The sequence below is a fragment of the Mercenaria mercenaria genome, chromosome 3, assembly GCF_021730395.1.
Source record: "Mercenaria mercenaria strain notata chromosome 3, MADL_Memer_1, whole genome shotgun sequence".
Classification (NCBI taxonomy): domain Eukaryota; kingdom Metazoa; phylum Mollusca; class Bivalvia; order Venerida; family Veneridae; genus Mercenaria; species Mercenaria mercenaria.
This window is the reverse complement of record NC_069363.1, coordinates 20,747,343-21,012,473: the sequence shown is the minus strand read 5'-3', so window position 1 is coordinate 21,012,473 and position 265,131 is coordinate 20,747,343. Positions and strand designations below refer to the sequence as shown.

The following is a 265,131-nucleotide window of genomic DNA, read 5'->3' as shown; positions in this document are numbered from 1 at the left end:
AAATGTATACTTTCCCCGCTAGGTAGGCAAGAAAAGGCAGTTTACAATCATAAACTTATTTCAGACGCAAAACCCTTTAACGTCATCTCCAGCAATTAGACAAAATGCTAGTAGGAAGAACTTCGGCATATGGTGTTTAACCCGAGCAAGTGTCAGGTCTCACATATTACTAGAAACTGTAAAAAAGTAAAATACTCTGCATGGAAGGACTTTAAAACCAGTTCGAAATACAAAATATCTACAGGTGAATATTTCTTAAGACTTATGTTGGAGCACACACATCAATAAAGTCAACACAAAAGACAACAAAAAATGAGGTTCATCCACAGAAACAACTAAAATGAACATGTTCGATCCCTCGCTTGCAACACCATTGTTCGTCTCTAGATTTAGTACACACCAGCCACTGGGTCTTCATACTTTGCAGACATTTTAGCAGATTGCAGTCTGCAATTTTCCCCCTAAACTGCAGCTTCTTTTGCAGACTACAGCTTGTAAGCAGAATAGATAGTAGGCCTATAGGGCAAAAAAATGAACTCCCTAACTGTAGACTATTTCTGCAGACTCTGATTGCAGACTGGTGTTATTATTATACAAGATACCACTGTTTTTTTTTCTATATTAGCACGATTATCTTACTAGTATTTACCACATAGTGTGTACATGTAAAGGCGTTTCGAGAAACAGTTTCATAAGCAGCAATATTGCATGATTGTCATAATCTAGGTTTTCTAGATTAAAAAAAAAATACAATTTAAGCACAAATAACAACAATGAACATAACTATATTTGTATTCAGATTATTATTTATTTTCATTTATTTTTGAATATCATGAAAATAGTATGGAGATATCTATACATCAAATTATAGACATAACCTAGCAAAAAAAAAAAAAAAAAAAAAAAAAAAAAAAAAGAGAATGGTTACTGATTTTGGAAATGTCTAAACTGTATCAGTATTGCTCTGTAGTCTTTTTTATTCCTGGCAGATAAGTCAAAACATTCGTAAAAATAATTGAGGGTAATAAAATATATAGTGTATAAATAATGTGTATAATATTTCTATTATGTATTAGCCGTTTCTGGGCCATGTACATGCGACAATTTAACAGAATCTGAAAAAGATATACAGTGTAAATATTCAAAATGTGTAAGCATGATAGCAATACTTGAAAATATATCATCAAATACACACTTCATGCCAAATAGATGTTGTATATGTGATAAAGGGAGAGACTGCCATACCATTATTACAAATAGAAACATCTACATTTATAATTATTCGTGTTTAATTCCCATTTTGTTTTAATGTAGGGATAACGCATGTTTTTTTTTTTTCGTGTTATAACGTCTGTAGAATCCCGAGCCCGTAGGGCGAGGGTACCAACGTATCCCTTGGGACTCTGTAGACGTTATGACGGGAAAATAACATGTGCTAACGTTATTCTAGCATAAAACGCGTATAAAACTAATAAATGAATCCATTATCCCTCAACGTCTTTAAATTTCCATGAAATGCGCGGGAATATCCGAGTTGTTTTTTCACGTTGACGTCATTTCCATTTGAATTATCTGTTTTGGGGCCGTTATACGTCTACGCTCTACCAAGGAAGCACATATATAAAAATGTGTTATAACAGCACCTCTCAGTTAACACACGTTTTCTCTCTTGTTTATAACACCCCCGAAAAATGACAAGAACAGCAGTTTTATGCTAGAATGCTTAAAACTGTCTGTATATAGCGGACTCGACAATATCTATGGGCTGGACAATTGAAGGGGTTCGTGCAAGAAGGTACCTATCTCCATTTTTTAGTCAAAATGGAGATAGGGCATCTGTGGCACCTGATTAACTTCCCCCGGCAGAGTATTCTTATATTTAAGAGTAGAAAAATGGTATTTCACGTACGCAACACTGGTTCTAACTCCAAAATGAATTGACATCATAGATTTCAGGGCTTTGATGGCTGTTTCGTATAATAAAAAGAACGCAAATCTAATGTAAAAAGCCTATATCATTAATTCTAAAAGTCATCAGGTGTGTGAAATTAATATATTTCATTGATATATTTAGGCAAAAATGATGCGCAAATCATTATTTAAATGCAACAAAGGTCCTAACTCCATGGACTTAGAACCCTTGTTGCATAACTCCATGGACTTAGAACCCTTGTTGCATAAATATAATCGACAAAAACAAGATTTTTTGATATGAAAATGATATAAATAGTGCAAAGTACACGAAACTTGGTAATACGACTATCCAAATAGTATACAATCTATAGCTGCAATTATTTTGGGAAATACCACATTTCACCGAAATTTTACAAAAACGCGTTTCTCCAACATTTTTTCTAAATGGAGATAGGTGCCTTTTCGCACGGACCCCTTCAATTTATGTTTTATGTCTATTTCTATATTGAAACTGCCTCAAAAAATGTGTGTGCATCAAACCAAAAATGATAAATTTCATTGATTACAAAGCAGTATGCATATAAGTTAATCATAAATATATATCCCCCACATTATATCCAAACAGAAGGAGTTTTCTTATACCCCTACAAGTTAGTTGGGAGGTTGTAGTCACCTTGAAGGAAATTTAAATGTAATTTGTTCCAATGAGAGATGGTTGTGAGAGGAAGTGTTGATCACTAAAATCATAACTAAGAAAACAATAATTTAATGTAATTCCCTTGTTTTACTTATTTTTATGTAGAGCTCTATTTTTCAACATCCAAGACAATAGGTTAAATGTTTTATTTGATACAATGATAGAATGAGCATAACTGGCCTAGTGGTTAAGGTCACTGACTGAAAATGACTTGCCACTAACCACTGTGGATGTAGAATTCTTTTATGTGAGGAGGCCGTAAAAATAGCCTGCGGAAAGTGTACGTGCACACTAAATACGGAAATAATGCAAAAATCAAACTCAAATACATTGTTGGATTCGGCAGCAATTTCCAGCGATATTACCCCGCTATATATTCAAACGTTTATTAAACACAAGGCGACATAAGTGTTCATTTTGGAACATTTGCATATATTTAAAATGATTTCAAATCTTCTTCTGCTCATATACGGAGAGTATGGAATCATAAACGCGTTGAATTACAAACATTGTCATTGTCATTGTTTTTATGTATCATATTATGATCCTGTTTATGATTTTTACGCCAAACTCTTTGTTTAATTTTGACGTTGTCGTCATCGACGTCGTTTGACGTTGACGTCACTTCCTTTGTTATGTTTATTTTGAACCCTGAAGAAGGCTGATGTAGCCGAAACGTTGGTTAAAAATAAAGTGACTTGTTTTTAAAAAGTTTTTGTAGTTTTGACTACTTTTAACACTTATAAACATTGTCATTGGCATTGTCAACAAACGGTCTTTTTATATACTGGATTAACTGACGATGGAGCTATCCTTTTTCAAAAAAATGTTAAGAATGCGTCCAATGCTGTGTTCCTTGACTATTGTTACTATACGGCCTAACGATAAACCCTGGTCAAACTGAAATTCGCAGCGCGACCGTAAGAAACGGACCCATTTAAGATCTGGTAAGAAATCGGACTGGGTAAATTTGATAAGAAATAGAGTTAAACTTAAATAATATAATTAAAGTTCTTCAAATTCATGGCTGACAATAATGGAACTTGGTAAAAAGTTTTTAAAGAAAACTGAAGTAATGTTTTGTTTATATTTTGCCATTATTACACGATAATGATGACTATACTGGCTCCATTGCAAACACAGCAAACCGTCTTAATATCTATTTCGTCTCTATTTCAACGCTCATTAACACACACACGGAACTTCCAGAATCAAGTCTTAAATCAGATAACATTCTTAACAACACTATTAACAGATCAAGATGTAACGGACATTTCACTGAATTTAGCTATTAATAAGGCTAGCAGTCCAGATGAAGTAAGCCACCAAATACTAAGACAGACGTCAAAGTTTCCCATTAAAAGCTTATTAAATCGATCACTCTCTGAAAAAAAATGTATCCTTCCCCATGGAAATTAACAGATGTCATGCCAAACTTTAAAAACTCTTTACCATTTAACTATAGACCTATTTCTTTAAAGATCGTTCGACAACAAAAAATATTAGTTAATAATAATAAACTAAATTAAACTAAATTAAACGCTTTACTCCAGGTAAGCTGTCTCGATTATAAATATCTATAGTTTGAGGTCACAATTCAGTACTTCCGCTATAGCGTTATTGGTTACAAGGACGGAAAAATGTTTTTATTGCCGCGACGGTCCGGAGTTCGATTCGCGAACCGGTCATCTTTTTTTCTTGATTTGGAATTTTTAAAATATTTCAGAAACAAAAAACTCATATTCTAATGTTGATAATATGACCAAACTTCAATTTGAAAGAAAGATTATTTTTAGCCAAATCTGGAGGTCAGTGCCTTTAACAAGTTGCTAGACAAATTAATGGAAATAACATGCTCAAGAACATATATAATCATTTCCATTCTAAAAGTCTAATATACAAACATCTGTCTGGCTTCCCACCAGGTCATTCCACAGTCTACCAACGTACTGATACCTACAATCAAATATGTAAATCTACTGATGAAAAAAAACAACATACAACATAAATGGTATTTTGTGTTGGATAGAGTTTCTCAGCTGGATAAATAACTTCTTAAAAGGCCGCTCTCAAAGATTATTCGTTAGATACTCATTTTCTGATATATAATATGTGAATGTTTGAGTTTTTATTGATTGGTTTATTTATTTCAACATATAATGTATCAATATAACATGGCAAATTATCATATATATATATACAATAAACAAATCTGTATGAATATAAATTGAAATGTGCCAGTCACAAAACATTATATGCCAATTAAGGATAACACAAAAAAGAGTAAAGCTAGCTCAATACTCTTATTTCCATTGTAGTCCTTAATATATAGTATTGTATGACATAGGAAGAAAACAAAAAATGGAATTACTGAAATATTGAACTTCAATAAGCACACTTTAGAAGACATTTTTAAGAATAAATTGATATGTAACTTCAATAAATTACTATCACAGATATAAGTTAAAGCAAGAAATAATCTCAACATTACTTTGAAAGATAAATTAATATATATTTATATGAAAGACAATATAAATTACAATATCATAGCTTAATGGATTAAATATTATAAATTGTGAAAACAAAACCTATGGTAAAAATGAGTAAGAATATACTAAATTGAAATTCAGGTGCAACTAGAGTAAAATTCAAATTAACAAAAACAATTTGTCAGTTTAATTAAAGTAACTGAAAACTTATGTTGAAAAAATCAATCTGGGCAAAATTAACATTTTGAAAAATATAATATTAAGTATTTTAAGATAGAGTATGAAATATTTTTGAAGGGAATCTACAAAATGCTGCTTAACTATACATTTAAAATCAGACATGGATGTGAAATCCCTGTCTGACTGAGGTAAGTCATTCCATAGACAACAGCCATTAAATGCAAAGGACTTTTGGCCGAAACCTTTAACCTTTGGAAATCTTCTAGTATCATTCAAATCCAGATCCTTTATCTTTTTACTGAATAATGTGGACAGAATTGACAGGGGTGAAATGCTCACACATATATGATGGGGCCTTTCGACATTTAATTTTAAAAACATGGGAAAGTATTAATTGGTTGACCCTGTCTTCAACCGGTAGCCATTTAAGATCAACAAAATGTTCTTTCTTGATAAGTGACCTAGGATGTAAACAAAATAAAAATTTCACAAATTTGTTCTGGGCGATCTTAAACTTATTCTTCAATTCCTTAGTCAAACCGTAAAACCAGGCTGATGAAGCATAATCAAAATGGCACTGAAGTGATGAAACCAACATTTTTTTAGGATGAGCAGTGAAAAATGCACTCTTGCGGTATAGAAATTTTAACCTATCATTGGACTTCTCTTAATTACTGACCTAGCCATGGATTCAAATGGCAACGTGTGATCAACAGTAGCATCCAGATATTTGACAGATGATTTAGAATTTGGGGTTCCTCAAGGGTCGATGCTTGGTCCCTGATTATTAATAGTTTACGTTAATGATATTGCTGAGTCTGAAATACTAAGTTAGACAAACATTGTTTCCATCCTGAACTTATTAATGCGCTGGAGTGCCTTTATCAGAGTAAAGTAAAACCTAATGTTCAACTGGTACTTCTGTTTAGTATGTATACAAATGGTTTGACCTATAAACTGGAGGAACTGATATTGTCTATAATTAGACCATGGTATCTATAGAAACCGTTTTAGAAAATGTATAGAAAACGTAATGCTATAATCAAATACCCATCAAAGACTTGTTTCTAATTTTAATTATACTTGATAGGCAAGACAGTGTGAATAAAATAATTCCTTACTAAGATAAGTTCTGACATTTAAAACGCAGCTCAGTGTAAATATATTAGTTTGCTACTTACTAAACATTTAGATTATTCAGTCACTGCTAGAATGGAGCATGCACAACATTTTATGATGACACACTGTTCTACATCATCTGTCTATAGCAGGGGATGTTTAGACAAAAGCTCCATATTTCGAGTAAAGCTAGATAATAGTTAAACTTAAAAACTAAAATTGATCCCTAAGGTCACATGTAAATATTTTGCTATTTTACTTTCAGAAATATTTCAGAAGTATTACTTTTGTATTTTAGTTTTACAAATGGTTTATATCGTTACAAAACGATAACAACCGACCATACGGTCGTATATAATTAGTTTATGATTTTCAGCGCTTATAATAACCACATTGTCGCCACATTGAAAATCGAAATATATACCATAATTTGACTTCGAAATTGGTAAAAAAAAAAGCTAGAAAAGGGTAATATGATAAGCTTAAGGTAACAGTTAGAACACGTTTTTACACAGTCAACACAAAGTGGTTTGTTTGTTTATAATCACGGCGGGTACAGACAACTACATAGATGAATGCTTTCTTCCAAACCTCGTACATTCTAGTAATACAGATCGCCGTAACAACCATAAATACAAAACCAAGACTGACGATTTAAACGGAGTAAACAGCTTTACAATGCATATTTTTGACTAATGAGCATCCTATCAGAATTGCTCCCATATATCCATCTTAGAAAGATGTTAAGAATGCTCCAACTCTTGAGTGGTCATCTCATGACTGTCACAAACCATTACACGTTTCCATGCATGATATGCCCAAAGAAATGAAGTCGGATCAAACGGAGCTCCTATTTCTTTTCATCCCAAGTACTTACAAGCTGAAGCATGTAAGGCCTAAGACGACTCCTATGGGAGAAAATGGTACCTCAAAAATTCAAATTACAACTTTTCAGGATTTTTCTAGTGTAAAATGATAGCTTAAAGCAACAATTTACTGAATATGTATATGTTTTTCTTCATTTCTGTATAAAACAGAAAAATGAGCATCTAAAATATCTGAAGCAAAATAAACAACTCCTGCATTGACAGTTTTCCATTATTTTGAGATTTCAGCATTAAAAGTATCCGCAGGTAAATTACTATTCTAACACGATCCGGTTCATTTTCCTATTAAACAAAGAAGACAGAAAACAGTGAATTATTATACAACAAATCACTGTTCTTACGTCACAATTATTACGTCATGGCGTCAAGCGGCGCGCTGGAAAAGAAACCGATTGAAAACGGGCAAATATTTAATGAATGTCGTCAAGGATGTACTTATAAGTCATTGGTAACGTGTTAGAATAATATATCTCATTTAGTGATTTGCTCTTGAATAAATCATTGTTTGGCTGAGCCCTCGTGATATAATTCCTTCGCATCTGAACTCCAAACAATGATTTATTCAACGACAAATCACTGGATGAGATATATTATTTCTTAAGTAATTCAATAGTACACAGTGTAAGTATAGTCTACTTTCAATCCCTTGGAAAAAAAGGTTATACATGTACTGAAATAATTGAACGTCAGAAATGTAAGCCCTGGAAGCAGGGGATGTCAAGTACCAGATATTCATAGTCATCTCAGATTAGTATCTCTTTAGCATGTCAAATATATGCATAGGCATCCAAAAAGAACAGCAAACAAATTATCAACCAGAAACCCATCGTTTGCACTAAAATGTAAACCTATGCCAGGAAAAAGCGACCGTGACATGTCCACACTGTCACACTCACATGCCTGGAGAGAGTTAAGTCAACGAGAAGGAAAATTCGTGTTCAGGACAAAGTTGACAAGCTAACGTTAAAAGACACATGTCAATTTGTAAACAAATTGGCAATTAAACAATTTCAGGATGTAAACTCTACATTGTGAGATTCTTATTAAAACCAACAAGTTCCACAGCTTAACAACATGAAAGCAAAGCTGCCATAGTTGCCACAAATGACTTTTTACTCAGTCTGCTATCACTTTGCTTCCAAGGGATCTTCTTATAGAATAATTACCAACACAACAGCAGGTTTTAAGTGACCTGTGGCGGACTTAGTGTTATCATATTTTCTGTTCCGTTTGGAACATGGAGACCATACAATTTTACTACAATCGAATTCCGTTAAATCATGTATGTCTGGTTATTTTCTATGCTTCCTATTTAGGCGTAAAAAAATGTTTGTTTCCGGTATCCCGTCCCACCCTAATTTTTTGGCCCGACCCTAAATGTTTTATGGCTTTGGAGAGTAGTTTTTCAGCTTTTTAACAAAAAGTTGCAAAATTGCACTTTTTATGCTTTAAAGCATGGCCATTGATGTTAGAAATCAACATACTGATGCTCTAAAGGCATAACCCCCTTATATGTATTAATAATTTCCGGAAAGTCGCACTTAATAAAAAACAATAAAAAAATCCGACCTATCTACCCTAATTTATTTGAGCATGTTACCGGAAACAAAGAATTTTTTAGGCCTTATTTGTTTATTCCAGAGACTCTGATAATGACACGTACATGATACAAACTTGTTAGCAAAGAAGAGAGTGAATAATTTACAACGTATCGATGGATTCCGGTAGGACAAGGAACTCCCTATCCAGCAGCATCCGGCAAAGTAGCATCAGGGTATACGCGAACATCTAAACTGTATGCTGTTATATGAATAGATGTTAAACTGAACTTTGTGTGCAATTTCAACGATTTTGAATAATAAATTTACATTAGAGCATCTTCATGGTGGCCATCTTGAAAATGCTGTAAATAGACTTTCTGGTCCTTTTCTTTTCATGTTGCGCACATATACCTTTGTTTGTTGATATGCCAGACGTCCGTTTGAACATTTTGACATGTCAGACATCAGTTTGAATATGTTGACGTCAGACATCAGTTTGAATATGTTGACATGTCAGACATCGGTTTCAATATGTTTACATGTCAGACATCGGTTTCAATATGTTTACATGTCAGACATCAGTTTGAATATGCTGACATATCAGACATCAGTTTGAATATGTTGACATGTCAAACATCAATTTGAATAAGATCACATGTCAGACATCGGTTTCAATATGTTGACATGTCAGACATCGGTTTGAATATGTTGACATGGCAGACATCAGTTTGAATAAGATAACATGTCAGACATCGGTTTCATTATGTTGACATGGCAGACATCAGTTTGAATATGTTGACATCTAAGACATCGGTTTGAATATGTTGACGGTTTGAATATGTTGACATGTCAGACAGACATCGGTTTGAATATGTTTGCATGTCAGACATCAGTTTGAAAATGCTGACATATCAGACATCAGTTTGAATATGTTGACATGTCAAACATTAATTTGAATAAGATCACATGTCAGACATCGGTTTCAATATGTTGACATGTCAGACATCGGTTTCAATATGTTGACATGTCAGACATCGGTTTCAATATGTTGACATGTCAGACGTCAGTTTGAATAAGATAACATGTCAGACATCGGTTTCATTATGTTGACATGTCAGACATCGGTTTCAATATGTTGACATGTCAGACATCGGTTTCAATATGTTGACATGTCAGACGTCAGTTTGAATAAGATCACATGTCAGACATCGGTTTGAATATGTTGACATGTCAGACATCAGTATGAATATGTTTACATCAGACGTCAGACATCGGTTTGAATATGTTGACATGTCAGGCATCGATTTGAATATGTTGACATGTCAGACATCGGTTTCAATATGTTGACATGTCAGACATCGGTTTCAATATGTTCGCATGTCAGGAATAATTTAAATATATTAGCATGACAAACGGCAGTCTGAATACGTTGGTATGTCAGACTGTAATTTGGTTTCATATTTGTTTAAATGATGGTTCTTCCAGATGAGGAAGCCATCTAGACTCACGGAAGGTCAGTGGTTCTACCCCATACGCCCATGCCTGAAATAATGCCCGATAAAGCACCCATAGTCTTCATAATGATATAATGCTTAAACCACACACACAACCAAACGTAGAAGATACCGTCATTGCAGTGTAAATAACAACATACACATGACATTTGCGACACTATTATTTGCGATATTATTGAAATATTTGTATTTTGACATTGTTTACGAAACACGTCATTATCTGTTGATATATCATTTTGATTACTTATAAGTCATCATTTTATATTGGAAAGAGATAATTATAATCTCATATTAACTACGTTATAGCAGTACCACCATCTTGTAATTTATAATAATCTAGTTTCCTAAGTTTAGACAATTTCAGTGAAATGTTTGGGCATTTGATCTTTCCACAAAACATAATGCTATAATCAAATCAGATTATTTTAGAAGTCAACAAACAAAATAAAACACATTTACAAAATTGCAGTTATGAGGAATATTAATAATTGACCATATACTGCAGAATCTTTTTTAAGCTTTAGCCTGCTGGCGGCATGTGATTCTGTCTTTGCGACCACTGCAGACCAAGATCAGCCTGCACGTCATGGTCTACACTGTTCGCCATCCAGTCATTAAATTTTCAATGAACACCCATTCGAATAATAAATGGTACTGCCCAAATTGGTAGGCCAGTCCATTTTAGAAATTTAGCAGGGTAAAAGTTAAGCACTTGACTGAAATTGTAATATCAACAGTAATTTTTAGCACCAACAATTCTTACGAAAATTACCGATTATTTTGTTTTCATTTCAATGAACACCTTTACGCTCTACCTTCTGTACTCTACGTCTTACATGTGAAAGGGCGACTACTTTTTATCCCTCTTTTTATGACCGACAAGCCTCGAGATATTTGATAGATTGTGTGTTTTTCTTGTTTTAATTTCGTGATATGCCAAAATACCATAGGGTTGATACTATTTCGTCACGTCAGTTGTTTACAGTGACTCGATCAAAACATTTTGTTTTTAACCAAATGACTGGTTCTCAATATTTCTTTGCAAAAACTGTTAAACTAACACCTTTTTTGCCACCGAACGTTTTTTTTTAAGTTACGTCATACGGTAACTTTTCTTGGCTTACAGTATCTTCTACTGTTACACCAAGACAGACTTAGTGTGTGAATGCCGTTAGGAGTATAGCAGCATTAACTAAACTTGGTACTGCAAATGACGAGAAAATGCAAGAAGTTTAGAATCCCTTGAGTGCAATGCAATCGTGTTGAATCTATCCTGAAAATATTTGGAATAAAATTATTACTTGGCTAGCCTGAGACTCATCGCATGTTAGGTATTCATCTGTTTGACAGTGTCTGGTTGGTTTGTTGGACGACTCCTTGACAGGCAGTTTTCAGTACCAACTGGGACTGACCTAGACTAGCTCCTAGACTACACGATATATCTTTTTACATTTTTATGATTGAATGTAGTGAACTGAGCCAGTCTATATCCTATGTCCAATATCATATGATAATTTTAACATCATTTCTCTGTGAAAATCTCTAAAATAGACTGGCTTTTGTCTCTATGCAATGGAATTAGACAAAAAGGGGGAAAATGTAGAAATATATTATTATCAGTCTAGTGGCTAGTATAAGACTTGGGTTTGAGGAAATACGATAAATTATACAAAATTTACTAAAAATGGCACGGTTAAAAGTTGTTTAAAATTTGCAACACAATGCAATGCACGTTAACTTTAGGAATATACGTAGCAAATACCATCGGAACTAAAAATACAAAAAAAAAAAAAAGAACTTAAAACGACTTATTTTCATGTACGTTTAAACTTTGTGTCATCTTTCAAGTTTGTTCAAACCTGTCTTCTTAAAGTGGCTGCCAGAGCTAAAACATGCACAAAAACTAACGACCTCTTCTCCTGAATCAGGTAACGAATCTTCATTTAATTTGATTTGTAGCATTCTTGTAAAAACCATTATCAAGTTTGAATGATTCCCTTGGTCCTTTTTCGGGGTCGCTATAGCTAGATATATGTAATTTAAACGAGTTTCTTACTTGATGGATCTGTACTAATTTTGATCGATCTGTTGTACACTTTTATGATAATTAAAAGTTTGTTTTCCTTTTTTTTTTAGCTCTGTCGGTCCCTAAAAGGGGCCATAGTGGAGCTATGTGAAGTCACTTGAGAGAAGACTTATGAACGTTTTATGCAAAGAGGTTATGACCCAACTGTTTTGAGACACACCGCCTGTTTGGTATTCAGCCCTTTTATAGTTGGGCGCTACGCTTTCCTCTCTGATTGTGTCTGACGGAACAGGTGGAGGACTCTATGATTAGTAGTTCTTAAATCCCGCCAGGACTGAGCTATTATGATTTCCGTCTTCTGGCCCGTTTCGTCGGGCCCTTAAGGGTGTTTCTCTTGTTGCTCTGTCTTCTGCAAAGGCATTGAGTACATACGTTTTAGGTTCTTAAGGATTGCATTTTTATATACATATATACAACATTTTTGTGTTTTAAATTTTATGCCTTCTGTTGCCTTTACGTATGTTAGGGTTTCACCTGGCGGGGATAACTTTTATTTACACTGTCTTGTGACTTTGGAACATGGTGGGGGTAAGAGTGTGGTTAGGTGCACCATAAACCGATTAAAACTCCCCAATGGTGGTTTTGCCACTGACCGTTCCAAGGCGGTGTCCCATTGTGTTCCTGTATTTGTTTGTTTTGTCCTTGTGTGTTTATTGTGTGTGTGCGTGTGTGTGTGTGTGTGTGTGTGTGTGTGTGTGTGTGTGTGTGTGTGTGTGTGTGTGTAGCGTGCGAGTGTTGTTCGTGTGTCTTTGGGAAGGCTGCGTTTTTGGAACGTGGCTTTCCCTGTTGGATATTCTTTCTTGTCCTTTTTTACAAGGATGCTACCGAATTTTACTTTTCTTTATGAGGTTTATATAATCATTTTAACCTGTCTTCGTAGATGAAACATTATTCAGATCCTTATTTCAAATATTTTGTTGCGTTGGATTTGAATTAGTCATATTGCTTATATGTGTGTTTTCTTGTATGTGGCTTTTCTCGCATACTAGGACTCTGTAGTGTCAGGATTCTGACGAACCTCTAATGGATGAGAATGGTATGTGTCATATATATCGTATTTCATGCTAAACAGAGAATACTGTTGTTCGCTTTCATGATACATTTGTCTTGATATATTTATATACAATCAAGGTCATGGTCAAGTGAGGGTTTTAATACAATGATGACTCTATTTGCTGTTTTTTCCTTTTCTGTTTTTGCCTACATATTCATACGTACACTGTTTTGTTTTGTTTTTCAAGTGGCTGTGTTCTTTTAATATGAATGTTTGTCCTTTTTTGTTATGTTTGTCAATATTAACCTCTTGTAAAACTTCATGTAAGTATTCCCTGGTTTCTAACAACGGTGGCCTTGCTGTAATAAGAATATGTGACCCATGCAACTAAATATCCCCAGCGCTGAAAATTTCACTTCCAGTTACAGAGTTTGAAGTTTAATCACCTTATTTACACTAAAAATAGATGCCTTAATTTAGGCATAAATCAAGAATAAGTATAGTGCCAAGTGTATTATAAACCTTTCCAAGAATGGAGCCATGTAAACATTGTGATGTCATGAACGTTACACAATGACGTCATTGAGTAATATTGTCTGTGCGATGAAAGTGGAGACAGGCATAATTATGGAAATTACAAGTTGATATTACAGAATCTTATTAGAAAAAAAAGTCGTGCAACAGACTGCCAACAGTAAAACTGGAGTCTGTATTAAAATTCAGTCTTGAGGGAAACTGATGTAAAAACTAGTCCAACTCGTGACTTAATTCATTTCAGTCTGATATTGACAGACCTTCTCGGGAGGTAACTAGGGTCACGGATTGGGGTTAGTCAATGACCTGAAATAAAAAAAAATCAGACAAGTGATGTTAGACACTTTGCATAGTAGATCTAGCTGCATGATAAAATATTTCATCTTCATTTTTAGAGTAAGGGCATATTAGAATCAAAATAATGTATAGTAAAATCGTGTTTTTCTTAAATTAATAGAATCTAAACTCAAAATCGATTATACGTCGCCAAAATAATTCAATCGGGCTAAGCCCTCGTGAAATTATTCCGCAGACGTAGATCTATTACCTCTTTTTTTCGTGTATTAATAACGTTAAAAAAAGTTTAAAAAATGGTTACATCTAACATAAGCATGTCTCTTTTACAGTTAAATAGTTTATTATAGCTACTATAGATAATACGTGCTTCTGAATTCTTTGAATAATTATAGGCCTAAATATGAATCATTTCAATTTTTTAAGACACCACATAATTATATAAATTATATTCTTTACTTAAGGAAGTATATTTTAGATATATAGATCTATATATATTACTTTGAATTGACATGGCGTTAGAAAATGTTGTAAGTAATAATATTTTCAAAGTTTTTGTCGATTTCTTTAAAGACGTTAAATATATTATACCAGATCGACATAGGCCTGCAGGCATTCAAGACGCCAAATTCTTCTTCTGCCAATACAGACACAGAGCGATCTGACTAAAGGGACTGAGCAAGAGAAGGTCCCCTGAACAGAGAGAGAGAAAAAAACTTTTTAGGTACAGATATGCCCGGATAACATAGCCTAGTTCTTTGCGAATAGATGTGTAGCACTTATACATGTGAAGCTGTCTTTCCTTTAAGACGACCAAGAGTATTTTATAAATTTGCAAATAACATCCAATTTATTATATGGTGTGTCATAATCCTTGTCCAGAATAAGTCTTTCAGCTCTTTTTTGAAACTCATGAGTTTGTCTTCCAAAGAAGTGGTATAGTTACCGTAAACTGATACATCAACAGTCAAGATATAGTGAAATATATGCATTGTAAAGCATGTTACACATACGAATAGAAAGAAATGTTTTATACGAAGCAGTAACAATGAACATTTCAATTAAATTCGAGCAACGATTCAACAAAGTATTCTGCACTTGAATTTGCATCACTAGTTCTTGTAAACAATAGCAAAATGTGTTTTGAGAGGGAATTATTAAACGTGCAAACCAGAAAAGAGATAATATTTTCTTTAATCTTTGTTTTCCTATCCCATTTTATCTATATGTAATTTTATGTCAATTTTTTTCAATGAAACATTTCATTGTTAATATTTTTGTTGGTGTGGGAGGCCGACAAAATCACGTCACCACGACCCAATTGTCGTTTCAAGTTGGAAAAACGTATGACGGCAAATAAACACTGCATTGCGGTCATCAGTTTTGCAAAAATATCTTGAAAGTCAATTATGAGGTCATAAACAAACAAAATGTTTTATATTTTAAGCGCCGCATGTCAGTAAACAAATGACGAGTTTGAACAGCTGTAAAGGCACGGTGTTTAGCATATCACGAAATGAGCCGTGCCATGGGAAAACCAACATAGTGGGTGTGCGACCAGCATGGATCCAGACCAGCCTGCGCATCCGCGCAGTCTGGTCAGGCTCCATGCTGTTCGCTTTTAAAGCCTATTGGAATTGGAGAAACTGTTAGCGAACAGCATGGATCCTGACCAGACTGCGCGGATGCGCAGGCTGGTCTGGATCCATGCTGGTCGCACACCCACTATGTTGGTTTTCCCATGGCACGGCTCAAATTATGACAATACAAAAAAGTGCACTATCTATCAAACATGTTGTGGGTCAAATTTGGGATTAAATAGAAAAAAAGGAGATAGACAGGAAAAAAGGATAGCTAAAGGACTTTTTACACATCAATTATGTCATTCCACGTGCACATATTTTTTTTATAGAAATACATAATAAATGTTTGAAACACTCGGCCAATGATTAACCGCTGGTGTGTGGACGTATATGTATTTTTTGAAATACATGCTGACATGAGGCTGATCTAAATCACGATGCGATTTTTTTAGCGTGATGCCTTCTACAAACTTCAACACTCAGATAAATTGGTAACTGGATAAAATCCGTTGGGTTCCTACATATTAGCAATTAAAAATTAAGATATGTTTAGGTCAAGACTTCAAAACACAATTGGTTCTCCATTCTTAATTTTTCACGTTTCAAAGTACAGGGACTTCAATTAATTAAAATGGGAGATTCCGTGGCTGAGTGGTAGGGTCGGTGACTTCGAATTACGTACCCCTCACTGCTTTATGTTCGAAAAATCGCTTGGCGTGTAGAATTATGTAAGGAAGTCATCCAGTTGGCTGGCGGAAGGTCATTAGTTCTACTCAGGTGTCCGTCTGTATTTGACATAATGCATAGAGGGTTACCCCGAGTTTCCCCCTTGGAAAGGTGCCATGTGACATGTGTGTCAGTTTGACGTTAAACCCAACAAAAACAAATAACAACAAAAATGAATCTGATAAATATCGTTATTAAAATTCGTGAAACGATTCATCAAAATTACGTATAATAAATCAGCTTGAGCTTTCATAATACGGTTTTTAATTGGTCTCCACCGTAGAAATGGGCTGTGTCCTTCCGTATGCCTATCTGTCCTTCTTTAAGTCCGCCCGTCCTTCCAACATACCTCGTGTCCTGTCCATAACTCTGACATTCACGAAGGGATTTTGAAATGTTCCCACATGTTCAAAACAAATAAGACAACGTGTCGCAAGCAAGACCTAGACCGCTAACTCCAAGGTCAGGGTCACAATTGGAGGTCAAATTTTTGTGTCTGCTTAACTCTACAATTCATTAAGGGCATTGGAAATCTTTTGGCACAAGTTATTCCCATAATGAGACGACGTGTCGCGCGCAAGATTCAGACTCCTAGCACAAAAGTCAATGCCATACAGATAATAGGCCATTGTTTTGTCTGGTCGAAACTTTACTTTACATGGATAAAAATAACTTGGCACAAACAGGCACCATAAAAATTGATGGTCACACACTTGGAGATAGAATCTTTGAAGACAATGTGTTTTGTGCAATACCCAGACCCTTCTCTCAAAGGTCAAGGTCACAGGTACCCAAGTTAACCTTCCTTTTTTGTTTGTACATGTAGTTACTTCCCTGTATGTGAGTGCAATACATGCGTTTTTTTTAAATAAATTTTCCTATCAATCTAAAAATGGAACTATGTTTAAAGTAAGATTGTCGGTATTTATAGATGTAAAAAGGCTATAAACAATTGTAGATTTTCAGAATGCAAACTCAGACATACGTTTTAACTTCATTTTGAGTTTAATACAGCAATATAATACAAGGCAGCTGTATGCTGGTTAAAAAAGTAAATGTTTTCTCCCAAAGTCTTGCAGTTTACTTGTTTACTAATTACCTACCTTTAATATGATAAGAATATTTCTTTACATTTTTTTCTTTTTTCTTACCAATTTAAAAATAAATTCGCATTAAATCTTTAAAATACAGATATCGACATTTGAAAGCTATCGTTAATTATCATTTTCCCAACATTCTTAAGCTACATCTATCTTCATGAGTTATATCATATCGTGTATATAATTATGATTGATACATGTTTTTAGTATGTTGCCCCCTTACTTTGAAGCAGCTGTTGTACTGGCTGGCACTATGTTTTGTAAAATAAATGTCACTAGGCTGGGGACGTTGTTAACTTCGTTACAATCTATTGCCACAATAAAAACAATAAGAAGATCTTGGGAAACATAGAATGCAACCAAGCAAAATAATAGCAGACTTGTTTTGCTAGACTCTTTTCATGAAGGGCCATGAAATGTGCAACTATTTTAACGAGAATTAATTAGAAATACTTTATATAGAAATTCTGAATGCGCTCCATAGTCCGAAAGGGTCAGAACATATATAATAATGATAATTTAACATAAAACACAATAAGTCCAAATAAGAAGATACTTTAAAAGTTTATGAACATAACTTTAAAATTATTAAAACAAACAAACAAACTCTCATTTATTGACAAATGCTGGCATTTCTGCCAAGTCTTGTAACATTTTCCAAATTCACAACAAAAATATACTTTCTAATTGTTTCCATTTAAATTACTACAATCTTGGTTATAAACGCAAACTGTCTTTCTCGGAAACAAAGGTTTAGCTATCAGCTGTGCGGACTTGTTTCTTCAGTATGGGAGAAACTATTTATATATATTATAAAGAACAACTCCAACGATTACATACCATTTCTTTTCTAATATATTTCGACGTCAAGCCTTCTTGAGAAAAAAGTAATACATAATTGTGTAACGTTAACTGAGTAAGTAGACGTGTTTCAAAATGTTTCAAACTAGAGGAGATTCCAGGTATCAATGAATTTTCAAATAATTCAGTAGAATAATTTGCAAGCACTTCTACCGCTCTAATAATTGTGAAACTGGTCTTTTAAATACCGTTAAACCTGGATACAATTGCCAATTTTATTTGGGTTTCACCGTGGTCTTAACAACTCGACACACTTTCAGTGTTCATTTAAATCTTATTTTGTAATAACTTATGGACACACTTGCCATGCTCATTCGGATCTCACATTGCTTTAAAAACTAGACACACTTGTCATAATTACTAGTATATAATTCTCCTCTTGGACCCCTGGACATACATACTTGTCATGCTCATTTGAATCTCGTCCATACACTTGCCGTAATTTGAGTCTCATCTGGACACACTCGCTTTGTTTATTTGAATGTCGAACCGGACAAATCCGGCATGTTCATTGGATCACACCTTAGTCTCTTAGTCTTTGATACACTTGCCCTGTTGTCATTTATGTTGATGAGCTATTCAGGCTGGAACGTAGCAAATCTGAACAAAACAGAAGAAAAGCAGTTATGGTGATATCTGCTCATAAAAACCTGTATGAAAACACGCATTGACTCTTAACTTGGAACCAACTCCTTATATGTATTACTTTTGCTTTAGTTCTAATTTCATGTTTTAAAATGTCCAACCAAATACATGGATATCGCTTTCTTATACAATGGACTAGTGTGATTTTTTCCTATGACAGCAAAGCCATCCAAGACGATTCTCGTGCTGTTACTGAAACTAACGATTCGCGCATTGGGTATAGAGTGTTCATGTAAAATTTGATAATAGTCAATTCCTTGTTAGTTTCTCTTGTTCCTTATATTAAAAATAGGTTATTTACTGGAAATATATCACGCAATAGTTGAAAAAACTAAACTTGAACTTTGTTGTTGTGCTTCTTTAAAACGTCCATACGTTATTTATGTTTATGGGCCTTAATTGCCCTGTTTACTAAAAGAAAATGTGCCATAAAGAAAATATTTAGTTTGCTTTAATAATTGTATAACTTGTAAAGTATGGTATGCAGAAAAAATAATTTTATACTAGTAGTGCATGCAGATATGATTATTTGGCTTTCGGGTAACTGTTCTGGCGCTATCACGGCAGAGTCAGTTTACCTCGAGCCGGCCGGATATTCCCACCTGCATCTACAGCCATAGAAAGATTATCATATGTGTCAAAGTCAAATGAAGATACAGCATACAGGAAGAGTCGAGCAATCATGTGGCCTTCCCTGGTTACGCCTTAGTAAGACAGACTTAAGTAGTAAGACGCCATGTATTCAGAATTTATTGTAAAATATCATGTAAATAATTGTAATTGTTCAAATGAAAATTTGATACTACTTAAGAAAAGTTCTCAAGAAAATGTTTTGAATAAGTAAATTGAACTGCTAACGTATTTAAACAGAATGAGTCATCAGATCTGACCTTATATGAATGTATCTGACAATGATCTTAATAAATGTTGTCAACACTTGACATATCATTTTAAATAAAATTGTTCATAATTGCAAATAGAAAATTTGTTTGACAACATTTTTATGTGCTTTAGACAGGTTAATTTGATCATTATTTTTTAAAGATTAACAAGTCAGCATAAAGTCATTTGAAGTTTCCTTTCCCATATCATTCTCTTAATGGTCAATTTCTAGATGCAGATTTGTTATTAACTAAGCAGTAACTAAATAAACACAGTTCGAAGATACTGTTTGATATTGCAAGAGGCGATCTAAATAGTTCATTAGTATATTCAAGTCTGTAGATATTTTAAATAAATTATATACTGTTACATGACTATTTATATATATTTATATAAATTCCTGATTCATATTTTGTGCTATTAGTCGACCTAATATTCAGCACAGAACCATATGGGAAAATTAGACCCATCGATTTTTCACACGCGTGAAAATATTTTATATAGCGCAAAGAAGGAGCCCTTTACTTTATTTAAATTCATGGAAAAAGTATTATAGGTATTTTAGCTTTGCAAACGATGTGATAATATTCAATGCATTGTCTTTCTTATGAATATTTTATTTTAAAAATGAATTTTAAAGAAAATGGTCTTTTTTGCGTATACTTTATGTCTGTCTATCTACAATTAGAAATATAGTAAAATATGGATAATTTGCTGAAATTTCTTCTGTTTAACAAAGGATAAATAGATTCTTATGAGTGCTTAAAGACCTTTGCAAACAACTTAGTAATCTATATTCATTTAGCTATTGTTTCATACTAATTTCAGTTTTCTAGGTGAAGAAGAAAATGGTCTTTTTTAAGCATTTTGCAGATGAGTATAGGTTTTTTTTCCTTATCGGAAAGACTCGAACATTCCCGTATGTTTCCGTCAATTCTTACGGAATTAAAGCTCCTTAACGGTAAAGACTGATATCTTCTCACACGCTAAACAGTACACATGTACGGATTTATAAATTAGTGGACGCTCCATAATATGATTTGTTTAAAGCCAATTGTCAATTTTAAACAGCTTGAGGATCGAAGTTCAAAATTTAAAACAGAAACGTTGAAATTTAAGGCGGCATATTTTGGACAAGTTAGAAGTAGAAAATAAAAATTCAAATTTTGAAAGGATGATGTTGAATTTCGCTTACATTGAATTTCGCAGACGCGGAAATCGAAATTAAAATAAAAAGAATTCGTCGAATTTCGAGGCAGAATTGAAATTAGATCCAGCAGGATGACCGAAATTCAAATATTTTGAGAGGAGCGGTCGTCCAGTGAATAATGCGTCGGCCGCTCAACCCAGGGGTCGTGGTCGAGCATCCGTGAAAGGGGTCACGACCATGACTTCTCATATGACACCAGTACTGAGTTTTCCAGGCTGCTGGCTGTTTAAAAGCAACCTAAGTCCAAAACGAGGTCAAGTTCAAGGCAAAGGTCAAACTGAGGTCAGGTGATGTCTGAAGATGAGGAATGGTCACAGGTTACATCGGCATTAGTATCAAGTCATTCTAGTAAGGGGTATTGATGCTGGACGAAACTGTCCCATTTGGTTAACCTCGTACGGATGGACGAACGGACGGACGAACGAACAATCACTATATGCCTCCCGCATCAGTAGATGCCGGGGGCATAAAAACTTGAATTTCAATATATCCGATCTTGCACGATTTTTAATCTTTGAATCTTGAGCAGATCGCAGTTTCAGTATTATATTGAAATTCAGCTTTTCAAAATTTGAAGTAGTACGATTTTCGAGATGGCTCGACACTAATTGCTTGCTCGATATTTGACTTTTTCATTTCAGTATCAATCTTGGAACAGGCTGTTCATTCAATACGAGATTGAAATTTTTGAAATATTATAAATTTCGATCATTGAACTGGCCCGAAATTAAAAGCTATTTGACAATTTGACGTTTTTCGATCTTCAGGTGTAGCTTAGGATCAAAATTCGATAAGTTATGAAGTTGAATTTCGATCTTCGAGCTGGTATAAGATTCTAAGCTAGTTGGACACCGCTCACGACATAATAATAAATGTGCAGTTATTTGATTACATAAAAAAACTACTTAAAATCTTAATTTCATAATCATGAACCGAGTTTCCATCTGATTGTAAGAAAGTAGAAATTACTTTTGGAAAGTCATTGTTTGGTTTTATAATAATGTGTTTGTTGGGAATACCGTTACAAATGGTATTCTGATTAAACCACCAACAGCCTTTTAGGTTTCTATTTTCTAATCTATCTTTGCAATCACTGTAAATTAGACTTAACAATATCCCTAAATCCATATGATCAAAAGTATTAATGTAACGGTACATTGGCGAAGAAGGGTTAGACATCGGCCTGAAATACGGAGTAGGCCGAAAACTAGCGAACAGTCCCGACAGCCGATTTACCTGGCCAAACGTATTATCGGCTTTTGTGGTGATTTTCACGATGGGTCTAATTTTCCCATATGGTTGCTGCGTTTAAGTCAAAACGTGCGGACCAAATAAATATTTCTGATGTAATGTAATAAAAAACGTAGGACCTTGGAAAACTGTTTTGACTATTCAATAAATGTATACTATATAAGCTTTAAATTAAATCTTGATTAACTGAAAGAATATATGTCCCAGCTTACCAAATTAACTTTCCGAACTTGGGGTAAAGGGTCGACTTCTCAAGTGTTTCCAGATCATTATGCCCAGGAAGATAATCAAAGCGATACCTATAGCAGCGCCACCTGCAGGTAAGAACCTCATCACCTGTATGTCTTTAATAAGTAGAAACAAGTTTTAGGCTTATTGAAATAGATTTAGAATAGGCTTTGCGTTCATCATAAATGAATGTTCAGTGAACCTTAGTAGCAAATCAGCTGTATTTGTGTTGAAATGTGACAAGACATGATTTGGGAAATGTCACCAATGAAATAAAATTGATTTACAGACACGCACTTGATTTCCTGGTGTATTTATTATTGCAAGCATGTTACAAAGGCGCAGTTTGCATAAAATACATACAATATTAATTGTATACTGCCCTCTTTCGCACCTGAGAATTAATAGTTTGTATTTATTAGTAGGCAAAGTGTTACATCACCGTGTGTATCAGGATGATTAAATTAAATGCTGCATTCATTTTGTTTTATAGGAGTTTTATTATTTACCTACAGTATGGTGTAATTATAACTCCTCGCCCTGGGTTAATGTCTTAGTCCAAAAGCTATGTGTACGTGATGTGGATAATGTACACTATTGAAGCTGTGAAGCAGAGTTTCTCTGTAAGCTCAAAAGATCCCCTTGTTCTCCAATTCGCATCAGAAGGTAAAATTAATGGTCATGTCGCGTTGAGGCCTTTCCAAAGAAAGCACGAACTTCAATTTAAAGGAACTAACCACAAAGAAAATGTAAATTTTAAGATATCGGGAAATTATTGCCATATTTCTTAAGAATGATTCAACATTTATTTGAAAAGCGTTTGTCACGTTTTAGAGGTAAACTTCTTTAGCTTTACATAAATGGCCGATTTGTACAAATATTGGTCGACACAGTAAGAAATATTTTATTGCATAGACAACTCAGGTTCTATTCCTGACTCAAACACGTTTTTTTATCGATTTTGAATTCTTGAAAATAGTTAAGAAACAAACACTCATGTTCTAATTGTTCATAATATGACCAAACTTAAATTTTAAAGAAAGATCATTTTAGTTAAAATCTGAAGTCAGTCCTCTTAAAATGCCAAAGCATGTGTTCCTTATGGATAAAGAGCCATACAAATAAGATTTAAATGTCTAGAAACAAACCATGATTTTGCAAGCTGTGTAAACTCAGACAAACTGTATGTTCCACATTCTTCAAAATATGTTTTGCTTTTTGGTAAAAAATCGTTGAGAAGTTATCATGACATCATCCTCGTTTCAAATTAATGACGGCTAACGTACGATTTTAATTCAGTTAAAATGGAAGCATTTTCATTCATATACTTTGCTTTAATTGTTACAATCATGATTGTCTAGGGAGTGGCCACAATATCATTCGTATGTGGATCTATTTAAACGCAACAACTGAATTAACACGTTAATGGGAGACAGGTTAAGTGCCAGAATTATGATATGCTTAATTGTTTAATTCATATAATGATGACGTATACCTTGCACTGGAATATAAAATGTAGTCCCTGATTAAATTCAGGACCTGAATTGGAATATGGACAATTAATAGTTTTAATTGGATTTTAAAAATTGTCTTTGACCCTAGAACTCGTGAAGAAGTAATTAAAATCATCGATATTTTTCGTATTTATTTTCAAAAATATAATAACAATAATATGATTATGATTAAAATTATAACGTTGAAAATGGGTAGACACATTTACAATGGAAATAAATAATTTAATGATTTACCCGGTAATTATACATATAACATTTCCTTCATATAATTAAAACAAAAATATTACACAGAAAAACAAAATATACACAGAATGAAAAGAGGTAAAGTACTAGTGCAGTTTTTGGCGCCAAAGCGCACTCACATAAATGACTTTACAAACATAACGGTGGAATCCCTTTTGACCTGGCGATTCCGCGCCTGAAAAGTATGGTGTGTCCGTTTCGTCAAAACTGAATTAAAGAAATAAGCCGTTTTCTTCAATCGTTCGGAAAAAAAGACAAAATTTTAATACTGTCAGATACAACAGAGGACTCGAATGATTGGAAACAGTGCATCAAAGGTCATTTGAAAGCATGCATTAGAGTTTAATTAAATATGAAAGATTTGCGGAAAGGTAGATTGGTCTATGTTTTGTATACTATGAGCTAATTTTTCGGGCTATTCAAACGTCTATAAAATAGTCCTTGCTCTAAAACATGGATAGTGAGAGCTAGAACGCGAAATTCTGTTTTTAAAGTAAGATGTGAAAAGAATAAAATAGATATATTATAGGAAGTCAGCAACCAGACTAAAAGTAGCTGAGGGAGTTGAAATGTTGATACTTATAGTATGAATTACATTACATTTTAAACGTCATAAAATATAAACATGCGATTTAAATTAAAAGCGTGCAGCCAACCTATTGTATAAAGCTATCCCGTATAATGGTACATGACTGGAATTGTACCAGTGAGTATTAGTCCGTTATACATTTATATATGTGCACAGAGAGTATCTGCATAAAATGCATCATGCTGACAAAACACAAAAAACAGTCATTTTGATAGGGTAAACTTTCAAAAATAAGTTGAAATACATCGAAACAGAAAGTTTGCTTTTTGTATGATCCCTCTTTTGTTGTATTAATTACTAAAATGGTCGCTTATATGTATTTTTTAATTAAATAAGTATTTGCATGCATAAAATTGATCAAAGATATAGAAAAACTTCCAGTATGTATATACTATTTGGCATAAACTGTATTATAAAGCTTACTGGTAGAGGATAAATGAGGATTTACTAGTTTAATTTCCGACTCTGAACGCTCACAATTGTCCCCTGAATATCCCCTCCGGCACCGACAATACGGTTTGCCATCAGCAAAAATGTCACATCGTCCATTATTTCCACAGTCTAAACAACATTTATGTTCACATAGTAAACCACTAGCACCCTTATCACAAGAGCAGTCAAAAGCTATATATGTTCCCTTATGTTCACTTGAACAAGTTCCATATTTACATACAAGTCCAGGTGTGCACATTCTTTCCGATAATGGGCTAATTTTATAGCTGTCGGAACACACGCCACTTTCCAGTTCCTCTATAACTTCTTCACTCGTAGATTTGATTTCACTGATTGCGCTAGCCGTGTCAATTTCTGGTAATTCTGTGGTAGTTGTTCTCTTTCTAGCGTGTGTCTTTGCTTTTACCTCCATAGCGAATTTTGATGTTGCTACCGGTGAAATATAAAAAGTGTTTATAGTTTGTTTACTAACCGCTCCTAACTCCAAAATTCGTTGGAAATATCCTTTCAGTTTTGGAAAGAAAGCCATGAGAAGATCTATTACATATCTGTCAGGATTCATCAATCTCCGATGTCGTGTTGTAACCACATTATGTCTAGTTTTATATGGTTCGTTTCGTGTTATTTTTCGCGGTCTAAATAAATGGTTATTTCTCACTAATCTGTCGCATACATCTCCTCTCCAACCATAGTAACAAACGCACGTGCCAAGTTTCTCGTTGCAAATCCCGTGTACGCACATCTTTGTTGCGGAACATTTGTTATACGATATATTTATGACACTTGCTTTGTCTTGTATTGCATTGTGCGCAATATGCTGAGCTCTAGTGTAAATATACACATTAAGAAAATGTGAAATTATCACAAAATATATTACGTAAAGTATTGGCATCTTTGGTAAATTTTAAAGTGTCACTACTATAAAACCTGGCGAACGCGAGAGCTTATAATATAAAATTGCTTATGATAACGTATCATCATTTTATTTATGTATCGTGTCTATGATGTCATAGAAATAAAATGGATTAGTCTCAATGACATTGGCTGGTAGGAGGGAAATGGTAATCAGTAAAAATCACTCAGGTTTAACAAAACATTCAGTTCATGCAATGTTCTGCTCACGTCGCCGACACCGTAAAGTGCCGATTCGTCATACGGTCATAAAACATTGCAAACGCTAAAAGCAATCCATCATCCTGACTAGATACAATATAAAACTATATAGTGAAGATACACATCAACGTGCACTGCATGTTAATGACGTATAAAACAATTTCTTCTATAACCAGAGGTACGTTCCTGATAAAATAATAATAATAATAATAATAATAATAAAATTATATAATCATCACTTTTCGTTTCAACTGAATAAATTATATAGTTTTCACTTTTCGTTTCAAATGAAATATGAATGCTTTTTTGTAAATAAATATGAATGGTACACGGATTGCAAATAGCCACTACAAACACTGCAAAAACTTGATACGAAATGTCAAGGAAGAATTGTATGATGTAGTATTGAATGGCATGACGTACATTAATGTATTTATATCGACATAATTTATAAATCAAAAGGCTTGCGGTTTCATAAAAAATACCATCTAATGTATCGTTTATTTTTGCAGTAAAATTGTGACCGAGGGACACGTTTTAATAATATACACATGTAATTATATTTGGCAAAACAGTTAAGAATATATCTATAGACCGGTACAATTGAAAAATATGAATAAATCGAATACTTTTAGGCTTTCTTGCTTTCTCATAAATTGTTTAAGAAGTGCGTGTATGTAAATACATGTTATTGATAAGGGATGAAAGCATTACTGTATAACTCGAGTTAAAGCACTTGCCGCAGTATTGTTCGATATGTGGGCGGAAATAACTCGAATAAAATGGGGGTTTTTTTAAATATATTTTACATATACCAGTTTTCAGAAGCTTAAAGAATGACTGTTAAATAGAAGAATTATTGCTCCAGAAGAAATTATTAAAAACAAAATTATGTATTTATTTCATATACTTAGTAAAATCTACGAAGTAAAATTTGTGTTACTTGAATATGACAACTATGCTGTGTACCAGCACATTTTGTATTTAATAGTGGCCTTTGACTGCGTACTTTTCAGTCTGGTTATGTTTGTTGTAATACAACTCACTTTACTAGTATTAGGCTGTGATCCTTATTTATTGCACATTATCACTTTCTTCTTTCAAGTGTACCATGCAAAACATTCGAGGCATTTGTTTGGTAAATCACATCTATAAACGTTCCCATTCCAGGGCATTTTCCAATCAACAATACTGTATCTTATGATGTCTGGCATTTTTGTGATTTGACCAAATATTCATATGCCGACAAAGCGCATTAAATTTCTCTTTCAATTATCAGGTTGATCCTTCAGATAATGATGATCATTTTTTATTAATAAGTTTTTTTAACAAGAACAAGGTTTGTCGATTTTTATATACCTGGAAGACTAGGTTTAAAGGAATGCAATTTTGATTCGTTTCATATCAGAACGTATGACAAAAAATGTCTTTGTGTCCGTTGGATATGTAGTGAGCTGTCAAAATTCCCTGGTTATTAATAGATTTATTGTAATTCCAGTGTGGCAACTGTCCTTTATAAATTGTTGTTTAAAACCTACGAGAAGGTGACATATAACTTCTCAATATGTAATAAACATGTCATCAAACGCTGCATTTGCCAAATTTGGATTTCCACCTAAATAGAGACGCCGTATAACATATGTTTGGGGAGAAAAAGGCTTGAACCAAACGAAAACCACAAAACTGTCAGCCAGGTGACCTAAATTTCAGGTGGCGGCGGTCTCGTCATGCTGCAGCGGAATTTTGAAGATCCACCGCACGAAGATATCATCTAGCAGTCAGCGAAATAATTATCATATTACTCATAGTTTACCACTGTGTCCTAGAATGGGCTCATTTACTTCACAATATACTATTGTGTTTAAATTGTTTAGAGCTAGCCATTATATAATTTGAAACAGCCCAACACAGGAAATAATACTGCCGAGTTCATCATTATTGTATAGATATAGCGGTATAGTGTATGATAGTGTTTGGCGTTTATCATAGATGGAATCACAACGTGTACTGTTAGTGATCGTCTTTGTCTGAGTTTGTGACGTGGTACGTTACACAATTACCAAAAACATGTAATAAAATAAATAAAAAGATTCTTTGAAACAATTTAGGAATAATTGACGTAATTGAGATCAAATGAACGGAGGCTTTTGAAACTAGAGCTATCACTAAAGGTGATGAATGTACCCCCCTCATGCACTGACACAGTGCATTGCAATTTGACACACACAAGATTGCATAATTATGTGAACTGTATGTATACAGACTGTATGTATACAGTATAGTAGCAAAAAACAAAGTCCCATAACTATGCAGAATATTTATCACAAAGAACGTAACATGCACCATGTACAACTAGGGTTGGTACTGATAACTTGTATGAAGTTTCATTAAATTATGTGCAAGGGTTCGGAAGATTAGGCGCGCACAAGATTGCATATGCAGATTGTATGTACATAGTATGTTAACAAGAAACAAAGTCCCATAACTCTGCAATTTTTGTTGTTGAAAGAACCTAACATGCCCCATGCACAACTACTGTTGTTACTGATCACTTGTGTGAAGTTTCATTAAATTGTATCAAGGGGATAAGAAGAGATGGTGCGCACAAGATTGTGTCTATGTACATGTATATAGTAGTAACAAAAAACAAAGTCCCGTAACTCTGCAATTTTTTTTTGCTGAAAGAACCTAACATGCCCCATGCACAATTACTGTTGTTACTGATCATTTGTGTGAAGTTTCATTAAATTGTGTCAAGGGGATGAGGAGAGATGGAGCGCACAAGATTGTGTCTATGTATATAGTATAGTAACAAAAAAAAAAGTCCCGTAACTCTGCAATTTTCTTTTCTGAAAGAACCTAACATGCCCCATGCACAACTACTGTCGTTACTGATCACTTGTTTGAAGTTTCATTAAATTGTGTCAGGGGGATGAGGAGAGATGGAGCGCACAAGATTGTGTCTATGTATATGGTATAGTAACAAAAAACAAAGTCCCGTAACTCTGCAATTTTTTTTTCTGAAAGAACCTAACATGCCCCATGCACAACTATTGTTGTTACTGATTACTTGTGTGAAGTTTCATTAAATTGTGTCAAGGGGATGAGGAGACATGGAGCGCACAAGATTGTGTCTACGGACAGACGGACAGACAGACAGACAGACAGACGGACGGACGGACGGACGGACGGACGGACAGACAGACAGACAACCTGAAACCAGTATAACCCCCCTTACAACTTTGTTGTCGGGGGTACAATAATAAGAATTAAAACATACGTAGAGATTTGATTTGTTCTATAAGATCTACATGTGCCCATACATGCGTTTAGTATTGGAGAAATATTGCATCGAATGATAGGTAAAACAATAAGAACTACATTTAAATTTCTGAGATAGCATCATCATAATCGGATCGGATGCAGTACGAAATTTAGCGTTATTCTTCGCATAATGATCAGGAAGACGTCTTGCGTTACCATACACACACAATACTTCTTGTTTACTGAGAAAGTGATGTGAACCATTTATAAAAAAATTAATTTATTGAAAAAATGTTATAAAACAGAATTATTATGAGCTGCTAATAATTTCAGTCTGTAGTGGATGTCTATTTATTGCATTCACATATTTTATTTGCAATGTTCGCGTTCAAAAATAAAAAAATAAAAAATAACAAAAAACTTGAGAAATATACTTAGTTATTGTTTTCTTTCAAAAAGAAAAAAAATATTCAACCTACTGTATAACTAAAATGTGTATGAGACGTAGAGGTAAGCTTTTTAACGCCGTATATAATCAATAAATAACATGAGCTACAAAGGTCTTATGCGGCAAACTGCTTATTCAGTAACAGATACTTAAGCTTTCCTTACCTCCAGTTACAGCTGCTAAGCAAGGAAGCTACCGGTACCATGACATCCCGCACTCAAAGCGGACACTCTACCATTGAACTTTTGAGACTGAGACACTGGTAAAATCCACCTACGTAACTTGAACATGGTTTCCACCAGGTTTTCTTCCACGTCTTGTGTATAAAGTACTAAACACAACAGCTATGATAATTCAACATATATTTTGTTATTTCCATGATATGAATTGTTAGCTATTCTATTAAATGATCGAAATTGGACATTGTCACTATGCCGTTCTGTAAGTGCTTAAAATGTTTTCATAAAATAATCATACAAATAACATTTCTGAACGTAACATTATAGTTTCTTGTCTGGATAGTTTGAATAACGAAATAGTGATGTGAATGATCTTAGCTTGTTTATTTCATTCGTAGAAATAGTTTCGATGTAACAAATGTCCACGTTATTTTTGTCCACCCTTACAGACTACTTAGCTATAGGACAGGCTTATACTAACAGGACCAAAGGTGTCCTTTAATAGAATCATGACCTTTTGCCCAAATTATATTTCTTTATAACAGCAATTTAGAAGTTGCAACAACAACCAGCGAGATCACCAGTGGGGGAAAGACAAACTCTATTTGATTTGATATATTTAAGCATTAATCATCATTCTTTATGTATTTGCTTAACAAAACTAATACCATGTATATTCACAGTTAGAATTTCAACATAACATACTTGCTTTTTTTCTTTTTTCACTTAATGCATAATATTCAAATTTTGTTCAACAATACTAAAAAATCACATTATGTGATAAATTAAAAGAAAACTTTTAAAGTATGTATAGAGAATTTTGAAAACTTGTACTCAAGGACCTCCGTCTAGGACCTCCCCTGTCTTATTTCTTTCGGAAGTAGGGCAACTATGAATTTGCATGTACATATAATTTAGCCGCGCCATGAGAAAACCAACATAGTGGCTTTGCGACCAGCGTGGATCCAGACCAGCCTGCGCATCCGCGCAGTCTGGTCAGGATCCATGCTGTTCGCTTTCAAAGTCTATTGCAATTCGAGAAACTGTAAGCGAAAAACATGGATCCAGACCAGACTGGTCGCAAAGACACTATGTTGGTTTTCTCATGGCGCGGCTCAATTTATATGTATCACAAGAGCCGAGGAATGAAATGAAACATTATTTGTTTTAGTTGAAATGAATGTTTTATGTGTTTTTTCCGTAAAGTTTGTGTTTAACTACATTTCTTACCCTCTCATCTTAACACTCACTATACATTTGAATAGACAGAAGGAACACGATTTTCGTTTCCGTACGTCCGAATGCGTTAATGAACTTAGAAAAACAAAATGTACAGTATTTTTTCTTGGGACATGTACTTGCAATTGGCAAGAGCTGTTCTTTGATCATGATTTTGTTTCGCAATTATCATTTAGTCAATATTTGTGACGTATGCTATCAGTTACTCATCTGGTTATTTTAAAATCTATAACGAAATGTCAGTCATTATGTTGTAATAACAATACCTGATGTCCCATACTCTTTTTTAAAATCACGAAGGACTTAGTCATGTATGCTCTTTTCTCTCTTAACTGGTCATTCAGTACATGTCAAGTATAGATAGTTTTGCTTTGCAGTAAAATGGACAAACAATAAACAGAAATACAAAATTCACAGAATTACCATCAATGAACCTTAAAAATAAAGAAGTAAATATTAACTCATTATAAGCATTGAGAATGTCAAACGCAACTACATTAAAAGAATAAGACCGCCCATATATTTATATTTATTTTCTCATATTTGCTTTGTCACGTTTTTTCGATGTGTGGGGTCAATGTCTATGGGAAAGAGGCTGAATTACTTAAACAGAGTCTGTTTCAGAAACTCAATTTCTTATGGCAACTTGAATTGTTTTTCTTTCTTTACAATAAGACCGATGAGCACGACCTAACCAAAGATTTAGTGGGAAAGATTAGATTATCTTTTGTTTATGGAAGCGCACAATTATCCTCTGGTGTTTTGCCACTGACAGTTCCAAGGCAGTGCCTCACTGTGTTCCTTTGTTTAAGCTGTACTCTTTGAACTTAGTTAATCCTATTGGGTCATTGTCATTGTTTTCTCAATATTTTGGTCATAATTTTATGATTATTCAGTTTCTAGTTACTGCAGCTTAGTGGGAGTTTTGCATAGAATATAAACCTTCCAAATAAGAAAAAAAAAACAATAAAATATCTATGAAAGGTCAATAGTTTTTCTTATTGAAATATACACGTTCGTACTCTCTGCTAAGGTACAATGGAACCGGAAACGTGAATTATTTTTCTTATTACATACCTAAAACTATTTTCCATTGAGATTCAATGGACCGCGATCGTGCAATATTTTCCTTATCACATGTTTGCCGTCGCGGGAGTGTAATAAGCCATTAAATAAAAATGATAATACACTAGTGTAATCAAGCTTTGACGTCGACGTCATTTATAGTATAGGCGACGTCGGTCAAACCGTCTTGTTTGCATAGTAAAAGAAAGTTGTTTTTTTGATTTTCGACAAGAAAGGCTAACATGTGATAAAAAGAATATTACATTTGTGACTTTCCACATTGAAATTATTAAACTCGTTGAATAAAATTGATAAAATGCTGAGCCTCGCATTTTGTTATTTTATTCAACTCGTTTGATAAATTCAATATTAAAAGACACTCATGTAATATCCTCTATATATTGACGTGGAACGCTTTCATATCGGACGTGGAATGTTTTCTTAACGTTGTAATGGAAAGAATCGCGTGACGTCCATGGCGTCCACGCGCACGTTGCGACAACAAGTTGGCGTCATTTTCTCGTCAGTTTGATTTGTTTATTACATTTTCGGAGAAATTCTTTTTGTATTTTACCTGTCTTTCGTTACAGAACGGTAATTTAGACATCAATTAATTATTTAGTAATGGGTATGTAATAAAAAGGTTATCAACCTTGTATGTGGATATATGCATGCGTTCTTTCGCGGATAATATTGCCGCTGCAGAACTCGTGCATATATCCACATACAAAGTTAATAACCTATAATTATTATATACCTAAAATATTTTCCACTGAGTTTCAATGGACCGCGATCGTGCAATATTTTTCCATATTGACGCGTAACACTTTCATATCGGACGTGGAATGTTTTCTTAACGTTGTAATGGAAAGAATCGCGTGACGTCCATGGCGTCCACGCGCACGTTGCGACAAGTTGACGTCATTTTCGCGGAAAATATTAATGCTCGTCAGTTTGATTTGTTTATTACATTTTCGGAGAAATTCTTTTCGTATTTTTCCTGTCTTTCGTTACAGAACGATAATTTAGACATAAATTAATTATTTGATAGTGGGTTTGTAATAAAAAGGTTATCAACTTTGTATGTGGAAATACACATACAAAGTAAATAACCTATAAATATTTACGTCTGAATTTCATATCGGGTATATAACGTCATTGAATTGATGTTTGTTATTTTTGTCTTCGTTGTCAATTTTATTCAGGCCATTGAACAAAGTCATGATAATTTTATCTATAATGTAGGGATAACGCATGTTTTTTCGTTATATAATATTTGCAAAATCCTGAGCAGATGTAATAAACGCTACTGTAGCATAAAACGCGAAAAAAAAAAACCTGATAAATGAATACAATGTCACTCACATCTACATCTGCATCTAAGGAAATACTCCCAACAATCAATTTCTGATCATATCAGGGAGGTATTTCACCACGAATTGCGCGGGAATGTCTGAGTTTGTTTGTTTTACGTTGACGTCATTTCGTTCTGAAGCATCCGTTTTGGAGCCGAATGACGTTTACGCCTTGCCACGGAACGCTCATATATAAAAAGGTGTTATAATAGCACGCGAGCGCGAGAAACTCTCCGTTAACACACGTTTTCTCTCCTGTTAAAACTCCTCGATGAGTGGAAAAAAACAGCAGTTTTATGCTAGAATATATATCATTAATAATAATATATGGAGATACGTATGTAATAAATCGATCGAGAAATACGCACTCGTTCTTTAGCGGATTAATATGGTGCTCCAATAGTCGCGCACTATTTCCGCTACAGAACTCATAGCATATTTCTTGATACAACGTACGCTTATAATCTATATCAAGTATGAATAGATTTACTTCGTTTCATTTCACTTTGACCATTGACAATTCTATTACAAACTGATAAGTAATAAAGAATCAATTATACATACAAATAAAGCGGAAATATCATCCACAACAAAACATAGTACCATAAACTAAGAGGAGGTTAGAACTTCAAGGGTTTGTTTCCGTAATTTAGAAGCTTCATTTACATATTTAGTATTTTTATTCACTCTTTTCTTATTAGTAAAGGATATAATATTAATGAATTTCTAATGTTTGAATACTTGTTACAACAAGGTCGAAAATGATAATTGGACTCAACAAACTGACTTGAGCACATTTTACAGACACGATGTTGTCTATAAATACCAGTATAACACCCAACTTCAATCCTCAGGCTATGCAATGCAGTTCTAAAACTGGTGTTTTGATTTCTCTGTGAAATTGCTTTCTAATATATCCAAATATTTCTCCAAACAGAATCCTACTTTAAATTTTCTATAATATTCCAATTTTGATACATTTTGAATCGACGCTTTCCATGTTTGTATATACATGTACTGATTGCGTAATCGTTGTTTAAAATATCACATTAGTTACAATTAGAATCAAAATTCAGCAATACATCACTAAAACCTTTCTTTAAAGTCGTATACTCCCCAAATATCAGATGTGAGTTTTCCCCTTCCAATTACATGATAAAAACCAAGGACAAAAATCAAACAAAGAATGCCACGTTCAAAAAATGCAGTCCCCCACCCCCTCCAAAAACAAACGAAAATCACAGCATGCAGACGTGCACAGTACCAACACATACACACTTGCATACGAAGCAAACTGGCACGAGGACATAACGAACAAATAAAAGAACACAGTGGGGCACAACAGCTGAATTACAATATTTTACCCAAAAAGCTTCACGGATTACACTATCAAACGTCTTTTCGTTGTCTATAAAGGCGCAAAAATGTTTTAGATTTTTAAAACAAAGCATTTTGAATAACTGTATATATTAAAAATATACAGTCACTACTGCTTCGATTATCTCTAAATCCAAATTGAACATCGTTAAACACAGTCATTGGCCTCACACCGCTTATTTATTCTTTTTCTCAGAGTTAGTGAAAATATGTTTGCCTTTATGTTGAACATCGTTAAACACATTGGCCTCACACCATTTATTTATTCTTTTTCTCAGAGTTAGTGAAAATATGTTTGCCTTTATGTTGAACATCGTTAAACACATTGGCCTCACACCATTTATTTATTCTTTTTCTCAGAGTTAGTGAAAATATGTTTGCCTTTATGTTGAACATCGTTAAACACATTGGCCTCACACCATTTATTTATTCTTTTTCTCAGAGTTAGTGAAAATATGTTTGCCATTATGTTGACAAGAGTTATTCCCATGTAATTATTCGGCTTTATTTCATTGATTCATTCCCTTTTCGAAAGATAGGTATAATAACACATTTACATCCTGATTTAAAATATCTCCCCGAGTCATATATTTTGTTAAAATAGAAACTATATAAGAAGTTATAAAATTATAAGAGTCGAAGAAAAAATCAACAACATTTTTATCATAATCAAAAGTCCTATATCTATTTAAACTACGAATGACTTTGGATACTAACTTAACTGTATGCATCTATGCCTAAGTTTTCTGCACGGCCAATATTCTCGTTATCTGACATAAAATCGTCTTGCGAGGGGTTCGATAACGTTTTAAAATGTTCGGCAAACTCATTCAGGCTAATATTTAAAGAATCTATCATGCTTTTATTATTGTACTTTTTAATATATTTCCAAAATTTGCACGGGTTTCTCTTATTTGAATCAGACACAATGTAGTTTGCCTTTCTCACTGTGATAAGATTCTCTTTTTGCCTTTCTTTTAATATTGTTATATACGTTTCTGCTAGAAAGGAACTTCAGTCTGTTTGCTTCAGATGGATTGGTTTTTAATGCTCTATTATCATTACAATAATACGTTTTAGCATATTTACAACTGTTATCGAATCATGGGGACTTCTTCCGTATCCTTTTATGGGGACGCACAGTAAATATTTTAAGCTCCCCAGCGGTGTTTTTGCCAACAACCGTCCCAAGGCGGTGCCCCACTGTATTCTTTTATTTGTTCGTTATGTCCTCGTGCCAGTTTGCTTCGTATACGAGTGTGTATGTGTTGGTACTGTGCACTTCTGCATGCTGTGATTTTCGTTGTTGTTTTTTTTGGAGGGGGTGGGTGACTGCATTTTTTTAACGTGGCAATCTTTGTTTGATTTTTGTCCTTGTTTTTTATCATGTAATTGGAAGGAAAAAATCAAAAATAAGATTTTTTAGATTGCTGATGTATTTAGACGGTGCTTTTGCGACATCTTGAATTTCACTCAAGCTAAAGAACAAAATCATATAATTTATTTCATAATGTGTATGTAATTATAAGATTTGCACCGGGAAATATGCACTCGTTCTTTTGCAGATTTAAGTCGCGCAATATTTCCGCTGCAGAATTCGTGATTTTTTTCTCATTGCATGTCTGATAACCTTTAATTCTTTTTATATATTTAACATTTGTCAGATGACGTAAATTTCACTATGTACAATGTGAAAAGATCCATAACGCTTCTAATTTCAATAACAAATAAAGCTCATATCAAAATTTTAGGTTTTGTTTGTTTTGGGTTTAACGCCGTTTTTCATCAGTATTTCAGTTAAATGTAACGGCGGACAGTTAACCTAACCAGTGTTCCTGGATTCTGTACCAGCACAAACCTGTTCTCCGCAAGTAACTGCCAACTTCCCCACATGAATCAGAGGTGGAAGACTAACGATTTCAAACACAATGTGGTTTATCAAATAGTCACGGAGAACATATGCCCCGCCCGAGGATCGAACCCACGACCCCGCGATTCGTAGACCAACGCTCTAACCTACTGAGCTAAGTAGATGTTATGCACACTTATGTGGTTAGAACATCTCTTGTTTCAATACAATACATGAAATAGGTAGTCATGGACAACATAATCAATGATATTGTCTACTACGTGAATCAGTATGCCAACCTTTGGCAAATGCATGAGAAAATAACTACTGGAAATAGTGTTTAATATGAAGCAAACATATTTTATGTTCACTGCAAATAATGTGACAGACACGTTATGAAAAACAAAGACATTACGAGTCTTTAAAATTGTCATATGTCCAGCAGTAAATCATTTATAATTCTTATATTCAGTTTCTTACCACTCAGTTTTGGAAATTTATGTTTTTCAAAAAGGCATTTAACATTTAGATTTCAAGGCATCTATATGTCATTAAAAATTAACGCTGGCTATGGGGATATGATATATTTCGAACGCGGAAATATCAGCAGGTACAATTTATTTATTATGTAGACTGCTGTCGAATTGGACATATATTTTTTTTTAAATGTAAAAACTGTAACAGAAATTAGTAATACTGGTTGTATGGTAATATGATGTCTGTCTGTTTGTAGACTTGTTTATAATGCTTAAGGTACGACAAAATATTTCTGGCATATTGGCTGGTGTTCCTTACAAATTTGAACTCATCGGGAAAATGGGGTGCAAAGACGATTATCATAAATATATGCTTAAGTGTTACAATAATGTATGGAAAATGTGTTACAGAACAGTAACGAAAGCGAAAAAAAAAGAACAGCTTGCTGTCTCACTGATACTGGAGATCCAGACATCTAAAACAAGCGACATTATACGCATTGCTAGCCTTAAATAACTGTGACATTAGATATCGTGAAGTATGCTGCGTATCTGCTCTTTGTCTTACGTCTTATTGAAAAGAACGCAAAACAATTCAAGTTTAACACAAAATCTCTCCTTAGCAATATAAAAACAAGACTGCGATATGTGTCGTGCAGTTAGTTTCCATGGGAAATAGCAATTACTTGTCAGAAAACAGCATTCTAATACTTGACAAAAATCAACATGAATGTTACCTAGTAAAACAGAGAGAGACCTATGTCCACGCAGTGTATCTGTTGTTTTTGTGGTTTCAACAGTATTTCAATTACTTGTGAAAAATCCTCTGCTGTAATTATAAGCATTTCCACGCGAGATTCTTTTAATTAATAATATTTCGATTATATTAAATAAAAGTATGTGGCTGAGTAGAATACAAAGTGGAAAAATACAGCAACAAAATTGATACTTCTTAATAAGAAATTCGTCTAGAAATTCGTCATCCCATTTCTAATATATAATTTTACACTTTGGTGTGTTTGCAACTAACCGCTCCAAGGCGGTGTTCTGCTGGGCACCTTTATATGCTTGTCCTGTTCCTCTTTGTGTGTCTTACCTTGCTAATGTATTTCTGTGCACAGTTAAGTAACGTGTACATTCACTTATACACTGTATAAGGGTTTAGTTTTGAGCGGGCTGCATTCTTGGTATGTGGCTTTTCTAATCGCAAACAGATTTGTACCAGTTGTTACGTATATTCGGAATTCATCTGACAGACACTGATCTTATTTACACTGCTCTATAACTTCGGAATGTGTTAGAGATTAATACTGATGGTTTTGAGCACTATTAGCCTGCTAAAACTTCTGTCACTGATTGTTCCAAACACTGATTGTTCCAAAGCGGTGCCCCACTGTGTTTCTAGTACTTGGTATGTATGTGTTTGGTTCTTTTTGGGGTTTTTTTGTGGAAATGTTGACGGCCAACATCATTTATACACACACCGATGCAGAGCTTTGTTTTTTGAGAGTCCGTTCCCTTCATACTAATACTGCACCGATGGTACAATGGCATTTTATTGGTACTGTCGGTCATTAGTACACGAGTATTTCAGGGTATCTGCCTAATTTCACAAACAAAAATAATGCTGAACTTAAAGAAAAAATGGCCTGGATTTCTAACTTACGGTCAATACTTGTAGATAATGTAAAGACATTCTTTACTGCTAACTGTTATAGACCTTGAGCTGACAACTGACCCTGCTACCCCTAGGGGAAAGTTTGCAAGTTTCCGTTGGGGAATTAACGAGTTACGGAGATTTAAAATACGTTACCATGCAAATTTTCATTTAATTCACCATTTATGTTAATGTAATATTATAAACATGCCAATTGTTCAATTAATCATAACAAACAAGACATTTTCATATGTTTATGTATTTAAATTGAAATGATCATATGTTCATAACATTTTAGGTGAACAAATGTTATGTATTATCCGTAACTTACGTTACTCTGTTTGAAATTACTAGAACATTAAAAAAATATCAACGTATATGATGTTTTTAGTTATAAAATAATGATAATGGCCAATACACAGTTCAATAATTAATATAGTTATAACACAACTACCCTCAGAGATAACTGATTCAATATGTCACATATAATACGTTACCTTTTCGAAATATGACTACATTTATTTAAGAAAAAAAAAGATTTAAAATGTTTGTATTACACATATGGTTAAGGTTTTTATACATTGAACTATAAATAAACATTAACAGACATGAAAAATATTATCAAATAATGTTTATAGATTTTATAATTCTTTAGACAATATTATTTAAATATATAAAGAATTTATAGTTCTTAGCATGTACCAGTATGACTGCATATCATAATTATCATAAGTACAAATAAATAACATGAACACCGCCATGCGGAGCAATACAATCCCTAAGGTATGACCACTATGTGTGACCTTGACCTTGAAGTGAAAATGGTATCTACTATACCAGGGTCGACATTCCTATAAGGGGTGGAAGAGGTTTCTAACGCTAACAGGCAGATGACCATAGATTTCGGTTGTTGATGATAGATACAACTGCATTCAATAGAGTCTGGTCGAGAAAAGATACTCCTCGTCAACGATTGGTCCTCCTAGCCATGTGATGTTGATCCACCTCGCTAATTTGCTGTTCATCCTGTGACCTCTGACAGTGACCTTGGTAACCTTTAACGGCATTCCCACTACCCCCCCCCCCCCCCCCCCCGTTCTATTAAGTGGGTCGCAAAGGCGACAAGTGTGTGTGAAGGAGGCCTGGGGGCCACAGATGGATTCCTTGCAGAATCAGACATAACAGGGATACCCCCCTGGATTATTAACATGGAGGTTTCACCAATAATGATTATACATCTAACGCGAAGCAGACCACCAGGACTTGCTTCTTAAAACAGACGAGATTCCCCAATGGACTGAATTGATATATAGAAGCAGTTATTCCGCACATATCTTTTAATAACATGAATTAAGGTCATGGGATACCCTGACCTAAGTTCATAAACTTCTGGGATTCCTAGAAAAACATACCAAATTGTTTAGGCCCTGGGATACCCAGAGCAAGGACCAAAATACTGACACAAATGCATGTAAGGGGATACACATACTGCATTAGTTCATACACTCCTGGGTTGCCCGTGCTGGGATACCCAGGAATGGCACTATCATACTCATACTAATGTATACCATGGGATACCTATTCTGACCTAAATTTCTAAAACACAGCAAAACATACATTCTGAGAAACCTGGATTTTCTGGAAAGTTTGGCGGACAGATGGACGTAGTTTCTGAATCTTTCACCAAGGATAAACCTGGGATGCCCAGGAGGCTGGGAAGACTCCAAAACAGATGGACGTAGTTTTTGCCCCTATTGTCGACCAGGGCTTTGCCTCTGCTGACCCGCATCTGAAAGATGACACTGAGTCCCTTTCCCCAGGATCTCTATTGCTTAAACCAGACTGGTCCCGCGACAGGTCCCTTAATACCAATTTCCATCTGGAAGGGACTACTAGTACAAAGGATGTTGTGGTTACATAAAGGCTGCACAGCCATATCTACTGTCAGTCTCACACTGGAGATAAATCATTCTTGCCACCACTTAACCAAATCGACATTTGCACTTCCTGAGTGAGCGTTAGCAAGCCACAACCTGACCCACAATGTGCCCCGACTTGTCTATCTATCAGAACAGGAGACCTGAACACATCCCATAGACCCTGCACAGAAACCCTCCAAGTCGATATTTCCATAATTGTGTAAAGCCATAGTGTCGAAGCAAGGCCAATACTGTAATTGTTGTCATAATCCTACCCTTTCCCCCGAATCGTGCACAGAGATGTTAATGTAAACTGCCAATCTCTGAATGCAGGTATTAGTGAAATAGAGGTAATGGACACAGATCCCTAAACAAGGACACTACAGTTTGCGACGCAGGACAAGTATCGCTCAACATATATTTGTTCCATAGTAGCTGCCATGAAGAAGGACTTGACGTACATGCACTTAGGTAAAATGCGGGAAGATGGAACCCTTGTAGAGAAGGTGGTACCGAAAACAATGACACGGTTTCTAGTAGTGGCAACCACCAGGCCTGTATGCTCTCATGACTTAGACAAAACAATGATAAATAAACTGTTGGTTCCCAACATGATTAAAAGGTACCACCCCAGTGTGACTGAAGGGCAAAACTCTAGCGAGCTCTTGATGGTGACTGGAGTTGCTAGCATGAGGTCCACAAACGTTTGTAAGGAAGAGGCCTCCGAACTTCACACAAGTGGCTTGACTTTTAGTAACAATATTCCCCAATACTGTTAATTTGTCTCCGACCTTAGGTTCCCTAGAAACCAGTTTAGGTTCAAATGACTGGCTATCAAATTGGGCTTCAGTCTGGCATTATTTTGTCAAGGAGTTACGATCTTCACCCATAGATGTTAAAGTCCAATATTTACCAAAAGAGTTACCTTTGTAAGAACTTGCCTTCAGACTGTGCAAATCTAATGTAACATTTTGCACTTTACTTTTACATAATAAAGTTGCATCAATTTCACTTATATGATATCTTATTTTGAGGCAATTGTTTTCTTAAACTATCATCAATGTATATAGACAGTATTAAAGAAAATGGTATATCTACTTAAGGATACAGTCGAGATTGACAATATGTTGGATGAAGTCTATGATGAATGAATCTAATGCACATTCAAAATAATCACAGATACAAAATCTACAGTTTGTGTGCATAAACATGAACGAGATTTCTAAATAATGTAATATATATGTTTCAAATTTAGCATCATTATAGTGCAGTTGTTACAACCACATTTGTAATAAAAACCAGAGTTGTAATAATTATAACAATTCTCGTTTTTATTACAAAAGTGGTTGCAAAGGTTCAACCACATTTGTAATAACCAGATTTGTAATAAAAATCGCAAACTTTTTTTTCGGGAGATGTGTTTTCCCACGTGATATTCAAGCTTATGCATGCGTAATTAAGCACGTGCAGGTCGAATTGAACTGTCCTGGGTCATTTAAAATTCCAAATGTTTAACCTGAAATCCTTGTTCATGGACATATTATACTTTAGAAAATTATTACATTTCTCGTTTTTATTACAAAAGTGGTTGCAAAGGTTCAACCACATTTGTAATAACCAGATTTGTAATAAAAATCGCAAACACTTATTTCGGGAGATGTGTTTTCCCACGTGATATTCAAGCTTAGGCATGCGTTATTAAGCACGTGCAGGTCGAATTGAACTGTCCTGGGTCATTTAAGACTCCAAATGGTTTACCCGATATCCTTGTTCATGGACATATTTTACTTTAGAAAATTATTACATTTCTCGTTTTTATTACAAAAGTGGTTGCGAAGGTTCAACCCAATTTGTAATAACCAGAATAGTAATTAAATACGCAAACCTTTTGTTTTCGGTAGATGTGTTTTCCCACGTGATATTCAAGCTTAGGCATGCGTTATTAGGCACGTGCATGTCGAATTAAACTGTCCTGGGTCATTTAAGACTCCAATTGTTTTACCCGAAATCCTTGTTCATGGATATTTTTTACTTTAAAAAGTTATTACATTTCTCGTTTTTATAACAAAAGTGGTTGCAAAGGTTCAACCACATTTGTAATAACCAGATTTGTAATAAAAATCGCAAACACTTTTTTTTGGGAGATGTGTTTTCCCACGTGATATTAAAGCTTATGCATGCGTTATTAAGCACGTGCAGGTCGAATTGAACTGTCCTGTGTCATTTAAGGCGGGCTCAATGAGGTTAGGATAATTAGAAAATAAGGTGTATTTTCTTAGAATCTCATAGACATTAGTTCGCAGCACAAGATCGGGCCCTCCTAGACTTAAGGTTGACAAGTTGTACATAATTTGTACCATGACATAGCAACTTCCTGTCTGTCAACCAACTTGAAACAGCTCTGGATGACGAAAGATAGCTACAAATGTATGTCGCCACCGGGTTCGAACCAGTGACCTGAACTTGTAGATAAACATTTCAGCTAGTCGAGGTAACAGTAGAAGTAGCTGAAGTTGGCATTCTGACATTTTCGTGAATTTCCGGAAAGTCTATATTTAGGCTGACCTGTGCATTTAAGCATCTGAATTAGGGTCAGAAAATTTCATATTCAGGTAGAATAAGCCTTCTTTGAAATAACAGCGAATTGTGTTTACCAATTAACCCGTCACGTGGCTCAATTTTTGTTATCATTTCTGCATCCACTGTCACTACCACTTTAATAAGATTACAACTTCAGCTACTTCTACTGTTACCTCGACTAGCTGAAATGTTTATCTATAAGTTCAGGTCACTGGTTCGAACCCGGTGGCGACATACATTTGTAGCTATCTTTCGTCATCCAGAGCTGTTTCAAGATGGTTGACAGACAGGAAGTTGCTATGTCATGGTACAATTTATGTACAAAGTGTCAACCTTAAGTCTAGGAGGGCCCGATCTTGTGCTGCGAACTAATGTCTATGAGATTCTAAGAAAATACACCTTATTTTCTAATTATCCTCACCTCAATGAGCCCGCCTATGAGTTAACAGGCCTTCTTTTATTATGATCTCGCCGTGAAACGGCGAAGTTTGTGTGTTCGTGTAGTTATATATACATGTATAAGTTTTTGTCCTTGGTATAACTTGCCCATGCATAGTCAGAAATTTCAAATTATTTGGAACAAATAACCAGCATGGATAGAAGGTGTGTTGCGATCATGATCCTTGTTGCTATCTCCAAGATCAAGGTCACAGCTTTGAACTTAGATTTGCTTTGTTATTTTGTGTAATATATAATGTTTGTGCCCGAATCATAACTCGCTTTAGTCAGATTTCCAAATACTTTGGTACAAATAACCACCATTTATTGTCAATCTGTAGTGGTCATATTACACCTTTTACTGCAAACGTCTCGAATTTTGGCAATCTGTATAATGGTTTTGATGAATATTATATTTGTTTGTTGGATTCAGAGAGCCTGCTTTCAACAGTATTTAGGTAATACAGTTTAGGGCAATTAATCTTACCATTGATCCTAGAACGGACCAGCCCAAGATGATGAGGATTATTATTATTACTATTATTATTATGATAATATTTATAATGATGATAAGAATGTCAATGATATTAAAATCAGTACAACCGTATCTTTATGTTAGTAACCGACGAGAAATGTAATACTTTTATAAAGTACAATATGTCCATGAACAAGGATTTCAGGTAAAACATTTGGAGTCTTAAATGACACAGGACAGTTCAATTCGACCTGCACGTGCTTAATAACGCATGCCTAAGCTTGAATATCACGTGGGAAAACACATCTCCCGAAAAAAAGTGTTTGCGATTTTTATTACAAATCTGGTTATTACAAGCTTGAATATCACGTTGGAAAACACATCTCCCGAAAAAAAAAGTTTGCGTTTTTTATTACAATTCTGGTTATTACAAATGTTGTTGAACCTTTGCAGCCACTTTTGTAATAAAAACGAGAAATTTAATAACTTTTTAAAGTAAAATATGTCCATGAACAAGGATTTCGGGTAAAGCAATTGGAGACTTAAATGACCCAGGACAGTTTAGTTCAACCTGCACGTGCCTAATAACGCATGCCTAAGCTTGAATATCACGTGGGAAAACACATCTCCCGAAAAAAAAGTTTGCGTTTTTATTACAATCCTGGTTATTACAAATGTGGTTGAACCTTTGCAACCACTTTTGTAATAAAAACGAGAATTGTTATAATTATTACAACTCTGGTTTTTATTACAAATGTGGTTGTAACAGTGCACTGTTTCCGGCAATGTCTGTATATATTGTAAGTATGTCACTACAATGTGATAAAATAGCTGGCATATATAATAATAAGTGTTTAAAAAATGTTGGTGTGCGTAGTGTTCTCATGTAGCTGTAATCATGGGCCATGTAAATTAAGTCCTAGTTTCATATTTTGATAGTTAACTATATGTGTTTAAAATTGAATGCAAAATATTTAAACCAAAAAAAAAAAAAAGTTGTAAATTTGCTATTTTTCAAAGATAAAGTATGTGTTCACATTACTGAATACATGCAAATGTATAGTTTACATGTTAGGTAACGTAAATTGTAACGTAGATTGTTTTTTTTTTAAATACATGGGATTAAAGTTAAAATGCAAAGCTTTGTTAAAACATATTTTGGTTGAATTGCAAATATGTTATTTCTAAGTATTAAAGTACATTTAAGGTAACAGAACACAAGAGATATAATTTTTGTGTTCGGTAATGTAAATTGTAACTTAGTTTCATCTATTAATACATGTGTTTTACGTTTAACCTACAGTTCAAAATGTAAAACTATACTGTTAAGAACAGAATTGTATTGTAATTTTGTTCCTTTTCAAATGATAAAGTATGTTTTAAAAAACTGAAGACATAAACTATAATTTGTATGTTTGGTAACGTAAAATGTAACGTAGAATTCCATGTAACATATCTCAAAGAACTCCATTTGATGATAGAAAATGTACAATATGTAAGTCTTTAGAAGACGAGTATCATTTTATCATAGAATGCTCACTTTATTCAGATTTAAGGAAACAATACATTAAGATTATGTTAAATTTACTGAGTTGATGAATTCTACAAATGAATATGAAGTAAGAAAACTATCAACATACTTTTTTAAGGCGTTTGAAAGAAGAAAGGTGTTCTCTAATATTTAATTTCGATAATATCGGAGAAGATTAATTGTATGAATTGCCAGGTTTTAATGTTATAAAATTAACGAATAACATGAGACGTCTAATCACAAATACGTTGATTTATATGTAAATTTGTCTCTCCCACAAATGGTAGATTTGTGTTGTATTTTATATATTGTATAATGTGTTGTATTTTATATATTGTATAATGTGACTCGCTGTATTACCTATGTTCTCTATATTGATGCTTTGTTCATGGGCCATAAATGGCTTATTACAAATAAAGAATATCATATCTTAAAAGTTAGAGGCTTGTTGCTAAATGAATAAATAGTTGTATTATATGTAACTAAAGAATGTTAATATAAAATTGATATGAACATTTTTAAGAAAAACATGTTTGTATTATGTATGATTAAAAAATAGCACGTTTTGGAAGAATGACGTTACATGTTAAGAATCGATAAAAGTCAGCTTACTCTTAACTTATACTGACAATCTATAGATCATTGATTTTGTTGAACTTTGAACTTTTTAATGGTAACTTCATTTTTTGATTACCTGGTCATCTAAATTTGCAGTAAAATCTTTATGCCAAAAAAGTTATGTTTTTCAGGGTAACGTATCTTTTTTCGATATTTTTCTTCTTTAACATCACATTTTAGACATTAAAATGTAATCAAATTGCAGCATCTAGTATACACCTTGAAAAAAAAAACATATGCAAACTTGAAACGATTTACTAACATGATGGTAACATTTGTCTTTAAAATTTGAGGAAAAAATTATATGTTTTGAGGGTAACGTGTTTTAAAGCGAGGTTACGGAAAAAAGCCCCGCTTGCCAGTTGCAAACTTTATGCCAAAATGTTTACCACACATATGGGTTTCAAAAAAATATAATCCACAAAATTCCCCCTGAGGCGGGAGCAAAACCCCTTCTGGCTCATGGTCTATTAAAGGAAAGTTTTGCAATTGATGTATTGGACATTTTGCTTTTATTTAATACCTCGTCGGTCAATAGCTATACCTAGTTAATGTTGTCTGTATATTAACACCGACTTTAAATAAAATTTGTATCTTGTATCTTGTACCTCGTGGCGATGAATAATCTAAATTAGAAATGAAAATACAGTCGTTTTTTCTCTGCGTTTGTAATCGTATGAGCATCTTGAAATGGCAGATCCGTGTCACAAATGACTTTTTAATAATTTTAAGACGCCTTATTTGTAAAGTGAGTCATTTGGTATGAGGGGAAAATACAACAGCATAGTTGTATTAATTCCATATCTTAATAAATGGGGAATATAAACATCATAAGTGTACCTTAAATAAACTTAGATGACAGTTGATGACGTCAATCCCAAATGTCATGTGTTAACAGAGGTGATAATAAAACGGACCAAATTAAAAGTACACCAGTTTAATAGGACTCGCGAACAAATTGACATGTTTCAATCATGACAAATGTGTGGTATTGAAATAATTAACTCACTTATTACACCCACGCTGACATATTTGTTTTAAACAAATTTTAACAGAATACGAAAAACTTCAAAGCATCTATTAGATTGAGAAACTGAACAACCATTTCGAAGATACAATAGCTGGACACAAGCACCCACAGGAGTCTGCAACATGACGAAGCACTTACCCAGCGCGAGAACAAATTATTTAACGTATCTGACGAATGTAACGACTTCCGGTATTTAAATCCAATTTCATGTCAAAGGTTATTGATCCACGAATAACTGTCACTATGACTAAGGTTGCTCACTTTAACCTTTTTAACTTAATAAATTTATGTATAATTAATAACCTGCTTTAGCTATAAATCCCTCAGTTATGACTGTTTAAGTCTTACAGCGTCAGACCCCGGTCATTTATACGTCGCATTTACAATAACACCGGAAGACTAGCGGGGGGGGGGGGGGGGGGGGGGATAAAAACCAAATACAAGAGTCAACTCAGTATGCAAAAATATCAATTTATTTATTTACATTTTCAACAATAAGGAAACAGAAAGTGATAAACCTATAAATTATGCTTTGCATATTTACAACAAAAATCTAACAAAAGCAAAAAGATGATATATGGTTGATGAATGGTTGCGCGTTGCGCGACTGTTCTATCCGTTTTGACAGAGTACATTATCAGCTGTGCGCGCCTGACTAGAGTATAACAAATGGAGCAAGCGTGTTCCAGCAATTCTACATAACAGTGGTATTCGTGGTGCACTACGTACGTATGTCTTTGAATCGGTCGCCAAACTGGTATTCGTGTTGCACTACGTACGTGTGTCTTTGAATCGCTCGCCAAACTGGTATTCCTGGTGCACTACGTACGTGTGTGTTTGAATCGCTCGCCAAACTGGTATTCGTGTTGCACTACGTACGTGTGTGTGTTTGAATCGCTCACTAAACTGGTATTCGTGTTGCACTACGTACGTGTGTCTTTGAATCGCTCGCTAAACTGGTATTCGTGTTGCACTACGTACGTGTGTCTTTGAATCGCTCGCTAAACTGGTATTCCTGGTGCACTACGTACGTGTGTCTTTGAATCGCTCACTAAACTGGTATCCGTGTTGCACTACGAACGTGTGTCTTTGAATCGCTCACTTAACTGGTACGTAATCACATCCATACAATGTTATATATTCACAATACAATATATTGAACTACTAGAGAGAAGTTTTGTTAAAGTTTGATCATTATTTCTATTATATCTATCATAGGATAATTTCAACATAGGATGAGCGTTTTATCCACATGCCCAACTGACCAGATAGCAGCGGTTTATTATTCTTTGTACAATATTTTCTATTATGATATCAAACAACACTCAAACACCTTTCTTTATACGTCTGCCAACATACAGGCCTCGGTGCAATGATTTTACGGGAAGCGCTTGGTTTCTATGACATGCTGTAGATCCTTTAAACTACGTCCTCGGAGCAACATTTCCATATACAGCACTAGGCGAGGAGACGGTCATTGATTCAATATATCTACAAATACACTGATACACAAACAGATACTGGTCCTGAAAAAATCAAGAAAACTCTAATAAAGATCAATTTATGTGTGTTAATGGAGACAACACCGTATATTAGTAGATGAAATGTGTTTTGATAGCTTCCAAAAGTAAACTTGCAAAGAAATGGAATAATTCGTTTCAAATCTAAGTGACAACGGTAAACAATGAAAAAGTATTTCAGTAAACTATTAAAAACTTCAAATATAGGCTGATGTAAGGATGCTACGGACCCAACACCAGAAGTGAGTTCATGAGAATTTTCGTCTATTTTAACCAATCTACGGACTGCTATAGCAAATGATTTATGGAATCCTTTAGACGGAAGCAGAAATATAGAGTGCGAAAGTTCTACCGACTGTGCCTAATCATACCCATCAAGTGGTTTACAGAAAGTTCTTTAGACAGTTTTGAGCAGTCTGGCTGTTTCACGTCGGTAGAAAATGCGGCATTTATTTGGCGAGAAAAATAATTACTACACTTCGTGAGACATTTACCTATAGACACCATGGCATATTTTATGTAAAATGGAAGTAGATATGAATATTAAATTGACACTTACGACAAGTTGACATTTCAGATTTAATGTGTAATTATGCCTCTTAACCTTCGCATTCTTATAACTTTCTTTCTAATCTTTTAGTAAAATTGTCCAAACGTATATTATCTTGGTTTACAAAATGGAAAACATTATGTTAAATGTATTGAAGCATTTTTAAAAATCTGAATTCCACACACACGTCTTAGGCTGCATATTTTAAATACAGACAAATAAATCCGTTTAATTTTTGTCCATCCAATGTGAACACATTTTATCTTTAGAAACACAAACTTGACCCCCCACCTTAAACGAAAGCAATATTACCACGTCAAACGCAATGTAAATTTGTCATCATGATTTAATAAGTATGGTATTACTGACCTTGTTTCTTATGAACTGTGGTCGGCGTAACTGTATTTGTCTAACAGTGTTAAATATGTCAACTTCATTGTCCTGGTTTACTTGATCTATAACGTTGTTAGCACTTATAAATATACCACAGCACGTCACGCCGTCCCTGCAATATATAAATATATTATATTTATATTGAGCTTAATTGTAGGTAAATACATTTTCAGAACTTATTAAGAAAGATGGTATTTTCCAGCTCAGTAGGTCCAGTACTAAGCCTTACAAATATATCAATAGAAACCACCCTTTTTTCAAATAACGATAGCTGCAGAGTTTTGCTCACTGGACAACTTAAAGATAGAAGAAAACAAACCTGGACACTCTGGTGGATCCCCACCCCCACCCCCTCCCCCGTAATTTAATGAGATATACAGTTGTAGCAATGGATTCAGAGTCCCGTTTTCATTTTCACAACAAATTAAATTTATACTAAAACGCTTCATAAACCATTTTTATTATTTTAACTTTGTCAAACCATGCGATAGACATGTCTCATATATGGAACACAAGTCTTACCACAGAGACGACACACAGCCGTAACATATTGATAATTATATTGTGATGTATGGCACTACTAAATCACATTATTTACGATTTTATACATAAAATAAACAATAAAACAATACAGATGTGAAATGTGACATTTGGACATTAAAGTATCCTGCGTGAAAGGTTATGACAGAGTTTCAAAGAAATATAAGCCGTGCCATGGGAAAACCAACATAGTGGATTTGCGACCAGCATGGATCCAGACCAGCCTGCACATCCGCGCAGTCTGGTCAGGATCCATGCTGTTTGCTTTTAAAGCCTATTGCAATTAGAGAATCGTTAGCGAACAGCATGGATCCTGACCAGACTGCGCGTTAGCGCAGTCAGGTCTGGATCCATGCTGATCGCAAAGCCACTATGTTGGTTTTCTTATGGCGCGGCTCAATTATGTGAAAAATATGAAGATAGTTACTTGAGAAAGATCAAATACTTACATAAAACTCCTAATATGAATATAGGTCATCAAACAGTTTCGTGAAAATGTCAATTTTCACGATATATATTTAGACAACATATATCAATGATCAGTTACAAACTGATACTCTAGCTATCCCAGAAAAATCAACTTGGAAATGTCAATGTATATACAATTATCCAAACAATGATTAATAAAATTAATAAGATACATGTTGTTATATTTTCTGGTCCGTTCGGATCATGTAGTAATTTCAATGTTACTATTAAGCGGATGCTGATTGGCATGAGTGGTGTTGTACATTTCATAATATCTCATTCACAGACTCGTTAAAACCGAGTTTGCTAAAATATTGATTGACTGTGTCCTATATTTCCCAATGTAAATGCATTTCAAACAAGAACAGAGTGAATTCGATGTTGAAAAACGTGTATATATCGAGGTATTAGAGGGAAACTGTTCTAAATGATATTGTATCTATACAACCTTAGAGTGAATCTGTTCTAATTGATTCTGTAATTGTACGCATTTAAAGTGAAAATGCTCTTATTGCTTCTTAATTTGTATGCATTTAGAGGGGATCTGTTCTTATTGCTCCTACATTTGTACGCTCTTAGAGGGGATCTGCTCTTATTGTTTCTTTATCTATAGGAACTTAGAGGGAAACTTTTCTATTATCTATATGCACTTAGCGGAATCTATATGCGCTTATAGTGAAACTGTTCTTATTGCTTCTGTTTCTGTACGCACTTAGACGGAATATGTTCTAACTGCTGCTATATCTATACGCATTTAGACTTAGAGGGGAAACTTTTTCAAATTGCATCTTTATCCACACGCTCTTAGAGAAATACTGCTTTATACTGCTTCTGTATCTTTACGCTCTTAAAGGGAAACTGTTCTTATTGCTTCTGTTTCTGTACGCACTTAGACGGAATCTGTTCTAACTGCTGCTTTATCTTTACGCACTCAGAGAGGAAACTAATATTGCATTTTTATCTATACGCTCGTAGAGAAATACTGATCTAAACTGCTGCTGTATCTGTACACACTTAAGGGAATTGTTCTTATTGCTTCTTTATCTATATGGATTTAGAATAGTTTTACTCTCACCCCTTACATATACATTTTTGTATTTAACTATCTAATGTTGAAATTGCTGCATATATGATATAGCTTATTATAAGGCAACAAATAACAACAAACAATGCTTTTAGAAATTGAATATAAAAATAAAAAAACACCACACACTGAAACGCTTTATCCATTAATTGCTTCACTTTGAAAGCAAACACTGTTTACCACTAGCAATAATACACGTACTCAAACAGAGAAATGAATGTTTGAAATGAATGAACAATACTTACAAACAAAGGACGGTGATTGGTGACTCCGGGAAGGATTTCCGGTAGAGGTTTGCCCTGCCAATTACTACCAACAATGATTCTACAGACCCAGGCAGATTCTTTCCGGGACTCCAGTCGTTATATGTTATCATATATACAAGCTTGGAATCTTTGATTCCCTGTAAAACAATTTTATGCAACCTTATTGGCTTAATCTATATGAAGACATTTATCAAACATGAATATCTTTTTTGACTAATAGGTGAAAACTTGTACAGATACAAACAAACTTTTTAATTTAAAGCATAGACAAAGATCTAAACTGGTTAGTCAACGAATCTGACCAAAACCTTTACTGCAAAAGGTAGTCAGGTACAGACAGTGCCAGATACCAGAAATACGCTCTATCGGCTTTGTAGGCAGACGATCCTCAAGGAATACACACCTTTCTCATGATCCTAAACGTTCTTTCCGTCGCTTCCGCACATGGTGTTTCCAAAGCCAGCGTTTCTACTATAAGAGGTCCGAATGTGATAGAGTCACCAAGAGAAGGCCACCACGCGCATGCATCCTGTGAGGAATATTAAAGAAATTTAAATGAATGCAGGAACTGTTGAAAACAGTAAAGTGGATGCAATCATTAAATATCAAGTTAATATATATATATATGTATGTGTTGAGACTTAATTTAAAATTATTAAAGCTTTTAATGGAACCTCGAGGTACCTTAATGACATACTTTTCAGAAATGGTGAAACTCATTTATCCAAAAGTGTTACAGTTTAACAAGGCTAATACATCAGATTTAGAAGCGTCATTTTTGGACTTTATCAACTGTGAACAGTAATCTAGAAACGAAAATATATGATAAAAGAGACGATTTCAATTTTTAAATTATCAACTTCCCCCACCTTGATGGAGATGTCCCTCAAGCGACATCATACGGTGTCTATATTTTGCAACTTATTCGTTTTTGCAAGAGCTTGCTCAAGTTAGAGGATTTTAATGATAGAAATCTTCATATCACCAAAACATTATTACAACAGGGTTACCGATATCATAAAGTACGGAAGCCTTTCACTAAATTTTACTACAGATCATCGATATAACACAAACCTTAAACACTTATAAAACTTGGCTTTACACACCCGGTATACTATGGAGATGTAGTTTATAAAATTCAAAAAATTAAACATAATACTTATTGTAATAAAATATTTGTAAAATGTGTTAAAAAAATTTATCAAAGGAGGATACAATGCGAAAATCGCTTGACCCCTCTACAGTTAATCGCTACGCTTTCCTATTTGATAGTGCGATGACTAATAAAGTGTAAAAACAAAGATGAATATCCAAGTTCCAAAACGCAGCCACCCTAAACGTAAACCTGACCAACACACGCGCGCGTGCACGCACGCACACAAACACACACACATACACGCACACACACACACACAAAGTAAACGTACAAGGACAAAACAAACAAATAAAGGAACACAGTGGGGCACCGCCTTGGAACGGTCAATGGCAAAACCACCACTGGGGAGCTTAAACCAGTTTATGGTGCACCTAACCTCACTCTTACCCCCACCATGTTCCAAAGTCACAGGACAGTTCAAATAAAAGTTATCACCGCCAGGTGCGCAATGGCAACAGAAGGCATGTAATGTAAATCACAAAAAAATGCTCTTGTATATAAATGCAATCCAGCTCCTTGATGCTATTCTCCTTAATCCTACAAAAAAACGGAGGGAGGGTTGTAGCTTGCTTAGTCGTGCCTTTAAAAGTTAGGCTCTTGTTGCTCTGACTTCAGACAAGGTGTTGAGTACATTGGTGTAATTATACCTTAGACTGACCCTGTTTTTATGTTTTACTTTATATGTTCCGGAGTTTTGTTGGCATGCCCTAAACGCGTTTAACCCCCCAGTTTCCTTTTTATAGGTTACTGACCGTTCCAAGGCGGTGCACCTATTTTCAACTTGTTTTCTTTGTGTTGTGTATATTGTCTTGTTTGTTGTTAGCGTTTCATTCCTTTTTCTCCTCTCTACCCCCATTACCCCCATCGCCCCATCCCATCCCTTCTCCTTGCATTTGCTGCCTCTCTCCTTTAACTGTGAGTAAGTTATCGTGCCCATCATAATTTTGACCGCCGGCCGTCCCTAGGTGTTTTTCCCTGCTTATGTGTGTGTGTATGTTTATTAGTGCATGTTTGTCATGGGCGCTGCCCCACAGTGTTGTTTTTTCTTACTTGTCTGTTTGTTTATCTGTGTATGTTAGTTGTGCATGTGTGTGTGTGTGTTTGTCTTTTGTACGTGCGTGTCTGCGCTGCTGTGGTTTACGTTGTAGGAATACTGCGTTTAAGGAACGTGGCTTTCCCTGTTGAATATTCATCCTTGCTCCACCTTCCCCCGACACCCGATCCCTTTACCTACCCCTTACCACCCAAAACCCATTTTTTTGCATTTTGCATATATTTATAATGTACTTGTTGGATTTTTGTTGTGGGCCAACTTTGCGATTCTTGGCTCTATCGCTGTGTTTGGGGTGCTCTGTACTCTACCCTTACCTTTTATCCTTTATGTGTGTTTATTTCATAAGGCTATTAACGCATCATGGCATAACAAGCATAAACATATGTATGACGAACAGTGAAAACATATATATATATATATATATATATATATATATATATATATATATATATTATTACTCCAAGTAAAGTTGGATAACATATAATAAACAGTGCTCAGTTATATCCTTTACTAGTACTTTGCTTCATACCTGGATAAATTAATTCTAAAAACATGTAAATCAGTATCAAGTAAACGGATTCGACAGTTATTCATTTAAGCTCAGAGGCACAAAATGTTGTTTTTTTTTAATTATCTGGAAAATTCTATGTAGAAAAATTGGATTATTAGTCTAATTGGAAAGTGAAGTAAAATATATTTTATACCTAAAGACATTGTCATTCCGGTACAAAGACAGTTATACAAACTATTCTTAAATTGTAGCTAGAATTTCAATGCGCAAATTGCAACAACACTGAAAAAATACAGTAGGGCATGTGTACATTTTTAATCGCTGTCCCTCGTTAAGCAATACTTTTGGAAGTTATGTCCAAAACCGCTTAAAGCATGTGGATTAGGTCTTTGATCCCAAGCTCGACACTGACCTTTGAGGTAAGGACCTGGGTCTTGTGCGCGACAAACATAGAGGGAAATATCTCTGCCAAATAAAAGAAAAAGATTGTAACCGTGTCAAAGTAACTTACGTACGAACTGACGAATTTACCTAACAGCCGTTTTGACAATTACGTCAAGTTCATCGGGAGCGGGTTCGACAAAAATATTAAATTTAGAACTGTAGAAATCAGAGGTGAAGTGAATACAAAACACGCATGATATATTAGTAACATTTTTTCTCCAACCGGGAGACCATTTTCAATTTTAATTTTATAGCTTAACACGAATTAATTATCACGCAGATGTTTCAATGAAGTGCACTAAGGTATCAAATTGGATGATTTTTTTACTTTTGTACTGAAATGTCAGCGGGCAACGAACTAGGTAAAACCTGCTAACATATCCGTCATATCAGCTTAACTTGATAAATGCCGGAAATATTGACATTACAGTTTTTGCACTTTGCTTTTTGTTTACGGCATAATTACCATATTAATGTTAATTATAAAAAAATATTGGTAACAAAAATAACGAGGGTTCTTATAAAGAGTGAGACATTACAATAAATTACAAGAACAGTGTTTCCGTCTAGATCTGTCTTCATTTTGTTCGCATATGTTATAAAAAAGTATCACGAAATAAAATACACTGTAATAATTGTATAATTTTCTATTTTTCACTGTTTTACGACAAAATTCATCCGCCCACTGTTTTACAAAAATAGAAGCTACTCAGTAACACTATATGCCCGTTGACATTATGGTATCTAGATTCCCCAGCATAAAAAGTGGAATTTATGGACACCATGTTGCCTTTTCTCCATTGAAAGAATTTATCTTTTTTCGTCAAACTGAGCTAGGGCTTTTCTGCGTCGCTTATTCGAACAACACAGTTCGAATGAAACAGCCCCGTCATAGAAAAATGATTCTATTTTGGTGAGGGAGGACATGTTTATAGTGTCAAACGAACCATAGTGTCCGTCAGTCAATTTATGTCATAATGTTTCGTACTTAGTACTATTTATTTGTCTTCTATAAATGTTATTTCGTAAATAGTATCAGAAATTTAGAACTCTCGCCCCTGGAATGAAGTTGATGCCAGGGAGTGTTAAGGTTTTTCTGTTTCTGTCCAAAGTTTACAGACACCGATAATGTCAAACCAGACCGCATAAAGCACTAATATTATACTGACTTACAATGATTTAAAGTTTATCATCATAATCATTTCATTCAACAAGATTATCTCTACGTGTGTAATGGGGACAGCACAGACGTCGATTCAGCCATGAATTAAATCATATAAAATGATAAGTTATTCTTCTGATGTGTAAAGTCATACCACAAAATATGTCTGAAATTGCTTTAATAACCTTTAAGGTTGTGAACAGAATGAAGGTTAGTTTGCAATAAATACTACGCTCATAAATGATTTTTTGCAGACCACAAACATTACGAAGCAAAACCCATGAATTAATTAATTTGATTTAATATTCGTAGCACAATTATTCAATTCAAAACGTTTTCAGTACCAAATGCCAATTTAATAATGAACACTCGCCATGCCTCTTCAATAATATATATATAAATGAATCTTAGTGGAAAGACGCCCGTTAAGTTATTGAACCAGATGTGTCTACATGTACAAATTATCTGTAGAATTTTTTCTTTGGATGCGCCAATTCAATTATAAACTGAACAAGAAGAATATTCAAACCTCTTGGTCCTCGTCGAGGGCATTGAGAGAGAGAATAACATTAGAAGCATGGTCGTAGATCAATCTCCAGAAATCAACAATCGTATTCTTCAATGGTAGTTGAGATACAATATATCCATTCTTGTTGTTTCTCGACTGCAAACATGATAAACAATAATCAATGACGTTAAACAATTCCTTAATCACAAATCTTTTTCAGTATTTCAGACCTCATGTCAACTTTTCGACGCAGATTAAAATCATTTCAAAATATTTTGTAAAACATCAGAAGCAAGACTGTATATTTGAAAGAAACTGTACATACTGGTACCATCACAGCGTTGATATAGTCGGTGGTATCGGGCACGTACGTAGACAAATAAGGTCTGAAACGATCAGCTACAAGAGAAACACAAATTAAAACTAACTAATTTATTTTATGACATATTTTGAAAATTAAATCCTTCATAATATAACTGAAAATGAAGACATTGGATACAGGTTAAGAGGGTGGCATGGCGCCTTTAATGGGTTGTAGATGGGATAGACTGAGATAGAAATACAGTAATTCAAAATAACATATACATAAAAAGGTCACAATCTGTATTAATCTACATGTATATCCATTGACTTCGTAATATCTCAAAGATGCAAAATGCTGCATAAAGACAGCTATCGAACATTAAAAGATATCCCTTAGACTTATTTACCTGCCAATATGTTCAAATTTCTATTTTTCTCAACATTTTCTTTTCTCAATGCAGCTAAAAAGTTCTCATTACCAAGTTTTGGTTTGAGATCTTCAAATTTCTGGAAAAGACAAAAAGTAGTATGTACACATTTTGTTTGAATTTTCTCTTAAGATAAAGGATTCTAAAATTGTTGATTATTAAAGTAATGTTTGGTTTAGAGAAGTAGATGCTTGACTTCTTTGAAAACATATTTATGTTATTTAACATATACACAAGTTGTGGAAATAAGTGTAATGCAAAACATTTCCTGTGAAATAACTTAACGCCTTGTAATGGCGGATATGTGGTTGTGAATTGTCTGTTTAGAGAAAATTCATTTATGAATTATGAAGTACCTACATTGGGTATCATAGCAATACCTGGAATTCATCTGCGATCCTGTTTTTCTGTCCTATGTTATACAGCTCTATGTGTCTGAGGCATTCCGAGTGAAATGCCGCCCTAGAGAGAGTTGTGTCCCCGTACCCTAGTGCCTCTTGGAGTGCATAGTGAACTAGCCTATACTGGTCCTAAATGCATAAAATGTGCGTTTTAATGCAATCTCACTTTGATATTTAGGATAATGTCAAACAGGAATATTCAAAACATAAATATGTCACGACATCATTCAGTGTCTTTGCAGAGAATAGTGTTTGTTTATTCCAGAAAGGTTAACAGCGCCGTAAAACTGGGACATACTTTTTGATTATGGATCGTTAACTTTGCAAGAAATATAAAGCATAACATCTAACAATGTATATTTTTTAGAAAAATATCTGTAGTTTGCATCTTTATGGTAAGATGATATTTCAGTATTTGACCTATAAAACCCCTTACGGAAGCAATTTCCTTATCTAACAATGCAACCCTTGAAAAGTTATATATTATTTATGTATCTACAGTTGAATCATCACTAATTCTTAGGGCGTTATCGTCAGTCAGGATATCCATTTTGTAATATGTTTGACAATTAGTTTGGTACACCTAACATTTATTAAACCTTACATGAATTTGTTCCAATTTTTATGCAACAATCAAATCTTCGCGTGCAAATATGACAATAGCTCAGTGTAAGTAAGTAATTAAAAGTACATGAGAAACTCATTAGTATTTCAGACCAGTTGTGGTTTAATGTATTCTTAAAGGAGTTTGTTTTGACCCAATTATCAAAACAGAACACAGTTTATTCAAAAAGTTTTAAATGTTGATATGAAACTATCTAAAAAAATATTCATTTAAGCAATTTCCTTCAATAAGTTTTCAATAAAATAGATAGATTTCAATATTATTAAGCAGCACTTTGTGTGGTTTAATACATTAAGCAATTATGTTATTATATGAGCCGCGCCATGAGAAAACCAACAAAATGGTTTTGCGACCAGCATGGATCCAGACCAACCTGCGCATCCGCGCAGTCTGATCAGGATCCATGCAGTTCGCTAACGGTTTCTCTTATTTCAATATACTTTGAAAGCGAACAGCATGGATCCTGACCGGACTGCGTGGATGCGCAGGCTGATCTGGATCCATGCTGGTCGCAAACGCACTATGTTGGTTTTCTCACGGCGCGGCTCATATATATATATATATATATATATACACACCAAAGTTTGTATCATGTTCATTCTTTGCTGTCTCATTTTATGAACGAACGCAGGAATATCTATGTTGCCTCCACGTTTCCCATAATGGTACATAGCGTCCAGTGCTATAAATGTACCTGTTCTTCCAACACCAGCACTGCAAAACATTGACAAATTTTATAAAGTTTGTTTTTCCTAAATACCTAAAAGAAGCAAGAAATTGCAGTTAAGACAGCTTTTGGTTAAAAGATTCATATTTGTAAATATTATTACGAATGTGAAAATAGCTAATTTGACCAAACACTAAAATTCTTCAACAATTCACCTATTGTAAGACTATGTACAAGTACAAATGCTAACGTATTAGTTGCAAATGCAAATACTGTGCGAGTCAAAAACTAACTACTAAAGAAACATCATAAGCGCAAACCTGCAATGTACGACCATAGGCCCTGGTAATGATATTGGCGTGCGTAGAACACATTTATAGAATGATACCACCTCAAACGTGTCCGGAACACCGTGATCTGGCCAGGCTGTGAAATGGAACTGTTTTATCATCCGAATATCTTCTGGGCTCTATCAATAGAATAAAAGGAGTTCCGATTCTGGTACAAAACAACACAAGTCGTAATGGTAACCCAGATCGGTACCGGAGTTAACATTATTATTAAAGCAGTTCACATCAAATATAAAATACGCCAGATGATTTACTGCTGTGGAAATTGCAAAAATTAGTTATATAACAAAAATTAGAAAAATGTCAAATATATAAGATTTTATGGTCTACAACTATTTTTGAATGATACTTTGATACATTTTCATGGTTTTCACGTGACGAGATACTTACCTCCTCGCTTGTGAGCGTCAGCACCCTGAGTGTGTAGAACGGATGCTCCTGGCTTGAATTTAAGCTTATCTGGAGATCACCGAACGTTAGCGGAACTCTGTCATTTGGCCAGTATCGCTCACATTTATTCTGTTTAAAAAGATATGTAATTCTAGGGATTTATAAGCATAGAGAACACAAACATGGATTAAAGTTTCAACGGAAAATTCCGTGAAACTTTTCTACATCTGGACTTGGTAATACAAACACTCACGCCGAAGTTTTACATACTCTTCATAACCTTAGGACGGCCAGCACATATTTATGCAATCTCGCCAGGCATATGTATGTTTTTGACAACACAGTAAATTACGTCACTCGACCTTCAGCTATTTCCGGAAGTAAATAAAATGAAAGCAGAAATGTTAAACTTGAAAACAAAAGCTGCATTTTGATTCGTAGATAGTCAGGGGTCACGCGCAGGGGTCACTCCGTCTAAATGTATGCGCGTGGACTTTTTTTTTTTTTTTTTTGCTATTGGGGAGCCAATTTTCAGCACTTTATTACGAATTGAAATTACCTGGGCTTTAGTACAGCATGTCAGCTTTTAATCTATGAAAAAATATTTGAGCTCTTGATAAACACAAATCCCACAGGGGTCCGTAACGGACCAAGGGTACATTGATAATTTTGGAACGTCCTCAAATCGCTCCAAATGTCATTTTTGATGTTGTCTGAGAGTGTCAGTATATGCCTCAGATGTAAGATATAACCGTATTTGAGAGCTGCAGACCTAGACATTTCAGAAATATTTTCAAAATAAGTTTCGTGTAATAAATGTTATTTCTACGGAAGCGTGAAAGGGCCATCAGACGCTAATACGTTTTAGTAGATATATCTACGTTAAGGCTGTGGAAAGGATATCTCAGTTACAAGGTTAATCGCCCCCTCTTAGATGTTATGACATGTATCAGATTTTAGTAATCGGTTGTACATAGTTAGACTTTAATACAGCAACAGGTTATATTTCAATAAGTAAAGATGAGCAGTAGCTGTTCAAAAGCACTGACTTTTCCAGAAAACATGACCTGGTACTCAAAACTGTAATAGCGATTAGTTATACTATTATTGTAAAGCAATACTGTATCAAACATTTTGACAACCAAACTTCTACAAGAACCACCATTCAATAAATACATGTAAATTTCATTGTCTTTGTTACTCGTTAGATAGCTAGTTAAAGAGAAGATGAGTGTGCAATTTTTGAGAGGTACTTCATAAGCAAAAGATATGAAACTGGACCATGACACTATAATTGTCAATTTGTAACAAGTTATCGAGCAAAGCATTATATACAAATATCAGAAAAAAAGCGAAAACAATATAAATTGAAGTACGGATGCAAAGTATCAAAAATACGTTTGTAACTGACAATCTCAACCCTCTCAGCGATTTAGAAGCAAGAGTCAAACAGCGAAGAAAAGTCCTTTCTGGCAACAAAAGGACTGGAAATACAACGCACTTGGAAGCAAATTTTTAAAAGTTCGCAAGAATGAAAAACATAGTTACGGATAGCACTCATCACTGATGTTACTTTTGCTAGCAACCTACACAATCGCAGGTAAGATTAAGAAAAATGTGAAACATATCATTAAATCACAGTACGATGAGTATCCACAAATCAACAAGAATCAATCATGTCTGCTTGGCGAAAACCCGAGGTGAACAGAACAAACTATTGGAGACAAGGAAAATGCGTGTCTAGTCTAAGTGGATCTAACAAGTAATTACAGATACGAAAGTACAAGGGCATGTGATAAATTCTGTACGGTGATGAAGTACGATAAAATGATATACACTGTAAATAACAAATAAAATCTGACCTCTACTTTTCGAAAATAATGGAACATTTGTATACTGGACAAAAATTTGAAGTTACAAATAACGACCTGATTCATAATTGGGTTAAAACAAGTCAAGAAAATATATTCAATTTCTAATGGTATGACCCTTCTTAATGTATCTTTTACATTCATCTATATAGCATTGTTAAACCATCTCCACCATCATGAAGGATTCAATGCAGAAATTATTTAGCACAAATGGGCGAACGGATGGTCAAATGCAGTATGTCCCATTCCATTTAAGGAACATAAACCACTGAAAATGCCACGAAGCTGTACATGCATTTGAGCATTGTGTTATGCACCTGTCATATTTTGCCCGCCCAGGGGCGGGGGCCGACCCGGGGAATTTGACATTTAAAATTTGTTGTCTAATTCCCACCCTAGGGACAACTTTTTTTGTCTAAATCCCACCCTAGAGCCTGGTTGTACATCAAAATGTTTTGTACAAATTCCGCCTGTCGGGATGGTCTCTGACTAATGTCCCCGTGTATGCCCGCCGCTACCCCGGCGGGCAAAATATTGACAGTGCATTAGTGGTTTTGATACCTTTGACTCCTCCACTAGGTTGGTAAGCATGACAATTTTGCCAGATTTATTCTGCCAAACCATTTGCCAGAAATCTTTCAGTGTTATCTTGTTTGGTCCTGAAATTTCATTTAAATTTGACTTTAGAATTTGGGGCATACAAATAGACTAAGTAACTATAGTAACTATAATCTAAAACAATTTATAACAATAAGTAATGACTGTTACAATTAAGTACAAATATGATAATTATGATTAAGTACCTACGGACTGCTTATTCATTTACATCAATTACATTTGTCTGTTTTATCTAACAATATTCATCATGACAATTTACAACAAACAACCCTTGAGGACACAGATGGAATAGATAAAAATATTCTCATTATATCAAATGTATTTATCAAATTAAATGGATAATGTGCGAAGATAAGCTGGGAGATATCAGCAATTTGTTAATAATGTAGCATCATTTACCTTGAGTTGCCACGTAACAGTTAGGATAATCGACGCTCTGAAAACAACAAAGGCACATAACGTATAATGCCACAGTCATACATGAAAAAAAGCACGTACACAGCTTTATTTGAAATTTGGAACAATTTGAAAAGATGGAAGTCAATGGCCATAGGCCGTAAACCTAATGCTTAACATCTTGATCTGGGATGTACTCGGCCAGAGTCCAGGAGAGCCGGATATATACCTAAACGATCGACTGTAATAACGACTTTCTGTTATATACCTCCATTTGTTTTTATTTTAACAAAAAAATGACTATTAACTTCTCTGGCCGATTATGTCTCTCAGTTCGTGTAATTATTTCTGAAACACAAATTCGTTCTTTTAACTGAATAGTTATAGGTATACAACATAATCTTTTTCCACTTTCAACATGAAAGTCAAGTCGATGTCCACAGAGGCGTTGGAGAGTACATCGTCGAAGTCGAGGTCGAACGTACCAACACTATTATAAAGCCAATAACTATAGGCAAAATTTGGCTACTGTTGTCCAGAGGCATGCTTCCCCGGGAAAACTGACACGCGATTTCATTCATTATCTGCCTATTTTAGTAGAAATTTCTCACAATTAAGATGATCAAAGTTTATGGCAATCAATATTTAAAAATGCTCTCAAATGCGTATTAGGTGGGGGCGAGGGTTGAGGTATTACCCCTAGAAAATTTTGCAATGAAGACTTTAATACCTACAGTTTAACGAGTTCTCGGTGCGATTTTAGCCCCATTTATATTTAAACTTTATATTTGAATAGAAAAAGGATAGATGCGGAAGGAAGGTGGCGGATTGTGGAATTTCCCTCTAAAACGTTTTCAAACTTTGAAATCTGACGACCTCTTGAGCCGATTTTAGCCTCCTTTTTTACAGCCTATCTTTTTCAAAGACACTAAAACCATTCTTCGGTAAAATTCGAAAATCATTTCATAAATGTGTAAAAGAAATGATTAACCCTGATACATTATTACCATATATATATATTAAAATATAATGCAATTCTAGACGTTTGGTATACTTGATCATTTTATCATGGGGCATTTCTTGATATAAGGCAAGCTTGCATTTATTATAAAGTATTGTCTAATAAAAGAAGGAGATGATGAAAAGTTCTTACGTCTATGAAGTTAGCATTGATATAATCCGAGTCTGGTTCTGTAGGATCCTCATCTAGAACAACTCTGCTGTGATCATCTACAAAAATATAGTCTGTCAAAATCTAAAACATGCTCAAAGCAAGTTGACGTATTTTGAAAAAAAATGATTCATAATACATTCACCAAAAGAAATTAAGGAAACGCTTGGAAAATTCAAACACTCGATTCAAAACTACAGAAAATAATAAATTCAAATATTGAAGTAATATGAATAAACTATTGAAACTCTGAACTATATTACTAATGTTGATATTATAAAGGATAAGTTTGATGAACAAATATGTTACTTTCATTTAGGTCTGTTACATATTCAGGGCTGAATTTAAAATAATTGTTTAGAATACGTGTGTTGAACTGGCTATAGCCATATTATCTTACTCTCGTTTTAAAGTATAGTTATTATTGATATAATTATCATCATATTTTGATTACTATTATTATTATTGTGGTTGTTTTGATTATTATAATTAAAACTAGTTTTAATTAAAAAAACGAAACCAATTCATGTAAATAAGAAAATATGACTGCAACAAATTCAATGTACTGTTACCATGTTCAAGAATGTCGTATCTAAAACAAATACTTCTCAACCATCGACTTACATGGGAACATTTGGGCAAATCTGTTCTTGAACTTGTTTCTCGGTCTTTTTCCAGCCTCATGTGGGTACTTTAAACCATGCGGGTATTGCTGTAGAATCAAATTTATTCGTATCACAATATCCAAACAATATAATATCTCTTGCAAGGAATGTTTTTTAACACCTTACCTTCTTCTACATTGCAACGTCTATTAGAATATAAAAGAGCTTAGTCATAAACTTTTGAAGTCCTATTTCAAGAATGGTACTTTATAAAGATATACATGAGTGCAAATCCCTCCTATATTGATCATATTTTGGAAACACTGTCTGATAACAAATTGCACATAATTTGTCAGCAGTGACAAAAAACTGCCCATTTAATGTCTCCTAAAGTATTTACTAATTTTACTGTCTTAACTACAAGATTTTGCTGTCAAATAATTTCGAACGGAACACTAGTTAACCGCTATATAATATACAGTTTTAATAACTAGTTCTTTGTTTGAGGTAAGAGAGTAACAAAGAAGCAACAACAAAATAAATAAAACTTGTAAATATATAGGAAAAGTGGTTTATTAAAGACTGTTTTTATTCTAAAATATACCGTAAATTGTTCTTTAAATCGTGTTTTATCTGCTTCCATTTCTCTCAGGTACTTGCTGAATTCATTGACTGGTACCCCAGATTTCTGTGCGCCTAAATCTGTCTTAGTGTTATAATAGGTGGGCTCCATCTCTATACTTCCGTTTTGTGCAATCTGCAAAAGAGGACACATAATAAACAGGCTGATTCTTGTACCAAAATTAGAAGATTACAAACAAAACTATCAACATAATGATTAGTAAAAAAGAACAATTCCTCCGTCTTTATCCCTGGCGGTATAACCGTCAAATACTTTCAGAACGTACCTTTCTTTGGAATGTAGACAGTTTCGGTGATGGTACGGCCAGGGGTAGTGGTGTAGGGTTCTTCTTCTTCAGGTTCACGTACAATACCTCCTGGTCATCCACTGTTACTGAAAATGTTCTCAACACATTAATATGTTCACATATTTCTGCCACGAATACTTAAAAAAGTTATCTTGATAAAGCGAAGTTTTCTGAAAAGATTATCCCAATAGTCGAAAATTTCCTGGAAATATTTTTGCGATAATTTACATTAGTATCTAGATATTTATTTGCGTAAGTGCCCATAGTTGCCATTTATAAGCAAGATAGCTATCTTGATACTTTCAGCAATTACCTTGATATTTCGAACTTTTCTGAAAATTTTATATCAATGGTGTAAAGTTTCGTAGAAATTAAAGCCATATCTTGAAAACAACAATTTATTGCGATAATGTTTTCAGGAAAATGAAAAAAAAATCTGTAAGGTTAAGAATATTATCGTGATAGCTACCAAGTATCTCCTGCCAGTTTCAAGCACTAATGCGAAATTTTGCGCTGAAATATTTTCAGGAAACAAATAAAATATCTAGAAAATATTATGTTTTGCTTAAATGTTTTTACAAAAATGCACACATTTCTTGGAAAGTTTACAATATTATCGTGATAGCTACACAGCTATCTCGTGGCAGAAATATGCCACCATCATTAGTTCTCTATGATATTTCTCATGAAACTATTTAAATAATGAAAATGATAAAAATAAGGGGAGGCAAGTGATGTTCAGATATGTACATCGTACAACCAACGATATTTCACCATAGTTCAATGTCAAGAATTTGTAATATTAAAACTTTAATCCAATTATGCGTCATTGGATACAGTTTGTATGTAAGGGATATTCCCCACACCCCACAATAAATATCTTAGACGGTTTTTGTTGTCTTAACTTTTTAAATATAAACGTACCATGTGACTGTGTGCAGTTAGTTTTGATGGTGGCGTGACTGGAAGCCCTACTCGGTGTGGGAGAGTGTGCTGCAGATGCCGTGTGGATAGAATGTCCATCATCAGTAACAATGGCTACGTTTGTGTGAGTGTTTCGGCGACTTTGTAGTTTTGATGTCGGCAGGCGGTTTCTCTTCCTTCTAACAGGGTTCAGAAGGCAAATATTTATGTAAATGCAAGGTCTGAGCCGCACCACGAGAAAATCAACATAGTGCATTTGCGACCAGCATCATCCAGACCAGCCTGCGCATCCGCGCAGTCTGATCAGGATCCATGCTGTTCGATAACGGTTTCTCTAATTGCAATAGGCTTTGGAAGCGAAAAGCATGGATCTTGACCAGACAGCGCAAATGCACTATGTTGGTTTTCTCATGGTGCGGCTCATTTATTGGCAAAGCTTGAGACATTTGGCGACATAAGAGGGATGTTCAAAAATAACATAGACTTTGTCTCTAGCTTTACTATACTTTAATGAAGCAAAGCAAATGATACACCATCATAATTCGCAATCTATTTACTAATTTCACGGCAAATTTGACGTGATTATGATCATACAGTAAGAAGTTATGCATCCTCGAAAACAGTCATTGACACGAACCCGGCGCACGATGACGTTAACGACGTCGTGTCTCCATCGAGACGCTTTCATTTAAGTTGGCATTAATTGGTATTTGTAAATTTCTTTCATCAATTTTGATTAACAATACCTAAGTCATAACAAGTTGTTTGGTTAGAATACTGGACACAGTATGAACTCTTATGCCAAACATCTCAGACAGGGTGCACACTGCGTGTAGTTGGTCTTTATCCAAGGTGTCATAGATTGACGCAAATGTCAAATCATGGATATTTTGTTTTCTACCTCAACCTTCGCTGTCTTCTAGTAATTCTGGGACATTTGTGAACCATTTGTACCACTTGAAAACAAAGACACAGATGACCGAATATTTTTGTGGTGTCTCCTTCATAAGTTTATAAATTTCAGTTGGTGTTTACCAACATCTCTACATAACTTAACAACTGTCTGATTATATACGCGAGCAGATGACAACATTTCATTCGTTGTAAACAACAATATTCACTTAGTTTAGACGTTGCTTCCTTCCGCCTCCCACGTTTGAATGACACCAAACTTTCGGTGCATTTAGCCTTGACGTGTTGCTGTACTTTGGCATATTTTTAGATAAAAAGTGGACTATAAGTGCGAGTATTAACGATCAAATTGAAATGATGACAGCTTAAAAAGCGCGTAACTATGGTAATTAAAACGCTCTATGCGCTTCGCCTATTAGCAAAAATGTTACAAAAAATGTATGACCAAAGTACATTACAGTCATATATTTCACATAACACTGTACACAATAGGCGGATTTTCAAAGCAAAAGTCTACGTTATTTTTGAACAGCCCTCGTATACTTGTATATCATATCACATCCAGTAGAAAAATAGAGTCAAGTTGACATTTCTATTGTGCGTCTATATTAACAATAAAGTCATTGACCGGATAACTCACAGTATTCATACAGCATGATTTAAATGTTTAATTACAAAGGTTATTGAATTATTCAGGCTTTTTGCTGGAATACTAAGTACAGATTACGTTCTCTTGACGTAAGACACGAATTTTCTGTCATGAATTCAGAACACTCAAGTACAATTCATTTCATCAATGTAAATTACGTAACTCTTAATATGCAATTCTTTTTTTCTTAGTAAAGGTGGGAATTATTAAACATAAATTAAGAGTATAATTGATGGACTCTATTTTAAATACCTTCTGATGACGACAAACAACATAATTCCGATGAAGACAACAACGACGCCAGCCAGGACCCCGCCAATCAGAATAGATAGATCAGGATTGTTTCCTCCTACACTGCTAGTACCTGTTGTGTCATCCTCGCCTGGGATTGACAATGCTGAAAACGGTTAAATGTTAAATGTAATCTATAGACTGCGGATCTGTAATATCATGGCACACGGTTACTGTTTTGAACAAATGCATGCATACTACCATGAAATTCAGACTACAGTAACCCGAAAGACGTAATTGAATTTAAGGTAGTAGAGTGAATATTGTTCAATGATGTCGCGACAAGAACTAAAATGCATTCCTATGGTAATTTGCGAGCGCAGCAAAGTGAAATGAAATTCAGCATAAGGGATTTAAAGATAAAATATGCAGAACGCATTTGTCAAACGCCAGCTTTTCAAAACATAGCAACATAAAAATGTTATCCAGAACTTATTCCCCCACCCACCCTATTTACAGATATTGGTCATGTAACTCATAGCTACCTTGTCAAACCTAAAACTGCTAAAAAGGTGGCCGGTTTAAAAATGATCAGGTTTTGGTTAAGGGATCGTCTTCATCTTTTTAGGGTTTTACAGAGGTGACGAAGATCACTTCTTTAAACTACTTATGATAAACAAGCATATATCTCTTTTTAATATGTTTCCATGGTTACGGTTTCCATACTTCTACATGCAGATATATGTAAATCATTGCATGTATAGACATAAAACAACACCCAGCAACGTGCTGATACACATTTTTATAATTGCTATGTTGCTCTTCTAGCACATTACGGGCAGTTTAGAACAACAGACCACAGAATTCGGACTGTCTAAAGAAAATGAATATTTTCGACAGTTTCCCTAAAAACTAATTAAACATTCAAGAAATGTAGAAACTATTATTATCTGTATTCAAATGGTCATGAACTAATATTTACACGAGACAGAAGTGTATCAGAAGATCATCGAATGCACCTCGGTCACTCTCATTCCACTGTTTTACAATCTGTAAATACCGCGATCCTACATAATACACAAGAATGTGTCTGTTGTGAATATTGAATATTTGGTGAGGAAAAAGTTTGACATGTTGAAATATATATATATAACTAACAGTTTCTACATTGTATCATAAATTCCTGAGCAATTTTAGATGTAAAATAGATAATGCTACACACCAAGAACACAAAGCTCCCCGTAATACTCTGGTTGGCATCCTTGCGGACAAATGCCATCTACTGGATCACATGACGTGTTGTTTTTACAGAAACCGCAAGAACTGCTGCACTCCTGTCCGTAAGATCCTGCCGGACACGCTGTGAAGAAAGACAAAATATCAGGACGCTTATGCATTTTCTTTAGAAAGCTGTAGATTAAGTTAATATTTAAAATGTGTACTACTATCAGTGTGTTTAGATGACAGAATTAAAGAATTATTTTTCGTTTATAACGTGTTCTTGATAAGTGCCATGCGTTTTTATTCTTTGATTAATTGTATTCCCTTATACTGACAATATGTCTGAGTAAGCTTTTCTTTTCCAAAATTCAACCCCAAAAAAGACGCCACTCACACGAAAATAGCTCACAGCTGATCACGGTATGACATAAATATTCTAAAAACTAAACACAGATAATCATAAGGTGGCTCAAGCAATGATATGAAGCTATCAATCAATGTTATACCAAGTAACTTTATCTTATAATTACCCTCGTTGCATGATTTTCCTTTCCAGCCCGTCCCACAACCATTACTACATTCTCCAGTCACATGGTCACAAGACTCGCCATTTTTACACGAGCCGCAAACTGCAACGCAGCCAGACCCAAAATGACCTGGCGAACACCCTGAAATAAAGGGGAATGCAGTTTATGAGATCAATTTGAATTTAAGATGGTAACCAAATAACCCCAACCTTCAAACAATACGCCGGTCGAAGAAAAAAAATGAAATGCATTAAAAAAAAACTTGATTGTAAAATTTTTGGACTTAAGAATCTGCCAAGCACTTATTGACACTGACTTACTATTATTGTAGTTCTAAGCAGACTGTAAAATGTAAACAAATATGAATTTATAGATAAGATTTTATATTCAGTTATTGTAATTGACAGAGAAAAGTTGAATGCAATTATGTCCATTATCTAATGGATCAGAACTTAATGACAACAGTTCAACAGATCATTAATTATTGAAATATCTCTTGTTGCTGTTTATACTAATAACATAGTGACACGGTATGGATATTAGAACTATTCCCTGATCTGTGTCATTAACATATTTATCTGTGACCCTGTAATGTGATTAAACCGATTATATGACCATATTTAATTAAAGTACAAAAAGATAGAAGCAGTGGTATTTGTTGCATTTTTCCGAGTCACTGTTTTAACAGCTAAGAATTTTAACTTACTATTTTTACATTTATCCCCGTTCCAACCGTTTTCGCAACCATTGGTGCAAATGCCTGTCACGTGGCTGCATGGTTCTCCGCCAACACAGAATCCACATTCTCCCGTGCACTGGCGGCCGTAGAAGCCACTAGGGCAAACTGAAATAATATTCTTCCATGAATAATGCGTTTTAAACGTCTTCAATATAAATTTTAATATAGAGGTTACAAACACGTATGGGTTACCTTTAACATGGGCGTAGGGACGCTTTGAGCATTGGGGCGGCTGTGGGTTTGGGAGGGGGTGTCCGGGGTGGCCCCGGGAAAATTTTGCATATAGCTGGAGTAAATGGTGCAATCTGGTGACTTCTTGGACTGCTCAGTATCTGTTGAACATACTCGGTTTTTTTTTTTCGAGTTTTCACCCCTATTTATAGTTTACTATGTTTAAACACTGTAATGGCGGTACGATGTTAGATATGGACAATGTCTTGCCAGGGTAAAACCAGTAATGTCTAAGTAGGGGATCGAGCACAAGACCCTGACTTAAAGGGGTAATCCAATCCTTATAGCATTTTAGTCATTAAATGGCATTATAAAGGTAAAACGCAGTTCACTGTTTTCTTTGAACCATTGAGGGTTGAATAAACGGAGTTCAGGGTTCTTTTTACCAAATGATCGATTTGGAAATGCAAAATTGCGAGGCTGATTGGCCTTTTATATTTTTATGTAGAAGCTGTAATACTTGTTAATTTAACCAGATCTGTAAAATCTATGAGGATTTTTCTACATTTTATGCGTTGAGTTTAATCATTATGATTGGTGCCTTTGATTTTCTTTCATATATTTTATGTAAAGACATCTAAAGATCCCGATTTGCGTTTGTGTTTTACTCAAGATACTTTCCTTTGTCGGCAGAATTTGAGACACAACATTAATTGCGATTTTGGCAGTAAGCAGTTAAAAACGATTAACTTTCATTAATTAAATTAATGTATTGCCTATAATCCGAGTCTGCGGGGCGTGAAAATACAGCGACCTTGGTCGTTGCGGATTATCGATTGTGTACAATACCCCGTCACCAAGGTGATCTAGCAACGTGTCAGCGATATGACAAGATTCTGTGTACATATCTGTCGCCGATGCACTTCATGATAAATGGTAGAGATGGTACCTACCCAAATAAATCAAAGGGGGACAACTATGAATTGATCAATAGACTGAAGCCAACATTAAACATTGATCAAAAGTGAAAGAAAAATCAGATAGGTCCTTTTTCAAACAATTTATCAGGTAGACAAAATATGACCTACATTTGTTTAAATCCGTTTGTATTCATACACAATATGCACGCTTTTCTCATGACTTACATTGACAGTTATTTTGTAAATTGTAGTGAGGCCCTGATAGAAAGTTAAGTAATGCATGAAGATTATATAGAATAATGCATACATTCCTTTGAAGAAAATTAACGACATTAAGAAACGTTATTAAGTTTTGATCTTTTAGCCAAAGTTCTTTATTTATTGTTCTCAATGGTGATACATTGGTTTACACAACATTTATATATCAAAATGTAAAATGTATATATCTAACAATGAGAAATAATAAAAAAAGTTAAATTGGTATCACAAAAATTCATTGTCGTCAAATATAATAATTCCAATGTTTTAAGGTAGTGGTTGTAATTACTATATGTTAAGGTAGCTGACAGGTAATTACTCTATGTAATGTATTTTAAGCAATTCTCAATTTAAACATTCTCTGGAGGGAACTAGCACGATCATTTGCTTTCCTTGAATCAAAGCACTGAGAGGACTGATGTGGGCAGCGGTTGACAGCTTTTGGTAATGGGCATGAACAGTTAGCTTAAGTTTGGTGATTCTAGTTAAACTACTTTTGATTAATAAGCATTTTCAACCTTTCTTTTACCAAAATCAAGGGGTAAAGCTTTTACTGTGCCAAAGGGGATAAAATAATATATGAGCAAAGCTCGTGTGCTTATTAATAAATTTGTGAGGTTTGGTTAATTTTGCTCAAAACCTTTTTTGAATAATAAGCGTTTTTTAAACAAATCAATGGGAAACACCCTGCTTTTACCGGAACAAGGGGAATAACAGTAAATGTGAGCAAAGGTCATGGACTAATTGATAATTATGTGTTATTTAGAGATTCTAGTTATAACAAGAGCTTGTAGAACACTTGCATGACTTAACTGACAAGGAACAGAAATTATTTGGTCACTGCGTACTGGACAATTAACGTATTGATCTTAAATCAATAATCATGGGTCATTTACCTGTCTTAAATGACCTCCGTATCAAATGTAATCTTAGACCAAAGCATAATTTAGTTTTCTGGCAAAAAAGTTCTATTGTCAATGTGATATTGACCTTTGACCTACTGAACTCAAAACCAATAGGGGTCATTTGCTGGTCATGACAAATCTTCCGATCTCATGATCCTAGGCCCAAGCGTTCTCCAGTTATCATCCGGAAACTGATTTGTCTACAGACCGACCAACATCCATCATCAAACATTAATATTGACAATATACCCTTCCTCCTTCGAATGAGGACAATTAAATTTCCAATTAGAAGATGCCCATGTCTCCCTAGTCCCCCAATGCATTGTCGTACTAGGCAAGAAGTCAATAGAGAATAGGAGCGAAAGACAAAGAGACACTAATGTTTGGCTGCAATAGAGATCATCTACTTGGCACGTCCAATCGCCATATGAAGTTACAAAATTCTTGGTCAAACGGTTCTCAAGTAAACCGTGTTTCATGTTCAGGCCCCTGTGACCTTGATCTTTGATCGAGTGAGTCCAAAATCTACAGGAGTCATCTACTCTGCATGTCCAATCATCCTACAAGTTTCAACATTCTGGGTGTTCTGTGTCAAATGATTCTAAAGTTATTGGTTGGAAACTGTTTTCATATCATCAAGTGACCTTAACTTTTGATCAAGTGATTCAAAAATCAATAGGGGTCATTTGCTCTACATGTCCAATCATCCTATGAAGTTTCAACATTCTGGGTCAAGTGGTCCTGAAGTTATTGATCAGAAACGGGTTTTCCATGTCCAGGCCCCTGTGACATTGACAGGTGATTTTTTTTCCAAATGAGATCTCATCTTGGTAAAAGCAGGCTATGAATATATTATACATAAATTACATAGATAAAAGACACTTCAGAATAGTTCTTAAACTAAAAACAACCATAAAAGAATATTTACAATGAAATTACATGTTTTATTCAATTTTAAAACAACCAAAACAACTACTACTATCTCCAATATCAGCACACATCTTCGGGTTGCATTTAGTCAATTTTCAGCTGTAGATTAATATACTATGCCTCATAATCATGCCAATAATGCATGTTTTAGTGTTGTTATATTTTCTGGTCCTTTGGGATCATGGAGTTCATTCAACATATGTGTAATAAAGTTCTGCTTAAGCTGGCGCTAGGGGCACATTTCATTACCTCTCATGAAACAGACTCAATCAACCCGAGTCTAGCTGCTATTATTCTTCTTGGCTGCATTCTATGCATCCAGAGGATCTTTTTACGATTTTTATTGTTCAAATTCAAATATTAAAAACTGGAATTTTTCCAACTTTGTTTGAATGATCTCAAATTATTTCATTGCAGTTTTCAAAATCCCGCTATTGTATAATTATCCGAGAAGAAATCGTACGACAGAACGTGAATATTTGGGGACGAAAACACCGCAAATCTACCGGCGATTAAAAAGGCGAATTTGTTAAAAATAATGCTTCTTTCGAATTAATTATACTCTTTAATGATATGTCAATCACAAACACCAGCTGGAATGTAATATTAAAGCAAATTGAAGTGCATACGATCGTATTTTCGGGAAGGAAGTGTCTAGAGGTACGTACGGATCCGTACCTCTAGAATCTGATTCTAGCGGTACGGATCCGTACCTCTAGACAAGCCTGTTAGGGGTTTTCTTGGGGTACGGACCTCCGTTTTTCTAAAGATTAAGGTTCATTTACATTTCAAATTTTGTTGAAAATGAAAAAACAAATAACACTTCATCAAAATTCACCTTAAACTTGGATCTAAATGGTTTACAGATTAACAACAATCATCCGATTTGTGACATTTTCTTTCGGAACGTAAATAACCGAGGAACACCAAATAAATCACGAGGATTCGAACTGGCAGAAAAAAAGATATAAAGATTAAACAAAATAATGTTACATATGTTGGGATAAAACTTTTTTAAATTTCTAATTAACCCTTAGTGTATTTATGTTTTGCACACATTTGGTAGCCGTTACGAGATACAAGGGACGTTTTCACAAACAGTTTCTTTTACTTAATGTCGCTTAGGCGTAAAAAAATGTTGTTTTTTTTCGGTATCCCGACCTACCCTAAATATCTGGCCCGACCCTAAATGTTTTTATGGCCTTGAATATTTTTTCAACTTTTTAACATAAAGTTGCAAAACCGCACTTTTTATGCTTTAAACATGGCCAGTGATGTTAGAAAACAACTTACTGATGCTCTAAAGGCATTACCCCTTTATTTGCATTCATTTTTGACACAAAAATAATTTCCGAAAAGACTCCCTTAATAAAAGAAATAATCAAAAAAACAACAACATTTCCGACCTACCTACCCTAATTTTTTGAGCATGTTAACGAAAACAAAGAACTTGTTTTAGGCCTTAATCGATTATTAAACAATCAGTTCCGTGCCGATTATCATTGTACCTTGTTAAATAACAAAATAAATAGGTGCATATCATTATGCCTAATTTATTTATTTATTTATTTGCTAAATTTCAAATAGAATTCATTTAACAGATAGATTCATTCATTAATCTAGCTGTTATCAACAGTTTATTTTACGATAAACTAATTGGCACGGATCAGTGAGTGTGTTGATTTGGAATTCCACGGTTATTTAGGTTTTGAAAGAGAAGGTAAACAATCGGGTGAACGCTGGTATCTGTAAAGTTTTAAGTGAAGACTGTTTAAGTCTAACTTGTTATTTCATTTTTAACAAAATTTAAGATATAAATAACCCTAAATCTCTAGAAAAATGAGGTCCGTACCCCTAGAAAACCCCTAACAGGCTTGTCTAGAGGTACGGATCCGTACCTCTAGACACTTCCTTTCGGGAAACAGGTACGAATTTTTCGCCCTCTCCGTTACGGCTGCAATTATTTTCCTAAGTCGTGCAAATAAAAATTATCTACGTAAATATTATGAAGTGATCGTATCTTTCTCTATGAAAAATAAATGGGCTAACACCTCTTCTGTTGATTTCATGCAATATATCTTTCCATAAACCCATTTCTATGCTACAAAGTTCGGTGTGATTTTATCCGAAAATAGAATGCACACCGTGCTTGTTAAATGTTTTCTGATCATGTGACCAAAACAAGCTCTTTGGTGTTGTTATGATAATAAAATTTCGATTAACTTTTCTAGCAGGAACTAAGTTTTAATTTTAAACGTTCACAAAAGACGCAACTTGGTTTTAATACCGATTATAGATATACGCGGATGGTGCTGAAGTAGCCTACTTTACTATATTTTCGTAGGTTATTTATAGTTTATTTTGGTCACGTGATGAAGAATTGTTTTGGTCATGTGATCAAAGTAAGCATGCTCATTTTCATACGCGTTGTTTTTGTTATAAAATATAGATTACTGCAAATTTGTACTTAAGCAGTGCATTTTTTGATAAAGTTGAATCTCAGAAGCTTTCTGAAAGTTAAACAGACTTCAGTTAGGTAAAATTTATGGAGGACATGGAACTACTTGTTCTTCGGTTTCGGATAAGCATTTTGACTGTAAATTTGTGGTATGGTAAATCTGTGGTCACGCTTCGCTGCCCACAAAAATGAATAAATGCTGATAAAGCATATGGAGATTACTCTATTTGATGATTTTCGTTAGAAGTCGTAGTTAAACAAACTAAAAGGTGTTTTATTTATTGTTGAAAACAAAGAAATCGGATAATTTCAGATATTAACATTAAATTAAAACATATACTGTTTACACAACTTGAAAAAAGGTTTTTGTTGGGGCCTCTAATTTACAAATATATCAACAATTATCACCTGAATTGAGTGCATTCATGAGTGGAAAATATTGATGTTAAAATGGTGTAGGGGTTTGTTTACAATATAAAATCTTTAATAATTTCTTTAAGGTACATTTTTGGTATGGTTTTGGTAAGCTTATAATAAAGAGCATGCCATTCTGTTTCACTCAGAATTTTTTCAAGCGTTTTAGACTCTTGGCTAGTCTTGGAATTTGACTTTATTAAAAGACAAAAGGAAGTTCAGTATAGGCTCTTTCAAAATGTTGAAAGTAGAATAAACTTACCTTATACTCTATTGAATTTATTTAGCTGTGGGAGCTTTTGATATAGACTATAATTGGGGAAGTCCTAAAATCTTTGATAAACGGTCAAAACAAGAGTTGTCCATTTTGCTTCAGATATTTTGAGAAAGTCATTTTTTAGATATCAAATATTTCTATTTTTGACATAGAGAAGAGGAAAACCATAAATATATTTAGGAAATTGGTGCCTTTAGCTATCATTTCACTCTGAAAAAAACCTATAAAGATGAATTTGATTTTTTTAGGTACCATCTCTATAAATGGAAGGCCGCTGTAATTATTTTCAGTTATATTTTCTAGCCTTTTCAAAAATTTACGAGTTCGGCATTTCGCCGCTCCTCGAAATATTGGGGCGGCGGGCGCTGCCCCTGCCGTCACAGCTCCTACGCCCTTGTCACACGCACATGCTGTTTAGTGACTGATATTTCGTTCAGAAGAAACGTTTTCTAAAAGTTTGCTTGATAGGTGTGGAAGAGATGACATGTGAGTGTCATCAAGGTCGCGTATAATGCTTTATGAAAAACAAATTGCTAAAATCTTCAATCTTTTCCACTATAAATTAAAAAATGTATATATGCCTCTATACATTTTGGAATGGTCTTTTAAACCTCTAAACATATCAAACACATCTGATCATAGAGGTTATGACAACAAAACAATGCAAGAATAAAATATCTCATCCACCATCACCTATTCAACAATGCTTATAGAGCTAGAGTTAACCTCCTTTATCAGATCGATTTTTTACATTTTATGAAGTATTCTCTGGTTTCAAGGGAACAATGTCACAGAATATTGCCGCCTGTCTTCAAACTGATATGAGCCGTGCCATGAGAAAACCAACATAGTGGGTGTGCGACCAGCATGGATCCAGACCAGCCTGCGCATCCGCGCAGTCTGGTCAGGCTCCATGCTGTTCGCTAACAGTTTCTCTAATTGCAATAGGCTTTGAAAGCGAACAGCATGGATCCTGACCAGACTGTGCGGATGCGCAGGCTGGTCTGGATCCATGCTGGTCGCACACCCACTATGTTGGTTTTCTCATGGCACGGCTCATATGTACAATGAAATATGGTCATAAGGACCTAAGCCTTACATAAAAAGTAATAAATTTGAAACAAATCGTTATCCAAAATGCTGTAGCACCCTTTCCCCGAGAAGAGAAAATGTATATGAATAGGGTTACCAGTATCTGTTCAAATATTGTTGATTGGGAAGTCATTCCCTTTAGTAACCTATATGATTCTGTAGTTATTGACTCTATAATAAAATTTTATCTGTTTTGAGATATAAAATTTCAGTGTTTTAATGGCTTAAAGAGATTTTCCGATTTATTTATTACCCAGCGGTGCGACATATCAAAATGTCGGGAACTGCTTCAGCTATATTTAAAAACAACTAAAACGAATTAACGAATAAAATGAGGGATATTGAATACTAGCGGTTTTTATGACGATTTATTTGTCCCAAAGTTGTAGAAATATGTGTAATGTCACGTCCAAATTTATGTGATAAGATAAAACTGCTCTCCTGGGCATATTTATTCTGGGTAGTGACGTACACACATTAATAATTCATATTCAAGCTTTGTTTTTCAAATGAAAAACGAGAGTATCGCTGTTACGAATCTAAAGTGTTACAATCGCTAATAGCAAAAGGGATAATCACTGCTTTTTTGTAGGCTTAATGTTTGTTTTTATTCCCCCTACTGGTTGATCGTCCTTTTCCGTAATATATTTATTTTTAGACATAGGACAATACCATTCATGTCGTGTATCATTCTAAAGAACTCAAGGGTGATGGTACGACTTTTTTCTATTCTTCAAACTATCGTGATTAGTCGTCACATAAGGACTTAGATATTTCAGCCACTCTGGACACCAAAACGTTATAAAATTTTCAGTTTGGTCGTACTTTTTGTGACTTTTTTACATAACTTTCAGCGGTGTATTCCAAAAGTGTCCGGTTGTAGGACGCTAGCCAGTACAAATATTGGGATGAAAAACCGACAAAACTTTTTTTCAAAAGTTTTCATTGGCCATAAAAAAGATATTTCTCTAAATATATAGTTTTCATTTCAAAAGTTTCCATGGGCCAGAATAAGAAAAAGGAAAATAACTAAGAACACATAAGATATTTTAAGAACTCAGGAGTGTTTACCCGGCATAAAAACACCTTTTCTTTACAAATACAATGTATTGGGGAAAAAATCGACAAAACAAAAGTTTTCATTGGCCATAAAAACGACATTTCTCTAAATATATAGTTTTCATTTCAAAATTTTCCATGGGCCAGAATAACAAACAGGAAAATAACTAAGAACACCTAAGATATTTTAAGAACTCAAAAATTTCCTACTACCTAAGGATAATATATAAGTTTTCATATCTTGAAAAATAAAACCGAAAGTTACGAACATGGTAAAGCAAACATTTCTTTGAAATATAGAGACTTGACTTCCGCTTGACAGCAGATTCGCGTTAAATTTTTTTGCATTTTATTTCTGTTTCGCAATAGGAATTCGCTACTTTTTTCTCTGCGTTTCTGAGTGTGTGTATGGGGGATGGGGGTGGGTGGGAGGAGGTGCGTGTGTGGGGTGGGGGGATGGGGGAGGTGGATAGGGAAAGAGAAAGGGGGCATGGGCGAGTTGGTAGTTAGTTTTCTGCAGAGGCAGAGCGTTGGATTCCTGGTCCCGGATGACACGGTTTCGAATTCGGGTGAGGGCGAAATTTGAATGCGTTCTCAACAATCCGCTGTACGAATGCACAAGTATTGGAGCAGTCTGCGAGGATAATCATTGTACGTTTTCTTTGCAATTATGAGAGAAAAGGACGATCCTAGTGAAAATGCTTGTAATTAAACTGATCGACATTTTGTATCAGAAATTCAAACTGGCTCAACTTTGTAGGCCTTATATCAAAAATAATGTTGTCATAGAATTTTTATTTCTTTTTGATAGTATTTTTTTTTTGTCTATGTTTGGTTTTCTATGTTATGTGTTACCCTAAAAAGAGATGTATATATTTTTGGCATTGATGTTTCCAATTATGTTGAGCATGTTTTAAAAACAATTTCTGAAATATGTATTCACGGAAACATCTGGTAAATGCCGTCAGGAATTTTAGCCTACACTATGACAACTATTATCCTGTTCATAACGAAGTATAATAAATGTTGTGCGGTATAGTCCCTAATGACAAGCATAAAGTGATTAAAAACTATAATAGTAATGACAAATGAACACAGCAGATGTATTAGCTACTCCGTTTCTCTCCATTAATTTCGTTTTATTTCAAGCACAGCGTCTGTCATACAAACTTGGAATGTAAATTCGTGAACTGTTATCTTGAAACAATGGAAGCAAATTCATCTGAAAATAGTAGCTTGAGTTTGATACTGAATACTACCGGGTCAGGAAATATAGTAAACTCTGCCTCAACACAGCCACGCCCTATCGGCTACTATGGCGAAATTCGTGAGTTGCTGTGGAAGATAGTGCCGCCAATTTTGATACTATGTGGCACCACTGGCAACACGTTGACAATCATTGTTACCATGCGTATGAAGAAGTTATCTTCCACTGCAGTATACTTGTTGATACTGGCTGTTTCGGACACGACAATTCTCTTATGCGGACCATTGAGGAACTGGATCAGTTTCGCATGGGGCAAAGATATTCGCAGACTAAGCGACGCGGCATGCAAAGTTCAACTTTACCTCACGTATGCTAGCCTCCACTTCTCGTCATGGCTTCTCGTTGCGGTGACAATGGAGCGTACTATCAGTGTGGTATTTCCACATAAAGTTAAAGTAAATTGTACACGAAGAAATGCATGTTTAATAATCCTGGCATTGTTTGTGTTCACGTTTGGTGTTGATGCCGTGGTTCCTGCTACTCAAAGTCTTAAGGGATATGGCGGGAAAAGTTGTGCCCCTACCACAGAAGCATACTTGAACTTCCGGGACGATGTTTGGCAGTGGATAGACTTCTGTATGGCGTTCGCATTTCCATTTATATTTCTAGTTATAGGAAACACCGTAATGATTGTCAAACTCTATAAATCTCGACTGAAACGGAAACAGATGTCAGGAAATAGCAGACAAAAAGACGCTAACATTGGCCGTAAAGAGTCTGCTGTATATGTGTTAATGGTGGCACTTTGTATTATTTTCTTACTGACTATGACTCCGGTGACTGTTTACCAAATCTACGCTCCGTACCGAAGAATAGAAATCTTGGCACTGTATAAAATCGACAAAGACGCAGGCTGGACTGACTACCAATTCTTTATACTTCAGCACACCATAGTTAATCTAGTCGCGTATACAAACGCGGCCTTCAACTTTGTTCTGTACGTATTCACTGGTACAAAGTTTCGCACCGAGTTGATCCGGTTGTTTCGCAGCAGTCGCGCGCAGAGAGTGTTTGATGCGTCCGGAAACAGGCTAATTAAAAAGACTAGCGAGGAAATGAAAACAAAGACTACAGGAATATCATCAACTTCGCAAAGCAAGGAGAGCAGATATTGATTTAAAAGTGAAACTTGAAGACGGTGTACCAGTAATCACTTGTCCTAATTAGTGATTGACTCTACGCGCAGCCACGCACAGAGTAGCTTTTTATTATTTGTAATTTATCAATATCACAAAATCATTTTAAATATTCTTGTTTAAATAAACATATATATTTTAACCCAAATTGTGAAATAGCTTTAATTTCAGGGTTTTCTTTGTATATTTGTATAAACAGTTGTCGACAGACTTTTTATTCAACTAGAAAATGTATTATATTGTTATATTTTTTAATAGAATTGATCTTGGAATTGCTAACTTAGAAAATAAGCGTTATATTTGAAGTTCTTGTACTTCTTACGGTTCAAATATGGTATTTGAATACCTCCTTTCAGGTATCTGCAACGGTTTTTGCCGATTGCTGAAATAAGCCGCGCCATGGGAAAACCAACATAGTGCGTTAGCGACCAGCATGGATTCAGACCAGACTGCGCGCATGCTGTTCGCTTTCAAAGCCTGTTGCAATTAAAGAAACCGTTAGCGAACAGCATGGATCCTGACCAGATTGCGCGGATGCGCAGGCTGGTCTTGATCCATGCTGGTCGCAAACGCACTATGTTGGTTTTCTCATGGCGCGGCTCAAATATAGTTTAGTGGCCTTTCTGTAAGATGATACTCTTTTACCGCTCCCTTTCTGTTGAGGGATCACGAAACTTGCTTGCATTAGACAATCAGATACTTAGCGAAATAATGTACATATTTTCTATAATGCCTCAGACATTAAGTCAATCATTTTTTAGTGGTATGGGACTATAAACGAAAAACTTTCATAACCCTTGGTGTAACTCTATTATCCTAAAATATGGTTGATGTCATTTTTTTTTAAAAAAAGGACACAAACACAAAACACAAAAAGCAAACCAGACAATAGCCTGGCTCCCTGGCTGCATGGTTATTTTTTATATAAATACTGAAAACATTTTATTAGAAATTTTAAGCCTCTAAAATAGCACAATTTTATCTGATGGCTGAACCATACATGTTTGGAGCCAGGGGCAATAAAAAATGTCAATGTAGAAACAACCTTCTGGAGTTACTTCCCTCTTAATGAAGAAAACTGTTATATGTAAATAAGAACAAACATAGGGACGGGAGCCAGTCTAACCAGACAATGGCAGTGCTCAAGATCTAGAATATAAACTATGTAAAAGTTATATCACGTTTCAATCGATTCGATCAATAATGAGGCTTTATTATAGTAAATTACCACCACAGGACACAATCAATTAATTCCGTATTCAAAAAGATTTTTTTATTATTATTATATATTTCTATTGTATGTTCCTTTAAATGTATGTCTAATCGTACAATTTTTGTGTCATTTATATACTTGGTGAGATTAAGCCGCTTTCTCTGTTCGGTTCTAATGTCGTTTACATTCTAGCGTAGTATAATCAATTTACGAGTCTTGAAAATATTTGTTGAACGTGTTCAGTTTGTTTTCGTTATTTATGTATGTTCTTTTTCCAATAAAAGTGCTTATTTATCTGCTAATTTACATTGCTTCAATTAAAACCACACACTGGCCTAAATATGCCTAAAAACTTGGAGGCTATCTATTTTGGCTGAAAACAACTAGGCCGAAAATGCTAAAACCAAATTTCTACGCTGCTGATCTGAGCTTAAAAGATATACAAAATGAGTTTTGCTACTTGTAAGATCTTCCGTGTACATGTTTTGTGCCATTCAACATACCTCCCATAAAGTGTATTCAACTGCATGCTAAAACTGGTTGCCCGAAAACGCAGTGTGAACCTCATGCAGAGCTGACTATATGAATATGATTAGGTTTGACCATTCAACGGCTTCAGGGTATACAGTAGTAAATTTTGCTATATGTTCTATATAAAGTTAACGATCTGAGAGCTGTAACTCACGGCCAGGTCCGTTTTAAGAAATAATTACTAGCATTATGTTCTTAACGACCTATTAACCACAAAACACCAAGAAAAGTAGGGGTCATGTATCTTCTAAGAGAGATTTTTTGTCTGGCAGGTCAACGCTATAGAATATCTTCCAAACTGACAGCTAAAATGTAAATATGAACACATGTGTAATAAGGTGTGTTTACATTTCTATAAATGCCAAGCATCTCCTTGAAAATGCTACCAAAATGTCGAGTATAAATCCACAAAGAAATAAAAACGGGAACTGGCTTTCAAAAAACATGAAAATGGCACTTTTACTGGGGAAAAAATGAAGATTTTTTCTTTCCACCATTATCCTATTTAGCACTATTGTACTTTCAAATGCCGCAAACTTTTTGATTACCTCCCTCAAGGAAAAGTTCATATAGGAATACATTACTAGAAAGTATCTTCTGTTTCTTTTTAACAACGTGGAATATATGAAATTATGAAGACAAATGGTCTGTGAAGTGTACAAATAAATGTTTTAAAAAACTAACTTCAGAGAGAGGTAACACAAATTGCATGAGGTTCATAATTCGACAGCCTTTCAGTACTTTTAGTTCTTTGATCAAATCATAAGACGGTGTACTGGAGGCATAAACTGGACTTCGTAAGTAGTCTGCATTCGCGAATTGAAAAATGAAAATGTGTACAAAATCCGCTTTCAACAATATAATATATGCAAAGAAAAAGGATAGAAGGACGAGGCGTCAAGTGAGGTAATTTGAGTCACTGTGAACACACTTCAGGTGTCGAGTTCATTTCCAAAGAAACAAAGTACGTTATATTTGCAAATTCATACAAAACGACAGTCCCGAGTTACAAGGTGTGTATTAACTGAAGCGATATTAATATATATATATATATATATATATATATATATATACACTAAAATATACATCTATAATAAAAGTCAACAAAGCGTTTATAAATCGCTGTAAAATTTACACTTCACTACACTGAATACCCATAAAAATCTTAGTGGGTGAAAGTTATATAATAATGATCATATAAGGAAGGTGAAAATATATTGCCATATACCCGTGCAACTTACGTATCATTTTTAGTAATGAATTCCTATATGAACATTTCCTTGAGGGTAGGTAATCAAAAAGTTTGCGGCATTTGAAGGCAAAAAAGTGCTAAATTGGATAATGGTGGAAAGAAAAAATCCTCATTTTTTTCCAGTAAAAGGGGCATTTTCATGTTTTATATAAGCAGAACCATAATACATGTGCAATACATAAAACATTTACAACTTAACTTATACATGTATAACGTTTCGAAGTAGCCAGCAGACACAACAGTCATTTGTTACACAAACTCAGACAAACCCCGAGGGTTACAGACTGATCAAAAAACACGCATTGTGATACTGGTAACATTGGTTACAGACGCCCGACAATAAGATGAAACACAAAAACATCATTTTATCCCTTTATGTTATATTCCAACAACAGAGATCATTTTACTTTTTTTTAAGTTTTAAATATAGATTTAAAGGTAAGGTCACTATTACTGGTATGACCTTATATTATTTTGATACTGACGGGTATTGTTAGCAAATAATACCAAATGATCGAGTTTTCACCATACTTACAGGTATATCTGGTGTTCGATACCCAACATGTGGTATGTGCTTTGACTTCAAACCATTCATGTGGTGCCAAACGGGAGAATAGAAAGTCGGTAAATAGCTATGCTGATACTAATATCACAGTGGGCGCCGATCCCAAGTGAGACAGGATCACACTTTACTAAAGTGTTTACAATCTAATAATCTTGACGAATAATTAATTTATATAATTGCAACTATACCATTAACATTTGGTGATTAGAGATAAAGATAAACTGAACGGTGGGCGAGTAATGTGGAGACTGGTTAGTGTGGTATCAGTGATAAATTGATAACGAGTATTAAAATGACACCACAGTTCTCTAGAATACTTTAGTCTATTTTTTTTTGGTCGAAATTTAGGTTATATGGCGACTTTTCCCAAATTTAACAGTGTAGGAAGACCCCAGGTGCTCACCAGGTATTGTTTCAAACTTCCAACCTCATATGAAGAATTCTGCAGCCAAAACGAGGCTGGACAAGTGATTCTAAGTCAGCGCCGTTAACGACCTCTTAAAATGCTTTACTGGCCTCTGGCATGAAACACTTAAGTCTTTACAAAGATGGTCCGCAGAAAAAAATGTTTGCATAGTGATATATATAACCGGTTGAGGAATAAAGCAAATATACAAGTTCAAAAGGATTTGGCTATTTCCTTAAAACCCATTTTTTAAATATTATTTCCACCCGTACCGTGCTCTTTTTCATGAATTAATATAATTCATGAAAAAGACCATGGTGTAAAGTTGTTGAAAACCTTTAAACATGTAAGGCTTATATATTTTAAACTAGAGTGAAACCTTACATGTTTGAAGGTTTTCAGCAATATATAAGCCTTACATATTTAAAGGTTTTCAACAACCTTACACATTCTGAATTTTCAACAATCTTAATGTTGTAAATAATTAATTTTCATCACCGTTAATCATGTAAATGTTTATGTACTCTTGTATGAAATGCCATGTATGAATATTAAATGTATCCAGAGGTTAATGCGATGAATATCATGGCAATATAATTTGCAAATACAAGGTCGTGACTGGCTCCGGTAATCCCATAAACACTATCTACACTTTTCTGCTTCATTAGAACACAAACTGTAGATGTGTCCGCATGTATAGAGATAAAGTGAACATTTGTAGATATAATATTATTTGTAAAAAATAGATATTTAAAAGTTAAAATATATTACAAAAATAGTATTCAAACAAAAAAAAAATGGATAATTTCACTTCTGCAATAAACACGACGGCCTCTATTTTGAATGAAACGACGTCACGTGGACCAACACCATTACCAGCGACACCTCCGCCATTAGGTTACTATGGTGAAACAAGAGAAATGCTTTGGAAGGTGATCTCACCAATTATCATGGTCTGGGGTACAGTTGGAAACATTTTGATATTCATTGTGCTTCTGCGACAAAAGAATAAAATATCGTCGACAGCCTTGTATCTGATGGCTCTAGCTGTTTCGGACACGATCGTCCTGTACACTGGACCATTACGCCAATGGATGAAACAGACCTGGAATTATGATATCAGGTGGCAAACAGACGCCGGCTGTAAATTTCAAGTTTACCTTACGTATGCTAGTTTGCATTGTTCCTCGTGGCTGCTAGTCGCGGTAACCCTAGAACGCGCAGTGAGCGTTGTTTTCCCTCACAAGGTAAGAATTGTGAGTACGAAGAGAACAGCAATGATTGCAATTTTCGCAATATTTATGTTTACCTACGGCTTGAATATTTTCCATCTTGTTATAATGGGACTTAAGGGTTACCGGACACTCCAACCGTGTGCGCCTAAAACGAAAGAGTATCTGGAATTTCGGGACGACATTTATGTATGGATCGACTTTTGCGTGGCATTTGCTGCACCGTTCATTCTCTTGCTCATTGGAAACATTTCTATAATTGTTTACTTGCAAAAATCAAGAGCTAAACAAAAAACAATGGCCGCCGCACGTGGACAAACTGGCGCGTCTTCTGCACGTGATACAAGATCTGTGTCAGTACTTATGGTTGCTCTCTGTGTGATTTTCTGCCTTACCGTGACCCCGGCAAGTTTATTCAATGCCATATTGCCTTACAAAGCCGAAGAAATAAATGAACTTTTTAAAACTGATCCTTACAAAGCATGGGATGACTACCAGTTTCTTTCGTTTCAGCACGCGATTGTTAATCTTGTAAGCTACACCAATGCGTCATTTAATTTCATTCTGTACGTCTTCAGCGGAAGCAAATTCCGCAAGGAACTCAAGGCAATGGTTGGCTGCCAGGAGGCAGGTACCTCTGGAGTTTTCGGCTCTAAATCAAAATCTCCAAGTAATGGTAAGACAACAACAACATCAGTTAGCGCCACCAAAGAATCGCAATATCAGTATGTCGCTAAGTCACAACCTACAGACACCACATCGGTTAGCGCCATTAAACAATCGCAATATCAATCTACTGACACTAAATCCAAAAATGACAACGTTGTTCACACGGAAAACAGCGCTATAAACCACTTTGATTCTGTTGTTGAAAATGATGGACAAGCTATAGATTAAGACTTGTGCGAATGGGATAAATTTTGGCGTTTGATAACGAAGAAAAACTAAATTATTTACGAATAAACAAATAATGACAAAAATATTTCAACTTTACAGTGGGCCACAATGTGTAACTGCAATGTCTTCGTCTGATCAAGCCATCAGCGGAAATGAGTTTAATTCAGCCTCGGAAAAATATTCTTCAGTAGTGTTATTTCATTTTCGAAACTGGAAACATTCAACTATTGACATGCAAAAAAGGCCTTAAATGTCGTAATTTATTGATATTTCTGTATTGTTCTACTCAATTTTCCCCGATCACAGTCTGTCACATTTTTAAATTATACAACGGACATCACATTTTTAAATTATACAACGGACATATTCTGACAATTTCAAAAATTGCCTTTTGATTGCAGTCGATTTATATTTTGCAATGGAAGTCTGTCCAAACAAAAGTTGATTCATATTGAAGTCATTTATTTAAATTTAGAAACCACGACGCGTCAAACCAAGATAATCTTTTTAAAGATTGTAACGGCTTGAAACATACTTTGTACGCATTATTTACTCCATGAAGTACATTTTCTTTTTTGTTAAATGAACTTTCATCCAGAGCAAATTTACATATTTGCATTACAGGTTTATTTTCATATGAATGTGGGTTCGTCACAGATCTATGACAGGTTGTTCTGTGCGGGCTTTTAGTTTGGCTTCATTGGGTTTATTATAAATATACGTATTAACTCCTTAAAAGGTAAATTTATCAAATAATCATGGCATTCGCGTTATATATGCTCTGATTTAAAACGATTCAGAATTCCGACCAGCAGGATTGGAACCAAGCATCTGAGCGGTGAACCATGCTAAATCAAAACGAAAACCACAAAAAGGCCTTGTTTTTGTTCATTCTTACATGCTCACACAATCATGATGAAAAAAAAATTATACTGAACTTCATTCATCCCACTGGCATCAAGTGGCTGCATGACGTCATAATGTTCTTTCACCGGTTCACGCGTCAACCTTTGTTTGTCGCAGAATTTACAACACATGACTTCCTTTTTTGTTTATCCGACAAAAATGTGAGCCAAGGTTGAAAGCAATATCTTTCATAAAAAAATTACATTAAGACTTTCTATAACATAAAGCCACCATTTTCATGATACAATTTAAATATACATGTATTTATGTTTTTAAGGCAAAGTGAAGTGTTGTTGTTTGTTTCTCACTATATGTTTTATATAGTTTCGCATTTTGCATTAGCATTATATGTCAGTTTGAAAATTGCGTCTGCTGTGTATATCCTTTCCGCAGCCTTAACGTACTAAAACGTATTAGCGTCTGATGGTCCTTTCACGCTTCCGTAGAAACAACATTTATTACAAAAAAGAAAACGCATTCAAATGTGGTAGTAATCAATTAAAAACGTGTTGAAAAGTGCAGAATTTTGACGTGCTCCGGGTATGCCGATGCGCGTTGCTATGGACACTGATATTTCAGCGAATAATATAAAATGCATTTATATTTCAACTTCACGCTTACTAGAAAATGTTAATCAAAGTTTATTTTAAGTTTCATAGTAATGCGACAAATAATAAGGACGTTATACGGACAGTATACGAACTTCCCGATCACCCCTCGTATATGATGTTTAACAGAACCTTTCACATTTATAAAATTTTGAAAATGTTTTACATATGTTTCAAGCCCATAAAACAAAGCTTATGTTCGTGAATATTGCAATGAAAAAGTATTTCCGTTGAGACTGTCTAGCTTTGATAGAAGCATACCAGCGTCTATTAGGGTCTGAAAGTGCAATATGGAAAACCAAGAGCAACAAACGGATAAAAAGAATTCTTGACAATGTGATTAAATTTCTATCCAAATCATACAGCATGTCTAACTCAACTTGAGGGTTTTATTCCCTCTGTTTAAGAGGGTATATAACAAGTAAAACTACAAACAAAATATTTCTTAAATTGGTACAGTCTGTTGCAGTGATCTCTGCAATATGTAGATAGATTCTATTTTGGGTATAACTTCTTTTGAACCTTCAAAAAACAGAGTTGAAAATTCACGAATATTTTTGTAAATAGATTTTTATATACAATACAAAATAGCACTGCAAAGAATGGTTAGTTTTGTCTTGTTTGATAGATCTAGTTCTCAGCAAGTTACACACAAAAGCAAAACTATCTGTCTATTAGTATTTTATTTATTTATAAAAAAATTACATGATGATATTTCTGTGTCAAAATTTGTGTAAATATTCTGTTACTGCTTAACTTAAAAATAAACACAGATTCTTGCTGTATTTATTGTATTTTATGCTTTGGTGGACAACTGCTATATTTTTTTCTCCATTTTTCAAGTTTGCCGGTTTCCCTTTACTGTTAGTATCGCAATGTTTTCACCGCAACCTACCATCTTAATTGTGGAAACCTGACAAATACATGTAGTTTGAGTATTCAGGATAATTATATGAAAATCTATCTATTAAAGAAAAACTACCATATGTTTTTAAGTGGTGTCTATTCAACATTTTAAACACCGTTACTTCTTTTTATAAACATTATTTTGAAATTCTTAAACACGTTAACTTTTTCCCAAAATTTTCGAAACTTACTAGTAAGAATAGTATTTTACAGTTTCTCCAGAGTGGTGTGTTGAAAAGTTCGAATAGATGGTAACATTTACCTACACTAAACGAATCTACTTAAGACGCCCCCCCCCACCCCCACCCTCGAGAGTTTGGTTATAGATTTATGATATTTCTTACACGTTTAGAATAATGTATTATTAACAACATATCACAACTGCAGTAAACTCAACTGAACTTGTGTTGTTATTTTATTCATTTAACGACGTAAACCAAATGTTTGAAAATTCACAAAACTACACATATGACACATATGACACATGCAACATGCAACATGACAGATATTGCACAATGTGTACGAAGGCGTTAGTCATTTCTTTATCTATCATCAAAAACGTATTTTCGAAACTTAATTTGCAAAACATCTAAACAAAAAGTAATATTGCGTTTCAAAAAAGAATACTTACTAAAGTGTTTTTCTTCTGTATTTATATAAGATTCAATCGCTGTAACTTATACAATTTCAGACTGATGTCATTACATTTTGCATTTATCTTAATTTGATCTTATTATAACACCATACACTCAATAACTTGAAAAGCACCTCATTCGTATATCGCTTTTTTTCTTGCAACTTGCATGCAAATAATTTTATTTTCATTATTAATCATTAAATATGATTAATGGTGACACTAGAAGCGTGACCGTTGTCACCTGAGCCCGTGGATCTCAAGTTGTATTTCCCAAGATACTAAATTCTAACGAGCCGTTACAAAAATTAGATGTTATTATATCTTGAAGTAAATTACAAATTCAAGAACAACGATTTTTGGTATAAAATTTTTCCTATTTTTATTTACCTAAATGTCTATATCAAAATCGGTATCGACATTTATTTATTATTTGTCAAAAAGTTGGCGTTTCTCAAATTATTTTATTGCAAAGCTATAATGCGACAAGATCAAAACACCATTCATTAATTCGGTATGGGGAAGTCTGCGATTTCAGATTCCACGCTTGACAACAACACATCAATGTTTCATTTTACTTTCAAGCAAGATAAACGGCAAAATCGAGGAGTATAAAGATGAGTTTTATCCATTTTACGTCGGTGACGGTGACGAAATAAATTTTTGTTGGTCTTCTTTTTTGACCATTTTTGAAAACGGTGCCATCTTGAAAAAAAAAAACAAAAAAAAAACAACTACAAAAGACATGTCTATCATTGGTACGCCTTTTAATTGCGTGGGAATATGTAAATTTCTAAAATAGGTTATATACAAAAATACCATATTAATACCATTATTTATTATGCATATTACATATATATATATTCAATACGAAAATCTTGCAATATTTTTTTCAAATGTTTTAAGAAGAGGCGTTTTTAAAAAACTCGAGCTTATTTACGTACTAGATACAGGTAGTAGACCTAGTGTAGTGCTGTCCAATGGATATACAGGAAGATACCCGCGAAAATCTTTATAAAATATTTATTTCTTAATCAAGCTCATTTTATCACCTTGGTTTCCATACGTGTTTAATTAAATACGTTCGCTATACTGTATGCCTTTATATCTAAAATATTCCCATTCATAATTGATTTCGTCAGTTTAATTTATTCAGGTACCGAGATCTTTTGAATTAGAACTATAGCAGATAGTGGGATTGGTTTCTAATGTTCTATCATAAAATCCAATGGTTCAAACAGTCAGCAGTGACGAATGTCGTAATATTTCTATGTTACTTTTGTTTCAATATTTCAAACGTCATTGATAATCGCGATAACAAAATGATTAAGGTTTAGGAGTATATCACCAAAACACAGAAATATTTTATAAACGAATAACATCGTTACCAATATTTTACTTAACCATTACATGTTCTGCCGTACTGTCCCGTAATGAAAATATTCTGAAAAAGTTGTCCCCCTTTGAAAATTAATGCCATTTGTAAAGAAATAAAAATAAACAATTGCTGAAAACTGTGTTCCACTTAATTATATAAAATTTCAACACTCGCATGCTATTGCAAATGAATCAAAACTAACATGTGTAACAGTTCTTTGAAAATGGTGAGTTTTTGAAGGCGTTTGACTGCCCGGAAGTGGGTCCCATTTAGGAAGTCTTTTTTTCGGAATTCAATGTTTATTTTAGTATACTGACACTTGTTTTGTTATTTTTGTAATGATAGCGTGTATATTACTTATATTACTCTACAAAACAAGAGTCAGTATACTGATATAAGCATTGAATTCCGAAAAAAGAACTGTTTAAACAGGCCCCACTTCCAGACAGTCAAGCGCTTTTAAAAACTCACCATTTTCAAGGAACTGTTACACATGTTTGTTTTGATGCATTTGTAATAGCGTGCGAGTGTTGAAATTTCACATAACTAGGTGGAACACAGTTTTCAGCGATTGTTTATTTTTTATTTCACAGAACATGTAATGGTCAGGTAAAATATTGGTAACGATGTTGTTCGTTTATAAAATATTTCTGTGTTTTGGTGATACACCCCTAAACCTTAATCGGTTAATGAGTATGCTAATGTGAAATAAAACGTAGATCACAAATGAGACAACAACACACCTTACGTTACTGGTACCACACTAATAAACATTAAAATAATTTTAAGAAATAAGGTAAACATCCATTAATGAAACAAACAAGTATCATGGGTGGGTGAGTAATGAGAACATAGAAATCAGTCAGACTGGTATCAATACTGAAATCTATCAAAATGACAACATCATGCACTAGATGACAATTAATGGTAGATGATTTTAAAAAGATTAAGGAAATCGCAATATGCATAAAATGATTTAAGGCAATAAAATAAGTGAACGACGCAAAATGGTTTAATAAAAATATAATTTAAGTTAAATTAGTTTGGAAGCAAAAGAGACAAAATGCGCTAAATATTTTAACCCTTACACTGCTAAATTTGTATAATGAACTTGTCCATCTTTCAATTTGGATAGTACCATTAACTTTTAAAAGGGATACTTACAAAATAAATGCTGAATGAATGGCGAACAGTGCAGACCATGATCAGACTGCACGGATGTTCAGGCTGATCTTGGTCTGCACTGGTCGCAAAGGCAAAGTCACTTGCCGCAAGCAGGCTAAAGGTTAATAAATCAGAAATCAGAAAGTTTGAAGGCACTTAATAGTAAATGATATTCAAAACGATAGAAGGCACTAACGGTGTAATAAAAAACAAGAGGACCCAGAAAGCCTTGTATCGCTCACATCACCTAGTTCTTACCCCAGATAACCTAGCACCTAATTCAATCTAGACTTCACAGAGACATACACTTTTGCCATTTTTATGTAAATCGGGTACATGATTAACCAGGTTGTGTTAAATAATTTGACACAGTGGAATAGTTTTTGACCTCAGGTACTCCACTTTTGATCATAACCTAGATTTCATACGAACATTCTGACAAAAATTTAGGAGGATCAAGTTGAAAAATGGCCTTTATAATGTTACAGAGTAATAATTTGACCTTAAGAGCTTGTTTTCATCCAAGTGACCCAGTTACAAATTTATCTTAGATTTTAAACAGACAAATATTCTGACAAAAGTCTCATGAAAATCAGGTAGAAAATGTGGCCTTTGAGTGTTTTTTTTTTATATCTTTCTATGATACTTAAAAATAAAGTGACTTGTTTTAAAATTTTTTGTAGTTTTGACTCCTTTTAATACTTAAATTATGATATTTAGTGAAAGAGTTGTTGACCTGCACAATCTAGTTTTGAACGATTCCATATAGTTGTTTGAAGATCAAGTAGAAAATGTGGCATCTATAGTGTGTTTATAAGTTGTTCCTATGATATGACCTAGTGCCCAAGTTTAAGACCTCAAGTAACCCAGATTGTACCCGAAGACAAACATTCCAAGTTCTATGAAGACCAAGTGGTAAATGTATCGTTCAGAGTGTGAACAATGTTTTCCTACGATTTGACCTAGTGGCTTAGTTGAAGACCTTGGGTAACCAATTTTGAAACAGACCTAGACTTCATAGATACATTCTGATAAAGATTTATGACAAGCAAATAACATTTGTGGTCTCCATAGTGTTAACAAAGTCTTTTCATGATTTGACCTAGTGATTCTGACCTCATATAGCTAAATTTTGAACTTAGCATAGAATCCATAGAGACAAACATCCTGACAATGTTTTAAGAAGATCAAACAGAAAAAGTGGCATCTAGAGTCTTCAGACGCTTTAGTCTATGATCTAAACTAGTGACCTAGTTTTATATCTTAAGTAACTCAGTTTTTAAATTATCGTAGATTTCATAGAAACAAACATTCTGACTAAATTTCATAAAAATGAGGTAGAAAATGTGGCCTCTAGAGTGTAAACATGGTATTCCTAATAATAGTGACATATTAAGTAGTGTTTGATCCCAGATGACATAGTAACGAAATCGTGTAATATTCTGACCCATATTTATTCAGATTTGGCTAAAATTGTGATCTCTACAGTGTTAACATCTCAATTCTTGACGACTCACGACGCACGACGAGGGACTACGGACACAGGGTATATAATCACAATAGCTCAAAATGAACACTCTGCGCTCAGACAGGTGAGCTAAAAATTGCAGGAAATTAGTCACTTATTAAACTCTAAAAGAAAGAAAGCATTAAACTAGTTAAGAAAACCAAAAATATGGAAGGCACTAATGATTTGAAAAATATAAAAAAGTTAAATGGGATTAAATGGCTAAGAACTATAACATGTAACTAAAATCGATTACCACTGCACGTACACATTTGAGCCGCGCCATGAGAAAACCAACATAGTGCGTTTGCGACCAGCATGGATCCAGACTAGCCTGCGCATCCGCACAGTCTGGTCAGGATCCATGCTGTTAACGGTTCCTCTAATTGCAATAGGCTTTGAAAACGAACAGCATGGATCCTGACCAGGCTGGTCTGGATCCATGCTGGTCGCAAACGCACTATGTTGGTTTTTTCAAGGAGCGGTTCATTTGCGGTGTGTCTTCTGCATGTGATACAATACGTCTGTCATAACTTACGGTTGATATGCGAGATTTTCTTCCTTACAAATACTTTAGCAAGCTTATTCAATAGCATCATTCTTTACACGGTTGAACAATACTAGTTTCTCGCGTTAGCTACATCAATGACTGGTTTCATTTCATTTTGCATGTCTTAAGCGGTGGCGAATTCAGCAATGAATAAGTACAAGGCAGCAGGAGTGTCCGTGTTTTTCGGCTCGTAGACAAAACATAAGCGTGACATGCCAGTCACGGTGTCATGCCAGTCACGGTATCAGAACACAGATATGCAAGAATAGGTAAAAATTTACAGATGGAACATAAGATTATTAACCATTTTGATTCTGTTGTTTGAAACCATGGGCAAACCATAGATTAAATCTGTGAGAACCATAAAATAAAAATAATAACAATATAATAATGAAATAATGAAACAGTAAAAGCATGAGTTTTAAACGATTAACATAATAAAGGGCAGATAAAAGAATTAGGAAGACAAGATTTCAAATTTGCTATGGATGAAAATACACCAGAATATGTAATTGTAGATGCGGTGACCTCGGATATCAAGTCATGAGCGTAAATGAACTTGTGTGTATTTATTTTATTTCAAAAGTGATAATTTTGTTCATATTATGAATTATTACAAGGTGCCTTGGATGATATTTCTGTATGGTTCCAAAGGCTGTCACACACACAATCGTTATATCGGATCTTATACCCCGTGTAATTATCTAAAGGACAAAAGGTTTAATCTAAGATATAATAGTTATTTTTCTATTCCATTATGCTTATTTTTTTCCGGAACTCTTAAGAAACTTTCAAAAATGCGTTCCACAAAAGCTCACAATGCACAATCAACAAGTCCTGTTTTTTGTTTTCTTGTTTTCTCATGATTTTTATCAGAAAAGATTCTGACTGATTAAAAGCTGATTCATTTTGAAGTCATTCATTTAAATTTAGAAATAACGCGTCTAACCATGATATTCTTTTTAAAGATTGAAATAACTTAAAACATACTTTCCACGCATTATTACTTCAGTGAAGTACATTTTCCTTTTTGTTTGGGAAAAATACGTCAAGCGCGTTTTACATATCCATAATAAAGGCATTCGTGTGTAGGTTACTAACCGAGTAGTAGGTGTTCATGAATTGAAAATACCCGCGCTCGTGCGAATCGTGACACCGAGAGCGCGTAGCGCTCGAGGTGTTACCGTACGAGCGCGGGTATTTTCAATTCATGAACACCGACCTAAGAGGTAGGTAACTGACTTACACAACGTCATTTTAATTTGTTAGTTTTTATTAATTATTTTGTCAATAAGTCTTTCCTTCTCCCAGTTAAAAAAAAAAAGAAATGATTGTGGGAATTACTTTATCTTCAGCAGGTAAATTGAAATATGTAAAATGATATTAAAAAGTTTATGAAAGTTCTGCTAATTCGCCTATGTAAATGCATTTTTGTTAGCCGATTATTTGTTGCGAGTTTTTCTTTGTTTCATTTTACAGAAAACATACAACGCACCAGTATATTCTCTGTAACATCAATATTTCACTTTCTGAAGTTCACATTCTCATGAATTGATATTAACCAATTATGTGAACTGATATTTATCAATTATGTATCCGAAAATGGTATCGTCTGTTTATCTGTTTAACTGAATGAAAAGTCCGCAATTTGTTTCATTGTTTTTTTTTTTTTGTTTGTTTTTCTTGGTTCTTTTTTATCTTACACAACTTCACGCTTCGGTTGCATGTTTATAAACATTTTTTTCATGATAAACTTAGTTTCCATTATTTTACGAAATATTTGTATCCTAAAATAACCAATATAGATAACAAATGACACAGTGGCATAGTCATAGTGGTAGCTGTCTGACTGCCACGCACTATCCCACGAGTTCAAAATCACCTCAGACCATTTTTTTTTAATTCACTGTAATGTTATCGATGTTACTTTTACTCTTACAATACAGGGGCGTCGGGAGGTGTTTGATATTGGGGCCGCGAAGGGGGGTGGGGTAGGTACGGGAGGGGGCAACCCCCTCCCGTAAGGCGGGTAAGGGGGACCTCCCCCTGAATTTTTTTTAAAACAGGATCATAAATGGCGAGTTCTGGTGCATTTTAAGGGTACTGAATCGCATCTCAAGTCTCCAGTATTTTCTTACTATTTACATGACTATCAGCAAAATAAAGTTTAATAAACTCTTATCAGAATTAATAATGTATAACGCAATACAAAGAATGCATGTATGTTTTTTTTTGTATTTAATGTATTAATAATCATTCATGTTACATTCATTTCTTATTTTTGTTTGAAATATCATTTTTTGAGTAAAAACAATTTATGTAATTAATTCCTTACATCTTAGCGGTGTGATAAATCTTAACACTTACCTCTTTCATTAAATAAAAACATGATAATTATTTTTCTGAATTTTATAAGTTAATACCTTAGATCTTTGCGGCTGGGTATAGCTTAAACGTTCCATTGACTAAAGACATGCCAATTAAAAACATGCTGATTTGTTCACGCGTAATTAAGTCCAATCACGGAAACCTGTGTATGACTCCAATTAACACCCCCGATCGTGTCACCGTCACCACGGTAACACACTAATCTGGACACCGTGTATTGTTTAACGCGAAGCAAAATTTAATTCAAGTTTCAAGTTTCAAGTTTATTGGCAAAATCGACAAATAATTGCCTTTGGCCATTTACAATATAGCAAACAATATGGCAAAGACGTGGCATAAACAAATGACATATAAACAAATATTATACAAACAAATATAAGTCACATACACAATGCATAATCAGCCTGACTATGGCATAAGTTTCTACGAAACAGTTAAGTTATCGAGGGTATTTTTTCTAATAAACAATGCTTCTTTGATAAATTTTGCAACATTAATCACCAATTTTCTGTTTTCAGTTGACAAGAACCTATTAAATTTTTGCAGTGAAGGCCATGACATATGACCTAAATATTTAGTACGAATTTCTGTGTACCTACTACAACACATCAAGAAGTGGTATTCGCTTTCAACAACCTGTTGATTACAAAGTTTACATAATCGATTTTCTCTAGGAATATCACGATATCTACCAAATTCTATTTCTAATGGGTGAGAAGAAACTCTTAATGTTGTAAAATGTTTACGTAATACATCGTTAGTAATTATATCAATATATTTCTCATAACAAAATGAACGCTTGAAATTTCTATAATATTCTAGTTTAGACATATTATTCAAAGACTCATTCCATTGTTGGATAAACTGATCTCGGATTCTTCTTTGTAACATTGGCCAATAGTTAACATTACAATTGAAGTTATCATATATATCACTAAAACCAAGATGGTCAAGAATACTTTTCAACTTATTTGACCAACAGCTATTATGAACATTGTTATATTGATCTAAATACATAGTATACATAAGTGAGTCAGGGCGTTTCATGATCTTCAACCAAAACTTTAGTGATCTCTCTTTGGCAATAACTGCTAATGGGTATCTACCCAGTTCGCCATATACGGCATTATTTGGAGTTTGAGCCCTGACTCCTAACACATATTTACAAAATCTGATATCAAGTTTTTCAATTTCCTTGAAATTGTATACACCCCAGACTTCAGAGCCATATAATAATATTGGTACAACCATAGTATCAAATAGTTTTAACTTTGTTTTAACATCCGTTTTTACTCTGTCAAACAAATATAATAAATTGTGATATGCCCTTAAGGCTTGGTCAGATAACGCTTTCACAGCTTCTAACAATTTACCAGTGTGTGTGAATTTAACACCCAAATAAATAAAATAGTCCACTATTTCGATTTTTTCATTATTGATATAAAAATCCAGTTCATGTGTTTGTTTGCGTTTTTCAAATACACAAATTTTTGTCTTTTTTACGTTAATATTAAGACCCCACTTCCTAGAATATAGATAAATATTATCAATTTGTGCTTGTAAACTATTTGGGTTTGTAGTGAACATAACAATGTCATCTGCAAACAGAATTAAATACATAGATAGCAGATCTAGGTCATTGTTAGTCAGTGTATTAAAGTCAATAGATTCGTTGATATCATTTATAAATAAAATGAACAATAAGGGAGATAATGGTTCGCCCTGTTTCAATCCAAGCGTAACATCGAAAAAATCAGACAAGGGCATTGACGCTGATAATCTTACACAAGATTTAACAGTGTTATAAATAGATTTTATCATGGTAATCATTTTACAGCTGATACCAGTATTAATAAGTTTTACCCATAGGGCATCTCTGTTTACCGTATCGAAAGCCTTCTCGTAATCAATAAAAATACACCATAGTTTTGAATTTTTTGACAAGACCTTTTGAATAATAGTGTGCAACAGGAAAATTGCATCAGCTGTTGAACGATTATCACGAAACCCAAATTGTGAATCATTGAATAAATTACCATCTTCACACCATTTGTTAATTCTATTTCTCAAAAGCAGAGAAAATATTTTACCTATAATATTTACTAAGGTGATACCTCTATAATTCGACGGATCACAAGGATCGCCCTTCTTAAAAATTGGCACAATAACACCTATTGACCATGCCTCCGGATAAACTCCTGTGTCAAAAATATAATTAAAAATGGTACAAAGATAAGGAGAAATAAATTGCTTAGCATCTATGAAAAAATCAGCTACATTATTTTCGTAGTCACTACTTTTATGGCGATTCAAGGAAGATATGGTTTTTTCCAATTCTAATACAGAAAATGGCTTATCTAATTGATCAATATTCACCTCACTATCACGTGATTGTGTATTGAAAAGACCGCTGTTCATTCGATCCTCAGGCACAGTGGATAAATTTGCAAAATGTTGCGTAAAATCATTTAAACTGACATCATTATTTGAAAAATTCCCTTTACGCTTAAATTTGTTTAAATATTTCCAGAATTTCCTGGGAGACTTTTGACTTAATTCTGACAGTTTTATTCTTTCATTACAAAAATACTTGCTTTTAGCTAATCTCTTAACTTTAACAAAAATGGACCTGCTCGTCAAAAAATTAAGCTTATTTTGCTCAGTTTTATTGTTCATAAATATTCGTTTTGCCTTTAAAAAATCTGCTTTTGCTTTCCGGCATCTGTCGTCAAACCATTCTGTTTTCTTTCTTTTTGTACCCTTGCTATGGTGATTACAAGATCGACCGAAACATTTAAAAGTGATATCATGCACCATATCAGAGAATGTGTTAATACATTGATTTATATCAGTTTCACCAGATACCAGCTTATTTGTTATGTCATCAAACAAATGCTTGCTGCTGTCAAGTGTATTTAAAAAGACTTCTGTGTTTGAAGAATCCCATACAATTTTTTCATATGAATTGACTCCTTCAGGCACCGAGGCCTGTACCTTACATTTTAATATACTATACAAAATATTGGGTCCGCGGACCTGCGACTCCAACTTATGAATTTACAAAAAAATCGTTTTTGAGCAAATTATTGAGGCCGCGGTCGCGGCCCCTGCGGCCCCACTTCCGACGCCCCTGCAATATCTGCGTAACATATTTCCCGAAATCTGATTGTTTTCTCTTGTAGAACTAGTATTCATTTTCGGGAAACGCTGGTGAGAAATACTTTGACTTTTTATCTAAGATACTTTTAAATATGTTTTATTCAACATTTTCCATAACGTTTATAGACTATAAGGTTTGATCAGATCAGTATATATACGAAATATTTATTTTGCTATCTAACTTCAGACACCGAGAATTAATTTACGGAAAATATACGGAATATTCTTGAGTGTCAGGTCAATACTTACGGATAATAACATGGCATTTAAAAAAAACATTACAGTTTGAACTCATCTAACATTCTTTTCACGTGCTCATGTATGGTATGAAACCTGTGCACGAGCTCAGGTATGGTATGATACCTGTGCACGTGCGCAGGTATGGTATGTAGGTATTCATTTTGGTTATTAACCCGCAGAGAACAATACAACAGTTGTGTAAAATATTATATAGGTTAATTTGTAGGTGTAAGATTATGTAGATGGTGGCTCGAACTTTAGTACTCAAGATGTGTAACGGTTTTAAAAAGTAAAGTTTACAGTTTATATAGATTGAATGGAAACAATGCAAGCGTTATTGCATTCTGTTAATGAATTGTTTATCCGTGCAGCATTTCATTTCAATGACTGCAAGTTGGTTCTATTATCAATGAGTTGTATTATCATATTTATGCAGGACTCTGTATTCTTTACGGATTATGAACTGTTTGTTGAATCCTTAGTGGCTTTAATGCATACACCTGAGAGAAACATTTTTTCCGAGCAATCAGTTTATGAGATGTAGAATGGGTGTAAATCTTGCAAATTTACTTATCTTCAGAATAACGTTTATCTCCCTTACTACTTTGTATAGCATAATCGTTGATTTCAATAAAAAACTGAAATACTTAGCAACCGACTACATAATCTTTTTAATTTTTAACCATTCTTTTAATGATGATATTCTGACCTATTTTGACCTATTTTTCTCGGCTCTGTTCATTTATTTTGAGAAGAAAAGAGACATAATAATACAAAATTCCAATAGCTCCAGAAGTAAAACATAGGGTCAGAACACAGGCTATAAAATATCTTTCACAAGTGAACATCAAATGCAATAATTCACGAAGAACGTAGCCACGTGCGTAAAAAGAATTTGTCTGTTTCTCTTGAATAGTACACCTGGTTGACAAAATCTTCGTAGCGTTAACAGTACAACAACATGACAATAAAATGTTCTGGTACTCGTTGATACAAGGTTATAGTCTTACATACTCACAGATATAAGAGCCGCACCATGAGACAACCAACATAGTGCATTTGCGACCAGCATGGATCCAGACCAGCCTGTGCATCCGCACAGACGGTTTCTCTAATTGCAATAGGCTTTGAAAGCGAACAGCATGGATCCTTACCAGACTGCGCGGATGCGCAGGCTGGTCTGGATCCATGCTGGTCGCAAATGCACTATGTTGGTTTTCTCATGGTGCGACTCAATTATTAATATGACTGTAGGACAAAACAGGACAACTATCTCGGACTTTGATGTGTTCACATAAAAGATGGTTAAAAATTTACCTTGCTGACATGTTTCACCATTCCAACCGTTTTGACAACCTGCTGGACAGTTCCCCGTCACGTGATCACATGTCACATTGTCTTTGCATTTTCCACATGTCTGCATACATTCTTGACCATACATTCCGGCTGAACATTCTGGTGTCAAACATAAAGGATTATAATATGAATATTGAAACCTGCTATGAAAGCGTTACTAGGTAACGTTCGATCTGTTACTGGTTCAGCTGATGTTTTAGACTGGCATCAGTCGTTAGAGTCATTAAATGTAAAACACCTGGCCATAAATTCAATCCTCTCTGATACCACTTTCTAAAAAAATTACAATATCTCTTGCCTCTGTCTCTAACTGTTGAGATGAGCCTACAGAGAAAATGTTTTTTTTCTGAGAAAATATCAGTGTCAGTATGAAGAAATTAATATTATTGCAGATTATTTGATCTCAACAGACTTTGTAAGTGTACTGATGTTTATGCTACCAGGTCAGATTTTAAACATATATTTTGTTGGCTATCAATAATTATCACGTGACTCATAAAAAGAGTCGGTCTATAGTTTGTACTACATGTCTGGGTTATATTCAACAAAGTTATCTGTGTCTGATAAATGAGTTAAGAAACCATTTCTGGATTTAACTTGACGGATCGGATGGGGGTGTTGATGGGGGTGGAGGAGTAGTGCACAGTAACTAATCACTTTGAAGTTCAGCTGTAATACCAAGGTAATAGTTTTCATGAAATGGAACTGTTAATACGACAGAAGTAGCCAGACTTGTTTTTAGAACTCAGGAGGTAGTACTTGTTTTCGCTGAATTTCATACCCTAGTTTATTTGGCTAATTCGACAAAAAGTGAATATAAAACTAATACCATGTAATAAAACGCTTATTGAGGGGGTTACCGGTCAATATTCAAAATGATTCCTCTTCGGTTCGAATTATTCACTACCAACAGAGAACAGTATGGTATCTTTTAAATAAAAATTATGGACTGACCTTTGTTACATCGTTCTCCTAAAAAACCGACTGCGCATCCTGATGGACAGTTTCCAGTCACGTGATGACAAGCTGCTCCTTCACGACAGTTTGCACACTGGGACTCACAGCTCGGTCCATAGGTTCCCGGGCTACAAACTAATTTAGGAGTCACCTTTTAATATTGTTGTGTGAGAAACCACAATTTTTCGTCAAAAAGGCACAAATTAACTATAATTTGGAAAGGAACTATATTTTTTTCAGGTAGGTACGCAAAAGGTTAAAAGAAAAAATAACATGTAATTTTGTACTGATAGTTGTTGTCGAGTCTGTTTAGTATATTAGCACTGTACTACAGCTGGACGTTTTTACTTTGTTCCAGCTGACGGTTTTATATTCAGAAGCCGAAAACCGGTTTCAACCAATAGTGAAAAAAGTCAAAATGATAATAAAGATAATTTGTTTTACAAACCTTCTATGCACTTCGAACCAACCCATCCAGGTTTACAGCCGAGAGAACAAACCCCTGTCTTTGGGTCACAGGTCCCAATACAGTTACCACAGGTGCTCTGGCAATCCTGACCGTACCGTCCCGCCTCGCAAGCTACAAACGAATCGAAATAACTTTAAAAATAGTTCAAAGTTCTATAAAACATATAGATTAGTTTCAAGAGATCTTTGCTGCGGATGTTTTTATATCTGTATTTTATGTAATAACATGGACAATTTTAAGCTTATACAACAGTATTCTGTATAGTTTCCTCTGGAGAAGACTGGTTTATATTTCTTGAACAAACCCCTTATAGACATGTATAATATGACAAGAAGACCATGATGGTCCTACATAACCATACAGAGAAAACGAGTCCGGCTCCTTTCGTCTGTGTTTTTAACAAATCAACATGATTGGAAGAAATTCAGCACAGAGTCACTCAAGGATCAGTGTTGTAAAGTTAATTTGAAATCGGACTGGCGATTTCTAAGGAGATTTTCAAGAAAAAAATTGGTAGAGAGTAACCAAAGTAACAGCTGAGTGGAACTATTTTAAAATCGGTTCAGCGATTTGAGAGGTTAAGATTTTCAAAACCCCATCCCCTGACGGCCAATCAATATAGTTTGGAGGAATTTGATGCAGGATTACCAAAGAAATAACGCTAAGAAATTATTTTGAAATCGAGTCAGCTTTAGGAGATTTTTAGGGTTTTTTTACAGTTGCCACGGCAACCAAATTTTGCACGGATGGCCGATATTTAGAGGAAATTGAAATAGGACTTATCAAGGAACATTTCTGTGAAATGTGGTTAAAACTGACTAAAATTTGACTTAGAACACGTTCTTTTACAGGAATTGTGGACGGACGTCTGGACGGACAGACAACGGGCATTCAACGACTCTGAAAGCTCACCATAAGCACTTCATGCTCAGGTGAGCTAAAACGGGTATAAACAGAATATAAGTACGCGTTGAAAAAAGTAGCAATAATCTTCCACAACGCAAAGCTAAATACGTATCCTATCCTTAAATACAACTCCACACTATATATCTGGCTGTGTCTAGAATGACTGGATAGTACTTGAAAATAAAAACGTCGACGAGTATGATGAAATGAAGGCACACTTTTGAAAAGCAACAGTATAGTTAAATTATATATAATAAATGCTTTATTGTCAGTTTTGATAGGACTGAAATAATTAATAACAAAACAGAAAGAAATGACTTTGTTCAGAACTATTTTATGATTTACCTTGGTGACATTTATCCCCTATCCATCCAGGTCGACATTTATTGCACGTGCCAGTCACGCGGTCACAAGATGAAAACGGGTCCGAGCAGTGGCCACAAGTCGTATTGCAATTGATTCCATACTGACCATTTTGGCATTCTGAAATGTTAAAATTAACACTTGTGGTCAAGTAATTGTAACGGCATTTGAATCTTACTTTGTAAAAACGCAACGCTGACAGGCACGTGATATAAATCTATTTATATAATGAAATGCAAAAACGTAGAACTCTTCATACGTATAAATGGCAATAAAAGCTATATATTTATTAATTAATTAAAATAAGCTATGCTTACCCGTCTCTTGCAATTCTATTAAGAATGTCCTATGTATTTTAATAAGATTTTATTATGTTTTATTGCAACATACATATGATGAGACGTAAATAAACTATTTGAATTTTGAATTGAATTTGAATTGAATTAAATACTCGTGTTGCAGCTCCGGCCCTCCCAGCCGGCCTGACAGTCACCCGTGCAGACACCAGTGTCTGCATCACAACCTATTTCATCTTGACAATGGCATCTGTTCTCGCACAATTTCCCGTATGTTCCATTTGTACAAGCTGTAGAATAAGAATCACAGAAATAACAAAAAGTTATAAATCAGTAAAAACATAGCTCTATATAATTTCCTTATAAGACACCATAAAAATAACGATACATGATTTCATTATATAAGACACCACAAAAACATTTAACAGTTGTCATTGAGCAAAAGATATAAATCCCTTTCTTATGTTATATGAACATATGGTATTATGAATGTTTCGGAGTAATAGATTCTCGTATTCTAATATAAACATTTCCATCTAACGTAATCATTCAACTTTCTTTGAACACTATGGCCGATGACAGACTAACTGACTTAAAGATTTCTGCTTACCGTAGACTTGAACTTCACACAGTTCTAGATTTGCCCAGCACGAGTACAGAGTTTGAGTTGGACAGTTTCGGATCGGCGTCTGTGTTGGTCGGTCAACATACATAATAACAAAGCGGCCCTTCCGCTGGGTACATGCTAAACTTCCATCGCGCAATATGAGGTGTGGCGGGGGAAACACAAAATCACTCATCTGGTCTATGTAACACAGGCCTTCGTTCTTTGCCTCCTCAACACTATTAGAAATATAAACTCGTAACCCTGCACGTCGAGCCTGTGACATAGCATCTGAAATATTTGAACGATGTTGAAAGAAGCAAGTTACAGTGTTAATACATCGTGGTTTGTTTTTCTGCGTATTCATGTGGCAAATAAGGCCAAATATATAGACGTAATTTATTTGATGCTTGAACATTTTCAGTGCACATGTACATGATCCAAGTGAAAACAGCTTTACCATTGTAACTAGTTCAGCATCATAATTTCTTATTAATACAGCATTCTGTTTAATAGATTCCACTTTCATATAAAGACTGCTTTATTTCTTTACATTAATTACTGAAATATATGACAATGCTGTGGTACCACCCTCTGACATCACAGCATAAAAACATGATCTTGCTACTATTAATACACGTACCTCACAACATCCCTTGTATGAAATCGTATTTTGTTATACGTACGTACATGCAATTCTTTTTCTTTAATGAAAATCAAATTGTCCATGTATTGACATTGATATAAGGAACCAGCGAACAGTTTTCTTTCACTGAATGGTAAAAAGATGTCTTTTGCTTTTAAAAGACTGTTAAAATCCTTAAGATTAAGTATTTATTCCTGTCCCTATAACCATGTTCAAAGCTTACCGTCCGTGCGGAAAAAGACTTCTATTGTTTTGATGTTGTACGTCCCACCAAGATCTACATTCCACCATGTTTTGAAAACATCTTCATTGTTATGGGCCCAGGCACAGGAACCGTACGTTCCGTCCTGGTCCGGGTTCCCGTCCACTGCACGAGAAGAGTTCCAACCCATGTAGGTACCATGCTGATATGTCTTCTTGCGCAGGGCAACATTTTCTATGATTAAGGAATTTATAAGATGACATTGGGACAGAGAAAAATTTCATACAAGGGAGATAACCGATCTATATACCAAGTGATTCAGCGTATATATTCTTTCAAGGAAGAAACTACATTTCTCCTCTAGTATAATCATTATGGTTGAGTTTCAACGCAAACCTTTGCTAGTTTGCACAAACTACTAAAATTGCAGCTTCTACTCAAAATTCATCAGGCAGGAGTTGTTTTATTTATTTACCCTTCCTTCGACCTCATCTATATATACACACACCACTTAATTACAATCAAAATGAATCGGCCATTGATCTTACGGTACTTTGATACTAAATATAAATGAGGTTGTTATATAATGTAAGAATCTTTCACTGGTTGAAGGTACGGATGGAAATATCTGACCCGAAGGTAAAACAGTTACCCAAGAGCAAGATATTTCCGTCTGCACCTTCAGCAAGTGATAGTCTTTTTCTTGCATGCATTATTCCTCTATTAAAGGAAGAAATAAAGTAAAACGAATGCTTTTCTTTTATTAGTAGCGTATAAATTTGCGTATTCATTGATAAATTACAGCACGTGAGTCATCTTACACCCCGGGGGTGTAAGATGATTTTTACTAGCACCGGAAAAAGCATGGGAAAATCCTGTCTGGCATGCAAGAAAATATCTTATGTTGCAATTATGTGCTATGAGATCTCGCCTCTCGCGCTCTATCCGTATCTAGTTTTGTTAAAATAAAACACAAATAAATACTTATCAAACGGAAAAATCAGACAAATACAAAATGCGATATAATGAAAATATGCAAATGTGATATAATGACTTGAATATACCAGCTTGACAGTAAGGTGCCCCGGACCAACCAGCCGCACAGCCGTCAGGGCACTTTCCAGTATGAGGATCACACTCGGTACCAACAAGGCAGTGACAATTATACTCGCACTGCTCTCCGTACTTCCCCTGTGGACATACTGCAGGACTTGAATCAATGCTTACCGGAACAGGATCAATAAATCCATCAGATGTAGGAAACGGTTGGGCTGGAAAATTTACCAAAACTGAGTACAAACTAAAGATCCGTTTGCTTGATATTGCATTATTTTCAGTAAAGTATGTGAAAACCTTAAACATCCTGGATTTTTTCCTAACTGAGGTGATATAATATGTAAAATTAAATTGTTGAACAATGACAATGCGACACATGATTAAATTACATAACAGTTACATATAAAATTCGTGTAACACGAAATTCTTAATAGGCTACATGCATTTTCCACATGTTTGAGGCAAATTTATATACATTTATTTATTTTATTTTGTTGGTTTTAAGGTTTAGGAGTATATCACCAAAACACAGAAATATTTTATAAACGAATAACATCGTTACCAATATTTTACTTAACCATTACATTGTCTGCCGTACTGTCCCGTACTGAAAATATTCTGAAAAAGTTGTCCCCCTTTGAAAATGAATACCATTTGTAAAGAAATAAAAATAAACAATTGCTGAAAACTGTGTTCCACTTAATTATGTAAAATTTCAACACTCGCATGCGATTGCAAATGAATCAAAACTAACATGTGTAACAGTTCTTTGAAAATGGTGAGTTTTTGAAGGCGTTTGACTGCCCGGAAGTGGGTTCCATTTAGGAAGTCTTTTTTTCGGAGTTCAATGTTTATTTTAGTATACTGACACTTGTTTTGTTGTTTTTGTAATGATAGCGTGTATATTACTTATATTACTCTACAAAACAAGTGTCAGTATACTGATATAAGCATGGAATTCCGAAAAAAGAACTGTTTAAACAGGCCCCATTTCCAGACAGTCAAGCGCTTTTAAAAACTCACCATTTTCAAGGAACTGTTATACTGTTGTTTTGATGCATTTGTAATAGCGTGCGAGTGTTGAAATTTCACATAACTAGGTGGAACACAGTTTTCAGCGATTGTTTATTTTTATTTCTTTACAAATGGCATTCATTTTCAAAGGGGGACAACTTTTTCAGAATATTTTCAGTACTGGCAGTACGGCAGAACATGTAATGGTCTGGTAAAATATTGGTACCGGTGTTGTTCGTTCATAAAATATTTCTGTGTTTTGGTGATATACTCATAAACCTTAACGTCGCACCGACACAATTTTAGGTCATATGGCGACTTTCCAGCTCTGATGGTGGATAAAGACCCCAAGTGCCCCTCCGTGCATTATTTCACCACGAGCGGGCACCTGGATAGAACCACCGAAGTAAGCCAGCTGAATGGCTTCCTCACATGAAGAATTCAACGCCCCGAGTGAGGCCCTCACTCGAACCCACACCGGTGAGGGGCAAGTGATTTGAAGTCAGCGACGTTAACCACTCGGCCACGGAGGCCCCTTGAGGCAAATTTATATACAAAAATCAATATAAAACACCGTTTAAGTCTATTTAGAGTGAACAAAATTTGTGTATGTAAAATTAATGTATTTAATGCTATTGCTGCTGCTGTTAAACTTAGATCTAGCGTTGTTATATTGTCTTATAAAATAGAGATATATTTGCCAATAGAGTCACGTGTTAAATTAACGTACTTATTTTCAAAATGGATACGTGGACCATGTGTACATAAATATATCAAAATAATGTTTTCTGGTGAAGAAATGCCGTTGATGATAACATATCATTATCACCCATATTCAAAAAAGTTTACGTGTGTTTCTCTTTATTATAGCATGTTTCACTGGTCCTAGCTGATTCCGAATCGACAAAAAAGGCTTCGATTTGAACAATTTTCTGGTTCCGTGCATATGTGAAACGGCCTGTTTTATTTAAATATCTTTCCCGACAAGAGAATTCGAAGAAACTATAGCAAATTAATCGAATCTTCGGCCTGGTGACCAAGCTTTGATATATGAAGATATATCAATGAGGATTTATGATGGTTTAGTTTATTATCCTTATAAATCGTTTATATCAAAACACATCTTTTAAGATACTCTAGAAAATGTAAACCAGTGGGACAATTGTGAGACTTTATCGTATACTACTGGTGTCAATAGCAGCATGTAGTTAAGGTTGTTGGGTTCAAATCACTTGCCCTTGAACACCGCTGTGGCTTCGCGCCTACTCATTAAGTGATCGATTCTTCCCAAGTCCCCGCCCTTGATTTGAAACTATGTGCGGGCAGATTCAATGATTTCTTCTCCACTGCTGGAAAGCCCAGCTAAAACCTATACTGGTATAGACCTCTTTCTAGTGCAGTCGTTAAATACTATTACGTTAATATGTAATACTCTAGTAACTTGCGTAGCGAGCGACGTTATAGTAACGTTACAGTATGCAAATCAAAGTTAACCATCCATCAAGAAGGTTGATAAATGACCCGGTCATTCGGCATACCTTTATTTATCCTAAATTCCTACCTGTTTACACGTGTATGAAACATATATTTGTACAAATGTATTTGTTGTATAACAACTGTGTTGATAATTAAACATTAACGGGAAATACGTTAAATTAACGCATTCGCTGCGCCAAGGTATCCGGTAAAGAAATAATTTTCTGGCGGTCAGCAAGTGCTGGTGGTGTCGGGGATGTTGCAAATTTCATTTAACTGATGAAAAGACCCAGTCTAACTCAGTCTACTTTTTGTTTAGTCGCGTTTTATTCTTCCTGAGAATCTTCTAACATATTTAATTACATCATCAAACTGAATTTAGAACAATGGAGGGGACAGAATTCGATCTGTAACACAACACGTGGAAGGCCTACATTTTCCCCACTTTGAAATAACATCGTGATCTTTCATATATTCCCAAAAAAGGGCAAATTTGCTGTTTCCAGTTGTGGATGAATTCAGATTGCTCCTGAACCTCGATTTGCCGCCACCTTCAAAGCTTTAAGTATTCAAATCAGTAACAAGTTAGAATGTAAATGCTTTTTTTTTTCAAATAATGCTTCTTTGATTGTAGTAAAAAAGATTTCATATATTCATGACGCAGTCGATGTCAGGAAAGTGTTCATGCCTTACCTTGGACAAAATATGGTAGGAGAAGAATAAAGCCATAAACAAGCATCAGTACAGTTAATCCTTTGCTCATTATCTTCAAACACGTTTATAAAACACAACAATTAATCCATTGAAATAGCATTGACAATAAAAAAACAACAACAAAGTATCAATAAAAAAACAACACAACAGTCACGAAAAGTATGTATCAAATGAAGTAGTGTATAAAAATGCGAACAGGTGAGGTATCATAACTTCTCCTTGTTGACTTCCTTATCTTAAGGCAATCGATGAGACATTCGCTGACGTTTGTATATGTGTGTAATTGGTTACATGTAAACAAAGTTCATCAACCAATGACCACTCATTAATTCAAATCTTGCACTTCATTTTACAAAAAATTACATAAATTTTTCAGATGACTATTGAGAAATGTACTTTAAATTGATATATAACAATAGTGATAAATACGAAAGTTTATTACAGTAGAATCATTAGTCAACTTTACATGTCTAAATTTCAAAACCATGTTTTCATCAACTAAAGCGTAATTCCCGTGGGTTTTGGAACAAAGAGATATAAAATCTGTGTCTGTAACATGTAGAAAAAATATGTATCAAGGTGAAAACAACTCATAAAGTGGCAACATAAAACGTACAACCGCGGCAAAAATGACCAGTGCCCGAGGGGACAGGTAAATGTATATTAAACATGACAGTGTTGATACTTATACGTTAAGTACTGCCACTAACGCTAATTGTACTTAAGATTTAATTTTCATAAGTTAAGGCCTGTCAAAAAGATATGCATTTAATACAATAAAGCGAGTACGATTTTTAATTCATATCTTTTTGAAAATCGGACACAGCCTTAGGCGATTCAGCATTTGTAAAGTATATGGTTTTTAACGTTAAAAATGGGAGAAAATTATGAAAGAGTCAATAAAACTGGATGATAGATAATAATAAATTATTTCCGCTAACTACGCATCTTGGCCATTTAGTATGATTTTTGTTCGTCTTCGACGTTAATCATGAAAATGAATAACACATTCAAAAGCATGCGGAGAAAAAGTATTTCATGTCTGTTCCAGTCGCTAGAAATAATGAATACGTTTATTCGTGTGTTTTTTTTTGTTTATCTGTACTTGTTGCGTTAAACGCCACACCAACGTCACAAGGACACGGTTATAGGTCCAGCTTTCGATGGTGGAGGAAGACCCCAGGTGCCCCCTCCGGGTATTAATTCAGACACGGGCGTGTCTTCTGGGTAGAACCACCAACTTCCTGTAAGCCAGCTGGATGGTTCCCTAATATGAATACTTCTACAACCCAAGCGAGGTTCGAACTCACATCGGTGAGGGTCAATGATATATTCGAAGTCAGTTCGATTTAAGGACACAAGCGAAACTCAGGTCTTAAAGTGACCAATCTTTAGCTTCCAGTGTGTAAATATTTGTTTTAAAGGGAAGCGGAGGTCAATTGGTGGAGGTGTCAGCTGCTCAACTAAGAGGTAATGGGTTCGAGCCTTACAGAGTCATGACGACCATGCCTTCTCATATGACATCAAAATTGTTTTTTTCCAGGAACTTGATTCTCAATTTATTCAAATAAGCTTCAAACTTGCATCACAATCGAGCAAAAACAAATTAGTTCGCTTGTCCTTTCTTCCACATGTCCGATGGATACTCCGATAGCTTTTATTGAAACCTTTTTTATACATGAAGGGCAACATGAATATGGTCTTTCTATTCCGCTTTTGTTTATTCTAAAAAAGTAGAAAGCCCGACTCTCCTTTTTTTAAATAAACAGTAGCATTATATACGCGCTTGAACGAAGATGACAAATGGCATGTCGTCTGCCTGTACAGAGCGTAAGCTGTTATCATACGCGACCACCTCTTTAATACAGCAAATAGTCAGAAATAGCTGTACAGAACATGATAAAGAACCTGCCCGTATACTGACTATTACCGGTATCTTAATGGAATAGGCAAGGAATCTTTGTCAGTTATATGAAACAATTTATAAGACACACTGTGGCATTGTGATAAGTAATATATTGCATTTTACTTTTTCTAAGTAGGTTAGTGTACGTACTCTCTCCGTAACAATAGCACTTCCTGATATCCTCGGTTTTATATCCCAATATAGAAACAATTTAACAGTGCTTCAGGTCCCAAGTTTTTCCGTAATGAAGAAAGATTACTGTTTGTCTTGTCAAATTAGAAATCGTTGCAAAAATCTTAATGCAGATTTTTGTAGATATAATTTGCGGGTTAACAGCTTGTAACTGTGGAAATAGTCTGGAAAAGCAGAGAATTACTTTTTATATTTAGTCCCCTACTGGGAACTATAGTATTGCGCTTTTTGGTCTGTCAGTCATTCCACCCATCCGTCCGCACTTTGCAGTCCGGTCCATAACGCTGCCATTCATCAAGGGATTTAAATATGACTTGGAAGAAACGTTCCCCACAATGAGACAACGCATCATACAATAAACATACACCCCTAGCACGAAGGTCAAGGTCATATTTGGAGTAAAAAATTGGCATAGTATTAACAGGAGTTGTTTGAAGTTCTTTCTGTTTTCAGATCTCGCAGGCCATAGATGCAACCCAGCGAAAGCATTTGGACAAGCTTGAGAAAGGTCCATCCAAGGATATTACAGTTAAATCATACAACATCAAAGTCATTTCATAATAATTTAAACCATTTCTCAAACAAAAAGCCACCAGATAAGAAATGATATATGACCATGAAAAGATTTTCAGTTTTAGTCTTATTGTAGCCAGATTTCATTTTCACCGATCACTTGTCCACCCGGAGTCTTCGTGTCTGTTATTATTTTTTGGTACAGTTTGATCCGCATTGTTTTTACTATCTAGGGTTTGGTCACGGAATAAAAGAAGCTCAAAGACATTTACCACTGTCGCCAGTTTCCGGGGTACTTATGTCTGTAGATGCGTGATGAATGTGGCTGTCTTGTCGCTCTAATGGATGGTGTGGCGGTTTTGCTGCCCTGCAGCTAGCCATGATTTTGAGTTCCTGTTGGAATTTGCTGCCGTAAGACGTACAAAATGAAATGATACATTGGCCTCGAGTGAACACTCGCCTCTTCGACCTTCCGTCCCAGAGGCGAAGGTCTTCACTACTTTGGATGATTTACCTATCTTCTAGAATAGGTCAACTAAAAATTTTATTTTTCTAAATCGGTGTTTCCCCAAAGTTCTTTCTTTTACTATCTAAAGTTTTATCCAGATTTTTTTGTGATTTCAGTTTTAGCTCTCCTGAGCCAAAGGCTCATGGTGAGCTTTTGTGACCGCTCGACGTCGTGCGTCTGTCAACAATTTCTAAAAAAATCTTCTTCAAAACCACTGGGTAGATTTACACCAAACTTCACAGGAATAATTCTTGGGTAACATCCTTTCAATTGAATCCCACACAAAACTCTGGTTGACAAGGCAACCGAAAGGAAAAACTTAAAAAAAATCTTGTCCAAAATCGCAAAGCGTAGAGCCTCGATATTTAAAATGTGACATCAACTAATGTTCTTCTATGAAGAGTGTTCACATTATGCCCCTGGGATGAAAAGAGGCCCCGCCCCGGGGGCCCTTAGTTTACATGGTCTTATAAAGGAAAAAAAACTTTAAAAATCTTTTGTCTGAAACTTTAAGGCCTAGGCGTTTGATATTTGGTATGTTGCATTGCCTAGTGGTACTCTATCAAGATTATTCAAATTATGCCCCTGAGGTGAAAAGAGGCCTCACCCTTAGGGTCCCAAGTTTTACTTAGTTTTATATAGGAACAAGAGGGTCATGATAAACCTGGATCGCTCACCTGAGTAATATGAGCTACATGTTTTCAAATGTCAAACAGATGCTAAAATATTAAGAAAGTAGGTCAGTAGGTCATATTTATGGTCACTGAAAGTCAGTTTAAGATCAGTATGCAAAACTGTACATGTCATCCAAATTTCAAGGTTGTATCTTGCTCACCTGACCTACTGACCAAAAGATCATCAAGATTAATATTCTGACCAAGTTTCATTAAGATATGGTCATAAATGTGGGCTCCAAAGTGTTAACTAGCTTTTCCTTTGATTTGATTGGAGACCTAGTTTTTGACCCCACATGACCCATATTCGAACTTGACCTAAAGATCATCAAGATTTACATTCTGACCAAGTTTCATGAAGATACAATCATAAATGTGGCCTCTACAGTGTTAACAAGCTTTTCCTATGATTTGACCTGGTGACCTAGTTTTTGACCCTGGATGACCCAATATCGCACTCATCCAAGATTTTATTGAGGGTAACATTAAGATTGGGGCAAAATTGTGACCTCTAGAGTGTTAACAACCTATCCTTTGATTTGACCTGGTGACCTCGTTTTTGATCCCAAATGGCCCAATATCAAACTCGTCCAAGATTTTGTTGAGGGTAACATTCTGACCAAGTTTCATTAAGATTAGGCCAAAATTGTGACCTCTAGAGTGTTAACAAGCTCTTCCTTTGATTTGACCTGGTATCCTAGTTTTTGAACCCAGATGACCCAATATCGAACTCGTCCAAGATTTTATAGAGGGTAACATTCTGACCAAGTTTCATTAAGAATAGGACAAAATTGTGACCTCTAGAGTGTTAACAGTCAAATTGTTGACAACGGACGATTGACAACGGACACAGGGCGATCACAAAAGCTCACCTTGAGTACTTCGTGCTCAGGTGAGCTAAAAACAAGAAAGTAGGTAAGTAGGTCATATTCATGGTCACTGAAAGTCAGTTTTATGATTGATGTGCTAAACTGTACATGTCATCCAAATTTCAAGTCTGTATCTTAAAAAACAAGGAAGTAGGTCAGAAGGTCACATTCATGGTCACTGAAAGTCAGTTTTAAGATCGGTTTGCTAAACTGTGCATGTCATCAAAATTTCAAGGCTGTATCTTAAAAACAAGATTCAAACTGGACCTTGAGAATATCAAGATTACCATTTTGACCAAGTTTCATAAAGATACAGTCATAAATGTGGCCTCTACAGTGTTAACAAGCTTTACCTTTGATTTGACTCGGTGACTTAGTTTTTGACCTGACATGACCCAGGTTCGAACTTGACCTAAAGATTATCAAGATTAACATTCTGTCAAAGTTTCATAAAGATACAGTCATAAATGTGGCCTCTAGAGTGTTAACAAGCTTTTCCTTTGATTTGACCTAGTGACCTAGCTTTTCATCCCACCTGACCAGATTCAAACTTGACCTATACAGCCTCAAGACTAACATTCTGACCAAGTTTCATTAAGATATGGTCATAAATGTGACCTCTACAATGTAAACTAGCTTTTCCTTTGATCTGACCTGGTGACCTAGTGTTTGATCCCACATGACCCAGATTCAAACCTTGACCTTGAGATAATCAAGATTTACATTCTGACCAAGTTTCATGAAGATACAGTCATAAATGTGGCCTCTACAGTGTTAACAAGCTTTTCCTTTGATCTGACCTGGTGACCTAGTTTTTGACCCCAGATGACCCATGCATATTCATGCAAAGTTTCATTGCTTATTTATTGAGGGTTACATTCTGACCAAGTTTCATTAAGATTGGCCCCAAATTCTGACCTCTAGAGTGTTAACAAGCTTTTTGTTTGATTTGACCTGGTGACCTAGTTTTTGATCCCAGATGACCCAAGATCGAACTCGTCCAAGATTTTATTGAGGGTTACATTCTGACCAAGTTACATTAAGATTGGGCCAAAAATGTAACCTCTAGAGTGTTAACAAGCTTTTCCTTTGATTTGACCTGGTGACCTAGTTTTTAATCCCAGATGACCCAATATCGAACTCGTCCAAGATTTTCTCGAGGGTGACATTCTGACCAAGTTTCATTAAGATTGGGCCAAAATTGTGACCTCTAGAGTGTTAACAAGCATTTCCTTCGATTTGACCTGGTGACCTAGTTTTTGACTCGGGATGACCCAAAATCGTACTCATCCCAGATTTAATTGAGGGTAACATTCTGACCAAGTTTCATTAAGATTGGCTCAAATTTGTGACCTCTAGAGTGTTAACAGTCAAAGATTAACATTCTGACCAAGTTTAATATAGATATGGTCAAAAATGTGGCCTCTAGTGTTAACAAGCTTTTCCTTTGACTTGACCTGGTGACCTAGTGTTTGACCCCAGATGACCCAATATCGAACTTGTCCAAAATTTTATTGAGAATAACAATATGACCATGTGTCATTAAGATTGGGCAGAAATTGTGACCTCTAGAGTGTTAACAGTCAAATTGTTGACGACGGACGACGACGACAACAACGGACACAGGGCAATCACAAAAGCTCATCTTGAGCACTTTGTGCTCAGGTGAGCTAAAAAACTTTAAAAACTTCTTGCCTGAAACTGCAAGGCCTAGGCATTTGATATTTGGTATGTTGCATTGCCTAGTGGTCCTCTACCAAAATTGTTCAAATTATGGGGTGAAAAAGAGGCCCTGCCCTGGGGGTCCCAAGTTAAACATAGACGTATATAAGAAAAAACTTTAAAATCTTCTTGTTTGAAAGTTCAAGGCCTAGACCTTTGATATTTGATATATTTGGTATGTGGCATTGCCTAGTGATTCTCTAACAAAAGTTTTCAAATTATGCCACTGGGGTGAAAGGATGCCCCGTCCCGGGGGTCACTTGTAAATGAATTATATGGGAAAAAATACTTAAAAAATTATCTGATCATATTTCCAAGACTGTTTAATTATAATTAACTGATGACCCCAAGTAATTCTTGTGCATGGCACGTCATCCCATTATGATGAACATTTATGCAAAGTTATTTCAAAATCTCTTTATGGATGGCAGAGTTACAGCCCAGACGAGAATTTATATGGATGCATGCACAGACACACACACGGACAGACAGTGTGATTTTAATATGCCCACCTTCAGGGGCATAATAACAAGAGCTCTCACAGGAGACAGCGCGCTCGACTATTTCGATGCTAGTTAGTGAAACTGGGCACATCTGATGAAGCTGGAGCTGTAACTGGAGTGTTTAATGACTCCAACGTTATTGTGATATTGGATAATAGCTTGAGTCTGTGTCAAAAGTAATAAATAATAACAGAGATGAGGATCAAGTGTATCAAAACAGTAAATATTAAGTATAATTTTTAGCAAAAAGGGGGCATAGTTTATGAAATATCGATGCAACAGTGATGAACCTTGTGTCATGTTGAATCAAATTCATTTTGTAATAACTTGAGATATAGTGAAACTGCATCAAAATTAACTTTTAATTCTAAGTAAAATGGGCATAATACATGAATAATGGTGCAAGAGTTATGGCCCTTGTGTCATATGATGTGAGTGATGATGTTGAACAACTATTTTAAGTTTGAATCAAATCCATTCAGTAATAACTGAGTTAAAGTGAAAGTGCATCAAAACTTTAACCTGGGGGGGATAATTCATGAAATATTGGTGCCAGAGTTATGACCCTTGTGCCATATGACGTGGGCGATGATGTTGAACAACTACTTTAAGTTTGAATCAAATCCATTTAGTAATAACTGAGATAGAGTGAAAGTGCACCAAAACTTTAACCTGAAATTCTAAGTAAAAAGGGGGGATAATTCATGAAATATTGGAGCCAGAGTTGTGACCCTTGTGCCATATGATGTGGGTGATGATGCTGAACAACTACGTTAAGTTTGAATCAAATTTGTTTGGTAATAACTGAGATAGAGTGAAATTGCACCAAAACTTTGACCTGAAATTATAAGTAAAAAGGGGGGATAATTCATGAAATATTGGTGCCAGAGTTATGGACCTTGTGCCAAATGGTGTTGGTGATGATGAGGAACAACTATTTTAAGTTTGAAGTAAATTCATCAAGTAATAACAAAGATAAAGAGAAAGTGCATCAAAACTTTAACCAAAGTGCGGACACGGAAGGACGCTTACGCCGGGTCGAGTAGGATAGCTCTCCATACTTCGTATAGTCGAGCTAAAAAGGCCATAACTTAGTCAAAGTCCTTGTCCTAGTTATGTAGTCGAGATTATGATGGTAAACAAGTGGTTAAAGTTTCAAAGCCGTATGTCAAACAGTTTAGACAAAACATGGACTAGTACCAAAATTTTTTTAACCGATACCCTTGTCCAAAAAGGACCAAAATTCAGCCAAATATCTTTGCTATGGTTACCCTTGACCACTGATGGAGATCCTGACAATGAACAAGTGTTCAAAGTTTCATGGCCATATGTCAAATAGTTTTTACAATGCGGTCTTGTAAAAAAACTGAAACAATTTTCAAGTCCAAAATTCAGCCTGACAGAGTTATGTACTGACTTGCCTACAGATAGAGGCTGTTATAATAAACAAGTGTTCAAAGTTTTAAAGCCACATGTCATATAGTTTTGACAAAACATGGACTTGTACGAAAACTGAACCAATTTCCAAGTCCAAAAAAGGCCATAGTTCAGCCAAAATACTTGACAGGGTTATGAACTCTTGTCTTACAAATAGACTGTTACAGTAAACAAGTGATAAAAGTTTCAAAGCCATAAGTCAAACAGTTTACACAAAATATGAACTGGTACAAAAAACTTAAACCAAGATTTGTAAGTTAAAAGGGGCCATAATTCAGTCAAAATCCTTGACACAGTTATGTACTTTTGCCTAAAATAGGACATGGTGATGGTACACAAGTGCTGAAAATTTCAAAGCTATATGACATGGTTTTGTCAAAAAAGCTTTACCCAGGTGTGATGCAGTGGTAAGTAGGATAGCTCACTTTATTCTATGAATAGTCAAGCTAAAAATATATTCATGATATTGATGTGAATTTCTTTTGCAAAAAAAATATGAAATGTTATTTGAAGTTATTAATGTTTTTACAATCAAGACGTCAAAATATTGACTGAGCCAGAAGCATGTTGCTATGGTTATTAAATAACTTTTAGTTTTGTATTGTGTGATATTACTCTAATTTCATTATAACTGTTGCAAGCAGACATGATACTGATTATAACGGTACCAGTAATATTAAATTGCACATAAAGGGGACAAACTTGTAGCACCAATCTACATATTTATTAAACAATTCTCTTACATGAAAAATCTCACATGAAGTTCTTTGAGGAGTTTCTTCTGCAGATGAAAACAGGGATATATGGATACATTTATCACAGATGAAAGTAGACTGAAATGCACCTATAACACACAGCTGATGCATGTTTTCCTTGACAATTTGATAAAAGACATTGTGTCTGGAGTCGTTTTTCCCTCCGCTTCTGATTCATGTGGCCGAGTTGGCAGTTACTTGTAGAGAACAGGTTAGTACTGGTACAGAATCTAGGAGCACAGGTTAGATTAACAGACCACCATTACATATCTGAAATGCTGTTCAAAAACGGCAAAACTTGAGGGCCATGATGGCCCTATATCGCTCACCTGAGTTTAATTGCTTGCTAGAACAAATTTCTTTGCTAAAGCTTCAAAAACAAAAAAAATACAAGTAACCCCTGGGGCGGGGCCAATTTTACCCCGGGGGTCATGATTTGAACTAAGTTTGTAGAAGTCTACTAGGCAATGTTACATATCAAATATCTAAGATCTAGGCCTTCTGGTTTATTTTTAGAAAATTTATGAAGATTTCCCTATGTACAATCAAGTAACCCCTGGGGCTGGGTCAATTTGACCCTTGGGTGTCAAGATTTGAACAAATTTTTTAGAGGTCCACTAGACAATGTTACATGTGAAATATCTAAGCTCTAGTCCTGGTTTATTTTTAGAAAATTTTGAAGATTTTTCTATGTACAATCAAGTAACCCCATGGGATGGGGTCAATTTGACCCAGGAGGTCATGATTTGAACAAATTTTGTAGAAGTCTACTAGGCAATGCCACATGTTAAATATCTAAGATCTAGGCCTTCTGGTTTATTTTTTGAAAATTTTTGAAGATTTTCCTACATAAAACCAAGTGACCCCTGGGGTGGGGTCAATTTTAACCCCGGGGGTCATGATTTGAAAATATTTTGTAGAGGTCCACTAGGCAATGCTACATATGAAATATCTAAGCTCTAGGCCTTCTGGTTTATTTTTAGAAAATTTTGAAGATTTTTCTATGTACAATCAAGTAACCCCATGGGGCGGGGTCATGATTTGAACAAATTTTGTAGAAATCTACTAGGCAATGCTACATGTCAAATATCTAAGATCTAGGCCTTCTGGTTTATTTTTAGAAATTTTGAAGATTTTCTATGTAAATCAAGTGACCTTGGGGTGGGGTCTTTATGTATTTGAACAATTTTGTAGAGTCACTAGGCATGCTACATCTCAAATATCTAAGTCTAGGCCTTCTGTTTATTTTAGAAATTTTTGAGATTTTCCTATGTAAAATCAAGTGACACCTGGGGCGGGGTCAATTTTGAACAAATTTTGTAGAGGTCCACTAGGCAATGCTACATCTCAAATATCTAAACTCTAGGCCTTCTGGTTTATTTTTAGAAAATTTTTGAAGATTTTCCTATGTAAAATCAAGTGACATCTGGGGCGGGGTCATGATTTGAACAAATTTTGTAGAGGTCCACTAGGCAATGCTACATGTCAAATATCTAAGCTCTAGGCCTTCTGGTTTATTTTAAGAAAATTTTGAAGATTTTTCTATGTACAATCAAGTAACCCCATGGGGCGGGGTCAATTTGACCCCGGGGGTCATGATTTGAACAAATTTTGTAGAGGTCCACTAGGCAATGCTACATCTCAAATATCTAAGCTCTAGGCTTTCTGATTTATTTTTAGAAAATTTTTGAAGATTTTCCTATGTAAAATCAAGTGACCCCTGGGACGAGGTCAATTTTGACCCCGGGGTCATGATTTGAACAATTTTAGTTGAGCTCCACTAGGCAATGCTACATGTCAAATATCTAAGCTCTAGGGCTTCTGGCTTTTGAGAAGAAGATCTTTTAAGATTTTCCTATGTAAAATCAAGTGACCCCTGGGTCATGATTTGAACAAACTTGATAGAGGTCCACAATGCTTCACACCAAATATCTAAGCTCTAGGTCTTCTGGTATTTGAGAAGAAGATTTTTAAAGTTTTTCCTTTTGGTTGCCATGGCAACCAGAGTTCTGCATGGAATTCAATTCTTTGAACAATTTTGAAAGGGGGCCAACCAAGGATCATTCCTGTGAAGTTTGGTGTAATTCTGCCCAGTGGTTTTCAAGAAGATTTTTTTAGAAATTGTTGACGGACGACGCATGACGCACTACGCACGACGGACATCAAGCGGTCACAATAGCTCACCTTGCCACTTGTGACAGGTGAGCTAAAAAACCAAACAAACAAAAGACAATCTCTTATCATGTTTATGCAAGTCAGGTGGTTGCTTTAGTGTTATTAACTTTTCTCCACCTTGTGCTCACGCTTAAACATACAACTCTACTGCATAAATTAAAATATTCTGGTAATAATAGATTGTTTGGTTCTAATATCTGAATTTTAAAATTGAGAAAACTTTATCAGAAAGCCTCTAAACTCATGCCAGCATTTTTCTACTGATTGACATTCTTTTAAATAAAATATCAAAATTTGTTGGAAAAGCCTTAAGACTTTCTCTTAAATAACAGAATTATTTTCCTCAGGATTTCTAGAATTTACAATTCCATAAATTTGTGAATGTTACAGAATTCAGAATTTCCTTACTCTTTCTGTTAAGACATTTTGTATGTTGTGGTAGAGGTATCTGTGGGGCTGTTCATTATCAAGTATAATAGGTACAGAAATATGTAACAAAATGTATTGCACATAACCTGGTATAATAATTAGAAGTTGCAATTCCATAAATTTGTTTATGTTAGAAACAGAATTTCCTTACATTCTCTGTTATTTATGTTCTCATAAAGATCTCTGTGGGGATATTCATTATCAAGTATATGTAACAGTGTGTGCAGAAATATGTAATAAAATGCATTGCACATAACCAGACATATCTTCACACATACCAGTTTTATAACTTTGTTAAACAAATTTTCCAGACTTTTCCAATACACTGGTGAACCATGTAAGATGGAAATTAATGAAAGTTTCTTGAAAAAAAAATGATAATGTCAGAACAAAACATAATCTTCTTTTGCTTTTATTTGAATGTATAATAACAGAGTTAATAAATGCAAGTTTTGTATATCATGCATGGACTTTGATGCAAGACATATCATCTGATAGTCAAGCATATCTATGGCACTGAATTACATGCTCCCTATGTCACTGAATGATAGGCCCAAGTCGCTCATCTGAGGAGGACTTTGACCTTGCTAAGTTTGGTGACCATCCATAAAGCAGTCCCTTGAAAGAAATGTAAAGTTTTTTTTTCTACTTTCTGCTGCCCCTAGAATCTTGAGAGAATTCCAACCAATAAAGTTTGGTCCATCAAGTTCATGAGAAGATGTATAAAGATATTTTTCATATTTCAGCTAAGGCAGTCCCTACCTTCGGTCAGACAGGAACATTTGAATAAAACTGAAAAAGGTCCATCAAAGGTTCTACAAACAAAGTTTTGCAAAGATATTTTAAGTGGTTCATGTGAAGAAGTGGCAGTCCCTAATAACCAGAACCATCTGAACAAAAATAAAGAAAATTTCATGCAAAGCTGCTATAGAACATGTTTGATTAAGATTACTTTCATTAGAAGTTGTTTGAAGATTTTTCTATTTTTAGCTCTGTTGGCCCCTTAAAGGGGTTAAGCAGGCCCATTTGAACAAACTTGAGAAAGGTCCATGCACTGGTGAAATAGGCCAGGTTTGATGAAGGTCCATGAAGCATTTAAAGAGAAGTTGTTTTGAGACTTTTATATTCTCAGCTCTTGTGGTCCCTAAAATGGGTCAAGTTGTACCACATGAAAAATATTGACAAGACCATACAATATTGCTACAGTTCTAGTTTGGTGAAATTCCATCAAGTGGTTCAAGGAAAAAGCTGTTTAAAGGTTCTTCTATTTATAGCTCTGGCTGCCCCTAAAACGGGCCATGGAAAACTATTGATCGTATTTGACAGTGGACCATGCAAGGATGCTACACAGCATGTTTGGTGTAATGGGCCTAGCTATACTGTTTCAACAAAGTCAGGGAGGACCATATAAAGATGCTACATATAAACAAGAGGGTCACTGACCCTAAAGCGCTCACCTGTGTATAAGGCTTTAAGTGTGTTTGTATAATGTAATGGTACAAGTATTGATAGGTTTCTTCTATGTTAGCCGTCACACACATTCTTTAACCTAGGGCAATAGTAAGACAGTACAACTCTGATATCATAAGCCAAAAATCAAGGCTCTAGCTATTATTGATTCAGAGAAGAAGATTCTCAAAGTTTCTTATATTAAAGCCTATAGTAAGTACATGTCACATACAGAGGCTTGGCCATTTTTGACCTTTGGGCAATAATCTGGTCAATTATGGTAGAGAGTTAAACCCTTATATCACATGCCAAATATCAAAGCTCTAGAGAAAAAGATTTTTAAAGTGTGGTAGCTAAAAACCTATTTTTAACCAAAAAGACCCATATGTTCAATGAACTGGAACCATTTGAACAACTTTGAAAGAGGGGTACCCAGAGATTGTTTGTGTAAAGTTTCATCAAAGTCCATCCAGTGGTTTTGGAGGAGATGTTGTTTAAAGAAATTGTTGATGAAAAGTGACCACGCCCTCAGGTGGCCATGTTTTTTAACGAATCGGAATAATTTGAACAATCTTGGTAGAGGGTCACATAAAGACCATTTGTGTAAAATTATTTTAAAATTGGGCCAGCAGTTTCACACAAGAAGATTTTTTTAATTTCCACTACATATATAACATATATATAGGGAAAAGTGACCATGCCCCCTGGCGGCCATGTTATTTGACGAATCAGTATAATTTGAACAATCTTGGTAGAGAGTGATAGGAGGACCATTGTGTACAATTATTTAAAAATCAGACCATTGGTTTAGGAGATGTTGTTTGAAGATTTTTCTATTTTTAGCTCTGGCGGCCCCTATGTGCAACCAAGCGGAACCTTTCGAATAACTTTTGAAGAGGACCACTAAAGGAACATCCGGGCCAAGTTTCATCAAAATCCATTCAGTGGTTTTGGAGGAAGGATGTCGTTAAAACACAATTGTTGACGACGGACGTCTTGACAGACGACAGACACAGCATGATCACAATACCTCACCATAAGCACTTTGTGCTCAGGTGAGCTAAAAATTATACACATGAAAAGCTGTAAAAGTATTTATAAGTTTAAATAATTTTCTTCTTTTCAAAAACAGCTAAATCAACATACCAATAATTGTTTTCAGAATATGGAATGTAACTTAAATATATGTAATAAAATCAGCAACAAGTAACTTTCAGTTAAACCTTTAACATCACTTAAACCTATAGCCTGCTGTCGGCCAGTGGTTCTGCCTTTGCTACCAGTGCAGACTAAGATCAGCCTGCACGTCCATGCAGGCTGGTCATGGTCTGCACTGTTCGCTATTCAGTCAGTAAATTTTCTGTGAACACCCCTTTGATAAACAAGTGGTACTGCCTGAATTAAATGATGGACTAATCCATTTTTAGAAAATGAGCAGGCTAAAGATTAAGGATATCAAAAAATAATGCAACAATACAATTTATGAGTCTATGAAACACAAATACACTCCTTCCTCCACCACAAGCACATTTCAATTTAAAATGTTCATTTACATTGCAAATGTACACAATCTTTCCTTTTAGGAAATAAAATTCATCAAAGAAGTATCCATCTCACTGGAAACAATGGTACATCTATATTTTACTTCTTTAAAATCAAAACTGAAAAATTCAAAAGATGACCGTTATTATGTAACTACCTGGGCCATTAAAAGGTTGTTTCTGACTTGAAAAAGAATTGTAGAATGATATATTACTTATATACAATCACAAAGGATTGAGAGAATTTAAACAAAATAAATATCATTAATATGGTATAATCTGCTAAAAAGCAACTTATCATCTAAAATGTTGCTAACTAAAATCATTTCTTATTAATCTATATAATACATGTTATATGTATGTAATAGCTGAAAGTCCTTTAGAAGTAAGTGGAAATTTGCAGTAATCCATGTCCCAAGTAAAAAACAATAGCTCAAATCTAAGGTGATATATTTTCTATTTGCTTCTTCTTAAGTGAAAACAAGGTTTTCTGTGTGAGTACAGTCTCCATGTCTACAAAGGTTCTGCAATACAGCAGCAGTGCTGATGTATTATAAACAATACTGCTACATTTATAACCATATCTTTGATGAATGCTTCGATTTTTCCAAAATAAATCCAAGTTACATTATGTGGGTATTGTACATCTGATTCTTAACAAAACTAAAGCTAATTACAAAACAGATTATTATATTAACTAGAAGATGCTTTTGCAGAAAAGCGCATGTCTCCCCCAATGCATTGGCAAGAAGTCAATAGGGGATAGGAGCGAAAGTCAAAGAGACACTGATAGTTGGCTGCAATAGGGATCATCTACTTGGCATGTCCAATCATCCAACTAAGTTTCAACATTCTGGGCCTAGTGGTTCTCAAGTTATGAATTGGAAATGGTTTTCCATGTTCAGGCCTCTGTGACCTTGACCTTTGATCAAGTGACCCCAAAATCAGTAGGGGTCATCTACTCTGCATGTCCAATCATCCTATTAAGTTTCAACATTCTGGGTCAAGTGGTTCTAAAGTTATTGATTGGAAAGAGTTTTTTATGTTCAGGTCCCTGTGACCTTGACTTTAGCTCGACCCCCAGAACAATAAGGGCCATCTACACTTTAAATCCTATCACCCTATGAAGTTTGAAGGTTCTAGGTAAAATGGTTCTCAAGTTATTGACCGGAAATGGATTTCCATGTTCTGTCCACTGTGACCTTGACCTTTAATAGAATGACCCCAAAATCAATAGGGGTCATCTACTCTGCATTTCCAATAATCCTATGAAGTTTCAACATTATGGGTCAAGTGGTTTTCAAGTTACTGACCGGAAATGGTTTTCCATGTTCAGGCCCCTGTGATCTTGACTTTTAATAGTGACCCAAATATCAATAGGGGTAATTTACTCTGCATGTCCAATCATCCTATGAAGTTTCAACATTCTGGGTCAAGTGGTTCTCAAGTTATTGATCGGAAATGGTTTTCCATGTTCAGGCCCCTGTGACCTTGACCTTTAATAGAGTGACCCCAAAATCATTAGGGGTCATCTACTCTGCATGACCAATCATCCTATGAAGTTTCAACATTCTGGGTCAAGTGGTTCTCAAGTTACTGATTGGAAATGGTTTTCCATGTTCAGGCCCGTGACCGTGACCTTTGATGGGAGTGACCCAAAAACAATAGGGGTTGTCTACTCCATAAGCCCTGCCACCCTGTTAATTAAGTTTCAACAACATTCTAGGTCAAACTGATTGGAAATGAAGTGTGACGGACGGACAGGGCAAAAACAATATGTCTCCCCCAGTGTTTGTGTGTGTGGAGTGGAGGGGGTGGGGGGGGGGGAGGGGGTCATAATTTTAATTAAGTAAAATCAACACTGAGGCTTGACTACCTCTGCATGATATAAACATAGTTTTACTGCCTGTAACAAAATATGCAATTATTACAGTATATTTTACATACAGCATTCTGAAGACCAGTAAGTGTCCATTTCAAAATTGAATAAATAAAATATAATTTCAAAACACTATAATACATATGCCAAAAATGTTAGGCTATGTGACATATATCATCAACTGCCAAAAACTCTGTCTAAAAAAGGGTAAACATAGAGAATGTTTCCTTGTAATATTTATTTTAACAATCAGGCCCCGTGTTCATAAAACATTTTTCGGACTCAGCTGAGTTTGAGTTGGAAATTTTAATATCAATTTTATTAAAACTTTAGGGTTAAATTCCAGCTGAGACTGATCATCAATACTGAATAGCCACTTGCAAAGAGTTATTATCTTAAAATTTTGTTTTAAACATGCTATTTAGATATAAATGACAAATAAAGTTTCATTATCAAACTCAGCTGAGACTGAAAATGTTTTGCGAACACGGGACCTGAACCTACAGGATCTGTATTCACCAATGTTTAAACTCGAGACTTTAGAATGGCAAATATTCATATCATCATAACTTTTGTTTACAGCAACTCAATACTGACAAAATTTTGGTAAGAAGCTGCATGTAGCAAAAGAATGCATATTCCTGTAAAGTTTCATTACATCCTGTATTAATTTAAGACAGATAAAAAAAGAAAATTTAACATTTTAAAGTCAAAGTTTCATACTCAAAATGCTGACAAATACTGGCCCAGGACTATGAAATGCTTATAATAAATAATAAGTTTATAGGCAGCTCTACAAAATTAGCACTATTTCAAAATGAGTGACTGCTCAAAACTACAAAATGTAGATATAAAATAAGACAAGGACTAAAATGCAATTACAATGTACTTTGATGTGGTTAGATATTGCACTAGAACTTTGTAAACAAGATAACCATTATCTCCCTTCACAAAGTAACAAATATACTAATGGAATTAAGAACATTACAAAATAAATAAAACAATAGCGCCCCTTAGCATAATATGCCTGAAGCAATGTGCCCTTCAACCTTAGACTCACCGGTCTCAAAATCAGTATGGGGTCATTAAATGCTCATTTGCAATGTGTCTGCCAAGATATACCTCAAGTCTTTTCCGATATATTGTACATAAAAAAAGATTTTGTAATAACAGTCAGTGTGACATACTGTCGACTGGCAATGTCCATGCAAAATTTGAGGGTCGCAGATGAAATCTCGCTAAATATTGAGAGGAAACAGTTTTTAAATTTATTTAATGATCAGTGTGACATGGACCTATGACTTCAAGATCAATATGTGTCAAATGCTGTCTTTGGGCAATGTGCCTGTCAAAAAAAGAGGACAGTAGGTAAAGGTTTTCTCTGGATTTACAGAGCAAAAAACGTATTTTCAGGTAACAGTAACTGTAACTTTGATCTTAGACCCACCAATTTCAACTACCAATGATGAATGTACCTATGAAGTGTTAGGATTCTCAAGATATTGAGCAGAAAGGGGCTTTGTACTCCCAGTATGATGCACAGACCACAAACAATGTGCACATCAAGTTTGAGGATCGTAGGTCAAGCATTCTTAAGTTACTGAGCAGAAACAAAATTGCTAACAGACAAACAGATGTAAAGACAATGTCTGATACATAGCAATTATGCGCAGAAAATATACATAATATGAAGTTGTTTTCTTTTTTAATTGTAGCATCGTAAAGTCATCCTTACTTCTAGTTATCTTGAGACCAAAATTGAAGAAATCTGGAAAATAAATGCTAAAGCTAAATTGAGCATTTTTCCAGCCATAGATTTTCTATGATTTTTCTGCGGAAACTCCAAACTTCCAAAACTGCAGTATTCTGTATGTCTTAGGCACAATGACAGGTGTTCAGTTAAACTGTATTTCAATGTCTAGATTCAAACTGCACTACATTATTTGTGTAACTGCAATATCTTATCAGCACACAGGAATCTAATCAATGTACTGGTCCAAATTATCGATCATAATTGAAACTATAGCAAAGATATATTTGAGTGGGAATCTTCATTATTTGTACACATTCTAATTCATCAAGCTCATGCCTGTCTCTTTTCATTTAAATGTAAATTGGCCTTCTATTGCAATATCTGATGTTGCTTACCAAACTGACACAGCTGTCTTCTAAAAGCAGTCAAGAAAAATTAACAAGCATACATAATGACCCTGACCAAACATGAAAGTAATAAGGATCTGTCTGTACTCAAAGTTAGATAAACAAACATTTAACTGATATACAGAGAGAACATTTCCAATATTGGTCATCAGTAAAATAACTTTCTTCATTTGTATCTTATAAGTATCAACCTTGCAAAGAATAATGGAGCCTCATTCTAAAATTATATTTTCTCTATAAAAAGTCTTCTGCTGTCACACTGTTTTCTCAACAATCAGAACAAGTTCATCAATTTGACAAGACAGCTTCCTAAAAAAAAAACAAAAAAAAAACAATTGTGAAAGTGAATTTATATAACTTTAATAATAATTCCTGTCACTTAACACACCCTTCAAACAAACAAAAGCAGAATAAATATCACTATGTGGTGGGTGACATAACTAGAAATATCGAATGTAAAGAGTTCTTTTTATCTGTAAATCATGTAAGACCCTAATATATTCTATTTCATCCCAATGCTATGAAAATTCATGACAAACAGAACTGAACATTTCAATAGATTATTTACCCTCAATCTGGAAGACGATCACAGTTTTATTTGGTCCCAACTTTATACATCTGACCTCTTTCTGATGTAATTCCAAGATACAAGAAACAGTCCAGGTCAGACTACAAACAGGTGCTTTATATTCCATAACAACAGCTGTACGTTATACAGCACACTCAACTATTCAACAACTTCTAGGTTTAACAAGGTCCACACCTAGGCAAGACTTACGTAATTGAATTATCTTATTACAAATTAAAATTTAATACAGCAATAGTAACAATCTTCATGCAAACTTCAATAAAAAATCTGTCATAAAAGGTCCATAAAATGAATCAATTTCAACCAAGAGTTATCTAACTTGGGTATGTAAGTACATTTTATGAGCATGTCTTCTGTGAAGCTTCAATCCCAACTGAGATACAGCTTGACAGTTGCATGAAAAAGTTTTACCGTAACTTGAAAAAGGGCCATAATCAGTAACATATTCAATCAAGAGTTATTTAACTTGGTTATTTCAGATGGTTTCATGATGAGGAAGCCTTGTGTAAAGTTTAAATCCATCACATGCAATAGTTACCGAGATAAGAACTTACATGCAAAACTGCCTGGGTAAGCAGAATAGCTCTCACAATTCTTTGAATAGTCAAGTTAGAATGTGGTTATGTATATTTGAACCATGCCATGAGAAAACCAACATAGTGCGTTTGCGACCAGCATGGATCCAGACCAGCCTGGTCAGGATCCATGCTGTTCGCTTTCAAAGCCTATTGCAATTAGAGAAACCGTCAGCGAACAGCATGGATCCTGACTAGGCTGAGCAGACTGATCTGGATCCATGCTGGTCGCAAAACCACTATGTTGGTTTTCTCATAGCATGGCTCATTTTATAATTTCCAAAATAAAGGATATGAATCTCCCCACATCTGAAAATGAGATATGTCAAGTTTCATCTATTTCATATAGTATCATCTTAAATCTAGAAAGGAAGACAAATTTATAAATCTGGTGTGTTACTGGTACTTGACTGTGATGCTGACACTAACAAATTCTGTTTTGGCAAAGTTCTGCATCTTGCAGATCAAATCATTTAAACTGCTACATAAATAAAATTTTGTAAAAATAGGATCTTTGCTAATATTTATGGTTATATGATGTCTACCATTTAGCTGACTGGTGTAGACATGAGATCCTTACCTGTAAAATGTCTAATGTTTTAAAGAAGAATAGTCAACATTTTACAGGTAACTTATAACTATCTGATTACAGGTACTTTGTACCTATCTGAGTAAATGCATTATATTGAATGGAGAAAATACGAGCACTGGATTCTGCTAAGGAATATCAATTTTCCTTAAGCATTCATGTAACCAGTGGTGGTACTGAACTTTATACAGATTTTTCATTACGCAGTCAAGGTCAGTCACAAATAAACTGACAAATCTGTTAGCATTAGTTAAACTGCCAAATATGACTGCAACAAACAGGAATGACAAGCATTAACTGACATATGTGTCATCATTTGGACAAACGACAAATCTGTCAATATCTAGCAAACTAGCAAATGTGCCAGCATAAGATAAAACATGAAAATTGTCAGCTCTAAGTAAAACATAGGAAGTGTCAGCATTCCCATTTGCTGAGAACACCACTGTTAAAGATTAGACACTGGGTGGGGTATGGCACACACTGGTCTTTCTGTGATGCCATTGGATCAGAGTCTGGTCCACTTAAAAGGTCCTGCAAATAGAGAATTAAACTTGTTATAGGAGTAAATTCTAATAGCTGTAACAGATTAAACTGCAATTAATGTAGTATCATAGAAATAAAAACAACAGAAGTATATAAAATACAGAACAACTCCAATGTTAAAACACTGTTCAAAATCCTGTCATAGAAGGACATACATGTAGGCAAATAATAGGCTTCTAATACTAGGAGATTTAAACACTTCCAAAATTTTTCAAATGCATAAAATATGTTGTTCCTTGACATATTACTTAAATATCAAATGTTTTATACTTTACATTGACAATTTTGATAGAGTATAAAAATGAATATCAACCTGATATTGTGATATGAAGTTCAACAATCTCAGGGACATCTTCCTACTGGAATGTAACAATTTCTCCAAGCTGAAATAAAGTAATGCTATGTCAGGATGCAATTCAAATCTGTACTTAATTAAATAAATTAAGTGTAAAATGTATCTAAGTGTCAGCGTCTATGATCAAAATATGGCATGATTTTTTAATGGTAAGTTTTAACCCTATGCAGATCAAAAGAAGTATTTTATCTGAAATGAATACAAGTACAGTCATACAAAACAGAACTGATGTGAAAACAATACTCATTTTTGAGAAAATTTTACAAATTAAAAGCAAATATAATTTGCTTAAGAAATAATATATCTCATTTAGTGATTTGTCGCTGAATAAATCATTGTTTGGAGTTCAGATGCGGAGGAATTATATCACGAGTGCGCAGCCCGGGTGATATAATAATACGCATCTGAACGACAATGATTTTATTCAAGAGCAAATCACTAAATGAGAGACTTTATTTCGATTCTAACACGTTACCAAGGACTTTAAAGTACATCCTTGACGACATACATTAAATATTTGCCCATTTTCAATTGGTTTCTTTTCAGTCGGGCCGCTATGCCGTTTGACGCTATGACGTAATAATTGTGATGTCAGAACAGATGAACTGTTGTATAATAATTCACTTTTTCAGCCTTCTTTGTTTAATAGGATAGAGAGGTCACAGGTTCCTATTTTTAGACCTACGACTGTTTTTGACTGCACGTGACCCAGTTTCGAACTTGACCTAGTATCTAGGTGACATTCGACCAATTTCTGAAGATCATTGAGAATATGGCTCTAGAGAGGTACAAGTTTCTATTTAGATCTATGACTAGATTGACCCATGACCCTTTCGATTGACCTGATATCATCAAGGTGAACATTTGACAATATTCATGAAGATTCATGAAAAATTGCCTTAGAGGTCACAGCTTTTTATTTTAGATCTACTGACCTAGTTTTAACCACGTGACCAGTTTCGAACTTGACTAATCATCAGTGAACATTTTGACCATTTCTGAGATCATGAGAAATAGGCCTCTAGAGAGGTCACAAGGTTTTTATTTAGACTAATGACTAGTTTGACCCTACGACCAGTTTCGAACTTGACCAGTATCATCAAGGAACATTTGCATATCTGAAGATCTCATGAAATATGGCTTAGGAGGTCACAGTTTCTATTTAGATTACTACTAGTTTAACCCCAGGACCGTTCGACTTGATTGATATCATCAAGATGAATTCTGACCAATTTTCATGAAGATCCATTGGAAATATGGCCTCTAGAGGTCACAAGTTTTCTATTTAGCCTATGACCTAGTTTTGACCCGTGACCAGTTTCGAACTTGACTGATTCTCAAGTGAACATTCTGACAATTTTCATGAAGATTATGAAAAATATTGGCCTCTGAGAGGTCACAGGTTTTTCTTTTTAGACTTGACTGATTTTAGGACGTGACCATTTCGAACTGACCTAGATATCACAAGATGACATTCTGCCAATTTCATAAGTCCATGAAATGCTTGATGTCAAACAAAAGTTTACGGACGCACGACGCACACGACGACGACGACAGAACGTGCGATCCAAAGCTCACTTGTCACTTGTGAAGTGAGCAAAATGATGGATTGTGTAATTATAAATAACATTTCTCTGATACATGATCTTTAAACATAACTTACAACAATTGAAGGAAGTACATTATTCTCTCTATCTAAAACATGCAGTAGTAAATGAGAAAATAAAAAAACTTTGACAAACATTCAAACATTACTCAAGTACAAAGTTGTATTTATCATACCTATTTGAATTGAATAATCCTTGCGAGACCACTTTATCACATATCTGTTTGTTAATGTTTGGTTCAAACAGAGGAATTCCAAAATAACAGTCTAGTAAACACCACTCATCCTCCACCAAACTTTCAGTCTCCTCTTTGAGATCTAAACTATGTGGTTTCTCAGTTGGACTATCAGAGTTATCCCCCTTCTGTGTACTCTCCTGTTCCAAGAGATCAATTTCTGATGCCAGCATTGCAGCAGACGATTTATCCTTCAGGCCATTTAATGGTTCATCTAAAATATTGTTCCCACTATCAGAGGAATGTATACTGCCGGACAAGCTTCCAAATGGATTAGAATTGTTTATATTTATATTAAAGTCTTCATCGTCTTCATCATGTTTGAATATAGTTCTTGATTCTCGACCAGTATTTAATAATGTAATATATCCACATAAATGCTCCAAGTCAATTTCTTGTTTTAATGATTGTATTGCACAGTGATTGTGAAAATGACTCTTTGCAAAGGAACCTGAAAGAAAAAATGTTCCAATATAGACCTTTCAAAGACAGCGGAGGATATGCAAAACTCTAATGAAGAAGAGTGGCACGTTATGTATCCATGCAAGGACCAAGGAATTTCTGAAATGTTTAATATTTCTTACATAAGTGATATGGTTTCAACCATGGCACCTGCTTTTAAAAAACCTAATACTTCTGTAAAATGCAAACTTTAGAATTAAACTTAAGAAATTTCTGTATGAATAAACCCTGCAAACAGCAGGATCTTCGTTGTTCAATGATTTCTCAAAATTGCTCATATAATATCCAGCATACCTGTACTTGTATCCAGTGGAAAGGGGACATGTACAGTTCTTCCCTCGGACTGCCACCCATGTGCCTGTGAGAAAAAAACAGTTTCTAACTACAAACTTGTGAAGGTTAGGTTATATTTAAACTGGTAGTACAAATACATACTGTAGCTAGATACATGTGGATTAAAGATTTACTACTTTCAATCTGACAAAAAATACTGTTTACTTATTTCATGTTTCAAAAAAATGATGTAAAGTTATAATTTTTGTTTTTCAAATATGAAATTTGGCCAGAATATAACTGCCCATAACTTAATAACCTAATAAATACCTGCACAAAGACAGCAGAATGTGAGAGGGCATCATTCAAGGTCAACAAAATATTGCTGGTTGCTATGACACCAGGGTCGTGACCCCAAGTTGTTACCAAGAGGCGATCATACTCCTGAGGAAAAAATGTATGAGTTACACAAAGTAAGAATGCAATCTTTCAACATCAATGCTCTACTACTGTTCAAATAATAATAAAGAAAATAAACAATAAAATTTCAGTAAAAGTTTGGACTTAACATTGCACAAGTGTTGTAAAAAAGTATATATGTGCTAAATTTTTCAAAATCCCTCAAAAAATGATTGGAGTACATATATTGCTGTTTATTTTATGTTATTATTTTTATTTATATTGCATTAGAACCTACACAAGGAAGACAGCAGTGCTGGCTTTTTAACACTTAATACGCAGAACATGACAGATTCCTGGCAATATCTATGCTAGCCATATAATGGCTCTCAGGCATTATTCTAGGAATTGTGGATAAAAGTACGGAGGTTATGCTGTTACTTCTGGTTAACCAAACATGCAGGACAACCTTAACAAGGTTTGTATGCTTTGACGTCTTGGTGATCAAAACTTCAACCCAAGATTACCCAGTTTCAACCTTGATCTAGATTTTATTAAAACAACATTCTAATCAGCTTTCCTATGTATCAGTTAGAAACTATGGGTTTGCAGTATTAAGAAGGCATTTCTGACAAGGTTTAATGTACCAATGTAAATCCCCTCTACAGTGTTAATTAAGCTTTTCTGTGAACAAGAGCTGTCGGAGGACAGCAATGCTCGACTATTCAAAAGCCTTGTCAATTGAATAAATATAAAGATCAAAAAAAGGGCATAGTTTTGCAAAATTGCAAAACAGGGTTATGAAACCTGTACAATGCATATCAGCTCATGACAGTAGACAAGTGTGTGAAGTTTCAATCCATTCCCAACTGTGAGTACTGAGATACCAGCTTACATATAAAAACTTGACCAAAAACTGCTAAGTCCAAATAATAATAATTTTGTAATAATGCAAAATACAGTTATGGAACCTATGCACTGCATATCAGATAATGAAATAAAACAAGTGTGTGAAGTTTCAATCCATTCCCATTAGGATACTGAAATAGTAGCTTACATACAAAACCTTAACCCAAAATTTCGAAGTCGAAAAAGGGGCATAATTTTGTAAACCGCAAAACAGAATTATGGAACCTGTGCAATGTAAGTCAATTTATCACTGTGAATAAGTGTATGAAGTTTCAATCCATTCCCACTAGTGGTTACTGAGATACCAGCTTACATACAAATAATTTAACCAAATCGGGATGCCAATGCATGGGTGAGTCCAATAACTCTACCTATCTTCAAATAGTCGAGCTAAAAATGACACTTTTGACCAATTCAAAGACCCTTAACTCTATAGATTATTACAGTTATCTTGCTAACTCTCAAACTTGAATGAGATCTTGTGGCCACATACATTCGAAATTTCATGATGGCTGCTCAAGAAATGAAATCTATACTGTGTTCATAGTATAACTGTTGACTGGTGTAAATACAACAAACAAGGATGATCACAACACTCATGCTAAAGCACACTATACACAAGCTTTAGAGCGTACCAGAAATATTTTTGGTATTCTGCGTAACTTCTTTCCTTTCACAAGTAACAATGATGGTGGACCATGTCCTGTTAGACTGTACATATACAACTTGAACCACACAGAATTCACCTGCAAAAGTATACTGAAATTTAGCACAATTATAATACATACACTCTTCATCAACAAGCAGATCATTGAATTCCTACACCAAAATGCAATGTGTGTTCATAAATATTTGGGGACAGCAAGTCCTGAGATGATTCTGTTTATTTATTTATTGTCCTGATTTTCATTGTTCAGCATTAACTCTAAGATTCCAGTGTATTTAATGAAACCTTGATGCTGAAATAGTATTCAAATCTTCAGTATATTAAGCACTGTATCTTTAATATAATATATAATATATAAAGAAGAATGTGAATAAACCTCTGGTATAGCAGGTCCTATATGTTGTGGTGTACAGCTAGACACTGGCTGAATCTCATAACTCAGTGGTGCCATTGAGACTAGCAAACTGAAATATATACAGCATTTACAATTACCTTCATTATATAATAGAGATATCATAACAGTAGCTTGCAGGGATATTTGCTGATATATAATAGAGATATCCTAACAGTATCCTGCAGGGATATTTACTGATATTTATTTTATGTTTTTCGGTGGTTTATCGAAATATAACGGTGAATTAAATCCTGATAAACTCACTGGCCACTCAGTGAAAATTATCAAATCTGATACCCGGATTAACGTCAAAAAGTTTACCGAGCGTACTGAAAGCCGGAAACAATATGACGATGACGTCGTTAAAATGACGTCATCTTTGCGATGCTTCCTGATAAAATTTCCCGCAAATTTCGACATTTTATTGAAATAAACACAGCAAAAGTAGAGTTTTAGACATAAAATAAACAGAAAAATTGTTGGTATCGATGTAATATCACGGTAATTTCACTCGTGAACACCAAAAGTTGTTATTTTCACTCGTGGCTGCGCCACTCGTGAAAATATCACTTTTGGTGCCCACTCGGTGAAATTATATCGTGATATTACACCGAAACCAACAATTATCCTCTATATAATAGAGATATCATAACAGTGGCTTGCAGGGATATTTGCTGATATATAATAGAGATATCCTAACAGTATCCTGCAGGGATATTTACTGATATATAATAGAGATATCCTAACAGTATCCTGCAGGGCTATTTACTGATATATAATAGAGATATCATAACAGTAGCTTGCAGGGCTATTTACTGATATATAATAGAGATATCATAACAGTAGCTTGCAGGGCTATTTACTGATATATAATAGAGATATCATAACAGTAGCTTGCAGGGATATTTACTGATATATGATAAAGAATAATTCATCTACCAAAAAATTCTTATCAAGTGCCAATACAAGTACAAGTGCTGGCCTACTCTCATTCTTACAAACATTTGCCCCTTTTTCTCAACAGTCAAGAACCATTTTTTGCTTTTTATTTTATTCAGAATATCTTAATTATTCTGACACTTTCATGAACCCCTCTCCCTCAGCTATATTCAAACCTTTCATAACTCCAAAGACAATGGCATCTTCTATCAATACACATGTTTTAACAGAGCTCTGTGTAAGAGTCAAATGACCTGTTCATTTTGTTTATGAACTATGTTAAGTCTATTTACCTGTACTTTTCATTCAGGACCTGTATAAAGTGAATTCACCAATAACTTTGTTCAGGATCTACATAAAGTCAATTTTCCTGTACTTTTTGTTCAGGACCTATGCAGTCATTTTAGCTGTAACTTTGGTTAAAGATCAATGAAGTCAGTTTACAAGTAATTTTGCTCTCAGGACTTATGCAAAGTCAATTAACCTTTTATTTTCATTCATAACCTATATACAGTTAATTCACCTGTAATTTTGTTCAGTGCCTACAAAAAATCAACTTCCCTATACTTTTTGTTCAGTGCCTGTAGAGTCATTATTGTACTTTTCGTTGAGGACCTTTGTAATCAATTGTCATTACCTTCAGTTCAGGACCAATGGAAATTCTATTGGCCAGTTATTTTGTTCAAAGCCAGTGAAAAATCAACTAGAGCTGCTTTTGAGAAAAGCGCATGTCTCCCACAACTGCCTAACCTTTAGTGATTCAAAGTGGTGTGGGTGGTTTGGATAAATGGTTCTGATCAGTAATGTATTGGAGGTCTGGATGGTTTGGATGAGTGATTTCTATCAATAATGTCTAGTTTGTCTGGATGGTTCAGACAATTGGTTCCTATCATTAATGTCTAGTTTGTCTGGATGGTTCAGACGATTGGTTCCCATCAGTAATTCAAGGGCCATAATTCATAAATGCCTGGGTGGATTTGGCTAGTTATCGAACTTGGCTGAGGTCTTATGGTCAAACACATTTTGTTCAAGTTTGGTGAAGATCGGATGAGAAATGTTCGACTGTGTGGTGGGAGACATAATTATACCAGTAATATTCATTCAAGACCTATCTATACTTTTTGTTCAGGACAAGTGAAAAGTCAATTTACTAGTTATTTTTACTCAAGATAAAAAAAATATCATTTACCTAAAAGTCAATCTACATGTTATCTTTTTTTTGGGATAAATGAAAATTCAGTTTACCTGTAATTTTTGTTCAGCACCCTAGATCTTGTGGAAGCATCAAGACTTAGTAAACTTTCACATCGTATAAGGTCAACTGCTGACCCAGTTTCATTCTCCGCACACAAGCTTTTGTTATAACGGAGAAATCTGACAGTATCTCTCAGTAATAATGCATGAACAAAATAACGCCTTGCCTCTCCCTCAGCTTCAAAACCAACCTACAATCATAACAAGTTGATATTTTCAGTGTAAGCTGTCAAGTACAGATAAAATCCTGTAATCACCTAATGCTCTTCATAAATAGAAGTTTGTCAGTATTTTCAGTTTCTTGCTAATTTTATCAATCATGAATGAACAGTTCTAACTGTTTCCCTCTCTGTTGAATGCTTCAGGTGCAACACAGATGCACAACAATTTTAACAAGTGCTTAATTGGCCATAATTACAGAGTAGTCTAAAGAACTGTTTGGTTTATGAAGGTTGTTACACCAGGTAGTTTCTTTTAGAATTATTATAAGTTTTTGGTCTTTTTCAGAAATTAACAAGAGCTCATAGAACACGTAATGCCCCCCTTAATGCATTCAGTAACTGCACAAGGAACATAAATTATTTGGTCACTGTGCACTGGACATCTGACGTACTGACCTTAAATCAATAATTATGGGTCATTTACCAGTCATAAGTGACCTCTGTATCAAATGTGATCTTAAACCAAAGCATTCTCTAGATATCTGGCAAAAAAAATTCTACTCTTCTGCGTCAATATGACCTTGACCTTTGACCTACTGACCTCAAAACCAATAGGGGTCATTTGCTGGTCATGATCAACCTCCCTATTAAGTTTCATGATCCTTGGCGCAAGTGTTTTCGAGTTATTGTCTGGAAATGGTTTGACTGTTCTGGGTCACTGTGACCTTGACCTTTGACCTTCTGACCTCAAAATCAATAGGGGTCATCTGCTGGTCATGACCAACATCCATATCAACTTTTATGATCCTAGACCCATGTGTTCTTGAATTATCATCTTGAAACTGTTTAACTGTTCTGGGTAACCTTTGGCCTACTGACCTCAAAATCAATAGGGGTCATCTGCTGGTCATGACCAACCTCCCTATCAACTTTCATAATCTTAGGCCCAAGCATTCTTGAGTTAACATCCGGAAAATGTTTAATTGTTCCAGGTCACTGTCACCTTGACCTTTGGCCTACTGACCTCAAAATCAATAGGGGTCATCTGCTGGTCATGACCAACCTCCCTATCAACTTTCATGATCCTAGACTCAAGCGTTCTTGAGTCATCATCCAGAAACCGATTGGTCTACATACCGACCGACATACCGACCAACCCAAAGACAGACATCTGCAAAACAATATACCCCTCCTTCTTCGAAGGGGGGGCATAATAAAGTAATAAACAAGTTATTAAGTGGGTGTTCTTAAAAGTCAAACAATTGTATTGGGGTAATAGAGACACTATTCAGAACTGTAACCCTTAGCATTTCAGCCTCAAATCAATGTACCGCCTGAACTTAATCAATGAATTGCCTGAACTCGCTCAGTCAAAGTATTTCAAGAACTCAATCAATGTAATACCTTCACTCACTCAATGTATTGCCTGAACTAAATGTATCATGCCTGAACTCCATCAATGTACTGCATGAACTCAATCAATGTCATGCCTGAACTCAATGAACGGTCTGAACTCAATTAATGTAATGCCCGAACTCAATCAATGTACTGTCTTCACCTGATCAATGTACTGTCTTAACTCACTCATTCAATGTACTTTAAGAACTTAATCAGTGTACTGCCTGAACTCGATCAATGAATTGCCTGAACTCAATGTCATGCCTGAACTAACTCAATGTACTACCCAAAATTAATCAATGTAATGCCTGAACTCAATCAATGTAATGCTTAAACTCAATCAATGTAATGCTTAAACTCAATCAATGTACTGTCTGATCTCAATGTACTGTACTGCCTGAACTCAATGTACTGCATGAACTCAATCAATTTACTGCCTGAACTCAACCAATGTACTGCATGAGCTGAATCAATGAAATGCCTAAACTCAATCAATGTGCTGCAAGAACTCGATCGATGTACTGCCTGAACATAATCATTATCATGCTTGAACTCACCCAATCAATTTACTGCATTAACCCAATCAATGTCCTGCCTGAATGCAAAGAACTGAACTCAATCAATGTAATGCCTGGAGTCAATCAATGTAAAGCCCAAACTCAACCAATGTATTGCTTGTGCTCAAAGTAATACATGAACTCAATCAAAGTACTTCCTGAACTCAATAAATCAAATTCTTTTTAATTTGGTGTTACAAAAACTAATACATTATAGAGTGGACGCAACTTGACCCCGATGGTTGACCTTTGCATTATAATGCATAATGAGGCACAACCTATTATTGAAAAGGAGTGTACGTAAAACACGAGCTTCATGAGAAAAAGGAAATATAAATTTATGTAAATATAAATTAAAGTGTTTGAAAGTTTTAACTGATCAAATGTAAATATATATATTTTGATACTGCACTGTATACAGACTAATTCCATATAGATATAAACGGCTACCCTAAGGACCCTTGATTTCTATAATGAAATAATCGAAATGAATAATCAGCCTAAGGTCAACCATCGCGGTCAAGTTGCGACTACTATATTAAAGTAGTTTTCTTGTAACTCTGACCTACATATGGAGGCTTACAATACTGTAACCTATACTCTCATCCTACTAGCATACCTTCTCCAGTTCCGAGAGGAAACTGTCTAGAGACTCATCACTCAGTTTGCCCACTTCAAACATTGTCACAGCATGACTTTTCAGGCCCTGTAATATACACACGTAAGTTAAGGCTACTTATTCACAAACAGAGTGAACAAATCCCTGTTTTCACAGTGTGGAAAGTTTCAGTGTCATATACTCATAGTTCAAAATTTGGGAAATATAAACTGAAAACTGTTTAATACATGTATATAAATATGAAGAGCTCCGCCCCCTCATACATTGTGTCTAAATTTTAAATTATTTGCTTAAAACAGGATGAAAATTGTAGTCGAACTTTGTTCTTTATAGCATATTTCTCGATTCAAATTATTTCACTTAATGAGAATTTCATAACGTTATGCAGCAAAAAATAAAATAATATGGAACTTTATGTTGTGTGCGTCTTTCTAACGTCACAACACGTCTGACGTCATGTCTGTTTACGTGCGTCTGTTTCCCGCGCAGAGATAAAAATTGCTGGAAAATGCACATCTCAACGTAACTGAGCATAAAATAAAAAGAAAACTTGTTTGTTTTTCGTGAATATTGAATATATCTCACCTCGAAGTGAGAAAATGTTCACATTTTCACTCGCACTACGCGCTCGTGAAAATATTTGAAATTTTCTCACTTCTCAGTGAGATATATTCCATATTCATTCAAAACAAACAAATATCCTCTATTTATATAGACAGTTTCATGAAATATAGTTTTATCTCACTGCCGCTTGTTAGAAACCTATAATCTTATATATACTAAATCCATGGCTTGTTTATTTTCTATAGCCATACTAAATCCATGTCTTGTTTATATTCTACAGCCATACTAAATCCATGGTTTGTTTATATTCTACTGCCAAAGTAACTCCATGTCTTGTTAATATTCTACTGCCATACTAAATTCATGTCTTGTTTATATTCTACAGCCATACTAAATCCATGGTTTGTTTATATTCTACAGCCATACTAAATCCATGGTTTGTTTATATTCTACAGCTGTACTAAATCCATGTCTTGTTTATATACTACAGCCATACTAAATCCATGGTTTGTTTATATTCTATAGTCATACTAAATCCATGGTTTGTTTATCTTCTACAGCCATACTAAATCCATGGTTTGTTTATATTCTACAGCCATACTAAATCCATGGTTTGTTTATATTCTACAGATACACTAAATACATTGTTTTTATACTCGACAGCCATACTAAATCCATGGCTTGTTTATAACCATAAACATACTAAATCCATGGTTTGTTAATAGTCTGCAGTCATACTAAATATGTAGTTTGCTTATATTCTACAGATATATTAAATCCATGGTTTAAATTATACAGACATACTGACTACATGGCTATGTTTTATATTCTACAGGCATACTAAATCCATTGTTTATTATCTAGACAAACTATGGATGGTTTGTTTATACTCTAAATATCCTACAGACAAACTAAATCCACAGTTATTTATATTCTACAAAGTGTTACACAACACATTCAACCAACAAACATATAACAGCTTTTGAAACAATTTACTCAACCTTATAAACACAAAAAATATCTTATGAAAAAATGATAGTCTTTTTACTTACAGGTGACAAATTTCCCATCATGAGGAAGGCAGTAAGGGTAGAATCAAACAGAAATGCTATTCTCTTTGTAGCACCAGTAGGAACTGTATCTACAATACACAATAAGTAGTGTGATAAACTGTATACTAAAGTGATTCTATACCTTTAGTAACTGCCCAAGTCTAATACAGTCTAAAATGTGAAAGATGCCTGTATATATGAAAACTACATTAAGTAACTGCCTGGTGAGTCCATCAAACAAATGCATTAACATTACATGATCATAATATCATTTAAATAGTCACAGTTCTATTTCAGACCAGTGTGGTAGACAATAGTATAACCTGGGGCTTATTTCAGAATTAATCACTTTGCCTGCTGGACTTGAATCTTACTTGGTGCACCAGATTCATACCTAATTCTTGATTGGTGCACCTGATTTTTGCTCGGAGCATTCCATTCTTTCTATAACAGAAAGTTTGTCATTCACTACAACCCAAACACCTTGGGTTTGAAAGAACTTACCCATTGATGTTTCCAGGTTGACCAGATCTGAGACTACTGTAGGTTTAGTTACAGGTGAGGGGTTGGGTGGAGCTTCATTCACATCAGCAATTGCATCCCCCCAGTCTATAATCAGCTGGTCCTGTGTTACTCTGCAATGTTAACAGTTTCTGGTATACTTATATATTTTTTTTAAAGTTTAAAGTTGGTCAACCTTAAATTTTCTCAAAGGTATGTTTTAACAAGAAATATTTTAAAGAGCTTTCAAGTTTAATTTTAGGTAAAACTTATTGTTAATCTGTAAAGTTAAAATTCCCAAAAATGCTGAAACGGGAATGAAAATGGTACTCCTTTTTTCAACTTTCGGCTCTGATCTGCTGTAAAAACACAATGAATTTCACTGATGGTGTTTTACACAGCATGCATTGACAGCTGATATGTTTTACACATTGCACACAACCTTTTGACAGGTTAACAGATCTTAATCAAGTGGAAGTGTTATTTCTAGAGCTCAAAAAGGGCAGGGTGCTGCCAAAAAGGGGCAGGGTGCTGTCCGAAAGGGGCAGGGTGCCTTTTTAGACGTGAAAGTTATCATAGCAGTAGTTGCATTTCTAGATGTCTATAGTTAATATGTATTCCATTTATCTTTATTGCACACTTAAAAGAAATGTCACAGAATAAAGTGGTAAATCTTCCCAAAACCAGTAACAAAGTTTACAAAGGCTTTTTACTTACTTTATAGTTTAGGTTAAACCATTCAAGCCTTTCTCTTAAAAAAATGTCACCAAGAATGTCAACATATTCATATGACTATGAAATAGTGGAGGGCCTTAATATAAGCTTAATCTTGAAACCAAGATCATGTTGTAAACAACATAGTTAAAGGCCTGTTTCAGGTCACATTGTAAACTAATAATTACCAAAAGTCATATTGTATTGATCAGGTCTTTCATCAATATTTCATTAACAGAAAAGTGCTATTACAGTCAGGTTAAAGTTTACTAAAACGCATATCCAAAATATACTATCCGGATACTGGTACACTTTTGGAATGTTGTCTGAAAGTAGTTTTTACTCAGTTTACAAGACCCACTAGGGTTAACCAGAAATAGTTCCTCAAATTTTGATGTTTCTCATCATAAAAAATACACTGACTGTCAGCTTTTTTGAAGGAAATATGGAAAAATTGCATACGACATCGGGAGTAACAAGACTCGTGAACGGACATTCTAAACTTACTTTTACTTTCGACATTCATTAAAATTTGTGCATTTTCTAGTTTAAATGGCCGTTTAAATTACAGTAGAATCAAACTGCATTGATATATACTTGTTATTATACTAAACAACGGTCTAATTTAAATTTTGAACAAAGAAATCTAGGGCACTTTTCACGTGCTCGGTAATCAGCTGGCCGCTTACGAACGCTTTTTTGACATTTCACAGGATCCATACTCTTTATCAATTAGTTTTAACACTTCATTGATTCTTATTACCTGTGTGCACTCGCCGTGACGTAATTTGCTGATTAAAAAAATCCTTGAGGCATGTCAACAGGGAAATTGGAGGGATTTAGCAGAAGATCAATGGCAAGAGGTCACATTTTAAGGGCAGCGTGGCGGCAGTAAAAAGGGGCAGGGCGGGGCACCCCGCTGCGTCGCTCTAGAAATAACACTAAGTGGTGATATTTTATCTAAAAGTTTTGATATACAATTTCTCTAGACTCCACAAGATGGTGGTGAAAAAAATAACCATGCATTTATGAATATAAAATTTCTGTCAAAACAGTTGAATAAAACTGTGAGTAAAGTTGTTATTTTGTGAGGTGAAATTTCTTGCGATCACAAAATTTTGTAAGTGCAAAGAAGGTTAAATTCTACCCCTGCAAAATGACAATTTTCTTTCCAGCAATTTAAAATGAGATCAATCTGAGAATATTAGTTAATACAACGCTGGAATGGTAATTCAAAAGCAATTTAATTAAGACATACTGTTATGTATGTCATTCCCCCTTTATACCCCAGTCACACATATGGCGCAGATAGCTACGTCTAGCCACGGATAGAAACATAGTATGGATTGGTACGGATTGATACGGATTACTACTTTGAATACGGCTCAGGTACAGATCCATACGGATTACTATCTGCACCGTATGTGTGACTGGGGTATTAGGCTTTACTTTATTGATAAGTCTTTGTTTATTGACCTAGTTTTGAGACATCATATAAATAAGTTCTTCATTTTCTATGGTGTTCCAGAATGTTCTACCACAATACTAATAAACTGGGTGTAACAATTATTTTTAAAGTCTGGATTGTTCTTGGTTTTTCCAGAATGTTCTTTTTATTCCTAGTGTTACATGAAAGTTCTGGAACCTTCCATGATGCATTAAATAGGGAGCAGTCTGATGACAGGGCAGAATCTACAGTTACAGATGTTATTAAAAACTTTCCTGTATTTCTTAATAACAAAATATTACCAGATGCACATAATACATTTTAAGGCTTTAAAAATTTATCTTTAAAAACAGGATTAATATTCTCTGGACATACTTAAATACAGTTTTTGACTTGTGAATAATTTGGAATTATAACTCTGGGATTTAAATTTGACCAGGATTTGGACTATTTTTGCACATTAGATTGGATTTTACAGATATTTGACATTTTTAAGGTATTTGTTACTTTTATGAATAAAATTTTGTTATTGTTAATAGTTGCTGTTTTTTTTTTATTTTTGTTACTTTTACTTACTGTAACAAGCAATTGCTACACTTAGACGTAACAATACACTGAATAAAAACAATCTAACTGTCAGAAACAATTGGCTAGTCCGCTTTATCATTAAATTTAGTATCAGATACAAATCTTATCTTCAAACCAACATACTGATATTCTTCTGAATTTCAGGTCATTTTTATTTTTCTTACTTTTTACTCTGAGGTTTCATTTCTTTCCAAGACGGATGCAGCTCCTCCTCACTAACATCTGCACCTTTTTTCTTTGCAAAACCAAGTCGGCAATACATTGACACTGCCATCTAACAATGAAATTTTCCACACTGAGAATATATATGTGTGTATGTACCTAACTTCAAAGTAATCATGTTCTTACAATGATATAAAGCTTACAAGTCACCTATTATCAAGTGAACATGTCAGACCTGAACCTGTAAATAAAAATTTAATGCCTCACTCCTGTAGATAACCCACAGAAGTCTTGATACAGAATTAATCTTGGACAACCATAGCAAGTGGATGTAAAAACATATACATTAGACTTGTCTCTAATGAAAATATTAATCTGAATATATAAAACCTTAATGAAAAAAAGATTCTAAAAATATCTCTTAATCAGTTCTTACCTTCACTAGTTGTAAATCTATCTGCAACACATTAGATAGCTGAAATAGAGGAATGATAGTTGAGTCACAGAAAAAATGTCACAATTATAAACTAGCACAGGAACAAAATCTTAATGAAACAGTAATGTAGTCAGACCAGAACTAAAAGAAGAATATTCTGATGGTGTACTAAGGTCTATATGATGAAACTAATAAATAATAGCTTGCCTGTCGTAACTCTGTAAAATATTAAACTAACATTGTGTAACAATTTTAACTAGAGATGCTTTTGAGAAAAGCGCATGTCTCCCACAACTGCCAAATGAAAAATGACTAGTTTCTCTGGATGGTCTAGACAAATGGATCCAATCAGTAATTCAAGGGCCATAATTCGAAAGTGCCTAAGCAGATTTGGCTAGTTATCGAACTTGGCCGAGGTCTTATGGTCGAACACATTTTGTTCAAGTTTGGTGAAGATCCGATGAGAAATGTTTGACTGAGAGTGCGGACAAGCTTTGTGACAGTGCTGCCCAATGAAAAATGACCAGTTTCTCTGGATGGTCTAGACGAATGGATCCATTTTTGGTAATTCAAGGGCCATAATTCCGGAGTGCCTAGGCCGATTTGGCTAGTTATTGAACTTGGCTGAGCACTTATTGGCAGACACATTTTGTTGAAGTTTGGTGAAGATCGGATGAGAAATGTTTGACTAGTGCGGACAAGCTTTGGGACAGACAGACAGACAGACACACAGACAGACTGGAGTAAATCAATATGTCTCCCACACCACTATATGATGTAATTATTACAATCCAGACTGCCTTAGCCTAACCTGTTTTCAGTAACTATACATAGAAGCCTGTCAATCTTAATCAGGATTTCCTACCAACAACATAAGGATGTGTGGTTGATTCACTTTTACACTACCCATAGCCTAATGTGACATTTTGTCCTGATTCTTGAGGAAAGTCACATAAGGCAGACTGTATTACTAACCTCAGCTACAGTTGTATGTTCATCAATGGATACAAATATTTTATACAGTAACGTCTCAAAGTAATCTCCTAGCACACGATTCATCACAAAATTCTCTAAGGGTGGTACTGAAAAAAAATAATTATCAATTCATATGTGTCATATCAAAATAGCAATAAGTCAAGAAGAGATAGATTTTGATTAATATACAAATTGCTCATCTAATGTGTCCCCTAGACACTGGAAACCCTGAAAATAAAGTCTTTAATTTAAAAAAAGTTAAAAACTAACAAAGGGCTATAACTCTTGCAATGGTAGCTGTTGGAATTTTCTTTCTTTTCTTTTTCTTCTTTGGTTTTCAACATTTGGTTGATTTTGAAACTGAACCAATTCCACCAAATAATGAAAGTGGAGTTTAAAGTTCAGACGCTGAAGGTTGTTAAGGTAGCGCTGAACTGGAACCATGTGTTCTTGGTCTTGGTCACGTGATAAATATTAACGTCGTAAAGTAGTACAACGGGTAGACAAAGTTCTTTACAAGAACTTAAAATCCCTGCCACATTTTTCATTTACAAATCATAAATGTTTCACATTTATTGCATATGCTGAATAAATGGTATCGATCTGTTTACTCTCAGACCCTTGAATTTCATAAAAGTACTGAACTACTTTTATAGCATATGTTTGGAGAATGGAAGTAACGGCATTTGTAACTACAATTTCACCAACGTCGGTATACTTAGTTTGGCGACTTTGGGAAAGCTACGCTTCCCAAAAATGTAAAACTTGTAGGTAAAAATGTTTAATAACACCATTTTTATCTTCTCTCTTACAACACAAAATAACTTAATCTAAACTCACATATGATAAAATCATCATCTTGAATGGGAACATCCAAGTACACAAGTCCTCGTCTGTACAAACCTAAACATTGAAATAATATTTAGAACCAAAAAAATCTTCTTATCATGAACACACAGCAATGTCAATTTTTAATAATAATTGAAATTTTGTTTAACCATTTGAAGATGTAAACAAACAGAAAGACAGCAAGTCAAGCTGAGCTGTCGCTGGCTGACAGGGTTTATGATAAGCAAGAACCCCAAGTTATTGCTGACTGGAGAAATGATGTCTTTTTTTTTTATATACTACCAAAATTGCTTACTGAGTTTTTTTTTTAATTGTCTATAACATTTATGCACATTTATTCAAAATATTTTGCATTCACTGATTCTGTGCAACATGATACTGACAGTGATCCTTACGTCCTAGTGAAATTCCTTCAAACAGCTTATACATGTGTTCTTTTAGGGCATAATATGAGCCGCGCCATGAGAAAACCAACATAGTGATTTGCGACCAGCATGGATCCTGACGAGCCTGCGCATCTGCCCAGTCGAGTCAGGATCCATGCTGTTTGCTTATGGTTTCTCTAATTGCAATAGGCTTTGAAAGCGAACAGCATGGATCCTGACCAGACTGGGCGGACGTGGCACAATTGTAGAATGAGGCTCCATTATTTTTTGCAAGGTTGATACTTATAAGATACAAATGAATAAAGTTATGGTACTGATGACCAATATTGGAAATGTTCTCTCTGCATAGTAAATCAATTAAATATTTGTTTTTCTAACTTTGGGTACAAACAGATCCTTATTATTTTCGTGTTTCGTGTATGCTTGTTAATTCTTCTTGACTGCTTTTAGAAGACAGCTGTGTCAGTTTGGCAAGCAACTTCAGATATGGTCAGGATCCATGCTGTTCGCTGATGGTTTCTCTAATTGCAATAGACTTTGAAAGGAAACAGCATGGATCCTGACCAGACTGCGTGTATATGCAGGCTGGTCTGGATCCATGCTGGTCGGAAATGCACTATGCTGGTTTTCTCATGGCGTGGCTCATTTAAGGATTTGAAACTTTGAAAGATAAAACAGACATGAATCATGTTTCATATCAAGGACTGATGCACAAACACAAATAAGTCCCTCAAGAACAGTAGAACTACATACCATGTAATAATTTATAGTTGAGTTCTCCAGCTGTCTGTGAGCCCAAATCAATAATTCTATCTATCAAATTCTTCTCTGCTATAGAGCACACCTGCAAAATACAATTAATTTTATAATTCTAAAATCTTTAATATTGGCCTCATTTCAGTCACTTGTCATATACAGAAGAGCAAATTTTATTCATTAAACACAAAGTTTCTAAAGTCCTTTACAAATAATTGTTTACCACATGCAAGTTGTTTTTTATTACATATCCCTCACTTGTATCTCCAAATAATATCATTATTTAACAAGTGCAGAAATATTTCCTGTGATCATGAAAACCACATTTTTCTTTACATCCTGATGACAGGGACATAACAGGACCTTTGATATATGGAATGTAGAAAAGAACGTGTCTTTTTAAAAGATTAGCTTGAAAGTCAGTAAATGAATATCAGTTAGTTTAGAGTGATAATTTCATAATGGATCAGCGAGTTAATTACATCCATATTTACAGAGAAAATGTCAAACATAAATTACATTGTACCATATTTGCTATTAGGCAGAACACACTAAATCCAGCTGTATTTTATCTAAATAAAATCCATTTACTTAACAACGTTATTTCAAAGTTTTCTAGAACATCAGACTTTCAAAGATTTATTTTCCCATACAGAACTATGTCACCATTATATCACTGCTAAAGAATGAGAAACTGGAGTTAACTTTTATATAACAGTCAGGGGTGTAACTGTTCTAAGTTATGTTACTTATTTCAGTTACTTTTTCAAGCATTTTATAACCTGTGTTAGTTATAAAATATAGTTAACTCAGGTAAGTTATTCAAAACAAGAGGGTCATGATGACCCTGAATCGCTCACCTGAGTACTATGAGCCACATGTTTAAAATGGCAAACTGCTAAAATATTAGAAAGTAGGTCAGTAGATCACATTCATGGTCACTGAAAGTCAGTTTTAAGATCGGTGTGCAAAGCTGTACATGTCATCCAAATTTCAAGGATGTATTTTAAAAAACATGAAAGTTGGTCAGCAGGTCAAGGTCACAGTCAAGTGACCCCTAATTGCTTGCGATCATCAGGTAATTATAATTAAATAGTCAAGGAAATATGATCTGATAATTTTTGAAGTTTTAATATTCCTATATACTTCATATAACAAGTGACCCCAGGGTGGGGCCTCTTTTCACCCCAGGGCCATAATTTGAACACTCTTGTTAGAGATCCACTAGGCAATGCTACATACCAAACATCAAAGACCTAGGCCTTGAACATTCAGACAAGAAGATTTTATTTTTTTCCTATATAAGTTTATGTTAATTTTGGGATCCCAAGGGCAGGGCCTCTTTTCACCCCAGGGGCATAATTTGAACAATTTTGGTCGAAGACTACAAGGCATTGCAACATTCCAAATATCAAAAGCCTAGGCCTTGCAGTTTCAGGCAAGAAAATTTTAAAAGTTTTTTCCTATATAAGTCTATGTAAAACTAAAGACCCCCCCCACCCCCCCGGGGCAGGGCCTCTTTTCACCCCAGGGTTATAATTTGAATAATTTTGGCAGAGGACCACAAAGCAATGCCACAAACCAAATATCAAAGGCTTAGGTCATGTGGTTTCAGAAAAGAAGATTTTTAAAGGTTTTTCCTATATAAGTCTATGTAAAACTTGTGACCCCCATGGTGGGGCCTCTTTTCACCCCAGGGTCACGATTTGAACAATCTTCATAGATGACTATTAGATGATGTCACATGCCAAATATCAAGGCTCTAATCCTTGTGGTTTTGGACAAGAAGATTTTTAAAGTTTTTCCTTTCAGTTGCCATGGCAACCAGAGTTCTGCATGGAATTCAATTTTTTTAACAATTTTGAAAGGGGGCCACCCAAGGATCATTCCTGTGAAGTTTGGTGTAATTCTGTCCAGTGGGTTTTCAAGAAGTATTTTTTTTAGAAAATGTTGACGGACGCACGACAGACGAAGGACACTGAGCGGTCACAAAAGCTCACCATAAGCTTTTGGCTCAGGTGAGCTAAAAAGTCTTTTTGCTGTTCTCACAAAGTGACCTTTAAAGTGAAATTAGTAGCAAACTGTAGTAAATCAAATTCTCTTTTAGTCTGAGCATGACCTGATAAGCATAATGGGATATTAAGAGTTTTATAGCTTTAAAACGTTTGCGTAAAACTTTATCAGCCTTGCGTAAATTTTTTTACTGCATAGCTGGAAAGATAAAAGGTCAAGGATTCAGGAAATAATTGCATTAGTCTCATTCATAATGAGGAATTGGCACAGGAGGGCTTTGTAATATTTTATGATAACTGAAACAAGTTATGAAAGTTTAAGCAATAACTCAGATGGGTTATAAACTGCAATAACTTGAAACAGTTACACCCCTGACTGTATAAGGAAGCGACACTTCATCAAATACAACCCTCTGAATTTACTCCTTTTCGCTTCTTTCAAAGTCTTTTTCAAGACATAAATTCTTAAGCCACCATTTTTATCTAGCATGTGATAGGAGCATGCAGATTTCGATAGGTTGCTACAAATACAAACTGAAATGCAGGCGTGTAAATCAAAACATGATGCCACTGAGAAAGCTATTTACATTTTGACAACTTTTAGACCTGCATAAGCTTACATTTGATTTGCATCCATTCTGCATTTGGTTGGCTTGTGTTTTCTTTTCTCCCTACTTACTTAAATTCCAATCAGTTTTAGAATGTCTTTTTGGGCAATTTATTTCCAAGTTTATGTAGTCAATAAATGTGTTAACTTTCAGTTGAATGGCTCAAGCAGTTTTAAAGTTATATTAAACTATATAGCTGAACTGTCCCCTGTGTACCAAAACTAGAATTATCGCATGAGTGATGAATTACCTGTATCTGCATACTTTGGTATCATCTATGATATATCCTATATTTGCCATACACCAGGAATCATTTTTACATACCCTGACATCATCTGTGATATATTCTATTTTGACCACCTGTAAGTAATCTAGATCTACATACCCTGATATCATCTTCTGTGATATATCCTATATTAGCCACCCACCAGGGATCTATGGTGACCGCTTCAACTGGCTTTGTTGGCAGCAAATCTCTTGGTGGTTTCCTTCGGAAGAATTTCTGGAAGAGTTATTGATACTAACTGTTGCATAATAATCATGACCGAATTCCTTTTCTTACAGCAAAATAACCATATAATTATACATATAATTTTCTCCCTTAATATATATGGTATTTCATAGTGATGGGCGACAATCGAATAATCGTCGTCGTTCATGAGCGCGATCGCCGACTTCACTTTTCTCTGACCGATTAATTATTTGGCACCCTAAACGGATAATTTAGTTGTTTCTGACCTCTTTCTTTCTGGTATTTATGGTTCTTTGGGGCAATTACGTCAAGGGAAAGTACTCTACCTAAAAATGACATCCTCCAAAGTCTTGAAAGAAATTGAGGTCATCTGTGATCACCCAAATTTTGGACGATATATGGCTTTTACAACATTAAGCCGGGAAACCCATCAACCTAAACTCTTGACATTAGTGCATAGCATGCCGTAAGACTTACGCAAGCATATTAGCAAAGGAATTTTCATTTTTTGATTTTGTAGGATTGAAATCATTCCAGTCGTAAACTAAGAATTAATAAATCATTAATACGTTTTTTGCTCCGAACAATTTTAATTTGATAACACAATATCACTGGATAAGTCCCTTGTGAAATTAAGACAAGTACCTGATTTGAAGTTTACTGTCTTCACAGATATTTTACTTTTATGCTGTTAACTTGCTCATGTTTATGAAGGGATACAATAGAAATAGGATATTTGACGTCTGTGTGGTTCATTTCCTAAGTAATGACATAAAACATACACTGTGAGATGACCTTATAGATATGCAACTAGAGTAACCGATTATCCGATTATATCCGATTAATCGAATCGGTTGGCTTGTCCGATTATGCCGATTAATCGATTGGCAAATCTAATCGATTTGCCCATCACTAGTATTTCACATACTTATCGCATTTTAATAAGTATAAACATATCAAAGTCCTCACTAGTAACTGCTATCTTCATTACTGGTAACTGACAACTTCCTAACATGTAAAGACAATCTTTCACAGGTTAGTGCTAACTTCCGCATAGGTAACTGTTAACCTGCTAATGTCCTGATAGGTAACTGCCAACTTCAGTATAAGTAACTGCAAAAACTTCCTCACAGGTAACTGTTAACTTCCTCACAGGTAACTGCTAATTTCCTAAAAGGTAACTGTTAACTTCCTCACAGGTAACTGTTAACATCCTCACAGGTAACTGCTAACATCCTCACGGGTAACTGCTAACTTCCTCACAGGTAACTGCTAACTTCCTTACAGTAACTGCTAACTTCCTAACAGGTAACTGTTAATGTCCTCACAGGTAACTGCTAATGTCCTCATAGGTAACTGCTAACATCCTCACAGGTAACTGTTAACTACCTAAAAGGTCCTCACAGGTAACTGTTAACTTCCTAACAGGTAACTGCTAACTTCCTAACAGGTACCTGCTAACATCCTCACAGGTAACTGCTAACTTCCTTACAGGTAACTGTTAATGTCCTCACAGGTAACTGCTAATGTCCTCATAGGTAACTGCTAACATCCTCACAGGTAACTGCTAACTTCCTCACAGGTAACTGCTAACTTCCTTACAGGTAACTGTTAATGTCCTCACAGGTAACTGCTAATGTCCTCACAGGTCACTGCTAACTTCCTCACAGGTAACTGCTAACTTTCTTACAGGTAACTGTAATGTCCTCACAGGTAACTGCTAATGTCCTCACAGGTAACTGCTAACATCCTCACAGGTAACTGCTAATTTCCTCACAGGTAACTGCTAACTTCCTCTCAGGTAACTGCTAACTTCCTTACAGTTAACTGTTAATGTCCTCACAGGTAACTGCTAATGTCCTCATAGGTAACTACTAACATCCTCACAGGTAACTGCTAACTTCCTCATAGGTAACTGCTGACTTCCTCAAAGGTAACTGAAAACTCTCTAACAAATGACAATTTCCTCACAGATGACTGACAACGTCCTCACAGGTAACTGACAACATTCACATGAGTAACAATGATAATGGATGAACTACATTACACTGTAACTGAGAATTAGTGTCATCAATGAACTGATACTTGAAATCTACTTTTTAACAGAAGACCATAAAACAAGAACAAGAAGGCCTTGAAAGCTCTAGATCACTATCCAGAGTTTTACAGCTCATAACACTTTTTGTATGGCAGAGGGACATCTAAATAAGGTTTAATATATACGTATATGGAAAAAAAAACATGCTCCTTAGTGACCAAGTTTTTTGTGAATCTCAATAATTAGTTTGTTTGTTTGTTTGTTTTGGGTTAAAGCCGTTTTTCAACAGTATTTCAGTAATGTAACGGCGGGCAGTTAACCTAACCAGTATTCCTGGATTCTGTACCAACACAAACCTGTTCTCCGCAAGTAACTGCCACCTTCCCCACATGAATCAGAGGTGGAGGACTAATGATTTCAGACACAATGTCGTTTATCAAATAGTCACGGAGAACATACGCCCAGCCCGAGGATCGAACTCACAACCCCGCGATCCGTAGACCGATACTCTACCTACTGAGCTAAGAGGGCGGGTTATTAAGATGGAGTCACCAAAAATCATTTCCATAAAAATATTTCTAAATTATACATATATATTGGTTAAAGACTATTTTATCACTAGCAGTCATGTCTTAGATAAAGAAGAACAATTTGGTCAACTTTTGTACGTCAGCCAAGAAACATTTGAGTGGAAGTTATTCGAAATCAAACCAGTAGATTCTGTCAACTCGATTTTCATGTTTTTAAATGAATCTAAATAATTTGAACAGCATTTGAAAAGTGTCAACCAAGGCATATTTGTATGAAATTACTACAATTAGGACATGTAGCTGAAGAGGAGGTGCAGTTTAAATTTAGCTTTGTGCAGCCAAGTGGAACCATTTGAATAGTCAGAAGAAGACCATCCAAATATTATCCACAAAGAGTTTCATCAACTTAGGAACAATATGGTTTCTGAGGAGATGCTGTTTGAGGAAAATGATTGACAGATGCTGGACAACAAACCGAAATATGTTAAGTGATCTAAATACCTCACCCTGACCACTTCTATTATAATGCTCCAGTGGCAATGACATCTTTTGAAGCGAAATAATAATCCTACCTTTGATGATCTACACTGATTCATCAGATCAATGTACTGGTTCCTTCCAATTCCTAATAGTCTAAGACCTGAAAAATAGTAAATACTAGAATGTCCTGTTTATCCTGCAGTCATAAATATACTAAGCACAACACCTCAATGATACATATAATCATGATTTAGACCAGATTTACAGACCCTAGAGTCCTCTCAAAGATTTTCTATTGTTGTTACGGAAATATAAAAATCACTATTTTTTGCTTAGGGTTTAACGCCATTTTTCAACAATATTTCAGTTATGCAACGTAAGGCAGTTAACCTGACCAGTGTTTCTGGATTCTGCACTAGTACAAACCTGACATGAATTAGAGGTGGAGACGAATGCCTTTTATCAAATTGTCATGGAGAACATACGCCTCGCTGAAGGATCAAACTCACAACCCAGCAATACCTAGATCTACGCTCTCCATACTGAGCTAAGCGGGTGGCTATATCTACTTTGAGTTTACAGTTACAAATTGCAAATGACATAATAAAGGAGACCAGGACTTTCGTTTTATTGAGGTAATGCAGCAGTATACACATAACTTGGTATAACTGGTAAAGTTTCCGTCATATTTTGTTTTTCTACTCCAAAATATTTATATAACAGCAGTTTTTAAATTTCAAAATATACTGGAAAAAAAGATTATTGAATAAAACAGCTATAAGTCAGGATGGGCCTTAAATTGTCTACCAGTCATTTTCTGGTATAGCTATATCATAACTGTTTATAAGAATGATTTTCATCACGCTCATGTCACAGGTCACTTCATTTTTGGTGTATCTTTAAGGTGCTTGTAACACAAGAAGCCAGTTATTTTAATTTTGAATCAAATCCATTTAGTAATAACAGAGATAGAGTGAAACTGCACCAAAACATTAACCTGAAATTCTAAGTAGAAACGAGAATAATTCATGAAATATTGGTGCAAGAGTTATGGCCCTTGTGTCATATGATGTGAGTGATGATATGGAACAATATATTAGGTTTGAATCGAATCCTCTCTGTAATAATAGAACAGAAATGTAGCAAATTTAACCTTAAATTCTAAGTAGAAGGGAGGCATAATTTATGAAAAATTGCTGCTAGAGTTATGGACCTTGTGTCATATGATGTGGGTGATGAGGTGGAACAACAATTTGAAGTTTGAATCAAATCCATTTAGTTCTGGTAATAACTGAGATACAATGAAAGTGCATCAAAACTTTAACCTGAAAATCTAAGTAAAAGGGAGATAATTCATGAAAAAATTGACGTGAGAGTTACGGCCCTTATGCCATATGATGTGGGTGATGATGAGAAATAACTATTAAGTTTGAAACAAATCCATCAAGTAATTACTCAGATAAAGAGAAAGTGCATCAAAACTTCAACCAAGGTACGGACGCAGTCGACTAGGACAGCTATTTATACTTCCTATAGCCAAGCATAAAATGACATCACAGCATGTACTTACAATCAGCAGCAGTGAAGTTTGGTAAAGAGTCGTAGCTTCGTTCCTGTGACATAATGTCTGACATCATGTTGATGTAATATATAAATGGTGTCACTCTCAGTCCTTTCACAACAACATCAGATAGATGATAGGGATATAACATTAAATGGTCCTGACTGTACTGTAAAAGGTCCTCGTAGTAACGCCGCTCATCTTTTCGAACAGTTTTTACTGTAAATAGACCAAAATATAACAAATGTACAAATATGTTTATTCAAAAACAGTTAACCTGTAAGTATTCGTCAGTTAATACAAACATTTTTAATACAATACAGGCTAAATATAACAAACCAGTAACAAAATAACTATATTCAAGATCTTTCAAAACTCAAGATTGTTATGCATAAACATATAATATGGCCAATATGTTTAAAATTTCAATGTGAGAGAAAATATATGAAATGATGGCAGTCACACCACTTAAAGCAATCAAATATTCAAAACAATCTTTGTCCATAAACATGTATTCCATATGTCAAATGGCAGCATGTCAATACATGCAATCAGCTGTTGAGATGGAATTGAAGCTATGATTAATAAAAGAAGGGCTGATGGTAGACAGTTCTGCTCTGCTTAATGAATTCCTGTTGCCAAAAAGTAAAATTTATCAAAACAAATGAGAAGGGGGCTATAACACATTTTTTCTGACAATGACATTTTCCTGAACTATCACCATGGCTTCAAAAACATTGAAAGATAATTTGGTTCCGCAGTGACAAAGGCAGACTTGATGCCGTCCAAATGTCTCACAACCTTCAGCAGCAATAATGAAAAACTTACCCAGATTTGTTTTATATCGTAGCTGATTGTTTACACTAAATTGCACTACCGCTTTTTCATACTCCTTCTGGGAATTGCCTAAAACCTGAAAAGTTACAAAATCATTTCACTAAAATAATAGCAGTTTGACATGCTTTACATACTGTGCAATAATATATGAGCCGCACCATGAGAAAACCAACATAGTGCGTTTGCGACCAGCATGGATCCAGACCAGCCTGCGCATCCACACAGTCTGGTCAGGATCCATGCTGTTCGCTTTAAAAGCCTATTGCAATTAGAGAAAACGTTAAGCGAACAGCATGGATCCAGACCAGAATGTGCGGATGCGCAGGCTGGTCTGGATCCATGCTGGTTGCGAACGCACTGTGTTGGTTTTCTCATGGCTTGACTCATTTAGAATTTCACTTCTGAATAAATTATCATAAGTAAACAAAGTTTTGAAACCTGACTACATCAGAGGCATTAAAATATGTTTAAAGGAAGAAACAATTCTAAGTTAAAAAGGGGCATAAATCTATCAAAATTCAAATCAGAGTTATGGGGATTGTTTCTCCTGGTGTAGACTGTGATAGTAAATAACTATTTCAAGTTTCAAGTCAAAAGATTTAATAGTAACAGAGATATTTCACTTTATCAAAAACTTTAACCAATGGCGACGCCGATGCCAGGATGGGTGCAAAAGCTCTACATTTTCTTCGAAAAGTCAAGCTAAAAAGTAGTACTTTAAAAATTTCGTAAGGATATAACGCTCCTAAGACAAGAGCTGTCCGTCAGAAAACGAGCTCGACTTTTCTCAGTGGTTGACTCTGAATTAGAGCTTTGACAGTAAAAACTTTATAAAACTTTAACCAAACAATTCTAAGTTAAAAAGGAGCATAACTCTGTCAAAATTCAATCAGAGTTATGTGGATTCTTTCTCCTGGTGTAGACTTTGATGGTAAATAACTATCTTAAGCTTCAAGTCTAAAGCTTTGATAGTAACAGAGATATTTAACTTTTATCAAAAACTTTAACCAAAAATTCTAAGTCAAAAAGGGGCATAACTCCATAAAAATTCAAATGGAGTTATGCAATTATTTCTCCTGGTGTAGACTTTGATATTTAATATCTATTTTAAGTTTCAAATCAATAGCTTTGATAGTGACAGAGATATTGGCTTTATCAAAAACTTTAACCAACAGCAATGCCAACACTGATGCTGATGCTGGGGTGAGTGCAATAGCTCTACTTCAACATATGTGTAATAAAGTACCTCTCATGAACAGACTTGATCAAACCGAGTCTATTATCATTCCTGGTTGTGTTCTATGCTTCCAAAGGATCTTTATTAACATAATATCAGGGGTTTCATTAATTTCTGAAGTAAATGGTTGAAGAGTCACGAGTTGGGTCTAGGTGCACTCCAATTAAGAACTTTCTTTGACATGTAGCCAAGGCTTCAGATGACTACAGCAAATTTACAGACACTGGATTTTGGAAATGCACACATTGCTCTTCTCCCCTTTCACATATATTGCATCCATGCTCTTAAGAATCTGCAATCACTGACCAGAGTTTTACACTATAAATTAAACTGTTGACTATACAAATGAGGATAAACATCAAAATGAAGCTAAAAAATTACTCTTAAAAAGCCCTAGATTTTTAGCAGTTCAGTAAATTAAACAGGTTTTTTTGAGAATTTCGATGAACTGAGTAAAATTCTGATCAGTAATTTTTAAAAATGGATTGACATTTGAATTTAAACAAACATTGTACATGTAAATGGATGTTTGTCATTCTCCCATACCAGACGTCTACCATAGCAGAATTGGTCCCATTCTTCCTTCCAAAAAGAACGTAATTTGACAATAATGACATTAAAAAGAATTACAATAGTCATTGTCTATGATCCCAGGATTACGTAAATTCTTATTTCTATAAACGTTAAAACTGGAACATAAAATATGAATGTACATTCATTTAGGTCTTCAGTTCCAAACAATTTAACATTCATCCGAAAAGAGAAACAATTTCTTTAATTAGGCTATAGGCCTAATGAGATTCAATTAGGTTAAAAAAATCAGAGGCCAAGCTTTTAAATTTGAGGCATTTATTATTAGCAATTGGTTTAGAACTATGATAAAAATGTATGTAAAATGTTTCAATATGAATAACAGAAATTTTCTCTTCATCTTGGTGCAGATCTTGGTACTCTCTTTTGTTTAGAAAATTTATCAAGTGTTCACATGTCGAGATTTAATTTAAAAAGGTGGGCCGGTGGTCCAGTGGTAACACGCTTGACTGTCAATCCAGAGGTCCGGGGTTCAAATCCCGGTCCAGGCACTGGAAATTTCTGAGATGCTCTTGAGTGTCTCCCACCTAACTAGAGGCCTGTACTGGTTCTTCCCAGGAAAGACGGCTTTGCGTGTATCAGTGCTATACACCGGGCACGTTAAAGAATCAGACTGTCTATTTACAAAGAGCTAGGCTAAGTTAGCCGGACACATCTGCATCTACTTAACGTTCTCTCTGTCTGTTCTGGGGGGCTTTATCTCACTCTGTCCCTCTGGTCAGATCGCTCTGTGTCTGTACTAGTAGGGGATGAATTTCGCACCCTGTGTGGCTGCGTTTGCTATATGTAAAGTGCCTTTGAACATGTTTATCATGAAAAGGGCGCTATATAAATCTGGTATAATAATAATGACTTTCAGAAATTATGGATTATTATTAACCCTTGTCATGCTGGACACAGTTGGTCCTGCCTCTGCGACCAGTGTAGATCATTATCAGCCTGCACATCCATGCAGTCTGATCATGATCTGCACAGTTTGCCATTCAGTCAGTATCTTTTTGGTTAGCACCCCTTTAACAATTAATGGTACTGTTCAAATTGCAAGATGGTCAAATTTCTAATAGAAATTTAGCAAGGTAAGGGTTACTGGGGCTAATGATAAACCCGGATAGAAAATGAGGTTTTTTACCTTTAAAAAAGAAATAAAAAAGAAATAGAAATTAGAAATAAAAATTTCTGCTAATTAGTTATCAATGATTGGTATGAAAATAAAGCTTAACATTGCTGGAAAATTGACATAATTCAAATTCATATCTAGTAAGCAATCTCATACGAAGTGAGGCCCTGAAAAGGGTATGTAAAATGGGGATTGTACGAACGTTGACTGATGATAAATTCGACCACTTTGTCATTACAAAATTTTCTCCGAAGTATTATGTTGAAACTTTCCCAAAAATGCTGCATCAGTCATTCCGGATCAAGTAATGAAAAGTGTCAGGCCTTCATGTGTTGACACTGAGCATGTGCAGAAACATCCTCTTCCCCTGGATAAATATTTTTTAAACAGATAAATGTAAGTCATTTATTTATACAGAATATTTTCCACGTTATTTTGTTTCTGTTTACACAAGTTGTTGTTTACACAAGTTGGTGTTGTAAGTGGTTGCTATTTGACAGTGTGTTCAATTATATAAATAACCAATTGTAATAGCGAGTGTAGCTCGCGAGCAATTGTGCGAAGCGCAACTGCGAGCACTTAGCTCGCCTTACGGCATTGTGTAGGCAAATATAACAAGTGTGCCAAATGAGGCAAAGTGATGTAGCTGAAAACCCTTCTTCGATGCCAGAGGTCCTCTATTTTTTTCTACTTCCGTCAAAGTATCTAATTGTATTGAACATAAACTTCCTGAAACGGAACCATAATTAGAGATATTTGCAGCCATTGCAATAACACCACTTCTTTATGTTACAAATTAAGTAGAGTTGCCTGTATAAAAGTTATCTGGCTATTTTTTTATTTGGACTTGAAAATACCACGTGTATGGCATGACCAGCAGTGACCAGGCTTGCAGGAAGATACAGGAAGTCTGGTGAAAATATAAGGCAGTCTGTCCCACCTGTTTGACATTAGCAGGCAGTTTCGACCATACATGGTTTTGCCTGATGTGGTTTTCTACGTCTGCATTCATTCTGATTTAAATCTGAGTCAAATTAAAAGCTGTCAAGGAAATTATTCTAAAATCTCGTCAAAGTTGCGGTCCTCCCCTGTGTTTTTCTGCCATGTTGGATATTTCAGACCGAGGCTGTCAAACTTCGTATAGTAAAACTGTCTGCTATTGGCTTATGATCAATCACTTTGAAAAATTTAACCAATGAACAATCTGTTGACTTTACGCTGATGGTAGCAAGTTGTTGACAAATGGCTGCCGTGTTAAATTTTCAAAGAAACAAATAAAACAGTGAATTGTCCATTAAAAGCGGGTATTCACGTCTTGTTTAGACATTTCATAGGCTTATTTTGCAGTATAGTATTTAAATTGTAACATTAGTGCTTTGAATTAATTTTAATATACTTAGAAATATCATTATAAATCTGATTTCGCGACGTATTTTAATTATTGGTACTGAGACAAAATATAATTTCAGTTTAATATTTATCATGACGTCAGGAATTCTAACCGACATACAATAAGACAACAGTTACTACATTTTCAAGTACTTGTCATTTTACACATGAGTGATTGATGTATCAGCACCATGTCCACATGCCACAACAGTGATTCTGCTAATCCAGTCCAATACTTATGTAGTAAAATACCACAGACTCTACCGGGAATCGAACCCCAGACCTCGTGATCAGAAGGCGGACACTCGAACCACGTCGCTAAAGGGTTAACCCAACAGCACAGCTGTTGGAAGTGGCCATTTATACCTACAACCACTACACTTATATCCATTTAGCAAGCAGTATCTGGTTCTCAGTTGATGAGTTACACACTGACATTGTACTTCGATGTTGATGTTTGAGGGAACATTGAGTTTGAGCCCACCTCCAGGCATGTGCTGATGGCGATGCCTAATCCTGTGTCTGTTAATTGCCACCTGTTTTGCCATTTCATCTCCCAGGACAAGCTCTTTGTTCTTTTATTATGGTTATTGGGATATTTGACTTGCCCATTGACTCATCTTCATTTGCAGCTTCCTTTGCAAGATGGTCATGCAGCTATTTCTTTCCCACAGATGTTTGCATGACCAGGCGTCCAGGATATGCTGGTTTTGATACCTTTCGAGTCTTGGTCTCTCTCTAGTTGCTTAGTTTCTATCACTGTTGTAGTGTACGTGTCTGTTTTCCAACCTAACTTTAGGATTCATATTGCAGAATGGCTGTCTGAGAATCGCCGACACTTGGGTTTGATAGCTTGGGTAGTCCAACTAATTTGACACGATCCTAGGAAATATTGAGTTATTGTTCTTATTGGCAATTAGTATCAGATTCTATACTTGCGTCAAACACTTGAAAGAGCAAAATAGTTGAGAAAGTTTCTGATGAATTTGGGTTTAAATTCTGATTTGTTGTAAATATGAGATATATTCAAATATACAAAATAAATAAAACTTACATTTAACAAAAGGGGATTCAGTTCTTCATTGATTTATATAAAGATTATCTAATTATAATTTCCAAAACTACAAACTTTCTGGTGATTTAACACAATTAACGTTAACCGTGTCTACATGGCTAAATACGTGAGCGAGAAAACCAATAACTTTACATGATGATTTAGTGATTTATCCTCCATTATTTTGGTCCTTCAAAGTTTTGATTTGATTGGCTGTCATATAAAACAATCTTACTGTCAATTTATTCTGACAAATACAGTGAAACACCGCTCGCTCGAGCATCGTTGACTCGAGCACCCGGGCTCGCTCGAGCAATTGATGTGGTCCCGGCCGATTTTCTTCTGTTTTCCATGTGAAATTACCATGGCTGGGTCGAGCATCGATAACTCGATCGCTCGAGCATGACACCTGGTCCCTGTGTATTAATTTATTCTTCATTTCTTCTGGCAAACTCGAGCAGAGGTGTCAAAATTTTCGCACCTTCGGCGGTCAGAATGTATCGGTTAATTAAACATTTTCACACACCGTGAGAATTGCGTGGTCTACTCCCCAACTATCTTAAATGTTTGTTTGTTGGTATATTTCATCTTATAATGAGATTAATTGTTGATAAAATGTTGAAGAAAAGTTTAATTGATCAAATTTCGATCAATTACTGATTACCTAAAACATCTTTTCTGCGGGATCGAGAACATAGTTATGAGATCTTAATATTTTAATCAGCAGTTGTTTGCATGCAAATGAAGGAAATAAAAATTGAGACGATAATTCTGATATGCACTTGTTGATAAATAAAAATAAAATAAGTCTTGGTCGTTTCTTTACATGTGCCATTTATAAATTACATATTGAAACGTCTATCATAGATAACGTTTGTAATACGTTTTTTTTTTCGAAAATGTCACAAATATGTTATTATTATGCATCACCGTTTACTCTGCAAATGGTTCCGATGAAAATCGGTAAAGAAAAATTCAATTTTCTTCGTATGTAGGTCAATGTTTGGGTCGCTCGAAACCATGGATAACTCGAGCATTTTGCTCATCCCCTTGCGACCTCGAGCGAGCGGTGTTTTACTGTACTGTAAAATCATTTAATTTTGTGGGCATAAAATTTCGTGTTTTTTTTTCAAGACGGCAATTTCATGGGGATATGAATTCATGGATTTCAACTTTTGAACATAAAATGAATGGAAATTTTACTTGTTTGTTGGGATTAAATTTCATGGATTGACTCAACCACGAAAATTAGTCCCCCACGAATATTAATGTTTTCACAGTAGCCTGAGATCTTTTCCTTTATTTATAGGAATTGTCTAGCCAACTAGCACCAGACCAGAAAAAATGTCACTGTACTTGTTATACCCTACCCTTAAGTATACTATAAGAAAGTAAAACATACTAACCATTTCAGTCTCAAGCAGGCATTTCAGTAAATGGGTACCGTGCATATATTGAACAAAATTTGATAGTAATTTATCTTCCATCATTCACCAGTCACATTTTCACAATATTTCATATTGCAGAGACACTGTGTATTTTATGCATTCATTAACATTACGGAAAAAAACTTAGATGCACTTCCCTAATAGATACTGTTCAGACTGAGTAGATCATGTAAATCCTTAATATAATAAAATAGCAGAGGTCAAATCACTTCTTTTATTTAGAGTATATTAGCATAGTAGGTGCAGACATTTTAAGGTCACAGCAGATTCTCAGTCTGATACATTTTGAAATTTGGAGACAGGTCATAATTTATGGACTTAAGTAATAGTAACCATTCAGTTTTTACCTATTATAGGTTTCTGCAGTGCTCAAAGAACCAGTTTCAGGCTTGTTTTCTCATTTCATCCCCAAAACTTTTTCTTCAAAAGAAGTCCAAATCCTGAAATAGATTCTAAATTATATAGCATTTAGCACATAATTAATGACAATAAAGACACTTTTTGTAGGTCAAAGAAAATGACAAATATTTACTTTTATATAGATTAGAGTAAATCTAGAAGATAATGGAAAGTAAAAGAAATACTTTTGATTTCTTTCACATTAAAGGGTAATAATGCCTAAAATGTATAACATGTGGCTGCTACATTGTTTGTTATGAACACAAAATATTCTATTTTCTTATATAATCCTACTTTCAATAATTGTTTTCTCATATATTTTTCAAAAATTGAATATTTGATTAACATGATAGAAAGCAATAAATACATTTTAATTGAATAATATACTGGAAAACATCATCTCTTCTCCACATATGCACTCAGGCTTTTCTTTCACTTCTATAAAGTCACCCAGATATACCGGACTGTCCATTGGTGCATTAAAATTACTGCTATTTAGCGTTAGTTTAGTCTTGCACTAGGTGCCATTACTGTAATTTAGCATTAACATTTGAACACATTGAATATGAGTGTAGGGCTTTAAAAAACTGTTGGAGAAGTAATTAATCTAAAGTATATAGAAATAAGATTCTGCCTCATGTAAATGCACAGGAACTTATTTAAATTGATAACTTAACTTTCAGCTCAACCATTATTTCGTAACTATAAAGAATCTTTATTCTTTTTTTTTATAGGAGGTTATTTTCTTTACAATGGGAGAGCTTCAAGGGGAGATGATGGCAGGTGAAAATGCTGGTGTGTTACAGCATGTTTTTAAACAATATGACCGCCATGGCAAAGGAGAGCTCATGCCACATGAAGTACAAAGTTTACATGGGGACATCAGGATGGGAGGAATCAGCTATCCACAGGTACCTGAAACATTCCATGTCTATCTTGTCCCTCAGAAGTTTTATTTTAATAATTATTGTTTAGAATTTATTGTACAGAGTAAAGTTTTTGTGTAATATTCTGTTTAGTTTATACTAATTTTTATTTTAGCTTTATTGTAATGAAAGCTTCAAGCTTATTTGAATCACTCTTGAGTCCCCTTCCTGGAAAAGCAAGTACTGGTGTCATATGAGAGGGCATGGTCGTGACTCCACTGGGACTTGAACCCATGACCCCTGGATTGAGCAGCCAACGCCTTAACCACTTGACCTCCGCTCCCCTTCAGTTTTAAACTGAGCTTGACAGTTCATTAGAAAAGCTATTTTAACATTGTATATAAGATAGTATAATATGATATAATATAATATAATCTTACAAGGAAGAATTAAAAGTTTTGATTTTAAAATTTATAATACCTGCATTTCCAGAATATGTACATAAATGTTTTATGTACTGATTTTATGGTTACTTAAGCTGTTGTAGGAATTCACATCTATCGAGTAGAAGTTCTTACATGATTATTGATAAAACGTTTGAATGAAATTCAGTTACAATTTTATTGTGACAAGTATGTGTTTAACCCTTATCATGCTGGCACAATTGATTCTGCCTTTGCGACCAGTGTAGATCTTGATCAGCCGATAAAAATCAGCACTGTTCGCCATTCAGTCAGTATGCTTTTGCTAAATATCCCTTTTAACGGATAATGGTACTGTCCACATTGAAAGATAGACAAGTTCATTATAGACATTTAGCAGGTTAAGGGTTAACAGGTTTATATTTATTTGTTTATTTTGCAGGTTCTTGCCAGTATGAAATATACTTGCGCTACTCATGACACATGTACTCAGGATGAACTGTATGACCTTCTACAGGAGATGGACCGACGATATTTCCTGCTGCAAGATCTTCGCTGGGAATTCTCTCTGCTTGACAGGGATCAAAGAGATACAATCACTATTGAACAAGCGAGGTGTGCACATGCTTCCATTTTCTTACCCCAAGATATGCAGAAATTGTGGCTTTATTGAAATCATGGATATCTCTGTTACCATTTTATGGATTTTCAAACAATTGTGCATAAATGTTCACCATAAAAAACAATGGGATACATGTTTGACCCAGGTTTGACTGAGTTTAAGGTCTAGGTCACACTTTGAAGTCAAAGGTTAAATTGCTTTTTATATGCCTGTTTGAAAAACGGGACGTATTATGGGAACGCCCCTGGCGGGCGGGCAGGCGGGCGGGCGGCGTCCACAGACTTTGTCCGGAGCATATCTTCTACATACATGAAGGGATTTTGATGAAACTTGGCACAGTTGTTCACCATCATGAGACGGAGTGTCATGCGCAAGAACCAGGTCCCTAGGTCTAAGGTCAAGGTCACACTTAGAGGTCAAATTCAAGAATGACTTTGTCCGGAGCATATCTTCTTCATGCATGGAGGGATTTTGATGAAAGTTGGCACAATTGTTCATCATCATGAGACGGAGTGTCATGTGCAAGAACCAGGTCCCTAGGTCTAAGGTCAAGGTCACACTTAGAGGTCAAAGGATACAAGAAAGAAAACTTTGTCCGGAGCATATCTTCTTCATGCAGGGAGGGATTTTGATATAACTTGGCACAAATGTTCACCACCACGAGGCGTAGTGTCATGCGCAAGAACCAGGTCCCTAGGTCTAAGGTCAAGGTCACACTTAGAGGTCAAAGGATACAAGAATGAAAACCTTGTCCGGAGCATTTCTTCTTCATGCATAGAGGGATTTTGATATAACTTTGCACAAATGTTCACCACCACGAGACGGAGTGTCATGCGCAAGAACCAGGTCCCTAGGTCAAAGGTCAAGGTCACACTTAGAGGCCAAAGGTCAGATACAAGAATGACTTTGTCCGAAGCATTTCTTCTTCATGCATGGAGGGATTTTGATGTAACTTGGCACAATTATACACCATCATGAGAGGAAGTGTCATGCACAGTTCCTTTCTTTAGAATTACTTCCCTTTGTTGTTACTATAAATAGCTTATATTGTAACTTCTTCATTACTAGTCGTAGGGAAAAATCGAGACCACTTTTCTGTAGTACAACATGCATGCTACATTCAATTTTAAGGTGTATTTTGACCAATCTCTACCTGGTGAAGATTTTTGTGTGGACTTCCATTTTTTGGGGGGATTTTTTTTTTTTTTTTTAAGATTAACTTCCCTTAGTTGTTACTATAAATAACTTATATTGTAACTTTTTTACAATGGACCATAGGGAAAAACCAAGACCACTTTTCTGTGGTACAACATAGATGTTACTTTCAAATTTTAGGTGTATTTTAAGGTCTCTCTGCCTGGTAAGGAATTTGTTTTGTGGACTTAGGAAAACAAAAAGACTTACAATGATTACTAAACAACCACAAAATTAAAATTTATTTGCAATACAGCAGCTAGAGTAAAGAAATTTGCTGTGACGGGCGTATATTGTGACATTCTGGCACTCTTGTTTCATTTGCAGTCCATATCTTCAGAACAGGTGAATCTGAGGATTAAAGCTACTTGCAGGCAAAGTCTCACTTGGAAATCAAATGTCATTTTACCTTCTCTGTATCAAAGCAGCATGTGCGGTTATTAACCAACTTTAGTGATAAATTAGCAAAAACTAAAATCAACCTTACCTGTTACATTTTCGTGATTTAACTTGTTTAGTGCAGCATCCAGCATTTTTCAGTGCTGTATGATAACTACCAACCATTTTCTAGACAATGGGAATGGTTATATAGCTAGACCTGTTTGCATGAAGTTTTGCTCACTATTGGCTGATTGATGATTTATTTGTAGTTTTGGTTTAAGTGTGAAGTCATAAATGTTTGTTGGGGACTTTTATTGATTTCCTTGTCTGGCCAATCCACAAAGTTAAATCACAATAGTAAGTCAAATTCCCATACGTTTTATGTTCAAAAACTGAAATTCACAGAATAAATAAATTATAATTGAGCCGCACCATGAGAAAACCAACATAGTGAATTTCCAACCAGCATGGATCCGGACCAGCCTGTGAATCCATGCAGTCTGGTAAGTGTTAGAGAAACAGTTAGCAAATAGTACAGATCCTGACCAGACTGCGCAGATATGCAGGCTGGTCTGGATCCATGCTGGTCACAAATGCACTAAGTTGGTTTTCTCATGGTGCGACACAATTATTTGTATCCCCCTTGAAACAGCCATTATGGCCCAACCATAAAGTTTCATTACTATGGAATTAATTGATTTCACAGTACTTAGTCACTTCATGTAAAGTTTGACAATAATGTTAAATACCAATTTAGAGATTATCATCTTATATTAAAACTAATAGATGGATGGTTCAGGCAGTTCATGGGAAGAATTTTTCTAAGAGGAAATGGTCAGACTTTCTCCGCAACCGTGCAATCCCTGGTACTGGAGTAGCCTTCCAGGAGATTGAGGTGTTGCTGTGCAATGTGAAGAGCAGCTTAGATGTTCTGAAAGACAGAGAAGATGAGGAGAGAGAAAGACGAGGTAATAAAATAAAAGTATGAAGATGGCAAGATCGAATATTTGTTTTATTTTTGCTAGATTGTAAACATGAATATTATTAGGTTAAGAGACTTCATAATTTGTTTAGAAAAACCTTGTAAATATATCCTATTTTACAGTATTGTTATTTTCATTTTCAAATTTAAAAGATGTAGTCAGTTTGGGTTATCTAAAGAATAGGGATATTGAAAGAAGAAATCTTTGAAAATAAGGAGACACAGATACATAGGACTTAGATATCTGATAAAATAAGGCATTTATTAGGTAAATGTTATGGTTGAAATGACTGCAAGAAAGTTGAATGTTAACACAAAAGATGTCTTACTTACAAGAATATCAACACTCACAAAAATGAAATACAAAAGATGTCACTTAATTGTATATCACTTGTTATAATTTACAAATTCTGAAAAAAAAATTAATACACTATGCAAGGAAAACATAGAAAGGGTAGTACTTTAACAGTGTTTGATTTGTAAACAAGATAATAGTGGAGTTTTATTTGAGGTTGAGGAATAGATCCAGGGAGAAATGGTATGGATTTGACATATAGGTGTGTAAGTATGACAAGACATCAACAAGATACAGTATTGTCCTGTTGTATGATACTAAAGATATTTTACTATTTTCCTATAAATTTTCTTTTTAATCCCCCGCCGTGGCGGAGGGATTATAGGAATGGTCTGCGTCCATCCTTCCGTCCGTCCGTCCGTAACAAAATCGTGTCCGGTCCATATCTCCTAAACCCCTTGAAGGATTTTCTTGAAACTTGGATCAAATGATCACCTCATCAAGGCGATGTGCAGAACCCATGAGTCAGTCATGCCGGCTCAAGGTCAAGGTCACAACTTAGGGTCAAAGGTTTGAGCCTTCCATTTTGTGTCCGCTCTATATCTCCTAAACTTGAAGGATTTTCATCAAACTTGGGTCAAACGATCACCTTATCAAGGCGATGTGCAGAACTTATGAGTCAGCCATGTCGGCTCAAGGTCAAGGTCACAACTGAAGGTCAAAGGTTTGAGCCTTCCATTTCGTGTTCGCTCTGTATCTCCTAAACCCCTTGAAGGAATTTTATAAAACTTGGGTAAAATTATTACCTCATCAAAACGATGTGCAGAAATTACGAGTCAACCATGCCAGCTCAAGGTCAAGGTCACAACTAAGGGTTGAAGGTTTGAGCCTTCCATTTTGTGTCCACTCTGTATCTCCTAAACCCCTTGAAGGATTTTCATCAAACTTGGGTCAAATGATCACCTCATCAAGAACTCATGAGTCAGCCATGTCAACTGAAGGTCAAGGTCACAGCTGACGGTCAAAGGTTTCAGCTCTGTATCTCCTAAACCCCTTGAAGGATTTTCATGAAACTTGGGTCAAATGATCACCTCATCAAGACATTGTGCAGAATTCATGAGTCAGCCATGTCAGTTCAAGGTCAAGGTCACAGCTAAAATCAAAAGTTTACCCTTTCACTATTCATAGCAGTGGTGGGGGATTTAGCTGTCTTTCAGACTGCCTTGTTAGAAAATAAATTTAATTGAAAAAATGGATTAAATGTCAGAAAATAGTGTTTATGGCATATTATGATTATAACATATTTATATAGCGACTTAAATGTTTTTTACATTTAAACTTTGTAGCTCCTCTGAGCACAAAGTGCTCATAGTGAGCAATTAGTGTCATTGAATGTCCAACTTCAGTCTGTCTGTTGTCTATAATTTCTTTAAAAATATATCCTGCTGAACCACAAAACCACTTTCAACCAAACTTGACAAACATGGTCATTGGGTGGTCCCCTTTCAAATTCCTTGAATTCTAGGTTTCCATACAAAATTCTCGTTGCCAAAGCAACCAAAGAGAAAACATAAAATACTCTCCTCAGAACTTGTTGGCCTGATTTCAAAATAATTTCATGGCAATGTTTCCTGGGTGACCTTCTACCATATGTCTTCAATCTTTGTTGATTTGTTAGAAACATAGCCAGTTGGGATGAGGATTGTTTTCTCTTTATAGCTGTATAGAAAACTTTTAAAGTCTGTTCCTCAGAAACTGCTGGCCTGATTTTAAAATAATTTCACTGCAATGTTTTTTTTGGTTGCCCCACTACCTACCTTCTTCAAGCAATTTTGATTTGTTAAAAAAGACATGGCTTTCAGGGGTGGGGCTAGTTTTTAGCTGGACTTTTTGAAGAAAAAGTAGAGCTATTGCACTCGTCCTGGTGTTGGCATCGCCGTTGGTTAAAGTTTTTGATAAAGTCAAATATCTCTATTATTATCAAAGCTTTTGACTTAAAACTTAATATAATTATTTACTATTAAAGTCTACACCAGGAGAAACAATCTCCATAACTCTGGTTTGAATTTTGACAGAATTATACCTCTTTTTAATTTAAAGTTTTTTGATCTCTGTTACTTTCAAAGCTATTGACTTGAAACTTAAAATAGTTATTACTACCAAAGTCACTCCCTATAACTCTGATTTGAATTTTGACATAGTTGTGCCCCTTTTTAAGTTTGAATTATTTTCTTAAAGTTTTACTGGCAAAGCTCGAATTCAGAGTCAAGCACTGAGAAAAGTAGAGCGTGCTGTTTTATGGACAGCTCATGTTTGTATGGTTGTATGGAAAACTTTTAAAATCTTCTCCACAGAAACTTACAAAATATTTGGTTTGTGTAAAAAAATGGCCACTATGTTTTCTATATAGCTATTTGGAAAACTTTGTTGAAATTCTTCTCATCAGAAATCACCAGTCCTCAAAATAATTTCACAGAAATTAACCTTAGTTTACACTCTAACAAGATTGCTCTATGCAGCTGTGAAATTAGGGAGAGAGAGATCTATAACTATCATTGCCCTCTTGTTTGCAGTAGACATACAATCAAATGAAGAAAAATTGAATTGGTAATAAAAAATTACAGTTAAAGACAAGATCAATAGGAGAGATCGTGTTTGTATACAAATTCTATTTTTAGAACTGATAAGACAATGATCGGGTGGGCAAAAGCCGACCGTCCATGTTTTTTGTAAACAGTGATGTTTTTCTAAAGGTCTAAACTTTCTTAAAACACAAATTACATAAATAATTTTTTGATCAATGGAAAGGTTATAAAACAAGCAATTTATTGATTACTTTTAATTGTTATTTCGAAATAAAATGGATTAATTATGAACGCTTAACTTACACTGTTTTTCTAAAGGTTGTGAAAATCACTACGCCGCTTTTAAAATTATATGTCATTTAAAACGGTTATTCATTGAAAAAAGATATTTGGATACAAAAATATGAAGATTGTTAGTATTTCAAATCTTTTTGAATTTTGAAAATCCATAAATGAGCAAAAAAGTTATTAAAAATCAAAAATTCTGATTCAATACGCAAACGGTGTTAAAATCATTTGTTTTGCCAACCACCAGATAAACAGATGTTAACGCGTGACGTCATGGCGATCTCTCCTATTGGTCAGTTTGAAATGTATTGCAAAAAGAAATGAGTTTGTAACAGACTGAAAATACTCAGGCCCTGACTGGGAATCGAACTCGGGACCTCTCACACTTAAGGTGAACACTCTACCATGTCGCTATAAAAGCAAAAGCAGGGATGTGTAAGTACACCCTTATACTCTACCCTACAAATTAATCAGCATATCTTATCTTAATTGTGATAAAGTTTCATAGTCTGGAAGCAGTTTATGCATAGCTCTGGTGGACATAGGTCATGGGTTGAGTGTTTGACACAACCAGTTATACTGTGTCTTTGATCTTAGGGTCTTCATTTGTCTATTTTTGCTATCATACTCACTATATATGCATTATGTATCTGTGATATAAGAAGTGATTGTCAAATGCGAGAAATGTGGCTGCAATTAGATTCTGAAGATCAACAACCTTCTTGTATTTAGATTGTTAGAAAATACATTTCCTACAGAAAATATTTCTTTCTGAAAAATTTAGGCAAGTACTCATATATATTTTTCAGAAGGCAAAATACCCAGTGAATCAGGTAAAACCAATCGCAAAAATGTCAGTCAACATTACACTTTTCTATTTTGTCTTTTTTTCAGGACTTACCTTTGATTCTCTATTACTTAAAAAAGAAATTAATCACAAAAATTTTAATTTTTTAACCTTTCTGTTTTCATTTTAAGTGTGTATTTTGTAATGTTTTGTTCTATGTATTGCTCATTATAACAATTGTTAATTATCATACATCATGCTCCGGTATCTCCAGTATTAATTACTGTATCTTCTATTTAACCTTTACCGTGCTAAATTTATAAAATGGAGTGGTTCATCATTCAATTTCGGCAGTACCACTTCTTATTCAAATGGTTGTTCACTGAAAATTTACTGACTAAGTAGCCATGCAGGCTGATCTTGGTCTGTACTGGTCACAAAGGCAGAATCACTTGCTGCCAGCAGGCTAAAGATATACACTTTAAACATAGTCAAAAAGGAATTTTGATGTAATCAACATCTTGGTTTAACAAACATACTTTCTCTTTTGCTATTGTACCTTTTCATATTGTAAATGTCAAACAGGATCACAGGGTAACTTTTTTCTGTAAACTGTACATGTAATTTTCATTCAGTTGGTTGTTTTCTATAAATTTTGAGAAACTATCATTGAAAACTGTGCCATGTACTAGCTTGCATAAATAAAATCTCCCAGTGCTTGTATTACAACTAGTGCTGTGGAATATACCACAAAATTGAATTTTATCTGCAGAATTTTTGAAAATCTCAGCAAGAAATTTAATTTGAAATTGTGTGAAGAACTTTTTCTTCACCAGTTCATGTGTATATTTCTGTCTGTTTATGTCACCAGATACTGCTCATGCTAACAGTTCTGAGCATAATGTGGCATGTGGTGGGGGTGTTGGCAACTTGCATAGATCAAGTTTACCCTATAGAGCAGATCTATGTAAATTTAAGTCTTGTTAAATGTTTCCATGGACACATTGTCATATGGATGATACTTTTATAATGAGGTGGTCCTTGGAAAGAAAGAGAATTCCAGGGACTCAGTATTATAAGGCAAGAGATCTCCTATGCTGAAAAAGGTGGATGGAAGAAAACCTAGAGGATCACATGGATATATATAGTTGTCCTTGTCAGTAGAGACAAAACCATGGTAAATTGTAAAAAAGCAAACAAGGCTGTTAATAACACTATGTTGCTGATGTGTTGGCGGATACAGGCCCTCCAGAATGTGTAATGTGCTTGCTACACTACTGGTCTTCTCCTGTTTTTGTTTTCTGTTATCATTGAAAAGAAAATAACACAATTTAATTTTCTTCTCTTAACATGATAAAACAACTTGTACTTTTTTTTTATTGAAATTCTGTCTACTTCTGCAGTATCACAATCAACATTATAATTTGTTTAACTTAAATGGGAAACTTATTTTGATAGAAAATTCTTGTATTTTTCCATAGTCAGGAAGGTATTAAGTCTTCCATAGAAACAAAGCAGGTAAACATAGACTTATTGTCATGTTCTTATTGTGTAAGAATGTTGTCAGGGAATTGATTCAACACCTGTGGTAAAATAATACATTTCAGTTACCTGATTTGTATGGCCTGGAATAACTAGAATTGACAGCAGACTGAACAATGTATATTTTATAGTTTGATGAAAAATTCATTCACTAAATGTTTTGACTTTATATTTTCATTATGTATACATTTTCAATTTTTTTATGTTCAAATTGTGATGATTTGGTTATTTGAGTGAAAGTTAAATTGGACAGTTCAGTAACTGTTATACCGATATTAATGAGTGGCTGGTTTACTCATGGAAACTTTTGAAGTATGAGGTCCAGGTTTTATTTCACAAGACTACGGATCTTTCATACTTCCCTGACAGAGTTATTTGTTACATTCTTGCACTTCTTCATCTCATGTTTTTCATTTTTAGAGCGAGAAGAAAGAGAAAGATTAGCTGAAGAAGAAGCTTTGATGGAGAAAGAAAGACAGAGAAGATTGAGAGAAGAAGAAAGAAGGAGGAAAGAAGAGGTTTGTATGGTTGATCTGATTTTATAAGAAATGGTGCCTACACTTATAGGTAGGCAGGCTACTGCAATTCTAGTGTGATCTGATTGATTTGCATGTAATATTCTGTAATGATTTATTAAAACTTTTGTGTTTAGGAATGGCTGTGTACCAAAAAAAAAATAAAAAATAAAGTAAAGGCTTACAAAAATGCATATATATAAAAATGTCTTAAACTTTATCGAAACTTCAAATGAAAATAAAGGGTTGATAGGGAAACAATATGTCAAACATCAGGGTATGTTAAGACTATAATTCATTAATATACTAATTTGTGGAAATTTTTGAAAAATATATGTGGAGAAACATGTAAATTTTTCCAACTTAAGACACAATTATTCAAGATTTTATGCCCCCCTCCCTTCTGTCGGATGAGAACTCAAAAATGCTTGGGCCTAAGATCATGAAAATTGACAGGGAGGTTGGTCATGACCAGCAGATGACCCCTATTGATTTTGAGATTAGTAGGTCAAAGGTCAAGGCCACAGTGATCCGGAACAGTTTCCGGATGATAACTTGAGAATGCTTGCACTTAGGATCACGAAAGTTGATAGGGAGGTTGTTCATGACCAGCAGATGACACCTATTGATTTTGAGATTAGTAGGTCAAATATCAAGGTCACGGTGACCCGGAACAGTTAAATGGTTTCCAGACGATAACTTGAGAACACTTGGGCCTAGGATCAAGAAAGTTGATGGGGAGTTTGTTCATGAACAGCAGATGACCCGTATTGATTTTGAGATAAGTAGGTCAAAGATCAAGGTCACAGTGACCCAGAACAGTTAAACGATTTCCAGACGCTTGGGCCTAGGATCACGAAACATGATAGAGAGGTTGATCATGACCAGTAGATGACCCCTATTGATTTTTGGGGTTTTTTGGTCAAAGATCAATGTCACAAGATCCTAATTGGTTCAATTCATTTCTTATTATTATCTTGAGAACTGTTTGACCTTGAGCCTTCATATTTCATTGGATGTTTAGTCTCCCGATAAATTCCAGGTCATGAGGTCAACCTATACTGTGTTGGTGCACCGTAAAACCCAAATAAACAAACAAGTTCAAGGTCAGTTAGGGTCAAATCCATTTTAAAGCATTATCTTAGGATCTGTTTGGCCTCCATACTTCAAATTTCATAGGTTGATTGGTCTCCTTTAGAAGATGACCTTTATCAATTTCCGGTCACTGGGTCAAAGGTCAAGGTCACTTTATGGATCAATATCAGCAAAACATATTTACCCAGTTTCCTTGAGAAGATGACCCTTAATAATTTCTAGGTCACAGGGTCAAAGGTCAAAGTCATTTAGTGAGAAATCCATTTTAATTCAATACCTTAAGGTCTGTTTGACCTACATCCTACAGATTTTATAGGATGGTTGGTATCCTTTAGTAGATGACCCCTGTCACGCTTTAATCTGGGTCAAAGGTCAAGGTCATTTAATATCTAAGGCTATCAGGGGAGCATACGTGTTTTTCAAACAGCTCTTGTTATCAAAATAATAAACAATTTATATCTGTAAAGTATAACAAAAATTTCAAAATATCTAATGTCTGTGAAGGAAATATGAAGAATATGCACATCAATTTCATTTTATTTTGACATTTTCTCTGTTTGTCTGTCCTGTCCTGTCACAAAAGGTAGATCTTCATTAATTTTGAAAATATGAGAGATTTGGTCACGAAACCTGGTTTATAGATGCCGAGTGTTTATTAAGTTTCAGTATTTGAAATTGTGGTTCTAAGGAGAGCAAATATGATCTATGTCCATTACGGTAGGGGACTTTTATTGCTGGGCAATAGTCTTCCTCTGTTTTGTTTTGCAAACTAAATTATTTTTACAAAAATATGTTTGCTTTAATTTACAATGATCAGGTAATACTGTATATAGATGTTATCTCAGTGGTATGTTTACGTCAGTTATTAAAATGAGGTATAATAATCTATAATAATTGTTTAGAGTTTTGTGGAAGAAGAAGATAAAGTAGATGGACAGGTAGCACAGGTAAAATCATGCTCTTGTTGTAATCTTATTGTGAGATTGCAAGAATCGTGTCTTTTGAATTTTTATTTGCCAGTTATTACAAAGCCAGCACACCTACAGATATGTGAATTTTCTTGAAAACAATTCAAGTAAGAGTATGATTTGCTTATCTGACTTAATAGTTTTTTTAGCTCACCTGAGCCAAAGGCTCATGGTGAGCTTTTGTGACCGCTTGATGGCCGTCGTTCATCGTCTGTCATGCGTCTTCCATCTGTCAACAATTTCTAAAAAAATATTCTTCTTCAAAACCACCGGGCAGATTTACACCAAACTTCACAGGAATGATCCTTGGGTTGGCCCCTTTCAAAATTGTTCAAAGAATTGAATTCCACACAGAACTCTGGTTGCCATGACAACCGAAAGGAAAATCTTAAAAAATCTTCTTGTCCAAAACCACAAGGCATAGAGATGATATTTGGCATGTGACATCATCTAATGGTCCTCTATGAAGATTTTATGCCCCTGGGGTGAAAAGAGGCCACACCCTTGAGATCCCAAGTTTTACATAGACTTATTTAGGAGAAAACTTTAAAAATCTTCCTGTGTTACGTCAAAGGGAAACATTTCTTGTTACAGTAAATAAAAGAAACAGAAAAACAAACTATTAACAATAACAAAATTTTATTCATAAAAGTAACAATTCAAATACCTTAAAAATATCAGATAGCCATAAAACCCAATCTTATATGTAAAATAGTCCAAATCCTGTCCAGGTCAAAAATTAAATCTAATCAGTATAAATTCTACAATATTTCACAGCAGTTCAAAACCAGATTTAGAATATCCAAAGAATATAAATCCTCTCTTCAAAGATAACTTTTTAAATCCACAATTTTAATGTAAATCCTTCAAATATACAAACTGGTAATATTTTGATATTAACCCTTATCGTGCTAAACACGACTGATTCTGTCTTTTCGACCAGTATAGATCATGATCAGCCTGCACATTCGTGCAGTCTGATCATGATCTGCACTGTTCACCATTAAGTCAGTATTTTTTTTTGTAAGCACCCCTTTTAACAGTTAATGGTACTGTCCAAATTGAAACATGGGCACGTTCGTTATAAAAATTTAGTAGGGTAAGGTTTAAGAAATACAGAAAGTTTTCAATAATAATATAACTTTAGGTTCTGGCCTGGTGTCAGACAGCACCCTATTTAATGTATCATGGAAGGTTCCAGAATTTTCATGTAACACTAAGAATTAAAAGAACATTCTGGAAAAACAAAGAACAATTCTTTATAAAAATAATTGTTTATCAGTATTGTGGAACACAGTAGAAATATAAAGAATATTTAGGATGTCTCAAAACTAGGTTAGTAAACAATGACTCACCAGTAAAGTAAAATCTATTTAAGGGGAATGACATATACATAACACTTGTCTGAAACCACAAGACCTAGGCCTTTTATATTTGGTATGTAGCATTGCCTTGTGGTCCTCTACCAAAAATGTTCAAATTATTAACCTAGGGTGAAAAGAGGCCCCACCCAGGGGGTCCCAAGTTTTACAGAAACTTATATAGGAAAAAACTTTAAAAATCTTCTTGCCAGAAACTGCAAGGCCTAGGTTTTTGATATTTGGTATGTTGCATTGCCTAGTGGTCCTCTACCAAAATTATTCAAATTATGCTTCTGGGGCGAAAAGAGGCTCTGCCCTGGGGTCCAAAGTTTTACATAGACTTATATAGGAAAAAACTTTAGAAATCTTCTTGTCTGAAAGTTCAAGGCCTAGGCCTTTGATATTTGGTATGTAGCATTTCCTAGTGGTTCTCTAACAAGATTGTTCAAATTATGCCCCTGGGGTGAAAAGTGGTCCCACCCCAGGGGTCATTTGTATATGAGTTATATAGGAAAATATACTTCTGTAATTATCTGATCATATTTCCTAGACTGTTTAATTTTGATTACCTGATGGCCCCAAGTAATTAGGGGTCACTTGACTGTGACCTTGACCTGCTGACCTATTTTCTTGTTTTTTAAGATACAGCCTTGAAATTTGGATGACTTATACAGTTTTACATACCAATCTTAACACTGACTTTCAGTGACCATGAGTGTGACCTACTGACCTACTTTCTTAATATTTTAGCATCGGTTTGACATTTGAAACATGTAGCTCGATCATATTACTCAGGTGAGCGATCCAGGGTCATCATGACCCTCTTGTTTAATTTATCATAAAGGTAACATAACCATCAGAAAATTTAAAATTGTAACAAAATAATTGTTGAATAGTGGAGGGCTGTCTTATGGACAGTTCTTTATTCATTTATCTTTCACTGTTGGTCATTCTAGATGGAAAGGTAATAGTTTTATGTTGTCTGTCCATCAGCTTGTCTGTTAGTCCCATTTTGAGTCTGCTCCATACCTCCCAATCCCATTAAAGGATTTTCTAAGTCATTGAATAAAACATTTTTTTTTTCAAGATAATGTGCAAAACCCATGTTTCAAGTGTGCCTGCACAAGATCAAGGATACAATTGATGGTCTCGTGTGTGAATTTAAGATTTTGTGTCTGCTCTATTTTTAGCTCACCTGTCACAAAGTTACAAGATGAGCTATTGTGACCGCTTGATGTCTGTCGTGCGTCATCCGTCGTGCGTAGTCCATCATCCGTCAACAATTTCTAAAAAAATCTTCTTCTTCAAAACCACTGGGCAGATTTTCTTGAAACTTCACAGGAATGTTCCTTGGGTCGTCCTCTTTCAAAATTGTTCAAAGAATTGAATTCCATGCAGAACTCTGGTTGCCATGGCAATCAAAAGGAAAAACTTAAAAAATCTTTTTCTCCAAAACCACAAGGCCTAGAGTCTTTATATTTGGTACCATATATAGCATCATCTAGTGGTCCTCTACCAAAGTTGTTCAAACTATTCCCCAGGGGTCAAAAATGACCCCTCCCGGGGTCACAATTTTTACATAGACTTATATAGGGAAAACTTTAAAAATCTTCTTCTCCAAAATCACAAGGTCTAGAGCCATGATATTTGGTATGTAGCATCATCTAGTGGTCCTCTACCAAAGTTGTCCAGATTATTTCCCTGGGGTCAAAAATGGTCCTGCCCCGGGGTCACTAGTTTTACATAGACTTATTTAGGGAAAACTTTAAAAATCTTCTTCTCCAAAACCACAAGGTCTAAGGCCTTGATATTTGGTATGTAGCATTATGTAGTGGTCCTCTACTAATTTTGTTCAAATTATTCCCCTGGGATAAAAAATGGCCCCGCCCCAGGGCTCACAAGTTTTACATAGACTTATATAGAAAAAACAGTTTAAAAATCTTCTTGTCTGAAACCTCAACACTTAGACCTTTGATATTTGGTTTGTAGCATTGTCTTATGGTACTCAACTAAAATTGTTCAAATTGTACCCCTTGGATGAAAAGAGGCCCTGCCCTGGGGGTGCAAGTTTTATATAGACTTATATAGGAAAAAGCTTTAAAAATCTTCTTGTCTGAATCCATACGACCTAGGTTTTTGATATTTGTTTTATGATGCATTGTCTAGTAGTCCTCTACCAAAATTGTTCAAATTATGCCCCTGGGGTTAAAAGAGGCCCTGCTCTGGGGTCACTTAGTTATTGTGTGAGTTATATAGGAAAAATACTAAAAAATCATCTGATCCTATTTCTAAGACTGTTTAATTATAATGACCTGATGACCCCAAGTAATATGATGTCACTTGACTGTGATCTTGACCTACTGACCTACTTTCTTGTTTTTTAAGATACAGCCTTGAAATTTTGATGACATACACAATTTTGCACACAAATCGTAAGACTGAATTTCATTGACCATGAATGTGACCTACTGACTTTCTTAATATTTTATCATCAGTTTGACATTTGAAACATGTAGCTCATATTACTCAGGTGAGCGATCCAGGGTCATCATGACCGTCTTGTTTCTTAACAGATTGAAAAAATTATTTCGGAAAGTGTATTAAATGTTTGTCTTACATTGTGGAGACTCAGTAACATAAATTTTAACTGATTTTTATAATAGAAATTTTGCCAATTTGTTGCTAAAATGATTATGAAATTCAAGAAGTTAAATGTACTGAAATGTTTTAAATGGTTGTAAGACTGATTTTGAAAAAGTACTTTCTTTATAAGAGCAAAAGATACCTGCATTTAACATCATTTTCCTCTAAATTTTTGACTGGATTGATTTTGGAACATGTATGTGTAATTTGATTGATTTATTTTAACATAGACATCTCAAGATGATAGTGGTAGTGTGCAACATGATGAAGTTAAATCTGAGGTAAAACTTGCACCTGGTGATATTGTTTCTCAACTTGATAACCTTTCATGATATTAGAGTTAGTAAAATTGATAAGTTTGTATAGGATATAGAAGTGCTGACAAAAAAGTCATTAGCTGTTTGTGTAATTTTTTTTGAAGAAGGTGCTTCTTACTGTATACATACTTAGTTAAAAATGAAACACATGGAAAACCACTGTACTTTACTTTCTGATTTTTATTTCTGTGTTTTAAATAAACATGACAATAAATTCAAACATTATGGATAAAATTAGTTCTTGTACAACGTAAAAAGATTCAAATATTTTAAAAATTTTCTTGAAAGTATTTAAGAACAAACAGTTTGCTGATTAGACCATGGAGACAAATCACATGTATTTATGTTGTATCTGTTGATACAGATCGATTTGTCACATACAAAAGTCGAGGTAGACTCTATGTCTGATACAATCAGAACTGCAGCCTCATTGTCAGGCACAGATCTGGCTGCAGATAACACAACTAGAACTAAAGTCACTGATGGTTTTTTATTGGTGAATGGTGAAACTCCTGATCATGTGACGAAAGAAGTTCCTGTAATTAAAGTAGCTGATGGAGACCAAGTTACTGATAGGGAAATGAAACAAAATGAGGAAGAAGTTCCTGTAATTAAAATAACTGATAGAGAAGAAGTTATTGATGGGGAAATGATAGAAAATGAGGTTGAAAATAAGGTAGACAGGCACTGTACAGATTTTAAAGATGTGGATGTTGTTTTGATATCATTTGAGAATAACTGAGAGAGATGTGAGTCTGAAAAAGAAAAAAGTTGAGATGTGTGTCTGACAGAGATAAAAAGGAGATATGAGCCTGAGTGAGATAAATAGGAGATGTGAGCCTGAGAGATATAAAGAGGAGATGTTATCCTGAGAGGGATAAAGTGGAGATGTGAGCCTGAGTGAGATAATGAAGAGATATGAGCCTAAGAGCGATAAAGAGGAGATGTGATTCTGAGAGAAATAAAGAAAAGATATGAGACTGAGAGAGATAACGAGGAGATGTGATAGAGAGAGAGATGGAGATGTGAGCCTGAGAGAGATAAAGAGATGTGAGCCTGAGAGAGATAAAGAGGAGATCTGAGCCTGAGGGAGATAAAGAGGAGATGTGAGCTTAAGAGAGATTAGGAGGAGATCTTAGCCTGAGAGAGATAAAGAGGAGATGTGAGCCTGAAAGAGATAAAGGGGAGATAGTGAGCCTGGGGAAGATAAAGGTGAGATATGAGCCTGGGAAAGAAAGAGGGGAGATGTGAGCCTGGGAAAAAAGGGGGAGATGTGAGCCTGGGAAAGATAGAGGGGGGATGTGAAACTGGGAAAGATAAATGGGAGATGTGAGCCGGGGAAAGATAAATGGGAGATGTGAACCTGGGAAAGATAAAGGGGAGATGTGAGACAGGAATTGTGTGCTTTATGAACTGAACAAGACAGATGTGTTGATGAGTAAACAAGAAGACTAGAAGGGATGAAAAATGATGGAATCATTTTGATACATTTATCACAGAATAAATAAGAAGTTAAAACCTGGGATAGACCAAACAAAATAATATTTTAATGACATGATATATTAATTGTGGACTGAAACCCGAATAGAAAATAGTTTGACTTGTATGAATACATTATGGGGTACACTGTATAATTTGGACTCAGGAAACCTGACAAAAGGTCTAACTAGCTGTAAAGAACAGTTTTGAAATGTTTATCAGAGCCATTGTTCAGTATATCAAAAAATGTTTGAATAATGAATCACTTTTGTATCAGTTTTCTATGGAACAAATTTCTGATGTGGCCTTTGATGCACTGTGTGATATAGTGGAGTAATTTCAATTCCTTACTGCAGCATATGCATATTTAAACATATAAAGGCCAGTTAATATTAGTTTATGTAAAGGAATAGATGATTGTAATGTGTGCGCGATGTGGCATTTTATTATAAACATTTTTTGCAGGAAAGTTTTAGGTAGAAAAGTTTGCTGGATTGTTTGAGAGACCTAAATTTTTTGCTACCTTTATACAGAAGCTAAAAATTGTACTAGTGTGAATGTGATTGTTGTGTTTTGTTTGTTGTTCTATATATTGTTCTATATGGTGTCCAGTATGTGTAAAAATATTCTGTATGCATGTTTTTTATAGATTTTATAACATTTTTTGTTTGTTTTAAACTGTCCTGTTTTAGAGATTTGGGTAGGATGACTTGTACAGTACAAGAAGAAAAGATGCAGGGAACTAGTATTAGGCCTTAGAATGAAGTGAATTCACATGGTTGATATGTTTTAAGTTACCATACTACGTATATGTTACAGGGGAAACAAGGGATATAATGTTTTAAGTTACCATACTGCCTATATGTTATAGGAGAACTAAGGCAGATAATGTTTAAGTTACCATGCTGCCTACATGTTACAGGGGAAACAAGGGAGATGATGTTTTAAGTTACCATACTATGTATATGTTATAGGAAAATAAGGTTGATAATGTTTTAAGTTACCATACTACGTATCTGTTATAGGAGAACTAAGGTAGATAATGTCATAAGTTACCATACTATGTATATGTTATAAGAGAACTAAGGTAGATAATGTCTTAGTTACCATACTACGTATATGTTATAGGAGAACTAAGGTAGGTAATGTTTTAAGTTACCATACAATGTATATGTTATAGGAGAACTAAGGTAGATAATGTCATAAGTTACCATACAATGTATATGTTATAGGAGAACTAAGGTAGATAATGTCTTAGTTACCATACTATGTATATGTTATAGGAGAACTAAGGTAGGTAATGTTTTAAGTTACCATACTACGTATATGTTATAGGAGGACTAAGGTAGATAATGTCATAAGTTACCATACTACGTATATGTTATAGGAGAACTAAGGTAGATAATGTCTTAGTTACCATACTACGTATATGTTATAGGAGAACTAAGATAGATAATGTTTTAAGTTACCATACAATGTATATGTTATAGGAGAACTAAGGTAGATAATGTCATAAGTTACTATACTACGTATATGTTATAGGAGAACTAAGGTAGATAATGTCTTAGTTACCATACTACGTACATGTTATAGGAGAACTAAGGTAGATAATGTCTTAGTTACCATACTACGTATATGTTACAGGAGAACTAAGGTAGATAATGTTTTAAGTTACAATACCACGTATATGTTACAGGAGAACTAAGGTAGATAATGTCGTAGTTACCATACCACGTATATGTTATAGGAGAACTAAGGTAGACAATGTCTTAGTTACAATACTACGTATATGTTATAGGAGAACTAAGGTAGACAGTGTCTTAGTTACCATACTACGTATATGTTATAGGAGAACTAAGGTAGATAATGTTTTAAGTTACCATACTACGTATATGTTATAGGAGAACTAAGGTAGATAATGTCTTAGTTACCATACTATGTATATGTTATAAAAGAACTAAGGTAGATAATGTTTTAAGTTACCATACTATGTATATGTTATAGGAGGACTAAGGTAGATAATGTCTTAGTTACCATACTACGTATATGTTATAGGAGAACTAAGGTAGATAATGTCTTAGTTACCATACTATGTATATGTTATAGGAGAACTAAGATAGATAATGTTTTAAGTTACCATACTTTGTATATGTTATAGGAGGACTAAGGTAGATAATGTCTTAGTTACCATACTACGTATTTGTTATAGGAGAACTAAGGTAGATAATGTTTTAAGTTACCATACTATGTATATGTTATAGGAGGACTAAGGTAGATAATGTCATTACTTACTATACTATGTATATGTTATAGGAGAAACAAGGGAAATAATGTTTTAAGTTACAATACTATGTATATGTTACATGAGAACTAAGATAGATAATGTTTTAAGTTACAATACTACATATATGTTACAGGGGAAACAAGGGAGATAATATTTTAAGTTACCGTGCTATTTATATGTTACAGGAGAAACAAGGGAGATAATGTTTTAAGTTACAATACTACCTATATGTTACAGGAGAAACAAGGGAGATAATGTTTTAAGTTACAATACTACCTACATGTTACTGGAGAACAAGGGAGATAATGTTTTAAATTAGAGTCAGTGTACCTGGTTTCGCACACTTTTTACACACTTCTTGAAATAAACTGAAATATGTGGAAGCAATTTATTATTTTGCATTTTCAGGCAGAAGAATAGATACATGGCTCTTTATTTATGCACTAGGTTATTCTTCATGTGATAACTGCTCACCACTGTTAGCTCTCCAATATAGCCAGAAAATGACCCATTATTCGGACATATTTGTACCCGGTTTCGCACACCGTGACTAAAAATTCTCTAATTCTTTGTACAGTACGGATATTGGTTGAATCGAAATTGCACAACACTGATACTTCTGTAGAAATTGTATTTTTAGCTGTCATTATCATAATGATGTCGCTATACCATGCACAAGCGAGGTACCCTCAGTGGTGTCTAATTTTATGCTGTCTGGGTGATACTTTTACTACACTTTTATATATCTTTGTCTTTTATCAGGATGCCAGCTTGTCGTTTAGAAAACTATAGGAACATTCAAAAGGAGACCTGGTCCCTTGATTTCACCAGTTTAAATTTCTCTTGGCAAGTATTTCATTACAAGAAACGGAAAATTCTTTGGTGTGCGAAACCGTGAACTGTGCGAAACCGAGTACACTTACTCTACAATACTACCTATATGTTACAGGAGAAACAAGGGAAATAATGTTTAAAGTTACAGTACTACCTATATGTTACAGGAGAAACAAGGGAAATAATGTTTAAAGTTACAGTACTACCTATATGTTACAGGAGAAACAAGGAGATAATGTTTAAAGTTACAGTACTACCTATATGTTACAGGAGAAACAAGGGAAATAATGTTTAAAGTTACAATACTACCTATATGTTACAGGGGAAACAAGCGAGATAATGTTTTAAGTCAATATATTATTTATGTATAAGAGGTTGAACAGCAGTGCGTAATATTGTAAATTGATATATTACCTGTATTTTACAGGAGAAATAAGGGAGATGATATTCAATATCAATGTATTATGTAATACATAATTATAAAGGATAGTGTTTATAAGTGAATGTTTAATCACTATATTACAGGAGAAGCAGAGACTTGAGGATGAGGCTCGTAGAAAGATGATGGAGGAGGAGGGTATGCACTCTGCTGTAGTACTCACTTTACTGTGTTTAATCTGTATACACAGATTTAAAATATCTAATCAAGCTACTTATAACATCAAAATAATTTATATGCTGCTTCAAAATACTTTAATAATATCTTAGTTATGTTGGCAACTCTTTCAAACAAATTTACTGAACCCAGCTATAGACACTTTTGTGAAAAGACAGAGGTCTGTAGCTAAAAGGTTGATCACAGTGAAGGTAAAGGGTTTATTTGGTATCTTGTTTAGTCAGTTCATTATAACTACCATTGGTAAAGGGATTTTAATATTACTTGGCATATGTTTCCTCCATAAGATGATCTTGTGCTCATAACTAAGGTCAAGGTCACACTTGGAGGTCAAAGGTTTAGAGGATCTGTTTAGTGTTCCTGTGAGAACTCAGCTGTCCATCAAAGGATTTTGATATAAATTGGCACAAATTTGTCCCATAATGGAAGTATATCAATAGCAATACTTAAGCGTAAAGCTCCAAGGTCAAGGTCAAACTTAGATGTTTTTTATGCCCCCACTTTGCGGGGAGGGGCATATAGATTTGCCCTTGTCCGTCCGTCCATCCATTCTTCCGAGAATGTTGTGTCGCGCCTAGCTCCAAAAGTATATTTGACGTAGAGTCACAAAACTTTACAGGAATATTGGTCAGCATGACTTGTGTAGTTGTGCACCTGGGGTTTCGCTTCCGGATTCATTCAGTCATGTAGGAGTTATGGCCCCTGACTTTGTAAAAATTTGTCATTTTAGTGTTGTGTCGCGCCTAGCTCCAAAAGTATTTGACGTAGAGTCACAAAACTTTACAGGAATGTTGGTCAGCATGACTTGTGTAGTTGTGCACCTGGGGTTTCGCTTCTGGATTCATTCAGTCATGTAGGAGTTATGGCCCCTGACTTTGTAAAAATTTGTCATTTTAGTGTTGTGTCGCGCCTAGCTCCAAAAGTATTTGATGTAGAGTCACAAAGCTTTACAGGAATGTTGGTCAGCATGTGCAGTTGTGCACCTTGGGTTTCACATCTAGATTCATCCAGTGGTGTAGGAGTTATGGCCCCTGACAAATAAAATTGGTCATTTTAATGTTGTGTCGTGCGTAACTCCAAAAGTATTTGACCTAGAGTCACAGAGCTTTACAGGAATGTTGGTCAGCATGTGCAGTTATGCACCTGGGGTTTCACATCTGGATTCATCCAGTGGTGTAGGAGTTATGACACCTGACTTCGTAAAAAGTTGGTCATTTTAATGTGTTGTGCATAGCTCCAAAAATATTTGACCTAGAGTCACCAAAGTTTATAGGAATGTTGGTCAGCATGTGCAGTTGTGCACCTGGGGTTTCACATCTGGATTCATCCAGTGGTGTAGGAGTTATGACCCCTGACTTAGTAAAAAATTGGTCATTTTAATGTTGTGTCGCGCATAGCTCCAAAAGTATTTGACCTAGAGTCGCCAAAGTTTACAGGAGTGTTGGTCAGCATGTACAGTTGTGCACCTGGGGTTTCGCGTCCAGATTCATTCAGTCATATAGGAGTTATGGCCCTGACAAATAAAATTGGTCATTTTAATAATGTGTCATGCGTAACTCCAAAAGTATTTGACCTAGAGTCACCAAAGTTTACAGGAATGTTGGTCAGCATGTGCAGTTATGCACCTGGGGTTTCGTGTCCGGATTCATTGAGTCGTGTAGGAGTTATGGCCCCTGACTTAGTTAAAAATTGGTCATTTTAGTGTTGTGTCGCGCCTAGCTCCAAAAGTATTTGACCTAGAGTCACCAAAGCTTTACAGGAATGTTGGTCAGCATGTGCAATTGTGCACCTGGGGTTTTGCGTCCGGATTCATTCAGTATTGTAGGAGTTATGGCCCCTGACCTAGGAAAAAATTGTCATTTTAATGTCATGTATTGGGGGCATCTTTGTCCCATGGACACATTTCTAGTTTTTGTCTTGTCCATACTCCTGTCATCTATCAACGGCTCTTAACGTAACATGACATGATTTTTTCCAATTACGCAACAAAATTTTGTGCACAGGACTCGGGCCAGAAATGTTAGGGTAACACTTGGAGGCCAAAGGTTTATTGGGTTTGTTTAGTGTGCCTTCAAAACCCTGCTATCCACAAAGGACTTTAATACTAACACAAATGTACCTCATAACATAACAATTTATCACTTAATATTTATGTATTTAGGCCTGTAGCTCCAACGCCTAGGCAACATTAGAATGTCAAGGGTTAACTGGGTCTGTTTTTGTATTTTGTCCATGGTTCTGCCATCCATTTACCTAGCACAATATTGAGACAGTTTCTTGTTCACAAAAGTCAGGCCATTAATGTTAAGGTCAAGGTTACTATTGAAGGTCCAAAGATTAATAGAGACTGTTTCATAGCTGAACCATAACTCTTCTAGTCATCAAGGGATTTTTATATAACTTGGCTTAAATGTTCCCAATAATGAGATGATGTGTCATTTGCAAAACTAAAATTTCGTCAGGGTCACATTTGAAGGTCATCTTGACTTTCCCAAGAGTTATTGCCCTGTTTATTATTCAATATTTAGTAAACTATAGCACCATCTTTATCCTGAGTATTTCTCAGCAACTACTTGCTGGAATTCAGTGAAAATTCATAGGATGCTTCACTTCTAAGACAAGATGGGCATGTTATCCTCATGTTCTAGTTGGATGATTTTTAGCTTGACAAGTAAAAGAATAGGTAGTGTGTTGGCATCCATGTCGGTGTCCGCGTCCCGATTTGGGTAAGTTTTTGTATGTAGGCCTATGCTGGTATCTCAGTAACCACTTGTGGGGATGGATTGAAACTTCACACACGTATTCACTGTGACAAACTTACTTACATTGCATAGGTTCTATAAGCTTTTTAACAAAATTATGCCCCTTTTTTGAGTTAGCAGTTTTTGGTTGTTTTTGTATGTAAGCTGGTATCTCAGTATTCTCTAACTGGAATGGATTGAAACTTCATCTCTTGTTCACTATCATGATCGTACAAGTAGTGCACAGGTTTACAAAATTATGCCCCTTTTTCGACTTAGCAGTTTTTGGTTTAAAGTTGTTGTATGTAAGCTGGTATCTCAGTACCACTAATGGGAATGGATTTAAACTTCACACACTTGTTCACTGTGATGAACTGACATGCACTGTACAGGATCTATAACTCTGTTTTGATTTTTACAAATTTGTTCCCTTTTCCACTTGCATTCATTCAATTGACAAGGCTGTTGAATAGTCAAGCGTTGCTGTCCTAAGACAGCTCTTATCCACTGAGCTATCACCCTTTGATTATTAAACATTGGTAAACAATAGTATCACCTTTGTCTCAGCAACCCTTGGCTGATATTCAGCAAAACCATCATAATCTTCACTGCCATGAGGAGATTGCTTTTTCTCAACAACTACTTGTTGGAGTTCTAAGACACTTCTTGGAAGCTTCTTTACTAAAGACAAGGTATATGTCCTGTCAATGAATTGTGCTTTTAATTAAGAAATAATTTATAGCAAAAGAGTGTTTTAACACCTTATGCACGATGGGTTGTTATACGTTTGGCATAATAATTTCACGAGGGTGCAGCCCAAGTGCAATTATTTGTACGACGTATTACCGCCCGAGTGCATAAATAGTGATATTAAAACACGGTTTTGGTATAAATTATTTCGATTCTAATATGCCCTTAATCTAAAACAGTAGATAAAATATAGTAGCATTCTTTCTTGGTCGCAACAAAAACATTGACGTCACTGCATGTTAATGTGACATCATTCTAGCAAGAGTGTTTTAACAGAGAAAAGCATTATTATTAGAATATTCAGTAATCATATTTCGGGGAGCATCCATCAGTTTTACTGATATTTTCTTGTTTACAGATGAGCGACGAAGATTGCAGCGTCAGAAGGAAGAAGAGGTACTTTCTGTTTAACAATTTTAACATGAGAGTGTTCAGTATGTTTGCATTTGAATCAGTCTAAAAAGAAATGCTATCATTGTTACAGATATCCAAATTGCTGTTGTTGCATAGTAACCATATTCCACATTCTCTTATATAAATGCTTCCCCTCACTAATAAACACCCCTCCTCCCTGAGAAAGACTTGTTTTTTAGTTATATGTCATGAGTGAATTTCAGCATTGTTTAATAAAAAAAAAAAAAAAAAAAAACAATTTAAATCTAAGTTATAGTTATATTTGCTTACAATATCGGAAAAGAACATTTTGATTTTGTAAAAATTGGCCATAAATATAAGTTCTTTTTGGCTTTATTTTGGGAGTATACAGAAAAAACTTATATTAGTTCTACAGTAGTGTGGTTGTATTTCATTTACATAGAACAAGTTAGTACTTGTTAGAAATCTGGCTTAAGTCATAGTACAAAAGCAAAGTGTTAACATGATTTCATTATTTTGTATTGTATCTGTTGTATTGTATTGCAGGAGAGACTGCTTGAGGAACAGCGGTTACGTCAGTTGGAGGAGGAGGAGGCAAGGAGAAGGCAAGATGAAATGGAAAAATACAAGGATGCTGAGAAAATACTGGAGGTAACCATCTAACTTGTTTTATGAGAAAGCTTCGGAATCGTGTCTATACCTCGGTTTTTCTCCTTATCATTCATAGTTTTTAAATGTCACTGCCTTGGAATCTCTTGTAACTCACTGGTTTGGATTTGAACCATACCAGGCAATATAATCGTTCAAGTTAGGTAAACATCTTTGCTATTTTTATGCCTCTGGCATCTACTGATGCGAGAGGCATGTAGTGATTGTCCTGTCTGTCCGTCGGTACAAGGTTAACCAGATGGGACCGTTTCGTCTAGCATCAATACCCCTTAATACTAGAATGACTTAATACTAATGCAGATGTAACCTGTGACCATTCCTCATCTTCAGACATCACCTGACCTCAGTTTGACCTTGACCTTGACCTCATTTTGGACTTGGGTTGCTTTATATGGGCCATCACTTGGTTAACCAAATGGGACCGTTTCGTCTAGCATCAATACTGCTTACAAGAATGAATTGATACTAATACAGATGTAGACATCAACTGACCTCAGTTTGACCTTGACCTTGACCTCATTTTGGACTTAGGTTGCCTTATATGGGCCATCTCTTGGTTAACCAAATGGGACCGTTTCGTCTAGCATCAATACTGCTTACAAGAATGAATTGATACTAATACAGATGTAACCTGAGACCATTCCTCATCTTCAAACATCACCTGACCTCAGTTTGACCTTGACCTTGTTTTGGACTTAGGTTGCTTTGTATCAACAAGGATGCCACCGGGGGCATCAAGCGTTTATTGAACGCAGCTCCTTGTTCTTCTCTTGTACCTGCCCTTGCTTTAAATAATGCAAGAGTCTTTCTTCATTGTTATACTTGGAATAAGAATTTGGTTTTAGCTATATGTATGACTATTACACCAGAAGCCACCTGAGCTTACAACTTAATTTAGCTATGCATTAGGTCTAGTTATCATTATGGCCAATAAACTCATCATAGCAGAGTTATTGTCATCTGTGTAGCTCTTCTGTTTTGCATGAATTTACACATTTCATATAAATTTTCTTTTCATATATATTTATGAACAATGCTTTTGGGGTCAAAGATCAAAGTCACAGAGATGTTCCAAGTCTAAGGGACCTTGATGCTCAAAGCCAATTTGACTGCTTGGGCCTATGGCAGACAGATTTTTTGAAATTATTGTCTGTGGTCAGTAGATGATTAACCATATTGCTTTTGGGGTCAGCAGGTCAAAGCCAAGGTTAAAAGTGACCTAGAGACTGTAATTTGTTGTCAGCCAATAACTGGCCATTTAGATGAGCTCTGTTGTTCTGAGGTCAGTAAGTCAAAGGTCAAGGTGTAATGTCCTGTAACAGTTTTTCATGGATTGGATGTGTATTGGAGATTTAGTTCTTCATTGTTTGGCCTAAATTAAAAAATGGTTTGTTTGTAGTGCTCCGACCGACCCTTCAAAATAGTCCCGACCCAAAAAATTTTTTAGGCAGTCCAGGGGGCAAATTTTTTTTTTACATGTTTTGATCCTTTCTGATGCAAAATGCTGTTTCAGCATACAACAGATCATTCAGCATTTAGTTTCTAAATTAGTACGCGACCACAGACTGCCGACTTCGTGTGCGTTTCGGAAGTCACAAGTTACGATCCCAGTGAGAAAGTCGCTCAGACGTTCTTGACTTAACCTTTCTCACATGACCTTAGATTTTTACGGTGACCTATTTATATTTGATAAACAACTTTTTCTGTTAATTAGTTTCAACATTTAAAAGTTAATAAATGAGAACAGACATCTACATTTTTAACCAGGTTTTCAACGAAAACCTGAGTTATTAGATTGGGGTATGTCGTTGGGCGGGCGGGCGGACGGTGGCGTCAAACAGGTGTTTCCGGTCAATAACTTTAGTTTCGGTAAAGATATTTGAATAAAACTTGGTATGTATGTAGCTTATATCAAGACAAAGGCTGGGATTGATTTTGGGGTTTCTGGGGTCAAGGTCAAGGTCACTGTTACTTAAAATAGAAAAAGGGTTTCCGGTCAATAACTTAACTTAGGAATGAGCTATCATGATGAAACTTGGTGTATAGAAAACTTATATAAAGTTGTAGCTTGGGATTGATTTTGGGGTTTCTGGGATCAAGGTCAAGGTCATTGTTACTAAAAATAGGGTTAGGGTTAGGTTAGGGTTAGGGTTAGCATATCTTCTACATGCATGGAGGGATTTTGATGAAAGTTGGCACAATTGTTCACCATCATGAGACGGAGTGTCATGCGCAAGAACCAGGTCCCTAGGTCTAAGGTCAAGGTCACACTTAGAGGTCAAGGGATACAAGAATGAAAACTTTGTCCGGAGCATATCTTCTTCATGCATAGAGGGATTTTGATGTAACTTGGCACAATTATACACCATCATGAGACAAAGTGTCTTGGGCAGTTCCCTTCTTTAGAATTACTTCCCGTTGTTGTTACTATAAATAGCTTATATTGTAACTTTTTCATTACTAGATGTAGGGAAAAATCGAGACCACTTTTCTGTAGTACAACATGCATGTTACATCCAATTTTGAGGTGTATTTTGACCAATCTCTACCTGGTAAGGATTTCTATGTGGACTTACATTTTTTTTGTATTTTTTTTTTTTTTTTTTTTTTTTTATAAAGATTAATCCTTAGTTGTTACTTAAATAACTTTTTTAATTTTATAATTGACCGTAGGGAAAAACCAAGACCACTTTTCTGTGGTACAACATAGTTGTTACTTTGCAAATACAGGTGCTAGAGTAAAGAAATTTGCTGTGACGGGCGTATATTGTGACATTCTGGCACTCTTGTTTATTCTTATATTCTTATGAAAAGTGTTGAAAACCTGGTTTCGTGGCATTGCCGCGTTTCTTGTTTATCATGCATCGTAAAAATTGGCAACTTGAGTGATAACTATTCACATTATGTAATAATTGAGACCTTTTTCAAACACTTTAATAAAGCCACTTACCGATATTTTTTTGTAAATTTTAATTATCCAGTATTTTCAAACATAATTCAACTTTTATATCCCAGTATTATCCGACACATTTGGTGACAAAATTGCATTAACATCTTGAAATATTAACAGAGGCACATGGTGGCTAAAGTTCAAAGGAAAGGTTCCATCGGCATTTGGCCTTTGATGTAGGTTGAAAGGAAACTCTGTTTGACAGTTAAATGTTGTGATGTATGTGATGTAATTTGATCTAATTCTACCCGATTTGTACAATTTATGTATTAACTAATACACTGTTGATTTTAAAGGGCTTAGATAATTTTAGCTTAAGATTGTCAGCGCTCTCGGTTTATATACTGGATTTGGACGGGAGCCGCAACTATGAAAAAACAAAATATAAAAAAGCGGCATTTAGAGTTTTGGAAGCCAGGACTAAGATTATTTATGGATTTGCAGTTGAAGTGCTGTGAATTTTGTTTCTTTTAACTTACTTTAAGGAACTAAACAACAATTTTACATGCATACACATACTTCAGATTGTGTTTAAAAGTGAAACCTTTCAATTTTCACTAAACAGAGACTAAAAAAAACAAAAAAACAAGTATGAGTTCAAGCTCCACAGCTGATCAAGGTCATCCTCGTCTACACAGACCTGGATTCAAGGATGGGATGGGGGAGGCCTATGTCGCTTCCCTGCCCCTAGTGGCCCAAGAAATGACCTTTAATTATTGTCCAAAGTTTTGACCAAAAAAAATGCACCAGAAACCACCATTTCACACTTGTATTAAAAAAGTTCCTGGATCCTCGGTCTTCTATACCTATGCCAAATGTATATACATATATAGTATGTTTTTTATAATTATGAATCCATCACTTCCTGTGTCCAGATTAATGATATAGGGTACTCAGAATTTAGACAAAAGATGAAACAGTTGCCACCATTTCATTCCTAGCAAAGATGTAACAGAGGCCACCATTTCGATCCCATCAAAAGATGCAGCTGAGGTCACCATTTCATTCCTGTCAAAGATATAACAGAGGCCACCATTTCATTTCTATCATTAAACAAAAAAGGGGAAAAACAGGCCGCTATTTCATTCATACCAGGGAAGGACGGCGAACATTTTTCAAAACCTACCTCTTTCCCCACCCCATCCCCACCACCAACAGGTTGAGCAACTTTGTAGGTCTGCAGTGAGGTCATTATAAATCTTCTGTCTCTACCTGTGTCCAGATTAATGACATTGAATACTTAAAACTCATAACAGAGGCCACCCTTTCATTCCTGTCAAAAGATGTAACAGAGGTCACTGTTTCATTCCTGTTAAAAGATGTAACAGAGGCCACTATTTCATTCCTATCCAAAGATGTAACAGAGGCCACTATTTCATTCCTATCCAAAGATGTAACAGAGGCCACTATTTCATTCCTGTCAAAAGATGTAACAGAGGCCACTATTTCATTCCTATCCAAAGATGTAACAGAGGCCACTATTTCATTCCTATCCAAAGATGTAACAGAGGCCACTATTTCATTCCTGTCAAAAGATGTAACAGAGGCCACTATTTCATTCCTGTTAAAAGATGTAACAGAGGCCACCCTTTCATTCCTACCAAAGATGTAACAGAGGCCACCATTTCATTCCTATCAAAAGATGCAGCAGAGGCCACTATTTCATTCTTGTTAAAAGATGTAACAGAGGCCACTATTTCATTCCTGTTAAAAGATGTAACAGAGGCCACTATTTCATTCCTATCCAAAGATGTAACAGAGGCCACTATTTCATTCCTGTCAAAAGATGTAACAGAGGCCACTATTTCATTCCTGTCAAAAGATGTAACAGAGGCCACTTTCATTCATATATATTTCTAACATTTCCAAGGGGAGGACAGCGAACATTCTTCCTTACCTACCTCTCCCCACCCAACCTCACAACCAACAGGTTGGAAAGCTTTGGAGGTCAGTAGTGAGGTCATTATACACCTTCTGCTTCTTCCTGTGTCCAGATTATTGACATTTGAATACTCAAAACTTAGACCAAAAATGCATCAGAGGCCATAATTTCATACACAAAGGGTCTGACAGCACCTGTAGTGAGAGCAACAGTTACTGTCTTGTAAAAGGTTTTAGGGAATGTGGGTTGGGAGTGTCGAGATTGTTTGTTGCATTTTTTATTCTATATATCCGCAGTAGTGTCATTCAGTTTACAAAAAATTTGACTGATTATAAAATGTAAGGTCTGCCCAGTTAAAAAACGTCTGCATGCAAGCATATGCAAGTTTGTGCTCTGTGAAATTACTGGTAGAATTTGTCAGCCATGCATGTTCTTACTTAACAAAAAAAAAAATCCCTACCTACCTACCCACTCCTAAAAATCTGGGTCGGAGCACTACAAACAAACAATTTTTTAATTTAGGCCTTACATGTAAATGACCTGCCATCAAAGATAGACACATGGTACTAAAAACTTGGAAGGTGGTAAATAAACTCAGAAGATATTCTAAGGCATAGATCAGCATGTGAATTTTAATGTTTTTAGCTTGTAATATGTTACAGAAAACAAAAAGAAGGAAAGAGGTATAGTATAGCGTCATGAAAATGTGAAAAAAACATAGGTTTCACTGTTATTGCAAATATATAGGCATTACCAGACAGCTTACAGAGAAATATAGCATACATTTGTATATTAAAGCTTGCAAGCTTTGGCAGTAAATTTAGTGTTTAAATGATATCTCATATATATATTATAACAATTCAAGATATCCAGAACTTAAGGAATCCATATTTTTCAAGAAAAAATACTTTAAGAATGAGATATGATGGACAGAATTATTAAATTTGACCAAAAACATCATGGTAGGAGCTTTATACAGAAGCTTAACTTGCTACAGGGGTATCGTGCAGTTTGAATGTTGTTGTGTAATCATATACATGTAATGTAGTAGACAATCAATATGTATGAGTAGGGACAGTCCCTGGTGTTTTAGCTTACTTGAATAGTAATAATCTTTATGTGTTCACCTGTTTTAGAATATGTCAACATCCACTAAATTTTATGTAAGGTTGAACAGAACTCATGAAATTTAGGTCATTATATATTTGAATGATAGCTATTGTAAATGCAGTTTTTTTGTTGCAGGGAGGTAAAGACTTTTTCACTGTATTATTCTGTTAATGAAATGAATTTTGCATTTCCTTGAAAAGTGAGTTTTTGTGATAGAATTGTCTCCCTTGTTATAAGTTATTACAATGAGGATCTGAAGAACTCCCCCCACATTCATTTCCAGAACATGTATCCTGTTCACCTGTAGAAACAATACTTATGACAGGACATTAAACCAGACTAGAACAGTGGTGTATTTGATTCTGTTGGTACTGTTGCAAGACATTATAATTTATTATACCTCTCTTTTGTCTACAATGATAAAATCCCATTACCAGATAAAGAGATATTTTGACTATCAGAAACATTTTCAACCTTTTTGACATGTGATCTAGCGGAAGTGACTTCAGGTCATGTGACTGCGCTAATATTTTGAATGTCATATAAGGGCAAATAACTGCTTCAATTTTTGGCCAAATGATTGCTTCCCTTGTACACAATGTCATATTGTAATGACATCACTATTCAATGTGTACACAGGTGATTAAATGAATTAAAAACTTTTTTATGTGCTTAATTTTGTTTGGTATAATAAAATAAATATCATATGACAGCGTGTGCGACATTGCTATTGTCAACTCTCGAAACAGAATGTCACCACTCGGCTTTCGCCTAGGTGACATTCTGCCCTTGGGTTGACAATATCAATGTGACACACGCTGCCATCATATTTATATAGTAATAGCTTTGACATTATATATGCCTTCATTTGATTGATTGTTGCTTTGCACCTTAACCCTTACCCTGCTAAATTTCTGTAATGAACTTGTCCATCTTTCAGCTTGGACAGTACCATTGACTGTTAGAAGGGGTGCTTACCAAAACGATACTGACTGAATGGCGAACAGTGCAGATCATGATCAGACTGAATGGATGTGCAGGCTGATCTTGATCTACACTGGTTGCAAAGGCAGAATCAATTGTGTCCAGCATGATAAGGGTTAAATATCTTGTCCTGGCAAGTATTTCATATTCATTACTGATTTGAAGCTGTCGTGTTTAGACCAGATGTCTTGGAGATCAGGAAAACTTTAAAATTTATAAGTAGGGAAACTATTGTTGTAACCTTCACATATAAAGTAATTGAACTTGAACTTCACTGGTGTTCAGAAAATATCGCTACAGGGAAAGATCATTTGACATAACATTTAAAAAGCATGGTAAAGCATGAAAAAGAAAAATTGTTTCCGGTAGCCCTATCTGCCCTAAATTTTTGGCCCAACCCTGTTTTTATGGCCTTGGAGAATTTTTTTCAACTTTTTAACAAAACTGCACTTTTATGCTTTAAACATGGTCAGATATATTAAAAATCAACTTTCTGCTGCTCTAAAAGCATCACCCCCCCCCCCTTATTTGTATTCATTTTTTTTTTGACAAAAAAATAATATTTTCAAAAAAAAAAATTACCAACCTGCCTGCCTGCCCTAATTTCTTTTAGCATGTTACCTAAAACAAACAATTTGCTTTTACCCCTAAACAGTTGCCATGCATTTATTATGTAATTAAAGATAAATCTATTATTTTTGATAAATAATTTGTTAGGCATAAAAAAAAAATTCTTTGTTTCCAGTAACATGCTAAAAAAAATTAGGGTAGGTAGGTCAGAATTTTTTTTTTTTTGAATTTTTTTTTTATCTAGGGAGACTTTTTGGAAATTATTTTTGTGTCAAAAAATGAATACAAATGGGGGGGGGGGGGGGGGGGGGGTTATACCTTAAGAGCATCAGTAAGTTGATTTCTAACATCACTGACCATGTTTAAAGCATAAAAAGTGCAGTTTTGCAACTTTCTATCAAAAAGTTGTAAAAATTATTCTCCAAGCCCATAAAAACATTTAGGGTCGGGCCAAAAATTTAGGGTAGGTTTGGATACCGAATACAAACAATTTTTTTGTTTTACACCTTAATAAGGAGAATCTAGGTGTTACAGAACTCTGTGTGTGTTTTCTTCCTGAGTACAGTTTTCGTGAATTTCTCAGCCTTTTGACCTGGTATTTCTCTTATTATATAAATACTAATTTCTAGTCAGAAATACAGCTTGTATTTCACAAAAGAATACAAAACTATGTATTCAGTTCTTATCTGATACAGAAAAAAACAAACAGTATTTGGACTAGACTTGCTTTAGTTGTGATATCATCTGTGATGTCAGAAATGATGTAATGATTGCAACTTGATATTACATGCATCATATAGTTACCATTTCAAACAAATGTTTAGTCTTATTTGCTTAAAATTATAGTCAAATTAACAAGATAGCAGTAGAAATAAGTATTAGGTAGGAGTTTTTAGTAAAAATGGTTATTAAAAAAGTCCCTTGATCTGTCTTGTTACATTCAGCTCTCATAGTTTTGCCAGGCCAGGCCATGCAGAATCCACTCAAGTCAAATGCAGCATTGCTGATAAAGGTTTTGTTTTAATGACTGTATTATAAGAAGTATCATTTTTGAATAACCTACACACAATACATTTGTCTAATAAAGAACATATTAAGGTAGTGTGCATAGCTAAAAAATAAATGTAAAAATACCTTTTAATGACTACTTCTCATGAACCACTCAGTGGATCTTCATCAGACCTGGTCTGTAGCATCGTTATAAGGTCCTCCCATAAATTTGTTCAATTTGGGGTGTTTGGCCTCTTTACGGATGGTTAAGGTCCTCTTCAGGGTAGCGACTTAGGCCCATTTTGACCTCTTGTTTACACTACTCCCTGCATGAGAGAACATTGTCACAGATTTTTATGACCCCGGCATCTACTGATGCGGGAGACATATAGTGATTGTCCTGTCCGTTCGTCCGTCCGTACGAGGTTAACCAAATGGGACCATTTCATCTAGCATCAATACCCCTAACTAGAATGACTTGATACTAATGCAGATGTAACCTGTGACCATTCCTCATCTTCAGACGTCACCTGACCTCAGTTTGACCTTGACCTTGAACTTGACCTCGTTTTGGACTTGGGTTGCTTTGTATTGACAAGGATGCCACCGGGGGCATCAAGCGTTTATTGAACGCAGCTACTTGTTGATATCTGTCTTTAAACTAATTTATACTGTTATGCATGCTTGACAGTTGGTAATACCAGCTTAACCATTCAAAAAGGGTCATAGGATTGTGACAAACTAGTAAATGAAATGCAGTGTTACTTCTAGGTGTAGGGGGAGACCCCTTGCTGTAAGTCTTGATTAGAACATATTTTATTCCCTTTAGTGACCTGTATCTTTTATAGTGATAAGCTTTATGATCAGTTTTGTTTTGTCTAGTCTATTTTGAGATTTAATCCTTACCCTGCTAAATTTCTATAATGAACTTGTCCATCTTTTAATTTGGACAGTACCATTAACTGTTAAAAGGGGTGCTTACCATAAAGATACTGAATGGCGAACAGTGCTGATCATGATCTGCACTGGTCGCAAAGGCAGACTCAGTCATGTCAAGCATGATAAGAGTTAAAAAATCTCGAAATACGTAGGTAGCCAACCATCAGACACTGACATTCTTCTTATGTTTCAGGACACAAGCGAGAAAGAGAAGGACCTGGAAGAGCAGTTGCGTATTGTACGTGAGAAACTGAAAGTGGAGACAGATGAAAAGAAAAGGAAAGAGTTGGAGGAAGAAGAACAGAGACTTCTTAAACTCCTTTATGGTATACTTTATTGTTCAGTGTGTACATATACATACAGTTTTCTGAATTTTTATGCCCCCGAAGGGAGACATATAGTTTTTGAACCGTCTGTCCGTCTGTCGGTCTGTCGGTCTGTCAGTCTGTCAGTCTGTCCGCAATTTTCGTGTCCGGTCCATATCTTTGTCATCGATGGATGGATTTTCAAATAACTTGGCATGAATGTGTACCACAGTAAGACGACGTGTCGTGCGCAAGACCCAGGTCCGTAGCTCAAAGGTCAAGGTCACACTTAGACATTAAAGGACAGTACATTGATGGGCGTGTCCGGTCCATATCTTTGTCATCGATGGATGGATTTTCAAATAACTTGGCATGAATGTGTACCACAGTAAGACGACGTGTCGCGCGCAAGACCCAGGTCCGTAGCTCAAAGGTCAAGGTCACACTTAGACATTAAAGGATAGTGCATTGATGGGCGTGTCCGGTCCATATCTTTGTCATCGATGGATGGATTTTCAAATAACTTGGCATGAATGTGTACCACAGTAAGACGACGTGTCGCGCGCAAGACCCAGGTCCGTAGCTCAAAGGTCAAGGTCACACTTAGACATTAAAGGACAGTGCATTGATGGGCGTGTCCGGTCCATATCTTTGTCAACCATGGATGGATTTTCAAATAACTTGGCATGAATGTGTACCACAGTAAGACGACGTGTTGCGCGCAAGACCCAGGTCCGTAGCTCAAAGGTCAAGGTCACACTTAGACGTTAAAGGTCATTTTTCATGATAGTGCATTGATGGGCGTGTCCGGTCCATATCTTTGTCATTCATGCATGGATTTTTAAATAACTACGCATGAATGTGTGGCACAGTAAGACGACGTGTCGCACGCAAGACCCAGCTCCGTAGGTCAAAGGTCCTAAACTCTAACATCGGCCATAACTACTCATTCAAAGTGCCATCGGGGGCATATGTCATCCTATGGAGACAGCTCTTGTTTAAATCAATGCTTTGAATATCATTTGTCAGTTTTATACAGGTTCTAACATAGTCTGTTTTGTACCAAGCAATGTTAACTAATCCTTTTATTATATGTGAAAAAGAATAAAATAATTCAGATCATGCAAGTAATTGAAATGACTGATATCTGAAAAATAGTTTTTATGTTATAGAAGGCATTGGCTTCCTTGGCTGCTGACTTCAAATCACTTGGGCCTCTGATGTGGCCTTGAAATCTCATTTGTTGTGTAGAAGTCTATATGTGAAGAAGCCTTCCAGCTTGCTAATGGTTGGTTGGTGGTTCTACACAGTTGTTCGCTTATGCCTTAAACATGCTGGGGATCTTCACCATCAAAAGCTGAAAAAGTTGCAATATGACCTAAACTGTGCCAGAATGACTTTAAACTGAAAAAAAGTATGTTAAAAAAGGCTCACAATGCTTTTGATTAAAATCTGTTGGAAAAATATTAAGTGTAAAATGAAGTTACACATATTTTCTATCTCTGCTGCAGTTTTATGTATGAGTTTAGAGGATTTGAAACAAATGTGTAATAAAAAAGTTTGTTAATATAATGAGAATTCTTTCCTTTCAGGAACTGTGACTGTGTATACTGGCAATTTACAGAAACCTAGATGTATTTTTCAATTATAGATTTGAAGCATAAGAGAATAAGATACAGCCTAAAGGTGGCTATCAAGGAGAAAGACAAGTATCAGCTCAACTATTCTATCAATGAGTTCAAGACAGAGAAGGTGGAAGATGTAGACATGGACCTTGAGAAAGCTGAAAAACTACTGAGGGAGATAACTTCTAGAGACAGTAAGTACAAAATAATTAGAGACAGTAAAATTTGCTTCAAAAGTAAATTTAATTGGAGACAGGAATCAAAGCGGCAATGCCTAGCAGTAACAAATAATATCACATTGTAATACAGATAATACTGAAGCTGTGTTTCATACATTATTTATTCAAGTATGGAAATTGTCTTTAATTGGTAACAGATTGATCATTGTTTTGAAAAATCTTTATTTAAAGTTTACAGTTAAAGAAAAAATATAATATAATGATAATTATTATTATTATTATAGTCATCATAAGATATTCCCTGTCAGCTTGTCCAAAGGTACTTGATCATAGGTATAAAAGAAATGGCTCAATGATGTCAAAGAAATGGCCGAAATAGCCAAGGTGTAAACACTTAAATTTTGATGGGTTTACTTCTCTCAGTAATCGCCTATTAATTTTTAAAATAGTGTAATTTATATGAATGTAATAAATTAATAACTTTAATCTCTGCAGTGAACAAATTTAGATAATGATAAATAAATGTATATCAGAGAAATTGCACATTAAAATAACTGCTACAAGATCTGTTTTAAAATAAACAGGTAGCATTGTCTACAGTGTATCTGGACACTTACAGCTCTGTAACACAAAATTTAAATATGTACTCCTAACCATGTGGCAGGTGGCAACATTCAGTCAATTGTAAATGAAGGAATTATCTATGTATTTATCCAAGGATAATATCATGTTTTATGCTAGAATTTAATTAAAGAAAATAAAAGTGGGTAAAATATCACCCAGCAGTGAAAACAACAGCCTTCCAATGTATTAGTAATGTTTAAATATATGTCGGTATTTTCTTTTAAGTGGTCAACCATTCGGGAGATTTATCAGCCAGCCAATTATGGAAGTAACTGAACATTGACATCCCTATGATATATTGGCAAAATTATATATATGCTGTCAGAGAGGTTAAATATAATCTGTTACCACAACATAACATATAAAACAGCAGACTGAAGTGCTTACATGTTTTGCTGTTGGGTGTTACATGTTTTCAAGTAACACCATATTAAAAACATATCTGATTATGAACCTAAAAAAATCATTTAGATCTGAGGAAAGCGATGTCCCGCCGAGAGATTGAGGAGTTAGAAAAAGCTATAAACGTTATCAAGAAGAATGGTCTGGAGGTACAACTAGCAAGAGAACTTCGTGATGCCAATGAGATCCTGGCTCGTCTACGTAAGATTCAGCGTATACGTTCAGAGATCTTGGAGCTGAAGCAGTCAACTGTGGCTGAGATCAGGAGTTACCAGAAACCACCACCAGTGGTACATACAGTCATGACAGCAACATTTCTTATACTGGGACATCAAGAGAAAGAAACTAAGGTAAAAACTCGTTCACATTTTCTGTCTGTACACGATTTCATTGATATGTGGACAAAATTCCACTGGACATAATCCCTCCAGTTCAATTTGATAAAGGGGGAAAAATGCCCCCTTTGATGTCTTCATTTGTATCAAAAGTTTTATTTCATTCCATTTAAAACTTAATTACTTTCATCTTAAAATTGAATGTTTAAATTTCTGTTAATGTTTTTCTGATTTAGAGTTTTTATTCAACAAAATCAAAGGAGGGATTTTGTCCATCTTGGTCAAATATAGAAGAGGGGATAGGGATTTTTTCTACATTTGATTTAATCTTACTGGATGCTATCTTGTCAAAGCTTTTGAATTTTTAGTTTGTACAAATTCTAAAAATATAATATTTATTTTAAAGAAGTGTATTTTTTCCATCAGAATACCAAAAAATGAATGCATGATTTTGATTTGCTTGTAGAAAGTCTCACCATTTGGGTAATAACACAAGGTTACAGCATCAAGTCCCATAACTCTTACATGAATTTAACAAATTTATCTTCCTTCTGAGACTTAAAAAATCCACATTGAAGTTTTGCAGACAAATTGCTGTCCCAGAAGTCAATGCAGATACAGAACTGAAATTTTAAAAGTTAATGGGGTGGATAAAACATGGTGATAGATGTCCCATAACTCACAATTGTATTTTAGTAAACTTATGCCCCTTTATTGAGTTGAAAATGCAGGTTACTATCTCCAAAACTAATGCAGATACTTGGTTGAAACTTCACATAGATGTTGGGTGCAATTAAACAAGATCACAGCATCAGTTTTCATAGCTCTTACTTGAATTTAGACGATATACATATTCTTAGATAGAAAATCTATTTTACATACTGGAAACCCTTCCAGTTGCTGAATGTACTGTCATGAGACAGCTCTTATTTTTATACAGATACTGACTCACTTACCAAAAAGAATAACAAGAAAAAGGGTTTGAAAAAAAGTAATGTTGGGTATTGCTAACTGCTGCATTTGTTTTTCTGGTAGTTCAAAGGCAATAAAATACACACGTTTAATCTACTTGTCAGGACTGGAAGAATATTCAGGCACTTGTTGGTAAGACAGGTAAGGATGGTTTGAAGCGACGATGTCTCGAGTGTAATGCTGCTAAAATATCAACAGCTGCTGCTGCACGTGCAAAGGAACTGCTGGATAAACAGGAACTGGATGAAGTGAGGGATGTGTCAGCTGGTGCTGCCACTTTCTATGTGTTTGTAAGTAGTGTTTCTGTTATATTTTACTGGTATGTTTAAGAATTTTCAAGAAAGTTCAAACAAAAATTACAATTTACTTGAATGATGTCAATGTTTAAACATTTGAAATCACTTTAAGCTTTCAAAGTCAAATTTCAAATACTTCTCTATAATTTAAGTTATTGTCATTATTTTATGAGCAATAATATTTTTTGATTTGGTTTTTAGTCTTCTTTTTTTCAGGAATACAATGTTTAAAAAATTTATTATCCTACGGACTTTGTGCAAATTTATTACAATATTCTTGGCATCTTTTTTGTACAAGTACTTTATAGTTTATGAATAGGGCATCCAATGTAATATATTATGAACCAAAATCAGGTCAGGAAGTCTAATAGCTAAACAGTGATTAAAAACTATTCACTACTGTTACGCTCACTTTCTATCAAACCTGAACACTTCGACTGAGGATGAGCTGTATAGGTGGATGGTCCAGAGTCTTGGGCCTGTTGTCCTTTTTCAACTAGTTTACTGAAACATCTGAGAAACTACTGATCTGAATTATGCCAAAGTTGGTCTGTAGCGTCCTTGCATGGACCTCTCTTATGGTTTTGCTTGGTTGCATTTACGGGCTGCCAAAGATAAAAACCAAAATGACTTCCTATCATAAACCACACAATGGATCTTCACCAAACTTGTTCTGTAACATACTGGGATAAACCTATTTAAGTTTTATTCAAATGATTATGCTTGCCTGCATTTATGGGACCCTAGAGCAAAAAGTGAAAATCCTTTAAGAGATTTCTTCCAGTGATCTTCAGCAAACTTTAAATTGATGGTCTCTTTTTTGTCGGTGTCAATTATGTCAGTAATATTATAGGATTAATGTACAGAGCATAATTGTCGCCTTTTACAATACAGTGTGTCATGATATATATTAAAGATAAAAAAAATCTAGGTCAGGTGAGTGACTTCAGGCAATCACAGCCATCTTGTTGTTATTTTTAGTAAGTACAAACTTTATTTTTATACTGTATCTGTATGATTATAAATACAAACTTCTGTACTAGGTGGACGCTGTTGTGTCGGAGATATTTATGGAGGCTGGATCAGTCCTGGACTGGTTCTAGTATAAACAATCAGTACACAGTCAGTATCCTGCATGATCATGTGACCAATCATGTGACTAACCTTATGACTTACCATAGGACTGAAAATTTTATGGCTCTTAACATTCCATGCATTCACAATTCTCACATTGTTCATCAGATTAACTGTGCTTGTCAAGCCAGATCTGTAGCAGTTTTTTTTTTATCGTTACCATACTCATGGGCAAATATTCCCAATACGTATTTGAGGAAAGAGATTATTTGCTATTTGTTATTAGTCCCTACTTATGATTTATGTGGAGAAATTGCCAATTACCTGCAAAATGCAGTTTAATATTTGTAAATTTGTAAAAATTGTAGCTGTTCAGTGTTTTTATTCTACTCTTTCACATGAAATTTGTATTAAAAAATTGCAGTGAAAGACACGTGCTTATTATTGATTACTATTTGTGTCACAAAAAGTAATGTAAAAACGCTGTTAGGAAATGCTGCAAGCAGTTAACTTTGCCAGTGATATATGTAAATTTACCAAATAAGGGTCGTAAACAGGTAATTGAGTTACAGTTGGGTAATACAAAGGCTAATTATGTCTCCCCCCCCACTGGGGGAGACATGGGGAGACATATCGTTTTTGCCCTGTCCGTCCGTCTGTATGTCACACTTCATTTCCGAGCAATAACTGGAGAACCATTTGACCTAGAACCTTCAAACTTGATAGGGTTGTAGGGCTGCTGGAGTAGACGACCCCTATTGTTTTTGGGGGTCACTCCGTCAAAGGTCAAGGTCACAGGGGCCTGAATATTGAAAACCATTTCCGATCAATAACTAGAGAACCACTTGACCCAGAATGTTGAAACTTAATAGGATGATTGGTCATGAAGAGTAGATGACCCCTATTGATTTTGGGATCACTCCATCAAAGGTCAAGGTCACAGGGGCCTGAACATTAAAAACCATTTCCAATCAATAACTTGAGTACCACTTGACCCAGAATGTTGAAACTTCATAGGATGATTGTACATGCAAAGTAGATGACCCTATCGATTTTGGGGTCATTCTGTTAAAGGTCAAGGTCACAGGGGCCTGAACATTGAAAAACATTTCCGGTCAGTAACTTGAGAACAGCTTGACCCAGAATGTTGAAACTTAATAGGATGATTGGTCATGCAGAGTAGATGACCCCTATCGATTTTGGGATCACTCTGTCAAAGGTCAAGGTCACAGGGGCCTGAACATGGAAAACTGTTTCCAGTCAATAACTTGAGAACCTCTTGACCCAGAATGTTAAAACTTTATAGGATAATTGGACATGCAGAGTAAATGACCCCAATTAATTTTGGGGTCACTCTATTAAAGGTCAAGGTCACAGGGGCCTGGACATGGAAAACAATTTCTGGTCAGTAACTTGAGAACCACTCAAACTAGAATGTTGAAACTTCATAGGATGATTGCTCATGCAGTGTAGATGGCCCCTATCGATTTTTGGGTCACTCCATTAAAGGTCACGGTCACAGGGGCCTGAACATTGATGACCATTTCCAATCAGCAACTTGAGAACCTCTTGATCCAGAATGTTGAAACTTCATAGGATAATTGAATATGCAGCGTAGATGACCCCTATTGATTTTTGGGTCAGTCTATTAAAGGTCAATGTCACAGGGGCCTGGTCATGTGAAATCATTTCCAGAAAATAACTTGAGAATCACTTGACCTAGAATGTTGAAACTTAATAGGATGATTGGACATGCAGAGTAGATGACCCCTATTTATTTTGGGGTCACTTGATGAAAGGTCAAGGTCACAGGAGCCTGAAGAGTGACTTGAGAACCACTAGGCCAAGAGTTTTGAAACTTAGTGGGATGACTGGACATGCCAAGTAGATGAACCCTATTGCAGCCAACCATCAGTGTCTCTTAGACTTTCGCTCCTGGCCCCTACTGACTTTTTGCCTATAGGACTTTGCATTGGGGGAGACATGCGCTTTTTTGCAAAAGCATCTTCTAGTTACTACCTTTTTAATCATTTATTTTACCAGCAGAATTCTGGATGCAAGGAGTGTGTTGTTTTAATTTGCTTTGATGTTTGTTTTTAAATGCAGGACAGGCAGTTTATGTGTGGGCATGGTGCTGTTTAATATTGTGTGTCTTTGACTGTTTTAGCTCACAATGATAAGCTCTGTGTTTTATCAGCAACATCGCTTTATGCAGTGAACAATCTATTAAATCTTGTTTGAAAAAAGGAAGCTTTGATATTAAGAGCAATTAATTTTCATAAAAAATGTTTTCATTTCAATAGAAGCAGTGGCTATGTCTTGTAAATATGTATAAGATGAAAGTAGATTGCATGTTGATAAGTATCATGCAGTGTTATGACATACTGTACAGAGAATTAATGTCAGAGTTAAGTGACACATTGCCAGTTGAAACTACTATAGAACTGCACTTTTGCATTGTCATCTTGCTTAGTTTGGTAGTAGTGTATGTATGAATACAGTTCCTTTTAAGTTTCATTCATGTTGTTTATTATTGACCACAGTCATGTTTGTTTAAATGCTCATATTTATTTAGATGCATTAACCACTATATCACAGGTTTATTTATCTTGAAAAAAATCCATAAGTTCTAGATATAAATTTTTTTAACCCTTATCCTGCTGGCGGCAAGTGATTCTGCCTTTGCGACCAGTACAGACCAAGATCAGCCTGCGCATCCATGCAGTCTAATCATGGTCTGCGCTGTTCTCCATTCAGTCAGTATCGTTTTGGTAAGCACCCCTTTTAACAGTTAATGGTACTGTCCAAATTGAAAGATGGACAAGTTCATTATAGAAATTTAGCAGGGTTAGGGTTAAAGAAAAATGTTATCAAGCTTACATAGCTTTTACAGTAAATCTGTCCTAAGAAAGATTGTATTTTAATTTAATTATAATAGAATTGATGACAAATTTGGAAGAAAAATATGATTAACATGTCTGCTTTATAGAAGTATGAATATTGTTTAGCCTGTTATGTTTTATCCACAACATTATAAAATGGGCTGTTCTTTTTCTTCCAGTCTGTTGCCATGGTAGAGGAAGCGATAGATCTTGCAGAAAGAGGTCCTATTGAGCCAGAAACAAGTGACAGTCGGGTGCTTGGTGCCAAGCCTAAGATTGACCCCACTAAGATGGTCATCAGCAGGTCCAAACAAATGGTGACCACATCTGGACCAAACACAAGAAGCCGTAGCAAGACACCTACCAGAAAGAAGTAATATATGAAGGTCATAACATATGACCATGGATCAAAACTTTTGTCACTACTCAATTTTGTACTTTACCTTTATACTGTTTTTCATTATTCAAGACGTTAAGTTTGAGTATTTGTATGTTGTTTAGAATTTTAATATCTAAAAAAGTCTTCTGTAAAAATGTGTTAAATAGATTATTTTATATTCAGTAATGCATTAATTATAAATTGAATAATTTAAATTGTTTTACTATTGATTGAATCACATTCAGTGACCTGGATTTTACTAAGATAGATTTTGACGGACTGTCATGTAATATGTAGGCCTGGAGGTAATATTTAAACTCACTTGACATCTGTTTTTATTTTTTCATATATTTTCACACCCACTTTTTAGGACCTCTTCTCTTTTAAGTAATATATTGTATATACAGAAGTAATTTGATGTTTCTGATGGTTTTTTTGTATATGTTAAGAGTGTATTCTTAATGCATTAATGTATTATGGTCAGTTCATCTGCATCAAAAGGACCAGTGTGAGCTTAACTGGTCATGTAACAGCCGTCCATTAATTTGTCAAAATTGGATGAAATAATTCTGTTGGCTTTTAATAATTTATGAATGATTGGCATTTGACTTGATGCATCTCATTGTGTTAGACGTCAAACATAAGGGGCCCTAACTGCAATTTGAAATTGAATTGTGGCCAAAAAGTGATTTTTAGTTTGCAGACTGTTTAGATTTCAACCCAGTTTGGCCAGATGCATCCTCAGGAATTCTATCAAAATTATAAAAAAAAATATCTTTATTACACAACTGTAGGCTGTTGGAATTTTACCACTAGGGCTATCTAGTCTTTATTCTTTTCATAAAATTTGTACATATTTTATACAGCTTGAAGTGTTAGGCAAAAACCTCTGGTGAGCGGTACAGGCAGTCTTGGCATCTTATTTATTCTCTATTTTGACTTTGTAAAATGCATTTATTTAAGTATTTAATGTTTACTTCACCTGCTGGCAGGAGCTGATAGTTTTAGTTCACTTGAACTGTAGGTTCAGGGTGAGCTATTGTGATGGTACTGTGTCCATCGTCTATGTCAAGTGTTAGCTTTTTACTTTAAACAACTTGTTTTCATGAACCACATGAGGAATCTTCATCAAACTTTGTCAGAAAATTCCTTGCATGGACTTTTAAATAAGATCTTTTCATAGGTCACTTGGTGGATGTTAAAGCCTTGTTCAAGAATCCTTGAGCTAAATATAGAAAAACTTTTAAACAATTTCTTCACCAAGTGTTGTTGTCTGAAGCATCTCTCAGATGTCTTCAGATACCTGGTAGATCCACTTGGCCCCTTTTAGGGACCACCAGACGAGAAACTGAAAAATCGTTTTTAACAACTTCTTCTCATGAACCACCCTGTAGCATTGTTGTAAGGTCCACTCTCAAATTTGTTCAGGTGGTTCTGCATGGTAGACCCCTTTTAGGAATTGCCAGAGAAAAATATAGACAAACCTTTAAATGACTTCTACATATGGTTATCTTATCTTCTTCTAATGCAAGTTCCAAATTGTAAGATATTAAAACTTACAAGTTCAAGGTATAAAGGCTTTTCAGGTGAGCACCATACAGTCACATTTGAGCCATGTTTTGTTCTTGTTTATTTGTCTAAGGAATAGAATGCCATCTGGTTGTTTGTTTAGAAAATGTAATGAAGACATTTTGATTTTTTTGCTCACAAAAGTTATTTTTCAGATGTAATAATAGAGTTAACCTAAGGTATATATATATATACCAAGTTTTTTAAAGACAGTTTTTGCATGGAGGTAATTTTGCTAGATTTACAAATGTAGCTAAATCAGAAATAACAAACAATAATTAAAGTTTCTTGTTTTACTAATATTTTTGTCATATCGTAACAAAAAAGATTCTTTCCATTGAATTAATTTTTTAGCTTTATGGGATATGAATATATGATGTGCATTTATTTTCTCTTGTCAGGGAAGGACCATACTAACATGAATTGAGAAAATAATATAACTAACAATTTAAGTTTTACCCAAATTCCCTATAATATTTGAAGAATGGTTGTTAATTATTTCAAATAAAAATCTTTTCATGAACTGTTTGTTGTAGAGGAAACATACAAATCTGTTGTTGAATTTTGCAAATCTTCATGAAATACATGGTTGTTTTATATGAATTCTGTGATAAAGTTTCCTATAGAAACATCAGCTGTTGAAAAAAAGTTTGTATTTTTTGGAGTAAACGAACGAAAATAGACTTGACTGTCATTTGTCACTTATCACGAGAAAGTCTTTAGAACTGTTGATGAGCCTGGTCTTTCTAGGACCTATGTCATCAGTGGTTTGCAGCCATCATTTTCGGATAATGCTAGCAGCTCCACTATGTTATTACTATACCAGATTCATATTGATATACCAGATTTATGTTGTTATAGCAGATATTGTCAGAGTATTACTTTAAGTTCAGTCTCGTTTCCAGATCTGTAAATACTGCCACATGAGTGCACAATGTATGTCCGCATTCCAGCCAATTATGCTCATATGTCTGGTCAGTGCAATACAGTTTAATCTGTCCATTGTCTAGCCAGTGTTCTGCAGCATGACCAGTCTATTTGTCTGATCAATGTGTTGCAGCCAAATCTTTTGCGATTCCGGGTTTGACTGATATCCCGACTAGTGTTTGGTGATATCTTTAATTGGTACTGTTTCCAGCAGTATCGGCCTAGACTGGATGCTGGGGAGGTAAATGCGACACCTGCTGTTGGCTCGGCTGGAAATAAGTTGTGTCATGGATTCAATTTATTTCAACAGAATTTCAAATTTTTTAGAGAGGCTTCAATCTATTTCAACAATTTCAAGTTTGAGAGAAAGAGAGAGAGAGGCCTTTGTGGTATCAGCCCTTCATTTACCAGTCAACAATATTGCTTGATGAGCTAAAATGTAATAAAATAGATAAGAAGGTAAGTCAGTATGATTAGTTTTGTTTGAACAATTTACGTCAGAAAACCGATAGAATAAAGAGTCCTCCGTTTATTTTAACGGTCAGAGGAAACTGTCCAGCCTAGTCGAGGCATTCAGGACTGTAAGTAAAACATCTGTCAAATGCTGATTACTACGGTTGGAACATACATACTGTCATACTGGAACAAGGGAATTTGTCCGATAATTGACAAGTCTGAACTATAGAACCCGTTATATGTATCATCCGGCTTGAAGATAAACACAATTTCCATGCGAGAAAAATACAATTAATTCTGCACATAAACAAAAAACTTTCGTTAAACAAAATAAGTGATTTTAGAAAATTGATAAAATGATTCTCGTGTGCAATAGTATATCAAATTAATGGTAAAATCAATAGTGGGTATTTATCTTTAGAGACGAGATGAGATCAATAGATATTTTGTTGTCATGTTTGTCAATACTTGTCGTGGAACACAAGGAATGTGACCATAATCATAACCTGATTACATTGATTATTAGAAATCTTGGACAGTATGGATATTTGACTCTATTGCGACCCGAGGAAAAAAATCTTAATTTATAACGAAGTGGAAGAGGAAATATGGTCGTTTGTTCTTTTAGCAGACGCCTATAAGTACTTCAGACAAGAACGTACATAAAATACTGGTGCTCCAAACTTAAAAGCGAGGAAAAAAACGGGAACTGAAAATTACATTTTATTTTCGCTTTATTTTCGTTTGGTGACACTTTCCATAGTTATTACAAAGGAAACTACGTAGATATTGATATCGTATTTATAGATAGATTTAACACGAGTTGAAAGCCAGCCAAATGGAGAAATAAAGCGTGCAACATGCGCGATAATTTGTTGAAATATATGGAATATATCCTCTCTAACTCAAGATGACTGACTTTTGAACATGGGCTTTGATAACGCCGTAAAACCAATTCAGGTTTGTTTCAAGTTTTATTTTACAATCTTTTCCTTAAAATGTTTATAGGTTTCTTTGAACAAGTAATGTTTGAACTTTAAGTTTTTGTAAACAAAATCTATATATGGTGGTAAATAGACAAATGCGCACATCAAAATGACACAGAATCATGAATATCACACACGACTATTTTTTAATTCATTTTCACTCAAACATTTCCGACGTAAAAACAACCTGAAGCTGAAAGACATAGAGGATATTAATGAGCCGCACCATGAGAAAATCAACATAGTGCATTTGCGACCAGCATGGATCCGGCTAGCATACATTTTTTACAGCCTAAAATTAAAACCAGTCAGCTAGTCATTTTTTGGCTTGCATCGCTCGCAAAATTCTACATCAATAGCATTTATAATTTCTGGACGACAATTAAATCAAGAAACTATCAACTTGAAATAACTTCAAGTTTTTCAACTGAAATGATATTTTTTCTTTAAAGGACATTTTTCTTTAATAAGTATAGTATTTAACTGAAATGCCATTTTCATCTACTGAAATACCCTTTTTCTTCAACTGAAATGTAATATTTCCCTTCAGTACATAATTTTAATGCTTTCATACAGATGTGCAGCAGGTATATGCTACGGTTTCCGTTTGAACATTCCTGAATCCCATACCACGAAAGTCGAAAATACGATGGTGAAAACTCGAAACCACTATAATGACAAATTTGACCATCATGGTTTGGTGTTTTCATCACACCAGATCGAATTTTCGACTTTCATCCTCGTAGTTTCGACTTCCATCACCGTGCTTTCGACTCTCGACTTTTGATGAAAGTCGAAAGCACGATGGTGAAAAACGAAATCACGAGGATTAAAGTGGAAATTACCATGTTGAAAGTCGAAACTACGATGACGAAAGTCAAAAGCAAGATGATGAAAACACGAAACCACGATGGTGAAACGCCAAAAAGATATCGCGTTTTCATGATCGTGGATTCGTGATTTCGACTTTCACTATCGTAGTTTCGAGTTTTCACCATCGTGATTTCGACTTTCACCATCGTGTTTTGGACTTTTATCATCGTAGTTTCGATATTTCGACTTTCGAGATATGGGGTTCTAAAATAAAAATATCGATGGTCCAAACGGAACCGTAATATGCACCATAAAAGGCGTTATATATATATACTAGTATATAGAAAAAATAAACAACATTACATGAGTAACATTATATTTGCCTACCGGTTTCGTTTATACTCATCAGGGCAAATAAAACAATATGGCGTCAATAAATGTGTAATTGCTAAGCAACGTCATTTTTGCGTACACATGTGTACACAACGTTAATATTGTAACGTCATCAGTTTTGGTTAAGTTTCGGTTTAAAAATATCAATGAAATAGCGTTCTTTAGATAACCTAGCTGAAACATCATTACTATGAAATTTGTAAAAAGGAAATATAGAAAATTTAGGAACGGTTTTAGAGCATAAATCTAAATGAGTACTTAAAGGTAATTGTCTTGTTGATGGGTCTCTTATTTGTTGGTCATGTACTGTCCTTCTATTTCTGAGTTTATCTCCTGTTTGACCAATATAAAATTCATTACATCCATTACAAACCAATACATATAATACATTTCGAACAGTACAGTCCATGCTTTCTTTAACATGAAATATTTTATTATTTAAACTGAAAGATGACCCTTCAATAATACAAATACATAAACTACATCTAGGGTCATTACATTTTTGTACTGATGGAAAAGTTCTGTTTTCATTAAATTCTGATTTAATAAGAATACTTTTTAAATTCGGAAGTTGTCTTTTACATTTTATGATTTTCGTGTCGTTTAGTATTCTTTTCATAGTATCATCATTTTTTAAAATATCCAAGTTACTTTTTAATATCCCAAATAGCTCCCTGCTTTTAGGATTGAATGTAGAAATATATGGTATAATATTTACACCTTTATTATTCTGAACGCTTAATAATGTACTTCTAGGTATTTGTATGGCTTTAATAATTCCTGTTTTAATAACTTGTAATGGGTATTTTCTTTCTACCAGAACCGCGGCCAATTCTTTCAAACGTGCTTTAAGTATATTTTTGTCTGAAACAATAGTACATATTCTCCTTGCCAAAGAAAATGGAATGTTTGTTTTTGTGTGTTTAGGATGGCATGATTTGAAATTTAGATACTGCTTTGAATCAGTTCTTTTAAAATATATATCAGTGATAATTGAAGTTCCATTCTTAATTATCATTATATCTAGAAATGGTAATTTAATTGTGCTCTGTTGCATTATGAATTTTATATCGTTATGTAATGAATTTAAAGTTTTTTCAAAATAAAGTAAATCTGAAATTGACTTTTCCCAAAATACAAAACAGTCGTCTAAAAATCTTTTCCATTGTTCTTGAACATATTTAGCAAAATTTTCATCTTTTTCTTGTTTGATCTTTTCGTATAGTTGTTCTTCCAAGTAACCCAAAACCAGAGTAGCATAAGTTGGAGCAACTTTTGTGCCCATGGCTGTACCTTTTGATTGATTAAAATATAGTTTATCAAATGAAAAATTGTTATTTTCTAAAATTATTTTCAAACCTTCAATAATGAAAAAATTATTAAAACGCTCCAATATTAACTCTGGGTGTTTGTCTAACCAGAATGATATAGCTTCTAATCCTAATTTATGTGGAATATTAGAATATAAACTAACAATATCAAAAGAAATAAGACGTGTATATATATTTGTACCAATAAGTCCTTTTAGGTAAATTCATACGTAAAAACTCTAAACATTTAAGGCAAAACCCGGAGAATCTTCACAAGGTGATGAAATTGATGAATTCACCGACGGTCCGGCGGCGACAAGAGAATGCAGGGATGTCGTTTTCCTCGCACTTTTTGTCGTTTTCGTTATAGGGATGGTACGTTGAATTGCGCAAATATTATTTGTGGACAGTGTTAGTTTTTTATATTCTTCAATTTAATCTACATGTTGATAAATTGATAGTAGACAAACTTTAACCAGTAATGTTAAATTCAATTTAGATCCGCATATTTTTTATAATGAAAGGCATGTTACTTCGAGCAAAGTATAAGCTGAACGGCTTCTGGTATTTGTTTCAGGGTTTGGTGTCATGGAGAGCCATTACCCTTGGCAACCCATACAGAATTATCTACGGTACAGACAGTTACGGAAATGTTTGTAACCAGGACAACAAGGTCATCGAAGGTGTTAAGCCGGCGCTCACTGGTATTGACCTGCGAGGCAAACCGTAAGTTGCTTAGTTCCGAGAATGTTGCACATGCCCAAACTAGACTCAGTATGCGAGACAGACGAAGGCGTCCACTGAAAAGGGACGTATGATCTCTAAGCTTAGTTATTCATAGTAAATATCAAATTTTGCCTTAAATTACATTGTTGTAAGTACAGCAAGTGTTTGCTTGAAATAAAAAAACGCAGTCATTTTGTTCCAACAGAAGTCGACTAAATAGTGAAACTACAACTTACTGTGATTCTATGATATGTTTAATCAATTTTGTAGAAACGTACGTTTTTGTAAGAAAGCTTTAACATTAAGACAAAATATCATTAGTTTGTATTTGCTTATTTCAGATACCTTTACTACTTCAATGTAAACGTTTTCACTTCCGTTACTTCAATTACCGACAACGTCGCATCTACAAAGATTTGTGTTTCAAAGTGTCCGTCCACGACAATCAGCACTGTTTTAGATATGCAGAATTTTGCAACCAACACAGATTCACGGTTATGTTTGTACGATATTAAAACGGCCGCTTATTTTGATGGATCGAATGGTAATTCTGGATGTCCATCCTTGCCAATAAAACCTCAGTAAGTATATTCCAAATCATTTCAACATGCTTGTATTAGTGATTTCAATATCAACAATAAAGTAATGTTTTATATTGATATAACTATATTTTTACTTCTGTTTTATGCTATCAGGAATTATTTCAGGGGTGGGAGGGTCGTCGTCATCTGATGTTTGCTTATTTCTGTATGAAGTCAACTGAATTCTCATTGTAATTCTCAAGACAATATTTGAAGGGTCTGCTGGACCTCAATTCCATTTGAATTATCCGTTTTTGGGCCGTAATACATTTACGCGCATATATAAAAAGGTGTGATAACAGCACGTGAGCGCGAGAATCTCTCTGTAACACACGTTTTCTGTCTTGTTAAAACACTTCCGAAAAGTGACAAGAACAGCAGTTTTATGCTAGAATATTTTATTCAACTCGTTTAATAAATTCAATATGAAAAGACTCTCATGTAATATCCTCTATTTATTGCATGACGAGTATCCAGGTTTATTGCACGTTGACTTTTCAGGTATATTGCATATTGATTCCCCCAGGATTATTGCACTTGACTATCCAGGTTTATTGCACGTTGACTACCCAGGTTTATTGCACTTTATTATATACGTTACTATAAATAGTAACAAAAAAGCCGTTTAAAACGGTCATTACGGCCTCTGTTGACGAATCCATAATGGCGCAGTGCGCCTCATGCGCCATAATCATAATGGCCCCCGGGTAACCGGGCGTCAGCGCGTTCTGACGTTGACGTCAGGTAGCAACGTCATTATGGCGGGTGAAAGGGTGCTGAATCATTTCCAGATCGATTGTCAAATAATGATGGCACTGTTGATGAAAAAATCAATACAAATGATTCTTATGCCCCATAAGTTTGTAGAAAAAATATGTAAAATGAAAATAACAAGATGAATATGAAGCGAAGGTATATAATAAAAAGGTCAATAAACGGCTGGTTGTGCCTTCTAGCCATAATGGCACACCTAGTTTCATAATGGCCATCGGGCTAAAGCCCTCGGGCAATTATGACACTAGGTGTGCCATTATGGCAAGAAGGCACAACCAAGCCGTATATTATCCTCTAATTAACTACCTAGGTGTATTGCTCGTTGACTATCCAGGTTTATTGCACGTTGACTCCCAAGGTTTATTTATTACATGTTGCAGGGAAGAGTTTTTATATCGCTGTGTACCTTCATCCATTACAAACAGAATTGACCATGTTGCCACGGCGATAAGCAGTCTTCTAAATGCTATTGAAGAAAATCTTGTGGAGGTATGCGTATGACTAGCAATTCTCTTTATAAGCGTTTTTCTACTAGTCACTAGATAAATATGTTCTATTTCTTTGGATTACAGAAACATTACTTCCATGTCATGTATTTGGTAAACTCACCTGCGTATAACATATGCTTAAACATTAAATGTCATTTGATCACAAATTTCAGCTTTTATTTTAGAATGAAATATGTGCAAGTTTTACATGAAACAAAAAAAAAATACATGTATCATTTCAGAAAGGAGCAAACGATATCATGAATTCATGGTTTGAAATGTGTCTCTTGTGTGCCTTTGCTGTGGGTAAGTTTTTTTTCCAAAGCAGGCCTACTGCAGGTTAATCATGAAGTTTAATCTAATAGATATAGCATGTTTGCATATATGCATTGAGAAATCTTACCTAAATCAATGAAAACGCACAAAACTGGTAAAAAAGATTTTTGTTTCGTCTCATCTTAGCTTGTAGCGTGAACATTCCGCAACTTTAAAAGCATTTTCTTCAAATAGTCTTTGAATCATTTAAATCAAAATCAATATATGAAACTACATCCGATAAATGGGTCAAGGTCACAGTTACAATTATTGCGAGAACAATCCTAGCCAGTTAATAATATCAGAACATTCATAACCTAGAGGACCCTCGCTTTTTCCTATAATCTTGTTCAGTCTTCATTACCACGAACTTTGTATAATGTTTATAGCTTTTGTCTCGTTTTATTATATTGCTGTTTAAAATTTGTCGTAGAAAAAACTTGATTATCAATTTATGACATCAGCAGGAATGGTGGCGCTCACCCTGATAGTATGGCTCCATCTTCGAAAAGAGAGAGATAGAGGATATTACATGAGTTTTATTCAACGCGTTTTATGAATTCAGTATGAAAAGACACTCGTAATATCCTCTATATATTTCTTGTTGAATTTTTGCAGTTGTGTCAGTGGTTTTAGCTCTCCTGCTTCAATTCGTTGCTTGGTTTATCGTCTGGTTCATGGTGGTAGCCATGGTGATTGGAGCGCTAGTGGCAACTGGCGTCTGCTGGTAAGTGAAAAACATCCTGAGAGACTAGAACATACATCTACACGAGACGCCAAGACTGGATATTACAGAAAAACAATGTTAATGGAACTAAAAGTCATATCTCAAATCAAGTAGTGTCAAAGAACACTTGAGCATTCAACTCTAAAGCTCTTTAAATTCTTCAGATGTAGCCTCTTTAATTTTTGTAATTTATTTATTAATGAACAGTATGGGAACGTATCTTCAATATATCTGAATATTTTGGCTCACCATTATAATTCAATGCACTAGTAAGTTGTTTTGTAAAGTGTTCCTTACAATCATATCCCAAAACAAATACATTACAGTTTTCGTGGTACTCATTTCTAGCAGCTACACAACTAAAATGATTGTTTAAACTAAAATAGCTTATACAATTGAATGTGTTTCGTAGTTGGTACATTCTGGCTACATCAGGTACTCTTGCAACTGTTACAGGTATCACTATCACAACTTACGGAGAAGTTTAGACGCCATGCCAGCAGACGACACAAGTCTCCGCATGGAGAAGAAAGTCCGTGACTGGCTTATAGGATCTATTTGTATGACAGTCATTACAGCAAGTATTTATCATATTTCTATTTGAATTGACAGAAGAAAGAAAAATTAAGACATAAGATCTAAATCAATAATTCGAACTATCGTGTCCGCTTTCCGTAAAGTGATTGATGAAAAAGATCTGTTATATAATAATGAATATGTCTTGTAAATGACTTCGCTGAACATTTGTTTATAAATGTGATGTTGAAAGAACTGTCTAAATAACACTGCAGACCACCGTCTGTTGTGATTTCTGTTCTTTTGCTTCCACGGCAGCTATATGTAGTTATTTGTTTTTCAGATGATAATAATATTAATTTTCCTTGCCGTTAGAAAGCATATCAAGCTGGTAAGATTTATACACTATTTACAATGTTGGTCTAATTGTATAATTGTTTTATTGCTGAACCTTTGTCTCGATAGTTTTAACTCACCTGGGAGGGAAGAGCGCATATAGTGATTTTAGATTCATTGGATGTTCGTCGTCCGTCCGTTCACAGTTCCTTTATAAATCCGAGACAATATCAACCAAAAATAAATAAATCGATAGATAAATGAAAAAAAAAAAAAAAAAAAAAACAACAACAGATTATTCCTTAAGTTCTCCCTCAGATAACATCAAATCTAGCTTATCTATGCGGAATTCCTTATGCAGTGGCTACAAAATGAAAATAGATCCTTCTAAGGAACCGCTGGCCAGATTTTGAAATAATTTCAATAACTTTTTCAGAATTGTTCCTTGGACAACACTTGACCCATTTCCTTCAAATTATTCTGTTTGATAAAAAAAAATGGGGTGGGGACAGTTTTCTTCATACGGCCATGATTATGGAAAACTTCAAAAATCTTGAAGCTGCTGACCCGAATTTAAAATAAATTCACACAAATGACCCCTTTACCATTACCTTCGCACCCCGCCCCCCCCCCCCCACCCACACACAGCATACACCTTTGAAAGAAAATATTTTGTTATACTTTAGAGTTTCTTGTGTTTGCTGATATTGTATTACGACATCAACATTACCCTCCCACATTTTGTCTATCCCAAAATACTTGTGTTATTATGCCCCTCCCATCCCCCCACCCCTCCCCCTCCCATACACTCATTACCCGCCCGTTTTTAGTGGAAACCTTCGAAAATCTTCTTGTGAGAAAACTTTGACCTAATTTTAAAATAATTTTAGGAGATAAATCCTCATGTGGTCCTCTACCAAACTGTCCAAACAAGCAGTGAAACTCAGTTGAGCGATCTAGGGCCATGATCTCGGATCATCACGGCCCTCATATTTTAATAAAACAGAGATAGATCTCAAAGGATCATTGAAGAATCATCCAAACCGCAAGTCACGCATACTGATTCTGTATGGAATGTATTTACCATTTTTTAATTTTCGGCTATATTTAGCAAACCATCCACACCTTTTTTCTCAATGTTTCTCATTTTTCAAGAATAGATATATTTTATAGATGTTGAGAATTAAAAAAGTAGCACACATTCCAGGAAAATGTTTGGAAAGCTGCTTGTTCTTTGTTCTGCTTGTTCTATGTTGGTTTGTTTTAGGTTGTAGAATTGTTCAAGCAGGCCGGAAAAGCCATTAGATGCATGCCCTTCCTATTGCTTCATCCGTTAATGGTAAGTATTCTCTTCTTAAGATATTTTCATTTCACAGATTTTTTTTTCAAAGAGCTCAAAAGTTACTAAAAGCTCCTGCGAGTGTCTAGCCATATTTTTGTTTATTATACCTCACATAAATGTCCAATGCAAATTTCCCATTAGTTTAATTTGAAAAATATATCATATTCCCCAGTGATTTTATATCACATGCGCAAAATCGTTATTTTCAATTTCTGCGCAGGTGATATGATCCATAATTTCATATCACATGCGCAACAGTGTTATTTTGTTTTTCTGCGCATGTGGTATTATTTTTTCATATCACCCGTTGAGAGATTGATACTTTCGCATTGATTAAAAGAGTGAGTCGGTATATTTTCAGACGAGGCCCTTATATAATTATACTTCAGGATTAAATTACCCCTTTTCTGCTGCTCTTGCATGTGCGAACACGGCCGAATTTTCTTTTTTATGCTACGTGCAAAATATTTCGAAAACAATTTTTCATCAAATATTGAATCGAAACTACCACAATAAGTTTGGAAATGATCTAACTAAGAAAACGAGTGCTCATGCGTATATGTTTCTTTTAGAGAAAAGAAAGTTATCGCCGTTTTTCGAACGCTACTGATTGACGCAATGTTGAAATATTAGAATAAATATAGGGGTCAGCTATATGTAAACGTCTCGATTAAATCTATCAAAAAAGTCTTATTACACGGCAAAGTCGCCACAAATTATAAGAGCTAACAATGTGCGTGAAATTAGCCAGAGCAGCCAGAGTAGCCAGAGTTCAGCCAGAGTTCGGCCAGAGTTCAGCCAGAGTAGCCAGAGTTCAGCCAGAGTTCAGCCAGAGTTCGGCCAGAGTTCAGCCAGAGTAGCCAGAGTTCAGCCAGAGTTTAGCCAGAGTAGCAGAGAAGTCAAAACTCTGGTTACTCTGGCTAGCCAGAGTAGCCAGAGTTCAGCCAGAGAAGTCATAACTGTGATTACTCTGGCTGGCCAGAGTAGCCAGAGTTCAGCCAGAGTAGCCAGAGTTCAGCCAGAGTAGCCAGAACTCTAGTTACTCTGGCTGGCCAGAGTAGCAAGAGTTCAGCCAGAGTAGCCAGAACTCTAGTTACCCTGGCTGGCCAGAGTAGCCAGAGTTCAGCAAGAAAAGCCAGAGTTTGTAGGATGTTAAAATGTTCTGGCTACTCTGGTCAGCCATAGTATCCAGAATAGCCCGAGTCACATGGATTTTATTTGCTTTGGTTAGTCTGGCCAGAGTAGCCAGAGTTTCTATGATTTAAAGAGCAGGCAGAGTAACCTGGTTCACAAAACATTTTCCGTCTTAGCTGAATTTGATTATGAAACTTAATATGTAATTTCTATCTAAATAGCATGTTTTAAACTGAATTTCAAGTTAATTACTATTTTTAAGTGGCTATTTAGAGTAGCCAGAGTAGCTAGAAATCTGGTTAATCTAGAGTAGCCAGAGTAGCCAGAACCCTTGTTACTCAGGCTGGCCAGAGTAGCCAGAGTTCAGCCAGAGTAGCCAGAGTTCAGCCAAAGTTCAGCCATAGTAGGAAGAGTTTCTAGGATTTTAACATGTTCTGACTACTCTGGTCAGCCAGAGTATCCAGAGTAGCCCGAGTCACCAGGATTCCTTTTGCTCTGGTTACTTTGGCTGGCCAGAGAAGTCAGAGTTTGTAAGATTTTAACATGTTTTTGCAAATCTGGTCAGCCAGAGTAGCCAGAGTAACCAGGTCCCATGTTCACAAAAGTTTTTCAGTCTTAGCTGGATTTGATTATGAAATTTAATAATTGAGCCGTGCCATAAGAAAACAAACATAGTGGCTTTGGGACCAGCATGGATCCAGACCAGGCTGCGCATACGTGCAGTTTTGTCAGCTTCCATGTTGTTTGCTTTTAAAGCGTATTGGACTTTGAGAAACTGTTAGCGAACAGTATGGATCCTAACGCTCAGGCTGGTCTGGATCCATTATGGTCTCAAACCCACTATGTTGGTTTTCTCATGGCACGACTCATATGTCATTTCTATCTAAATAGCATGTTCAGAACTGAATTTTAAGTTAATAACTATCTTCAAGTGGCTATTTAGAGTAGCCAGAGTAGCCAGGACTCTGGTCACTATAGCTGGCCAGAGTTTTAGCCAGAGTTTAGCCAGAGTAGCCAGAGTTCAGCCAGAGTAGCCAGTCCTGGTTACTCTGGCTGGCCAGAATATCAGAGTTCAGCCAGAGTAGCCAGAAACCTGGTTGCTTCTGGCTGGTCAGAGTGGCCGAGTAACCAGGATGTCAATTGCTCTGGCTACTTTGGTTAGGCAGAACAGCCAGAATTTCCGAAATGTCCATTGGTTCTAGCTACCTAGGCTAGCCCGAATAGCCAGAGAAATACTGTAATACTTATTGCGAAATGACCCTTTTGGTTCTCTCAGGTTTGATTTTTGAGTGTTTTATATATATCAAGTGATTCATAAAACGGACTTCAAAGAATTGTCTTATCTTTTAGACTGCAGCCAGAGTAGCCAGACGTTCTAGGATTTTATTATGTTCTAGCTAGTCTGGTCAGCCAGAGTAGTCAGAGTGACCATGATTTCATTTGGTCTGGCTACTCTGGCAGAACAGCCAGAATTTTCGAGATGGCCATTGGTACAAGCTACCCTGCTAATCAGAAATAGCCAAAGAAAATACAGTAAAACCTGTTGCCAGAGTAGCAGATTAATCAGAACTCTGGTTACTGTTGCTGACCAGGACAGTCTGTTTAATAATTTTCACATTAGTCTGGCTACTCTGGCTGGCCAGAGTAACCAGGAATAACTGAAATGCGCACGGGTTCTGGTTACTCTGGCTGGCCAGAAAAGCCAGAGAAAATACAGACAAACATGTAAACTAGAGCCATTTTTAAAATGTATGACCCTTTTTCATAAAAATCATATTATACATGATTAGGCTGCACTAACTGTTGTATATAATTATAATGTAAATAAAAAGTTAGACCTGTTGCGTTTTGTGTGTGTGGTATATGAAGGCTGAAATTCACAAAGATTAAAGCGGACAGGTCTATATATTTATGGTAGATTGAAAGTCTTTAAAACACGCCTAAAAATATAAAATAACAACAACAACAACAAAGAAACTGTAAGACGGCATGATTTTCGAACAAAGTTAAGAGTAACACGAAACAGAAAATGACACTTTCCAAAAAAAAAAGTAACAGGGTATATGCAAAGGCTGTTTGTTTATATATACTCAGCGTCACTGAAAAGTTACCACCATAATGACCCTTATATTTTAAAAATCGCACTGGACTGTGTTAAAGGTATAACACGACTACATTTTTGACGCAGCTGAGATGTCACTGGTGTAAAGATTTGTCAAATTCGATTAACTCCATTTGAGGCACTGGCTGCACTTGCAAAATGACTTTTTCCAGCAATGTTGACATGTACGAATTTTCTATCGCAAATCATTCATCGCACTTAAAAGTTAGTCGACAGACTAAAAGGAATACGTCAAAAAACCCAGAATATCCTTGCTAAGAATGCCACGTTTAAGGCACGATCAACGCCATCAGGCCATTGGCATGATTGACGCCGAACTTTCATGTCGCGAAATTGCACGTCGTATATGCTGTTCACACCTGACAGTCATGAAATGGGTTAGGAGACATGATCAGACAGGGTCTATGAGTAATAAACCGCGCACAGGCCATGAAAAAGTGACGTCGATATTGTATAAATAAGTAAAGAGGTATATATTAGGTGGTAACTTTTCAGTGACGCCGAGTATACATTGTAAATAATGCTTAGGTATGTTTTCTTTTTCTATAATTGTAATTATACAAAGTAGCCTGCAAGGTCTGTGGCAGAATATATCAGCATTGATATTTGATATTACAGCCCACATCTAATTTATTTTGAACTGGTAGGCGTCCAGGATTTTGGACGTTTTCAATCACTACTTTTGAAAATATTTTAACAAAATATTAAATTGACTACTAAGATACAAAAACAAAATTTTGATATTCCTTCAAATTTCTTCAAAAATGACTTTAGTTTCAACGTACCTCAAATCGGGTTGTACAGTTTTCTATAAGCTTATACAATGCATTTCCAAATTCATTGTTCTCAGGACTCTTAATGTAAAACTAAGAAGTCGTAAAAACATTGCGAGTCCGGATATTCAAGGCTATACTATACTAGTAATATGCCTGTATCATGTCAAAAGGTATTTTTCGATACAAGTTCTTAGAATATCCTTTAACAGTTTATACAGGTCCTGGCAACTTATTTATTACACACGATGTCAACAATCCACACGACAGCTACATTTCGGTTGCCTATGGCTAAAACCAAGTTACTAATTGATATATTGCAAATACCATTTTGTATGATGTTGCACCTTTTTGAGAAACCTTGTTTAAATAATTCCGCCTCCATAGCTCAGTGACTAGAGCGTCTGTCATCTAATCCGACCGTCGCGAGTTTGAGCCCTGGCGGAAACGGACATAAATGTGCCTGCCATGTTGGGGTCAAAATTACATCATGGCGAATAAAGGCTAAGCCCAGCACGGCACGACGATTAATGGAGCACAATTTTTTTAAAAAAATTTTGTCAATGTCCAGTTTTGAGCATGCCTTGAAAATAGCGTTGTCATACAAACAGTACAGATATTTCCCCATAAGTACGACGTTCCGTTTGGACAGTCATGACTTTTTATCTAATACTAAATCGTGATGCACAATGGTACAATGACGAAAACGCGATGGCACGATGATGAAACAACGGTTGTATGATGGTGAAAACACTGGCGCGACGGTGAAATGTCGATGTAATATCGCGTTTTCACCGTCGTGTTTTCGTCATCGTACCATCGTGTTTTCATCATCGTACCATCGCATTGTCACCATCCGGAGGTCATGCGCAGTGGTACAATACATGTTTCAGTAAAATACAGGCTTAATACAATCTCATTTTCACATTGCAATTTTACAGTTTTATTGAACAGAGCACTGAACATTTTGGAAAACAACAGAATCTAAATGGTAAATTTCTTCTCTCAAAATACATTTAGATACATTCATCTATTGTTGACAAAAAAAATGTGTACGGGACTACGCATTTCTAACTGGAAGGCTATGGTACGATGGTGAAACCACGATGGTACGATGATGATAACGCGATGGCACGATGGTGAAACCACGATGGTACGGTGATGATAACGCGATGGCACGATGGTGAAAACGCGATGATATGATGGTGAAAACGCGATGGTACGATGTTGAAAACGCGATGGTACGATGATTGAAACGCGATATTACATCGACATCGCAAAATCGCGATTGCAGCATCGTACCATCGCGTTTTTACAATCGTACCATCGTTGTTTCATCAATCGTGTCATCATATAGAGTAATATATTAAATCCTATAAAAATAGTCTTATTTTCCTTTAGGCCCAGACTATATATATTTTGTATGTAGCATGGCCTAGTGAATGCCTCTCTTAAAATTGAGCAAATCATGTCCCCTGATATCAAAATTGCCCCCGCTTGTGCTAATGAGCTTGCAAAGTCTTTCAGGAAAATCTTTTAAAATCTTCTCATAAGAACTGCAATGACAAGAATAAAGATATTTTACATGTTCAAACCAATACCCCAGAGTCAAAATGGATCCTACGTAAGTTTTACATAGAAAAAAACATGATATACTTACATAGCAAACATCTTTCAGAGCCACAAGGGTACTAGTAAGAGCTGAAATAGTTTGCATGTAAATAAGCAAAATTTATAATGTAGTTCTTTCAAACTTGATTGAATCACCACCCCCGGGGCAATATAAGCCTCTCTCTGTGGATTATCAAGTATACTTTTAATCTTATACAATATAAGTTTAAAATTTCCAGAATACCCAGAATTTAGAGTTGACAATTACAAATTGTGAATTTTTACTATGACTGTCATATCCCACAAAGTCCAGGTAAGCGATTCAGGACCACAAATGTCCTGTAGTTTATACTGATATCATAAACAATTTCAGTGAATTCCATATAACTTTGAGTGTAAAAATAAAGAATATTTATTTGAAGGCTTCTTGTTTTGTATTTATTTAACTTCAGTGTTTGCCTTGAATTTGTACCAAATAAATTAACTTGAAGACATAACGATAATATAAAGAAATTGAAGAATAAATTTTCATACATGTTGACAACAACCAATTCCTGAAACTTGCATATTAAAGTTGTGGAAGTTGACGAAATGTTGACATGTGAACACATACACTTAAAGCGGCTTAATAACGGTATTTCATCTAAACCCTTGGAAAAAGGTAGGTACCTGTGGCATGAAATCAAAACGCAAAATGCCATTCAAAAATTGATTGTGGTCACCTTATGCCATCAGACAATCAACATTCCATGTTGTATAACTCGGTATCACTTGTGTATGAGTATGAAACGATACTCACTGTGTTCGGATTAAACAGTTATAGGACTGCTAAATGATAAGACTATTCTTTAAAGTCCGTTTGATGAAACACTTGATACATGAAACACTAAAAAACCCTGAGGGTACAAAAAAGGGTCATTTCGCAACATGTTAAAGCCTTAGAAACTCTGGCTACTCTGGCAGAAGTCCGTTTTATGAATCACTTGATACATAAAACACAAAAAAAAAACCAACCCTGAGAGAACCCAGATAGTCAACAATCTTCTCACACCTTTCCAATATAGCTTCCGTTCCAAACATAGCTGTGAGGCTCACCTATTATCCTTTAAAGAAGGAACTTTTGACAATATCCAATCTGGAAACAAACAGGTCTCATTGTAATGGATTTCTAGAAAACTTTCGACAAGATTCTCTATAAAATCGTGAAACTTTGTGTCGATAGAATCTCTCTATCCTGGATTCAATTTCCTTAGTAACCGTTCTCAATCTGTAGTAATTGAAGGCTCACACACTTTACCAGTTCTTTCAGGGGATTCCTCAAGGTTCAGTGTTGGGTCCTTGTCTCTTTCTTTATTTTATCAATGACCTTCCTGACTCTGTTAAAGGCAGAATACGCTTATTTGCTGATGACACTATCATATACCTCAACATAGACTCGTTAATAGACTCTTACAAAGTTCAAGATGATTTGACAAAGTTAGAATAATGGGAACGTAACTGGTCTATGCAATTCAATCCTGATAAATGCGAAGTAATAGGAATCTCAAAAAAAAAAATATCATCTTACCATATATATTACTTAATCAAGACCTAAAAACTACAGAAAATGCTACATATCTTAGTGATGTCTTAACTTTGAAACACTTACTGAAATATTACATCTTCAAAAGCTAGTAACACTCTCAGATTTATGCAAAAATGTGTACAATTTTATAACAATAATATTAAAGAAACTGCCTAAAAACATACGTTCGCCCACAATTAGAATACTGTAACACCATATTGCATCCATTGCAGAAAAAACTTAGTATATGAGATTATTATCATTATTATTATTATTACTAATCCAAATTTGTTGAGTGCCCATTTAATATAAAATATACGTTCAAGGGCGCTTAACAATTAAACATGTGACATATTGCAGATATGTAGGTAAATCATAAAAACATGGCATATGCAATATTAAAACTGAAAGTGAATGATTTGATTAATGGTTATTTGTATAACATTAATCGGGATGCATGTATTCTTCTATGTTCTAGTGTCTGCCATTAAGTTTCAAACATTGATGTTACGCTGCTTTGGTATGAGTAGCCAGAACATGTTAAAATCCTAATAAAGTCGTGTTACTCTGGCTGAACTCTGGTTACTCTGGCCAGCCAGAGTAATCAGACTTCTGGCTACTCTGGCTGAACTCTGCCTACTCTTGTCAGCCAGAGTAACCAGAGTTCTGGCTTCTCTGGCTACTATAAATAGCTAACTGAAAATAGTTGTTAACTTGAAATTCAGTTTTAAACATGCTATTTAGAAAGAAATAACATACTAAGTTTCAAGATCGAATTCAGCTAATACTGAAAATGTTTTGCGAACACGGGACCTGATTACTCTGGCTACTCTTGCTGACCAGAGTAGCCAGAACATGTTAAAACCCTAGAAACTCTGGCTAGCCAGAGTAACCAGAGCTACTTTAATTAACCACTTGAAAATAGTTATTAACTTGAAATTCAGTTTTAAATACGCTATTTAGATAGAAATGACATATTAAGTTTCATAATTAAACTTAGCTAAGACTGAAAATACATGGTACCTGGTTACTCTGGCTACACTGGCTAGTCTGGCTGATCAGAGTAGCCAGAACATGTTAAAATCCTAGAAACTCTAGCTTCTCTGGCTGAACTCTGGCTACCCTGTTAGAAACAGCCAGAGTGACCAGAGCAAATGATATCCTGGTGACTCGGGCTACTGTTGCTACTTTGGCTGAACAGAGTAGCCAGAACATGTTAAAAATCTAGAAACTCTGCCTACTCTGGTTGAATTATGGCTACTCTGGCCAGCCAGAGTAACCAGAGTTCTGGATACTGGATGAACTCTTGCTTAACTCTGGCTACTCTGGCCAGCCAGAGTAACTAACTAGAGTTCTGGCTACTCCAGCTGAACTCTGGCTACTCTGGCTAGCCAGAGTAACCAGAATTATGGCTACTCTGACTGAACTCTGACTTCTCTGGCCAGCCAGAGTAACCTGAGTTATGACTTCTCTGGCTGAACTCTGGCTGAACTCTGGCTACTCTGGCCAGCCAGAGTAACCAGAGTTATGACTTCTCTGGCTGAACTCTGGCTGAACTCTGGCTACTCTGGCCAGCCAGAGTAACCAGAGTTTTGACTTCTCTGGCTGAACTCTGGCTACTCTGGCTAGCCAGAGTAACCAGAGTTTTGACTTCTCTGGCTACTCTGGCTAAACTCTGGCTGAACTCTGGCTGAACTCTGGCTACTCTGGCTGAACTCTGGCCGAACTCTGGCTGAACTCTGGCTACTCTGGCTGCTCTGGCTAATTTCACGCACATGAGCTAACAAGTAAAGACTCTTTAATTCTGTCTTCATTATTTGGTTAGTACTTTTAATGTTAAATAAATCATTATGTTGATTTTCCTGTGTGGTTCTGGGACGATCTATGTATGAAAAGAACAGGAACCACTGCCTTACCCTTGCATGATCGTAAGAGGCGACTAATAGGGTCTCAAGACTTGGTTTTGCTGTAACTCTGTGATTCCAGCAGGTATGCAAATTTTGATTCCATACCTCATGTTTTTATTTCGATGTAAATGAGATGTGAAACCAAAATGTGTAGTCCTGTTTGGCGCCATATAAAACCCAAACAAATAAATAAATTTCCAGTAAATGATTGACCCTTATAATATTTCGGTATAATAAAATTAATATTGCATTCCTGAGAGGGTGATATGAAAAATGTTCACCCCTCGAAATATGAATATAGACCTCGGCTGGCGCCTCGGTCAATATTCATATATCTCGCGGTGAACATTTTTCATATCACCCTCTCAGGAATGCAATATTTATATAATATTCTCTAAAAATACATTTATATCGAGAAGAATTAAGGCTGGTGATTTTGTATCAGAATTCCAAGGGCAGGAAATTATTGACTGAAGGCAGCTGCTGTTGCAATTACTCTGTCTGTCAGACATCTTGCTTAGACAACCCTTTGCTGCGTGTATTGTAGAAAATTCTCACTCTTCCATTAAGGTTAATGGCTGGCGAGATAGATTCAAATAGTATTAAATAATTAATTCTCTGGTTTGACTCGTTACTTTATTACTATCATTCCCTTTTAAACTTATCACGATATTTCGATGTGCAATGTAAGGAATCAATCATCTTTCCTTGAAGGTCAAGGTTCCAAAGAATCCTAACGACTGCGCATTATTGTCTGTACCATAATTTTGTTATTCTAACACCAATTTTATTTATTTGGTATAAATATAACGTTTCAGTTATATCGTGTACACTGCGCTCTATTCGTCCGTCGTAAAGGTCAAGGTCACGAGGTATTAAATGTGAGCGAAATGTTAGGGTTATATTTTCTATACACATGTTTTCATTTTATCGTAATTTTTGAGAAATATTTATCCCAGCATTGCTGTGTGTGGAACGTGGAACCTAGACTCCGTTTGCGAGGTTAGTGTCATTAGGGATAGAACGTAATTTTGATAATGAACTTTTTTGTTACCAAATTTTCTACTTCGTTTTTATTTGCGGAAATATCATGTGCCACAACATTGCAGTATGAATTTGAAATAGTCTATTTATTTGCAATCTTCAAGTTCAGTGCGATCAATGTGCAGCAGACACATGTACAAAAACGTCCTACGGGAATTGTTTTGATACCTTGAGATCCTCCGAGTATCATATTGTAATTCTTTTTTTCTGCTATTGGTAAAAGGGAGTCACGTCAAGTCGCTTCGTTTGATATATAATTGTTTTTACATGCTGTCTTTGTACGTGTTTTCATTTCTTAAATGTATTGAATACTACTGTTTGAAGAGATTTTAACTCGTGCCAGTTTGCCTCTTATGTGATACTTTTCTTGATTTGTATACAGACAGTAGCATTTCTTGGAGGAGTATTTGGAGCACTGACGTTTATCTTTCTGTACATTGAAACAGCAGGTATATTTCTTAAATAGTTAGTGAAAAAATATCTCCTACAATGTAAGAGGCTTTAGATGAGATGACTTAAACGTTTACATTGACTGTAGCACATTCTGTATTTGATATTGAAGCTAATTTCAAAATTCATATATATGTTGTAGACTTATGATGAGCTAGTTTAATGTATCAAGCCATCTGAAATTATTTAATAATCTAACTCTTTATTTTTGAACCTATAAGCTGTATCCAGGCGCCTACCTGTGCCGTTTATAATGCCCAAAGAGGCAAGTAGGATCTTCCTCCATCATTGCAGATGGAGAGTCAGCATACATCTAATTTGCCCGCGTGTATGATCATTCTTATTCTCATGTTTGTCATTGCATATCTTTGTATTTTGTTGACAGATATCTACTTATTTTCAGGGATACCGGAAGTGGACCAAGCCACTAAAACCGCTCAGTATAAACCAGACAAACTCCTAACAGTATGATTTTTTTATCTGTAAAGTACTATACTTATTTATACAATATATAATCAATTCGGTCAATCAATCAATCAATCAATCAATCAGCATGAGTAATAAGATGTAACATTTTAAAGTAAGAATAAAGACATAAAGATGTTTTAAAATATAACCAGAAAGATCAACCAATTCTTTGAAATACTGTAACCTTGTTGTGTTTATTTTCAGGTATTAAAGTGGTATTATATTTTTGGCATTATCTGGATTCTCCAAGTTATCCTAGCGTGTCATAAGATGACTATAGCAGGAGCTGTTGTGAGATGGTATTTCACAAGGTAAATAGTTATATATATCAGTTTTTCTGTTTTAGGGGTTAAGTTTAAAATTTCTATTACAGTTCGATACAAAATGCATATCTTACATAAGAATCAAGTGAAAACCTGTATCAGGTACAAAATGCATCTGTAAAATCAATACACAATGTATCTGTTAAATTCATAGAGAATGTATATGTAAAGTCCACACAGAATGCTTATTTTCTTTTCATTTTTCAAAGTGCGTGAGGTAAGAGACTCATTTTGATATGTCCGGGTACATTGTGAGATTCCGTCTTACCTGCCAAAAGTGAAGGCTTCATTCTTACCCTCCTCTCCTCTTGCAATAAGTGTGAACGGGCCGTTGAAAAAAAAATGGGTCAGAAAGTGGAAGTTCACTCTTTGAATTTCTAGAATATTATGTATTTGCCGTATACGATTTCGGCATTTCCCGACAGGTACGGAATTCCATAGGTTTTTGAGCGCCGAAGAATGCCGAAGTAGGATACGGAGAATCAATAATCGCACGGAAATTGTCAAAATATTGTCAGTAAAACTCTGAATTCGAAAATGAATTGCAGTCAGCATATTAAAATCTTTTTTAAAATATTTTCTTTAATTATTGGATTTTCCCTGCTGCATAAAAGTAATATGTTTTGCTATTTAGAGACAAGAAGAAATTGTCGTTTCCAGTTGTACGGTCCATGTGGAATATAATCAGGTAGGTAGTGTTGTTATAAGAAATAAATCTCCGCAACAATAGTTATTGTTCTGTATAAGATGACATAATTTACATGAAATTTTTCTTTCTGTTTGATACATTGATATACTAGTAATAACATCAATGATAATAATATGAATATTGTGCAGAATGCAAGATAAAGAAGTAATAAAACTATGACAAAGTAATACACAATAAAACAGGTGCAAAAACGTGTTATTAAATATACACGTAGTCATGTAATCTGTTTTGATTTTTCAGATTCCACTTTGGCTCGATAGCACTAGGGTCCCTGATCATAACCTTCGTGATGTTTATAAGGATGGTGCTATCTTTTATAGAAAACAGGTATGTCATACCTAAACACAGTCTCAGTCTCACAACTGCGTATATATAGAAGATTTCAATTTCATATTGCAAATTACGTTTTTACCAAAGATCATACAGGAAATATTAGCGCTTTTTCTAATACTTCCGAGCTCACTAAAGAATTGCCAGTGTGTATTTCGTTATTTAAAAAAAAATATTTGTAACCTGTTTCATTAATTCTAAAACAACTTTCATTTAATTCGTGTTATTCTTTTCACCATGCATGGTACATTACATAAAGTTTTTTTTTTCAATATACTTCTGGTCAACCTAAACTGAACGATACTTTTTCCAAACCCATTTATTTCTGGTTCATGATGTTTACACGATATATTTGTCTTGTATGCTTGATTATGACGTGTAGAACAATTAGAATATATACCATATTGAACTGGTGCGTTTTCTTGTTTCAGGTTACGAGGTAGAAGTCACCCAGTTGCAGTATTTCTGCTGAAATGTTTCAAATGTTGTCTTTGGTGCTTTGAGAAGTTTCTGAAATTTCTCAATAATAACGCTTACATCGAAATTGGTGAGTCTGCTAAATACGAATGACTATTTGCAGTTTCAAAACCAAATTAGGCCGCATAGATCGATCTTTGTATCAAAAAAGGAGCGATTTATTACTTTAGAAGTCATTTACAGCTTTTACAGCTGATTTTGAGACCTCAAGAACTTGGTTTGCATCACATTGAACAACAAGAGCATCGCAATGCGGTGCAATATACACCCGAAGGTATGACCATTGACCCTTAAGTGTGACCTTGACCTTGAAGTGAGCCATCCAAAACATGCGCTCTGCACTTCGTCTCGATGTGGTGAACATTTTTGCCAAGTTTCTTTAAAATCCTTCAAGCAGTTCAAGAGTTACCGAAAGTCCCCTAAGTGTGACCTTGGCCTTAAAGCGAGCCATCCAAAACTAGCTCTGCACGTCGTCTCGATCTGGTGAACATTTCTGTCAAGTTTCTTCCAAATCCTTCAAGAGGTTCAAGAGTTACAGAGCGGACACGAAATTGCTAACGGACAGACGGATGGACAGACAGGCGGACACCGGCGTCATGACATAATACGTCCCTTCGGGCCTATAAAAATTAAAGATTTCAAATAGAACCTTTTTTTTTAGAAAATGTTTTAGAACGAAACTCTGTTGCCTTTGCTTCTTTATATGAATACCTATAGTTTTCACTTGGCAGAGTGATAAATGTTTCGGCCGCATGCTCCACAAAGCAAATACACGTTTTGTAATAATCTGTATTTCAGCTATACATGGGCACGGATTTTGCAAGGCAGCTCGCCAGGCGTTCCATGTTATTTTGAACAACACGCTAAGGCTTGCTGCCATCAACTCGGTGGGAGATTTTGTTCTATTTATTGGTAAAATTGCCACAGTGGCTGCTGTCACAGTTGTGGGTATTGAAGTTATTTCGGTAAGTCTACTTTCAAATAACTGAACATGGATATGCACCGAGCACTGAAAAATACAGTTGGAATTTATATAGAATTAGTGACATGTATGAACTGTTGTATAATGTTCAGTCTGGTAATGACATATTCTTTTGTTTCGGTTTCACAAAGAATGTTCACATAGCTTTGCATTCCTTATACATACATTTTATTCTGTACATATGGCTATCATTTAAAGGCATATAGCTTTGAAACTTATTTTTTCTTTTTCTAGGTCAATTATCAACCTCACTGGGTCAAGTCCCATAACTCTGACATGTATTTTGAGCAAATTATGCCCCCTTTTGGACTTAGAAAATCCTGGTTAAAATTTTACATGCAAGTTATTATCTCCAAAACTAATGCAGATATTGAATTGAAACCACATGTGTCTTTGGGGTTATAAAACTAGTTGATAGCATCAAGTCCCATAACTCTGACCTGCATTTTGGCCAAATTATGCCCCTTTTTGGGCTAAAAAGATCCTGGTTAAAGTTTTGCGTGCAAGTACATACAGCTATTACTACAAGGCATATAGATTTGAAACTTATTTTTTCTTTTTCTAGATTAATTACCAACCTCACTGGGTCAAGTCCCATAACTCTGACATGTATTTTGGGCCAATTATGCCCCCTTTTGGACTTAGAAAATTCTGGTTAAAGTTTTGCGTGCAAGTTACTATCTGCAGAACAAATGCAGATATTAAATTGAAACTTCACACGTGCCTTCGGGGTTATAAAACTAGTTGATTGCATCAAGTCCCATAACTCTGACATGCAATTTGGTCAAATTATGTCCCCTTTTGAACTTAAAACTTCTGATTAAAGTTTTGCATGCAAGTTACTATCTCCAAAACTAATGCAGATACTGGATTGAAAGTCTATAGATATTTTAACATTTAGGGTAATATTTTCCTGCTTCTGGGACAATAATTCGAATAGCATTGGCTGTCTTACGGACAGCTCTTGTTTTTATAAAGTCATCACATGATACATATGATTACATAACTAGCTAAATACTACAAAACAATACAAATTACTTTTCAATATTCTTACAGGTACGAAAAAGCATACATTTTGTTTGGTTGCCAGTCACTTTGACGGGAATATTTGCGTACTTGATAGCAGGTTGTTTCATGTCGGTGTATGAGGTATGTAAAAACCATACTGGGTACCCAGTCATGACACTACTGATATAGCCAGAACTCAGTGTTGTTAATTTCTAGTCCCGGTTTGGAGACTATGGAGACTATTCAATATTTGTATAATACAGTTTCGTTTTAGCCGGTTTTAAGAATGTTTCACATTTCATTACCTCTTCTGAACAGACTAATTCAAACATAGACGGCTGTTATTTGATTGGTTGCATCCATGTTTCCAAAATATCTTCTTATTTATGTGAAAGCCATCTACGAGTGTAGTTTCCCATATCTGATTGTTATTGTTTTTTTTCGTGAAAATGAACAAATTTTGTGTCGAAATAAAAATCAGTTACTGACTAGGCAATTCACCCATTTTATTTCAGTTCTGCAGTTATAGCCTCGTTTAAGGGTATAAGTAGAGACTATTTGTTGTAACAATTGTAATTTATAGACTCAATAGAGATTACATATATGTATTACATATTAAAGGACCGATTAAGGGTGAATAGAATATTTGTTTTGTAATTATAGCCTCGATTAATGGTATAGACAGAAAAATATTTGTTTTACAATTATAATCTCGATTAAGAAAATAAAGAGAAATTATTTGTTTTTGCAATTACAGCCTCGATTGTGGGTATAGATAGAGAATACTTGTTTTACAACGAACTAATCATCTGTAATAGACAATACAATAAACCTACAGATAGAAATTTTACTTCCAGATGACAGTCGATACCATCTTTATATGTTTCTGCGAGGACACGATGATGAATGACGGAGATACAAGACCATATTTTATGAGCGTTGGATTAAGGGCAAGTCATTTGCACTAGTTAGATAATTTACTATCTATCAATAACAATACTACCTATATTAGTTATATTTACATTTTCAGTTACACTGAAGTTGTAATTTTACTACTTCCAAGTTTGTCAGCTAGCCAGTTTCATTTTGAGGATACTTTGTCAAACAAATAACGTCATCGAGACAGTGTTTAACCGCCCCATTTCTGTTGCAGAGATGTATGTCAGCCGGACTCAAAGTCGAAAAATCAAAACCCGAAGAAGTTGGTGATAAGATGATGCAAGACAATAAGATGCAACAAAAATAAAATTTTGAACATTGTTTATGCCAATAAGTTAAACACATGCCTAAATCATTCTGTGACATTTGTCTCTTTCTGTTTGTAACAGGTGTGTTTTTAAAATGAACTGGACTGTTGGTTTTGTATCTACATCCTCTCAATTTCCAAAACATTGTCTAATGTGTAAAATGATACATTTACGTACCTTTATTTCAATGGAAACATACATCTTGTACAAATACATACTGAACTGGAGGCAGTCATCTATTTTGCTATTGATCTTAAAGAATTCGGGTGTAGATATATTTTCAGAAATAAATAACGTACAGTGAACGGGTATCGGTTTAAAATTTAGCTGAATTTTTCATTAATTCTGACTTGAAGACATGGATAAGCACGATTTTCTTTAAGTTAATAAATATTGATAGTTTAAAACACAAACATATTGGGAAATAATACAAGGGGCATACTGATATATGTATTCAAAATAATATACCTTGTAAAAAGGAACAACGCACCATGAAACTGTCTTTTACAGCAAAAGTTGTAAAAGTGGGTGCTATTTCTCCGCAATTATACCCCACTGTCGCAGATTTTACGTTGAGCATTTTTCCACGTTGTTGATTTACGTGGCATGGTCGGTACTTTGCCAGTTAAATAGAAGTATTAATTTGGATAGGGATTTACATTTCTTGCTTACCTGGAAGGGAAAGATATGGTTATCCGGATAGGAGATCACCTTATCTTTTCTCTAGGCAAAAAAAAAAAAAGGATCTAACACGGAAAACTAAAATTACGGAAACTTCATGCATTAAATCGTCAAAATACTTAATAAGTGTTTTTAGTGTAAAGCTTATGGAGAGAAAACTTTAAATGGAAGAGAGACGAATTTGCATTTATCATTCAATGTTCAGAGTTCTAGCTGAAACACCATAGTTTGATTTTCTCCTATTACGTTATATTCCAATAACAATAGTTGCACGTTTAGGATAAAATCAATAAGTATTGTATAAACATAAAAGTAAAATCACTTTCCTTTTCGTTATCATTATTTGTCAACAATATAAAAATATGGAGTTTCATGACACCTTCATAATACAGTATAATAATAATAATAATAATAATAATAATGTGAATTTGATTTTCTATCCACAGTCAACATTTCATTGATGTACACAACGCAATACAACCATACAAACATCCATCCATCCATGTACATTGCTACACGCACGCACGCACGCACGCACGCACGCACGCCAACAAACCATACAGCCATAAATGCGGTCAGCCAGCCAAACAGCCGATCACGTAGCCAAACATTCAGGCATACATACATGCATAAATATATGCATGTATCCATAAAACCATCCATAGAGCATGTCAGCCATGTATTTCTCTCAACTATCATCTCTTTCTGAAAAACATGTCTACTACACCTTTGTTCAGTTGTGGTGAAATTGAAACTAACTTCCAATACTTCGACTGCATGTTGTATGTCATATGTCCTTTGTATAATTTGGCTTGACAGTCTTCAAACCTTTGAAATATACCTGGATACACTATTACTCGGTGACCAAACCCTTACAGATCAAGATGATAGCTAAATTTTTACATTAGCACGGACAGAACGATTAAAATAGTCATATCCATTAATATTTATATTGGAAATTTCATAGTTCCATACTGTAAACAGTAAAATATCGTAATCCTTTACAAAATTATAAAAGTCATTATCGTTCAATTTTAGACCAATATCCTAAATGTTCTACAAAAAAAAGTTAACTGTTCCTTTTCATCATCCTATGATGCTTTGGGTTCACTTTATGACAACAGTCTTTAGTGTTCTTTGATCGGAAGCGAACTAACTGTGCATCTACGATTTTCAATGAAACGTTTGTCGCCGCGTAGTTTAGTAGTTCTGCACGTTTTATAAACCTGAAGTAATGGCGTAACGTCATTTATCCGGAAAACGTAGAATAAATCCTAGATTCGGCGTACGGCCATGAAAATCATTTTATGAATTAATGGCAACAGGTGAGTAAATTTATTGCAACCTTTCTAAAGTTAAAATATGATATTAAAACATCTGACACTTTACATAATTCCAAAAAATATCTTAAAATCAGCCCGAAATTCGTGCATCTCTTTAATCACTGGCAAATATCTCGAAAACAAGCACACGGACATATACGTTTTATTTCACCATATGTTTATTTACGAATGTTCGTTAAAATCTACATTGTAGAAAAGAATCTATTCGCGAAAATGATATCAAAATTGTGATTTTCCGGTAGACTCCCATTGTAAAAACTTGTGTTAGGTCAAAAATTTTCAGTTCAGTCTAGCAAAATATTGAGCACACGACCCTATCATTTCTGCTTGTCGAATCTGAAATTCTGCGAAATCAGGGTTTAATCAAATTTTACAATGTAGAAGAAATTGACCCGAACGTACAGAACTACATTAAGAATGTTTACGTCATTCCTGTATTGTCCTAGGATATTGTTCATCTGCATTAATTGTGCAGTCTTAGCTAGAACTTTTTTATCGAGCACTTTGTGTTTGATACCAAGAGCCTAACTTTTAAGGGCACGACTAAGCAAACTGCAAGACAAAATTCCACTCCCTCCGTCCGTTTTTTTGTAGGATTTAGGAGAAAAGCATCAGGGAGTCTTACACTTTATTAGTCATCGCACCATCAAATAGGAAAACGTAGCGACTAGCTGTAAAGGGGTCAATCACCAAACATGCACTGTGCTCAATGATTTTCGCATTGTATCATCTTTTGATACTTTTTTTTACACATTTTACAAATATTTGATTAGAATAAGTGTTATATTTCATTTTCTGAATTTTATAAACTACATCCCCATAGTATACAGGGTATGTAAGACCTTTTAAGGTTAGTGTTATATTTCTTTAAAAGTTCGGACGATCTGTAGTAAACGTTAGTGAAAACCTTCCGTAGTTTATAATATTGGTAACCATGTTGTAATAATTAAAGAAGATTTCTGTCATTAAAATCTTCTAACTTTGAGAGCAAGCTCTTGCAAAACGATTAAGTTGCGAAATATAGATCATAAGATTATTTAATTGTGAACATTCTATTAAATGATGGAATTCGTCGCAAATATCGTTACAAAATAAACATTTTCTTCCGTTTGAAGGTGTTTCTCATCTCTTCCAACATATAGTGGTAAATGATGGTTTCCTGAAAAAATGGCATTATTCTTTTTCATAAATACGTAGATAAAATATTGATATATGTATTTCGTTTATCATACATTTTACTGATAAAGCTTTTATATATTTGTATTTGATGTTTGTTCTAATTCAGCGTACCATGTTTGTATGAAAATATCTCTTAACCTTTGATAACATGATTTAATTTACAATTTTATATTTGAAAAGAAAACTTTGACTTTGCCATATTCCTGAATATCTTGAAGTACAAAGTTTATATTTGATATTCTCATCCATTTAAACTTAGTTTCAGTACATAGATTATTTGATAAACATTAGATGATATCTTTTGTTGGACTAAAGCACTACGATTTTCTAGTTTTGTCCAAAAAGCAACAATTCTCTGTTTATATCTACAGAAACTGGAGTGATGCCTAATTCATCATGGTGTTCACTGTTTTTAAGCTAAAATGTAATTATAAAAGTTTAATAGAACTCTGTATAACATCAAAACTGCTGAAACGCAAATTACAGTTCTTATATCACTTTTTTTCAAAATTAAAATATTCAAGATTTGGCATCTGCTATTTTTTTCACGCATGCATAATTAATAGTATGTCAACAAGACAAATTACATGCTGCATAATAAATTGCATTAAAGGCAACAAATATTACTACATATCAAGGTATATTTATGCATGTTCTACGTTTTCATTCTATAGAGCTTTCAGGAGTTGATAAACGGGTTCTCTGATATTTACAATGCATATCTTCTTGCTTTTATATCCCATTTAGAGCCTAGTCATCGCATCTGATATATCTTCGAATACTTAAGTCATTGAAATAACAAACACGCGTCCGTCATATTTAAAAGTTTTTAACAGGTTCCATTTAATTAAGTTGTTTTCACATTACATGCTGTATGAAAAATGAACTATTAACATAAGTGTTGAATGTAGATTGTCAACTGTTCCTAAAATAACTGTTACGAGAATTTATGTCAGTATTTTATATATGACTGCATATGTGACAGTTTTTGTTTTCAAGGGTCGTTAAAATAATACATTATGGCTTAATTGTTTGCATTGCAGTTGCTTCATACACCATTTTGTTGTAAACTGAATTTTATTCCTCGTATATACAATACTTTTGTCTAATTAATTACGTAGTTTCTCACAAAGATATTACCATTTATCGTGTCTACATATTCTGGTGCTCATATTCGTTAACTATGTTCACACCCATACTTACACTGTTCACAGTGTATAGACTCTCTGTACGCCCAAACGGAAGTCGCCAATAACTAGGCGTTCACTTTCGTTTTTCAAATTTTTGGAAGCTGTCGGTAGTGAGTATTTTTATGTTTTTCTTTGGCTATTTGAAATAAATATTCTTGTTATATATATTTTTCAATGTATGATAAATGTCTCTGCAACAAACTGCGGTTAAATAGACATTAACACATGAAATTAAAACGTATTTTCACCCAAAACCCAGCAGGTCAAAGCAAAAGACGATGCATTCAGGCTAAAAATGCCCATTATTTAGGAACTGCGAGTGAAATACGTGTCAGAACCGCTTCTGAATGTTAAATTATAAATCCATGCAAATGAGTTTATACCTACAAATATGAATTTACAATCCTGAATAGTTTAAATATTGTTTAATTCAACATGCATCTGAATTATGCACTGACCGCCTAGTCGCAAAACTTTATATAAAACTGTTCCACTATTCGCCAAAACACTGTACGCCTATTCAATAAAGAAATGATGACGAGTTTGGGCTTGTAGGCTCTATACACTGTAATTATTGAATTTATAAATATAAGTTTTGTATTGTATTTTACTTGCGACAGTGAAACCGGGTATTTATTGGTCTGTTTCACCGACGATGTCCTTGTCTTGGACAAGAAATAGAATCTGTGTACGTGTTTCCGTTAACATACGAGAAAAATATATATGGATTCCGCTCAGCTTGACAGGACACTTTGTTTTTTTGTTTTTTTCATTGTATTTTCAGCTCGACTATTCGGGGAATAGCGGTGCTATTCTACTCGCCCCGGTTTCAGTTCAAGTTAAGTTTTTCGGCAACCTTTTTTTCTGTCACATCTTTTTTTTTTTTTAACTTTTGCTTATACCTTACTGTAACTTCACATTAACATTGTGCAAACAAAGCCTTTTTATGCAGGGACTGCCCATTATACCCAAGGTGAAGGTCACTCAAGATGTTGTACTTGAAATCATTTTTTGAGTTTAAGCTCCGCCAACAGACAAACGCGCTGTCTACATGAAAACTTTGTACAATCAAAGTGTCCAAAACGAGTCCGCTCATCTATCTTCCAAGACGGTGGTTAGTTATACGTGTAGAACAACTGATGTAAACATTAGGAGCCAGGTCATTTTCATTTTGATTTTTAGCGATTACTGCAATAATTATTAATGCAAAAGAAAAATAACTGGATATTAGCTTCAATCTGCTTGATTTTGACTGATATCAGCGGTGATTTGGAGCCGGATATTAAAATAAACAGAAATTACCAATAACCGCGCCGACGGCAGCTGTTTCTTCTGTGAATGATGACAAAGTTCCCGAGGTAAAAGTCCGAACAAGTCTCTGAGATGCCGGAAATGGATCAAACACTGAGTTGTGCCACGTAACGATTAAATAAATGAAGCGTTAGTGATTTATGTGTAAAGAATCTAGTCATTATCACAAAAAATAATTTCAAACACTGTGCAGGTTAGAGTTTATTAGTACGCATTTACCAAATTGAATTAGTCGCGGGGCTGTACCGCGCTAGACTAAATTAATTTGATATTTATTTACTAATAAACACTAACCTTTACGAAAAGTGGATTCGAAACTGCAGTAATAACATATAAACTGGTCCGTGACTGTTACGAAAACGAAAGAAATTATAACTATTACTTTTTAACTGTTGGTTATCATAAAACAAAGTCATATATGAATGAAAAGAAGTTTTGAATAGTCGTACAGTTTTTCGACTAAGCGTTCAGTCCGGACTTTAGAAATTGCGATTAGTGGGTCAGTAATGTATCGACTAGTGGGACAGTGTAATCGGAATATATGTCTCACAAAAAAACACATTTTCCTAAAAACGCATTCGTTACCATGCATAGAGTCACGCTAGTATTTATCGATGCGTAAGATATTTATCTACGAAGTAGCAAAGGTTTCAATTCTTTGCAAAAGCTCAAGATACATGTATTTCAAAGAACTGATAGTTTCATTACAAAATCGAACAAATACCCACACGTGATTTGACTCGAAATGAAGTATATTAAGAGTTTTGATATGCGTATTTGGTATCTACGTAAACAGTAGCTCTTAAACAATACGCAGATTAAAAAATTACACTTACTTTAATCGATATTAACGAAATAAACAATGAAAATCCAAGCCATCCGCGACAGCAAAAAATTGTGTTTTGATTTCTGAACGCATAGTTTTTGGCGACTTCCGGTTGGGCGTACAGAGAGTCTACACACTGTGGATTTGGTGATGAGATTTTTTGTTTGAAAGTGAAATGCCTCTTTATACGTTTGCTTGTGTCGAGTTTTGTATCAAAGGGAAAGCTCTCTTTGTAAAAGTTTCAAAGTTCATTTCATATATCCATTAGGTCATAGACCCATGTGGCAATTTTAGTACATTGTACATACAAATAATACGAATATGACGGACATGTACAATAGTAACATATAATGTAATTTCATATTTGCACTGAATTATACAATTCTACTAAATATAATTGTATGAAATATTAGTTGTCACAATATGACATACATCAAAATTTGCAGTAAACCTAGTATACACATACTTGTAACGTTACAGCACAATTTGTCGAACATACATATTATGTTGCAACAACAGAACTATTGAGGCACTTTATAAAAATCTATAAATGTGATCAATACTATACCACTGCATATGTGGTTACTGCTATCTCTATTGGTGATGAGGTTAGTTGTAAAGGGAAAGCCCTTGTAGAACGTGGCTATTTCTACCTCTGCTGGAATCGAGTTTTGTTTCAAAGGGAAATCACTCTTAGAAAACTTTCGTAGAATGTGGCTATTTTTATCTTGTTATGTTGGTGTAGAATTTTGTTTTGATGGGAACGCTGTCTTAGAAGGTGGCCATTTCTATCTCTGCTGGTGTAGATGATAGTTGTATAGGAAAAGATATCGAAGAAAGTGACTGTCTCTGCTGGTGTAGAGTTTTGTTTCAAAGGAAAAGCTCCCTTACAGCGTGCCTATTTCTATCCTTGCTGGGTAAGGTTTTGTTATAAAGGGAAAGCTCTAATCTCTATCTCTGCTAGGGTAAAGTTTTGTTGTAAGGAATCTCTCTTAGAAGGTGGCTATTTTGATCTTTTTTGGAGTAGAAATTTGTTGTAAAGGGAAATTCTCGTAGCAGATGGCTGTTTCTGTATCTGCTGCTGAGGAGAGATTTAATTCTAAGGAAAAGCTCTCTTAGAACCTTGTTACTTCTATCTCTGTTGGTGTAGAAATTAAGGGCAAGCTCTCTTAGAAGGTGGCTATTTTTTCTATATCTGCTAAAGTAGAGTTTTGATTTAAAGGGAATCTCTGTGGGACGTGGCCTTTCTATCTCTGCTGGTGTAGAGTTTTGTTTTAAAGGGAATATCTCGTAGAACGTGTCCTTTTCTAGCTCTGCTGGTGTAGAGATTTGTTTTAAAGGAACACTCTTAGAACATGGTTATTGCTATCTTTGCTGGTGTAGAATTTTATTTAAAATGGAAAGCTCTCGTAGAACGTTAACAATGGAAGGAAACACAGAATTTATAAACAAGGTATATAAAGTAGAATACCAAAATACCGCACAAATCAAGGTGAAAAAGGTAAAACAAAATGGACTAATTTAGGAACAACCCTTTTCGACAAGTGTGTTACAAGATGAATAAATCATCAAGCTATTTCCATGTCATTGTCAGGCGTAAAAAAACCCCTGCTTTTTATACTGTCAGGACCTAAGACATTGCCGAAATGGAAAGGCGAGTTTTCATAACTTTAGCAATTTGTGCTCTGGCTGTAGCAGTTGTTTTGGGCAGCATTACTGGTAAGTTATATTGTAAATATTATTGAACATGGTATGTAAAGGGGTGCGGTGAAATAAACATGAAAGGACGGTTTGCTCCTTCCAGTTATGTGAAAATGTTATTTCACATCATTATTTTATTGTTATATTCAGGGCAATGTATAATTCTTTCACCGGTGACATTTGTGAATTATTAAGAACCTACATAATTTTAGCCGTGTATTCGACCGATGACAAGAATAAAAAATTATACTATAAACGGACATGTACTTATATGTCCTGGCTACTGTTTGAGAACAAGAGCTTACCACAGTTTTTATTCTAATCTGGAGCATCTTTAGAAGATATGAATGTATGATTGCATAATTTAAGTTTTTAGCCGATACTATGTTACATTTTGACCATTACTGAAGTCCCTAAATAGTCAGTAAAATGACCTCTAATCTCAGGTGTTTATGAGAAGAAGCTTCAGTAACGTTTTTCCCCCTTTTGACAAACAGACAGACGCTCAAATGTTGTGGATAAGCAGACAACATACTAAGTCGAAAATTAAAGTTAGTAGGCTGAACTTTCGGGCTATTACGTCGAATTTTGAGATACTAAGCCAAAACTTCTAGTTACGTTTCTCGTAATTTCAAGTTAGTACATGTATGTCGAAATTCTGAGTTAATAAATGACAGGTACGTGACAATAATGCTCTTTAGTATACCTTCATATTAAACATTTCCTTTTTTTTTTGGCCACCCACTTAGCTCAGTAGGGAGAGCGTTGGTCTACGGATCGCGGGTCCGCGAGTTCGATCCCGCTCAGGCGGGGCGTATCTTCTCCGTGACGATTTGATAAAAGACAATGTGTCTGAAATCATTCGTCCTCCACCTCTGATAATTCATGTGGGGAAGTTGGCAGTTACTTGCGGAGAACAGGTTTGTACTGGTACAGAATCCAGGAACACTGGTTAGGTTAACTGTCAGCCGTTACATGACTGAAATACTGTTGAAAAACGGCGTTAAACCCAAAACAAACAAACAAACAAACAAACAAATAAACTTTTTTTTAATATAAATTTCGTATTTCTATAACCTTTTTCTGTATAATTATATCTGCAAGGACTTGCAAAAATAACTGCAAAACGTGTTAGTCTATTTTTTTTTTGTCATGTATTAGCTTTTATTGTCATATCTGCAAAGGTTGATATTTTTTCTTCGTTTATATGATGTGTAAGAAAATACGCTGACTAAATGAGAGTACAACTACAGTCAGTAAACTGTCTTAGGATATGTCAAGAAAATATTCGCAAGCCGTCTAGTGACAGATTACTAAAGCATACAAGAAGAATGCATTTCATGCTTTTCAAGAAAATCATTACTTTGCTTAGCTATATGTTTCGATTTATACGTACGGAAAATAGATGACATTTTTATTTCATAGATAAGAAAACTTTAGACCTCAAGAAAAAAAGGACTAAGAGGAGTAACAAGGGCGGAGAGAAGATACATAATGTACTTGGTGAGGAAATAAACGGACAAAGAACTATAAAGAAAATTAGGAATAAGAGAAGCAACGAGGCCAGAGAGAAGACTGTTGATGTGGAAATAAACGTGCCAAACACTAGACAAATTAGGAGCAAAAGAAGCAACGAGGCAAGAGAGTTTGTTGATGTGAAAATAAACGAACCACAAACTAAAGAGAAAATAAGGAGTAAGAGAAGCAACGATGCCGGAGATAAGATAGTTGATGAGAAAATAAACGAGCCAAAAACTAAAAAGAAAATAAGGAGTAAGAGAAGCAACGATGCCGGAGATAAGATAGTTAATGAGAAAATAAACGAGCCAAAAACTAAAAAGAAAATAAGGACTAAGAGAAGTAACGAGGGCGGAGAGAAGATAGTTAATGTGGAAATAAACGGGCCAACATCTAAAAAGAAAATAAGGAGTAAGAGAAGCAACGAGGGCGGAGAGAAGATAGTTAATGTGGAAATAAACGAGCCAAAAACTAAAAAGAAAATAAGGAGTAAGAGAAGCAACGATGCCGGAGATAAGATAGTTAATGAGAAAATAAACGAGCCAAAAACTAAAAAGAAAATAAGGAGTAAGAGAAGTAACGAGGGCGGAGAGAAGATAGTTAATGAGAAAATAAACGGGCCAAAAACTAAAAAGAAAACAAGGAGTAAGAGAAGCAACGATGCCGGAGATAAGATAGTTAATGAGAAAATAAACGAGCAAAAAACTAAAAAGAAAACAAGGAGTAAGAGAAGCAACGATGCCGGAGATAAGATAGTTAATGAGAAAATAAACGGGCCAAAAACTAAAAAGAAAATAAGGAGTAAGAGAAGTAACGAGGGCGGAGAGAAGATAGTTAATGTGGAAATAAACGGGCCAACATTTTAAAAGAAAATAAGGAGTAAGAGAAGCAGCGATGCCGGAGAGAAGATAGTTAATGTGGAAATAAACGGGCCAACATTTTAAAAGAAAATAAGGAGTAAGAGAAGCAACGATGCCGGAGAGAAGATTGTTGATGCGGAAATAAACGAGCCAAAAACTAAAAAGAAAATTAGGAATAAGAGAAGCAACGAGGCCGGAGAGAAAATTGTTGGTGTCGAAATAGATTGACAGTAGTTTAAACAGTAAACCAAATACAGATGGAAAGAAAAAAAACAGAGCGAGAGTGGCTACTTACGTTGCAGTTACTACCAAATCACTGACCTAATTAAGATAGAACAACACCATCAGTCGTGGCATAATACAAGTTATACAAGTTTATCATGTCAATACAGTTGTCGATTTGTATCCGGCGTTATGTATTCATTTATGAGCTTTGAATATATATATATATATATATCAAATATAATATTTTATCTATACAGAATAAAAGATATATGATGATATGGGTAAGAAAGAGTTTTTGTATTACTAAGCAATCTGAGTACTGCTAGTACCTTGAACAATTATTATAAGTTATTTCATTCGCAATATACCCTCGCAAAGCTTATTAACAGGATCATTGTATGAATAGCAATAATTCTATCTAACACGGGTCTTGACTTTTAAGGAAAATGAACAATGATCTTATTACACGTTACAACTTTACTATTAACTATATATTTTTAGTTTGCTTACGCTAGTGAACAAATGTATAACATTTATATGATCTATTCGTAAATGCGAATGTAAGTTTTGATTCGGGAAATGATCCTGAAGTCGAGCAATATTTCTGCTGCAGAAAACGTGCATATTTTTGGCCTTTAAATACTTTGTTTGAGTATTTCAATTCACTAGTAGGTGTTACATCACTTTCCCTTATAACTTACCAATTATTGCTTCGGAATGTGGTTTAAAGACAATTTTGTAAATTTTAATATGACAATTTCTGTAACACTGTTTTTTAGTGGATAACAGTGTATAGATTTTATGTTTCGTTTTATTTGTTTATAAGATGGTGACAAAAACGTGAGTCCGATTATACACCATCAGAGGGCTCGAATCTCAAACTTATATTTTCAGAAGTCTATAACCAATCAGAATACACACTTCTCGGTAATGACACTTTAGCCACATCAAGTTACTGGATAGATTGGTATCAAAGCGAATGTATCAGCTGACAGGGTACTCCGGTTGGCCTTTTATTCGATAATTAATAAACAACCGTGTTTTGTTTTACAAAGACTGAAACAAATGTGCATATTCATGAAATACTTTGTTTATTATGCATTTTGCATTACCAAATAAACTTACTCTCTTCATTGCTAACCAAACAGAGACATAACCACAGGAACTTTATCTGCGATATTTAACTATACAGAAATAGGCAAAGAATATAATACACTGACGAGATATGAAAACGCAACAAACATATGCCTGGATATATTTTTACTACAAAAAGCATCACCTTGAAATGTTCAACATACACATCTCGATACTCTATACCCATTGTGTTAATTTTACAGTCTGTTGTGATGATTAAATTTGAACACAATGGGTATAGAGTATCGAGATGTGTATGTGTTGAACATTTCAAGGTGATGCTTTTTGTAGTAAAAAATATATTCAGGCGTATGTTTGTTGCGTTTTCATATCTCGTCAGTGTAATTTTGGATAAAGGGAGAAATATTTGATGCTAGGATGCGCAGACACTGAATACAGGGTGTCCCATGATATATATTATCATTTTGTGTCTGTACTTCCGACACATATTTTCCTGATACAATATGTTATCAGAGTTATTATGCACAGTGTCAGAATAATGTGTATGTTTGATATATTGATAACGTAACACATTTAGCACAGATAGTGCTTGACTCCCTTTTCATGCTATCATTGCTATAAGTATTGTTGAATTGCTGTTTATAAGAGGATTTGGGTCATTTGTGTCTAATTTGGGTTCGTTATGTTGATAGCTGGATCCCAGCATCACATACTATGTTATATACAACAGTTAAATGGAACCAGATATATTTGTTAGAGCAAGTACTCGTTGTAAAATAACTTTGTATAAATTTGGACCAATCAGAAACAAGTTCTATAAATAGCACATCTGCTGAGGTATAGATAGGTAGGTGGATGACAGAGAGAGAGAGCATTCGGTATCCAGCGATCGAAGAAAACACATTGAGGATCCAAGTAATAATTTATCTCGGTATCTTGATAAGGAAGTTATTGCAACTACCCTGTCAGAGCGGATAAATTATTAAAAAGAAAACGTTTGAAGTTCATAGACTAAAGAAGAGTTGCAGAATTTCAACAAGGTCTCGAGCTGTAGGGCCAGCGCATAGGAGTTTTTACCTTAAGGGTAGTTGAATGCTATAGATGATAGCAAATATAGGCTGAGCATCGGAAAGCTGAGACAGAGACACAGAGTTTGGTAATCTACTGAGATAGCAGGAGAGTTCCAGCTTATAAACGGTTCAGCATTATTGGCGGAGTACAGCCGAGGCATCGGGGATATACCTATATGGTACTTGAATGCTCCATATGATAGCATATAGGCGCTGAGCATTCCAGAAGTCAGGGCTTTCATACAGAGTTGTAACTTCAGTTAAGAGGACAGATGCCGAGCATCTATGCGACAGGACTCGTATGTTGATGATTCAAAGACACTTCAACAAAAAGACAGTCAAGTATAGAGTCTCCAGCCTATAGGAGTTTGAGCTAACTATTATTAATTGAAGATTGTTAGTTTGAAACACTTAGTGATTTGCCTGATCCCTAAAATTGTCTAGCTCATAATTTAAATCATTTACAAATCATTGGTACACGAATCATTTAGGCAAGGTAGCCAGAGGAAGATTCTATATATGAGATATTTGATCTCACCAGCTTAACGTTTTAACAAAGGACATTCTATTTCTTATGTCAGCTAGTCTAAGACATAGTCACCTTAGCTATAGGACCCATTTCATTGTTCGAGATACTAAAGGCGTATAGGCACTTCCCTGGGTCATATAACTCGTATCCTGACACACAGCTTAAAGTTTCATTTGATACATAGCATGAATATATTCATCTTCAAATATTGAAGATACACAACATTTTCAACAAGTCTTATTATGTCAGAAATGCTCAAAACTACGTCCTTTATCTCTAATTAATGACATTCATTCATTCTTTCTCAAACGTGCAATTTAATGCATAATGTCACTTTTGTCAGTCAGCAGATATATATTTTTGTATGTTCTATCTTGCAAACGTAGAAGTTGTCTGAACAAATTGTATTAAAAGATAACAACGACCTTAAAGGAACACCAGAAAAATAACTCGAACGGCATGTGCTGGCGATACGCGTAACAAGGATTCACACAAATCACTCCTGTGAGGTATCAATGAAATCCGGCCTGGGGATATGAGAAAAAAAAATCTCTACATAGACTTTATATGAAAATCTCAGAGGATCGTAACTGGGTTTAAATCATTAAACCGCCCCGGGTTGAGCAGAACTCAACATTTACACTTGTTACAAGTTTAAGAGACACCTGCAGATGTATAAGCCGGAAAATTCCGATTTACTTAAGGCTATCTCATGTTACAAACTTAGCAAAAGTTGCAACTCCTACATAAGTTTTGTGTCAAATTTTTAAGGTTTTAAGAGTATATCCTCAAAACACAGAAATATTTGATAAATGCATAACATCCTTACCACCAATCTACCTGTGTATTACATGTTAGATACCGTACGAAACTGTCCCGTACTACTGGATACTTTAAACATTCTCAAAACGTTGCCCCCGTCCCTTTAGAAATGAATTCCATTTGTAAAGAAATAAAAATAAACAATTGCTTAAAACTACGTTCACCTAGTTATGTGAAATTCAGCACTGGGACATTAATGCAAAGGTTTAAAAACGAAGATATGTTACATTAGTTTCAAAATGGGCGAGTTTGTAAAGGCGTTGAACTGTACGAAAGTTTGGCCCTTTCATGCAAACAAAAAAACAAGGAAGAATATCCAAACACGCAGCCTCCCCAAAGGCACACATGAACAACACACACACACACACACACACACACACACACACACACACACACACACACACACACACATACACACAAATAAACACACAAGGACAAAACAAACAAATACAGGAAAACAGTGGGGCACCGCCTTGGAACGGTCAGTGGCAAAACCACCACTGGGGAGTTTAAACCGGTTTCAGTATGGTGCATTCAACCTCACTCTTACCCCCCACCATGTTCCAAAGTCACAAGACAGTGTAAATAAAAGTTATCCACGCCAGGTGAAACCCTAACATACGTAAAGGCAACAGAAGGCATGTAATGTAAAACACAAAAATGCTCTTTAAATATATATATCTATTTCCTGTGGTATGCATCTAACTAGAGTCATATACTTAAGATAATCTCCACTTGGAATACTTTATAACTCTTTGATATTGTCAAATGAATACATCTGATTAATTCTAAAATCATATAAATGTTCTAGGTAAAGAATTCCCCTTTCAAACCAAGATTTATAAAAAAGGGCTTTGTTGTTCGATTTTGCTTTGCAGCTATTCCATATTATTTCCTTGTTTGGGTTTATGCATTCGGGAATTAGCTTGACTTTATTCCATGATAAAATGATATGTCTTAAAAACGGACAGTGTTTAAAATTTTCTTGTATATCCTTTTCATTTATTTGACACTCAAATATTAAATTTCCACCAAGTTTTCCCAAGTTAGATTGATATATAGATTTTATAAAAGAGTCATGCTCATTATTTATACGTTTCTTTACCCAACTAGCTTTTGTAGAGTATATAAATTTATTAAGGTCAATCATTTTTATGCCACCATTTAAGTAGTCTTTTTTCAATGTATCTCTTTTTATTTTGTCCGGCTTTCCATCCCATATAAAGTCAAACATACATTTTTCTAAAGATGTTATTGTCTTCATATTTGGGGATGGTAAAACGGAAATATAGTATATCAATTCTGGGAGAGCAAAAGATTTAAGAACTGTAACTTTACCAAGCAGGGTTAATTTTCTGTGTTGCCATTGCTTAAGACATTTTTTAAATGATTCAATTTGTGGTTCAAGATCTTTTTAATATGATAGGTTAGTGTTTGTGTAGAATGTTGTTCCTAATGATTTTGCGCTATCTGATGTCCAGTGAAAATTTCGATTTTGACAGTATTTAACATCAGAGTTGTATAAAGAGCCTGCTTTTAGCACATGGCATTTGCTTTCGTTTAGTTTAAGTCCTGAAATTTTACCAAAATCATCTAATACTGCTATTATGGTTTCAAAGGACCTTTTTGGCCCGTCTGTGACAAAAGTTGCGTCATCTGCAAATAAAACGTTCTTGATCTCAGTTGTGTTAACTAAAATGCCTTTTATATTTTTGTTTATTTCCAAATACAGTTAGATAACAGTTCAATACAGACAATGAATAGGTAGGGAGAGAGTGGGCACCCTTGGCGAACCCCTCTTTTAATTCTAAAAAAGTCCGACATATGTCCATTGTTGATTACACAACTTTTTGGGTCTTTGTAAAGAAGTTTTATCCATTGCAATACTAATATATGGCTTCCAAAGTTAAAAAAAATAATGTTTGAAATATATTATATATAAATGCAATCCTTAAGAACCTAAAACGCATGTACTCATTGCCTTTGCAGAAGACAGAGCAACAAGGGAAACACCCTTAAGGGCCCGACGAAACAGGCCAGAAGACGGAAATCATAATAGCTCAGTCCTGGTGGGATTTAAGAACTACTAATCATAGAGTCCTCCACCTGTTCCGTCAAACACAATCAAAGAGGAAAGCGTAGCGTCCAACTGTAAAAGGGCTGAACACCAAACATGCGGTGTGTCTCAAAACAGTAGGGTCATAACCTCTTTTCATAAAACGTTTAATGACTTTACTAAATACAATTGGAAAATTGCCATGACCCAAAATCTTACGAAGTTTGTAAACCACATCCCCATAAAAAGCGGGTTTTGATATACCTTCTCGCAGAAGTGTCTTTAAATTGCTATTGTATTTCAAAATCAAATTTGAATTACGATAGTAAAATTTGGAAAAGTATTTACGTTATTTATAATAACGGTAGCCCTGTTGAAGAAGCTTATTTGTAATTTATAAGTTACGTTCATTGAAATCCTCAACATGACTACACGCTCTTGCAAACCGAATTAACTGAGAAATACATACCCCATAAGATGTAGCCTGGGGTACCTCCCCATCCAAATTGGGGAAATTTACAATACTGAAATTAAAATCATCCCTCTTGTCATAAATTTTGGTATGTATAAAATTGTCGTAAATAGATAGATGTAAATCTAGAAATGAAGCAGTATTATCCGAGTTGTTAGTTTTATTTAACTGCAGCTCCCTGGGATAAATATTTTTCACTAACTGATTAAACGGATTATCCATATTAAGTATATCATCCAGATAGCGCGATGTATTATTAAATGCAGTAATAATGTCTGCCTGTGTATCTTGAGAAAGGCTCAACATAAAATCTCTTTCATAACAATATAAATTCCTTTCTGGAATTTAATGTATATATTAGTTAATTGTTTTGTAGGGTAATATACATGTTTTATAGGGTAATATACATGTTTTATAGGGTTATATACATGTTTTATAAGCTGTTCAATCTTTATGTAACATAACCCTTTCTTTCATTTCGTGTTGTTTGATATTTTTTTCTCAAAATGGCCCAGATATGTCCAGACGCTAGACTTGATAATTTGAAACGCTATAAAATCAATAGATTTATTTTGTTTGTACTTCTAATTCAAACAACTACGATATTTGATGGGCTCAATAGTTACAGTACCACCTCCTGGGCGAATATTTGGTCAAATAAAAATGAAAATGCAATAAAAATTTCGACTTTGCATTGAAAGGTCTTTTAACATGATTTAAAGAACAATAATATTTTACGCTTTCTTCGGACACTTGAAATATCAACATTATTTGAATCATTAGTTAGCGGTCATCAAATATATTTCCACTGACCTATTTAACATTACAACATGCACTGACTAAAAAGGCGAAACCATATTTTTTTCAGTCGTAGTGTCGTCCTCACAACTCATATTACTGTCTCTTATTCCCTTATTACTACGAGAAAAGATCAGCTTCCTTTTCAGGAGAACCCCATTAATATAAGCAGAATGTTCTGATAAATTCCTACATTCGCCGTCTGATGCGATCCACAGATTATCCACGGAAAACTTTTACAATTATCTCCAGCTTGCTATTAGATACAACGATGTCCTTTAAACCTATAAAAAGACTATTAAGTATGCCTATTTTGAAATTATTTTTAATTATTAATAGCCCAAATTCCTTTCTTGAAAAAAAACAACACAAAATGGCATTAAGTAAAACTGATTAATCTATCGGCTCTCAGTCACAGAAGCCTAAAAAGATGTATTTGGAAATCAATTAAGATAAATAATACAATCTAGTGGACAATATTTGAATACTAAACATATTTTTTGCTTTATTCTGCTACCTTTTTCATGTAGCAATATCAGGAAATCTTAAAATCAGAATTTCTTTTTGATTAAAGAATTTAGCATAATCTTAGGCAATCAAAACACTGGTCATGGTGATCTTCTATAAGTCTAGATTTACAGGTGTGCTATTATGATTGTTGAAATTATTTCAACACTCTTTGCCTCTTTATAGACGTAGAAGGGAATATCTTTGAATAATATAGTCATAAATGTGTTTTTGGTGGTGTGTAGGATGGTGTCAATCTAGCTGTTTTTCATTTAACAGTCACGTTTTAATGCCTGGACCTTCATCCACAGCTTGTTCTCTAAATAACGCAATCTCTAGATGTAGTGGTGACTCCTTCAAACGCATAGCAAAACATTAGTGTAACATGTACATCGGTGGTTAAGAGCTTGTCAACTCCATATTTGTCAAAAACAGTGTTATTCAACAGCTGTTATATTTTTATCTTTTCAGATCGTTATGCATTTATGTTATGTTAGGATGGTTTGAATCCTCCCGCTTATTGTTAATCACATTTTGGAATGGTGCTTGCTTTTTTATTGTATCTTTCGGAGTTTCTGTGATATGAATGCTCAATTACACCGTATCCTCCCTCTAAATTATAGAGATACATGCGATGCAATGTCTTTTTATGCATATTTTTTACTAAGTCAAGGGCCTGGTTGTGAGAGATCCAATTAAAACACCAGGTGCACAGCTTCCTGTGCTGAATAACAATCCTGTGAGGTTTCATGTCTCTAGGTCAAACACTTATTGAGATATGCACGACATAAATTCGGACGGACGGACAAACATGGGCTACTCTAAGTGCCCCCACCCCCACAAATAGAAAAAACTGGGAGAAGGGGGGGGGGGGGGGGGGGCAAAAAAAACATTGATTTCATTCGTATATATATATTGTCTAATGTGATTTATATAGTGTGACTGCTAGTTAATTAGCACATTTTTCATGTCATATTAAGAAGCTCTTTAGTTGTTGTTTTAAACCAGATGTTTACCCTTAGGCTTCAGCTTTTACTCATGCCATAAGCGGCCACATCAATTCAACGCAGAAGGTATAATACTATTTTTTTTGTTAAAAACCTTGAGCGTTGTGATTCAGTTTTCCAACAGAGCAAATTACAGAGCAGTGAGGTTTTTATTTTAAATCATTTACCGAATTACAAGAATATGATGAATCTTGGCGGCAACCGGTAACAGATTCTGTGAAAGAAACATTGCAATCCGCTACAACCGATAGGGCTGTACGAATGCTTCCAGATACAGTTTCAGAGGCTATACAGACATTGCCTAAGGGGAAAGCTTGTGGTGAGGAGAATTTGGTGTATGAACACTTGATATTTTCGAAGGCCCTTATTTCTAGAATTTTGGCTAATATGTTCACATTTATGCTTCGGCCTGGCTATATTCCGGACACTTTGAAAAGGGGTGTAATCATAACGTTACACAAAGGAGGAAGCAAACGTAAAGATGACCCAAATAATTACCGTGCCATTACCTTGTCGTCCGTGATCCTCAAACTATATGAACTTGTTTTATTGTCCAGATGCAAAAATGTTTTACTTGACAGGTTAAGTAATCAGCAGAGAGGATTCCAGGAAAAGCTTGGGTGTTTGATGACATCATTTCTTCTAAGAGAATGTATTTATTTCGCACGAGAGAACACTTCTAAACTGTATGTGTGTTATCTGGACGGACGTCAAGCTTTCGACAATGTGTGGCACTCGGGGCTTTTCTATAAACTGATTGAGAGTAAAGTTGATCCAACAACGTTGATCTCCATAGTGGAAATGTATCGGAATGTGACAAGTTATGTGAAATATCAAGGTCTAAAGTCTGAAAGTTTCCCAGTGATGCAAGGCACCCGTCAGGGAGGGAAAAGCTCACCTCTTTTCTACCTGATCTTTATAGATGGACTGATAAAACAATTAGAGAAATGTGGATATGGATTTTGCATTTTTAACTTGAATATATCATCTGCAACTGTTGCAGACGATATGGTGCTGGTATCCCTTAAGAGTAGTATGGACAACATGCTAGATATATGTGCAAACTATTCCAGACAATGGAGATTCAGCTATAATGCTAACAAGTGTGGAGTTATAGTTTATAATGAAAGAGATACAATGTCAAATAACAATCGAGAGTTTAGATTAGGGAATGAACGAATACAAGAAACACAAAGCTATGGACACTTTGGTTTGGAATGTGACAAAAACCTTTCGTCACAGAAGCCAATGTATGACGCAGGAAACGAACTACGTGGAACATTCTTAGGCATCCATAGTAACGATGTGAATCCCCTGCAAATCAACCCAATAACATCAAAAACAATATATTGTTCCGTTGTGATTCCTAAAGCATTGTATGGTTGTGAACTGTGGACGCGTTACTCGTCATCAGACATGCAACAACTCGAGATAGCCCATAGATTTTGTGTGAAATACATGCAGCGGCTAAAACGTACTACTCCCACGGATTTCGCATCAAGTGCAATAAATATCAACGACATCCAAACCATAGTTGACTATAAAAAACTTCAATTGTTTGGTCAACTTTGTCGTTTACCGTGCAATTACTTGGCAAAACATTTGTTTCTGAACAGGTTAACGAGGTTCTTAAACATTGATGGACAAACATGTGGATTCATTCCCGAAGCATATCGTCTTCTTCAGAAACATAATCTTGAAGAGTGTTTAATTGAATATATAAGTTCTGGAATATTTCCTTCAAAACAGATCTGGAAATTGTTGCTGTTACAAACTGTGTTAAATAAAGCCAACGAAGATTGAACTGAACGCTTATTCTTAAAAAGACTAGATCAGGATCAATTTGTTACGTCGAAACAACCAAGCGTTTTGTACCATAGTTGACTATAAAAAACTTCAATTTTTTTGATCAACTTTGTCGTTTACCGTGCAATTACTTGGCAAAACATTTGTATCTGAACAGGTTAACGAGGTTCTTAAACATTGATGGACAAACATGTGGATTCATTCCCGAAGCATATCGTCTTCTTCAGAAACATAATCTTGAAGAGTGTTTAATTGATTACATAAGTTCTGGAATATTTCCTTCAAAACAGATCTGGAAATTGTTGCTGTTACAAACTATGTTAAATAAAGCCAACGAAGGTCGAACTGAACGCTTATTCTTAAAAAGACTAGATCTGGATCAATTTGTTGCGTCGAAACAACCAAGCGTTTTATGGTCAGTTGCGAAAAATAATCCAAAGCAACAATATACCGGTATTTGTTCGTTTTTGTTGGATGTTACTGGAAGTATGTTGACATATCGTCTTCTTCAGAAACATAATCTTGAAAAGTGTTTAATTGATTACATAAGTTCTGGAATATTTCCATCGAAACAGATCTGGAAATTGTTGCTGTTACAAACTGTGTTAAATAAAGCCAACGAAGATCGAACTGAACCCTTATTCTTAAAAAGACTAGATCTGGATCAATTTGTTGCGTCGAAACAACCAAGCGTTTTATGGTCAGTTGCGAAAAATAATCCAAAGCAACAATATATTTGTTCGTTTTTGTTGGATGTTACTGGAAGTATGTTGACTCCAAGATATGTGTCAAAGTGTAAAAAGTGTGGTCTATTGAATGACAACCACATTACGCATTTGTTGTGTCGCTGTGTAAAAAACTACTATAGAATGAAACAATTGTGGGATTCAATTATCGCTTCAAAGGGCACCCGAAAATTCTCATCAATGATAACTACATCACCAGATGAGCAATGCTGGTCAATCGTGCGATTAGCTGGAGATAGTGATGGGAAGAGATTGTTAAACTATGATTTTGCAAAGTGTTTTGATGTTGCAAAGTGTCTGTATGTGTTGTTAAATTAGCTTGTGAGGATGCCTTGAAGACATTGAAAAGACAAGCAACATGTAAACGTTTTACGAATGTCTGGTACACGTACTACTAAATCGTTCCTTTTGCTTTTTTTAAAAAGTCACTTAGGTATAAAGAATGTAAGGAAAAATCATGTAATGCAGTTAATATAAAATAATCTACGTGCAAGATTATGAAACGCACATTTTGCATTTATTGTTAACTGTTGTCCCTATATTGTAAATGACATAATGATTTGATGAAGTTCGTTGTCTTAGAATCATGCTATTCAATTATATCTGACATAACTGCTCCATCATTTTGCTTTTTCGTTTAGACTAAAATTTTGGCGAAAGTTATACAATATAATAATATTTAAAAACACATTTACGCAAATGATTGACTTGTATTTCGTCCTTTTCGTCTAAGTCATATCGTTAACATGACATGCGTAATAAGTAAATGAATATGTATTACCATTGCATTTGATACTTTTCACACTTAAATGTTCACTATTACAAGGGATGTCGTATGTTGGCATTTCTCGTCTGTTTATTTGTTGTATTTATATGTGCAAGTATCATTTTGTGAAGTTCATAATGTTGATTTTCATATGTCATCTGTATATAATTGTTTTCTTATAATGTATATTATATTGAAGTCTGTATATATGTTATGCTCATCATTATTGGTGGAAATAAAAGTATTATTACTGCAGTAATATATGTTTGCAGAAATTGTGTAATATTCAACATAATAATAGAAAGGAAAGAAAGAAAGATAAAAAGAGAGAATTTAAGAAAGAAAAGAAAAATGCCTACAGTGTATCAACTTGCATATATCAAATATTGTTACATTGTATTATTTTACTCGCACTACCATGGCTTGTTTGTCCAATTTTTACACAGATACAAAATTTGCTTTTTCAAGTTTATACAATTTCAAATACTTAATTTCCTTTGTTAAATTTTGAACACTTCTAAATATATTAATATCATCTGCTGTGGATAATAAACGTTTTCTAAACACTACAGTTTAATGGATGATATTCCCGCATTGACTGAAACAAACTTATTTGTTGATTAATAAAGTTCGGACATTGAAAAAGAAAATGTTCACAATCTTCTGTATCATAATCACAACTGCAACTACGATTTGTTACTAAGTGGTTTCTGAAAAGCTCAAAATTCAAATTACTACATCTATTTCTCATACGGGTATGGTAAACTAAATATTTCCTCTCACTAAATAAAAATATATAAGGCATTACAGATTTGAAGATGTTTGTCAATAATGATTTTTGAAAGCTGATTAGGATGGCAACTGCCTAATTTATACCGACAGAATAAATGAAATTGGAACAAAATAATTTGAAAATATTTCGTTACGTCTTCTAATAACTTCAAAATCTTCACTTTTTCGTAGATTATATCGATCATTTTCACCGACGACATTTGGAAATAGATTAATTCACTAGTTTGGTACCATTCCGTTTTTAATATTATAAATGAATACTAATTTTTAATATTTACATCTTTTGGACAGAGATATCTACCCAATTTTTCAGTACAGATTGTTAAGTGATACTTGTTTAAGGTTCACCAGTGTCCTGGTGGACACACATCTAGGAAAACATTAAACGTCACGCATTCCTTGTCGTGTCACGTATCGCCGGTGTAAAATGACGGATAATGAATATTCATATCTCTATGATTGACAGTAAATGAGACGGTGTGTTCCGCGTTTCCGTGGTGTTTTCACTCGAAGAATCTAACATCCATTGTAGTTTTAAATGATGAGAATAAGACAAAATTAGGTCTTTAACTGATAAATTCTTAAATAATCATTCGCTGTGCGATATAAACGTTAAGGATTTATTTTTG

General features: G+C 35.0%; 9 protein-coding genes across 12 annotated transcripts; 6 read left to right on the top strand and 3 right to left on the bottom strand.

Moving 5' to 3' along the window:
* Window positions 1–18,306: 18,306 nt before the first annotated feature.
* LOC123525300 (uncharacterized) lies at window positions 18,307–26,516 on the bottom strand. The gene is made up of 3 exons (XM_045304239.2): window positions 25,505–26,516; window positions 22,720–22,851; window positions 18,307–19,119 (listed from the first exon to the last, which is right to left on the bottom strand). The coding sequence occupies exons 1-2, from the start codon at window positions 26,424–26,426 to the stop codon at window positions 22,724–22,726; spliced, it is 1,050 nt and encodes a 349-aa protein (XP_045160174.2). The 5' UTR covers window positions 26,427–26,516; the 3' UTR covers window positions 18,307–19,119; window positions 22,720–22,723.
* Window positions 26,517–48,662: 22,146 nt separating this feature from the next.
* On the bottom strand, window positions 48,663–109,245 carry LOC123525890 (receptor-type tyrosine-protein phosphatase kappa-like). Its single transcript, XM_053537972.1, has 30 exons — window positions 109,047–109,245; window positions 108,004–108,216; window positions 107,141–107,425; window positions 106,686–106,820; window positions 106,217–106,354; window positions 104,945–105,076; window positions 104,494–104,631; window positions 103,501–103,638; window positions 71,728–71,865; window positions 71,025–71,162; window positions 70,496–70,633; window positions 69,295–69,439; window positions 67,482–67,660; window positions 66,537–66,643; window positions 66,233–66,385; window positions 65,648–65,735; window positions 65,006–65,082; window positions 63,856–63,892; window positions 63,400–63,497; window positions 60,968–61,096; window positions 60,548–60,696; window positions 60,139–60,274; window positions 58,915–59,064; window positions 58,514–58,613; window positions 58,129–58,202; window positions 57,825–57,959; window positions 53,372–53,497; window positions 52,948–53,105; window positions 50,587–50,722; window positions 48,663–49,673 (listed from the first exon to the last, which is right to left on the bottom strand). The coding sequence occupies exons 2-30, from the start codon at window positions 108,170–108,172 to the stop codon at window positions 49,572–49,574; spliced, it is 3,828 nt and encodes a 1,275-aa protein (XP_053393947.1). The 5' UTR covers window positions 108,173–108,216; window positions 109,047–109,245; the 3' UTR covers window positions 48,663–49,571.
* LOC123525303 (C-C chemokine receptor type 5-like) lies at window positions 80,705–84,148 on the top strand. The gene has a single exon (XM_045304241.2). The coding sequence runs from the start codon at window positions 81,451–81,453 to the stop codon at window positions 82,624–82,626; it is 1,176 nt and encodes a 391-aa protein (XP_045160176.2). The 5' UTR covers window positions 80,705–81,450; the 3' UTR covers window positions 82,627–84,148.
* On the top strand, window positions 87,309–91,252 carry LOC123525301 (cysteinyl leukotriene receptor 1-like). Its single transcript, XM_045304240.2, has one exon. The coding sequence runs from the start codon at window positions 87,412–87,414 to the stop codon at window positions 88,741–88,743; it is 1,332 nt and encodes a 443-aa protein (XP_045160175.2). The 5' UTR covers window positions 87,309–87,411; the 3' UTR covers window positions 88,744–91,252.
* A 15,079-nt stretch (window positions 109,246–124,324) lies between the features above and the next one.
* LOC123525304 (protein FAM91A1-like) lies at window positions 124,325–164,514 on the bottom strand. Its single transcript, XM_045304242.2, has 21 exons — window positions 164,336–164,514; window positions 160,442–160,526; window positions 159,623–159,832; window positions 158,145–158,212; window positions 154,918–155,034; window positions 151,910–152,000; window positions 150,762–150,824; window positions 149,922–150,028; window positions 148,947–148,985; window positions 148,513–148,622; window positions 145,603–145,733; window positions 145,099–145,187; window positions 143,483–143,569; window positions 140,739–140,938; window positions 138,537–138,624; window positions 138,129–138,239; window positions 136,516–136,629; window positions 136,207–136,270; window positions 135,391–135,901; window positions 133,567–133,636; window positions 124,325–133,241 (listed from the first exon to the last, which is right to left on the bottom strand). The coding sequence occupies exons 1-21, from the start codon at window positions 164,405–164,407 to the stop codon at window positions 133,125–133,127; spliced, it is 2,544 nt and encodes an 847-aa protein (XP_045160177.2). The 5' UTR covers window positions 164,408–164,514; the 3' UTR covers window positions 124,325–133,124.
* On the top strand, window positions 148,023–215,046 carry LOC123525305 (trichohyalin-like). 4 transcript variants are annotated; one of them, XM_053537969.1, is made up of 16 exons: window positions 158,665–158,687; window positions 168,420–168,596; window positions 169,416–169,588; window positions 171,957–172,138; window positions 176,130–176,153; window positions 178,070–178,167; window positions 180,162–180,206; window positions 184,462–184,512; window positions 189,671–189,722; window positions 193,611–193,648; window positions 194,174–194,278; window positions 203,915–204,047; window positions 205,678–205,845; window positions 206,926–207,206; window positions 208,268–208,453; window positions 212,595–215,046. In XM_053537969.1, exons 2-16 carry the CDS (start codon window positions 168,438–168,440, stop codon window positions 212,790–212,792), a joined length of 1,893 nt encoding a protein of 630 aa, XP_053393944.1. In that variant the 5' UTR covers window positions 158,665–158,687; window positions 168,420–168,437; the 3' UTR covers window positions 212,793–215,046. The 4 variants fall into 4 exon arrangements, with proteins under 4 accessions (XP_053393945.1, XP_053393946.1, XP_053393944.1 ...); XM_053537968.1 differs by lacking the exon at window positions 158,665–158,687 and adding an exon at window positions 164,582–164,699; XM_053537970.1 differs by lacking the exons at window positions 158,665–158,687; window positions 180,162–180,206; window positions 184,462–184,512 and adding an exon at window positions 148,023–148,256.
* A 1,144-nt stretch (window positions 215,047–216,190) lies between these two features.
* Window positions 216,191–223,478, top strand: LOC128555519 (choline transporter-like protein 1). The gene is made up of 8 exons (XM_053537966.1): window positions 216,191–216,706; window positions 219,501–219,623; window positions 219,826–219,974; window positions 220,316–220,555; window positions 221,710–221,818; window positions 222,060–222,123; window positions 222,751–222,859; window positions 223,316–223,478. The coding sequence occupies exons 1-8, from the start codon at window positions 216,674–216,676 to the stop codon at window positions 223,461–223,463; spliced, it is 975 nt and encodes a 324-aa protein (XP_053393941.1). The 5' UTR covers window positions 216,191–216,673; the 3' UTR covers window positions 223,464–223,478.
* A 240-nt stretch (window positions 223,479–223,718) lies between these two features.
* LOC123525306 (choline transporter-like protein 2) lies at window positions 223,719–241,429 on the top strand. Its single transcript, XM_053539620.1, has 12 exons — window positions 223,719–223,766; window positions 224,979–225,050; window positions 235,591–235,657; window positions 236,062–236,123; window positions 236,331–236,437; window positions 237,084–237,137; window positions 237,399–237,485; window positions 237,920–238,035; window positions 238,764–238,930; window positions 240,004–240,096; window positions 240,813–240,905; window positions 241,109–241,429. Exons 1-12 carry the CDS (start codon window positions 223,719–223,721, stop codon window positions 241,199–241,201), a joined length of 1,059 nt encoding a protein of 352 aa, XP_053395595.1. The 3' UTR covers window positions 241,202–241,429.
* Window positions 241,430–249,313: 7,884 nt separating this feature from the next.
* On the top strand, window positions 249,314–252,340 carry LOC123523622 (transcriptional regulator ATRX homolog). The gene is made up of 2 exons (XM_045301281.2): window positions 249,314–249,451; window positions 250,859–252,340. The coding sequence occupies exons 1-2, from the start codon at window positions 249,379–249,381 to the stop codon at window positions 251,815–251,817; spliced, it is 1,032 nt and encodes a 343-aa protein (XP_045157216.2). The 5' UTR covers window positions 249,314–249,378; the 3' UTR covers window positions 251,818–252,340.
* Window positions 252,341–265,131: the final 12,791 nt, after the last annotated feature.

What these genes read in the sequence shown, in the direction of transcription:
- LOC123525300 (XM_045304239.2), bottom strand. Translation starts at nt 26,426, where the DNA reads ATGCCAATACTTTACGTAATATATTTTGTGATAATTTCACATTTTCTT. An exon ending in TCCTCATTTATCCTCTACCA is followed by an intron (nt 22,852 to 25,504) that starts GTAAGCTTTATA and finishes TACTTATTAAAG; the next exon opens with ACATACAGGTGATGAGGTTC.
- LOC123525303 (XM_045304241.2), top strand. Translation starts at nt 81,451, where the DNA reads ATGGAAGCAAATTCATCTGAAAATAGTAGCTTGAGTTTGATACTGAAT.
- LOC123525301 (XM_045304240.2), top strand. Translation starts at nt 87,412, where the DNA reads ATGGATAATTTCACTTCTGCAATAAACACGACGGCCTCTATTTTGAAT.
- LOC123525890 (XM_053537972.1), bottom strand. Translation starts at nt 108,172, where the DNA reads ATGGGTTGGAACTCTTCTCGTGCAGTGGACGGGAACCCGGACCAGGAC. An exon ending in CGGGGAGCTTTGTGTTCTTG is followed by an intron (nt 69,440 to 70,495) that starts GTGTGTAGCATT and finishes AACCGTTTTCAG; the next exon opens with CATTGTCAATCCCAGGCGAG. An exon ending in TGAACATGATACAAACTTTG is followed by an intron (nt 59,065 to 60,138) that starts GTGTGTATATAT and finishes TTATGCATTTAG; the next exon opens with GACCAGTATAGGCTAGTTCA.
- LOC123525304 (XM_045304242.2), bottom strand. Translation starts at nt 164,407, where the DNA reads ATGAATGCAGACGTAGAAAACCACATCAGGCAAAACCATGTATGGTCG. An exon ending in ACGATATAAAACAAATCTGG is followed by an intron (nt 159,833 to 160,441) that starts GTAAGTTTTTCA and finishes GTCTATTTACAG; the next exon opens with TAAAAACTGTTCGAAAAGAT. An exon ending in ACTTCATATCACAATATCAG is followed by an intron (nt 133,242 to 133,566) that starts GTTGATATTCAT and finishes CTCTATTTGCAG; the next exon opens with GACCTTTTAAGTGGACCAGA.
- LOC123525305 (XM_053537969.1), top strand. Translation starts at nt 168,438, where the DNA reads ATGGGAGAGCTTCAAGGGGAGATGATGGCAGGTGAAAATGCTGGTGTG. An exon ending in AAAGAAGGAGGAAAGAAGAG is followed by an intron (nt 178,168 to 180,161) that starts GTTTGTATGGTT and finishes ATAATTGTTTAG; the next exon opens with AGTTTTGTGGAAGAAGAAGA. An exon ending in AGCGTCAGAAGGAAGAAGAG is followed by an intron (nt 193,649 to 194,173) that starts GTACTTTCTGTT and finishes ATTGTATTGCAG; the next exon opens with GAGAGACTGCTTGAGGAACA.
- LOC128555519 (XM_053537966.1), top strand. Translation starts at nt 216,674, where the DNA reads ATGGGCTTTGATAACGCCGTAAAACCAATTCAG. An exon ending in ACGCCGTAAAACCAATTCAG is followed by an intron (nt 216,707 to 219,500) that starts GTTTGTTTCAAG and finishes TAAACATTTAAG; the next exon opens with GCAAAACCCGGAGAATCTTC. An exon ending in ATTGACCTGCGAGGCAAACC is followed by an intron (nt 219,975 to 220,315) that starts GTAAGTTGCTTA and finishes TGCTTATTTCAG; the next exon opens with ATACCTTTACTACTTCAATG.
- LOC123525306 (XM_053539620.1), top strand. Translation starts at nt 223,719, where the DNA reads ATGATAATAATATTAATTTTCCTTGCCGTTAGAAAGCATATCAAGCTG. An exon ending in CTATCTTTTATAGAAAACAG is followed by an intron (nt 237,486 to 237,919) that starts GTATGTCATACC and finishes TTCTTGTTTCAG; the next exon opens with GTTACGAGGTAGAAGTCACC. An exon ending in TAACGCTTACATCGAAATTG is followed by an intron (nt 238,036 to 238,763) that starts GTGAGTCTGCTA and finishes TCTGTATTTCAG; the next exon opens with CTATACATGGGCACGGATTT.
- LOC123523622 (XM_045301281.2), top strand. Translation starts at nt 249,379, where the DNA reads ATGGAAAGGCGAGTTTTCATAACTTTAGCAATTTGTGCTCTGGCTGTA. An exon ending in TGTTTTGGGCAGCATTACTG is followed by an intron (nt 249,452 to 250,858) that starts GTAAGTTATATT and finishes TTTATTTCATAG; the next exon opens with ATAAGAAAACTTTAGACCTC.